At 36.3% G+C, this 288358-nt stretch overlaps 2 protein-coding genes and 1 non-coding gene across 4 annotated transcripts in view; 2 read left to right on the top strand and 1 right to left on the bottom strand.

The window, feature by feature from the left end:
- Positions 1 to 35710: 35710 nt before the first annotated feature.
- OTOGL (otogelin like) lies at positions 35711 to 183085 on the top strand. Of its 2 annotated transcripts, XM_059081626.2 has the most exons (58): positions 35711 to 35789; positions 36844 to 36883; positions 37846 to 37894; positions 51413 to 51479; positions 53129 to 53227; positions 57358 to 57512; positions 63479 to 63600; positions 66377 to 66582; positions 71363 to 71490; positions 71851 to 71957; positions 78860 to 78966; positions 79774 to 79899; positions 81169 to 81277; positions 82375 to 82421; positions 83026 to 83171; positions 85080 to 85203; positions 87298 to 87475; positions 90723 to 90847; positions 93353 to 93562; positions 95459 to 95624; positions 96399 to 96473; positions 97724 to 97776; positions 99380 to 99542; positions 103591 to 103698; positions 104673 to 104811; positions 113940 to 114074; positions 119386 to 119535; positions 121855 to 121974; positions 124600 to 124716; positions 125585 to 125741; positions 126407 to 126433; positions 131782 to 131949; positions 133922 to 134200; positions 136396 to 136513; positions 140513 to 140592; positions 140901 to 140969; positions 141796 to 141863; positions 145213 to 145390; positions 145861 to 146003; positions 146237 to 146260; positions 146353 to 146445; positions 148438 to 148627; positions 151380 to 151594; positions 154846 to 154987; positions 160548 to 160733; positions 162149 to 162361; positions 162840 to 162944; positions 163569 to 163676; positions 165277 to 165378; positions 165882 to 165986; positions 166071 to 166111; positions 169970 to 170033; positions 171124 to 171302; positions 171762 to 171866; positions 174012 to 174131; positions 175527 to 175572; positions 180750 to 180829; positions 181383 to 183085. In XM_059081626.2, the coding sequence occupies exons 1-58, from the start codon at positions 35711 to 35713 to the stop codon at positions 181581 to 181583; spliced, it is 7056 nt and encodes a 2351-aa protein (XP_058937609.1). In that variant the 3' UTR covers positions 181584 to 183085. The 2 variants fall into 2 exon arrangements, with proteins under 2 accessions (XP_058937609.1, XP_058937610.1); XM_059081627.2 differs by lacking the exon at positions 113940 to 114074.
- Positions 183086 to 222840: 39755 nt separating this feature from the next.
- Positions 222841 to 222947, bottom strand: LOC131767556 (U6 spliceosomal RNA). The gene has a single exon (XR_009338760.1). It is a non-coding gene; the product is annotated as a U6 spliceosomal RNA (small nuclear RNA).
- A 34053-nt stretch (positions 222948 to 257000) lies between these two features.
- The window catches only part of PTPRQ (protein tyrosine phosphatase receptor type Q), a 206486-nt gene continuing 175128 nt past the window's right edge, over positions 257001 to 288358 (top strand). The window contains exons 1-9 of the mRNA XM_059081625.2: positions 257001 to 257054; positions 257400 to 257511; positions 258188 to 258414; positions 258753 to 258822; positions 263447 to 263646; positions 264792 to 265041; positions 266629 to 266757; positions 269523 to 269669; positions 282369 to 282541. Of these exons, the coding sequence (XP_058937608.1) occupies positions 257001 to 257054; positions 257400 to 257511; positions 258188 to 258414; positions 258753 to 258822; positions 263447 to 263646; positions 264792 to 265041; positions 266629 to 266757; positions 269523 to 269669; positions 282369 to 282541 (1362 nt within the window). The remainder of the gene's footprint in view (positions 257055 to 257399; positions 257512 to 258187; positions 258415 to 258752; positions 258823 to 263446; positions 263647 to 264791; positions 265042 to 266628; positions 266758 to 269522; positions 269670 to 282368; positions 282542 to 288358) is intronic.

Below are 288358 nucleotides of genomic sequence, written 5' to 3' on the forward strand. Positions count from 1 at the left end.
CGCAGTGATTGAGAATCCGCCTGCCGATGCAGGAGACACGGGTTCGTGCCCTGGTCCGGGAAGATCCCACATGCCGCGGAGCAACTGAGCCCGTGAGCCATGGCCGCTGGGCCTGCGCATCCGGAGCCTGTGCTCCACAACGGGAGAGGCCACAACAGTGAGAGGCCCGCATACCGCAAAAAAAAAAAAAAAAATTGATAAACCTTTAACCAGACTCATCAAGAAAAAGAGGGAGAGGACTCAAATCAATAAAATTAGAAATGAAAATGGAGAAGTTACAATGGACACCGCAGAAATACAAAGCATCATTTGAGACTACTACAAGCAACTCTATGCCAATAAAATGGACAACCTGGAAGAAATGGACAAATTCTTAGAAAGGTATAACCTTCCAAGACTGAACCAGGAAGAAATAGAAAATATGAACAGACAATCACAAGTAATGAAATTGAGACTGTGATTAAAAATCTTCCAACAAACAAAAGTCCAGGACCAGATGGCTTCACAGGTGAATTCTATCAAACATTTAGAGAAGAGCTAACACCAATCCTTCTGAAACTTTTCCAAAATATTGCAGAGGAAGGAACACTCCCAAACTCATTCTATGAGGCCACCATTACCCTGATACCAAAACCAGAAAAAGATGTCACAAACAAAGAAAACTACAGGCCAATATCGCTGATGAATATAGATGCCAAAATCCTTAACAAGATACTAGCAAACAGAATACAACAACACATTAAAAGGATCACACACCATGATGAAGTGGGATTTATCCCAGAGATGCAAGGATTCTTCAATATATGCAAATAAATCAATGTGATACTAACCATATTAACAAATTGAAGAATAAAAACCATATGATCATCTCAATAGAGGCAGAAAAAAGTTTTGACAATATTTAACACCAATTTATGATAAAAACTCTCCAGAAAGTGGGCAAAGAGTGAACCTACCTCAACATAATAAGGGCCATATATGACAAACCCACAGCAAACATCATTCTCAATGGTGAAAAACTGAAACTATTTCCTCTAAGATCAGGAACAAGACAAGGATGTGCACCCTTACCACTATTATTCAACCTACTTCTGGAAGTCCTAGCCACGGCAATCAGAGAAGAAAAAGAAATGAAAGGAATGCAAATTGGAAAAAAAGAAGTAAAACTGTCACTGTTTGTAGATGACATGATACTATACATAGATAATCCTAAAAATGCCACCAGAAAACTACTAGAGCTAATCAATGAATTTAATAAAGTTGCAGGATACAAAATTAATGCACAGAAATCTCTTGCATTCCTATACACCAACAATGAAAAATCAGAAAGAGAAATTAAGGAAACAATCCCATTCACCACTGCAACAAAAAGAATAAAATACATAGGAATAAACCTACCTAAGGAGGTAAAAGACCTGTACTCAGAAAACTATGAGACACTGATGAAAGACGTCAAAGATGACACAAACAGATGTAGAGATATACTATGTTCTGGGATTGGAAGAATCAACATTGTGAAAATGACTATAGTACCCAAAGCAATCTACATATTCAGGCAATCCCTATCAAATTACCAGTAGCATTTTTTTTTACAGCACTAGAACAAAAAATCTTAAAATGTGCATGGAGACACAAAAGACCCCGAATAGCCAAAGCAATCTTGAGGGAAAAAAATGGAGCTGGACGACTCAGACTCCCTGACTTCAGACTATACTGCAAAGTTGCACGAATCAAGACAATATGATACTGTCCCAAAAACAGAAATATAGATCAGTTGAACTGGATAGAAAGCTCAGAGATAAACCCACGCTCCTTTGGTCAACTGACCTATGACAAAGGAGGCAAGGATATACAATGGAGAAAAGACAGTCTCTTCAATAAGTGATGCTGGGAAAACTGGGCAGCTACATGTAAAAGAATGAAATTAGAACCCTCCCTAACACCATACATAAAAATAAACTCAAAATGCATTGAAGATGTAAATGTAAGAACGGACACTGTAAAACTCTTTGAGGAAAACATAGGAAGAACACTCTTTGACATAAATCACAGCAAGATCTTTTTTGACCCACCTCCTAGAGTAATGAAAATAAAAACAAAAATAAATAAATGGTACCTAATGAAACTTAAAAGTTTTGGCACAGCAAAAGAAACTATAAACAAGATGAAAAGACAACCCTCAGAATGGGAGAAACTATTTGCAAACGAATCAACGGACAAAGGAGTAATCTCCAAAATATATGAACTGCTCATGCAGCTCAGTATTAAAAAAACAAACCCAATCCAAAAATGGGCAGAAGACCTAAATAGACATTTCTCCAAAGAAGACATACAGATGGCCAAGAAGCACATGAAAAGCTGCTCAAAATCACTAATTATTAGAGAAATGCAAATGAAAACTACAATGAGGTATCACCTCACACCAATTAGAATGGGCATCATCTGAAAATCTACAAACACCAAATGCTGGAGAGGGTGTGGAGAAAAGAGAACCCTCTTGCATTGTTGGTTGGAATGTAATTGATACAGCCACTATGGAGAACAGTATGGAGGTTCCTTAAAAAACTAAAAATGGAATTACCATATGACCCAGCAATTCCACTACTGGGCGTATACCCAGAGAAAACCATAATTCAAAAAGGCACATGCACCCCAATGTTCATTGCAGCACTATTTACAATAGCCATGTCATTGAAGCAACCTTAATGCCCATCAACAGAGGAATGGATAAAGAAGATGTGGTACATATATACAATGGAATATTACTCAGCCATAAAACGGAACAAAATTGGGTCATTTGTACAGATATGGATGGACCTAGAGTCTGTCATACAGAGTGAAGTAAGTCAGAAAGAGAAAAACAAATACCGTATATTAACACATATATGTGGAATCTAGAAAAATAGTACAGATAACCAGTTTGTAAGGCAGAAATAGATACATAGATGTAGAGAACAAACTTATGGACACCAAGGGGGGAAAGTGGAGGGGGTGGTGGTGGTGGGATGAGTTGGGAGATTGGGACTGACATATATACACTAATATGTATAAAGTAGATAACTAATAAGAACCCGCTGTATTAAAACAATTAAAAAAAGAAATGCAAATTTAGCTCCAAATGCGTAGAATACATGAAAGAAGAACAATACAGTCTTCTACAAAGCTGGCAAGCCTATTTTCTATTCTCCAAATACATTCTCAATGGAAATAAAAAACAAGGAAATATCTAAGTCACTCATATAGATCTATATGGTAGAATTAGGTGATAAGCAGTGCTTAATATCGATTTATGAAAATTAAGGCTTTCAAAATGCACCTATCATCAAAGTGTTAGATACAAATATCTCATTTTTAGGTGTGAAGCTCTCAGATGAATACAGTTGAAAATTGTATTGGCATACTAAAATGACTCAGAAAATTATATTATACAAAAGAAAAGCTTCTTATTCAGGAAAATGTTCTGAACTGTATTTCTAAAAGTGAATCAGTGTTGGTCCAAGAAGACTTAATTGAAGTTACCTTGAGCATTGCCTTACTCTATTAGAAGCCTCTCAGATTAAGATTCTTCAGAGAGATTACAGAGCTGAAAGCAATAAGCATGATGCACATTTTTAATCAGGGGAACTTGTATTGCTTTATCTAGGAAAGCAAATCCTTCTTTTCATGCACCCTTAGGTTCTGCCTCTTAAGGTTTTTTTCACTTTGAGCTCTTCTTTCATATTCTGTGTCAGACTGGGTATCTTGGCAACTCTACTTCGGGTGTGGTCCTTGTCTGGGGGTAGTGATGGAACGTACCAGCAAGCCAGGGTGACTGTTATCCTGGCTTGCTCAGTTAGCCCTTTTCTATACCAAGATGAAGACTGAAGTTTCATTTCAACAACCCAGACATATGTATCTATTTTAACAATAGCCAAATGAAGTTCTTTAAAATAAGACTTTGGAATAATTGAGGTTGATTCAGAAGACACAAAGCTATCAGTAATTTAAAGGTTAAGTTTTAAAACAGTAAATGTAGGCTTGTAAGTGATCAATTACAATATGTATACTCAGGGTTTCCCTGGTGGCGCAGTGGTTGAGAGTCCGCGTGCTGATGCAGGGGACGTGGGTTCGTGCCCCGGTCCGGGAAGATCCCACATGCCGTGGAGTGGCTGGGCCCGTGAGCCATGGCCCCTGCGCCTGCGCGTCCAGAGCCTGTGCTCCGCAACGGGAGAGGCCAGAAGAAAAATATGTATACTCAGTAATCACTCTTCATTAGAGTAGAGGGGGAAAAAAATTTTACCCATGGATGGCTAGAAAACAAGGAGCAGTCCCAGTTTTTTACTCTGCTGTAATTTTTGCCCCAAATTGAGCAGCTATAGAAATATTCATAGTCTTAGTTTTGGAAATTTTCAGAGTTTGCTACATTTGCTGAAGCACCATTTTATATATATAATACCTTTTGCCAAACTCTGGTATCATTTTTTAAAACAATTTTATTGAGATATAATTGGCATTTATTAAACTACGTATATTTAAAGTATACAATTTGATAAATTTTAACATATGTATAAACCTATCATGCCCTCACCACAAACAAAAATAATGAATATTTCAGTCATCTCCGAATGTTTTCTTGTGCCTTTTTATAATCTGTCCCATTCTCTTCAGAACCCTCTTCCCCCTCCCTGGGCAACAACTTATCTGCTTTCTGTCATTAGGGATTAATTTGTATTTTCCAGAGTTTTACAAAAATAGAATAAGAGAGTATATATTTTTTTTTTTTTGGTACTTTGAAAGAAGTATGCTTCTTTCATTCAGCATACTTTTTTGATATCTATCCATGTACTTGGCATGTATCAATTATTTTTCCTTTTGTTGCTGAGTAGTAATTCATTGTATGGATATACCTCAATTTGTTGATCCAGTCACCTATTGGTAGACATTTGGGTTGTTTTTAGTTTCTGGCTATTACAAATAAGCCTAAATTCCATAGACATCCATGTATAAGTTTATGTGTGGATTGATACTTTCATATCTCTTTGGTAAAAGCCTGAAATAGAACTGTTGGGTCATATAGTAGGTATATATTTACCTTTTTAAGAAATCGTCAAACTGTTTTCCAAAGTGATTGTACCATTTTGCATTTCTAGTAGCAGTGTATGAGAATTCTAGTTGTTCTCCATCATTGCCAAGAAATGATATGATCAGTTATTTTAATGTTAATCTGCTTTTCCCTAGTGACTAATGATGTTGAGCATCTTTTGATGTGCTTATTTGCCATCCATGTATCTTCCTTTATCTTCCTTGGTGAAGTATCTGTACAGTTGTTTAGTCCATTTTAAAAAATTGGGTTGTTTGTCTTATTGAATTATAAGAAATATATGTGTGTGTATATATATATATATATATGTTCATTCTGGATCAATGTCCTTTTTCAGAAAAATTTTTTTCAAATATTTTCTCCCAATAGTTTTAGAAGAGTAAATGTTTTTAAATTTAATGAAATAAATGTGATGATTTTATATGTGTCTTTTGTATTATATGAAGAAATCTTTGCAAAAACAAGGTAATGAAGATCTCCTAAGTTTTCTGCTGGAAATTTTATTTTATTTTATGTTTTTTCGTCACGCGGGCCTCTCACTGTTGTGGCCTCTCCCGTTGCAGAGCACAGGCTCCGGACTAGCAGGCTCAGCGGCCATGGCTCATGGGCCCAGCCGCTCTGCGGCATATGGGATCTTCCCGGACCGGGGCACGAACCCGTGTCCCCTGCATCGGCAGGCAGATTCTCAACCACTGTGCCACCAGGGAAGCCCTCTGCTGGAAATTTTAGATCTTAATTTAAGGTCCATGACCTATTTCAAGTTAATTTTGTATACGTTCCCTAACCATCTGTTTATCCAGTTGTTCCAGCACCATTTGTTAAGAAGATTCTCATTTCCCATTGAATTGCTTTAGCACATTTGTAGAAAACAAATTGATCATATGTGTACTGGTCTATTTCTGGATTCTCTATTTCATTTTACTGAGCTCATTGTCTATGTTTTTGATAATACTACATTGTATTATTTATTGTAACTTTACAATAGACCTTGAAATCAAAAGTATAGATCCCTCGGGCTTCCCTGGTGGTGCAGAGTCCAACTGCCGATACAGGGGACACAGGTTTGTGCCCTGGTCCGGGAAGATCCCACATGCCGTGGAGCGGCTGGGCCCGTGAGCCATGGCCACTGAGCCTGCGCATCCGGAGCCTGTGCTCCGCAACGGGAGAGGCCACAACAGTGAGAGGCCCGCGTACCACAAAAAATATATATATATAGATCCCTCAACTACATTCTTTATCAAAGTCGTTTCGGTGATTCTCTGTACTTTGAATTTTTACAGAAAAGCCTGTTGAGATTTTGTTTGGGATTGCATTTAATCTATAGATCAATTTGGGGAAAAATGACATCTGAACAATATTGAGTCTTCTGATCCATGAATATGGTATATGTCTCCATTTACTTAGGTCTTTTTAAATTTTTGCACAATGTTTTTAAGTGTTTAATGTACAGGTCTTACATGTATTATATTTGTTCTTTGAGGTTGCTCTTAAGCTTTGTTAGAATAAATCAGAGCAATCTTTAACCTAGGTTAATTTGCTTCACTACCAAAGTAATACTCTTCTGAATACTTTACCCAATACCCTGTGGATTACAAGGTTTTCCACTGAGTCTCATGGGAACATGAACTAGTCCTAGCCCTAGGTGGGTTTTATTTGTTGTTGTTGTTTTTGCCAGCAGCAGATAGTTTCTACTTGCATGCATGTACTAACCAATACTCAATTGCATGCTTAAGGGGAGCTTTCTGCAGATCTCAGGAACGGTCTCCATTCTTCAGAACTCTGCCTTGCAAACTCTGGCTTTCTTGGCCTGCTGCATCTCTCAGCTTGTCTCCTCAGCTCAAAGAGATTACCAGTCTATTCCTGGGATCCCCATTTCTACTCAGACACTAGACTTGGGTAATTGAAGTGCTCACCACACTGTTTCTCTCAGTGATCACTGTCCAGTGTTGCCTGACATCCAGCTTCTGAAAACCACTGGTTCATACATTTTGTACAGGTGTTTAGTTGTTTCAGTTGGGAAGTTATACCTGGTCCTTGTTGCTCCAGTTTTGCCAGAAACAAAAGTAATACTACTTTTAAAATCTTCTTTCTACCCTTATCTTTTTGCATTTGTACACTTTTATTTTGAAAGTTATTTCTCTGTACCTAGTATGTAAATTATGACTTTTTAGTTTTAACTACTGCTTTTGAGGTGGAAGTTTCAGGTAAGACTTGAATCCCAGTAGAGAACTGAGATATAATATAGAAAATGTTGTGCATTTGAAGGCTTATTACTCACACGATGAGGCTTTCTAAGGAGAGCAAAGCAGGTGCCCAAGTAGGTCTGAAAATGGCTTGAGAGAGCAGGGAAAAGGAGACTGGCTTGGCTTCTATTGTGACCGGGGGGTGGGGCTGCTCGCTGGACCAGGCTTATATGGTTTGAACTTGTGCTGGAGCCAGAGGAGAGCTCTCTTATCAGCTTGCCCACATGTGGGACAGAAGAAGAAGTGGGAGTGGTGAGGCTTGAGAGCTGTCAGCAGTCAAACATCAAAAATGGAGTCAGACTCATAATTTACAACTCACCCTGATATTTGACTGATGACTGAAATGGGTCATGTTTCATTTAATTGAATTTGACCTTGTTTAAGTAAGTCCTTATGGCTCTATATAGGTCTTGTAGCCTGAGGTCAGAAAGGGAGGTGAAAGCTTCATTAAATTCCTTTTGCAAGAGCCCAGCATTGTGTATTTTGAGAAGTGAAATGAGCATCTTGATCACTTTCAGTCATGTTTAGAACTCTGAAGGGGATAGGGAGTGAGGCCTTCTATTGTGGCTTTAAGTATGTGCAGAAACCTGTGAGATCGAGGTTTATATTTTGGGTATATAGGAGGCAAGAGATTTCCAGATCTCTTTACTCTAAATAAAGAAAATAACCTTGAGTAAGAAATTGTTCTTGCTGGACTAGATGGACAAATAACAGTGGCTTAACAGTTTTTAAAAATGTGCAAATGGTGCCAAAATTTAGCCAGGGCATCCAGTGCATGAAGTTTTGGATTGTGTTGGCCCTTGGATCCCATCCATGGTTTGGGATATCCTAGTTAAAGCAGCAGCTCTTGAGCGAGCATCCATCACATGTTGGTGTTCATAAAGTACAGTTCATAATGCTTTCCATTAAATACATACAATAAAAAAAAAATCCCAAACCCTCCCATTGCTATTCACTCAGCTGTTCCCAAGGGGCTTCTCAGATAGCCATGGGGTCTTTGAGATGGCTGACTTCCTCCAGAAATAAGGTGTTTGGCAAGGTACCGAAGGGGAGACCACCCCCTCCTATAAGTAAGATATGCCAGAAAGGCAAGATTTGTCTCTTTCCTGTGGGTAGCATTTCTATTTTCACAAAGAGGCCTTAGGGGCCTTGCATAACCAAAGGCATAATGGGTATGGAGGATCATGGTCAAGACCTGTGAGAGCTTTTTGTTTCCAGGATGACCCAGTGTACAGTCAATGATTATCCCTTTAATGGGGCAATCTATTGTGGCTGAGGAGGGCAGTTTTTTACCCCAGAAGTCCATGGGCAACTTGTGGCCATCATGGAGGGTCCATAGACTTCAACAGGCATTAGAGGGAGTTGCTAAAGCCTCAACATGGAGGAGACTCTGGGGGAACACTAAGGAGAGTGCTACAGTATTGTAATTCAGACAGATTCTAGAGCCCTTTATTGTGGGGAGTCTCATTCAAGGTGGGTCAACTTGTGAAAAACAACATAAATGGGATTAAGAAAAATTTAAATGAGGAATATGTTACCATCAGAACCTAAATAGGCCTAAAAGATGTTGAGCTTGTTTTAGTGCTGTGGTTACTTAGAGAGTTGATAGCTGTTTCTTTTTATTTACTTATTTATTTATTTATTTTTGGCTGTGTTGGGTCTTCATTTCTGTTCAAGGGCTTTCTCTAGTTGTGGTGAATGGGGGCCACTTTTCATCGCAGTGCTTGGGCCTCTCACTATCGCGGACTCTCTTATTGTGGAGCACAAACTCCAGATGCGCAGGCTCAGTAGTTGTAGCACACAGGCCCAGTTGCTCCGCGGCATGTGGGATCTTCCCAGACCAGGACTCGAACCCGTGTCCTCTGCATTGGCAGGCAGATTCTCAACCACTGCGTCACCAGGGAAGCCCAATAGCTGTTTCTTGACAGTGGCGGGATAAAGTTGCTTTTAAGAATGTGACAGCAGCATGTACCACAGTGACTAGTCTTTCTCACATAAGTGGCCGACCATAAGTAGTCTGTATACAACATGAGTGGGCCTGTATATTCCACAGTTTATCAGCCTTTCTTCTGAGCTCTATCTAGAATTAGGACCAATGCCTGGTTGAGACATACAACCAGTGGTCACAGGGTAAGAGCTTAGAGTTAGTCACAGCTTATGCTGGAATCAAGCTCATGATTCAATCTGAGATACGCAGATAGGTCTGGTCCTATCCTATGGCACATGACCCAGGGTCACTTTTTTTTTGTAGTAGTAGTACGCGGGCCTCTCACTGTTGTGGTCTCTCCCGTTGCGGAGCACAGGCTCCGGACATGCAGGCCCAGCGGCCATGGCTCACGCGCCCAGCCGCTCCGCGGCATGTGGGATCTTCCCGGACTGGGGCACAAACCCATATCCCCTGCATCGGCAGGCAGACTCTCAACCACTGTGCCACCAGGGAAGCCCCCAGGGTCACTTTTAAAGTAGGACCCCAATCTTATACTCCTGTCTCTAAATGTTAGTTTTCAAAACTTTCTAATTAGGTCAGTTAAGTCTATGACAGAGGCTCAGTAGGACTCAGCAAATGCAGCACAAAGCAGCACAGCTCCAAGTGCAAGCTTGCCAGCAGGCAGCAGCATAGCTCAAAGAATGTTCTAGACAACAAGCAGTAGAGCCAGTTAGCCAGTTGTTTGATCCAGTACATTCCCTTTATGCCAATTTGCATCACCATTGGTAAAGAAAAGTTAAATAGTACATGGTTATACTAAACCAAGGAGCTCCTGATTTAATATATCATTTAAAAAAAATAATTGTGATTGGTAGACATAGAGGTAGAATGAAGGCACAAAAGAAAGTGTAATCATCTTTTCTAGGGTAGAGAAGGATTTAAAGAGAAGGGTACACTTGAGCTGGTCTGGAAGGAAGATTAGAAGTTTTCCAGATGGAAAACTGGTGGAGTGGGGATGGGTTGGATTGGTATTATAAGCTGAAAGAATTGCACATGCAAAGATGTGCAATAGTGCATTTAAATAATTGTAAGAAGCTCAGGATGGTTGAAGCAGAACGTTCACATCAGCAGTTAGGCTAAAGCAGATAGTGGAGACCTTTGTGCTCCACTGAAAGAAAATCATGATAAAGTTTGCATTTGGAAAGGTCAGTATTGCAGCAGTACATGAATGACTTAGAGGAAATGTCTGGAAGCCGGGAGGCCCAAGGCTATAGTTAGCTCATGTGGAACTTTTATGCAAATTAGATAATGATATCCTTTCTTAAAATACTTTATTTATTGGAAAATATTCATATCACTGATTATAATGGATGTTTTATTGTGAAGTGAGAAACTTTTATAAAAAACATATAAATCTATAATGCCCATAAAGTAAATGGTACCTTCATCAACAATCTTAAGTGTGGTGAGTGTGCAGAGCACAGTATACTATACAAACATGCATATCTATCATCTATCAAGGCCAACAGCAGCAATTTAAGTTGATATAATCCAAGGGCTTGGTGATCTATGGTTACTCAGACTCGAAATTCTAGATGTAAAATTTGAAAAAGTGGTAGGACTCTTAAGAAATCTCCAGTCCTGCCCTGTCCCTTGGGAAATGGGTGGATAATTATGTCATCCAAAAAATGGGCAATAAAAAAAGAAACAGGGTGGTGGTTGGAGGGGTATATTAGGAAATGATAGTTTGGTTTAGCTTTAGACATACTAAATTTGTAGTGTTTTTGGACTTACCTGTAGGAAATTAGATATATTAATCTGTAGCTCAAGACACAAAAAGTAGATTGAAGTCACAGACTTGATAGTCACCAACATATTGGCAGTCATAAAAGACATAGGAATATGTCATGCTTAATTACGGGAAATTAGATGGCTGAAAGAACCAAAAGTAAGCATGGCTCTTTGTCTCTTCCTCCCATTTTTTCTAATATTGAGACAGGGTTCTTGTATGATTTCATACAGGGAGAAATTGAGTCTCCCAAACAACTGGTATTGGATTGTCATCCGTCTATCCTGATGTGTGGGGACTCAGAGACAGATTTAATTCAGTTTTAGAGAAATGAAGCAATGTGCCTTTTCTTGAATCTGCTAATTCATATTCTATATATAGAGGCAACAAAGCTTCCTGATTGAATACACTGGCTCTGGAGGCCAGTGTCCCTTCAACGTGAGAAAGTGACATCCCAAAGTGGACCATGGCATGTATTGAAAAGAACCAGCGAAATGGGGATAACACAATAATAATAAGGGCAATGTGGACAGAGAGGCAGAGAGTGAAGCGATTAGGGACTTTGAGATCAGATTGCCTGGGTTATAATGCAAGCTCTGCCTGTTACTTGCTATATTAACACGTTAATTCTCCTCATTGGGTCAATTTCCTCATCTGTAAAATGGGATAATAATGGAATGACCTCACAGAGTTGTTTTATTAATCATAGGATTAAATGAAGTGATATGTATAAAACTTTTAATTTAGTACCTACCACATGTGTTTTTAACAAATGCTAGTGTTGTGCATTTTGCATAAGGAATCTATGTCGATAGCTTGCTGTCAATGTGTGTCTTTACAGTATGTATAGAAAAATGTTGTAACTATAATTGATTAATTGATGCTTATTCTAATTTATTCACAAAGGGATTTGATGTGGCACTGTCATTAGATACAAATATAAAGAGATTAGAATAAAAGGACAAATAAGTTGAGTCATAAAGCCAAGAGGACACAGCCTCACATGCCATAAAGTACAACACTATATCTGCAAGTGGTCATATATTCGGCTGAACAAATTTAAAAAGGTGGAGTATACATTTTGGCTAATTCTTCTTTCCAAGATAATTTCTGGGTTCATGCCATTCCTGTATTTCCACCCTGCACTCCTTGTATCTTGGCAACAGAGTAGTGTTTCACTCTCCCTGAAGAGAAAATGTTTTCAAAAAGTTCTTTTCTCCTGTCTTCCCAATTTTGATTAAGTGTTCTACCCTATGCCCAACTCTCAGAAGTAAAACTTTGGGCATATCTTGGTTCCTTTCTTCCTATATCTACTCCATTAAGGACATGTTTTCCTCCTTTGCAGTGCCTGTCCCATCAGATCTCATCTTTCCATTCTCACCGCCCATCCCTTTGGTTTAGATCTTCATCACTTCTTGGATGTCCTTTATATTATTTTCCTATCTGTTTTCCCCACCGCCATTTGATCTCACCGTTTTTCAGTTCCTCTAATACATCTTTATCAGATGTATCAGTAGCTGCTCCAAACAGAGGTATAATCCTATTACCCACTCGCTCGAAAACTTTGAGTGGCTCCCTAATGCATTCCAAATAAAGGATAAACACCTGAGGTACAAGGGATCTTCATAATCTAATCCCACTTTTTATTTCCAGATTAATCTTTTACCATGTTCCAACACATAGCTGTGTTCTAACTGCTACCCCAGTGCTTGCTTCTTTCCTTGTTCCTGCATGTTTAGAGCAGTGTATTAATCGTCTCTGTGTTCCATGAAACACAAGGTGGAGTACCTTGCTTAAGGTAGAGAGTTCAAGTAAAAACTAGATTTTTCCTTTTTGTGAATTGAAAACCCATGGAGTGCTGCCCCCTTTTGGTTACAGTAGCCTAGAGTACAAACCACCAAATAGGGAATGATGCTGAATGACTCATCTTTTCCTTTTGGTTCGAACCCTCATGGAAACAAATAAGGCAGGGTGAAATAATTCCATACTCTTTTTTCATTTTATCTAGCTTCAAAGATTGTTTAGGGAGATAGAAGATAAAATTCTGTATAGAAAACTTGGATCTCTACTGATACAAATCATATATGTAAACTCAGAGCTGGAGTAAAGCCAATAGTACTCTGAACATTTCCAGAATCCTAAGAATATTCAGGCTTTAACGTAGACTTTTATGTAAAAGCTAGGGGATGATCAAAGGACATATATTCCCTAAAGACTTTGTAAGGTTAAAGGACAGCCTCCGGATTAAAGGGATACTGAGGCAAATAGCAAGGTGGTTTTTCACACTGATACTTGGTGTTTGGTCAAGTAAGAAATAATGTACCTGACCTAGAAGCTAAAGAGTACTTCTTCCTTTTTTATTTTAATTAATTTTTTAATTGGAGTACAGTTGGTTTACAATGTTGTGTTGGTTTCTGCTGTACAGCAAAGTCAGTTATACATATATCCACTCTTTTTTAGATTCTATTCCCATATAGGTCATTACAGCGTATTTAATAGAATTCCTTGTGCTATACAGTAAGTCCTTATTGATAAAGGGTACTTCTGTAGGACCTTGCTGGGTTCCCAGTTTGTGACTCCACCTGAGCCAGTCTTGAAGACCCAACAGAAGTAGAGATGAAGGATGACTCAGAGTCCAGTAAGAATGATGGCCACATTTTTTTTTTTTTTTTTTTTGTGGTACGCGGGCCTCTCACTGTTGTGGCCTCTCCCATTGCGGAGCGCAGGCTCCGGACGCGCAGGCTCAGCGGCCATGGTTCACGGGCCCAGCCGCTCCGCGGCATGTGGAATCTTCCCGGACCGGGGCACGAACCCGTGTCCCCTGCATCGGCAGGCGGATTCTCAACCACTGCGCCACCAGGGAAGCCCTGATGGCCACATTTTTAAGAAGGGATGACAGGATGATAGATGCACAGGAAAAACATCCCAAGTGCATGAGGTCTCTTGATTATAATATGAACGTCTAAGGCTGTTACTTTTAGAGCTTTATAATCATGTCTTTGTTATGAATCACATTGAACCTGTCTAGGTATAAAGACAATGAATAGTAGATAAGCATGCACTATAAAGAACAGGAAATCTCAATTAAGACAGGCCTTGAGCTTTATCTCAAATGTCAATAAAACCAAACTTCCTTGGATCTGAAAGGGAAAGGCATTCTAAAACTGAAACTCAGCGGTTGACAGGATGCTCCACACCTCTTGGAGGAGGGCGGAAATGTTGTGGGCTGGTGCCTGATGCAATCTTGGCACCATCTTTGATTAGGAGCTAATGTTAGCAGAAAGATCAGGTGTCAGTCATGACCAGAGTTGTTCTTTACTATCTTGAGAAGGTCACTGGATTGCTGCCCCTTCTTTTTTGAAACCTGATCTGGGGACCACAAACAGTCACAATGAGTTGGATCACTGCCATGTGTTCTAAATTGGGCTGACAAGGCTGACTCAGTGCCAGGAGTAGACACAGGATGCAGCTTGAAATATTCAGATGGAGAGAGGGTTGGGTTCTTTTTCACTTTCAGTAATGCCATTTGAAGAGATAAGATTGGATATGAACATCAAAGAGTAAATTAAATGAGATTTGTCTTGCATTTGGATAGAGGAGATCCACAAAGGTCTGCCACTTTTCCATGTTAAATTTAGGTTGTGGATTACCTTGCTGTCTTGGGAGGCTGCTGTTCCTTTCCAATGCGGTGGGCCTTCTCTTTAATACTGTAAATTTAAAATTAGTTCAGATGTCCGTGGGAAACAATGGAAGATCCCTCTTGTGAGCAAGGATATGTACGTAGCCATAAACACAGTTTCTGTTATTTCTGTGTGAATTTGCCAGCTGCACCTCACTAGAGCTGAACTTTTGCTACATAAATAAAACCATCTGTTGTATCCCAAGAATTTCAGTCTCTAGAGAACAGGATCACATAAACAATCGATCCTCCCCAGAACTTTCAGTGTTAGTTTGAGTAAAGCTTTCCCACAGCACTGCTTTAATTATTTTATCTGTTTTTAATCTAAGGATTTTATAATTTGGTCTCTCTAGTCTAATATTTTTTGTGGGTATGTAAGGAAAAAGTCTACCCCACCACTTTTGGCAATGTGAAGAAAAAATGCATCCTTTAAGGTACTTTGCTGAATGGATCACAAATAAATGCTCAGACAGATTAAGAGAGAGTTTAGAAGACGGAAGTATATTATTCCATTTTTCTGATGGGAAAATGAGACATAGAATGATAAGTTCAAGGTCCCATGTACCACAACTATTAACAGCTAAACATGATCCAAATTTTGTGAATCCCAGTTGAATAATCTTTTTACTCAACACTGTCTTCAACTTGATGTTTATTTTCTTTGAAGGATGGATAGCAAGCATATTTCTTAGTAAAACAAAGAGAACCCAATATTTGACCAATTGACCAAACAAGACCCACCAGCTGGGAAATTGGTTGTCTCATAAAAGTGAAATTAGCTTCTTTCTGCTTTTCTCTTTTCTTTAACCTCTCCTGCCCTCTTTAGCAGAAATTGTTTAGTGTTATTTCATTTCCTGGAAGAAATGAATTTCTAGGAGGCTTCTGAAACTAGAATATGTTTGTCTAGAAGACCAAAAGGGATTGATCACAAAAGTCTTAGCATTTTAAAAATTAATTAATTAATTAATTAATTTTGGGCTGTGCTGTGTCTTCGTTGCTGCACACGGGCTTTCTCTAGTTGCAGCGAGCTGCGGCAACTCTTCGTTGCAGCGCGTGGGCTTCTCATTGTGGTGGCTTCTCTTGTTGTGGAGCACAGGCTTCAGTAGTTGTAGCCCGTGGGCTCAGTAGTTGTGGCTCGCGGGCTCTAGAGCACAGGCTCAGTAGTTGTGCTGCAGGGGCTTAGCTGCTCTGCAGCATGTGATATCTTCCTGGACTGGGCTCGAACCCATGTCCCCTGCATCGGCAGGTGGATTCTTAAGCACTGCTCCACCAGGGAAGTGCTAAAACTGTTACCATTGAATGCTGGCCAGAGTGTCTCTATCCACAAAGCTGTATTAGAATCACCTGGGGAGCTTAAAAATGAAATACTATTGCCTGGGTCCCACACCCAGAAAGTAGAATTTCTTTGGTCAGGGTGGGGATCTCTAACATAATTCTAAACGTGCAGGCTGGGTTTGAGAACTACTAGTTGATGCACCTTATTCCACAGGGTCAATGAGCCTATGGATTCCAGTCTTTCTGCTAGGGTGGTCTTCTTAGGAATAAATTTAAGTGAAGCTAAGAAGTCAGGTAGAAATATGGAAGGAGGCTCAAGAGGGATGGAAAACAGCTGAATGTAGTGGAAAGACTCACTAAAAACTGGTTTCTACTTTTTCCTGAGGTTTGACTAATTCTCCAGTAAAGCTTCGGTGGTTAGAAGTATGGAACATAGATTGACAGGGTTTCCTGACCATGGCTCCTACCAGACCTGGCCGCAGCTCCTCTGGCACCGTGTTTATAGCGGGTTGAAATACTATAGACTCTGCCTTTTTAAATTGGATGTATAACAATGCTGTTGTTGTTATGATTTATTTTGGCACATAAAGGCATTAATAGCAAGTATCTTCACTGAATTGTATTTGGATGTGACTTATTAGGCTGCTGTATGCACACACTTATATTTACTGAGCTATTTGGGAACAGGGTGTACCTTGCATCTTAAGTGACCATGAGCCTCCCCAGTCCAATAAATACATACTTCAACTAGTACAATTTTCAAGTGTCTTAAAGCTTAGAAGTAATAAAAAGAAATTCAGAGAAGTATAAAAAATAATTAAAACTGAGTCTACTTTTTCTTCGGGACAACAAGGTATCACGGGTATCAAGTCAATGTTCACAGTGTGGGAAGAATCTATTCATGAGTTCATCTTATGCCAAAACCATGGGCAAAGTGAATCCTTGTCGCTCGTTATGAGAATTAATCCAAGTTTTGTTTAGTGTTAGCATCCTTACTGGTTCCTCTTTAAAAATAGTTCTTCTTTTACTTTGTAGTTCGTGCTTTTCCCAGGCTGGTTCAGAGGAACCTGGTAAGGCTGCAGCAAACAGGGAAAGGACAGCTCTCCACCTAAGGCAGGCCAGTTCTCTGGTCGGAAGGCTTTCTGTTAGCATAAGGGAGTGCGCTGGGAGGAGGTGAGGGTAGTTCCATCTGTAGGAGTGAGGTCACTCTCTCTTTACTTTCTAGGATAGATCTGTTCTGGCCATAAGACATACTTTAAGTTTATTTTTATACTGTGGCTTTAAAAATATTGGATAATGCCAGATACCTACTATTTTAGAACAAGGCAGGAAGGGCTAAGTGAATTTTTTTTAAAAACCACTTAAGGTATTTCTTAATACATGTAAATTTTACTCAAGAGAACCAAATATGGTATCGATTTATAAAGTTTTGTTCTGTTTGTTATTTCTCCTTCAAAATAAGAATGCCACATCCAAACAGTTAAGCACTTACTTAGATGGGACATTAAAAATTTTTCTTGACAATTGGTTCTTTAAAGGCTTTGGTGTTAAAATAGTTTATAATGATTCTATTGTAACAAAGAGACGTAAAAGAATAATGCTCAGGGCCAGCTAGTGTGAGAGAGTTCGGGTCCCAGCTTCACTACTCACTAGCTCTGTGACATTGAGCAAATTCTCTTGATCTCTGTTCACAGGGGAGAGAGAGCAGACGGACTGCTCCACCAGCTTTAGATACTGTGGTGCACTTAAACACTGTTTACATTGCAATGAAGAAATTCCAAAATGAAATTTTATACAGATTTGCTTTCAAGAAATTCATCTCTGTGTGTAAATTATTACTTTAATCATCCCTTAGAAGAACCAGCTTATACTCAAGAATATATAGCAAATTATTTGTGTTACGAGACATCAAGATGGACTCCTGCCTCTCCCTGCCCCCACCCCCCTTGCTCTTTCCTTCTATGGGAAAAATCTATTTCCCTGGCCTGTGTATCTTGGAAGTTCTGATACATTATGTTGTCTCTCTTGGATACCCTCAGCACATATGGTAAACTTTTTGATGAAACTAGTAGGGCAAGTCAGAGCCCAGAGCAAAACTTTCTGCTTGGCGACTGTCTCCGTTCTCACAGAATTTGCTATGCGGCTGGTTTCTTACCTCCAGCAAAACTGTGACGAAGTGAGAGTGGCATGGACATATATACACTACCAAACGTAAAATAGATAGCTAGTGGGAAGCAGCCGCATAGCACAGGGAGATCAGCTCGGTGGTTTGTGACCACCTAGAGGGGTGGGAGGGAGGGAGACGCACGAGGGAAGAGATATGGGAACATATGTATATGTATAACTGATTAAAGGAGAAACTAACACACCATTGTAAAGCATTTATACTCCAATAAAGATGTTAAAAAAAAAAACATATAGAATGCTACTCAAACCTCCCCCCCCCAAAAAAAAAAAAAACTAGTGCAGTAATGTGAGGGCCGCAGCCTGCTTGTCCAGTCATGGTTGCTGCATTACCCTAACTGAGATGGCCTCAGTCCAAGATCAGCCAGTCACCTCCCCCGCAACCAGAATTCTCTCTCAGATCCTTATTCCTAGTCCCTCCTTCTTTGCTTCACCATAAGACCTTACTTTCTCACAGAATTTTATGGGAAAATAGAGGCTATGTGTTGCTCCATTTGGTTAAAATTGAATTTCCATGCAGGAAATGCTGCTTTCTCTAAAGTAAGGTCCTAGATTTTACAGAAAAAGGAAGTTTCTCCAAGATTCTGTGAAGCATTATCCGACTGAAACTATTGTCACTAAAAATAAAAATAGCATGTTCTCCTAACAGACAGGTCTTTTTGAAGGAAAATGCTGTGTAATTCTAAGTGAAAAAGGACATGTATATTTTTGTCCAATGTATTATTTCATATTAAATGAGGGGAAATAGTTGTCAAATTAAAATCTTCTGATAATTGATGAAAATAATTAAAACCTAGTAAGTGGTTGTTAGAAATTATATTTAAAATTTTTTAACCATGAAACTGCTAAAAGAAAGCACAGTGAGTCCATAGTATGTATCCAAATATTTTATGAATAAAAAGAAATTTATTACTTAGACAATCAGTTGAAATTGGAGAAAATGTCCTCTTCACTGTTACACACTATGGGCTTCTTCAAAATGTTTTTTAAAACATATCTGTTGAGCTTTAGAAAATGATTGGTAGAGTTATTACAGCAAGGTTTAGAAAATTGGATGTCTGTAATGGACCCTCTAACCCCCTTATCTGGAAAATACAAAATGTCCTCTAGATGGAGCACCAGGACTTTTCTTTGTTAAGATAAATAAGTCTTTTGTGAAAGGAACTTCGTTTTAAACAGAAAATAAAGAACCTATTCTTAACTTTGGCATGTATTACCCGGAACATCTACTATTTAATGAAGGAGATGTTATATTTCAGACAACTTATCCTTGCATGTGCTGGAGTAAAATGTGTTTGATTTTTAATTCTCCAAGTGAGATTCACTGGGTTCTGGAGACTTGCTGTGGCATGGTGCAAGAGCCAAAAAAGCTGCAGATGTTCTCTAAAGACCTGAGTATAATTGAGAGGGTGGGATGGTGGAGGCTAAGAGCCACAAGGGTTAGGAAAAGTCCCTTTGCTAGATGGAAGCATTCTTCAAAGGTAGCTTCAGTGTCTACCGAAGAAGTAATCATGAATGTAAACTACAGAAAGGAAGTTTGAAGTCATCTAATGCATTCTTCTCATTTTACAAAAGAAGAAAAAGAGAATCAGAGAAGTAGATGTCTTTCTTTTATGCTGATGCAGTTAGTGATGTCACAGACAAAATTGACTAAGTAGTATGGTGAAGCTTTGTGGTTTTAGATGTCTAGCATCCAGTCCCTCTTCCTAAAAACACTGATTTTCTTTTGGGAATTATATTCCCCAAAGTGTATGGAATTCTGCAGTGGAAGCTGACGTGTCCCATGAAATTCCTTCTGTATAGCCAAGGGTTAGGTATGTGACCCAATCAGTTTTCGAGGGACTTCAAATCTTGAGCAGAGTTTTTGTAAGAAGATAGGAAAGAGTTGGAATTCATTTATCTTAGGTAATCTTATAACCTAATATTCATTTTACTAAACATGATTCTTTTTTCCCCCCAGCTTTACTGAGATATAATTGACTTATAGTATTGTGTAAGTTAAAGGTGTACAACGTAATGTTTTGATATATGTATTCATTGCAAAATCTAAGCATGATTCTTCAATCTTCCTATTAGTTCTATGAGATCTCCAATAACCTGATAATTCCCCTTTTGCTTAGGTTGGCCAGAGTTAGTTTCTGTTACTTGCAACTAAAGAACCTTGTGATTCCAGCAACTACCATCCACCCAACTGCCCTGACCAGAAATATAATCAGAATACTATGTTCCAGATCTCTTGAACAATTCCAAATTTTGAATTCTAGTCAGATTAATCTGACAACACTATTGTAATAAACATTTGTTGCCTCAATAAGAAAAGTTTTCCGTTATTTAATATTATGCTAGAGAACACTCTAAAATTATATTTAATATAGCATTTACATTCTTTTCTGATGATAAAAGTAATACTGTTTTATTTTGCTCAGATTTTTTCCTAAATCTGAAAATTATATAAAATGAATAAACTGTTGCTTCTTTTCCTATTAGAAATGAGGAAAAAATTCTCCAAACTGGTGAAGTAGTACAAACAATAAGCTATAGAATTATGTGAGTCAGACTAAAGTGACAATGAAATATACTATGACTGTTGAAATTTCTTTCCTCATTCAAATCCTTTCTCAAAAGCATTTGGCTTAACCCTGCTATGTAGAAAATGTGTACAAAAACCTCCTTTTTCTTTTTACTGTAATTTCTTTTAATATACCTAGCAAGTAGTCACTCACTCCCACCCACGATATCTCAAAATATAATTTTTAAAAAGGAGTTTGATGTTTATAAAAGTTTCTTAGGCTATTATAACTAATCTTTGGAATAATGCAGTAGGATATGATTTATAAGCTGACAGGTCTCGTATTTTAACAATGAAATCTACTAGAAAGAGTTAGACCATTCTTATCTTAATGACATTTTAAGTTAAAATTTGCATTTTGGCTCAGCTTGCAAAGCAGGGGAAAAGAATGCTCAGAAGCCTGAGAGCAGGCACGTTGGCTTTCAAAAGCAAGCCAGCAGAGGGCTTTCCTCGGCTTGCTACAAGTGCCTTGTTAATGACATATTCACAGCACAATTGAAGAAAAATTACCTTATGAAATATAAACTCATATTAAAGGGAAATCAATTTCCTAGCTATGAACTACCTTATTAAAGAAAAAGAAAAGAGAAAGGTTGGTTAATAGATTGAAATTTATATGATTTAATTCAACTTAAAATTAAAAATAGAACATCCTTTTGAAGATCACAATGTGTGTTAATCAGGTAGAAGTGCAGGTAAAACCTCAGCAGATTGTGGAGTCCACTCATATTAGATTTTGATGTAGGTGGTGCCCTACTGTGGCTTTAACTGGGTTGCCGTGTAGTGGGGCTGAAGCCAGCTCGTACTGGCTCGTGAAAGCCTATTATTAAATTTGCAGAATTTAATGAGTCATTTGGAATCACATTTGTAGCTCAGAATTGGCCATGTTGGGAATGTTTACGCCATGGAAATCTGCAAACACTCTAAATCTGGGCACTCCCCTTTCCCCTGAGCTGGTTGTTAAACATTTACAGCACATCTCTGGATATAACAAAAAGGGGAGATTTTCTTAAGAATTGTGCCATCTTACACCATTTTCATGCCTGTTCATGCCTGCCTCTGTCCAGGCTGGCTGAGTGCACAAAAAGTCATTCCTGAAAGGTTGGTTCCAGTGTCTTAGATATTGGGAGCTCAGTCTGGCTCTTTCTTCACCGACAAGTAGGTGGGATCTGGAGGTGGGCTCTGGAGTCGCCCCTGGGGTTTGGTGTGCAGGGGAATGCGTGTGGATGAGAGAGTGAGCACAGGCTTTGATGTGTCTGTGAGCACTGGGCTGCAGCCCCTCTCTCTGTACCTATTGTTTATTTTCTCCCATCTGGTCTTTCACAGGTTATAGTAATTGAGATTGTCTCAGGCAAGGTTAACCTATGTCTCAGCTGTGCCTTCTAAAATGCTATGTCCTTTCAACTTCACACCTCACATGGCATCTGTCATTGTCGATGTAATAATATTGTTATTTATAAATGTGGTGGGGCCTCAGATTTATGAACACCACATGCAGATGTGCAATGAAAAATTAGGTTCTTTATTTTTTTCTGTAGCTGACCTTATTATGATCACCATCCACAGCTCTATTTGGTTGGTTTCGGTAAATGTCCCTCACAATTCTAGCACCTTCCCCCGCTGGCATCTGCGTGTGGAGGTGTCACTGTCCTTGACTGTCTTTGGAGCACTGGCTCTGAGGTCTGTACAGTGTTCTCTGAACTAGTGCTGGTCTCCGCTGGGAGTGGCTGGTCTGGACTTCTCTGTGGGTTGGTGACCTTTGCTCTGCAGTTGTTCTTATCCCTCGTGTTTTGCTGATGTTTGCAACTGCTGATGGAAGCTGCTGTAACTCTTGCTTTGTTCTTCTGGTTATTTTCTGATGATTTGGGGCTCTACTTCAGCTCTCACTGGCTTTGTGGAACCCTTTGAAGTCTGTGAATCCTTGGCCATGCATCCAACCACCAGACTTCTGTGTCTGAGGTGCTTCTTTCTCCAGATAGCTGCCCTCTGGTGAGCTCTGAAGTCAGACTCTCAACAACCTTCCATAGCATTCCTGTAGAAGCATGGTCTCATCTGTCAAGCGGCATCTGAGTGCTGCCAGGAGAGCTGCAGTCAGGTCCTCCCTTTGCTTAATCCATACTTTGCTTCTACCTTCCACATGTCCTTTGTGGAGCCACCTACTTTCCTACCTTTGATTCTTTCTCCTCCCCGCAGTCTTTCTGGCTGTGTGTGTTGACCTTTAACTCCTTCTTCCTCTTACCTCACTGAGAGCTCCATAGAAAACTCTAAGACCTAATTCCTAAGTCCTGCCTCTTAATATACGAGGGGGAGATAAGTAGTATAGAAAATCTCCTTCTTTGGAGATTTTGGAAAGATCGTTGGAACAGCTTGGCTTTTAAATTTATTATCTTTTTGTAGGCAAAATATCCTATTTTGTAGGTTTGAAGCTGAATATTATATTTTCCTTTTTTCCTCTGAATAATATGAAATCCTAAATGCAGATGTATGCCTCATTCTAACTTGGAGAAGATCATACACATAACATTGCAAAAGAGAAAAAACATATTAATTATCCCCATTACATACATGTAACTTTGCTCACCCTCTGGGTTATACAATCCATGATAGAAGGCTCTCCTACTGTTCAAGACCTGTTCTCTATCTTCGAATTTGCAAACGAAGCAACTGACATAGGATTAATCTCAGAAATACACAAGCAGCTCATGCAGCTCAATATCAAAGAAACAAACAACCCAGTCCAAAAATGGGCAGAAGACCTAAACAGACATTTCTCCAAAGAAGATATACAGATTGACAACAAACACATGAAAGGATGCTCAACATCACTAATCATTAGAGAAATGCAAATCAAAACTACCATGAGGTATCTCCTCACACAGGTCAGAATGGCCATCATCAAAAAATCTACAAACAATAAATGCTGAAGAGGGTGTGGAGAAAAGGGAAAACTCTTGCACTGTTGGTGGGAATGTAAATTGATACACAGCCACTATGGAGAACGGTGTGGAGGTTCCTTAAAAAACTAAAAATAGAGCTACCATATGACCCAGCAATCCCACTATTGGGCATATACCCTGAGAAAACCATAATTCAAAAAGAGTCATGTACCACAATGTTCATTGCAGCTCTGTTTACAGTAGCCAGGACATGGAAGCAACCTAAATGTCCATCAACAAATGAATGGATAAAGAAGATGTGGCACATATATACAATGGAATATTACTCAGCCATAAAAAGAAATGAAATTGAGTTATTTGTAGTGAGGTGGATGGATCTGGAGTCTGTCATACAGAGTGAAGTAAGTCAGAAAGAGTAAAACAAATACCATATGCTAACACATATATATGGAATCTAAAAAACAAAATAAATGGTTCTGAAGAACCTAGGGGCAGGACAGGAATAAATATGCAGACATAGAGAATGGACTTGAGGACACAGGGAGGTGGAAGGGTAAGCTGGGACGAAGTGAGAGAGTGGCATGGACGTATATACACTACCAAATGTCAAATAGATAGTGGGAAGCAGCCGTATAGCACAGGGAGATCAGCTTGGTGCTTTGTGACCACCTAGAGGGGTGGGATAGGGAAGGTGGGAGGGAGATGCAAGGGGGAGGGGATATGGGGATATATGTATACATATAACTGATTCACTTTGTTATACAGCAGAAACTAACACAACATTGTAAAGCAATTATACTCCAATAAAGATGTTAAAAAATAAAAAAAAATAAAATGAGGATAATGTTAAAAAAAATACCTTATATGATAAAAATATATATATATATAATTTATCATATGCATGTGTGTATGTTTATGTGCATATATTAATATATGTGCCTATATACATACAATGTATATATATGTGTGTGTGTACATACATGCATACATGTATGTATACACACACATACACATATAAAATCCTGTTTATGTTACTCCTTTGCTTCATACACTCCACTAGTTTATATTCTTCTGAGGGTAAAGTCCAAAATTCTTACAATGGCCCAAAGCACTTGAATGACCTTCCTTTGTTGTTCCCACATCCCGGCCTTGGCACTGTTCTTTCCCGGCTCAAACCTACTGTGCTCTCTCCTTTTTTTTTTTGTGGTACTTGGGCCTCTTACTGTTGTGGCCTCTCCTGTTGCGAAGCACAGGCTCCAGACGCGCAGGCTCAGCAGCCATGGCTCACGGGCCCAGCTGCTCCGCGGCATATGGGATCTTCCTGGACCGGGGCACGAACCCGTGTCCCCTGCATTGGCAGGCGGATTCTCAACCACTGCGCCATCAGGAAAGCTCCTCTCTTCTTCTACATAAGCTGTTTTCTCTGCCTGGTAAAACCTTGGTTCTCTCTGGTTAACTCCAGTTCTCAGTTTAAAAGTAACCTTCTCTTGGAAGTCCCTTCTGACCCTCCCCTTTCCTGCAAGACTCTCTCAAGGCATCTTGTACTTTCTTTAAGGGCACATATCACAATTGCAATTAAATAATTAACTTCATAATTATTTTAGTGTTGTTTACCTCACTGAGGAAAGAGACTATCATATTCATTTCTCGATTTTTTTTGCCTATAATTATAGTGCCCATTCAGTTAGTTTGAGATGATTTGAATGTTTTATCTTTGTATGTTTTATCATCATACTACCTAACATAGTGTTTTACCCATAGTAAATGTCCTAGAACTTATACCAATAAATAGTTATAATTTTTATTTTCTCTATTTTTGCCCCCTGCCTCCTTCTGTCTCCTCATCTATAGGAAAAGGAGAGTTCTTTTTGAGATATTTCTGTGAAGATCAAAGCAATCAAACTCAAATCAAGAACTAAGCCAGGAGTTAGATTCTGAAATGTTGAATTCAGCTTCGTGCAGCAGTTTGCTATCAGAGACCTTTTAAAAAAATGTCACTGGAACTTTTAATGGATCACAGTTGCCTCCAGAAGCAAGTCCATTATATTTAGCATAGAACATAAGGCTTTCCATGGTCTGGACTTCGCCTCCTTCTAACTTCATTTCCCATCTCACTCCACCCCGCCCTCCAATCCTGCCCACCAAGCCCACGTATCAGGAAAGGGAGATGATCATCATTATTACCATCACCACTAACAATGTTTATTAAGAATTAATTTACACCAAACACTGCGTGAGGGCCCGTGGGGATATACAAAGATGTTTAACTCAGGATCACAGCTCTCAATCACCTATTAATCTAGTCGAAGTGACAGATATACTCATAAAAGATAAATTACAATATAAATTATTTAAATAGCAAGTGCCAAATAGTGGTGGAGAGCAGAAGTGCAGTTTCCTGAGATGCCACTAGCAGTCTGCTTTCGTTTTATGTTTCCACAAGTAAATGTGACTGTTGGGAATCAAGGAAAGGTAGGGAGGAGATATTTAATGTTCTGTCCGTCTCTTTGAAGATAAGTCCTATGATTTATCCACTGCTTTGTGTAGTCTTCCTTCTTCCTCATCTTCAAAACTATTGTAATTCAATCTGAATTCAGGATACAAAGGAACAGATGTTTGTCAATGACCGATGGCCCTCATCCAAGTCTCCTTGAGCCCTTGGCTTACTAACTTTACAAAACTCAAATTTATCAGCCTGTGGAGAGCAGTGCTTGGATTCGTTCACATGGAGGAGTTGACCTGGTCCACTGGATGAGGCCATGCATTCAAATACCAAAAAAGAGGCTTTGAAAACTCTACTTCCCCAAGAGTCTGATAGCAGAGACGTATATTAATTTATTCAATTAACAAATATTTTTGAGACAGTGAGGAAAGGAAGTGATTAAAATGTGTTCCATGCCCTCAAATACCCACAGTAGGTGAGACAGACCAGCTAATATATAATACATCGTTCTGAGAGCAATGACAGCGGTATGGATGATGCATCACACAAAGGACTGAGCGCCTGGTTATTGGAGAAGGGCTACACAGCAGGGGTGAGGTTTAAATTTAATCCAGAAGATGAGCAAGAATTAGCTTGGGGAATTCCCTGGCCGTCCAGTGGCTAGGACTCTGCGCTCTCATTGTCGAGGGCCCAGGTTCAATCCCCGGTCAGGGAACTAAGATCGCACAAGCCGTGTGGTGCAGCCAAAACAAAAAAAGTTCAAGAACTAGCTTTGCTTTACCAGAAAAGAGTGGATATTAGGTCCCCTATGTCTAATCCTGTGTGTTTTTCTATCTGTTTTACCAGAAGTGGTAGTTCTTAGGCATAACCTGTGAAAAAAAGTAGAACTAGATGCTTTCTTCCAGACCTAGTGAAGACCACTCTGAAGAGAAAGCCCTCCCAAGTGCCAGCCAGGGAAGGGCCATATCACCACCTCTAACTGCTCTACTGAAGCACTGACCTTACTAATTCTTCTAAATAAGGAAAGTTGATGCTACAATATTGTTGCATATAACTAACAACCCCAAATCTTAATGGCATACTACACATTTATTTTTCTGGACCATGTGAATCAACTCTGAGGCTGTTTTACGCTGCAATCTTTTCCACATATTTCCTCGTTCTCCTTGGACTAGTGGCAACCCAGGATGTATTATTCTTCTGAGGGGTAGCAGAAGTGCAAGAGAACAATCCAAAACTCTGAAACACATGTAAACCCCTGCTGGAGTTGTGTCTGTTAACATTACATTGGCCAGAAGAGTCATGTGACCAATTCAAACATCAATGGGGAAGTGAAGTATACTTCTACTACTCCAATGGGAGGTATTGCAAAAGCACACAGAAAAGGGAAGACGTGATTCTGTAACAAGGAGAATATGAATGAACAACTGGGAACAATAATCTATCCAAGTGTGTTCCTGCCTGTTGTCTGCATACTACCACATAATTCTTAGATGAAAGCCTTCATCTCCAAGCCACTCAGTGCTGAAAAATGTCTCCTAAACCCCCAGTCTTGTCACAACTTCCCTGTGTCACTGAAGTTGCCCCAACTCTCACCAGTGGAGTACTGTAAGAGAAGTCTAACCTAGAGGTTTTCCTGGATCTGACTCTCGGGTAGCAGAAGAGTAGCTGTATTCAGCACAGTGCTTGGTGATAAAGACACTATTTCACAGTGCCTCATTTCTGTTTCTCTTGGGGTTCTCACTCACAACTTTCATCTCCCCTCTACACCTTTCAAGAAGATTTTTCTGGGAAAATATAACATCTTTGGGTATATATAAATCCTAGTTCTCCAATTTTTTTCCTGTGTCTAAACAGATGATTTGGAAATCTTGGAATAGTAAACCCCATCTAGTTTATGGTATCTCTTACTAGAAGGTCATTGTCCCAAGATCAGTAGTTGGCAAGCTACAAGCAAGTAGTTGGCAAGAGACCTGGGAGAGCCGATGGTGTAGTTCTTGTCCAAGTCTGAGTCTGAAGGCAGAAGACCAATATCCCAGCTCAAAGACAGTCAGGCAGAGACAGTGAATCCTTGCTTACTTGCCTTTTTGTTCCATTCAGTCCTCCAGTGGATTGCAGGAGGCCCACCCACACTGCGGAGGGCAATCTGCTTTGTTCAGTCTACTGTTTCACATGTTAATCTCATCCAGAAAGAAACACCTTCACAGACACATTGAAAATACTGTTAACCAAATATCTGGGCACCCTGTGCTCCTGTCAAGTTAACACATAAAATCAACCATCACAGTCAGTCATCCTCCTTTTTCTCAGTTCCTCTGTCTCAGTCATGGATCACTTCATGTCAAGGAATAAAATCCTAACCAAGGGCTTCCCTGGTGGCGCAGTGGTTGAGGGTCCGCCTGCCGATGCAGGGGACACGGATTCGTGCCCCGGTCCGGGAAGATCCCTCATGCCGCGGAGCGGCTGGGCCCGTGAGCCGTGGCCGCTGAGCCTGCGCGTCCGGAGCCTGTGCTCCGCAACGGGAGAGGCCGCAGAAGTGAGAGGCCCGCGTACCACAAAAAAAAAAAAAAAAAAAATCCTAACCAAGTTAACTCAAGTAAAAAGGAAGTGATTGGATAGATATAGTCACAGAAACCAAAATGCGGTGAAACATCTTCTCTGTCACTTGTTTCTTTGCTTCCTTCTGAACATCTGTTCCATTCTCCCATTTCTTTTTGCAGAATAGCTTTCTTTCCTATTTAACAACATTTACATGATTGGAAAATAGCTGCCATCTCTAATTCTGCGGGACCACAAAGCCCCAGGGCCCACAAACTTACGACTACATGTGACTTTCATCTATATGATTTATGTTTCAATGCCTGAGAAAGAGCATTGGATCCATTGCTAAGACCACCATATATTATTTCGTTTAGCGTCAAGTGCCTATCCCTAGTGGCCAGAGAATGTAAGTGCCTTACTTCCTATTGCTGCTGTACCATATTACCACAAACTTAATGGCTTAAAACAAAAGTTTATTATTTTATGGTTCTGGAGGTCAGAAATCTGAAATCAGTTTCATTGGGCTAGAATCAAGATGTTGGCAGAACTGCATTCCTTCTGAAGGCTTTAGGAGAGAATCCATTCCATTGCCTGCTTCTAGAAGCTCCCTGAAATCCTTGGCTGGTGGCTGCTTCCTCCCTCTTTGACTCTCTCTTCCACTCCAATCCTTCTGCCTCCTGCTTTCACTGATAAGGACTCTGGTTCTATTGGGCCCACAAGGAATTAAGTTAGAGGAGCTGTTAACAATTACATCCATAAATCTCTTCTGCCACGTAAGGCAAAATTCACAAGTTCTGGGAATTAGGATGTGGTTGTCTTTGGGGAGCGATTATTCCACCTATCATAGTGAGAGCTGTAAAGATGTAATGCCAATGGAGCAGAAGCTATGTAGCCTTTGGGAGGAGTTCCTCTGCATAAGAAGTGTGGAAAGAGTAGGCCAATTAAATAACAGACACACTTCATCTTCCCAAACAAGGAACTGTTTACTAGTAGGTAGTGAGGCTGGCCCTCAACCTCCACTTAATTTTTCCGACCTCTGCTTCTTTCTCCTCCAATGGGATCTATCAATGCCTCCATATTTGTAATGCACTTGCATTCCTTTTTTTTGTCCTAGAATAGACTAGTTTGGTATTTAATTTTCCCGAAGCAAGATTCTCTGTTACAACACAGATGCCTAACCCCCTTAGACTCATGGATCAGAAAAAACTGGATGTGATGGAGGTGGAGTTGGGGATCTGTGCTTCTAATATACTCCCTAGGTGATTCTTGCATACACCAAAGTTTGAGAACCACCTCTGTATTCTAAGATAAAGCTGATAAACTTATCTTGTTAGAAGAGAAGACTGAAAAAAACCTTCCAAAGGAACTAGTGTGTTTTCACTGCAGCTTTTGGAAGATAATGATAACAATTTTGCATGTAACTCAGTAAGACTCTAATTCAGGCTGGAAGCCAGGGAAGAGGTCATGTCAAGATAAGGGGGAAACACTTTTTAGGGCTGATCCAACCTTCATGTGACTCTTAAATCACAATGAAGGGCTTAGTTTTTTCTGAGTTATGTTTTCATACTGATTTGTGCTCTGCTGAAAACCACAATGATGCCACGTCTCTAAAGGCAGTTTTTCTGTACTAACCTTGCCAACTTAGAAAAGGTAGAAGATGATAAGCTGATGTTTGACACTCCAGGCTGCAGGTTGCTGTGGCTATTGTCATAAATCATTGTCAGGTGTCTGAGTTGGAATCTTGGTGTTATCTCAACCATGACACTTAGGGATCTGACAGGTTTTCTTTCTTTTTTTTTTTTTTTTTTTGCGGTATGCGGGCCTCTCACTGTTGTGGCCTCTCCCGTTGCGGAGCACAGGCTCCGGACGCACAGGCTCAGCGGCCATGGCTCACGGGCTTAGTTGCTCCGCGGCATGTGGGATCTTCCCGGACCAGGGCACGAACCCGTGTCTCCTGCATCGGCAGGCGGATTCTCAACCACTGCGCCACCAGAGAAGCCCTGACAGGTTTTCTTTTATATTTTAAATAATTTGATCCAAGTATGAGATGCTTTGATATGCCTTCTTTATAAATTTATAGTTGTTTGTTTTGAATAACTTGGATATAATTATTAGAAGAGTTAAATAAGTACTTACCTGTGAATCATAGATGGCTCCACATCACAAGTTTGTAATTCAGTTGAGAAAGTATGTTGCAAATACATAAAGTAGTAACCTAGAAAATGAGAGCATATAATTTTTGATAGTTGATGGTTCTGTTTTTGGCAGTGCAACAGATGAGATGATCTAAAAATTTGTCAGCTATAAAATACTTGGGCATGCTGAATAAAATAAAATATTAATCTATTTAAGTGGTTGAATAGAAGTAAGGAATATCACCAAAGGCCAAAGACAAAGCAGAAACTAGATTTGGCATTCCCTCACTTTGACTTGGAGATTTGACTTTATACTCAGTATGCTGGGAACCCGCAAATTGAGAAATTAACATGAAATTCCTTGGAGCAATTGGCGGAAGTAAATGCAAACTCTTTTTTGAAGAGGCATACCTTCAACCCTGGCAGTAAAGAATTACCATAGAAAATGTTCTACCAGACGTGAAACCAAAATACAAAATTACAAAACCTATGCGGTAATCCACCCTAAGTGTGAGAAGCCAACACAGCAAGCAACAGGGTTAGAACCCTCCTCCTCCTGAGAAATTCAAGTAATATTATCCCTCAGCAACTCTAAAATAAGTAAATCTAAAATGACTGAAGATATAAAATGGAATTGAAAACGTGAGAAACCAACATAATTTATATTGTTATATGTGTAGTACATTGTATATTACACTATATATTATAAATGCACATGTAATGTGCTATAGTATGTAAGTGCTACAGTAGTTTAGAAAATAAAGAGAACTGTAGGAAATGTTGGTTTTATATCAAGAACTTGATGCTGAAGTGCTGACAGGACAAAACTTTAGTTGTAGGAACATTACTTCTTTCAAGATGAAAGATATTGCAAATCAGTGGCACCACAGCAACTTGAAAAATGAATGTCCCTCTAAAACACAACACATTAACTTCTGTGGGTAAGCTTTAAATTGAAATCATGACCAACATAGATACCACTTATGACACACAGCCTGTATTCAGAAAAGCTAAGATAGATGTCATTTACAAATTAAATTATATGAAGCATTCCAGAAAGTGCTAAGCAGCGTACCTCCTGAAAGCATAAATAGAATACTGCAAAACTATCTTATAATAAGGCAGTTAAATTCAGAGTGGTTAAAATCACATCAAAGATATAGGATTATTTTTGCTGCTCAATGATAACATAAATTCTAGATAAAATCACTGAACCTGAAATGTGTTAGGTTTAGTAAGGCAAGTGAGGAATAGTTGCATTTCACTAGTAGAATGTGATATGATGGGAATCAAATGTTATCTATTTTAGATTTGATTTCAGTGAATGAAAAATGAGTGTTATATAAATCACCATAGAAATTAATTTTTCTTAAAGATGATGAACTTCATTAAAAACACCCCTTTCTTTATTATTGACATATAAACTATAAGCCCAGCAATTTCTCATTCCTGACAGTTGTTTTTAATGTGGTGTGTTGAGGCCAATAGGCTGTCAGGTGTCAACTTTCTAAAGATCATATTCCATGTGGGAAAATGTGCCGTGTTCTTGTATCAGAAAGGGAACTGTTTATCTCATGCATTATGTAGTTGCCTCAGACTTCTTATGAACTTAATATCTCTTCACAAGCTGGTGACTGACTCACTTTTTGCCAGAGTTCCTTTGTCAGCGTAGAATGAAATATAAAAGCTGTCAACTAAATTTTGACAGTAATAACTGCATGTAGCAACAGTCATAAATTCCTTTTTTTGTGGTTCTGGGTCTAATCTTTCATCTAAACTCTCTATTTTACTGTAGCCATTCATGGAAGTCTATTTTAACTATTTTCATGCAGGCTACCATTTAATGTAATGAATTCATAATGTAGTTAGTTGAAAAAGAACTTGGAATTTCTGGTATTGTTTTCTCTGCCATTGTTCATTCTCCTTTACTAATCTCCGACCTACTCTAAGCCTGGATGGAGGAGGAATAGAAAGCCAGCATATGCTAAACCTCTAGCTATAAAAGAATGGTCACCCTGAGAATTCCCATGATAATTTCTTCTATTTTCTTTACCAGACAAAATGATTTATAGGTTTTAAATACATAGAGTTCAAAATAGAATAACAGTAATAAATATGCCAGGTGATATAACCTTGGAATTTTCAACTTTAACCAGTGAAAATGGCTGTGATGCTTTTGAATCAAACGTTTAAAGATACTGTATGAAATTTGAGATGAAAAGTTGAGAGTTATTACATTTGAATTGAGAACGTAAAATATCCAAGTTTATATTAGAAAGAAGTACTTTTCACAGGCTTTATATTGCTGTTTACTAATCCTTTTTCACCAAGTTCTGGTAGTATTTAGAAGTAACTGTAAGTGTCATCAAAATGTTTTTTTGAACCATGAAATTTAACTTTGGTTTCCATTTGGGATTTTTCCATAGATATGTCACTTGTGGAAAATTTTAAGTCAGGCAGCTACCAGATTGGGGAAAAAAAATCCTAAAATATGATTTATAGAATCTTCATATTTTAGGTCGATTTTTATGGGAAATTATGAAGATAAGAGAAACTGTTGTAAATTAAGGAGGGGACTTAGTAATGTATATTTGTTATGTACATTTCTATGTTTGTCAAAAAGAGTTAATGAGCATTCTATGTAAATCAATTTGGTGCCTTTAATTTAAAAAATTCTTTGGAGGAAAATTATTGCTCTCTAAACAAATTTCAAGCTTAACTTGTTTTTTTAACATCTTTATTGGGGTATAATTGCTTTACAATGTTGTGTTAGTTTCTGCTGTATAACAAAGTGAATCAGTTATATGTATACATATATCCCCATATCCCCCCTCCTCTTGCATCTCCCTCCCATCCTCCCTATCCCATGCCGCTAGGTGGTCACAAAGCACGGAGCTGATCTCCCTGTGCTATGCGGCTGCTTCCCACTATCTATCTATTTGACATTTGGTAGTGTATATATGTCCATGCCACTCTCTCACTTCGTCCCAGCTTACCCTTCCCCCTCCCTGTGTCCTCAAGTCCATTCTCTACATCTGCGTCTTTATTCCTGTCCTGCCCCTAGCAAGCTTAACTTTTAAATTTATTCTGTATTCACATCTTCTTAAGTATCTAGAATATTTTAATTTTGATTGTGGTTGAGTAGATACATAATTTTTAGACCAATAATTAGAATGTAACTATAAATAACTAGGCCTCTCTGTTTAGACTTATATTAATTTATTGTCTAGTTTGAGTAATGACCAATAACCTTTCAATAAATATTTATTAGACACATATTATACTTAAATTATTTAATCTAATCCATCAAAATTTAAAAATGAGTGGGCTTCCGTGGTGGCACAGTGGTTGAGAGTCCGCCTGCCGACTCAGGGGACACGGATTCGTGCCCCGGTGCGGGAAGATCCCACATGCCGCGGAGTGGCTGGGCCCATGAGCCATGGCCGCTGGGCATGTGCATCCGGAGCCTGTGCTCTGCACAGGCCACAACAGTGAGAGGCCCACGTACCAAAAAAAATAAAAAATAATAAAAATGAGTGTACGTGTACAAGTGTGTGTGTGTGTGGGGGGTGGGCATATAGCTACTTATATTTTGGGGGAGTTGGTGTGGTTTTCCTGCTTTAAAAATGAATTTATAGGCAAACATCTTCTCTTGGCTCATAGAGTTAGCAATTATGTAGGCAATGGAAAGGCATTAAAATCATGTAAAGCAAGAGTAAAAGATTATTGAGTTTGAGACACAGAAAAGAAACTGTTTATATAGTAGATGTTGGGCATGCAATACATTAGGATGTTAAGGATATTTTCACAGAAAAGACCAGGAAGTCATTGCACAAAAAGTGTCTGAGTACAACAAGGTATTAAGAACTTCTGTGTGTTTTTGTCTCATAAGGTAGTTCCTGTGTAGTTAGATATTCCTTACCACTGTGCCCCCATCTGTTAAGTGAGTCTGATACTTTGCAGGTAACTGATGGGATCTGCCATAGGAAATGTGCACCCATTATATAATCATGGTCTTCACTCATTTATGGGGCTTAGATCATCTCTATGGAGTTCATTGCAAAATATTAGAACTGTTCTCTAATGCCAGTCCAGGTAGTCAATCGCTTCCAGAGAAGAGTGCATTTAGTGTTGGATTAAGAAGTTCTTTATTGTTGTCTAATTTGGTACTTGTCCCAGAGGATGGGAAAACAGGGTGTGAAGGAAGGTTTTCAGGATTAGGTGAGTTACTTTATTTTCTTTTTAAAGTCAAATATTAGAATATCATCTTTTTGTGTTATTTTCTGCTTCTATTGCAGAATGTTTAATAGAAAGATCTGTGGGCACATGAATATGTCAACTTAAACTATACTGTAATGGGACTGGAGTTGAAAATATATGTACATAATTTTAGTTTACTTATAATTCTTAAAAAAAGTTTATGAAAACATCTAGACATTCTAGGAATGATTGATACGATTTTATTTCAAAGGACAGTAATTATTTTATGAATAAAAGTCTTCTTTCAAAGGACAGTAATTATTTTATGAATAAAACATGGAATAGATCACTAATTAGGTATAATACTTATCTCTTATGACATCAGGAGATAACAGCGTTTTTTGTTTGTTTGTTTGTTTGATGCTACTGACTTTAGAAGTAATAAAAGGTTAATATAGGCTAAAAAGGCGTATGATGTGCAGGAGTGGGGTAGGGTGTAACTAATACCGGCTCAGTAAGAAGCTGCCATGCATTGCTAATGAGAGATTCAGCCAAAGGGTTGCCTGCAAGTTCTAAAGCTTCAGATGCTGTATGTGGTTAGAAATCCTGGAATTCCTTTTTGAATTACTTTATTACAAAGCTATATTTATAAGAATTTGAGCACTCTACAAGTACTCATACTTCTAAGATGCCATCTTAGTAAAGACCAACAATTTGGTTACATTTCAGGGAGAAAGGCTATACTGAAATGAAAATTGTGAGAAAACTCAATTTAATGATACCTTGGAGTATATTCTTGCTTCATATACTGCTGTTTTCATTACAAGGTAAGAACTCATGTTAAACTTTTACCTTATTTTATTGTATTTTAGTCTTCCTTGTAAATTGTAGAAACTGTTTCCTCTTATACTATAAAACATTTTGAAGTCATTAGGATGGGTATATACTAAATGACACCCAGATCATTTTTTGGGAAAATTTTTAATAATATCGATAATTTGGAAGTTTTAGTTTTCATTTTCTGAGTCTCTTTTTTAAATGTTAAAAATCATGATTTTATCATGATATGCAGCTGTACTGGAAGAAGCTCTGAGTCTAACTTTTTCTCTTCTAAATAATGATTTTAAACAGCTGTGTAATTTAAACATTTGAAATTTTATAAAAGATAAAAGATAAAGATAAACTTTCTTGATGCCATCAACCCAAAGAATGGTAAAGGGATGTTTTAAGAAGGACTTTAATGTTTGAGACTAAGAATTGATTTTCAATTATATTATAGCAATATTTATAAATTAATTTTTATAAAATATTTTTATGGCAGAAAGCATTTATTTACATTCAGTTGTTAATTTTTAGTTCCTGAAAAGGGCTGTATATTTTGGGGCTTGTAGAGGAAGTGAGAGAAATTACTGAAGTGTAGAAGACCAGCGAGGTCACAGACACTATCTTCTAATCCTAGTAGTGACTGAAACTCCAAGGAGAAAATGTCTTAGAGCATTGAGAGCTGGAGGGGACTTTGAAGATCAACTTGGCTACCACTGTTATTTTGTGATGTGTTTGCTTAAGTTTGGCATTTACTAAGTCATAGGACTGGAACTAAAACTTGGATCTCTGACTTCAAGACTAATGCTTATTCCACTGTATCATGTCTCTGTATAAATCAAGGTACACTGCCCATTCTTTCTGAATTACTGGTCAGCCTGATGTCTCACAGGGAATTTGCTGGTCAAAATCCTCTAGAAAATGTAAAATAACTAATAGCAAAACTCAGTCTAAGTTTCAGAATTTAGGTTTAAATGATCTGTTTTATAATCCGATCATGTGATCAAGATATTTGGATAATTTTTTTCATTCATATATATATATATTTATCTCTGGCAGGTTATATTTGTACTTCATCCATCTTGACTAGAACATCTAAGTGAGTATTTCTTGTTCTTTATGTCCTCTAAAACGTAAAGATAATGGGAATGAGCAAAGCTCAGCAGGTCAGTGTATCTGCTTTTGAAAAAATAAATTAAATATTTTACAAAATAAGGGCATGAGATTTAGTTCTTTAGAACATTTCCACAAATTAAAAATTACTAGGCATTCAGTTCCTTATTTATGAAACAATAGTATTTCCTTTCACTTTAATTACAAGAGGAATTTTGGTGGTGTCCAATGACTGTAGATACTAAGGAGACATTTTTCACTTCAAAGATTTGAAAAGAAGTTATATTCAGTAATTTCTTATTTCCTATTATTATTAATGTACGTTGTTGATTAGAAATGTGCTGTATTCTTAACATAGAGTAAAAGTTTTTAATGGTAAAAGAATAAAATGTTTCTAGCAGTAAATAACGAAAATCATTTTTTGGACTAAACTGATCTGCTTAATGAAAAGCGGAATTCTACTCACGGTTTGATTTTGATAACCCACAGTTTGATGTGCTTATGTTCATTAATGTTAATCTGCCCTTTAAGACATGGAAAGAGAGAGAATCGAGTATTATGTTTGAAAAACGTGAACCTGCACTTGTCGAATACTTATCTCACCAGTTTTATGAAGGCATGTGGAGAAATTATCATGCATGTTAGTGCTACAGTGTTACACTATTTTGTTTATTTCTCTATCTCAAAGTTCCTTCCTAAAATGCAGTTTACATCAGAGACTGGAGAGATCTGGGGACACTCCCAAATTTTGTAAAATGAGACAGTGCCACCACCCAAATCTAACCCCTCCAAAGGGGGGAGGGGGACCTTTTCAATGTTAAAGCAAGAAAGACCTCTTTGATAAAGTGATGGAAATCAGGAGGAAAACACCAGCTCTCTCTTGGGAAAGGCTTGTTCAGGTTGCCTAGGGGGCCTTTGACTATACAAGTTCTTTTTGTTTTCTTCCAGAAACGGGTTTAATGAAAATCAACAGAAAAGAGCTCTTTTAGCAGCCCAGGTAGGTTATGCCTCAGATGGAGACAGAGGCAGAGAAATAATCCATCCTGCTTTGGGCCTCTGCTGTCACTTCAACAATGAGACCTTTGTGGAGGCGAATAAAATGCTAAAAACAAGACAGGAAAGAGGAGGAAGAGGCAAAGTAACTTCTCTAGTGCTGTTCTGTGACCCTCCAGTTCAGGCTTAGCTCACATTTACTTGTTTGTGGTCAAATGCTTTTTGCTATTCACCTCGGTTCCCTACTGATAGGCTCCCAGAATTTGTGGGAGATTTAATCTCACTACTTGCCAGAACATTTTAATTGGTTTAAAAATTAAGCACAATGATAATAGGACAAATACAAGCAAACAGGGACAGAGAAAGGTGTACGTGATCTGAGTAAAGTACCACAAAAGGGCATCAGAGGTGTCCTAGTGTCCTGACAAATGGGTTTTGTATTATCTAATAAATCTAAATTACAGGCATTGATGAAGAGGTGACCTTTCTTTTTTTAGAGGGGTGGGGTAGCACTGAATTTGAGGAGGTGTTTTTGCTTGGGTCCCTCTATATAAAGGATATTGGATAACATAATTGCAATATCTTCAAATTATGGTTGGAATGTTTAAATGGGTGGATTTTAAAAAAATATTTCTCTGTTAAAGATGGATGGTAAGATAGAGAATCCTAACTCAAAATTAAGACATTTCTTTGGAAAGTAATATGATTTGAGTATTTATGTAGCAAACAGCTTATATATTCAAGGTCTTTGTCAAATGCTGAATTGTGGTCAATTTCTATTAGCATTTTATGATGGATGCCTGTTTTTTAAAATATTTTGTAAACTTAAAGAGAATTTAAAAAAATAGATGGCAGATTTGATATGCTGTTGTGACGATTCAGAAGGCAGAACTAATTTATTCTTATCAAGAGTGGAGCTCTTTCTTTGCACTAGAATGGGCAAAGGATTGTCTATGGAAGGGAAACACTTTTTTTTCCTTAAAAAGAGTATTTTGTGTACTTAAGTACCTACGTATCATGTGAAATGGTTAAAATGATTTTTCTCTGAGAAATGTCAAGTTGGCCTGTAGACCATATTAGCCACAGAAAGATATCAACGTGACTCAGCAGAAAATCCAATTTTGAGAAAAACTGCATTCTGGTAGAACCCACTAGATGAAGAACCTGTGAAATATACCCCCACAGGTGTCACATGAAACAGCCTGTGGATGAGCTTCTACTGTTGACCATTTGGATGTTTTTAGAATTTGTATAATTTACCGCGCTAGAATTATCTTAATACCTCCCTTTTGTTAGTAAGTGAGGAACACACTTGCCTTGATTTCCCTTTTAGAGAGAATGAATAGCTGGACACTTGCCCTTCTCTTTCCTGCAGCTAGAGAACATGCACCAACATTACTTAACATCTGAACAAATTTTAAGGGAAGAAATGTTAAAGAAGGGCAGTGAGGTCGCAATCATGCGTTTCACTGTTTAGGATTGAAATTTCATCTGTTATGAGGCCATTCTTGTCCACAGATTCACTCCCCTGCTCTAGGAAGACAGAGCACTGATGGACAGATAAATGTGCACATAAGGACTCAGGAATATGTTGGCAATGAGATAACAATGACCAGAGAAAGGGTAGACACAGACTTCTGTCGGTGGTGTAATTGTGCACTACAGTGATTTCTCATCTAAAGACTGTATTTCTCTGTGCTTCTCACCCTCCTGTGGAGATGTAATCAGCACGGAGGAAGAATGGGTTGTCCTCTTTCATCGGTTATGTGAATATATGCACCCACTGCTAGGAATTTTTTTGCATTTGCATCACATTTCAAAATTCTTCTCCTGAAAGCAGGGGCAGATTATTTATTTATTAGAGGTTGCATACAATTTGTATGTGCAGGAGTGAGAGAGAGAGGAAAGGGAGACTAGGAAGGGAGAAAATCCAGCACAGCTCTGTTAATGAGGGGCCTTCCTGCTTTAGGCATCTGGGGCTCAGTCTTGCTGGCATCTCTCTGAGGAACTGTGTACAGTGTTTTAGAATTGTTTCTCCAGGGGATGGGGGAGCTGGTATACTTATCCACCAACACCTGCCTCTCATTCATTGAGGGCAGATTCTGGGGGGACTTAAATCCCCTGAAAGTCATTTCTCTTGTCTATCCTGCTTGGACTCTACCCTAAGGCAGAGACAAAAAGAAGTCAGTGCTTGAGGGTCTCAGTGTGCACAGAAACCCAGGTGAAGTCCAAGGTGAGCTGAGAGGATATGTGGAGGGGCATCAACAGAACATTTTATAGTCATGGTTCTAAACAGCTTTGGGAGGCAAATCATTCCCATTTGCATAATGTCTATTTCTGGTTCAGTTGTTATTTGTTGACAACACACAAGGGACCATGCTAGAGGTATAACCATGAACAGCGGTATTTGTTCTCTAGAAATTCAATGTCTAGTGGAGGTAGAGCTGTAAAGAAGTCATTTCTGTGTAACTTGTTCATCAAATCTAAGACACCACCAACTTTTTGCTATTATTTGTATGATATAAAAAAATGAAAGAGCTCCCAATTATAAATGTAAGATGTGCCATTTTGAGTTCAGATGTGTTATAAAAATAAGAGCTGTGTGTCATGTCTTAACATGAAATGTTGTAGTATGATGAGTGGAATGCTGCAGAGATTAGGATGCTGTGGTAACCAGGAGGCTGGTGTGCTAAGTACTTATTGTGATTTCCATGGAGGAGGTGTAGCCTGAGTTGGGTAAGAGAATATGGAGTGAAAAACAAATTATATGTTTTTGCCTTGGTCTAATGTTGTCAAGTGTATTCAGTTTTTGCTTAATAATAAAAGTAGGTAACATGTTTACAACACTTATGTGCCTTGCACTATTTTTGGTGATTTACTTATCCCATTTCATTTAATCCTCACAATTCTGTGAGGCAGTTATTGTTATTCTGTTTTAGATTGGGAAACTGAGGCTGAACAGGTTAAATAATTTGTTCTAGTTTATAAGCCTGTATGAGACAGAGTCGAAGTCACTATACACTTTTAGTGAGCATCAGTGATGATTTGTTAGCGCCAAAGTAAGAAGAATTTGGTGCCCAGGAATATTGGGTGTTGTGTTAGATTTAGGCAGTTGCAGACTATATAGCTAAAGAGAGAATGAGACTTGTCTTGAGGGAATCCAAGTCATAGACTTTTGTGAGTCTGACTTAGTTTGAAGAGAGAGGAAAGGGAAAAAAGAGGAGATTGAACAGTGAGGACAAAACCTTGGAGGAATGAAAGCAGGAAACAATGAACTTGGAGACATGATGTGGGCCAAGGACTTCAGAAAAGAGCCTGGAAGTGGTGAGAGAGTGTGGGAGTTCTTTTGTCTGCCATGGGGCAGGTTTGCCCTTTAAAAGAAAAAGTACTGCAGTGCAAATTGCCAAAATAAAACTTTTACCATGTAGGAAGGAGATCAGAATCTGTTGAAAAGAGGTTTGTACCTGAAGGCACATTCTTTATCACCTTTTTTTTAAAAAACATCTTTATTGGAGTATAATTGCTTTACAATGCTGTGTTAGTTTCTGCTTTATAACAAAGTGAATCAGCTATACATTTACGTGTATCCCCATATCTCCTCCCTCGTGCATCACCCTCCCTCCCACCCTCCCTATCCCACCGCTCTAGGTGGTCACAAAGCACTGAGCTGATCTCCCTGTGCTATGTGGCTGCTTCCCACTAGCTATCCACCCTACGTTTGGTAGTGTATATATGTCCATGCCATTCTCTCACTTCGTCCCAGCTTACCCTTCCACCTCCCTGTGTCCTCAAGTCCATTCTCTATGTCTGCATATTTATTCCTGTCCTGCCCCTAGGTTCTTCATAACCTTTTTTTTTTTTTTTTTAAGATTCCATATATATGTGTTAGCATACGGTATTTGTTTTTCTCTTTCTGACTTACTTCACTCTGTATGACAGACTCTAGGTCCATCCACCTCACTACAAATAACTCAATTTCCTTTCTTTTTATGGCTGAGTAATGTTCCATTGCATATATGTGCCACATCTTCTTTATGCATTCATCTGTCGATGGGCACTTAGGTTGCTTCCATGTCCTGGCTATTGTAAATAGAGCTGCAATGAACATTGTGGTACATGACTCTTTTTGAATTATGGTTTTCTCAGGGTATATGCCCAGTAGTGGGATTGCTGGGTCATACGGTAGTTCTATTTTTAGTTTTTTAAGGAATCTCTGTACTGTTCTCCATAGTGGCTGTATCAATTTACATTCCCACCAACAGTGCAAAAGAGTTCCTTTTCTCCACACCCTCTCCAGCATTTATTGTTTGTAGATTTTTTAATGATGGCCATTCTGACCTGTGTGAGGTGATACCTCATTGTAGTTTTGATTTGCATTTCTCTAGTGATTAGTGATGTTGAACATCCTTTCATGTGTTTGTTGGTAATCTGTATATCTTCATTGGAGAAATGTCGATTTAGGTCTTCTGCCCATTTTTGGATTGGGTTGTTTGTTTTTTTGATATTGAGCTGCATAAGCTGCTTGTAAATTTTGGAGATTAATCCTTTGTCAGTTGCTTCATTTGCAAATATTTTCTCCCATTCTGACGGTTGTCTTTTCATCTTGTTTATGTTTTCCTTTGCTGTGTAAAAACTTTTAAGTTTCATTAGGTCCCATTTGTTTATTTTTGTTTTTATTTCCATTTCTCTAGGAGGTGGCTCAAAAAGGATCTTGCTGTGATTTATGTCATTCTGTGTTCTGCCTATGTTTTCCTCTAAGAGTTTGATAGTGTCTGGCCTTACATTTAGGTATTTAATCCGTTTTGAGTTTATTTTTGTGTAAGGTGTTAGGGAGTGTTCTAATTTCATGCTTTTACATGTAGATGTCCAGTTTTCCCAGCACCAATTATTGAAGAGGCTGTCTTTTCTCCACTTTATATTCTTGCCTTCTTTATCAAAGGTAAGGTGACCAGGCTTCCCTGGTGGTGCAGTGGTTGAGAGTCCGCCTGCTGACGCAGGGGACACAGGTTCATGCCCCAGTCTGGGAAGATCCCACATGACACGGAGCGGCTGGGCCCGTGAGCCATGGCTGCTGAGCCTGTGCGTCCAGAGCCTGTGCTCCACAAAGGGAGAGGGCACTACAGTGAGAGGCCCACGTACCAAAAAAAAAAAAAAAAAAAAAGATAAGGTGACCATATGTGCGTGAGTTTATCTCTGGGCTTTCTATCCTGTTCCATTGATCTATATTTCTGTTTTTGTGTCAGTACCATACTGTCTTGATTACTGTCGCTTTGTATTATAGTTTGAAGTCAGGGATCCTGATTCCTCCAGCTCCGTTTTTCATTCTCAAGATTGCTTTGGGGGACGCGAGGAGAGGGGATTAAGAGCACCGCGTAAAGGAGCTCCAGAAACGGGTGCAAGCCGCGGCTGTCGGCACGGACAGTAGAGACGGGTGTGGGACGGTAGGGTTGCTGCTGCTGACACCAAGAGGCCTGTGTGTGAGCACAGGTCACTCTCCACACCACTGCTTCTGGGAGCCCGTGCAGCCCGTCACTGCCGGGGTCCCAGGATCCAGGAACAGCTTCCCCGGGAGAAAGCGTGGTGCGCCTCGGGCCGCTGCAACGTCACGCTGGCCTCTGCAACCGCAGGCTTGCCCCGCATCCGTGCCCCTCCCTACCCCCGGCCTGTGCCAGAGCCCCTGAATCAGCTGCTCCTTTAACCCCGTCCTGTCTGAGCGAAGGGCAGACGCCCTCGGACGACCTACATGCAGAGGCGGGACCAAGTCCAAAGCTGATCCCCAGGAGCTGTGCGAACAAAGAGGAGAGGGGGAGGTCTCTCCCAGGAGCCTCAGGAGCAGTGGATTAAAGCTCCACAATCAACTTGAAGTGCCCTGCATCTGTGGAAAACCTGAATAGACAATGAAACATCCCAAGTTGAGGAGGTGGACGGTGGACTTTGGGAGCAAGATATACTATTATTTTCCCCTGTTTTCTTTTTGTGAGTGTGTATGTGTGTGCTGCTGTGTGAGATTTTGTCTGTATAGCTTTGCTTTCACCATTTGTCCTAGGGTTAGACTGACCCATTTTTCTTTGTTTTTTTTTTAATAGAAATTTCTCTTCTTAATAATTATTTTTTATTTTAATAATTATACTTTATCCTATTTTATTTTGTCTTCTCCCTTTCTTTCTTCCTTTCTTCCTTCCTTTCTTCCCTCCTTCCCTCCTTTCTTCCTTCCTTCCTCCCTTCTTTCCTCCCTTCCTTCCTCTCCTCCTTCCGTCCTCCCTTCCTTTCTTCCTCCCTCCCTCCTTCCTTCCTTCCTTCCTTCTTTCCTTTTCTTTCCTTCCTATTTTTTCTCCCTTTTATTTTGAGCTGTGTGGATTAAAGGCTCTTGGCACTCCAGCTAGGCACCAGAGCTCTGTCTCTGAGGTGGGAGAACCAACCTCAGGACACTGGTCCACAAGAGACCTCCCAGCTCCATGCAATATCAAATGGCGAACATTTCCCAGAGATCTCCATCTCAACACCAAGACCCAGCTTCATCCAAGGACCAGCAATGAACAGTGCTGGATACCCTATCCCCAACAAAGAGCAAGACAGGTCTACAGCCCCATCCATTAGCAGAGAGGCTGCCTAAAATCATAATAAGGCTACCAACATCCCCAAACATACCACCAGACGTGGACCTGCCCACCAGAAAGACAAGATCCAGACTCATCCACCAGAACAGAGGCACTAGTCCCTCCAACCAGGAAACTTACTCAACCCACTGAACTAACCTTAGCCACTGGGGACAGCCACCAAAAACAACGGGAAGTACGAACCTGCAGCCTGCAAAAAGGAGACCCCAAACACAGTAAGGTAAGCAAAATGAGAAGACAGAAAAACACAGCAGATGAAGGAGCAAGATAAAAACACACCAGACCTAACAAATGAAGAGGAAATAAGCAGTCTACCTGAAAAAGAATTCAGAATAATGATAGTAAAGATGATTCAAAATCTTGGAAATAGAATAGACAAATTGCAAGAAAAAGTTAACAAGGACTTAGAAGAAATGAAGAGGAAGCAAGCAACGACAAGCAACACAATAAATGAAATGAAAAATACTCTAGATGGGATCAATAGCAGTATAACTGAGGCAGAAGGACGGATAAGTGACCTGGAAGATAAAGCAGTGGAAATAACTACTGCAGAGCAGAGTAAAGAAAAAAGAATGAAAAGAACTGAGGACAGTCTCAGAGACCCCTGGGACAACATTAAATGCACCAACATTCGAATTATAGGGGTCCCAAAAGAAGAAGAGAAAAAGAAAGGGACTGAGAAAATATTTGAAGAGATTATAGTTGAAAACTTCCCTAATATAGGAAAGGAAATATTCAAGTCCAGGAAGCACAGAGAGTCCCATACATGATAAACCCAAGGATAAACATGCCAAGACACATAGTAATCAAACTATCAACAATTAAATACAAAGAAAACATATTAAAAGCAGCAAGGGAAAAATATCAACTAACACACAATGGAATCCCCATAAGGTTAACATCTGATCTTTCAGCAGAAACTCTACAAGCCAGAAGGGAGTGGCAGGACATATTTAAAGTGATGAAGGAAAAAACCCTACAACCAAGATTACTCTACCCAGCAAGGATCTCATTCAGATTTGATGGAGAAATTAAAACCTTTACAGACAAGCAAAAGCTGAGAGAGTTCAGCACCACCAAACCAGCTCTACAACAAATGCTAAAGGAACTTCTCTAGGCAAGAAACATAAGAGAAGGAAAAGACCTACAAGAACAACCCGAAACAATTAAGTAAATGGTAATAGGAACATACGTATCGATAATTACCTTAAATGTAAATGGATTAAATGCTCCCACCAAAAGACACAGACTGGCTGAATGGATACAAAAACAAGACCTATATATATGCTGTCTACAAGAGACCCACTTCAGACCTAGGGGCACATACAGACTGAAAGTAAGAGGATGGAAAAAGATATTCCATTCAAATGGAAATCAAAAGAAAGCTGGAGTAGTGATTCTCATATCAGACAAAATAGACTTTAAAATAAAAACTATTACAAGAGACAAAGAAGGACACTACATAATGATCAAGGGATCAATCCAAGAAGAACATATAACAATTGTAAATATTTATGCACCCAACATAGGAGCACCTCAATACATAAGGCAAATACTAACAGCTATAAAAGGGGAAATCAACAGTAACACAATCATAGTAGGGGGCTTTAACACCCCACTTTCACCAATGGACAGATTATCCAAAATGAAAATAAGTAAGGAAACACAAGCTTTAAATGATATATTACACAAGATGGACTTCATTGATATTTATAGGACATTCCATCCAAAAACAACAGAATACACATTTTTCTCAAGTGCTCATGGAACATTCTCCAGGATAGATCATATATTGGGTCACAAATCAAGCCTTGGCAAATTTAAGAAAATTGAAATTGTATCAAGTATCTTTTCCGACCACAATGCTATGAGACTAGATATCAATTACAGGAAAAGATCTGTAAAAAATACAAACACATGGAGGCTAAACAATGCACTACTTAATAACGAAGTGATCACTGAAGAAATCAAAGAGGAAATCAAAAAATACTTAGAAACAAATGACAATGGAGACACGATGACCCAAAACCTATGGGATGCAGCAAAAGCAGTTCTAAGAGGGAAGTTTATAGCAATACAATCCTACCTTAAGAAACAGGAAACATCTCGAATAAGCAACCTAACTTTGCACCTAAAGCAATTAGAGAAAGAAGAACAAAAAACCCCCCCAAATTTAGCAGAAGGAAAGAAATCATAAATAAATGAAAAACAAATGAAGGAAACAATAACAAAGATCAATAAAACTAAAAGCTGGTTCTTTGAGAAGATAAATAAAATTGATAAACCATTAGCCAGACTCATGAAGAATAAAGGGGAGAAGAGTCAAATCAATAGAATTAGAAATGAAAAAGGAGATGTAACAACTGACACTGCAGAAATACAAAAGATTATTAGAGATTACTACAAGCAACTGTATGCCAATAAAATGGACAACCTGGAAGAAGTGGACAAATTCTTAGAAATGCACAAGCTGCCGAGACTGAACCAGGAAGAAATAGAAAATATAAACAGACCAATCACAAGCACTGAAATTGAAACTGTGATTAAAAATCTTCCAACAAACAAAAGCCCAGGACCAGATGGCTTCACAGGCTAATTCTATCAAACATTTTGAGAAGAGCTAACACCTATCCTTCTCAAACTCTTCCAAAACATAGCAGAGGGAGGAACACTCCCAAACTCATTCTATGAGGCTACCATCACCCTGATACCAAAACCAGACAAAGACGTCACAAAGAAAGAAAACTACAGGCCAATATCACTGATGAACATAGATGCAAAAATCCTCAACAAAATACTAGCAAACAGAATCCAAGAGCACATTAAAAGGATCATACATCATGATCAAGTGGGGTTTATTCCAGGAATGAAAGGATTCTTCAATAGATGCAAATCAATCAACGTGATACACCATATCAACCAACTGAAGGAGAAAAACCATATGATCATCTCAAAAGATGCAGAGAATGCTTTTGACAAAATTCAACACCCATATATGATAAAAACCCTGCAGAAAGTAGGCATAGAGGGAACTTTCCTCAACATACTAAAGGCCATATATGACAAACCCACAGCCAACATCATCCTCAATGGTGAAAAACTGAAACCATTTACACTAAGATCAGGAACAAGACAAGGTTGCCCACTCTCACCACTCTTATTCAACATAGTTTTGGAAGTTCTAGCCAGAGCAATCAGAGAAAAAAAAGGAATCCAAATAGGAAAAGAAGAAGTAAAGCTGTCACTGTTTGCAGATGACATGATACTATACATAGAGAATCCTAAAGATGCTACCAGAAAACTACTAGATCTAATCAATGAATTTGGTAAAGTAGCAGGATACAAAATTAATGCACAGAAATCTCTGGTATTCTTATACACTAATGATGAAAAATCTGAGAGTGGGGCTTCCCTGGTGGCGCAGTGGTTGAGAATCCGCCTGCGGATGCAGGAGACACGGGTTCGTGCCCTGGTCCGGGAAGATCCCACATGCCGCGGAGCAACTAAGCCCGTGAGCCATGGCCGCGGAGCCTGTGCGTCCGGAGCCTGTGCTCCGCAACGGGAGAGGCCACAACAGTGAGAGGCCCGCATACCGCAAAAAAAAAAAAAAAAAAAAAAAAAAAAAAAAAAAAAAAGAAAAAAAAAAAAGAAAAAAAAAAAGAAAAATCTGAGAGTGAAATTAAGAAAACACTCCCATTTACCATTGCAACAAAAAGAATAAAATATCTAGGAATAAACCTACCTAAGGAGACAAAGGACTTGTATGCAGAAAACTGTAAGACACTGATGAAAGAAATTAAAGATGATACAAATAGGTGGAGAAATATACCATGTTCTTGGATTGGAAGAATTAACATTGTGAAAATGACTCTACTACCCAAAGCAATCTACAGATTCAATGTGATCCCTATCAAATTACCACTGACATTTTTTACAGAAGTAGAACAAAATATTTCACAATTTGTATGGAAACACAAAAGACCCAGAATAGCCAAAGCAATCTTGAGAACGAAAAATGGAGCTGGAGGAATCAGGCTCCCTGACTTCAGACTATACTACCACGCTACAGTAATCAAGACAGTATGGTACTGGCACAAAAACAGAAATATAGATCAATGGAACAGGATAGAAAGCCCAGAGATAAACCCACACACATATGGTCACCTTATCTTTGATAAAGGCGGGAAGGATATACAGTGGAGAAAAGACAGCCTCTTCAATAAGTGGTGCTGGGAAAACTGGACAGCTACCTGTAAAAGTATGAAATTAGAACACTCCCTAACACCATACACAAAAATAAACTCAAAATGGGTTAAAGACCTAAATGTAAGGCCAGACACTATCAAACTCTTAGAGGAAAATATAGGCAGAACACTGTATGACATAAATCACAGCAAAATCCTTTTTGACTCATCTCCTAGAGAAATGGAAATAAAAACAAAAATAAACAAATGGGACCTAATGAAACTTAAAAGCTTTTGCACAGCAAAGGATACCATAAACAAGACCAAAAGACAACCCTCAGAATGGGAGAAAATATTTGCAAATGAAGCAACTGACAAAGGATTAATCTCCAAAATTTATAAGCAACTCATGAAGCTCAATAACAAAAAAACAAACAACCCAATCCAAAAATGGGCAGAAGAACTAAATAGACATTTCTCCAAAGAAGATATACAGACTGCCAACAAACACATGAAAGAATGCTCAACATCATTAATCATTAGAGAAATGCAAATCAAAACTACAATGACATATCATCTCACACCAGTCAGATTGGCCATCATCAAAAACTCTAGAAACAATAAATGCTGGATAGGGTGTGGAGAAAAGGGATCCCTCTTGCACTGCTGGTGGGAATGTAAATTGATATAGCCACTATGGAGAGCAGTATGGGGGTTCCTTAAAAAACTACAAATAGAAATACCATACGACCCAGCAATCCCACTACTGGGCATATACCCTGAGAAAACTATAATTCAAAAAGAGTCATGTACCAAAATGTTCATTGCAGCTCTATTTACGATAGCCAGGACATGGAAGCAACCTAAGTGTCCATCAACAGATGAATGGATAAAGACAATGTGGCACATATATACAATGGAATATTACTCAGCCATAAAAAGAAATGAAACTGAGTTATTTGTAATGATTTGGATAGACCTGGAGTCTGTCATACAGAGTGAAGTAAGTCAGAAGGAGAAAAACAAATACTGTATGCTAACACATATATATAGACTCTAAGGAAAAAAAAAAAGATTGCTTTGGCTATTTGGAGTATTTTGTGTTTCCATACAAATTGTGAAATGTTTTGTTCTAGTTCTGTGAAAAATGCCATTGGTAGTTTGATAGGGATTGCAATGAATCTGCAGATTGCTTTGGGTAGTATAGTCATTCTCACAATGTTGATTCTTCCAATCCAAGAACATGGTATATGTCTCCATCTGTTTGTATCATCTTTAATTTCTTTCATCAGTGTGTTGTAGTTTTGTGCATACAGGTCTTTTGTCTCCTTAGGTAGGTTTATTCCTAGGTATTTTATTCTTTTGTTGCCATGATAAATGGGAGTGTTTCCTTAATTTCTCTTTCAGATTTTTCATTAGTGTATAGGAATGTAAGAGATTTCTGTGCATTAATTTTGTATCCTGCTACTTTACCAAATTAATTGATTAGCTCTAGTAGTTTTGTGGTAGCATCTTTAAGATTCTCTATTTATAGTATCATGTCATCTGCAAACAGTGACAGCTTTACTTCTTTTCTGATTTGGATTTATTTCTTTTTCTTCTCTGATTGCTATGGCTAAAACTTCCAAAACTATGTTGAATAATAGTTATCACCCTTTTTTCTTATCCTTCACTCTTTCCAGTTTTTCTAACACCATCTGGTACTCAATTTGACAATTATGAGGCAAATTTTGGGAATGTGTATTCTTCTGGTGAATGTAAAAATGCTGTTGGAAAGGACATGCCCCAGATGATACACTAAATTGACATTAAGTTGGAGTAAAAATCCATAATTGATTAGTTTTAATAATCCACAGCTATTTCCTACTATTCCATATTAACCTCTAAAAATCCTATGGTTTTATCTGGGTTGCTTAGATTAATATAAATCTCTTTCTTGCTAATTTTTTATGTGTGAGGCATTATGCTGGAATCTTTATATACATTATTTTATTTATTGTTTGAACTACCCAGTGAAGTATATATGTGTCATTGTTCCCATTTTACAGACAAGTAAAAGGAGGCACTAAGCAGTTAAGAAACTTGCCTGGAGTAAGTAATGGCAGAATCAGGACTCTAATCCAGATCTGTTTGATTCTATAATTCATGATCTTAATGATTACCCTGAAGTGCCTTGGGCTCTATAAACAGATACATTTAAATTTCTATGAACTTTAAAGTGTCAGCTCTTTGGAGACTGAGGGTGTCACACTCACACTTCAGCAGCAGAGGCTTCTGTGGATGGTGTCTGCACAGATGGGGCTGCAGGAAGTGGGTACATCACTGTCTGTTGGTCCTTTGGTCCATGCATTTTCTCCAGACCCATCTGCACTTGGAAGTATTAAAAAACTGCTACTCCTGCAGGCAAAGCAGTCAGTTAATGCAAAGATTAGATTCTGACCAGGCTCTTTTCCAAGGAGGGCAGGGAGGCAGAACTGAGATCAGAGAGCATAAAGGACTTGTCAAATTCAGGTAAGAAGCAAAATCAACCTTGAAGTCTAACTACAACCTTAGAGGAGCCCTTTCTGCCTCTCCAAGATTTTGCCTCAATAACCCAAGGAAATATGGAGTCAGCTCTCTATAATTTCTGTGTTTGTAGCTGTTTTCCGGATTTTCCAATTGCATGTTTGTCTTGAATTAAATAATTTAATTCTCTTGAATTCTGATTTCTTTCTTTTAAAGTTTGAAGCAACTTCTCCAAGATATTTCTTCCATGAAGCTATTAATTGGGGTGAGAGTAAAATAAAAGGTTAGTGTTACATCTATGTTTTTGTATTTGCTTTCTCAGAAGACCCTTTTGGGGGATATAGTGAATCAACTCTTTCTGATTTCCACATAATGCATGAAGGAAACTAAGCCAGGGTGGTAATAGTACTTAGTAATAGTTTGTTTACTTCACATAGAAATTTGAATTATATTTGGAAATACACAAAGTTAAGCAGTTAGACAAAGCTGATAACTATATGACCAGGAAAGATATCACTGGGTATCAGGAGCTTTTTTTCTGAATCAATTACTGGCTCCTTGATTCTTTGACATTGCTATTTTTGCTTACCAATTTTCCATTTCCATTTAGCAGAATGCTAATGGTAGTTTGAAATTCAATTTGAATTTTTTGTTGCATTTAAAATAGCAGGGATTTATGACTAGTTTTGTTTTGATATCTGTTTTCAGGAGAATAAACAGGGTTGTAACTAAATTTTTGAAGGAGATACATTTGCTTACGTAATTACTTTGACACTTACTGATTGGAAAAATAGAAGATTGTGACCTAAGATAAAATTTGAAGATATATATGCCCCCTAGAAAAAGAAAACTGCATTTAAATTTATGAAAAATATCATTTTAATCTATATTTATGATTAAAGTTAAAGCTGCTCATTTCTCCTCAGTTAAGATATACTTAGAGAGTTGTATGTCTTTAAACGTAGAGACATTTTAGATCAATGAATTTTAAGGTGAAAGGATAATAGAGTTTTAAAATTCTTGCCTTCTGCAGAACTGTGGTTAAAATACCACAATTAGATAAGTGCCTTTCATGACCTGACCATATTCTGGAGAGGGCCAATCTTTAGTAAACACTTTATGGTCACTCAGACATGTTCTCTAGTTCTATTGATGTGTTACTTAAATCATTTCTGCTTGAGTTTTGCCAGTTGTCTCTTGTGTCCTCCTTATTACAGGAAAATTTTTCACTGTGATTCATTTGCAGTTTTAAAACTCACTAAGGAGCTCATAGTTTCTTTCTTCCTCTTTTCAACATAATCCTTTGGGGTGATTTGTCTTTCCATGAAAGAAAGAATATTTTTGGTGACAACCAGCAGTGAAGTTGGCTTCTGCCCCATTAAAATTAACTACGGGTCAGAAAGAATGCATCCATTTGTAATTAAGCCTGAGGATTAATACACAAACTTCAAATGGAATGTTTAATCATTCTCTTAAAAAAGTAGTTTCCTTGTGAGTTCTGTTATATATTGTGCCTGATCCCTTGATCTAATGATGGAGGTTTTTCTTTAATACACTTGCTCCTGGAGAAGTAGCTGATCAGACGTGCCAAACTCCGTCAAGGGAATCATCTGCAGCTTGTGTATTTCTGGTTCTCATCATCTGGGACAGGGATTCCTTACATGGGAACTTGACCTTTCAATTGCTTGAAGGAGGCTAACCTTTGCTCTCAGGGTAGTTTGAGATGTGAAAGCCTGTCTTTCTTGTTTCATGGCACACATAATGAAATGAACTAGATAGAGACTTAAGGTGCTTAATTCTTTAGCTCATCAAGGCAATAGGCCCAGAGTTTGAGTTAACAGAGGTTATTGTTAGTCCAAGCTAAATCTTGACAGATTTATGTTTATAAAAACTGATGCATGCCAGAAGATAACTTATTTTTTTGCCCTTCAGGTTCTTGTCCTCATGAATGCCTTAACGGAGCTTTCTGTTCTAAGGCTGGTACATGTGACTGTCAAATATTTCAGGCACTTGGGACACGGTGCCAGATTGGTAAGTTTCAGGGATACTTATGAGAGAATTATGAGATGCCGTGGAGAACATGAAGGCATAATTTGCTGTATTAGTGTTCATTCTTTGGGAGTTGGTACAATGTTGTGTATTAACTAGAGTATCCACAATTTATTTCCAGTAATTTTGAAACAATGTGAAAGAAAATGAGTATGCCCACTTTAACTTCTCACTGAACTCTATTTCCTCAAGTGTTTTTTCTTTTCTTTTCTGTTTTTAAATTTTTATTTAATTTTTAAATTAGAGTTGATTTACAATATTATTATTTTTTCATATTCTTTTCCATTATGGTTTATTACAGAATATTGAATATAGTTCCCTGTGCAATAGGACCTTGTTGTTTATCTATTCTATATACAATGGTTTGCATCCGCTAGTCCCAAACTCCCAATCCAACCCTTCCCGGCCCTCCTCCCCCTTGGCAACCACAAGTCTGTTCTCTGTGTCTCTGAGCCTGTTTCTGTTTTGTAGATAGGTTCATTTGTGTCATAATTTAGATTCCACGTATGAGTGATATCATATGGTATTTGTCTTTCTCTTTCTAACTTACTTCACTTAATTTGATAATTTCTAGGTCCATCCACGTAGCTGCAGATGGCATTATTTCATTCTCTTTTTTATGGCTGAATAATATTTCATTGTGTGTGTATGTGTATGTTTGTGTGTGTGTGTGTGTGTTTGTGTTTTGCATCTTTATCCATTCATCTGTCATTGGACATTTAGGTTGTTTCCACGTCTTGGCTATTGTGAATAGTGCTGCTGTGAACATAGGGGTGCATGTATCTTTTCGAATTATAGTTTTGTCTGGGTATATGCCCAGGAGTGTGACGCTGGATCCTATGGAAACTCTATTTTTAGTTTTTTGAGGAACCTCCATACTGTTTTCCATAGTGGCTGCACCAATTTACATTCCCACAAACAGTGTAGGAGGGTTCCCTTTTCTCCACACTCTCTCTGGCATTTGTTATTTGTAGATTTTTTTTTTTTAATGATGGCCATTCTGACAGGTATGAGGTAGTACCTCATTGAAGTTTTTTTTAAAAAACATTAAAAAAAATTTCTTTATTGTTGTATCTATTTTATTTATTTATTTTTGGCTGCATTGGGTCTTTATTGCTGCGTGTGGGCTTTCTCTAGTTGTGGCAAGCGGAGGCTACTCTTTGTTGTGGTGCGCAGGCTTCTCATTGCGGTGGCTTCTCTTGTTGTGGAGCATGGGCTCTAGGCACACAGGCTTTAATAGTTGTGGCACATGGGCTCAGTAGTTGTGGCTCATGGGCTCTAGAGTGCAGGCTCAGTAGTTGTGGCACACAACTACTTAGTTGTTTTGTTACTCCACAGCATGTGGGATCTTCCTGGACCAGGGCTGGAACCTGTGTCCCCTGCATTGGCAGGTGGACTCTTAACCACTGCACCACCAGGGAAGCCCCCTCATTGAAGTTTTGATTTGTATTTCTCTAATAATTAGTAATGTTGAGCATCTTTTCATGTGCCTATTGGCCATATGTATGTCTTCTTTGGGGGAATGTCTATTTAGGTCTTCTGCCCATTCTTTGATTTTTTTTTTCTTCTGTTATTGAGTTGTATGAACTGTTTGTATATTTTGGAAATTAAGGACTTGTTAGTTGCATCATTTGCAAATATTTTCTCTCAGTCCGTAGGTTGTCTTTTCATTTTGTTTATGGTTTCCTTTGCTGTGCAAAAGCTTATAAGTTTTATTAGGTCCCATTTGTTTATTTTTGTATTTCTACTGCCTTGGTAGACTGACCTAAGAAAACATTGGTATGGTTTATGTCAGATATTGTTTTGCCTTTGTTGTCTTCTAGTAGTTTCATGGTGTTATATCTTATATTTGTCTTTAAGCCATTTTTGTGAGGGTGTGTTCTAACTTCATTGATTTACATGTGGTTGTCCAACTTTCCTGAAACCACTTGCTGAAGAGACTATCTTTTTATCCATTGTGTATTCTTGCCTGCTTTGTCAAAGGTTAATTGACTGTAGGTGTGTGGGTTTGTTTCTGGGCTCTCTATTCTGTTCCATTGATCCATATGTCTGTTTTTGTGCCAGTACCATGCTGTTTTGATTACTGTAGCTTTATAGTATTGTTTGAAGTCTGGGAGGGTTATGCCTCCTGCTTTGTTCTTTTTCCTCAGGATTGTTTTGGCAATTCTGGGTCTTTTATGGTTCCATATAAATTTTAGGATTATTTGTTCTAGTTCTGTGGAAAATGTCATGGGTAATTTGATGGGAATCGGATTAAATCTGTATATTGCTTTGGGTAGTATGGCCATTTTAACACTATGAATTCTTCCAACACAAGAGCATGGGATATTTTTCCATTTCTTTAAATCATCTTCAGTTTCCTTTATCAATGTTTTATAGTTCTCAGTGTATGAGTCTTTCACCTCCTTGGTCAGCTTTATTCCTAAATATTTTATTTTGTTTTTGATGTGATTCAAGTGTGTTTTTCATTTTAAATGGTACTGGCCCATTAAAACCAGGTTTCCAATTCATCTCTCTTTTGCTTTATAAATTAGATTTGTTATTTGGAGCCATTCATTCTTTTTGACTTTAAATTAATGCAACCTTCTGTACATAAAAGAGAAATAGTGTTGAGAGCTCTTCAAAGGCAGAGGGTTCTTAAAAATATTTTTATCTATGGTGTCTAGGTTAGGACTCTACATCAATAATGACTAAAAAGCATTCATTTGTTTAATGAGTATTTACTGAGCATCTACTCAATCCCAGGCTGGGCACTGGGAAGAGTGAATAATATAGATATGTTTCTGCCCTCTTGGAGGTTACAGTCTAGAGGAGGGGGACCAACACATAACAGATACACAGTAATTACACTTGTGATGTTCTGTAAAGGGAAGTGCAAGATTTTATGAAAATATACAACAGAGGTAAGGCATACTATCAGAGAAGACTCCCTGAATAATGAATAACTCTGTGTTTTTTCTTGAAAAGGCCAAAGTTGGCCAAGCCTAATACATTTAGGTAAATTACAAAAAGAAAAGATAAAGTGATTGTGCCTTATCTTTATGCTCCCTATAGAGTATATTAACACATTTTAATGTCTTAACCAATATGTATTACACATTTTTAAAAATTAATTTATTTTATATTTATTTTTGGCTGTGTTGGGTCTTCGTTTCTGTGCAAGGGCTTTCTCCAGTTGCGGCAAGCGGGGGCCACGCTTCATCACCGTGTGTGGGCCTCTCACTGTTGTGGCCTCTCCCGTTGCGGAGCAAAGGCTCTGGACGCACAGACTCAGCGGCCATGGCTCACGGGCCCAGCCGCTCCGCGGCATGTGAGATCTTCCCGGACCGGGGCACGAACCCTTGTCCCCTGCATTGGCAGGCGGATTCTTAACCACTGCGCCACCAGGGAAGCCCTGTATTACACATTTTGAGTGCTCAGTAAATGTCACTGATTTTCATATTAATCTAGAAGGAAGGGTCTACAAAATCAAACTGGAATGGAAGGTGAACCACAAAGGTATAAAGGGAGATAGGCATGAAGGCAACAGGAGATGAAGTTGTATGCTTTAATACAAACACTGCTTACAATGTGACCAGTTTGAAGTCATGAATTCCTAAATTCTAGCATACTTTGGGTGACTAATGCTCCCCATCCCCAGGTTCCAGACTTCTAAACATGATATTTTGGTCAGTGGTTAATTTTCTCTGTGGATGCTATTATTTTTGAAAGAATTGCAGAGGCTAGAACACTGTCAGTGTTAATTTTTAGAACACTTAGTGGTGACATTTCTTTCTTTCTGAGCCATTATATTTGCTTTATCACTATCACCTTCTTTTACTTTATCATTCTCTCCTCTCTTCCAGAGTCTTTGTTTAAAAGCAAAAATTAAGGAAGTTTCTAACATAAATCCTTTCTTCAAAACAACCTGGAGACCATGTTTTTCTTCAGAAGAGTTTGATAGTTTTGAGAGCAGTTGGTAATTTTGTTAGGTATTTTTCCCTGTGATATTGTCCACCAAAGAAGAAAACATTTATTTTAATGAAAATTAGAATCACCTAGCATGACTGAACCTTGCCAGAAACAGGTATAATTTGTTTTATTCTACTAAATATTATCCTATTTCTTTTCAGTGCCAAACATGGGCAGTGGCAGAGATGGGATTTGCAAAACCTGGGGACAGTACCACTTTGAAACTTTTGATGGCATCTACTATTATTTCCCAGGAAACTGTTCTTACATTTTTGCTAAGGACTGTGGTAATTTGGAGCCTCGGTACACTGTATGGGTAGGTGATCCTAGTAAAATTATTTCTGGCCAAGTCTGTGTTTTTAAAGTACTGGACAAATCATGGAAAATATATAGCAATCATAGCATGAATACTTAGGGCCCTGACTAGGGAAGGAGAGGGGCTGGTTCTGAATGGGATGGGCCAAATTTGTAGCTATTTTGAGTATATTTCTATCAAGATGGAGCCTAGGACTGGGAGAAGAAATGTTTGCATCCATATGGTAGGGACATGTAGACAATGCAGAAATATCTATATCATGGATGTCATAATATCAACTCCAGTTGACATACTCATTCTTCACGTTTTATTTGATCGTTTTGAAGAGAGGGTAGGTTCAGGCATCAATCATCTATTACTCGTGTATTTTTCCTTGTTGACATGTCCAGTGTGATGGCCATCTGGATTTTTTTTAATGACATACCTCGGTCTAATCTGGGGGGCGGGAATTTATTAAATGGAGTGTATGAATTATATAAACACAGGCTAAAGGATGTGGAGACAGGCAGCTAATTTCTAGGTAGATTGATACTATATGATGGAGCTCAGAGAGTTAGTTCTTAGTTGCAGAGTTCTTTCTTCAAAAGAATTTATAGGAGACATCTCAAAATGCAAGCTGCAGAGTAGCTCTGGTAGAAATAAGGAAGTAGGGACCTCTTTCCTTGCTGTTGTCTTCCTCTGAATTTTCTGGTATCTGAAAACACAGCCAGAAAACTGCAGTGCTGTCCTGTTCTAAAGCTAAAACCCTCCATAACCATCATTTGTTTGAATCTCTGTTGTTGAATGTTGGAGTTGCCTAAATTTTCCTCCTCTCTTAGGCGAGGAAAATTTTCAAAAGTAGGCTGTAAAGCTTTTCAACAGCAACAAATCCTTGTGCTAGGTAAGGAAGTTAGTGGCATGCGTTTTTAGTTCATACAGGGCTCAGTCCCCTATTGTCCTTTACTCATCCACTCTAGGAAGGAGTTGCTGGGTTTATCACTCAAACATCTTCTGACTCTTTCATTGAAATGTCCTTGTCCAGTGTCTGATCCTTTTGAGGACTAAGGTGTCAAGTAGATAATTGTGTGATCATAACGCACAATGTTCAACTGTGCTTCCAGAGTTAACAGATAATTGTTTTTACTTGGCCCTGTTTGGTTGGTGGAATTTGCTTTCACATTAACAAATCCATTTACTCTAAATGTCATCTTTCCCCGATTGTAAAAGTTGTTCACCTCTTTTGTAGAAAATTTGAAAAAATTCAAAGAAGTCTAAAAAATACTATCAGAATGATCAGTCAAGGCTTATTAGTGCTAATGGCTTCATATATTTCCTTCTAAATTTTTCCTCTGGATTTTATACACATAAATTTGAAATTTTACTATGCATAATTATATTTCCCGCATTTTCACCTAATATTATATCAAGAACTTTTTTTCCACGTCAAATGTTCTTGACAAACACAGATTTTGTTAGCTGTATTTGTTCCAACTATGGAATACTGAAATTATTTAATTGTACCCTGTTTTAGAAATTTAGATTTAAAAAATATTTTCAGTATTTTAAAAGATGTGTGTTAATAAATATCTTTATGCATATATCTTTTTTATGCTCTTGATTCTTTTCTTTTTTAAATTCAATTTTATTTTTATGAAAATAATACATGTACTTAGTTTAAAAGATTTCATCAAGGTATATGAAGCCAAAAACTAGCCCCTCTTTCCTTCACTCCTTGACCCCAGCTGAAGTCTGACGCCCCAAAGGCAATTACTTCAATTTTTTTAGCTGTTTCTTCTGGCTTTTACCTAACATGTCAAAATGTGCTATTATTTCTTTATTTATCAAAGTTAGGACTTATTTCTTCACTTCTTACTATGGAAAATGGGAAGTCATCTGTTGCGTTATCCTTCCTGCCCCTAACACACACACACACACACACACACACACACACACACACACACACACACACTTTCCTTTTCTCCTCCTAATAGAGTTATATCACCGTTATTGGTTAAATATGTGGTTTTTATATTATTGTCGTTTACTTATTGTACATATATGAACAATATTTATATAAATATTGTTGAGAGCTGAGCCTAATATGTTATTGTGATTTTATTTCTGTACAATTTTATAGAATTAACAGTTATCCCATTTTTCATTTGTTGCATTTTCTATACTTCAATCATTTTTTCCTTCAAAGTATCTCTAAACAACTGTTCTCAATACGGTCAGATACATCAGACAATCTCTCAGTTTCTCTTTCCTTCCCATGAGATGTCCTTTCCTCAGTTCTTCATTTTCCTGTTCCAACTGAGAGTGGTTGCTTTTGAGCCTACTGTACACCTAGCACTCAGGATTTTATTCCCCATCTTCCTGGAGAATTTCATTCTTCTTTCTCCTGTATTGGTTTTCCTGTTTCTTAGGTCCCATGAAGTGTCTAGCAGCCCTTGAATTTTGTTCATACTTGAGAGATAGGCTCTAAAAAGCTTATTGGATGCTCTGATCATGTGGGCAGTGCTTGTTTATAGTGCTTTCTGGAAAGGGAAGATATTTTCCTGGAAAGAGTGTTACCGAACTAGGTTCATTTTGCCCATCTTTTTTTTTTTTTTTTTTTTTTTTTTTTTGCGGTATGCGGGCCTCTCACTGTTGTGGCCTCTCCCATTGCGGAGCACAGGCTCCGGACGCGCAGGCCTAGCGGCCATGGCTCACAGGCTTAGTTGCTCCACGGCATGTGGGATCTTCCCGGACCAGGGCACGAACCCGTGTCTCCTGCATCTGCAGGCGGATTCTCAACCACTGCGCCACCAGGGAAGCCCCATTTTGCCCATCTTGCAGCAAGCCAAAATGCTGAGGTGCCGGGGTTTGCAGCAAAGAGAGGGTTTATTAGGCAGCCAAGCGAGGATACAGGAGAACAAATCTCAGATCCATCTCTCTGAAGGCAAGGGTCTTGGGGTATTTATTGGATAAAGAATAAAAAAGCAGGGCGGCCTGAGGCGTGGAAGCCTGGGGAAAGGTGGCTGGAAAAAGGTGTGGGGAATCGTTGTTCCAAAATGGAGGCACTTAGCATGATTTGAGAGTGTTTTCAGTCCTCTGACATCAAAAGGTCACCACACTTGCACATTGGAGCAAGTTGGAGGGGAAGGGGTCCTCTCCAGTCTTAACCAGCTAACTCAAACTAGACACCCCTGACACCAGGTTCCTGGAAAACAACTCGGGCAAACATCTTATTGTTTAGGCTACATGCTGCTTGGAGTACATGCAAATCTTTGGTAGCAACAATTAAAACGACCTTGGTTAGTGAAGGCAGGTGAAATGGGTTTGACTAACGATTACCCATGTTTCAAGAGTGCATAGGAGGGAGAAATTTGAAATCTTGATTATAGTTGGAAATCTTGACTATAGTTTGGAAATCACTTTCAGAATGTTGAATTCAATTTGAAATTCAAAATGATTTCTGATCATTTTGCATATGGTCTTTTAAAATTTCCCCTCTCTTTATAGAAATTTTTGGTTCTCTTTATCCCCAATGTTCTGAGATGTCATTATGTGAATTTTTTTTCTTTTTTTCCCATTTATCGTGCTAGGTACTTGATATGCCCTTTCTAGCAATCCAAATCCTTCAGTTTTGGAATAATATATCTTTCTTAATTTCCTCTCTTTCTCTCTTTCAGAAATTCTGTAATTCAGATATTGGAGCACCTGAACTAAGTGACTGATTCCTTAATATTCTCATTGATTTATTTTTCTTTTCCATCTTTTTGCTTTTTTGTTTTACATTTTGGGAGATTTCTTTCCAACCTTAAATATTTATCTTCCAGGAGTTCTATTTCAGTTATAAGTTTTTCCTATCACACTGTCAATATCCAATCACCTATTTTTATTCCTTGAATTTCACTTTTAACATCATTTTATTCTTGTTTCATGAATGGCCTTTTCTCACTGTTCTCCCTGAAGATATCAATTATGGATTCTTGGAAGTTTATTTTTCTGACTTGTTTTTGATTCCTTTGATCTCCTTTCTTTTGTTTATTTGGCACCTGCCTTTCACATTGCAGGCTTTTATCAAATGATCCATGAACGTTTATTCACATTTGAGAATTAGGCTCTAAAAGCTGGTTTGAAGATATGAATACATGGATGTGGGCTTGCTTGTCTAGTGGGAGATTGAGCCAGGGAGTCTGGTTTCATTAAATAAGCCCCCAATATTAGTATCTGTACATCTTTTTCAATTTTGTTTCTTCAAGGAAAACTCCTCAAGTATCCTGCATGGGGTCATATGTCTGGATTCCTGGATACTGAGAACATTTTAATTATACTCCTACTTTAGGCTTTTTGCATTTGCTATTCCCTTTGCCTAGAATGGTCTAAACATCCATATGGCTTGCTCTTATCTCTCCTTCATCTTTACTAGAATTTCCCCTTCTCAGTGAGGCTTTTATTGGCCATTCAGTCTAAAACAGCCCCCAACCCCCCAACAACCCTCAATACACATGCTATCTCTTTTCTCCACTTAATATTTCTTCATGTCATGTAGCATGGTGCATATTTTAGTTACATGTAGTTATATTTTTTTATTAACTGTTTTTCTCTAATGGAATATAAGATTCATGAGGGCAGGTATTTTTTGTCTATTTTGTTGATTTCTACATCTCCAGAATCTAGAACAGTGCCTGGTACATAATAAGTGATCAATAAAATTTGCTGATTAATCACTAAATTAATATATATTACATTCTTGCAGTATTAAAAATCTGTCTTATCATTGGTGATTTTTCTTATCACTTTTATGCTTTGAAAGTTCTTTTCCATCTATATAGTTATATATATTTTCTTTCAGCTGTTTTCTGCTGTCATTATTTGGACCTTTTAAAGTTTATTTTCGTGGTAGGGTAAGAGAAACTAACATTCCCCTTCTTCTTTCTTACTTTCCTCTTCTCTTTTCTTCCTTGCTTTCTTTTTTATTTTTATTAGTAAACTAATTTTCCCATCAGTTTTTTGAGAAATAACCTCTCTTCCCTAAAGTATTTGGACAATTTTATTTTTAGAGTTATAGTTACTTTTGCAACCTTTAAATATTACTTTGTGTAATATATATATTTTTAACATCTTTATTGGAGTATAATTGCTTTACAATGGTGTGTTAGTTTCTGCTTTATAACAAAGTGAATCAGCTATACATATACATATATCCTCATATCTCTTCCCTCCTGCGTCTCCCTCCCTCCCACCCTCCCTATCCCACCCCTCTAGGTGGTCACAAAGCACAAAGCTGCTCTCCCTGTGCTATGCGGCTGCTTCCTACTAGCTATCTATTTTACATTTGGTAGTGTATATATGTCCATGCCACTCTCTCACTTTGTTCCAGCTTACCCTTCCCCCTCCCCGTATCCTCAAGTCCATTCTCTAGTAGGTCTGCGTCTCTATTCCCAACCTGCCCCTAGGTTCTTCATAACCATTTTTTTCTTTTTTTAAAAGATTCTATGTATGTGTGTTAGCATACGGTATTTGTTTTTCTCCTTCTGACTTACTTCACTCTCTATGACAGACTCTAGGTCCATCCACCTCACTACAAATAACTCAATTTCATTTCTTTTTATGGCTGAGTAATATTCCATTGTATATATGTGCCACATCTTCTTTATCCATTCATCTGTCGATGGACACTTAGGTTGCTTCCATGTCCTGGCGATCACACCACATAGTTTTAAAATATTAACATCCTGTATGTAAAGATTCAGATCACTTAAATAAATATGCTAAATTAACTTGTACTTTATGAAGTTACTTCTGTTGTCCAACTTCTGAAGCAAATATCTTTTTTTCTCTTGAAAATCCTAACTGTAGTTATAATTTTGTAAAGTGTCATGGGACTAATGATGCTATAGAGCTGTAGATGTGCATTGTGGATTTAGGTAACTCAAATGAAGGCAAGTTTGTGTGTTGTTGGTGGTTTCTATGCTTTCTCTTGTTTTTCTCCCTTTAAGGTTCATAATAGCCCTAAATGCCTTGGTTCAGTGTATTATTGTTATCGGTCGATCAGCTTGTTCTTTTCAGACCAAGAAGAAATTCGAATTTATGGGCATGAAATAAAAAAGAATGGAATCAGGTAAGATATGATAAATGATATAATGAAAATAATACAACGGATTAACATAATTTCTAAACATCTCACTCTGGAAGTGAATGTGGAGAGAAGGGAGAGGATTTCTTCAACAGTAACCTTTAAGTTATAGCATACAGACATAAAAATTTCAGTAGGCTCCAAAGTCAACCAGGTGGCCAGGAATCTAACAGTTTAGCCTCCCTCATGTTTGTGCAGGATACAAATATACTTATATAGGTAGAGGTGAGATTATTACATCTACTTGTAAGAGAGATTCAGGAGAGGTCCTCATAGTTCAACTCAAATTATTTTTTCCCCCTTTCTTAAATCTTTTCTTCTTTTTTGTTTTTAAACAGAAAATCAAAATAAAACTAAACCTCTGAAAATCCTTTCCAAATTTGTGTGAATGAGCTTTGGGTGTCAGGATTTTCTGTTAGTGTTCTGACGAAGAGTCAATAAATAACTGGTCTTCTTGAATAGATAAGAGAGGGGCCCACTTGTAGAACTGAAACTTTAGGGGAAGAGGATGTTTATTTATTTGGTGGAAGGTTTTGTACATTTTAAACTGGAAGTACTGTGGAATAATCTATCATCCAATCTAAATAAGTATAGAAATATTCAATTTTAAATTGCCCCCCCATCCTTGACACACTCTCTATCCCTTTTCTCTGCTTAATATTTCTCCTTCATGTCATCTAGCATAGTACATATTTTAGTTACATTTCATCATAAATTTTATTAACTGTCTCCCTCTAATGGGATATATTTCATGAGGGCAGGTATTTTTTCTGTTTGGCTGACTTATGCTGAGAAAAATAAATTGTGTGATAGCACAATTCTATCCATCATTCAGAATTCACCAGCAAGTGTTTGAACCATGGGGATTTTTTCCAGGGCAATGGCTGTACCAACCTATGGACTTTTTTTTTTCAGTTTAGATTCCTCAAGAGGCAGCAGATGATAGCAGGAAGGGCTTTGATTGAAGCACCAGGGGAGCCAGGCACTGACCCAGGTTTTGTCACAGTCAGGCAACCCCAAGCAGCCCCTCTGCCTCTCTTGGGCTTATTTTCTTCATCAATTGGGTTCTGTACTTTTCATTTTCTTATAAAAGAAAGATTATCCATTTGAATGGGAAGGTAATGCACTTACATATGTATTTCTTGGAGCTGAATTTAAACAGTGGTTTAGGATTTTTATATGGGATTTGGGGTAACATAGTGGGCACTTAAAATTATTGTTTTATAAAACAAAAACGCCATTTAAGTAGATTTTCAAGAATACTAACCCTTTGTTAAATATAGGACATAATATTTAAATTTTAACTCAGAAAAAATATTTCTTTGAAGATTTCCATTTGTATAATAGAAAGAAGATGTTTTTCTTATTATTCAGCTAAATTGCTTATAATAATGCTATACTGGGCCTAGGGCCTATCTCATAGCAGATGCTAGAGAAATGTTTACGAAAATGAAGTCAAATGTGTTTGGCTCTACACATCATACTTTACCTTTCTGGACTTCAGTTCTCTCCCCTGTGAAATGCAGGGTTTTGATACATATGAACCCGTGAATAATTTTCAGTATTAATCTGCATTCAATTTAGTTTGCATTGTTAATGTTTCAAGTTGCATGGAGGTTTTCTTAAGTTTATGGGATATTATCTAACTTTTAGTATCATCACCCATCTCTACTAGCATCTTTTAATGTATAGACATTTGGATAATCACAGTTATGCACTTTTTGTTTTCAAAAATTGTGTATTTATTCAAATTTACTCTGAAAGAGATCAAGTGACATGACCAAACCAAGGAATACCTGCAAAAGAAAAACTATACCTTGCTGCAGTGAACATCGCATTGCTATGGAGTGTCTTTATAAAACATGACTCACTTTTTTCAAGTATAGCTTTTATAAACTGGCAAACTTAAACAATATTATTCGTACTAACTTTTACTAGGAATTGAAAATGAATTTCTTATGTTTATAATTTTTAATAAGAATAGATTATGACAGTAAAGTCATTTATTCTCTGGTGTAAATTTTTGTTATTTTCCTATTCTTATAACTAAATCTTGTGGCTAAAAAATTATCTGCACACATACTTATGCAAATGATTACAGATATTTTGAATTGTTTCTTTAGGGACTATCCCTTTGTTAATGAGTATGTTTAATTTTATAGTTTTTATTTCATGTAGCCATGTTCTTACTGGAAAGGAACTCACTAATTTGCCTAGACATTTTTCTTTTGGAAAACAATGACTTATACCAAGGTGACATTTTGGGGATAGAAGCTCTTATTTCTTTACAGCCAAGTTTAAAACAAAATTAAACAAAATCATCACTCAAAAATGTGTTTACATACTTTGAGTATTGTTTGTTCTTATTTCAAAATTGTTGAGCATCATTTTTTAGATTATCTTAAACTCTCTAGATAAAAATATAAATACATTCAGCTCTCATTATTCTAAATAGACAAGGTTATTTTCCAGATTTTAAAAATCACTGATATTTAGCAGAAGTGTGCTTTTGGTTGGTTGAAAGAAGCATCCAATTATAAGTATAAAATCTTAATCAGTATGCGAAAATAGGTATCATTTTTGCTGTCTTTTTATTTCAATATTAAAATTTCAAAAATGTTGAAAATCTAACTGCATGGTTTATTCAATAAGTTTGAATAATATCTTTTATTTAATTCTCATTCACTTCAAGAAAGAAATAGATCATCTGTAATTGATGTTTCATCATAATTCTTAGATTGCTTTTGTTCTATTTTTCAAGTTTAACATTGCCTCAGACAATTGGACAGGTTTTCATTGAGAAACTAGCTGACTATATTCTGGTGAAAACAACCTTTGGTTTTTCATTGGCTTGGGATGGAATATCTGGAATTTACCTGAAGCTGTCTGCGGAGCATAAAGGGAAGTCATGTGGCCTATGTGCAAACTACAATGGCATTCAATCTGATGATTTCATCATTCAGCAAGGTAAGTGGAGCAGAAGAAATGGGTGGGTACTTCTGAACTCTTCTTCCTTCACTGATCACTCTGTTTATACCCAGAAGGGTACAACTTGTCCTAGGTTGGGTAAAAATGGTAGCTATCGCTTGCCTGCTTATGTGATTTTAAGTGAAGCTTGAACAGGAAAATATTTTTGTGTCATTCTTGAAAGCCATGAGCTAGCTTACATTTGCTAAATTAATACAAGTCAGGTCTTACTCTCGTAACAAATACTAACTGAGCATTTACTTTGTGTCTGGCACTGTTGTAGGAGCTTGGGATATATCAGTGAAAACAAAAAGCTTCTCCCTTCTTGGGGCTTATATCGACATTTTAGTGATTCAGACCAATTTGGGGCAAACTTGTCTACTTTGGGGCAGCAGATATTTTGCTTCCAGTCTTGATAGGAATAAATTAAATGACTGCCATGTAATAGTTTTGTAAATACAATAAAATGTGAGCAGAATTTATAAAAGTTGAGTAATAACTTGGAATGGTTTTTATCGTATATAATGATGTACATATCATTCATTCATCTATTCATTCTAAGTCATGAAACTAATGCCAATGAGCTGTTAAAAATGGATTTTTTTTCAATATGGGTACTAGTTTGCAGTGGCAACAAAATAAGATAATTACAGGACACAATCCTGATTTAGGTCCACATATAAATGTGCAATAAAAAAGAATACTGTTCTTAGTACCAGAAGACCTACCTGGCTTTGAATCTTGTTCAGCTCTTACAAGTTTTATAATTTGAGGCATCTCAATTAATCTCTCTGATACTCAGTTTCCTCAGCTGTAAAACAGGGATTAAAATAATTTGGAACTCCAAGCATTGTTAATAATAATAGCATAGCTTGATACCATTTAGTAATAGTTAATACGAGTACATGCTATATTATTCCCAACTCTTACAACATCCTGTAAGGTGGGTGTGTTTTCTTAATTTTACAATGAGGACACAAGGCGATGTGCCCAATGTAACACAGCTTGTAAATGGCGCTATCAGAGGTTGAGCTACAGATCCAACTGGCTCCCAATTCTATTCTTAGATAAATGTGAGAGAAATTGACTTTTAATCTGTAAAGCACTATATAATACTGTTTGTTTTATATTATAAAATTAATAGAGAAGAGTTGCCCATATGTTGTGTTTTAAGGGAATGAAAATCCTACTTAGAGTGTGGGTTCTGGAGTCAGAATATGGGATTCATATTCCGCTTTGCCACTTGTTAAACTCTCTCTAAGTTTAATGGTATACTAGTAGTGTATACTTCATAGAGTTGCAAGGATTAAATGAGGTAATCCCTGTAAAATACTTAGTACAGTGTCTGGCTTGGCACATAGTTAATACTGAATACATTTTAGCTAATTTATAATCATCTCCAAGTGTTCTCAATGAGCCTATAATGGAGCTAACGTGAAAATGTTTGATTAAAGACATTGCTTTAAGAGGCCCTTGTCAAAATGCAAACATTTTCCCAGGATGCATAATGCTTCATCAGTATTAATTTACTAGTAGCTAAAGAGCAGGGCTTCAAGGAGTCAACTTTCTTACATGCAAAATGGAGATAATAATAATGACCCTTAGAGCTTCCCAGCCTCTGAGAATCTAATGAGAAAATGTAAGTGAAAGTGTTTAAAAGTCTGTGAGCACAGTACAAATGTACAGTATTGTACATTTCATCATGAAATGGTGTTTTGCATCCAGTTCGGTATTTAGAATGAGAGAGTTCACAAACTTGGAATCTTGAGACTATATTAGGAAGTAGGGTTTTCAGACCCAGGCAGAACCAATCAGAGGGCAGTCATTGATTTCTTTTTCTTCTGTATCAAAGCTTTATGAAAAAAATGATACTCAATTCAATTCTCAATGTTAGAGTTAAAGACTGCCATGGGCAGCTTCCCTGGGGACATCTAGGGAACATGGTATAGAAGTTGGGATAGAAAATAGCATCTGCTCTTGTTAGAGGCAGAGAGACTCAGATTAGGATTTGCGTTAAGAGTCAGACAGACTTTGATAACCTGGAACATAAAATGGTTGCTTACAGTGAGATAATTGGGCAGCACGCAAAGGGGTGTTAGCAGATTATTTGTGGGAGAAGGCCGGAAGGAGGCAATTTGACTGAATTACGGCTGAACTGGCAGAAGGCAAGAAGGACCCTGGAAAGTATATAGAAGGAGCCTAAAGAGAGATTTCAGCTTTTTCACAATTTTATTTAGTGCACAGAGTAAAGCAGAATGATAAAAAAAACCCGAACTTATGATAATTTATAAAGATGTGACTAGAACCTTCTTTCTGATTTTCTCTCATACCGTAATAATGCAAGAATACATCTACAGGTGAGCGGTATTACCTTTAGCTTAAAGATGCCTAGTGTTTTCTTGAAACTCAGCCTGTACTTTGCTGATTAGATAAATCTTTAGAGGCAGAGAGGTAGTTTGATTGAATCCCATTGAATTAATGATTTCTTAACAGTGATTAAAATTGTATTTCTCTCTGCATTCCTATGCATTCTTCAGGCATGACTGCACAAAGAAATGAGCCTTTTCAGAATTTCTGTAGATATAGAAATATTTAAATTTGTTGTCTAGTTGAGATTCTGGTTCCATAATTCATGTCTATAGCTAGCTACTCATAGAAAACCTGATTTACTCTTGTTTTTCCCAACATAATAATTAATACTGCCTCTCTTTCACTCTTAGAAGTGTTCCAATATGGACAGTAAATCGCTCTGTTTGTAGTACATTTTATATGAAAAATTTTAATTTTAGTTTCACAGGTTCCCAGACCACTGATTGATATGGATTTAAAGTCTCATAGTAACCAACATTTGTGACTTTTTTGTTAATGCAATGTAGTGAAAACAGCTAAATATGTGGTAAAAAGCTGGAATTAAAGTGAAGTCTAAGGGATTGCCCAGTTGTTTAGTTACATTAAAATTTGTGCATAAATATGGAAATAGGTGGGCCTTTAGGAAATATTTTTGATTCTGCAGACCTTTAACATATGATGATGCTTTGAAATGAAATGTGACTATAAATTTACTTAAAAGGAACATCAGTTTTTCCTTTTAAAAATAAGTATATTAGACCAGACCGACGCTTGGTTCAGGGTGTAGCATTTCCAACAATATCAGAGATAATAATAAAGTGGACCAAACATCTAGGACTCTAATAATCTATTTAATAAATATGGAAAACTCCCTTGTATTTATTCGTTCACTTATTTAGCAAATACATTTTGAGTACCTACTCTATACCAGATAGTAAACTAGGGATCCAGCAATCGGACAGCTTAGACAAGCTCTCTCCCTTCATGTAGTAGAAGGCAAAATAAATAGACAAATTAAAATATAATTTTTGTGAGCAATAGCAGCCATAAAAAAAGGGGAAAAAGGGGACTAAGTGATAGAACAGTGTATGTTTGGTGGGTCTAGATCATGTGCCGGAGAAGGCTTCTCTAAGGAGGTCATATTTAATAGATGCCCACATGAAGTAAGGGAGACAGCAGAGGGAAGACTGGGGTGGAGGAAGAGTGTTTTCGAAGGAGGCGATGCAAGAGCAAAAGCAAGAGCAGGGTGGAAATGAGCTTGCGTGAAGAACATTATAAAGCTTGTATGATTGGAGTAGGTTGAGCAAAAATAGGAGTGGAAGATGTAGGAGGGGTAGGGTGGGGTAGAGTTGATGAAACAGGTGGGGAGTTGGGGGAGTGCAGAAGTCAGATCAAAAAAAAAATCTTCCAGGCCCCTGTAAAATTTGAGATTTTATACTAAGAGCACAAAGCGTTCTTATAGATGAACTTTTACAATCTTCCCCCAAATTGGTAGTAGTAAGTAGACATCGTCCTATCTTGAAGATGCTGAGATAGAATGGTGAACCATTTGGCTTGCAGTTTTTGATTCTAGTGGTGCAGTAGCTTGTCATCAATGGTGGACCTGTGGCTGTGTAAATCTCAGTGGTGGAGATGCTAACACTCAAACATGAAGGCTGTCAGATGGAACTTCGAGATGTCATCTTGTTAGGGTCTGCGGAGTCCTTGAGATTTCAGATTCAGCCCTTGTCTGAATGTGGGGCAGGATTAATTTTCGTGTCAGATCCTGAACTTGTCCTCAAGCCAGATAGAAGACCCAGAGTGCTCTCCACCAACTGCCCGTTTGTTGCTGCCGCGTAGTAGCTCCTGAATCTTGCCTCTGAATAATGCTGGGATGGTATCAGGATTCTTAATCTGTCCCGAGCATCTTTAGAAACACTATTCATCATATTCCAATAGAATGAATTCACTTCTTAGTACCCTTTTCTCCAGGTGTCTTTTCCATTTTTTCATTGTCTGTATGACCATCCTCTGAAATCTCCACAAGGGCTCTAGGTACCTGCTACAATTTTAGTAAGGTTCTGACTTATGTCAAATAGAATGAGAGGGCTGTCTGAAAATTTTCATACCAAACGTTGACTTACGTTTCTTAATTTTATGCATATTTTCCTCCTCTCTGCAGTATAAACTGCAGGCTTTACTGGTATTCCTTCCCCATTTTGCTTCAATGAAGTTTGCTTTCTCTCTCCAATAGTGTTAACTTTTATTTAGTACTTCAACTTTGTTCAATTTATTTTTATTATGCTGAAGTAATGTTATAGTCTAATATCATTGGTAATTATAGAGCTATTGAGTTTAACTTTTTGACCAGGAAGTTTATGTTGGTGAACTGTGTCTTTGTGGAATGTGATCCTATTATACGTATTTTTTTGTATGTGTTTGTGTGAAATAGAGGACTATACAGAAGACATTGCTATGTTTGCAAATAGTTGGTTGGTGCAAACTCCAGATGACTCCAAATGTGTACCCACACCCTCAGATTTTCCAAATCCATGCTCCAGTGGAATGCCAGCATTTGAGGTAAATATGATGTGAAAAATGTAGGCATGTTGGATACACCACACATATACTGTATTTGTATATTTAACACTAAGCATTTTTAGTGTAAATACTACATAAACACTATTAAAATCAGGAAATGTAATGCAACAAGAATACCTTTATGATTATTTCAAAAATGGTGAATACAATGAGTTTCATAAAAGTAGTACTCATTATATAAATATGTAGTTAGAAAAATGTTGTTTAAAATTTATAAGCCTACATACTGTCTCTTTCCTAGTAAGAACAGAGTGTCTTGCAAACAGATGAGTAGAAAAAAATGAGAGTACAAGGATATCATTCAGTATGTTCTGCTGACCGCCATCTTTTTCTGCATAGGCAATCTTCTTCAAGTGTCAGATACTGTTGCAGTTTCCCTTTTTGAGCTGCCATGAATATATTGATCCATATTTATATATTGCCAGCTGTGTTAATGATCTTTGCAAGTAAGTGAAATGATTTTATTTGCAATAAAATTTTCTTTATCCAAAAAGAAGAGCAAAAACCATTGTATAACTTCATCATCTCAGCAGTTCACAAAATGTAACGGGAAATGTAAAACATAAACTGTACTAACAGCTATTAAAATCTTACTGGATAACAGGTATAGTCTGAGTGTTTTATATTAACAGCATAAACAGAATACATTAATTCTTGTACACTTTTTGTGCCACTGATCCCTTGTGGGAATCTAGAGAGGCTATAGGCTCTTTTCAAAATAGTGTTTTGAAATGCATAAAATAAAACGTATAAGATTTCAGAGGAACTAACTATATTGAAATAGAATTACTGAAATAGTAAAAGAAATGAATTTCTGATCCACATGCTCTTTTATATGCATTTCAGGTCTAATAACTAATGTAGTTTGATATAGTGATGAGTATCAACAATATTTTGAGATATCTGCAACAATTAAATGAGAAATGAAAATATGGAAAAATGAGATATGAGTTACATTGATGACAAAGTTACAGATTCTGATAAGAATATTGTGATGTGTTGCCCATGTGTGTAACTGAAAGAAGTGCTAAATATCAGCTGGAGATTAGTGAAAATAAACATGTAGTATTTTTCACATCCAAGGTCACAGACTCTTGCCTTCACTCCCGAGTTAAGAACACGTAGACTAAGGTGGTTGTCTAGGGAACAAATTCAGTGAGACTTATCATAATGTGTTCATCAATGTAGAACTTATAAATTACCCATTATTGAGGTGAAGTCCTTTTTATTTTAGTTTTTCAAAAATTTACCAAGTGAAAGATACATGCACCCTGATATCCATAGCAGCACTATTAACAATCGCCAATACATGGAAGCAACCTAAGGGTCCATTCACAGATGAATGCATAAATAAGATGTGGTATTTATATACAGTGGAATACTAGCCATAAAAAGAATGAATTAATGCCGTTTGCAGCAACATGGATGGATCTAGAGATTTTCAGACTAAGTGAAGTAAGTCAGAAAGAGAAAGACAAATACTATATGGTATCACTTATTGTGGAATCTAAAATATGACACAGGTTAACTTATTTACAAAACAGAAACAAAGTCATAGAAAACAAACTTGTGGTTACCAAAGGGGAAAGGGGGTGGGGAGGGATAAATTAGGAGTTTGGGATTAGCAGATACAAAATACTGTATATAAAATAAACAGCAAGGTCCTGTACAGAGCAGAGAACTATATTCAGTATCCTGTAATAAACCATAATGGAAAATAATATGAAAAAGAATATGTATATATATATATGTATAACTGAATCACTTTGCTGTACACCAGAAACTAACACAACCTGTAAATCAACTCTACTTCAATTAAAAAAAAATTACCAAGTGTATGTGATTAGCTATCTTGAATGTTTGAGAATATCTCAAGAAATTTTTATGTTTGCATCTTTTAAGTATCCCAAGAAGTTTATTTTTTTTTTTTTTTTTTTTTTTTTTTTTTTTTTTTTTTTTTTTTGCGGTATGCGGGCCTCTCACTGTTGTGGCCTCTCCCGTTGCGGAGCACAGGCTCCGGATGCGCAGGCCCAGCGGCCATGGCTCACGGGCCTAGCCGCTCCGCAGCACGTGGGATCCTCCCGGACCAGGGCACGAACCCGTGTCCCCTGCATCGGCAGGCGGATTCTCAACCACTGCGCCACCAGGGAAGCCCACCCAAGAAGTTTAAATGGTACATGGGAACATTGCTGTAAAGGACCAAACTAACTTTTGGTTGAGTAAAACCGCTGAAATTATACCTTCGGTAGCTTGGTAAGAGGTCTAAGTTTATCAAAAGTGCAAACAGAGAGGAAAGGTTGAGGTAGTGTGAAGTTATTTGTAATCACTCTGCTTTAATTAAATTAAGATTATTATAAAAATAATGAATGTAATAATATTAAAATGAGATTGTTTGGGAAACTTGTTAATTTTGAATAAAGTGCAGTTATACCTTTATTTGTGTGTATAGTCTCAGGGATTTGTGAACTAATGCAGGAGCTTTGAAAGAGTGTTCGACTGCCTAAAATATTGAGTACTGACCTTTATATTTTACAACATTCTGTCCTCTATTTGGTTTTATTTGTCATTTAAGTGCTATGTTGTTCTATCTCTGTTCTATCACTTAGTCTCTTTTTTGAGGATCTCTGTAGGTAGTCCATTGTCCTTATTTAGCCATCTATATGGAATTAACAGTTGTTCTTATTCCATGGTGACTCATTCTGGGACCATTCTCCAACAGTCTTTTCACTTGTCTTATCATCTTTAGCACTCATTTCTCAAGTAGGCTGAAGTGAAGGATCATTTGGCAGATCCAGTAAAGTCATTCGCCATTTATTAGTTGGGATATTGTTTGGTTGCTTCAATTGTCAAAGTATCAGTGGCCTCGATTCAATTGAATGCTTATATTTCTCTCATATGAAGTCCAAGCTGGCAAGTGGTCCTGGGTTTGGACCATGTGTCTGCTCCATGAATTTTCCATTGACTCTTCCATTGGACTCAGTCATACTATTGCTATGTCATCTCCCAGGGCCTAGGGTATTATTTTCAATGTCATTGTCATAACTGGCTCACCACTGCCATGCTCATATTTTAACCCTTAGGAAGGGAGAAAAGGAAATAGAGGGCTGTCAGCATTTTTAAGGAAGTGATCTGGAAGTTTCATGCACATTCTCACTTTTAACCCTTTGGCCAGAACTTAGAAACATGGGCCATACCTAGAAGTAAGGACAACTGAGAAATGTTGTCCTTGGCTGGTCAGCCATATGCCCAGCAAAAACTTGCAGGTTCTAATACTAAAAAGAAGAGGGAACTGGGCATGAAAAGTAGCTGCCCATACCTACTTCATCTGAAATTTCATCATTAAGAAGTTAACATTTTCGTCTTTTGAAATTTTGATGTATTTAGGCTTTGGATTTCAAAACTTAATTGCTTTCTTTAGGGCAAATAAAAACAGCAGGGTGGTGAAACACCTTTTACTGGTTGAAATCAGCTGACACCTTAAGATACATATCTGAGGTGAAGAGGCCGAGCAGAGCAGGCAGGTAATACCAAAGAAAGGGCTTTGTAATGGAATAAGTGGGCACTGATAAAATGGAAGTGAGAAGGTACCAGGGTTAGCCTTTCACTCCCCTCAATATTTCACCCAGGACTATACCTACCTACATTCTTTTTCCCCTAAAGGAGATTCTCTTCATTTCTTATGTTAAAGGACTGCCTACAGGATCCTATACCATGATTATATAATTGTGAATCTGCTGAACACAAATTAATTTCCTGCTTGGATTATGATAGTGTATTGAGTTCAATTCAAAACATTTTCTGAGTGTTTATTCCGAGTTGAGCATTGTGCCACATCTTGGTGAAATAGAAACAATTTATTATGTTGATTTTTTTTTTAAACCCCACATTTGTTTATTTATTTATTTTTGGCTGTATTGGGTCTTCGTTTCTGTGCGAGGGCTTTCTCTAGTTGTGGCAAGCGGGGGCCACTCCTCATCGCGGCGCGCAGGCCTCTCACTATCGCAGCCTCTCTTGTTGCGGAGGGCTCCAGACGCGCAGGCTCAGTAGTTGTGGCTCACGGGCCCAGTTGCTCCGCGGCATGTGGGATCCTCCCAGACCAGGGCTCGAACCCGTGTCTCTTGCACTAGCAGGCAGACTCTCAACTACTGCGCCACCAGGGAAGCCCTATTATGTTGATTTTTAATTTATTTTATTTTTAAATTTTTTGTTGAAGTATAGTTGATTTACAATATTATATTAGTTTCAGGTGTACAACATAGTTATTCAATATGTTTATAAATTATACGCCATTTAGCATTATTATAAAATATTGACTATATTCTCTATGCTGTACATTACATCCTTGTATCTTATTTATTTTATACCTAGTAGTTTATACCTCTTAATTCCCTTCTCCTATCTTGCCCTGCCCCTCATTTCTCTCCCCATTGGTAGCCACTAGTTTGTTCTTTGTGAATCTGTTTCTGTTTTGTTATATTCATTCATTTCTTTTATTTTTTTAGATTACACATATAAGTGAAAACACACAGTATTTTCTTTTTCTGTCTTATTTCACTAAGCATAATACCCCTCAGGTCCATCCACGTTTTTGCAAATGGAAAAATTTTATTCCTTTTTATGGCTGTGTAATGTTCCATTTATAATATTCCATAATATCCTTTTTATTCATTCATCTTTGATGGAAACTTAGGCTGCTTCTGTATCTTGGCTATTGTAAGTAATGCTACTATGTTAAAACAAATTTGGGGTGTTTACAGAACACAAAAAAAGTGTTGCTGGAGCATGGTGAATGGGAGAGAGAGAGGAGATGAAGTTAGAGAAGTAGGCAGGGTCTAGATTCCCTAGAGTCTTAGGTCTCATAGTAAGGAGTATGAAATTTTGCTTGATCTTATTTCATACAACTTGACTACTCTCAGCAGATCTGAATTTGCCCTTTGCCTTATCTCTTACCCTCCTCTGCTTATTCTGGGTAGGCTGACTGTGCTTTAGCCTGAATTATGTCAGAATGTCAGTTAGTTCATTTGGGATATAATAAATCTGGGGGGAGGTGGTAGTACAAAATAAAAATGCAAGGCCCCCTGTTAAAAACATTGTTGAGAATTTCAAGATAGTGACAGCAGAGCATGAAACCGAGTACAGGGCCCAGCTAAGTGAAGGACCTTTTTAAGAGCAGGGCCTTGTGTGACTGACTACACAGGTCACATTCCCATAAAGCTGGCCCTGATCTTGATAAATGTTGCTGAAAAAAAATGAATGCCTTCTACTGATGAAGAAAAACAATGCTGCTGTGAACATTGATGTGCATATATCTTTTTGAATTAGTGCTTTTGTTTTCTTCAAATATATACCCAGGAGCGAAATTGCTGGGTCATAGGGTAGTTCGATTTTCAGTTTTCTGAGGAACTTTCATTCTCTTTTCCATAGTGACTGCCCCAATTTACATTCCCCCCAACAGTTTACTAGAGTTCCCTTTTCTCTACATCTTCGCCAACGTTTGTTATTTGTGTGGTTTTTTTTTGACAACAGCCATTCTGACAGGTGTGAAGTGATAATCTCATTGTGGTTTTGATTTGCATTTCCCTGATGATTAGTGATGTTGAGCATCTTTTCATGTGTCTGTTGGCCACCAAAACAAAAAACAATTTAGAAATAGTCCCTGTCCTAGGAACTCAGATGCTAATGGGGCAGAGAAACAGAACTTCAGCAATTATACATGCTTTAAATGCAAAGTTCAGTGAATGTGGAGGAGAGAACTACTAACTTTATCAGGGAGTGCCTAGAAGAGATGACAGCTGAGTTGGAATTTGAAGAATGATACATTACCAGTCCTTGAACTTGTCGTGTTTCTGCTTCTAAGAATGCTAAACTTAGCAGCAAGGAAATGCTTCTAATTTTGCCACACCCAAATCAATTGATTTATTGATTAAAAACAACTATTATTTAATGCTCATTTTCCTTATTAAAGTTCACATCCAAAATGGAAAAATAAGCTTATTTTCCCCTCAGTAAATTGCAATAATAATTTCTTTCTTGCCTGATTGTTGTTTTTATGCAATGCCAAATGTAGTATGCCCAGTACAGTTCCTAGCATAACACAGTCATAGTAAATAGTAGCTATTTGAATAATAGTTGCATTGGGTTGGAAAGCCAATATTCAGTTACTTTGTTAGTTTTCAGAGCCTCCATTAATTGTAGTAAACAATGCACATATTTAAAGTAAATCATATATTTAATGTCTTTCTAGGAATTCAACAGTTTTAACTTACGTTGTTTTTCAGAGACTTCTTATTTGGAGGTTTAGAATATTTTCTGAGTTTCTGAAGTTTATATGCTCAGTCCTTTTTTTTTCCTTCTAAAGCTCAGTTAATTGGACTAGATAAGCTGCATGACTCAATTACAGTAGCATAGGATAAGTGCAATTTGAGACGGGTGGCTTTGGCTTTTACAACAGAGATACTGAAAATGCTAAGGCTCACAAAATACAGCATTCGTAAGGTCATTATCTTGAAAGATATTTAACTATTTAATTTTGAGTTTCAGTTTGGTTGAAAAACCCACTACCTTATAAACCCTGTTTATTTTATAGATGCCTTGTTAATCTGCTTTGGGAATTGGCAGACCTCTTATATTTGTTTGGAGGAATTTCTAAGGCGATTATAAGAAAATACTTAGAGGTTATTCACTCTTGGCAGCATTATAATAGTAACTAGCTTTAGTAATTTAAACCTGAAAGAATTAAAAATCTTCTTTTAAATCTTAAATTAAATACTATTTATTTAATCTTTCAAAAGTTCTGCAGGTTATTAGTATTGGTTTTATTCCAGCATGTATACTATCAAGAGCATGGTATCTTAGAAATAATTTTCATATTTGTCATTTTTGCTGTGATAGAATTTTATCTGTTCTAATAGGATTTGTTAAACTCTGAAAGATCTAGGATGCTTTGTGTAGGAACAAAAAAATACATACAAGGATTCTGGGAAGAATGTCATAGTTAAAATAGAAATCTTTTTCAGTATAGGTACTCCCGTGAATCAAATGAAAAGTGGCCAAATTATTGAAAGACTTAGATGAAACAATTTACCTAGGCCTTTTTAGCTGGGATCCCATGTTTATCTGTTTTCTGCATTATTGTACATAACATATTATAATGTATTATATTATATACAAGCTGACATCTAATATTAGATATAATATTAGAATATTAGAATTATAGAATAGAATATAAAGAATAGCTAATATTAGAATATTCATCACATACTCAGCATTTCTCGAGATCAGGAGCTCAAAGGTATGGTTTCTGTCAATATTTCCTGTGTGATATTGGATCTGTCTTTTCACTTTTCAGAACTCACGATGATGAGACCTATTGTCGAGCAGCCACCGAGTATGCTAGAGCCTGTTCCCATGCTGGCTACCCTATTCAAGACTGGAGAGATGACTTTCCAGCATGCAGTATGTTTCATTATTTTCCAGCCCTGTGCACGTCTATTAATTTTAGACTTATCGTAGTACTCAAAACTTACCCTAGTGCTCAAAACTAATGAATTGCAAAGACTTGTTATTGATGCAATAATGTTGGTAAACTTTTGCATACTTTTAAAACACTGTAATCTTTGTCTTTCTGTGTCTGCCTTACTTCTCTTAGTATGATAATCTCTAGGTCCATCCATATTGCTGCAAATGGCATTATTTCATTCTTTTTTATGACTGAGTAATATTCCAGTGTGTGTGTGTGTGTGTGTGTGTGTGTGTGTGTGTGTGTGTATACTACATCTTCTTAAGACAAATATCATATGATGTTGCTTATATGTGGAATCTAAAAGAAAAAAAAAGGCACAAATGAACTTATTCCAAAACAGTAAGAGAGTCACAGACACAGAAAACAAACTTATGGTTACCAAAGGGGAAAGGGAGGTGGGGGAGGGATAAATTAGGAGGCTGGGATTAACATATACACACTACTATGTATAAAATAGATAACCAACAGGGATCTACTATAGCACAGGGAACTATACTCAATATTATGTAATAACCTATAAGGGAAAAGAATCTGAAAAAGAATATGTATATATATATGTATATGTATATATATATACATATATATAATATATATCTCTGAATCACTGTGCTGCACACCTGAAATGTACACAATATTGTGAATCAACTATACTTCAATAAAAAATTAAACAAAAAACCCACTGTAATCTTTTTGAGTGTTGAATAAAGTTGATTTACAGCTCACCTGTTTGCCCATTTCAGTTGATAAATGTGATGACAGCTTTGTCCATCGGGATTGTATCAGTTGTTGCCCACCAACCTGCACATTTGAGGAACAATGTCTTGGGAGTAATCTCCATTGTCTTGACGGATGTTACTGCGCGGATGGTAAGTGCTTCATGAAAGAAACCATATCTGCACTCATGGAAACTAGAACCCCTGTGATCCTGATCCAAGAATCATGTCTTAATGTCATCTCTGAGGATGATAGGGCTGTTGTGATTTGCTGTCCTTGTAGGATTTGATCCTTGAAGTGACTTGAAGGAATGGCTGCTTTTCTTTAGTAAAAAGCTTATTCCTTTGTAAATTTCCTAGGAAGTTTGGAACTTTGTCTTGAAGTTACCCATGGCAGATCTTTTGTTCTCTTGAGTATTTAAAGATATTTAATAATTTGTATACTTTCATTTTTTAAAGATAAAATCAAGTGCAGAAAAAAAACCTTCACATTTTGGCAGTACAAGATTTTAGTCCTGATGTAGTTTTAATATTTGAAATTAGAAGTAACATAGTAAGTGATAGAAACGGGATTTAAATCTGTTATACTGATAGACATTTATAAGAACATTGAGGATTTACTCAAACCCTTTTATTTTTACAGATTAAAAAAAATAGAATCCCAGAGATGTTAAGTGATTTTCCCACTGTCATACACTTAATATGAGTGAGGACTACTTGGAATCAGATCTGTTGACCTCAGTCCATTGTTCTGCCAGTGCTACTCTAAGTGCTTTGGACCCATGCCAGGCCTAAACTGTTTGTTACCAGCCAATGATGAGATATGGAGTTTGCACCAGAATATAAATCCGTGCACCAAAATATAAGTCAATGCTTCCTTCATCTAGAGAGTCTTACTCTGAAAAACAGATCAGCTGAATCAAACAGTGTGCTTAGTCACACTGGTTCGACCACCTTTTCTCATGAGAGAGAAGTACTAAATGCAGTTCTACTGAACTAGCCCTTTGAGAAGCACTGCTTGGCTCTTTATTATCTGTGTGATGATAGTGTAAATCTCTCACTTTGACATAAACAGAAATAAAACCAAGAATATATTTTCTCCCTCTTCTCCTCCCCTCTTCCCTCAAAAGCAAAGAGACATGAGTTGCCCTAATTCTGTGTACTGTGTACTGTGAATCTTGAATTTCTGATGGCAAGTCATGGGATAAGAAAGTTGAAAACCACCGAAATAGACCCTTATAAGGTAGCTACTGATTGAGACAGAGCCAGGCTGTTGGTAACCTCCTTGAAAGTAAAGAAACTTGTTATTTCCAGCACCTAGTGTAAGCAAGTGTTCAATAAAAGTTGGTTGAATTATTATATTCAAAGAATACAATCTTTATTATTTCTTTTGTGAATTTGATATGTGTTTTTCTTAAATAGGCCTCATAATGGAAAATGGGACTTGCATCTCCTTGGAAAATTGCCCATGCAATTTTCATGGATTAGCTTATTCAGTTGGTTCAAAAATTGAACAAGAATGTACTGAATGGTATGTGATTAACGTACAGCTAATTATTTCTGGATACTTGACTAGTTGACCATTTTACCATGACATATGTTTAAAGAAATATACTTTTTATTGATTTTTCTTCCAAAAATTCCAAGACACAGTTTTCCTTTTATTTGAAGCCTTACAGGGACAGGGTGATGGGGGGAACATCTATATTTTCTTTTATGATATAATTCTCCTCACTTCCCTTGGTAGTTCTATAAAAATCTTATATCCATGTGATGAACTGTTGAATTGTCTTGTTATTCATAATCACCAATTTGCACAAACTTTTACTCTTAGAACTTGATGGTTCTCTTGGCCTTCTCTATTGAGTACCTTAAAAAGTGACTATCCAATTTTTGGTCATGATTAGAGACTCTTAGAAATTCTTCTTAACTTAGCTAACTAAGACTATTATAGCCAAAGATTAAATCCCTTCAGGGCAATCTAAAAAGAAACAGAGGTGTAAATGTCATTAGGCAATTTTCCCTTAGGTGTCTGTGTATATAACTGAAATGTAATTGAAAACTAACCCTGTTCTTAGATACTAATTTGAGTCCCTGCCATTCTGAGACTGCTTCTGTCCTCCAAAATTCATACCTGCTTGATGGTAGAAGGTAGAATTTATCTTACAAAGGGAATATCTTTTCTCTCTCCTTAATGTCTGATGATGCTCAAAGTCAACTTTTAAAATTTTTAGTAGATGAGTTAACTTATTAATCTTAACTCTCTCTATATATATTTCTCTAATGATGTGGGTAAATACTTTATTGTGTGTGACCTTTTTTGGTTTAAGCAATAAGGGAAGGACAGAAACAGAAGTTCTCTGCTTAGTGTTTTTGTTCTTGACTAATCTGTACTCCCTTAGTGTCATCTTTATTGATTTTTAAATATGGCATGCAATAAATAATAATTTAGGTGCTTGCCAGTCCAAATTTGTCAGTTAATTGAACTTTTGGAGAGATATTTTTCAAGTCAGATTATTCCGAACCTAAAAAACATGATACATTTTGGTACATTTACCAATAAGTTATTGCAAATATTCATACAGTTTCTCTATACAATTAGATTAATATTTTTATCATTTCATTTAGTGTATGTGTTGGTGGAGTTTGGAACTGCACTGAGCATGACTGCCCAGGTAATCTTTTAAAATGTTTTTAAAGACAATGTCTTGATTTTCTTGAAATTGAGGAGGAAGCTAACACTGATTTTTGTAAGGTCATCTCATATAAATGCAGTGATTTCTAAATCCAGATATTAAGAGGATAGTGGAAAATTGAATAAATGATAGCTCTGAGCAGACAGCTTTGGGAAAAATTTACTAAAAGAGTAGAAATATTCTAAAAAATATGTGGGACAGCTATCATTTAATAAATTTTAAACTAAATTAAATAATATAATTTAGTAAGTTTGTCAAACTAATGAATTTTAAATACTTTAGTTAATTTTTTGATACCTAAATATTTATCCTAAGTTGACCTACTTCTTTTTAAGAATAAACATAATTTCTTCCTCCTTCTCATTTTCTCCTTCTTCTTCTCCTTCCCCTTCTTCTTCCTCTTCTTCCTCCTCTACTTCTTTTTCTTCCTCTTCCTCTTCTTCTTCTTCTTCTTCTTCTCCTTCTTCCTCTTCTTCCTCTTCTCCTTCTTCTCCTTGCTCCCCTTTACTCCCCCTTCTCCTCCTTCTCCCTCCCTCCCCCCCCCCACCTCCTCCTCCTCCTCCTTGTTCTTCTTTTTTGGTAGTTCAATGCTCTGTTGTAGGTGATTCTCATTTTACTACTTTTGATGGTCGACATTATTCTTTCATTGGAATGTGCCAATACATCCTTGTAAAAGGAACTGGAAAAGATAAATTCACAATTACTTTACAGAAAGCTCACTGTGAGCAGGTAAGAACATTTCAAAATGACCAGAGGAATGTTCATTTTTTTTGACTCAAACTTCTTATCTCGGTTAAGAAAGGTAACATGAATGGGTATAGTTATTTTCTTCAAAAATAAGACACCATTGATTGTTAAGATGCATCATTATTCTATGTAATACAAAGAAAGAAAACATGTTGATGATTAATCTGTTATACTATTAATATCATGAATCCTGATTTCAGAGATATTAAAATATCTAAAAATCTAAATATCTACTAAAATATAAGATATTAAAATAAATTCAGAGATATTAAAATATACTTTAAAATATATCTTAGATTAAATAGTGCATATTTATTGTACTTTCTTTCTTAAAAATGGTAGTTGTTTATGTATAGGTTTTTGGAACATTTCATGACTGCACAATAGACAAGAAGCTTTTTGTTACTTCCAAACTGCTCTCTTTTTTTTTTAAACATCTTTATTGCAGTATAATTGCTTTACAATGGTGTGTTAGTTTCTGCTTTATAACAAAGTGAATCAGCCCTACATATACATATATCCCCATATCTCCTCCCTCTTGCATTTCCCTCCCACCCTCCCTATCCCAACCCTCTAGATGGTCCCAAAGCACTGAGCTGATCTCTCTGTGCTATGTGACTACTTCCCACTAGCTATCTATTTTACATTTGGCAGTGTATGTATGTCCATGCCACTCTCTCACTTCATCCCAGCTTACCCTTCCCCCTCCCCGTGTCCTCAAGTCCATTCTCTATGTCTGCATATTTATTCCTGTCCTGCCCCTAGGTTCTTCAGAACCTTTTTTTTTTTTTTTAAGATTCCATATATATGTGTTAGCACACGGTATTTGTTTTTCTTTTTCTGACTTACTTTACTCTGTATGACAGACTCTAGGTCCATCCACCTCACTACAAATAACTCAATTTCATTTCTTTTTATGGCTGAATAATATTCCGTTGTATATATGTGCCACATCTTCTTTATGCATTCGTCTGTCGATGTGCACTTAGGTTGCTTCCATGTTCTGGCTATTGTAAATAGAGCTGCAATGAACATTGTGGTACATGACTCTTTTTGAATTATCTCAGGGTATATGCCCAGTAGTGGGATTGCTGGGTCATATGGTAGTTCTGTTTACAAACTGCTATCTTAAAGGTGATTTTTGACAGAAATTAACAAGTTTCACATCATTCTAAATAGATATAATGGATTTTTTAGCATTCTGGAATGTTTATTTTAAAGACATTTTCTTGAAAGAAGCACATCAATAATTTGTAAACAAAGAAACCCAGATCTTTCATTCATCTCTCTCTAAATCAAGTAGTCAAAATTTTGCCAAAATCTTTTTTTCTACTTTCATTCCAACATAAAATGGTTGTTTCCAACAAAATTCCAGTCTACTTTGTTAGCTGTTTTTTAGTTTGATTTTTTTTTTTCTTTTGCAATATGTCAGCTCTCCGTTAACCTTCTGCATGGAACAGTAATTCTCTTTGTTCTTTTCTACATTGAATTTAAAAAATATTTAATATACCACAAATGAATTTGGAAAGATACTTTAATTATGCACTATGAAAAACAGAATTATTGGCACTTTATTGAAAACATTTCTATTTAATAATCTGTGTAAAGTGTATGTATGTATATGGTATATTTAATGTACTACATAAAGATATATTTTGTTAGTAATGGGGCTACATTAGATTCACAATAAGATGTAATAACTACTTTATTATATTGCTTATTCTCAAGTTTTCTATATACCATAAATTTTTATCCATGTACACTCTCTCCTTTCTTTTCTCCTTTCTCTCCCTCATCTTCTCCCATTTCCTTCTCCCATTGGTCCTGTCCCTTTCTATGTCTTTCTCTCTCTCTCTCACTCCTTGAATTGATAATTTGATTTTTATGCAGAACCTTGGCTTGGTCTGCCTTCAGTCTCTAACTCTAATTCTGGAGGATGATTTCAACAAACAAGTGACCCTTAGTAGGGGAGGACAGATTCTCACCAGTCCTAACCAGGGCTTCAGTCTGAATGGTAAGAAGCAATGCTGATGGTGTACTTTTCTTACATGAACAACGACAGCAGCACAACTTCAATGGAGTCTTCTCCCATTAGCCGACTAACCTAACATTTATTGAGTGACTATGTGTTGTCAGCTCCTCAGCCAGACTTAGTGGAGACCGCCATGTTTATGGGACCCAGTGTTTATCTCAAGTGGACTGAAGTTTGGAAGAGGAGAGATACAAGTAAACAGCCACTTAAAAATATGATAAACCCAAAGATATGCATAGGGACTTTTGGGGTCTAAATGATTAGGTACAACTCACTCAACCCTGCAGGTATGGTCAGGAAATTTTCTTAAGGAAGGGACTGTCTCATTGAGCATTTACAGCTGAGGAATTGCCAGGATGAAGGAGCTGGGGGAAGTGTTCTAGGCATAGCAAAGAGGAGAACTATGCAGTATGTTTAGGGGGAACTGTAACTACTTTGGCATTGCTGCAGCATGAAGAAGGTAAGTGTAGAATGTCCAGAGATGAGAAGGAGGGAAAGAGATGGGGATGAGAATGGGGAAGAGCTTATTTTTTAAACTGAATTATAGTTGACTTACAATATTATATTAGTTTTAGGTATACAACATAGTGATTCAATATTTTCATGGATTGTACTTCATTTAAAGTTATTTCAAAACAATGATTGTTATTTCCTGTGCTGTACAATATATCCTCTTGCTTATCTGTTTTATACATAGTAGTTTGTATCTCTTAATTCCATGCGGAATGCCTTATATACAGGGCATCATACTTTGTGGTTTTCCTGGGAGGCCCTGTTCATGCCTGTGTTCCAGTATAGTTACTAATAACAGTCTGTTTTGATTTCACAAATGTCTTGAATTGTGTTATAAATTACATGGTCCCAGTCAATATCGTGCCAGGATTTTTTTTTTTTTTTTTTTGCGGTACGCGGGCCTCTCACTGCTGTGGCCTCTCCCGTTGTGGAGCACAGGCTCCGGACGCGCAGGCTCAGCGGCCATGGCTCACGGGCCCAGCCGCTCTGCGGCATGTGGGATCTTCCCGGACCAGGGCACGAACCCGTACCCCCTGCACTGGCAGGCGGACTCAACCACTGCACCAGCAGGGAAGCCCCGTGCCAGGATGTTGATTGAACTTGATGTGAAATTGAATACGCAATTGTTATTATTTGACCATTTTTATGTACAAAGATGACAATCTCATATGCTTCAACCAAATAAGCAATGAGTTTTAATGAGGAGACTAACTTTGTCTTTTTTTTTTTTTCTTGGTAGACTACTATAACAACACTATGGAAATGTCTTTAAGAAATGTTAGACAGGAGGCACAGATAATAGTTAGGATATTATTAGAGGAGGGCATACAAGGAATGAGGAGGAAACTGATCCAAGACAGTGACAGTAGAGATGGAGAGAGGAAAACAGATTGAAATTTTATTTAGAAAAAAAGTGCTGTCAACTCGGTGATGGATTGGATTGGGGTTGGTTGGGGAAGGACAACAAGGGGAATGAAGTGATCAAAGAATGATTCTCAGATTTCTTGGTTTGGTGACCAGACTGATGGTAGAAATTGTGATAGGGATGCAGGAGCAACTCTTCTGGTTGCAAAAGTCAAATTCAGTCTTGAGCACAAGTTTCTCGTCTCTAAAGATGTCTCATAAAGTGGCACTTCTCTAGTGCTGTGCTCCCCTTTGTGCTGACAGTTTCAAAGGAATGGGGAATTTTTGAAAAAGTGCCCCTTCCTTATTGAATCATGACCAATTCGTGGGAAAACACAGACACACACACACACAGAAACACACACACACGTTAAAGAGATCAGATTTCAAATGTCTAAGGACTGTCCACCCCCACCATGAGATGCTTGCCAACTGAAATTACATGTGCACCTGACAATCTATTAAAAATATCTGCTGAAGACCCAGAAGGGAAATAGAAGAAAAGAAAGCAGGCACAAGGTGGTGAAAATTGGCCCTGGAGCACAGGAGCAGGAACTGGGAAAAAGTCTTTTGGAAGAAGACTCCCGATGTTGTACATTAGCATTTCGGAACACTGCCTGTGAGTCTCAAAGCTGATTTATGTATGTTCTTTTCTTGCAGGAATTGTTGAAATTCAGACTCTGTCATCCTTATTTATTCTTCTAAAAACCACGTTTGGTTTAAAGATTCTGTTTGCTATAGATGGGGAAAGAGTTTATATTCAGCTCACTAGTGCGTGGAAAAGAAGAACGTTAGGTCTGTGTGGCACGTTTAATGGGAACATAAGGGATGATTTTCTGTAAGTATGATCTCTGTATAGCTAACATAATTTAATGACTAGTAATTTAGAGGATATAAATTCTTACATTAAAAATGTTTACTTAACTAATAAGAGCATAGTACTCACTGTTCCAAGAGCTTTACATGGATTATTGTATTTAAGTTTATATAAGTATTTAAGTATATAAGTATTTAAGTATTTATATAAGTATATAAGTATTTAAGTAGCAATCCCCTGATTAGTATCTCTGTTTTATAGATAAGGAAGCTAACTGAGGCACAAAAGTGACAAATAAATAGCTCAGTCACATAGCTCAAATACAGTGGAGCTGGACTTTGGATTTAGGTAGCGAGACTCAAGAGCCTGAAGGCTACCCACAGAATAACTTCCCGTTATTCTCTCTCTGCCACCTATCCTATCAAGCTTAATGGTATTTTATGTAAAAAAAATTTTGCTGCCTTTAAAAAGTCTTACTATCATTGGGTATGAATGATAGTAAATTATACTTTAATAATACTGATATCATTTGGTATGAATGATATCTCTAAAGCAACATTGTGGCATCTAAGTTAATTGGATTTTATGATAGTTGGTGTTTCATTAGGAGAAAAAGCAATAAAATACATTTATACTCCTTGTATTGACAAAGCACTTACACCTACATGTGATAAGACATGGTGTATAACTTAGTGTAAATGCTTTGAGCACCTGTTATTGTGCTAAGCACTGTAGGACAATAAAAGCAGTAAGACATAGTTCGCATCCTCAAGGAGCTTATATTGTGGATTGGGAGGGGACAGCCGTCTTTCAGAAATAATTTGTTCTAGGCGAGGTATTAATCACAATATGTATAAAAATACTGAGGTGAATTCAAAAAGTTAAGTGTTAACTTGTGTGGTTGTGGCTAGAAGCACAGCAAAATTTTGAGTAGGTCAGTGTGGGCCAGGTAGGCGGGGAACGTTTCCTGGAGAAGCCATTCTCCAAATGCCATTAAAAAAACACTTCTGCATATTCTTCTTGCTTTGGGTTCTGTCCCCTCCCTAATCTTCCCCATTAACTCCTATTTATTTTTGAAACCAACTCGGTCATTATTTGCTTCAAAAAATCAGTTTGTATCCCACCAAAGTTAATTTTGACTCTGTTATCTATGAAAATCTGTCATTTATCTGTCTGGTTACCACTTAAAACTGCAAAGGCTTTGAGAATAAAGACCGTGTCATTAATCCTTATATTCTTAAGAACTAGCATAGTACCTTATATGCACTAGACAGTTGAACTGAATGGAGGTATAGGACTTTTGATGTGGCACCAAGAAGAGAATTTGGATCAGCAAGGAGAAAGGGCATTTACATTTTTTAATTTTAAAAGAGAGTTTCTTTTACCTTTTCTCCTGCGTAATTAATTTGCTTTTAGGTCATTTACGGGTTTTGTTTGTTTGTTTGTTTCATTTATTGGTAGATCAGAATATTGATTTCTTATCAATTTGTGAAACAGAAACTATATTAAATGACTTGGTTAAGATGTTCAGAGGAGACATTAAGCCTTTTCTCTTCCTGTTTGTCAGAATGGGTTAGTAGTCAATGTTTAACAGATGGCAGATCTGTCTGCCTCTTTCTAAGGCACCAGTCTTCTCCATGTATAAACATTCAGGCCTGATAACAGTGCAGGATAATATTTCAGAGTCAGAGATAATTTTCAAACATTGTTTAGCTTTCCAACATAAGCAGTTAAAATTCCTTGCGTCACAAAGTTAATGTGAATCTGCAAACATAATGAATGGAACATATTAATTACTTGAAAATTTATTTTGTATGCCTTGTTTTAGTAAGTTAACTACAGTGAACTGAAAGGCTATTTTATAAAATGAATGCAATAAATAAATGGGTCTACATTTCAGCTCCTTTTTTTGGTATTTATTGTTTTAAGTGAATTAAATGAAATAAGAGCCAAGCTCTGAGTCAGTTCCTCCTGGGAATCCTGAGTACACCTATCACCTTGACCTATTTTATTGTGCTTTGTAGGGATGAAGAGGGATGGAGAGGGAAAGAATGAGAAGAGCTAGTGCAAGTCATGCAATTTCTGTGAGTCTTCGTGTTCTCATTGGAGCAAAATTAGATTTTGGATTGGGTGTTTGTTATAATTCTATACATTTCCAGAATAGTTTCATTTAGAGGAATAGGAAAAAGAAGGAAAGGGTGGCTACAAGGGATGAGCATGGTGGAGTAGCTTGTGTGGCTCCCTCTTTTCCTCCTGTCTTTGTGGTGAGAGACGCCATATAGCTTCATATTGGTGAATGAGATAAATGGTAGGCAAAGTAGTTATGTTTATTTGGACACTAAGAGAGTGAAGATAAATGCTACTCTACTATTTGGTCGTGTTGTAGCAATTCATGCAGTTATGGCTTGCATTAGTGACGTTTTGCTTGGTCAAAGCTTCCTACAGGAAACCTAGTCCAAACTGATTCTCTAAGTAGTTCTGACAGTGTCTGGCACAGCTCCAACAGGGATTGTCATTCACTATTGGCTGATGAGTTACTAAATCTTGATGACTTCTGGAGGGGGCATTTTAGTGTCTGGCTCTTAAACATTGTTGTGGTTTATAAGCCTGAAGGGTAGATATTTCTCTTCCATTTTGGTTTGCTGAGGGAACTGAAGAAGTGAGAAAACTTGGGTGAAGAGTGCCTCTTATACCATTTCTCCTTAATTTTCACTTGGTTTGTTTGCCCAACCTCACAGTGGAACCTCAGTATGTCAGGCCTCATAATGAAAATTGAAATACTGAACCAGCAGTGTAGACTATTTCTTCTTTAGGACATTTGTTTTTACCCTGAAAAAAATCACATGAGCTCCCTACCTCCACCTCCCTAAACCACACGCATTCATGCTTTGGTTGTGTGAGTGATATTTCATCAATGTGGTGTGAACTACATTTGAATCTCGCCTCTGACACTTAGCAGCTGAGTGAACATTAATATTTCTCTAAGCTTCTGCTTTGCCTTCTCTCTAAAATGGGGATAATGGTGTGTCCTTCACAAGGCTGAAATGATTATTAAATAAAACCATGTATGTCCACAATTTGAAACACTGTAAAGTCTTAATAATAGGAAGCTAACACTGTGTATATTTAAAAATGTAATAAAACATTTCAAGCGCTAAGATTTCTTTGTAAATTTAAAAAAGTAGTATTCTCGTTTTTCAATATTTGAAGACTCTGAAGGAAGGAAATGAATGGGAGAGGCTAAGAAAATATTATATTTGCTTTCTAGTTCTCCATCAGGCATGATAGAAGGTACCCCACAACTTCATGCAAATGCATGGAGAGTTTCCTCCACTTGTTTTGCACCTGTTCATGTTCCTATGTTGGACCCCTGCAACATTAATCAACAAAACAGTAAGTCTTTCTGCATGTAAACCTAGGAAAAAGTTCTCTTTATTACTGTAATTTTGTAAAATTAGATACTGATTTTAAATTCTGATTTTCTTCATTATGATCAAATCGATGCCATTCTTTATGTATTTTTATTGAATACATATGCCTCTTTATGTAATCTAGGTTACTTTAAAAAAGAACTCCAGAAAATGACTCTTTTATTTACTACTCTGCATTCATAAATTTACTTATTTTAGGTGTTCAGAAATCCCTCAACTGTTCCCAAATGTGAGCTAGCATTTTGGGTATTTCAGATTATTTAAATGCTAAAGAAAAATCTCTGGAAGTATTCTAATAATGCTCGTATAGTCTTGGGATATTCAACTTCGGTTCCATAGTGTGACAGTGTGTGTGGATTCTCCTGTTTATTGGTGTCACACTACGAGTTCCTACTCACAGAACATATTATGGCTTCATAAGCAGGAAGCCAGTGATCCAGAGAGGCTTTGTGCCATCAGGTGTGTAAGAATTTGAGATGGTCGTAGAGTTCTAATTTACAATGACAGTGCAACTCACATGCCAAGAATTTTTGGCTATATATATATTTTTTACTAAACCCACAGCAACCTCATGAAAGGCTATTTTACTGTTTAATAAAAGATGGTGTATTTCTTTTTTCAAAATCACTTTGTGAAAGAAAATTAATGTGCATGCTTAAATAGATATTTTTATAATTTAAATTTGTTCCTTTAATTATTTTGGTTGGTTACTGTTTTTATGTAGTTTAAAAAATTCATTATTAATATTGATTGAGTACCCATGAGAAGTTAGTAGAGTTTCTGGATTTTGTAGTGGTTGTTTGGAAGGATTCTGTTTATTGTCCTATGGTCCTTATTATTAACTTACAGTTTTAGTGTCCTGGAAAGAAAACAGATAATCTTGCTTTTAGTGATTTTTTTTTTTTAATCTAGGCCAACTTCTAATTTATCAATTGGACTCTACTCCAATTTTCTCTGGTTGTTTCTTTAATGACCTCCTTTATTCCCTACCATTTTGTTATATATATATTTTTTTATCATTTTTGTCCCCATCTTATGTCTTCTATGACATATATATTTTAGATATTATTTTTCTTCACCTTTGCCATGAACTATTATTTTTTAATTTCAAATAGGTAAATTCAAAAAGATCCCCAAAGAAAGGAAAATAAATAGACGAAAGTCAACTCTGATATGGATTCTGAAGGATATTTTTAAACAAGGATTTTCTGAGTCACCCTTTCACTTAATGTCAGTAGGAATGTTTTTTGATCTACAAATCTTTAGGGCATGCAATGAAAGCTCTTGCTTGGAGATTCCAAGCTCTTGCTTGGGAATTAGGAGTATATATGCTAATAGTATGCTGTTATAGTCTGTCATTTGTTTTCATATATTATGTGCATAACAATGCAAAAATATATAATACTCAGGTAATTACTTAGATAATTACCATGTGTTTCCAATAATAAATATATTTAAAATGCTCAACAGAAAAAGTTCAGTATAATTCCTCAGTAGTGAAAAACTTCTGATCTCTAGCAGCTCATCTTGTCTCTCAAAGACAATGACAACTCAAAGATTGATTAATTTTATCTGTGAAGAAATCAATACAATCAAGGTCCATTGCACCAAGAAATCACAGGACGAGGCTTTTTCAGAAAAATGAAATCCAGATTGTTTTATCAAACTTGGTTACTCCCATAAAGAATTATATCTGATCAGTCATTCTCAAGGAAAAGTCAACACATTTCAAGAACTTATTATACACATCCCCTCAAATGGCTTGACAGTGATAGCTCATAGCCTTTAGCATATGTTCCATTACCAATTTATATTCATTATTCATTTATCCATGTATTCATCTTAGATTCAGTTATCAAACATTATTGATCTCCTAATATTTACCAGACATTGTGCACTACGCCTTGAGCAGATATTGCGTTCAATGACTATGTGGTATCTACATCATTACCATTTACCTCAGAGACTCCACTGGAGTGAGATGATTCCTAGTCCTTCCTGGATAATTGTGTATCCCAGGGAATTGCCATAACATCCACAATTGGCACTGCTTTTATTGTGTGTGGATGTTGGGAGATAAACCTTCTAATATTCATCAGTTCTTTATAGCAGAATTAGGGTGATTTCCTAAGATGGTCCTCAGGAAATGGGGTAATTGAGGCCACTTCTGTCAGTTAACCCTTCTGTTGCTCAAGTTATTCAGGTATAACACAATACTTTTTTTTTTTTTTTTTTGCTAGAAGAATATTAAATATGGATTAAGTGCTGTTACCAATATTACCGAAAGTAAAAACAAACCAAAAAATGTATAAGCTGAAAATATTGGCTCTTACTGAAAATAATATGCAGTACAGTGTATTTCTAGGAAAGCAAGATGCTTGGATAGTGCTGGAATTTGATATTTTAGGAGTATTTGATACTAGCTAGACTAGTAAATGAAGTGCTAATTGGGTTCTTTGTCTGTTAGTTGGATATGCAGCACACTGTGATGTTATCCACCAAGAGCTCTTTGCTCCTTGCCACATCCATATTAGCCCTGGGCTGTACTATCAGCTATGCCGCCACGATGCATGCAAGTGTGGCAGCGCCTGCCTATGCAATGCTCTTGCCCACTATGCCTACCTCTGTGGCCAGCGTGGTGTTCCCATCGATTTCAGAGCTCAGATTTCATTCTGTGGTGAGTATGATGGCATTGTCACTGATAAAGATGCTCAAATAACACTTTAGAGATTTTTGTATTTGTAATTACTGCTATTTTTTAAAATAAAAAGTCAATATTTGCTTAAGTTATTTGACATATTATAATGTGTAAGCATGAAAAAAAGTGAAATACTTTATTTCTTAAAATTGGAGCTCTGTTGGATAAGACCAATGGCTTTTGACTATTTTTACCATAAGCCAAATTAGAGTGTAGTTGTGTGGTTTGAAATATGCAACAGAAATAATTTGAAACATTTGAAAAAATTCTTATAGAAATGTTCTAAATATTGGAAAGTATGGGAAAGCATTATGTGGTATAGTGACACAGATTTGTAGGTAAATAGGTAAATTACGCAACAGGCAATTATTATCTCAAGTTCTTAGGGCTCGAATCTTCCTGGTTATGATGTCTGTTGTTATCATGCATGGCAGATTGTTTCCTTTCCTTACTGTTCTAGAATTTCTTTTATGATTTAATCTTTCTTTATCAAGGCTGCCCATTCCCCTTACCCCCATTAGAATCTTCTGTGACCTGGGTTTCAGAAGCATCATTCTCTCCATCTCTTCATCCCTCAGTGGTTTCAAAAAACTTTTTCCTATTATTCCAGGAGTAACACTGGCCAGTTTCGATGTTAATTTCTCAGCTTGGGCTTTCTAAGACAAAAATAATGTAAATATAAAAGTAATGTAAATTCATATACCAAACCTGTGCAGGAATTTGATTTCTCAGAGGATGCTTTATTTCATCAGAGACCCCACAGAGTTAGAGAAGCTTTCCTGGCATCTCCCTGTACTATGAGCAGATTTCTTCTAGTCCAGAAGTTGGCAAATTACACCCTTGGGCTTCCCGTGTTTTTGAAAATAAAGTTTACTGCCCATATTTTTGCATATTGTCTATGACTGCTTTTGAGCTACAAGGATAGAGTTGAGTAGTTGTGACAGAGACTGTATGGCCAGAAAAGTTGAAACTATTTACCATTTAGCTCTTTACAAAAAAAGTTTGCTGACCTCTGCTGTAGTCCATCTTTTCAACTGACGATGGAGATTTTTTTGGAGGTCCAAGTTAAGGGTCTCCCAGTTCCTTGCCCTGAAAAGGACCAACTTTCATTTTCCATTTCCTTAAGAGTTAAATATCAGGTCCAAGATTTCTGGGACCCATCCTCCCTTCCTCTACTTAAAGTTCTGAATTTTATTTCTCTCTTTACTTCTGGCATATGGAGAAGTTACCCTCCACCCCCATTTTTTTTCTCACAAGATCAGTTATACATTTAACATTATTTCAGTTGTGTTTTATCCAGCCTTTTTGTTTGTATAAGTGTGTTTTTAGAATATTTTAGTTTGCCTACTGTAATCAGTTCAGTTTGTTCTACAAAGAAATTGGAGGGTTTAGCAAAAAGTGCAAGCATGATTTAAAAGGCAAAAAACAGGAGCTGTGAGTACAGATTGATAAAGTCAAGTTTTGTGTTATTTGTAGAGGACTAAACATTTATTTAGGATTAAATAATGTCAAAGAGGAAGGTGGTGTCAGTATAGCAGTAAATAAATTTAAAATGTGAGGAAAGGAAGTTTATTTAGACGGATAAAATACCTTAAAAATACTTTAAAGAATTATAGCACAGACTGTTAAGGAATGTTATGGAATGTCACACTTAAATATATTTCACATAGAAATTTTGTTCTTCTGTTACACTGAGGCAAAGAATTGTTTAATTAATTAATTTATTTATGATATAGGATTCTGTAATGTTCTAGGTTTATTGATGTAAGATATCTTCTTTTTTCATGATTTATGTCTATCATAGACCTATAACCAGCATAAAATGCTTCTCGGCCCTGTGGAGATCTTTCTCAACTGATGCTTCTTCGTCCTCAGGGGTGGTGTGCCAAAAAGGCATGATGTACCATTACTGCTCCTCCTTCTGTCGTCGCTCCTGCATCTCTGTCTCTTCCCCAGAACAGTGTCATGATGACTGTGCTGAAGGCTGCAACTGTCCCGAAGGCAAATACTATGAAGACACACTTAGCTTTTGTGTGCCCATGTACGTCACAGGAATGGGTTGACGGCATCCAGTTTTTATCTCTTTTCTCCCTTACAGGATAAATGGGCTATCACGCCTCTTTCCTTTCTTTCTTTTTTTTTTTTAATCTAATTGACTCAGCACCATACATTTTTTCCACTATTGAACAGTCACTTTTTCCATGAAATAAGTGTGCTATATGCAAAGATCTGCTTGTGAGTTGTTTCTTTCATATTTCTTAATGTCTTTACCTTTATTTGTTTATTTGTTAACGCTGTATGTGTTCACAAAATCTCTATAGAAAGAGCTAAGGAAACTGATGGTTAATCCTGAAGTTTATTCCCACTTGCTTCTGCCATATCAATAATGATAGCAAGGTTTATGTTTCACGGTCATGTGGCAGATTTTAGTAGCGGGATTTTAATGTCTCTCAGCGCTCAGAAATTTCCCAAATCTCATACGACATAAAGACTTTTGTTGTCTACATAAGGCTAAATGATATACCAGTTGTGTTTCCCTGAAGTGCCTTCAGGGACTCCTTATTTGGGGACAAAAACAACACAGTCTGTTCTGTCACTAAAACAATACAGAGCTTGAATTTAGAGAACAAAATCTAAAGCTGCACAAGGCTTCACATTTGTATAACAGAATTGCATGGAATCTCATGGAGTAATGTCATTGTTAGACTGTGCATTAAAATTACCAGTACAGAGCATATGGTCTGCTTGAATTTCACTGTTTTTTAAAAAAATTTATATCCTATTTTGTTAATTTAACCCTTTCTTTTCCTTACAGATTTCACTGTCGGTGTCATTACAGAGGCAGCATTTACCAACCTGGGGAGCTCATCCCAACGCCCTCAGCCTTATGGTAGATTTCAGTGATGGTGATTGTTCTTGACAAATAATATGTAATCATATAACTTCCTAACCAAAACCATAAATTGAAATATGACACCTATAATTTGAAAAATACAGATAACCTTAATATATAAACTTTAAAACCATGTATATTACATTTCTATATATTAAACCCTAATATATATATATATATATATATATATATATATATATATATATATATATACAACCACATGGATATATTACATTTCAACATGGAATGCCTAAGTCGTGTGCTCATAACTGCAGAAAAGAGCTATGAATTGAAGTTTCAAATAGTGAAATGGAAGGCCTTTGATCAGTTTGGTTCTCAAATAAAAGTTAAGGATGAGATGGGTGTTCAAATACTGTAAGTTACTGAGGGGTTTTAGTTTTGTGGTTTATCCACTGGCTTATTGAGAACTGGTGTGTTTTTCCTTATCATGATATCTTCTTAAGGGATTTTCAAGATTCACATTGCCTGAATTTGGTTTTTGCCTTATGCCCTGACTTTCGAACTCAGGTTGCAAGATTGGACTTCACCCTATCTTCCACACTGCTGCCAGGATGACTTTTCTAGAATTCAAACCAACCATATCACATCTGTGTTTAATGTCTTTAGTGACTCACTTCACAGATAAATTCTTAGTGTCTTCATAGGAGCTGGCCTTTGACTCTTTGCCATCTGCATCCCCTGTCACTTCCCACATGGCACTCTGTCACATGGAAAGCTGTCCTACCCCTACATGGCTTTGTACTACATCTCCACTCAGTGTGACAGCCTTCCTACTTTAATCTATATCGTAACCTCCATCCCTTCTTCAAAATTTTCCCGACTTTATCTTCTTTGACTGCCCTGATGTCAATTGCTAACAGATTTTTAAACATTTTTTGGTGCTTTACTTCTATGTCTTAAACGTTTCTATGTTGCATGTCACACTGGCTAAATTATTTATTTGTATGTCTTTCTCTCCTACTAGAATATAGTAGGCACTTGGCTAAAGACTACGAATTTTGGTCTTTGAATTCCCCATGCCTGTTACAGTGCCCCATACATATATGAGCGTTTGATAAAAATGTGTTGAACTGAAATAGCTCTCTTCGAATTGGACCTAAACCAATAACTTAATTGTAAAGAGGAAAAATCGTATTTGTCAATTCTTGCATGTTATATTGTTTTTGAAATACAGAAAAAACTCGAGGTTTGGTTTCATGAATTAACTATTTGTTTACTTCTACCAGCCAGTGTTCAAATGGGACTGTGAAATGTGATGAGTTAGCAACACCCTCTACTGGTAAGATCTAGATAGATTTTTCCTTAAAGAGAATGTGCCTCTAGTACTGCTCCTACTCTTAGGGCAGAAGTTATTAATCCGTCACAGCCCTCCTTGCCAATGGGCATGGAGGAATAGCCTTAGAATGTTTCTCAGCATGGTACTCAGGCGCTTTCTAACTTTTTTCACATTCGGAATTATAATATTTGTAGGACAGTGTGGGGTGGACATATAAGGCCGCTTAGGGTCAGAGCTGATCAACCCAGGGATGCTGCCTTGATGCTGCCTATCCCAGAACCACCCCAGGTGCCCCAAAGGCTTTAGGGATATGTATCCAGACACCTGTCGGAACTCACTTGTGCAACAGCAGTTGGGAAACCCTACTCCAGACCAGCAGATTCTAATGTACACACAGTCACCTGGGGATCTTGCTAAAATGCTGATTGTGATTCAGTAGGTCAGGGGTGATGCCTGCAACATTCCTGTTGATGGCCAAAGTGATGCTAATGCTACTGGGTCCTTGGCTACATTATAAGTAGCAAAGCTTTAGTACTAGCAGCCATCAATTAGAAATGGCATGTAAAATGACATTGACTGCCATCTCTCTTGAGAATATCATCTTATGATTGCATATCATTCCTGAAGATATTATATATTAGGAGACCCTTTACATTATTTATTTTCACCACACAAAAAGCCTCAAATTTTTGGTCGCTGTGGAGAAATTCTAGGCAAATACTTAACAAAACTACCTTTTGTTGATTTTAATGGGCAGGAAGAGTGTAGGCTGCTAAAACTAATTGTGAGCTATTGCTTTGTTATTTATTTGCACAGTTATGTAATATATTTTATAAATTAGCTTTAAAGTATATGCCCTGGATTCAATTTATGAGGATTCAGGCTGTCTAGGGCTTCTTTACAGTGTATGTTCATGGACCACACACATATTCAATAACTACTAGGCCCTCCCTGCCTTACCCCATTTGTGTCAGGGTGTCTCAGCATTGAAGAAAAGGATGCCCATGTGGCCAGACTTCTCACAGAGGAATCCCCAAGATTCCTTTTGGCCCCAGATAAGGGGTGTTATTTAATCCCTCTGAGCTCAGAAGTTTCTGGAGCAATATGTAACCCCTAGCCTGCCTATAATTATGTCCATTTTCTGCACTTCTACATTATAGTGAGGACTAATGTAAATAATGACTCAGAGGTGAAGCAAGATCTAAAAGTATCATGTGTTTGTTGTAAACATACAACCTTGTAAAGTTTAAATATACTGTACTGTCAGTCCTCAAAAATTGATAATGCATGTTTGGATTAATCAAAATACCCTGGTTCTTGATCTCAGAAAATTATATACTAGTTGTTTAGTTACTGCTTTATGGAAGGCAGCTGAAGTTTTCAATCTCAAAATAGATTTTGGAAATTTAGGTGATTAAAGGAAATCTGTCTAGGGAATGTTTGTAAGCTCATGAACCAAACATCACAGAGTAAGATCAGTTATTACTGTTAAATGCACTGTATTCTATGGTGAATTGTGTTTTGATGACAAATGCATGTCAATAAAATTAAATGTATAGAGCAAATACAAAGTTAAGGGTATTTTATCTGTGCCTTGTCCCTGAAGTTCGCATCTGCCCCGAGGGAAAACAGTATTTCGACTGTAGGTTTCCTGACCCTGAATTACCAGCTGGTGGTGTAAATTGTGAAACTACATGTGCAAACCTGGCTATGAACTTCACTTGTGCCCCATCATCACCCTGCATAAGTGGCTGTGTTTGTGCTCCAGGGTAAGCCTCTTTTTCTTGATAATACAGAACGTTTAGAATTTGATAGAAGACACAAGAGCACTTAAAAACATTATTTATAGGAATAGCTAAAATTGTGTTCTGGCTAGTGGTTCACTTTGAGTTGGTAACTAGAAGACTGTTGTAATTATTTTTCTGTGCCCATGGAACATATCACATATGTTATGTGTGAGATGCATATCACATATAACACGTGGCTAAATAATGTCACAATATGCTATGTATACAATATAATTAAAGTAATGCAGTGAATCGAGGAGAGAACTCATTTCAGGATGGACTTGGCATTTACCTCCTGATTCAACTGCAATTTTGGGAAAATGATAGTGAGCCACTCTGAATTCAAAACACTTGAAGTACATATCTTTTGTATATTCTGTTGTGCTGTTACTGTTGTTGATTTTAAGTTATAGTATTGATGCCAACTGATCTATCTAATGGATGTTACAGAAAATGGTGTGTTGAGGCTACTTAGGGCAGTGGTAACAGTGGGTCCTCTGGCTTCAGACACACCTGTTTCAAATCCCAGCCCTGCCGATATCAGCTGCGTGATTTTTCTGCAAGTTCCTTTAAAGTCTCAGTTAGGCATTGTGAAATGTGGTGTGTGTGTGTGTGTGTGTGTGTATACACTCAATAAGTATGGGCCACTATTTTATGGCAGCATAATTTACTCTTATCTTTGTAAATTTTCTTTAGTAGCAGAAATGCCTAGTATACATGGAAGGTAAATACAGAATCTGGTGGCTATTTGCTTCCTTGCAGGCACACGTGGGATCTGGCCTCACTGGCCTAACTTCTTCTGGTAATGAATAGAGGCAGTGCACAGAGGGAGGGCCCCCTAAGGCAAAGAGGTCACCCATTCTTTCTCGATGAACGTACTCACACAAAGCGATTCCTGGGCTCTATTCGTATAAACCAGGAGCAAATAAGAGAGAGGTTTTGTGGTCTGTTTCCCAGGAGAGTCACATTTGTCTAAATGGTCCCCATCTGGAATAGGTTGAAGAGCCAAGTAATGGGACTGTATCAATCTCTTTAGAAAGAAAGGACATAGAAGGAGTGTGAAAGAACAAGGCCTTGCCTGGGAAAATAAAGGCAGGTAGAAATCAGGTCATATAGCAGATGAGCAAGGAAGACATTTTAGTAAAAAGGACAAGGGAAATAAAACCTTTATTGTAGTAAAATAACTGAACCTTACAACATTGCTTGATTTATTTGATTTGATTATGACTCAGGGATGCATGGCTGATTAAATAAATCTACATCCTAATTTTCTTTCATGTGCTTGTGCTTGATGCTATTATTTAAAAAAATATCTATTTGCTGTCACCTTTGACTTTTAGTTCAACAGTGATTTATTAATTTACTGGTCAGATTTTATTACAAAAACTTAAAAGTAATTTCCTCCCACCTTCTCTTATTTTATTGAAATAAGTATAGTTGTAATTGACTAAGAGGCCTCTCACTGTTTGGAAATAATTTTGTTACATGGAACTTTCTGTTATAAAGTTGTTTTTGGTAGTATGATTTGTATTGACTTCCACGTGACCTTGGCTGGCTTATTTTAGGACAATAAGCCTGGTATCACTTGTTTTCATGGGGCTCTTATAGTGCCAGCAGTTCATCGACTACAAATGGACCACATACCTTAGTTTAGAAATCATTGTGGATTAAAGAAATGGAAAGTAGTATAGTAGAAAGAGTCATATAGAAATGGGTTAAAATGTTGGCCCTCTTTCTTATTAGGTAAAGTACCTCAGGACAAATCTTAACCACTTGGAGTCTCAACTTTGTCTTTTTAAAACGGGTGTAATAATATCTACTTCATAGATGGTTGAGTATATGCAGCACACTAGTCATATGGTAGGTGCTCAGTAAATGTTTATTTTATTACTAACCCCACTTCCCAAACCTGCTTAAAGCAGACAATTCACAGTGATTACAGCTCTCTTCTTCCTTCTTCCAGTTTTGATTAGTTATGAAAAACTCATCAGTCATCAATGTAACCATTTAAAACCACTACTTTGGCTGGTTATTTAAGAACTGTGCTTACAACATTTAATGGAGTATAACCTGTAAAAATACTGAATCACTATGCTCTATACCAGAAGCTAATATAGTATTATAAATTAACTATACTTCAATTAAAAAATTTAAAATATGAATAATATTTTTAAAAAGAAATGAGAATTGAAAAAAAAAGAATTGTGGTTCATTTCCGTGAGGCATCCCTTATCTAAACAATTCAGCAGACAATGTTTGTGAAGCACCTAATATCTGGGACATTGTGTTAAGACACAGGGATGATGGTGCTAAAATAAATATATATAAGATAACAATAGAATCTACCTTATGGAATTGTCACTAGGATTAGATGAGTCAAGGATGTATTTAAAGCGGGTGGAACAGTGGCTGGGCCATAGTTAACGCTCAAAAATACTAGTTTTTGTTATTGTTCTTATTTCTCTGTAAGACGTTTAATGAATTACTTGCAGTTCATTGTGGTAAACCCTCCAATAAAGGTTTGTACAGATTTCTATATATACGGAATGTGGTACATAAAAGATTGCACTGAAAAGATTGCACTAAATTCAGTCTTGAGTGATGAAAAAGAAATCTTTTAGTTTTCTAGGCAGAAGAGAGATGCAATGTTCAGGGAAAGTGGCTAGAAGTTTGGAAAGGTTGAGGGGAGAAATTATGGACTCTAGGGCACTGTTGTCTGAAAGAAAGAAATCTGAATGAGTTGATGCATCATTTATATAAAGTTTCATTTCTTCACCTTTACTCAACAATTGAGTGTCTGCTATGTGCTAGGCATTGGAACACAACCATTAACAAGATATTCATGGTCTTCCGGAGTGAAACTTAAAGTCAAATGGATAACATATACATTAGATAAACTATGAGCGAGGAAGCGGAGCACTAAAGGAACATATGTGATTATTTCTATTTGAGAGAAGAGGCAAGAAGTCAGGAATCCTGACTTCTATGTTAATTTTGACAACATGGAATTCTCACATTTTAAAGCAAGTTCAGAAAAAAACTATATATTTTATCTATTTTTACTAGCTAGATTTGAATGTTGCTATTACTATTTTATTATCCATTATTTATTATTTTAATTTCTTTTATTATTATATTATAGTTATACTATTATATATTTAAATTATTGTATGTATTTATTACTATTTTATTATTATTTATGGAAGCTGTTTTTGAGAAAAGATTTTAGGAATATTGAAAAATATATGTATATATTTATATTAAGGCTATTGAAATATTTATTATATATAATATTTATTTTATCTTCATATCAAAATATTTTGATAGTACACCCAAATTGATTTTTCCTTGAGATTATGAATAATGATTTTGTTTTAATTTTTGTATCCGGAGATACTTTAAGATACTTTCTTATGGGGTAATCTTTCATGAAGGAAATCACACTTTGAAGAAACCAACATTCAAAAGTTGATATGTTAATAATAAAATGTGAAACACTCGATATAATGGTTTCTTATTCAAGACACACCTAAAGTCTCATGGCTTTTAACTTTAAGCACTAACAAAACAAGCTTTTGATTACTCTCTCTATCCTGTAATAGAAAATGTTATCCAGCTCATACTTCACTATTTTGTAAAAAAAATTCTTAGACTCACAGGCTCTTCTATCAAGTAGCAAATATTAAAGAAAGGGAGCCTTACTTTCTCTTTAGTTGTTTTTTCAGAATATCTCACTTTACGTGGAAATTTAGGCTTCTGTCTCCCTTTTATTGTACTAAGTGATAACAAAGAGTTTAAAATTTTGCATCCAGTCATTTGCCTGGCATTTATTTATTTCTGTGATGTGAAAGGTACTGTGTGGTAAAATAGGGGAGAAAGACTGGATTTGACCCCTCTATAGGTCAGATAGAACATGCTTATGACAACTGTAACAAATATAGATGGTTTTGAATATGACAAGATTGCTGATTTTTTAAAAAACTGAAATTAGTAGTTTATATTAAATAGCATTTACTTCTTCACTTGAAAGAATGGCAGAGCACAAAGGAAAGTGTTATGTTCCTGAAAGCTGTCCGTGTATCTGGAAAGATTGGGAGTACCTCTCAGGAGAAGTGATTGCTACACCATGTTATACCTGGTAATGAGATCTGTTTATTTCACAATTTTCCTAAGAAATTGTATTAGTTTCAGTCATCTTGTATTTACTTAATGTGACTGATTTCAGCAAAAAGCAAACCAAGTCTGAGTAAATAAGAATTTTTTTTTTTTTTTTTTTTTTTTTTTTTTTTGTGATATGCGGGCCTCTCACTGTTGTGGCCTCTCCCATTGCGGGGCACAGGCTCCGGATGCGCAGGCTCAGCGGCCATGGCTCACGGGCCCAGCCGCTCCGCGGCATGTGGGATCTTCCCGGACCGGGGCACGAACCCCTGCATCGGCAGGCAGACTCTCAACCACTGCGCCACCAGGGAAGACCAGTAAATAAGATTTTAAAGGCTTTCAGGAGTTGGTTGGGAGCTACTACCTTCAGGGGGATCATTATTTTTACTCCTATTTGTTCAACCCAGGAGAAAAAAATGAATTATGACAATGTGAAAATTTAATAGGAAAAACATATCTCAAGTTTATAAGAAACTGATAACTATTCCAAAGAGAAGGTCACATTTGATGGAAAGTTTTCTGTTTGGAAATAAGCCATAAAATAAAATTGAAATACAGTTTCCTTGAAATGTGGATAAAAATTCTAAGTTCATGAACAAGTCCTGTCTAAGGTATTTAAATGGACTCCAATAGATGAGATGGCATTGTGGTCTTTTAGCCACCAGCAGGCGTTTGTTTAATTTTTCATTCCATCACCTGTTTTCTGTGTGACCCAGGCACAATTTTCAGGCTTGGTTGTGATGTCTGATAATTTGTTTAGACGAAGTGGTAAATAGATGCCTTATCTATCATTGTAATAAAATGTTATCAGAACGAATTGGTCATATTTCTAAGGGCTATTGGCTCAGTGAATGCTTTTGAATACAAACCTTCCAATATTTATGCTGCTTGAAAAATACTAATTAGAGCCAGGTTTCTTAGAAAGGTAACAGTGTTTGTATTATTTTCTAATAGTGTTTGTCGACGAGGAATGTTCAACTGCACATATTATCCATGCCCAGCAGTGTGCACAATATATGGGGACCGTCATTATCATTCTTTTGATGGACTGGAATATGATTATATCAGTGATTGCCAGGTATTTTTGATAAAGGTATGTCACAATTACTTCCTTTTACTTAAAATTATGTAAATACAATGTAAAAAACAAGTATGGTCGACCATGGCATATCAAATCCATGTATCATTAGAAAACCTATAAAAGTGATAGCAATTTTAAATTAATTTCCTTGTTTTATTATGTATAAGTAATGGGCTAATTCGTAAACTCTCTGTGCCTCTGTTTTCTCATTTGTAAAATGAGGATAATAATTGTACCTATCTCCTGGGGTAGTGCTTAGGATTGAATGAAATAAATATTTGTAAAACTCTCAGAGAGTGCTTGCTATTTAGTAAACTGCTCAAAAAATGTCAGCCATTTTTATTTTTATTGGTTTAGTTTGGTGAATACAAATATAAGACATTAAATCATGTATTGGGCCACGTATTGTTTATAGTAGTAGCAATAAAAATGACATTGTTCTCAATTCTAGACATGCTATTTTGACGATATGCTTTGGTAAACCCTGGGCTTTGTATATCTGGTAAAATCCTTAAGATTTCTCATATCTTTAATGCATTCAGATTTTCTGTATCCTTAAATTTTATTTAGATATCATTTATCCCAGAATTAAATTTCTAAATGAAAAATGTAAGCTTTAGGAAGAAGTTGCGCAAGAATAAGCAAAATAACATCTTTTTCTCCACCAAGGTAACCTGTGATTATCTTGAATTTGTGTTTTTCTCTGGGTAAAGCTTTTATGTTTTTAGAGGTTCATGTATGATCCTGTTCTTTAAGCATATGTCAAGAAAGTAGACATATTCCCATTTTGTATTAGTTATATTAAATAAAAACCAAACAGTAAAATCTATAGCCTCAATGGAAACCACTGAGTTTCCCTTTCAGTGCTATTTTTAGCCTTCTTTATGAACAATTTTAAGTTTCTTAAAGAATAAATCCCTGGGAATGGATTTGGCAGTTAGATAATTATAGAAGATGACAAGTTGCCTATAAGGGTTGTGTGTGTGTGTGTGTGTGTGTGTGTGTGTGTGTGTGGTTTTGATACTATTTGGAGCATAGGAAAAGCACAGTGATACATATACATTCTATGAGTATTTGTCCTCTTAGAACAAGCCTTATTTAGCAAACAATTTTACATGAGAATTTTCTTGTCGCCTGAAGTTTAGGTTGTAAATTGAGAAGCTTGGAAAAGTAAAAAAACAATTTAGAGATTTGAATACATAAACAGATACTTTTTTTCTCAAAATGTATCAGACTGATTTTATACCAAATCCTTGCTTCCCTTGATATTTAGGTGTCTCTGACATTCCTTAAGATCCCTCTTCCTTTGACTTTCTAGATATTATGCTGTTGGAGCCCTTCAGTGTCTCTTCTGGTTTCTCCATTGTCTCTTTGTTACTTTTTCTTTTAGCATAAGTCCCAGACCATAGATGACTCAGTTGGCTCCTTCAGGGCAAGTCACCATTGTTTTACCAGTGTAGAGCATTGTGCCGGGAACATAGTTGTTCACTGAATGTTGACTGAACTGGATGTCTGTTCTTGGCTCTCTGACCTTTTCTCCAAATGCTTGATATGATCATCCCTCTCTACAGTCTTAACCTCATCTACAAGCTGATGAGCTCCAAATTGACATGGACAGCTCTGACCTTCAATTTCTAGGCTCTTCTGACTCAAGTTCATCCCTATAATAATACATTTTTTTCATTCTGTTAATCTTTCTAAGACTCACATTGCTATCATGTCATTGCTTTCTAAGAACTACGGTTGACTCCCAATTACCAGCTTCCATAAAATCAAACTTCCCTTGAGAGCCTTTGATAGTATTTCAAGGGTCTCAGTTAGCTCCACCCCTCCTTTATGTCTTTTCTCAGGGTATTTTCCTGTACCTGATTGCCTCTACTCCCTCAAAATAACTTTTCTAGTTCACATTTATCTGTTCTGTTCTTACACATCCTATTGTATTTAATAGTCATCATGTCAAAAGTAAGCAGCCCATTATATTCTGATTATTTTATGTGTGCTCAATTAGATTGTGTATCATTTTATATCAGAGCTCTGTGTTATACTGCTTTTGGGTTTCTCATAAGGGCTAGCACAATTATGGCTGTACTATAAGAGCTGAAAAATTACTTGCTCAGTTTTTTAACCATTTTTTTTAGAGGGTAGAAATCACAAGCTTACATTTAATTAGTAATCTTTGTTATAAACGCATATACATGCCTTTAACATGTAGTATGTAGAACAGTGCTTCTTAAACTTTAGTGTGTATGCACATCACCTGGAAATCTTGTTACAATATAGATTCTGATTTTATGTGTTTGGAGCAGTATCTTGGATTCCGCAATTTTTAATAAACTACCCTGATGTTTCATGTCCATAGTCCACTCTTTGAATAGCAAGGATGTAAAGCACTTTCTTCTTTAAAAAACTTATTTTAACTAATTCTGAAATTCTCTTCTTCTGAATAATAAACTTTGTCACATCTAGGAAAAACAAAGTATCACTGACAATATTGTATCAAACATGACATGTTCCCATTGGATGTGTCATTGAGGTTAACTAATGATGCTTTTTATGGTTTCATTTTAAGTAGCAAAACAAAAATTCTGCCAAACTTTGTTTTCATTTTGTGTAGGGAAAAAATTATTTAGAAGTATTTACTAAAAACATTTTAAACCTTGTTCATGTATCACTGTCTTTGCAAACATTTTCCAACGTGTGACAATGGTCTTTGCTCATGCATTATCATTTCATTCATTTAATAAACAATTTTTAGGGCCTATTAAATGTAAACTGTGTTAACAAAAACACGCCTTCTCTATTTATTAAGATAGAATTTTGCAAGAAAATTCTGAAGTTTTGAAACAAGGATTAGGACCTACATTTCTTTTTTCCTCCCCCCAGTCATTTTGCAAAATGCTGGGCATTTGGTGAACTCTTTAACAACTACTTATTTGATCTACCTGGCTTTTCCTTAACTCCTCATTTGTCTTTGCAGTAGAGAAATCATAGTATTTACCACTGAAATTTCAAACAAATATTGGTTTTTTTAATTGAAGCATAGTTAATTTACAATGTTGTGTTAGCTTCAAGTGTACAAAAAAGTGATTGTGCAGAAAGTAGAATATTTGTCTCAACTCTGACTCCTGACAAAATCAAAGTATCTTCTTCTGTTTGATGCTGAATGATGGTAGCAGTCTTTTTTTATTGGTGCTGCAGTATAACAGTGCCATTTTATTTAGCAGGCAAGAGCCATTAAGGTTTGGCTTTTAGGTTTATAAACCTGATTTCCTATCATCACTTAATTTTCTACTATATCCTTCTGTAAAAATGCATACATAATGTTCAGTCTCAGATTTGAATGAGACATGCCTACCTGTATATGAGAAGACATGTTGCAGGAAATGTTATTCCAACATTTGGATACCTAATTAAATATCTGGATTAAGATCTGTCTTTAGGGTTCATGTGGTAAAAATAAGATATAAAGAATATTAAAAGTCTAAAGCTTCAAGTTTTAGAATTGTGTATGCCTTTTTTTTAACACCTTTATTGGAGTATAATTGCTTTACAATGGTGTGTTAGTTTCTGCTTTATAACAAAGTGAATCAGCTATACATATACATATATCCCCATATCTCCTCCTTCTTTCATCTCCCTCCCACCCTCCCTATCCCACCCCACTAGGTGGTCACGAAGCACGGAGCTGATATCTCCCTGTGCTATGCAGCGGCTTCCCACTAGCTATCTATTTTACATTTGGTAGTGTATATATGTCCATGCCACTCTCTCACTTTGTCCCAGCTTATCATTCCCCCTCCCCGTGTCCTCAAGTCTATTCTCTATGTCTGCATCTTTATTCCTGTCCTGCCCCTAGGTTCTTCAGAACCACTTTTTTTTTTTAGATTCCATATAAATGTATTAGCATACGGTATTTGTTTTTCTCTTTCTGACTTAATTCACTCTGTATGACAGACTCTAGGTCCATCCACCTCATTACAGATAACTCAATTTCGTTTCTTTTTATGGCTGAGTAATATTCCATTGTATATATATGTGCCACATCTTCTTTATCCATTCATCTGTTGATGGACACTTAGTTTGCTTCCATGTCCTTGCTATTGTAAATAGAGCTGCAATGAACGTTGTGGTACATGACTCTTTTTGAATTATGGTTTTCTCAGGGTATATGCCCAGTAGTGGGATTGCTGGGTCTTATGGTAGTTCTATTTGTAGTTTTTTAAGGAACCTCCATACTGTTCTCCATAGTGGCTGTATCAATTTACATTCCCACCAACAGTGCAAGAGGGTTCCCTTTTCTCCACACCCTCTCCAGCATGACCAACATATACTTGATAAGCCAAAAAATATTTTATTCGACCATGGAATAATTATTTCATACCAAAGACAAATTAGTGATTAACAAATGAAACCTAATAGTCATGGTTTTGAAATATTATCATTCCAGATAGTAAAGTTCTCAACACTTGGAGTTTTTCTGCTGCAATTTTAATTAATTAATTTATTTTTTAAGAATCAGCATTTCCTTTGAGAAGGATAGAATGGCTGCCAGCACCATTCATTTACTTGCTGCTTTTACATAGGCAAGAATCACTTCTGTGAATATCATATTTAATTCCTTCTTCCTTGTCAAGCAGCTCTCTTTCCTCCCTGTCTTGATTACAAATTCCAGACTTTGTCATTTGTAATGCATTTTTATCTGGTAAAACCTATCATTTATTTTTTTGGGCCCTGTGAAGGATCTAGTAATCAAATTCATAAAAATTTCCCTTTTATTTGCCAATTGGACTTTTAAAAATTAATACTCAGCTTTATCTTGAAAGTATGTTACTTGACTCTGACATATTGAAGGAATTGTAAAGTTTTTTTTTTTTAAAATCTCTGGATTGTGGAGCTTTTTTTTTTTAATGTGGACCATTTTTAAAGTCTTCACTGAATTTGTTACAATATCACTTCTGTTTTATGGGTTTTTTTGGCCACAAGTCTTGTGTGGTCTTAGCTCCCTGACTAGGGATCAAACCTGCACCCTCTGCATTGAAAGGCAAAGTCTTAACCACTGGACCACCAGGGAAGTCCCTGGATTGTGGAGTTTTAAATGTAATCTGATTCCAGTGAATACTTACCCTATCTTTGTTGATGTTTATCAAACTTTAAAAATTCAAGTTCTCTGATATTTTATTCATGTTGGAGGCTGTTTATGCTATATTTTAAATAGCACGGAATATAGCAAGAAATATAGCACGTTATTTTTTAAGTGTGTTGAAGCAAATCTAGGACAAAGTTCATAATTGTATTTCCTGAGGTAAGACTTTTTTAAGAGTAAAAAGAGTTGAGAAACCAAACAGCAACTTGACATGTGCTATAAGCTCAAAGAAAGAGAGGACACTGGATGTTTTCAGCAAAAGTGGGAAATTTAATATTCCAACTCCCAGATTTCAGAGCCAAACTCTACTTCCATTATCTATGACAGGCCCCTGTCACTGCTAGGTTTCTTCCTGTAACTTGTTCTAGATAAGGTTTTTCAACATTCTGTTCAGTTGATAGCTCAAATGTTTGCTGCTCTCCTTAAGTCTCTGAAAACCTTTCTAATTTCATCGCCCTCAAATTTTTATACCTTGTATCATACCATCATTTTTCATGTCAATATTTCTTGTGTGATTTCTATATGTCAGGCCCTATACTGAGAAGTGGAGGTACAGAATGTGCAAACATAGATATCAGTTTAGGGTCCTTTGAAACTTAGGCTGGTGGTGGAGAGTTATTAATCACCAAATCAGAAAATTCATATAAAATTGCCACTGTAAAAGTTAATGATGACCTATGCAAAATCCAATTAAACTTTTTAAATGTTTATCTTCCTTTTTTGAAGTGCTTCTTGCTTTGTCTTCTTTGAGGTAACACTGCTTCTGCTGGTCTTTGACCACTCCTCAGTCTCCTCTGGTGGCTTCTTTCTCCAAGAACACTGGGTCTCACAAGTTCCATATTTTCATGTCTGTCTCCTCTATAAAACTCTTAGTTGCTGGTAATCTCATATCTTGAAGGACAAACCCTGTATGCCTTTATGTATGTACGTAGGTATGTATTTATCCATCCATCCATCTGTCCATCCATCCACAGGAAATGAAAACAGAGAGGAAAAGAAGTCAAAGGAAATCATTACACCCTATTTAGGCAAATGTAAAGATCTAGATAGAACTAGATAGAGCTTTCTCTGTCAAATAAGAGTAAAATGCAAATTAATGGCATAGTAATTATACAATGGTATGGCACTTCAGGAAAAAAAGAAAGAAAGAGAGAGAGAGAAGAAAGAAGGAAAGAAAGAAGTAACATGTAAAAATTAGATGAAGATTTCACTCTGAATAAAATTTACTCCCCATAAAATAAAAATATTTTCTGCCTTCCAGAAATTATGAAAGAGATGATGGAATTAGCTAATAAGAATTTAAATGTATGTTAAGGGAATAAAAGTAAGTGAAAAAGGAAATGGTAAAATTAAAGAACAAATTAAAGCCCAAAACACGTTATAGAGTTGCGATAATAAGCATTTCTTTTAAAAAATGATAAGCATACCATCTTTTGTTTACCTTCCCTTCCTTTTGGTTCAAATGTGAGAGATAATCTAATTGTCTAGAGTTGTTTTTTTTGTTTTTTTGCCTGCGTTAAAAAGTCCCTTGGGGCGCAGTGGTTGAGAGTCCGCCTGCTGATGCATGGGACGCGGGTTCGTGCCCCGGTCCGGGAAGATCCCGCATGCCGCAGAGCGGCTGGGCCCGTGAGCCATGGCCGCTGAGCCTGCGCGTCTGGAGCCTGTGCTCCGTAACAGGGAGAGGCCACAACAGTGAGAGGCCCGCGTACAGAAAAAAAAAAAAAAAAAAAAGTGCGTTTTGGCCCATCAAAGAATGTGCTGCTTTGAGGCCATTCAGCTGTGGAACATAAACCATGGCTGCCTGAGGCTACTGTATCAGCAGGGACTTTCTGTGGGATAGTTACCATTAAAAGGGGCTGGGACCAAGACAGGTCTTAGACTGACATAGCAAGTAAAATAATATACTACCTTGAGAGGTGCTGACATTTTATGTTTTGGATTCATTTGGGAGAATATTCTCTATCAGTGTTTTCAGTACCTGAGCATAAAGGGTTTGAGGAATCTATGTGGCACATCGCTGTTGACCTTTTTCCTCTAGCTTTGTGTTACTTACTGTGTTGCTTAGCAACTCTTTAGCATAATCTCCAAACCTAATATTAACTTGAAATATATATTAGAAATGGAAATTGGAGAAATGTGACTCTTAGGACTTGATAGTTTCAAGTTACTGTCAGCATAACATGATATTACCAGGCAGACTATACAATATAGAATATTTCTTGGCATTTCTGAATTAATATAAAGACTAAAGCTAACGTTGAGGCACTTTAATTAATAGTAATAGAAATGTAATGGCAATAGAAATCCTTTCAGCCAGCTTTCCACATCCCTTAATCTAAATAACTCTTTCCAAGAGGAAGAGGAAAACAAAACCTTGAATTATATATATATATTTCTTCTTTGAAAATTGTTCATAAAGGCAGAAAAGTGTGGCATTATTTTTTGAGTAATATAATGCCGTAATCATCTTGATGACCCTTATTATTCTCCTTTTCAAAGTTTAGGCAATGCTTTGGAAAAGAATTGTTTAAGAAGCTTTTAAGAAAAACTTAAAAATTGTTTAAGAAAAAGCTCTTTGTTCCTATGAAGTAAGGAAAATTGGGTCACAGAGGGACAAATGAATTACTCTGTCAACAGCATTCGTTGAAAACCTATCCTCTAGGCACTATGTTATAGTAATTACTAATAAGACAGGAAGAATTTGGCCAAACCAAGAAATATATTGAGCTAGTGTTCATATTGTTGGTGATATAAAAAACTAAGTATGGAGGATTTACATCAAGACCTATATGATTTCCAAACATTTAAGGACTCTTCTCACTTTGAAAATAAACACTGACCCATATATCTAAAAATGAAAAGGATTCAGGAAATGTATGTGAGCCTTTGAGAATTGGAATTTGAGTTCAAAGAGAATTGTCACTTTCCTTTTGATGAAATTCCCACCTTCCACTAGGTAGTGGAAGGACTCAGGGCAGTGTGGCTTTAACTTTTGGGGTGATAAGGACCACTTCAAAAATCTGATGAAAATCATAGACTTTCTTCCTAGAAAACAACATTTTACAATGAACTTCCAGAGTCTGTAGAACTATTGAAGCCCATCTATTAAACCGGGATAAAAAATAAAAACCCTGTTTCCAGAGAGAGAGTTCTTAGTGGATGGAGAGGGGAGTGGCTGAAGGAAAGTGAGGGTGAGGTAACTGGTGAAAAGGTTAGATTTAGAGTGTGTGGGACTAAATAATAGTCTCTGGAACTAAGGATTTCCTATAACCTACAACTGAATTTTCTCCTCAACCATTACTAAACTCTTCCTAATTTCTCTGCAAGTGGCATTAAAAAAGAGGGTTTTGAACTCTGTCTCTGCCCTTGTTTAGTTAAGTGACTTTGGACATTCATTTAATCCTTCTTAACCTCTGTTCCTTGATCTGTGAAATGGAGATAATACATATTTCAAGAATTGTCATGAGAATTAAATAAGACAATGCATGTAAAGTTGGAAGGAAGCCCTCAAATGATATGCATCATTTTATTTACTAATACAGTGTCAAAGTTTTGTATTTATTTCAATTTTATCTTGTAGGCAAATAATTATTTAGCCAGAAAACTAGCTTAAAATAAAACAAAAGATGTTGTCTAAAATGAAAGTATTTCTTTTAAAATTCCCCTAAGTGACATGTCTTGTTGGGTATTTGATAAGAAGAAACTGGTTGATAAATTTGAGCTGTAATAATAAAATGGAAAAAAATCCTTTGTTGGAACAACATTTTAACAGGAGATATTATAGATAAATGTTTAAAGATTGAGCTATCTTGGTATATTTTTATTAAATTCTTCACATTATTAGATCAAAATGATTTTTATTTTAGAGGTAAGTTGTATTTCAATTTCAATACAATTCATTGTAAATCTTGGACTTCTTTAAGATTTGTTAATGAACAATAAGTAAAAATTATATATAATATACATTTGTATTAATATAATATTTTTGACATTTCAGAGTACAGATGATTCAGATATATCTGTCATTGGCCAGAACAAGAAATGCTTTGACAACGATATTGTTTGTTCTAAAAGTGTTTTGATTTCAGTTGGGGACACTGAAATTTACCTGAATGATACTCCTTACAAACAGGTTAGTGAATTATTTCTTGTAAATCATTTTAACTTGTCCTGAGGATACTGAAAATAAAACAGAAATATTTGGGGGTACTTTTCTTTATAAGTGGTTACTAGGTTTGAATTTTTTTCTTTGTCATTTTATGTAGCTTCAGTAAATCATATTTGATTTGTCTCCTTTGTTTATACTCCACTTCTCCATTTGCTAATTCTTTCCTTGTCACCTGTTACTTGGAGTACTTCAACATTCTCCAAGCTAGACACCTGGCCTCCAGTCTTAGTTTTTCCCCTCTGATCCATCCTGCCACACTGCAGCCAGGGTGGTTTTCCTAAAATGGAAATGTAATCTCCTGACACCCTAGTGCTTCAAAACTTTCAAGTGATCTCCCATTGCCCTTACATGGCCTCGCCAATCTGGCCATTGCTGCCTCTCCTGCTGTACCTCTCATCACTTTCTGCTTCAAGCCCATGTTCCAGAAGTTGGAGCTTTTATCAGTTCTTCAAATGCTCTATATTCTTTCTCTCACCTCTGGTTCTTCATGAATGTCATTGCTCCTACCTGGATCAGCCTTTCCATTTAACTTATTCTTATGTGATAAGTCTCATCTTATCTCCTTCAAGGAGTTCCTCCTCTTGCCCTCAAGCTCCCTGTCAGGACGTGCATCGCACTTTAGTGAAATTACTTGTGTGGTGGCAGTGGTTCCCAACCTTTTTGGCACCAGGGACTGATTTTGGCACCAGGGACTGGACAATTTTTCCACGGACCGGGGGGTCGGGGGATGGTTTAGGGATGATTCAAGTGCATTACATTTATTGTGCACTTTATTTCTGTTATTATTACGTTGCAATAAATAATGAAATAATTATACAACTCGCCATAATACAGAATCACTGGGAGTCCTGAGCTTGTTTTCACTTGCCACTCACTGACAGGGTTTTGATATGAATCTGCAAGCAATTGATTTATTATGGTCTCTGTACAGTCAAACCTCTCTGCTAATGATAATCTGTACTTGCAGCCGCTTCCCAGCGCTAGCATCACTGCCTCAGCTCCATCTCAGATCATCAGGCATTAGATTCTCATACGGAGCATGCACCCTAGATCCCTCGCATGCGCAGTTCGCAGTAGGGCTCACGCTCCTATGAGAATCTAATGCTGCCGCTGATCTGACAGGAGGCGGAGCTGAGGTGATAATGCAAGTGATGGGGAGCGGCTGTAAATACAGATGAAGCTTCTCTCTCTCTCTCTCTCTCACCCACTGCTCACCTCCTGCTGTGTGGCCTGGCTCCTAAGAGGCCACGGACCAGTACCAGTCCAAGGCCCGAAGGTTGGGGACCCCTGTGTGGTGGTCTGTGTCGTTTCTATTTGTCTATGAGTTCTGTGAGAATTGAGACCGCTCTCTTATTTGTTCCTTCTTGTATACTTGGAGCCTGTGCAGTTTGAAAGAATGAATAAAGTTCATTCATTCATTCATTCATTCGATCATTCATTCATTTATTCATAATATCTACTTTGTACAAAGTTATGTGTTAATTACTGGGACTACAACAGGGAAAAGACACTCACTGTACTTGCTTTTAAGGAACTTATACTGAGGTGAGGGACACGTTTCAAGTAAATGAGGCTGTGCAGTGTGGTATGCTATGGTAGGAGTGTGTTTAGGAAAGCAGGAGAATCCCTAAGAAGAAGACCTAAGCCAACCTGGGGTGTTCAGGGTAGCTGTGAAGAGCATAGACTGGCGTCAGTTAGTACTCACTTAGAACCTCTGTTCTGTCACCTGCTAACCGTGTGACTTTGAGTAACTTTATTTAACCCTTCCAAGCTGCAGCTTTCCTATTTGTAAATTTGGGATGATTATGGAATCTACTTCCTAAGTTCACACGAGGATTAAATGAAAGAATGAATTTCGGGAAATGGCTCTCCTCCTCTCCTTCACCCTCCTTATTTCTGAAGGCTCAGAAGACATGCTTTGGGGGAAATGATTTGAACTGAGTCTTAGAGGATGAGTAGGTATTAGGCAGGTGAAGAGAGAGAGTAGAAAGGCAATCAGTACAGAGGAACAGTCATGTTGAAAGGAACAGAGTTCAAAGATAAAATGGCACGTTTGGAGAACTGCAAGCAGTTTAGTTAGGTTGATGTGGATGGGGATAGTGGAGGGAGGGTGAGGCAAAGAGATTCAGGGAGGAGTGTCCAGATTGACTTTCATGCAGGAAGCTTGGGGACAAGGGCAGTAGACAAGGAGGCTGTGTAATATAATATTTGAACTTACTCTACAAGGAAGAAATTTTGGAATTAAGTGACATGATGTGACATATGGCCTTTATAAAGTGGCCTATTTTTGAGTTTTTAGAATAGCGTTTCTCAGTTTGGTTTGCAAAACTTCTGCATTAGAATCATCTAGAATATTTATTATAAGAGCTGGTTCCTGGACTCCACCTCAGGAATTAGAATGGCTGAAGTTGATGACAATCAATATTTCAATGGTTCCCCAAATTCTGCACACTAAAGTTTGAGAATCGGTGCCCTAGATCATAGCTCATGTCTCAGTAAGAAATGTTGAGACCAACCAGGCAGCAATCAAGATTTGAGCAAAACAGAGTTTGTACAAGTCATGCTAACATCTTTTTGAAGTAATTACTGCAGTTTGGTGTAGCCATCAGCTGGATATTCATTTATAGGTGAAGGTTCTCTCTAAGAGAAAGGATGTGTTAAAAAAAGAAAAACTGAAGAGAAAATAGTAAATGCTTTTATAAAGACTGTTTGACACATTTTTGAAGTGGTAATTGCAGTTCTGTGTAATGTTCATCTTCCAATTTTCACCTGAATGCAGGTGCTGATGAATCTCCTTCATATCAGTTGTGAAGTATAAAGTAAGATGAAGAAAAATCATGAAGATAGTTTGACCCTAACAAATCTCTGGCTAATATATTTTCTTGAGCATCAAAATTGAAAATAAGTACCATTTGTTTTATGGCAGATGGATTGCTCATTCAGGGGAAGGAAAAAAAACCGTTAATTTTTTCAATAAATGTACCACTCTAATTTTCTCAAATATGTAGCATATAAACATTTTTTGAGTTTAAGCTATATTTTAAAAGTTTTAATTCTCTGCTTTTTATAACTTACTTTTCTAACATCACTAGAGTTTGTTTAAAGTGCAGTAATTCTCCCCTGAAGGTGGAGGTCCAATTCATAATACCTCTACCTTATAAGGAGAAACATCTTTACTTCCTAATCTGAAAAGTAAGGGGTACACCACCTCCTTTTGACCATTGTTCTCTTGTAGCAAACTGCCTTGTCTAATAAAAATGAAGGATTTAGCTCTACAGGCAAATAGAGAGGATGTGCTTTTACATCAGGATAACTAATACAAAACCAACCTGAAGGAAGTCCAATAATCTTATCCAAAAATTTATTTTATGTTCCAGTGTCAACCAGTCTGAGGGAAGTTTAATAGGAAAATACATGAAAAAAGTATTTCATGGATTGAAAAGGAGCTATAAGCTACAATCATTTCACTTACTTACTTTGATTATTGCTGTTCAGGCTGGAAGCTGAGAACTAAGAACAGGCCAGTGCAGGAAGGTGTTAAAAATATATGTTACCCTTGATCTAGAAGCGGCAGATACTGCCATAAGCTTGACAAAGTACATCCTTCTAGGAGCTAACATTCATGTAGGGGGGAAGATAGATAATAATGCCAAAGACAAATCAGATAATAGAAAGGGCCTGAAAAGTGTAATCAAAATGATAAAAATAGGTTCTATGGCAGAGGGTGATATGGGGGCCTGGCAGGCTACACATTTTATAGACCTAGTGAAAAATGAAAATGTAGAGCCCTTGATCAAACAGGGAAAATTTTTTTCCTTTGTTTTTTAGTCTTTCTTTACCTGCCATGGTGCTTTTTCTTTATTATTTAATGCCTTGCTCACTTAGACACAAGGTACTTCCAGGTTGAGTTCAGACCCTCACAGGTACTGAGGGCATTGCCCTATAACTCCAACTTGGCACTTGGAAGTAGAAGGAAATGAGGTTAGGTAGAGTCCATTAACAATTCATACTGTCCTATACAATATACCGAGCACTTATAAGTATGACCTTGATCTAGGAGACTGGAAACTCTTTATGGATGTGATTGAGTTTATTTAATTTGCCCTGTGAAATATTTATAAAACTGTAGACTCTAGTACAATGTTTCCAAACTATGCTTTTGTTCTTACTTGGGGGAGAAAAATAACCAAAGCACTTCATATCTCCTTCACAATTTTTATTTTGCTTCTGGTTAAATTTGTTTTATTTACTTTGACTTAACCATGTATTTTTAAAGTTATTATGTGAGTTAATTTCAATGTCAGATTCAGCATAATCTTTTATAGGGTATAGCCCTTGCCCATAAAGAACATTGCATATTCTCGCTTTAGGCTAAAGGTACTCTAAATTTTCCCAGTGGGTTCCGTCTCTAGTTTCTCCCCACTATTATCCTTTCTAGCACACACATTATTTTCTTTTAATATACAAACATGGTCTGTCATTTTACTATTCAAAAGCTTTTATCGAGGACATTTTGCACATGGAATAACAGCCATTGATTGTGATGGTGATGGGTAACTTGATGGCAAAGGGTCTCAGACTATGCTTGTTATGGAATCCATGCTGTGCTCTCCTTAGTACTGAACAAATCTTAAACTTCCTGCCCCTAAGCCTTTATTCAACTGATTCCCTTTTCTTGGGATGATTTCTTTCTCATTCTCTTTTTCAGCCCTTTATATCTTCCTATCATGGCCTCTTACATATCAGTAATAGATGTTCCACCTCTTGCAAAGAGCCTTCCTAAGTTCCTTTTATGGAAATTCATCTCCCTGTCCTCCTTAACACCTCTTTCTGTCTATAGACACACACACACACACACACACACACACACACTTTGTGTTTTTGTTTTTCAATTATTCAGGTAAAGCCATACATTTTTAGTACTCAATCATATTTATTCACCATCAATATAGAAGTTCTGGGTCAGCAGGTACATCCCCCTAATATACTCTATGTCTACGCCTTGTTTGTGCTCTTCTCTATAACTGAAATACCTTTTTCCCTTTACTCATTTATCCATGTTGAGCCTATCTACCAGTTTGTATCTTGTTACCAATTTTATGATTTTCCTATTTTATGCACTTGTTCTGTCTTTCACTACAAAATTCAGGAAAGACAGGGCTAAGCAAAAACACTAGTACATAGATAATTATTGATGGATATTAATTAATGTTTACATTTTGGTGAGAAAACAAGAAATTTGTTTTTTTCTTTATTATGCTTTTTCTTTTTGAAGAAACGATCAGGTTTTTTTCTGGAAAATAAACCAACATACCAGCTTTGGAAGGCAGGGTACTACATAGTAGTATACTTTCCAGAGAAAGACATCACTATTCTTTGGGATAAAAAGACAACCATCCATATCAAAGTTGGACCACAGTGGAGGGTAAGTCAGCCTATTTGGTAGGTCGATCCAAATGAGATGCAAAACATGAAATTACATTTACCTTTTTGATGTTTTACAGAAATAAAATGATTGATGTTTTCCTTTAAGAAAGTAGCTATATTTTCAGAATTACTAACTCAGACCCCAGAGAAGAACAACTTTACCAAGTGCTGTATACAGTTCTTTTTTACTTCAACCTTACAGTATCCAATTTTCCAAAGTTACTTAGGTCAGGTTCTTTTTTTCCCATTCCCTGCAGCATGGTTATTTGATATGTTTATAGTAGAGTTAGATTCATTTATTACAGTTTGCATTCCATCTTTTCCTCCATATTCTGGATATTTTTTAAGTTTACATACAGTAAAATTCTAAAAAAAAAGTAAAATAATTTACTTTTGTGGTCTGCAGTTCTGTGGATTTTAACAAATGCATGGAGTTGTGTATCTGCCACCACAGATAGAACAGATCCATCAATTCCCAAGTTTCTCACATGTTGCCTCTTTATTGTCAACTCCTTCCAACTATTGATCATTGGCAACCATTGATCTATTTTCCATCTGCATAGTTTTGCCTTTTCTGGATACAGTAGAAATGAAATCATGCAATCTATAGCCTTTGGGGTCTGGCTTCTTTGACTTGGCAAAATACATTCAAGATTCATCCATATTGTTGAATGAATTAATTGTTTGTTCCTATACACTAGTAAGTGGTACTCTGTTGTATGGATGTACTAGTTTGTATTATCCATTAATGGTTGAAGATTCAATCTGGGTTGTTTACAATTTTTGTCAATTTATATTTTACATTGTTTTAATTATTGTTTACTGTTAAACATTGTAGTAGATATTATTAAATATTTTTATTATTTTAGATATTTAAAATTTTATTAAACATTTTAAATTTATATGTTAAGGTTGTTTTTGAAACGTTGATATAGTTTTAAAAATCCACTTTATCTGAAATTGAAATTGAGACTCATGGATATAATCTGTGGCAAGTTAGGGAAAAATGGGGATAGTAATAACAAATTCTTATAAAACTGGAAAATATACATATTTTAAAATATTTTAAAATGTTATAAACTTAAGATATGATTGTATATTGAAGTCATTTTCTTTCAGCCCTAAGCAAAATAAAGCCCCCAAATTTATTCCTAGGTGTTTGCTGGCATCTTGCATTTCTTTGATGAAGATGAAGTAATTTAGTTATTGCCATACTTCTTCAGCTATGTTTTCTGCCATTGTCTACCATGTATCCTCCCTTCCTTACTTTTTGAAAACAAATTAACCATTTATTCTTCTACATCTTCCCTTACTTTTACTGCTGCCTTTAATTTGGAGGTGAGCAGTAGCGGAAGGTATTGCGGCTTCTGAGAGCAGAGGCACCATGGTAAGCAGTGGCTGGGGCAGTTGCAGTCCCAAGGTTATTGTCAGCTTTGCTGGAGGCATGGGCAGCCAACTTTACCATTAACAAAGGGCTGTGCTCCATTCTTCAGTACATGAGGAGAGAGGTCTGTTTGTTTAATTTCAAAGCTTAAGGAGGATTTTCATTGCTTTTGGAATCTCATTCTTCCCTGTACTTTTAATCCACCTCCCTTCCCAAGAGAAAAGTTTTTCACATTATTCGAGAAAATGCAGTGGATATTGTTGATGTGGATAATCCATATGGCACTTGCAGTAACCACTGAATAACCCATAACAAACTTTATAAAAATTAGGTAAGATGTGGATTTCATTTATTGTGTCTCATGGTGGCATGATATATGAATACAGAGTTAACTTTTTCTTTAAAAGTTATGCTTTCAATGTTTTGGCCTTTCAAAGTACGACCTAAAGAAAGATAAATTATTTCTATGGTTTCAAAATTTATAGTCTTAGAAAACCTTAAACATAACAGGAAGTGGGTCTTTCATCATTAAAATGTAAATATGTAAATATACACAGAATATGTATATATATACACATATTTGTATATACACAGACATATACTGTAATGTTTGTATTATACTTGTACAAACACTGTAGTGTTTGTATTATACTTTTCCAACTTACTTATATTATTAGTTATATCAATGCTAAGACAATGGTAAGTGTGAATAGATAAAATTTCGGGGATGGAAAAACATTTTTGAGAATCTAAAATAACTTAATTATAATTAAATAGACATGAAATTCCACCTTCTTGAAACATTTTTTTAAATGGTTATTGTAGAAATTCTTAAAATGTCTATTTTAAATCTCTTGAAAATTTCAGTGAATATTAGTCTTTAAATGTTAAAATGAATATAGAATATTTCATGATAATTTTCTTTTACTTTAGAACAAATTATCAGGATTATGTGGAAACTTTGACAAATGTACTTCAAATGATATGACCACATCCAATAACTTAGAAGTGAGAAATGCCCAGGTATTTGGAGATAGTTGGGCATTAGGACAGGTAAGTGGAATATATGTATTTTAGAACTAAACAAATATTTTTTGTTGTGTTTATCCACTAAAACATTTTATCCTTACAGAAAAATTTATTTAGGTAATATTATTTTATGTAATATTTGTGCAGTAATTCATAGTTGACAAACTCAAACTACTTTCACATTTAATTTCTCATGTAATCCTGGACAGTCTTGTAATGTAAAGGGCGTTGACTCCATATTATAGATGAAGAAATTGAGACTCAGGAAGGTTAAATGACTTGTCTAATATTATATACCCAGAAAGCCGCAGGAGTGACTTTCAAATTCACATCTTCTAATCTCACGGTTTTCCTTTCACTGCAATATTCTCTTTCAGTGTATTTGTATTTCTAATGATGTATCTTTTGTCAACTCAAGGTAATGAATAAATGAACGCAGTATTTCTTAACATTTGCTCTCCTGACATGGCTGGATGTGGGATGGGGAGGGGTAGGCAGTGGATTTGTGGCCAACTTACCTTTGGGAGCAGTTAGAATAAATTAAGTCAGGCATATTTCTTTTTTGAAAGATTTCTTGAGGCATTATATTCCTCTAACGGAGGGATGTGTTTGAAGGGATTCCCGAACTTACTGACACAGAACTTACGTTTTTGTGTATTAGTTATCAAGAAAATAGTTTTCTATGGAACACAATCTGAGAAATGCTGAACTAACTCAGAAAACAGTCAAACTGGAAATTTGTTCTACTCTTTTCTTCTACTTTTTTTTTAACCTATTTTTTTTCTAACTGAAAGTAGTGTCTGCGACTACAATTTCCTGGTTGGTTACTGTTTGGTTAGTTGCCTTACTATTTTGCCTAATTTACTAATATATCTAAATCTTTTTAAAAAATAAAAGGGGATTGGGGTAACATTCATCCAATTTAGTAAAATTTAAGCAGTATATTTCATTGTGGTCTACGTTGGAAAGTATAAAGATTTCCTTTTTTAAAATATGAAGTGAATTAAAGAATACCTAATTTATAATAATACTTAAATATTTGGACTCATCAAAGAATTTTAGACTCATTAATACCTAATGGACAAAGCTGAAAATAAAAAAAAAATTCATTCAGTAAGTTCTATTTAGCACTTAATGTTTTCCAGGATATATGAACACATAATATTATTAAAACATAGCCACTGCCCTTAGGAATTTAGAGTCTAGTTTAGTAGATGAGGTAGAAAAACTTAACAATGGAAATATGAGACAGGTGCTTGCATAGAGATGTATACAACATGGAGTTTGTGATGGTCAAAGGAAGGTTCCTCAGGAAGGTGCCATTGAGCTGACTCTTACAAGACTCATAAGAGCTATACAAGTGAAGATGATGGGAAAGAGTGCAGCAGCAAAGGAGGGAACATCCCTTTAGAACGTGTCAGGAAGACTGGAGTGAGTATGGTGCCTAACAGGGATTTTAAGAAGTTCAATATGGCTGTGGTGGAAGGTTTGAAGTAGGGAAGGGCTGGAATGCAAAACATAAAGCTGCAAGATCTGTGTGCTAGGATCTGGACTCGAAGACCCTAAATTAGTTAGGCTCTTATAATCCAGCTAAGAAATGTTAAATCAGTGAAGATTTAGAAGACTATCTAAATCTGAGAGACATCTGAAACATCAGCATCTGTTGAAAGGACTGCATAAGGAAAGATGAATTTGGAGAATTCAAGAATGTCTCCGATCTTCCTGGCTTACTGCATAGACACTCGTGCTCCTCCAGGAGACAGGACACAGAGGAAAGTGGGTGGTAGGGGACAGTGGGGACAGGACACTGATGTAAGATAAGTACATTTTAGAATGTGTTGAGAGAGAAGTGACAGATATTTATGTGGAAATGTCCCAATTTTTGAGATCTCAGAAAAGAGTTATGGGCTGGAAATATGGATTTGGTAGTTACTATTATATTCAGGTTGCTGAAGGCATGAGAAGTGTATAGAATGAAAAAAATAGAGATTTGTAGATCAAGTCTTGCAGAGAAGGGAGGTGGAAGGATGAGGAGTAGCAGCAAATGAGCTAGGACGAAGCCCAGCAGAAAATGGTGCCGCCGGAAACACATGAGAGGCATGTAAGAAGGGTAAAGTATGAAACAGAATCAAAGACAGCGAAAGGGCAAGTGGGATAAAGACTGAAAAGTTGCCTTTATTTTTAGTAATGAGATCAATGATGGCCTTCTCCAGGCCAGTTTCAGGGAGGTTGATTAGAAGAGGCAGAGACCGAATTGTTTAGTATATGGGAGGTAAGCCTGTAGACACTTGAGTGTATGCAACTCCTCAGAGGATGGCTTGTGACAGAAATGAGGGACATGAAAATTAAAGGAAAGAGAATAATTTGCTTAGGCAATTTTTTTAGTCATGTAATGCTGCACTCGACAGTTTAAAAATGATTTACCCTCACTCTAATATTTTCATGATTTTAATAGTAAATTTAGTTGCTTTCAAAAATAATATATACTATTAACACCGAGTTGGCTGAGCACAGGTGCTTTAGGTAAAGTCTGTCTAAAAGAATGAGAATATACTAGATATGACTGTGGTGGATGGAGTCAGATTAGGTTACTCTGGTTTCAGCTTCAGAAATCACCCCTTAAAAACATTCTTTTCTTTTTTTCCACAGTGTGAAACCCCAATTGAACCATTTAAACCCTGTGAGGCACATCAGAACAAATTTCCTTATGCCAAGAAAGAATGCTCCATTTTGTACAGTGATGTTTTTGCTCCTTGTCACAATGTGGTAAATGAATGCTTTACTAAACTTTCCAATTTAAACAAGTACTTCTGTATCTATGATATTGAGATGAACAGGGCAAATAATTTAGCTACGCATTGGTTTTTCGGGTATACTACCTAACCCTCATTAGGAAGACAAATTTGGTAGTTCGTTTTTCTGTGGCACTGATACATTTAGTTGATTTACATTCTTCCTGACTCCATCTTATTTAGCAGCATATATAATGCTTGTTAGGGATCTGTTTCAGTTTATGAAACATTTTTACGTCCATCATCAAAGCCATAAATGACTGATCAAAGCCATAAATGCTTATTTCTCTTCAGAGGACACTACCAAATGGGCATTCTTTTCCTTAACCCCAAGTATAGTTTAAAAGTATTATTAGTGACACATTTAAAATGGTTTTAGAAGCACATCCCAAGACTGAATGTAATTTACTTAGAAATTTAACTTTTTAAATGTCTTTCCAACATAATAATTTTAGGTTCCAATAGAAGTTTTAAAAATAGTTTAAGATATTATTAAAAACTAAACAAAAGTACATTTGTAAGTAGAACATTCTTTTAATGCCATGCGAATATGCCAATAAAGAAACAATGAGCTTCTACAGGTATTAATCTGTTGTATTGCAGATGTTGAAGTTATATTTGTTAGTCCCGTTACCTGTGTTGCTAGTTCTTTGATCTTACATTTGCCTAATAAATTCCTTTGGATGAATAGAAGTTTGAGATATTGAGAACTCTCTAGGTGGCAGTGTTAAGCTGATAATAGCAAATTTTGAAAATCTACCAGTTTTCTTTTAGAAGGTTGAATTTTAATCAGTTGTAGTTAGTACTTTTTGAAATTAATTTATCTTTCACTTCATTTTCAGATTGATGTTACTTCTTTTGCCAAAAATTGTCATGAAGACACGTGTAACTGTAACCTTGGTGGGGATTGTGAATGTTTATGCACAAGTGTAGCAGCATATGCGTACAAGTGTTGTCAGGAAGGGGTTTCTGTTCACTGGAGATCATCTACTATTTGTTGTGAGTATCCTCTCAGGGCATCGTCATTAGGTGGGAACCTTATGAAGAGATTCATATTGTCTTAGAAGCGATACCATGGACTCATGGAAATAGAATTTCTTTAAGATTAGTAAATTTTATATTCTTTTGACAATGCAGATAAATTGTAGTATAGCTAAAGGATTTACAAAAGAAACTTTGAAGTAAATTTTTCTGTTCTGTGTTAGACTGTTATGACTGTAACATTTGAACTACAAATTATTTACGTACCATCTTCAGAGATACTGATTATGACTATTTCTCTTATGGCTATGAAATTCCACTGTTCTAATGATAAGAGACGTAGTTTTAAAAACATCATTTTGAATTTGCGTTCAGATTTTCTCTAAACTTTTCATTTACTTGTGTGGATAGTAAGTCATCTGATGAACAGCTTATGATTTTAACACTTTCAGTGGACATTTATAAATTGGCAGATATATTTGCCTACCTATAAAATAATCTTAGGAAATTTAATGAATTATTACAGAGCACTCTTAAAGAATCCTCTTTTCTCAGAGAAAACTCCCAAATAATGATGTCATTCTGAGTTCTTTCACTTTGTCGTTGATAAACCATATCTTGCATATATTCGATAAGTGGTGAGATCCTTATTTGGTTTAACATTTCTTCTTTTTTCCTTTTAGCACTCGATTGTGAATATTACAATGAAGGTATGTGACATTTAAAGAATATCACTATAGTATTCTATTAAATATATCTTCAGATTCAAAGTTCTTGAACAAGTTTGCTGGGAACAAAGTATGAAGAGTTCATAATTTGGCATACAGTAAACCCTTGAACAAGGAGGGGGCTAGAGGCGCCAACCCTCTGTGCAATTGAAAATCCATGTATGGCTGTGTAGAGAGGAAAAGATGATTTTCAGGAGAAGAGGATACAGTCTGAAGGTAGGAAGTTGGGAACGTATACATTTAGGGAATGGCAAGTGGGCCAGGAAGAATTAGAGATGTAAGAAGGAAACTGAGGTAGAGCTGAGTCCCCTGGGCTGAGTCACAGGACAGTTTCCAGAACTTTCTGAATGGAGATTTAGTGGTCTTCTAATAACGCACTACCTTTGCTAGGAACCAAGAGCTATAGTGTGGTTGTCATTAACTGCAGCTGAAGTCAGATCTGGATTAGAGTCCAGTCTCTGTCATGTATAAACATTGTGAACCTGGTTAAGTCATTTAAGTTTAATTTTTTTGTTTATTTATTTCTATGTTTGTTGTGAGCTTAAATGAGACACTGTATGTCACCTATACTGCTGGAACAAAATAAACCCTTATTAAATGGTGCTGTTATGATAACTAAAAAAAGAAAAGGAAAATCCATGTATGGTTTATAGTCACCCTGTGTATTTGCAATTCTGTATCTTCAGATTCAACCAACCATGGATTGTGTAGTACTGCAGTATTTACTCTTGAAACAAATCTGTGTATAAGTGGACTTGCATAGTTCAAACCCATGTTGCTCAAGTGCCAACTGTATGACTCAATGAAAGCCATTGCCTTCTAAAACGTATCTAAATTTCTAAGTATTTGTGTTAAAATTTATTCCCTGTAAAATAAAAGTGTTGTAACTAAGTTCTCAGCACCTAGGAGGCTCTCAGTAGTTTTTGAATAACATGAATGAATGAATGAATGAATGAGTAAAGCTAACTAATTTTTTAGGTAAAAAGGATGAAAGATATATACCAAATGCATACCTTTTACCATTATGAATAAGTATGGACATTATTCAAACTTTTATTATGTTGTGGAAATCAAAGAAACAAACTATAATATAGGAATTTATTTAGCCATCATTTTAGGCAAAATAATTATTTATATCTTATCAGAATGAGAACTTATTGATTTAGTAATAATGAAAATCTCCTAGTCTCCCAAGCATTCAGATTTGCAATGGGAAGTCTAAGAGGAGGTGCTGCCTAAAACTAAGGCATAGATGTAAGAGACAGAGAATTATATCCTCATTGAAAATGCCAGACATTAGCAGAATTGATGCCTGCTTTTTGTCAAACCTATTTAATGAGGAAGGCATAGCCACTTAAACCTAATTCAGACAAATAAAATGATCCAGGGAAGTGTCCATTTTGACAGTAACTGGACAAAAACCCATGATGAGTAAGTTAGAGTAATAGTTATAGGAAAGCTGATCCATTAAAGAAAAAAAATCAAACAACCAAAGCAAAGTATTTTCCATGACTTACTGAGCCAGGAAGAAATCTGTCAGCTGTAAAAGTAAAAAGAAAGCCAGAAAATTTTAGTAAAATAGAGATGATGAATTAAAAAGAAAATGGACATTTTAGTCTTTGGTTGTTTCTGTTATATCTTTGGAAGTCTGAAGAGGAAAAAAAATCCCACATTAAAAAAATTTTGTGTTTGTTAAAGAAAATCTAAACCAAACATATTTCCCACACCACACCCACTCCACATCAATCCTTTGGATTCCTGCTTAAGATGAGACTGATTGCCTAATATTAAGTACCTAATAATACAAATGGATTTTGTTGTGTTAACTATACCTATATCATATAATTTAAGCTTCAAAATATGCCTGAAAGACATAACATTATCATTATTAACACTTACAAAGGAGGAAATTGAGGCATAGGTGAATTAAATAACTTGGTCAAAGTCGTTTAGCCAAAATGTGGTAAATGGATTTATAAACAATCTAAGCTCAGAACCCACGAGCTTGATCTCCATGCTACACTGCCTAGTTATGGTTAGCACATCCTAGTCTAGGAGTGATCACCGCACATCATTATCATATGCTCTACACAACGCACACAGACAGCAAGTTGAGAAAACGCTCCAATAACTTCCACGCTTAAGAATTCCTTCCTCACACAGTTCTGCTGTGAAAATCTCCATCTGTGCCTTTGTACTTTCTGGCGTTCCTTCTGCAGGCCCTTGGAAACAGAATTTTCTATGAATATTGAATTTCGACCTCTTGCTGCTTGGTACATTTTGCTTTTTGTCAATAAGTCTGCTGCACTTCTACTGATGGTTTGCTTCCCTAATGTGTTACAAGATTCTTCAAACCAGTTCTTCTAGTTTCATTTGTAATACTGTATTGGTAGTATTCAGAGGGTGAACATGGGGGGTTCGGCCTTCATGAGACCCATGAGAGACAGAGATTCTGTTTCCCATGATCAAAGTAATAGGGAACAGAGTCAACCTGCCAAGGAGAGGAAGAGTTGTGAAAGTAATGTGATCAAGGTAGATAATTGAAGGGCAATAAAGAATTGTGGAAGTTGTTCATAGTAATACAAAGAAAAAAGTTTTAAATGAGTATTCTTAATTTGTTTCATGTCAAATAATTTCACAACTATTGTAAACTTACCTAGTCTTCTTTGGACATTCATAGCTGGCATTTTTCTCTGGACACTATGTTATTAAAATACTTAAATTATTCAAAGCAAATGCAGAGATAAATGAATGTGATTCTGTAGGAGGAAAAAATTTTTTAAGTAGGAAAATTCAGAGGTTACTACTGAGATAAGTTCAATAATCCTTCACACAATGCCTGTCTCTAGTGTCTTCATTATTATGGCATTTGCTAAAAATATAAAGGTTCTATTGCTGTAGGGAGTAAGACTTCAAGATCCTGCTAAAAATGGTTGTTCAAGTTTTAAGTTCAGAGTGATTTTATTAGATCAGATATTCTTTTTTTTTTTTTTTTTTTTTTTTTTTTTTTTTTTTTTGTGGTATGCGGGCCTCTCACTGTTGTGGCCTCTCCCATTGCGGAGCACAGGCTCTGGATGCGCAGGCCTAGCGGCCATGGCTCACGGGCTTAGTTGCTCCGCGGCATGTGGGATCTTCCCGGACCAGGGCACGAACCCGTGTCTCCTGCATTGGCAGGCGGATTCTCAACCACTGCGCCACCAGGGAAGCCCTAGATCAGATATTCTTAATACTGTGCTTAAATAATAACTACAGGAAATGGTTGCTTTTGGTAGACAGTGAAATTATAATTCTCCCTGCAGAAAATTAATGATAAAGTCAGTGACTTTGGTTCCTCAATTGCTAGTGAAAATGCAGGAAAACAATTCAGACACAAGATATCCATCGACTGGGAATCAATTCAGGAGCTTTTGATTTTTATACAAATGGATTTCTCAGATGACAGTTGTCTCTTCAGGTTGCTGTAGGAAGGTACTTGTGCAGTAGGGGAGAGAATATTTTGTTTAATGGTCTATCTCTTTTCTCCTGTTCTTCTCCTGGACATCTGTGAGGGTGCTTGAAGCCCACAAGCTGTAGCTGTATATGTCGTCTTCGTTTTGAGTTGAATCTCATGATTTACATGTTTATATACCTATTTGTACATTATTTACATATTCACACAAATCTAAATTGGTGTATATTTTCATCTTGGAAGTTTATGTTGCTCTTGTCTTCCCTAGAAAATGAGCTAGTAGGTGGTGGAGACTAATGATATAGTTTTCTTGGACGTTGCAGACTTTGGCTCATAGAGAAACTGTGCAGGGTATATATTTGTAACAGTGGTGGGGAGTCCATTGCTGCCAGGCTTATAGCAAAATTCTTCACCGCATCTGCTCAGTTCCATCTTGGTGTGGGGGGCAGAGGTTTTCAAAGCTCCACGTGCACTCAAGGTGTCTGAGTCCCTCCTAAAGCTCCTTCCCCATGGCTTAGAACTGTCCCTAGCTGCTCAGTGGTGAAGTGTCTCAGCTGATGAGTCCGTGGATGGGACAGCACTTGAAGATAATTCGTCCTATAATCCCTACCTTCTCCTGTTCCTCATGATGGAAATTTTGGTTCTTGCTCTCCTTCCTGTTTGGGAGACTTTGTAACCCTCTAATCCAATTATCTTCTCTCCCTCTCTTAGGCTTGGTCTTCATCCTGAAAGGGAAAAAACCCAGGTTGTGGGTTTCTTTGAATTTTTTTCCATCCATCTTAAGAGTAGGCTGGGAAAGGAAAACTGTCCTTGAGATAAAAATTGGAGAAAAGAGGAAAAATGAAATTCACTGAGAGCGACCAGATTGTTCTTTTCTGAAACCATCTATTGCACCTATATTAGCATTTTACATAACCTACAATGTAAATATCTACATATACCTGTAAAAGTACACAGCTAATAATTATGTAATTTAGATAATTCAGAAGAAACCTCAAAGTTTTATAGTACCTCACTTATTTTAAAACATTAAACGTCATAGAGATTGGGTTGAAGGTAAACTGACATTATCATACAACTTAATGCATCAATTTATTTTTAATATCAGTGAATTTTAAAATTAATTAATATAGTTTTCTTTATAAGATGAAGTTTGTAGGAATACTACTTGGACTGAGTTTCAGGTTTGGTTCTACACTAAGTAGTTTTTTTACTATAGTATATATTTTTCACTTTATATGAAACCATTGAAGTGTATGGAAATGATAGCATAAGTAAAATGACGATAGCGTTAAGTAAAATGACATTTGACTTCTCTGTTCAGCATCATCTTATTTTCTTCTTTGTAGACATACCTCACTGATGAAATTCAGTAATCCCCCAAATAGTAAAATATTGTATATCATATCTGTGAATTGTGTTAATGTAATGCAACCTATTAAGGAGATATGATTTTTAGAAGACTATCAAAGTAGCTTACCATTGATAGAACTAAGCTTAAGTTTATTGAGAGTAGATTAGAGTCTTGGAATATTAGAGTGAAAGGTTACCTAGACAAACATCCTCAAATAGGTGAGAAAATTTGAGGTCTAGAAAGCTTCAGTCAACCTTTTATCCATCACCACTAGGTATACATGTACATATACACATATGCAGTCATGTATATATATATTCTAAACTTCATATTCTAAACATGTATATATTCCAAATCAATATAATATATTCTTTTTGAAAAGAGTTGTTATTTTGTTACTGATGAACGTTTAAATGCTCAGTAATTTTCGTAGTGTTTTTTGGTATTAGAATTTATTCCATTGAAATGACAGCTTGAAATGTAAAAATCCTATTCTAACTTATAATTCTCTCATTTGCATTTAACTAGGGCTTGGAGAAGGACCATATATGCTGGCAAGTTATGGGCAGACTGGCCTTATTCTGGGGGCCAATATGACCAGTAGAAGCATTTTCTCTCTGCCAAGAAGTGGTATTCATGGCAATTTATTTTTTAATTTTATGATCACTCCAGGCCTTTTCAAAGAGAAGGCACCATGTAAGTATGATTTCCAACTGAAAGTAAGAATTTAGTTTTCCATTGACCTTTTTTCATTTATTCATGCAGTAAATATTAATTGGGAAATCTAATATGTTTATGACATTTTTCTGGGTGCTCTAAAGGATTTGCAATAAAATAAGACACTGGTATATGAACTAGCTCTCTCTTTTGTATATAAAATCATTTCTTTGTTTATCTATTGGCATATATAGATGCAATTAGAATTGCAATTGTTTGGTTGAGGTTTTGGTCCCAAATAAAGCACAGCTTCAGTTTTCATAGCATTAATCACAGAACTTAATTTGAAATTTTTGAAAAATAGTGTGCTGATAATTAACATGTGAAAGATTTTAATGCTAGATTAAAGTAAAAGAAAAAAAGCTGTGATTTAATATCAAGGAAGTTAAATTAAGACCATAAATCAAAGTCTAGATAGTCATTGAGACGGTCTGTTTTTCTTACGTGGCGTTGTCTGTCGTGGTACCTGGCACCACATTTACTGGTTTGCCCCTGTAGATCTATACTGGTTGTATCCACTTGGCACCTGTTCTGCCTGGTGGTTAGTGTACCCTTCTTTTTTTTTTTTTTTTCGGTACGCGGGCCTCTCACTGCTGTGGCCTCTCCCGTTGTGGAGCACAGGCTCCGGACGCGCAGGCCCAGCGGCCATGGCTCACGGGCTCAGCCGCTCCGCGGCATGTGGGATCCTCCCGGACCAGGGCACGAACCCGTGTCTCCCGCATCGGCAGGCGGACTCTCAACCACTGCGCCACCAGGGAAGCCCTAGTGTACCCTTCTGATCCATGATGTTCAGGCTACATTGTTACTATTCTTACCCTGCTTAGAACCATGCATGGTGTGTTCTATAAACTTAGGAGATATTTATTGAATGAATGAATCCGACTTACGTTTCACTTATTCAGAGAAATCTCCTGATTTTCCAGTTAAAATAAATTGCTCCATTCTTGTAAAAAGAGCTCCTTTAATTCTTTTTAATCTGTGAAAACACCTATCACAGTCTAAAGTTCTAATTTATATATTAGTTATATATTTTTCTCTTATAAAAATATCTTTTATTTTTCTTTGCATCTTCCAGTGCTCAGCAGAGGGGTTAGTAAGTTTTAGGACACAATAAATGTCTTTGGAATCGTTTATTGGATTTGAGAGAGCTCTTCATTATATGATTTACAAAAATTAATTTTTTTAATAGAAAAATCCTAGTACATTTAAATTAAGGAACTAAGACCTAAAGAAATTAAGGTTTAAGAAATTAAATCTAAAATCTCAATGAAGAAACTTATATGCCATGGGTTTTGTAAATATAAGGGAAACTTTTAAAGCGCATAACAAAAAAGCATAGCATTTCTCAAATGCTTTGTAGTTGTTCATTAGCTTTCTCATCATCTCTTGGGAAATAGACAATAATGTTGAGCAAATAGTCTTTTCTTAACGCAGTAAAATCACTTGCAAGAACATTTGCTCATTAAGAATCCAGTGATATTGAAACGCAGCACCATGTTTAAATTGATCTGTTTCTCTATTCTCTTTTTCTTTTCTGTCATCCAGTTTAGCCATTTGTAGATTTTCTACATCTGAAAATGTTAAAGCTTGCAAGTACAAATGTGTGTCCAATTAACTGTTCAACTATTTGTATGGAATTGTACCTTCTGGGGTCCTAAGTTGATACTTCCTTTTTTTCCCCAAAGACATGATCAATTATTTTAAAAATGGAACTTATCAAAGACTGATTATTTTTGGAGCTGTCACTTTATGCATTGCATTAAAATACTGTTTTTTCCTTTAGAGATCTTATAATTCATTTCTGAAATCTTTGAGATTGGCATTACCTATGTATGACAATTGTGCAGTTCTGTTTTTGTCAGCTTTATAAATGAATTTTATAATGCCAGTGCTGATGATCTGCCTTCTCCAGAGAACCCAGGGAGTTCTCAAACACTGCTCTGTTTTACAGCATTGGCACTTGTTTCCTTGGAATCTGCTGAAAGGCCAAACTACTTTCTCTATGTCCATGATGATGACACTCTTATTCTGAAACTGTGGGAGGTGAATTCAGCCTTTCATCGGAGAGCCACATTTTTTCACCATCAGAGCCTCTGGATTCCTGGTTACAGTGCTTTTGAGTTATACAGCAAGAAAGGATTTTTCATCATATTGACAGATTCTAGTGCTAAAGCATCAAAATTTGATGATTCTGAAGAATTTAAACATTTAAGTAGCTTCAGCATAGAAGGTATGTTTCCTGAGATCTTCAAATACAGATTAAGTAGATAACTTAAATAATGACAATATTTATTAGGTTTTAATTTAAAAATCATTTTTAATGTGTATAATTAGTTGCATGACCTTTTATGACCTTAGTAAGTTTCTTAACCTCTCTGCCTCTCAGTTTACACATCTGTAAAATGGGAGAAATAATAATACCTACTTCATAGGGTTATAGTATTACATAAGTTAATGTGGTAAATTGTTTAGAACAGGCTTAAATGATGTTATATTTATGATTGCCTCAATGATTACTTTCAGTGCTGTCTAGGCTTTGGAAATAGAACTTACCCATGTCTCCTTGTTGTCTAGTTTTGTATCTACCTTTTCCTTCATTAGAAGGCAACTTCTCATATAGTTTGATTCTTAATGATAAAGACAATGTGTTTATCTCTGTTCTTTGAATACTATGGAGTCTGGTTCCACTGACCTCTAGAAGATTTTTCTGGTTCAGCAGAATCCTGGTCTTATTTCTAGAGATCCTTGCTGTTCTATAGCTATTGAATTTTCTAAATTTCAGAGAGGAATCCTCACTGCCTTATGCAGTGTTTAAAAGTCATGCTTTATTTTCAAAACCTAAGAGCTCGATATCTGCCTTGGGTCTCCCAAACAAATTTTTTTCATTCTAACAGACTCTTCTATGTCAGTCTAAGAGAGCTAATCATTTGCCTTTTTTTTTGTTGTGGATACATTTCTATAAATCTCTTTGGATTTTAGAAAATTCAAACTGAGCTTCAAATTTTTGCCTTTTGAATGGGGTTCATGGACTCATGAGAAAAAGAGTCACTGACATGGCTATACAACATTCTATAGAGTGAGCGTGATATTTTTACTTGAATTTACTTAAAAGTTGAATATTTCCCCTCCAATACACAAATCTGCTCCAGACCCAGTGGCCTTATCTGAGCTTTGGACAACTGCAGCCAATGGCATCATCAAAATCTCAGAAACTCATCTTTGTGGGCTTCCCAAACCTAGGATACACAAAGAGTTTATTCTAGTCTTGGAACCAACCCTCTCTCATGCCCCATGATCCTAGTAACCCAGGTCTGATGAGTATTTTAATATTTAGATGCATAGATGCCTTCCAGAAAGCCTTATTTTCCTTCTCATACCTTGGAATTGAATTCCATATCTGAAGTTCAAGAAACATAACCTGCTTCCTGAACTTTCTCCCTTATGGAGCTCTCTCCTTCAGAGATAGTTTTGGACTGCTGCAGAAGGACTGGTCTATGATGTGGGAAGGGGAAAATATTAGCAGAGTGTGCAGGAGAAAATCTTCAGTCAAGGAAGGTTTTTCTAACTACAAGCATGTATTATTAAAACCTATTCATTCATTTTTGTCATTAGACAATACTGACCGTGTACAAGGCAATGAGCTAAATTCTGTGAGAACAAAGATGGAGTGTTTTCCTTACGTCTGATGTCAGGCAATAAATATGTCTTTGGTCTTTGCCATTTTTCCAGTTGTTTGAATTTGGCAAGTCACTTGGCTCCTCTTAGCCTCAATCTCTTCATTTATAAAATGGAAGTAATACCCACTCAACAGGATGTTGCAAGAGTAAAATAAAATTATGGACAAAAATTTATTTTGCAAAAAATAAAATTCCAAACAAGTGTATGCTATTATCATGATACACAGATCAATGAACACCAACTAAACATAAGGAAAGGAAGAAGATTTAGAATTTTCCTTGGCCTCCTGCACCTCTTGCTTTTTTAAATGTTTGGAAGATAAACTAACTTCTTTTTTTTTTTTTTTTTTTTGTGGTACGTGGGCCTCTCATTGCTGTGGCCTCTTCCGTTGCGGAGCACAGGCTCCGGACGCGCAGGCTCAGCGGCCATGGCTCACGGGTCCAGCCACTCCGCGGCATGTGAGATCCTCCCGGACCGGTACACGAACCCGTGTCCCCTGCATCGGCAGGTGGACTCTCAACCACTGCGCCACCAGGGAAGCCCCAATAAACTAACATTTTGATATTCAACCTGAGCATGAAATGCTTTGATCAGCAAGCAATTACAATGCTTTTTATTCCCCATAGCCCTGTCTTTTCAACAGCATTATAATCAAAGAAAGATCAAACACTAAAGGTTTACTATCATAAATCATTATTTTTCAAGCTGTCCATTTTTGTACACAACCTAAATTTCATTTTTCCCCAGAACTCCAGGCAGCAGTGCCTTACAGGAGGATGTGTGAATGGAAATATGAACCTTGTGCCACTCCGTGTTTTAAAACGTGCAGTGACCCTGCAGCTCTAGCATGTCAATTTCTTCCACCGTAAGTCATGTTTAACCACTCATGAACAGATTCTAGCATTAGCGGATTCTGTCAGTGATTTTTTTTTTTTTAGTTTAAAAAAATTCTTAACAATAATCTGTTCTAGATACTCATTCACGAATTTATTTTGTCTTATTCAAGCAGTAGTTATTGAGGGTCTGCTATATGCTAGCAATTCTTCTAGCTGTTAGGGATACAGTATAGAACATAGTATTTATCTTTAGCTTAAACATTTTGTTGCATTGAGGCAGAGAATAAAAATGTAAATATATAATGCAATATATTGTTAGATGGACTTATGTATTATGGAGAAAAATGAAGGTAAGGGAAACGGAGCATAAGGCAGGTGTGTGTGTGTGTTGGTTCATTAATGTAGGGTGGTCAGGGAAGAAGAGGCTGACAAGGTGACATCTAGTAAGAGGTGTGAAGGAAGTTAGGGAACTAGCCGTGTGGATATCTGGGGAAAGAGCCTTTCAATCTGAGAAACGTGTAAAGGTCCTGAGATGGGAGTGTGTTTGGTGTGCTTGAGGATGAGCAAGGAGTCCAGTTAATTGGAGCCAAGTGAACAAAATTGAGAGGTAGGAGAAGAGAGCAGAGAATCACAGTGGTGGGTGAATCATATAGGGCCTTGTAGCCTGTTGTGAGGACTTTTTTTTCTCTGAGTAGCATCCTGGTGTATTTGGGGCAGAGGAGTGACAGGATCTTTTAAAATGTTTACACTGGCTATTGCACTGACTTTTGGTGAGGGGAAGAACAAGGGCAGAACTGGGCAGTAATACAGACATGAAGGGGATTTGACTAGGTTGGTAGCCCTGGAGGTTATGTGGGAAGTGAACAGATGCTGGATATATTTTGAACTTAGGGCCATAAGGGATGCTGATAGAGTCAACATCAGTTATGAGAGAAAGAGGAGCCAAGGACTTCAGTTCAGGTCTCAGCATTTTGTAGGTTTCAGAATCGTATGAAATCGCCATTTTTGTGGTCAAATCTCAACAAACTCGAATGATTCAATTTAACGGAAGGGCAGAGTTGCCATTTACTAAGATAAGGAAGATGTTAGGTGGAGCAGTTTGGAGGAAAAGCCAGGAATTTGGTTTTGAGGATTTTACATTTCAAACTGAAAATTGTTCGTTGGATTTGGTGATCTGGAGAATAGGAAGAGGCAAAATGGAGATAAGCAATGTAACAGCTTTTTTTTTTTTTTTTTTAAGGAGTTTTGTTGTAAAGGAGAACAGACAAATGCAAGTAGGAGGGAATATTTTTAAAAGAATCATCTTCTATTAGTCATTTATGAGCTTCTGCTCTACAACAAGCACTGGCACTAGAAAAGGTTCTGGCATATGAGATGTAGGCCTTATTTCAAGGAGCTCACAGTCTTTAAGAAGAAGACAGGAACAATAGCAGATAATTGACAATACAGGGGAAAAAGGGCTAGAGGAATAACCACCACAACAACTAGCACTTTGAAGTATTTACAGCATGACCCACACTGTGCTACGTGCTGTACAATTGGTAATCTCATTATTCCCATTTTCAGAAGAGAAAACAAACCGAGGCACAGAGAAGTTAAGCAACTTGCCTCAGACCACACAGTTTGCAGGCAGCAGAGCCAGAGTTTGAACAACTACATCCTGTTGGGTAACAGGTGCTACGGGAACAGAGAGAAGGAAATGATATTTCTGTTTATTTTCTTAAAAATAAAAACAACCAGTTCCTCCTGAAAAGAAGTCTTCACCATTCACTTGGATCCCCCACACTCACAAACCTATTTCCTGTCTCTTCTGGGAGCCATTGGGAAGAGGGGAAATAACAGGGGCCCCATAGGAAGGAGAGCACGTGAGGGAGGAAGGAAGAAAGAGAGAGGGGCAAGGCCAGCCCTGCCACTGGGGAGGAAATCGAGCTATATTTTGAAGTGGCATTTGGCTAGTTTATTTCTTGTGGCATACTCAGTCTCCAGGGTGGTTGAACCCAGATCCTCAGTGCTTCCATTGTTTGGTCTGTAGCTTCCCCAAAGTTTCTTTTTTGGTATAGTTAGAACGCAGAGAAGAGACTCGGCATGAAACTTCACCCCTGCCAAGCTGTTTCTCATCTCTGTCTTCACCACTATTTCCTTTCTACTTCTTCTGGTTCCCTGGGCTGAGGCACCTCTTTATGGCTCCTCCCGGTACTTGCAGTCCTGAGGGGAGACTCAAGTACTGAGTTGGCGTGTCAACATAGCGCTGCATGGCTCCTTCAAGTCCCCAGCAGAACCACCCTGCTTGTTCTAGATGATTTCAGTTCTGGCACATAGCAAGTGTTGAAAATAAAAATATCTAGTGGAAATGAGAACTTTTATGAGAAAAGATGCCAACTAGCATACCACAGAGCCCATATGTAAGTAGAGCTATCCCTATTACATAATATACCTATTATAAGAACTGTTCTACATCTGAGGCATATTTATCAGTCAGAAGTTGACTAGATTACCAGTTGTATGACAAAATAAAGAGGACCCTGCTGTGTGCAACCATGATGGATGACATTTTAAAGGAACAAGTTACTGGGTTTTGGAAGATGATTTTAAAACGATAGCTGTGGTTTTGACTTGCATAAAGCAACTGCAGAATAATTGAGTTGCATAACAAATGATGTTTATTTAATGTGAGGATAATCACCTGGCCCTAGTATTTTCAGTAATCTAGTAACTTTTTCTTTTTTGCTTGACAGACTTCAGAGTAGGATAGGAATATCATATACTGGTTAAAATTTTATTATTTAAGTTCACTTTATGAAATAAATAATTGGTCTTATAAGCTGAGCTGTTCATGTTAAAAAAAAAAAAAAATGTGAAGGAAGTATCCAAGAGATGGCCAAAGGGTCTTCTGTTAAAAGAGAAATGAGCTTTTCTTGGTTTTGGATTTCCTTCCATGAACGAGTGCCCTCTGGTGGCAACACGTGCCCCTAGTGTCAAGTTAGTTCATTTCCACACTGAATTGGAAAGGGGCTGTATTTTTGGTCCAAATTTTTTACTTTATATAAGGCAAATGGAAATGTTTTAAAATATTAAAAATAGTATCATAGCCTGCTGGTGTATTTGAGAGGCATATAAGCAAGCCTTTTAAAACTATATGTACAGTAATTCTCTCTAGTAGGTATGAATCTAAATAATTGGTTGTACATGAAGGATATATTTCTTTTGAATCAGAATAAATCGGACTCTGAGCCCAAAGTGGATGAGAAGGAAGACTTTATCTCAGTTATTATCTTGGTTTCATTCCCTTAGAGGATAAGCGTTCAGGATGGTCCTGCCTGTTTTTGGCCCCCGATTCCCAAGCCCATGCTTCTTGAAATGTGGGCCTCCTGATTTCACGTGCCACACACAAGACCAGATGTTTTGGGGCTTGAAATTCAGTCTCCTTAGGCTCATATACAACCACCTCCTCCCAGAGCACGGCCACTATTTTGGGCACAGGCCCTGAGGCTCTTGAGAACTGCAGCCTCTGCCATCCCCCTTCCCTGTTCTCAGAGGAGAGCAACCATGTCCCACCTCCATCTCTGCCACCCAGAGATTTCTAATTACTTTTCAATGACTTCAGGGCTTAATAATAAGCAGGGAGAGCCCCTGAACATTCTGTTTTTGTTCTACCAACATCGTTATGGTTATTCAAAGAGTGTGTCTCTCTGCTTATATGTGGGGGAGTGTGGGAAAGTAACAGTATGATGAACATAGAGTAAAATCACAATTATAGAACATGGCCTTAGTGTGTCCCAAACATAAGTGTATGTTTTGAATATTCTGTGTTCAGATTCTGCCTCAATCATGAATATTTCTTTATCATCCACTAGCTTGTGACTTCATACAATGAGGTATAATGGAATAATAGCAAGCAGAGCACTGCTTAGCGCTTGATAAGGAGAATAGAAGAAATTTAGGGAAACTGTATCTTAGTTTCCTATATTAAATGTAATATATTTTTATATTAAAATCTTTTTCTTACTTTAATTTTTTTTCATTTAAAGGGTTGAAGGATGCTTGCCCTACTGCCCTAAAAATATGATCCTTGATGAAGTCACTCTCAAATGTGTTTACCCAGAAGACTGTAAGTGTGAACCTTACTTCACTTATTCTGAAAAGTAAAATACTTGAATATTTTTTATATGATGGCAAGTGACTATAAAAAGAAGTTTTAGACAGACAATAAACCTTCATGAGATTCTTATTCATAGTCCTTTTCAAAGTTTTTGGATTCTGAATTACTTTCTAAACCATGTAAGTCTTCGCTCTCACATTCCTCCTGCATCCTCTCTCCCAAAATATTTTCCTTAAAGCTAAACATCCTTATATGAACTATGTGGGCTTCACTTTAAGCAAAACAGATTAAAGAAGAGTATCTTTGCTTCTTTGTAGGCATACCTCTGATTCCCACAGAACCAGCATTAATTTCTCCAGGTAAGCCACCTCTACCCATGTGTACAGGTACCGTTACAACTTTAGACACTAAACTTAGCATCATGTAATTTAAATCTTGGCACTCCTAAACAGCTGCTGGTGTTAGTACTGTCCCATCCTCGAGAGAACCCAGCAGTCACTTTGGTTTCACTGAGTAGCTGTTCACTGGATCAACAAGCCACATTTTCAGAATGGCTTCTACATTTGGTCCACCTCTGTCCCATTTCCGTTAGTAAATATAATAAGAACTTCCCTCACGTTTTTGCCTAGAATTTAGCTTTTGCTAAATCCTGATTAAATTTTCACGGTGACTAAAGTTGACGCTGAAGAGACTTTAAGGCAAATGAAGTCATCCTTTAAGCACTTTTATTCTCATTCCTGTGTTCTCTCCCAGCCTCTGGAGGAGGCATTCTGGGCTCAAACTCTCACTTTGCTCCCTCACTGTGAAACTTGCCTCAGAAAAGGATTGAATAAATCCACTCACAGTGAGGCTTGACAAACCTAATGTATTATTTCTTCTGGGGTTATAATTTAGAAAAATTCAGATATTTATTCTTTAAATATGTTTGACAAGCTTTCATCAAGTGTCAACACTGCCAGGTACTGTCCTGACACTGGGAGTGGGGAGGGGGGAGGAAGGGAGAATGGTGAACAAGTCACAGCTTACCTCTCTACAACTTAGTCTCCTTATCTGTAAAATGGCAATAATATTATTATCTACTTCACAGGGTTCTTGTTAGAATTAAATGAAATAATCTATATAAAATTTCTTAGCATGGTCTCTATCACAAAGGAATTTTATATATGATCAATACCACTCCACTTATGCAGGGGACCTCTTCATTTCCTTCAGGTCCAGAAATTACTCCATCAGACTTCACTGTTGACAAGCTAACACCTACAACAGGTTTGGAATGTGAGGTATGACTGAGTAATCTCTTCAGCTATTTGTCATTTCCTTATTGTGTCTATTCATGTTTCTGTATCACTATCCAGATGCTATTAAACTTCTTTTGGTATGCTCACTAGTCTTTCTTTGCTAAATTAAATAAGCATTACATTTTAACAATTTTATTTCCTTAACTGTCAGATATTTCTTTCTTTCTTTCTTTTTTTTTTTTTCTGGTACGCGGGCCTCTCACTGTTGTGGCCTCTCCCGTTGCGGAGCACAGGCTCCGGACGTGCAGGCTCAGCGGCCATGGCTCACGGGCCCAGCCGCTCCGCGGCATGTGGGATCTTTCTGGACCGGGGCACGAACCCGTGTCCCCTGCATAGGCAGGCGGATTCTCAACCACTGCGCCACCAGGGAAGCCCAGATATTTCTTATTAATTAGACTCTGGTCACACTAAGAGAAACAAATAAAATGCAAATGAAGTCTTAAGGATGATTCCTTAATAGTAGTAATTGTGTGATAGTTAGGTGTAATAATAATTACGTGTGATAACTTAATACTTTTATTTATTGATTTATTAATTGGATAATTTATTAACTTAATAATGTTTCTTTAATAATTCTTTAATGATAATTCTTTATAATAATAAAGAGTATATTGTGGGCTTCTCTTTGGGCATTCAAATATATTTATTAAGCAGCTACTATATGCTGGGCACTGTGCAAGATGACAAATATATACTAGTAAGCAAAAAAAGATAAAGTCATTGAATCCCAGAGCTAGTAATTGTCTTGGCTGAAACATGAGAAATTATCTCCTTACTCCAGATATGCTACTTGTTCTGATAAACCAATGATTTATTCAACCAATATTTATTTAGCACTATTTCTGACTAGGAACTATTCAGGTACCATAAATAAAACAATATAAAAGCAGGCAAAAATTCCTGCTTTTATGGAGTTTACATTTTATTGGATTCTGAAACAGCCAATAAGCAAAATAAATTACCAAGTTATGTAAAACACTAGAGATTGCTGCTCAGGAGAAAAGTAAAGCTATTTTCAATGAAATGATCCTCACTGATCCTCACTGAGAAAGTGACTGTTACTTTAGAGCAGAAAATCTGAAGAAGTGAAAGAGTGAACCACGCAAAGAACCAGGGCAACAGCATTCCAGGCAGTGGGACCAGCCAAGTGCAAAGGCCCTGAGCTGAGAATGTATCTAACATCTTAAAGCAATAAAAGAATAGCAAGGAGTAAAATAGTAGGAAATAAATTAGATTATGTAATAATAGTAGGAAATAAACTAGATTATGTAAGGCCTTGTAGATGATTGTGAAGACTGTGGCTTTCATTCTAAATGACACAGGAAGAGAAAAGGGAGGTTTCTGAGCAGAGGAATTATATCATCTGATCTGTTTCAGGATCATTTTAGCTGCTGTGTTGAGAGTAGGGTGTAAAGAGACAATAGAACCAGTTAGGAGGCTATTGAAGGAATTTAGGCAAGAGATTGATGGTGATCTGGACCAGGTGATAGCATTGGAGATGGTGAGAAATGTCTGGGTTCTGGATCTATTCTGAAGGTAGAGGCTATAGAAATTGCTGAAGAATTAGATGTGAGGTGTGAATGAAAAAAGGCATTAAGGATTCTAAGAGTTTTGCCTTGAACAACTGAAGGATAAAGTTGGCGTTAATCAGGATGGGGAAATTGTGGCAAGTGAAGGTCTGAGGTGGGTATAGTCAGGAGTTCAGTTTTGCTATGTAAAGATTAAGATTCCTCTTAGACATCAGAAAGCTATGGGTACACAGAAATGGTGAACACAAGTGGAGTTTAGGGTAGAGATCAAGTTAAGATGAAATTTTTGTAATTCTTAGTGGATAAAGGATATTTCAAATTGTGGGATTAGATGAGATCACAAAGGGATTGAGTGAAGACAGGGAAGAGAGAAGGGCCACTACTACTTCAACAGATTGAGAAAAAATGACAAACATGAAAAGGATATTAACCACTGAAATAGGAGAAAATGGAGGAGATTGTAGGTGATCTGGAAGCCAAGGAAAGAAAATATTAAGGAAGATGGAGTAATAAGCTATACTAAATATGTTAACAGGTCAACTAGATGAGGTCTGAGAATTGATCATTGAATTTAGCAATGTGGAGTTCATTGGTGACCTTGTTAAAGATTCTTTCAGTAGAGTGGAAGGTATAGATTCTTTAGGTGGTTTAGGTGTTGTTTAGGCATTTTAGTTTTCTTCTATCTCCTTTCATTTTCTGGAGTTGATACAACTTGTACACAGAAAATTTTGCAAGACTGAACTTGACTATTTGCCTACTTTGGGCTTTTAAATTGAGAAGTCCTCTCTTAATAGTCTCACTATTTAGAAAACTCTCCTCTCTTATCCTTGTTTTTTATCATGTATAACACTGGAATGATAGAAACTGACCCATGAAATTTAGGGAGAATTAAATGAAAAAAGGTACTTTATTAGTGCATGATATATAATAGGTGCTAAACAGATGTTAATTTTTCTTCCTCCATCCCCTGAGATACAGTATAGAGTAGTGGTTAAGAGCACTGGTTTTCAGAGCAACAATGCCTGAATTTAAGTTCTGACTCTACTATTTACTAGCTATGAAACTCAGGGCAAGTTAATTTGACCTTAAACCTGATTTTCTATCTATGAAATAGGGAAAAATATTAGCTCCTACCTCAGAGGGTGTTTTTGTGGGAATAAAATGGACTAATTAGAGCAATGTCTGGAGCATAATAAGTGTTGTATTATTTATCATTGCTATAGTTATTACTATAATTTATATAGAATGTAATTTATAAAAAAAATCTACCACTTATTTATTTTTTATTTATTTATCTAGAAGTCTCTGAGCTATATATATAAAGTAATTTATAATGATTCTATCCAGGTGCTGTCAAACTGATATCACATTTGATATTTAATGAAATATTTGGATAATATTAAGTTGTAATTTTTTTAAACTGACATTAACAGAAGTCTTAATCATATACTAGCTTTATACAACATAGTATGAAAGGTTGACTGCCACTGTATAAGTCTGCTTGCAAAACACTAATCTAGACAATTTAGGACAAGACTTCAGTTTGCTCAGCAGTTGGGTATCTGGGCAATTCTGATAATCAAATCAATATTAAAGTAAAGTTTAAATGAAGTTCATACTGAGTATTTCAGAGATGATACCTCAACAAAAAGCTGTAGTGAAATTTTAATTGTTCATCTTTCAAAAGCTTTTGTATTTAGGAAATGTACACTATAAGCAATGTAAATGGGAAATTTAAAAATTAATTTAAAACATTAGGTGAAAATGGAAAAATATGCATTAATTTTCTTTTTTATTAACAGCCTCAACAATTTGATCCTGTTTATAATTGTACCCAATATATATGCATTAATATGGAATGGCAGTTGTACAACTGGTCTCTTAATTGCCCAAAGGACATAGAAATGCCTGACTGTGGTTTCCGGGGAAGACCTGTTCAGGTGAACAGAGATATTTGCTGCCCTGAGTGGGAATGTCCGTGTAAGTCTGCATTCCTTACATGGCAATAAATTTTCTTTTTTCGGTACGCGGGCCTCTCACTGTTGTGGTCTCTCCCATTGCGGAGCACGGGCTCCGGACGCGCAGGCTCAGTGGCCATGGCTCACGGGCCCAGCCGCTCCACGGCATGTGGGATCTTCCCGGACCGGGGCCCGAGCCCGTGTCCCCTGCATCAGCAGGCGGACTCTCAACCACTGCGCCACCAGGGAAGCCCGGCAATAAATTTTTAATCGGGGGAGATTATTATTTTTTTTGAAGCAATCACCTCATCAAGACAAAGTTATTGTTGAACTTTCTTCATTTGATTTATGATTTTGATTCCCAGTAACTTTTAGAGTTGCTTTTTGTCAAACATAAGGAGACTAATTTAAAAGATGCTTTTAAAGGAGCAGTTATTACTGTAATACAAATAATTAGTTAATAGACTAAATCTACTCTCTACTACTTTTTAGGTCGATGTTCCATGTTGTCAGAACTCAGCATTATTACATTTGATGGAAATAATGCAGCATTGTATAGTATGGCTTCTTATATCTTATTAAGAATTCCTGGGGAAGTTATAGTTGCTCATATTGAAAAATGTTCCACAAATCAGGTAAGTCATAATCTATTCTTTTGTCATTTCTTCATAAATCTAGTAGTGGAAGTATGTTGCAACATTAGGTATTCCCAGAGTAAGAAAGGACTCAACAACTCACTGAGATTTATCTTCTGGTACTTAAAACAAAACGTGTTTCATGTGAATATATTTAGAGGCATATAGTATTAATCCAAATAATGTTTTTAAAAGTCAAGTAATGTATTTTTTTAAAATGTTTTTTCTTTCAGAATGGAAACTCATTTAAAAAGCTAGTGAGTATCTGCAAAATGTCTAGTGAATTCCTTATGTTTATTGCTAAAATTATGTTTAACTCCATAAAGTTTCAATTTTCTTTCAAATTAAGGCTTCCTCTGGAAGAATCTTTGGACTTTGTTTTAAGAAGTTAAATTTGACCACATCTCTACATAAAGTACTTGTCAATCGGGCAGCAAGAAAGGTAGGAACACAAAGTTAAAGCATATCCTCATAATGGATGAAATTGAGAAATTATATAAGCACAGTTATTTCCAAAAAGAGGGGAAATTAAACATATCAGTGGACTTTCATTGCTAGGATGTCTAATCATTCTTTTCACGGACAGTTTAAAATGTGTTTCATACTATTATATGTCTCCTACCATAGCATGCCAACTGTTGCAAATGTTTCTGCCCTTTTGAGGTTAACTGAAACAGCCATGTTAAACATGCTAAAGCTCTCTCGGATAATATGAGTGGCCAAGCTTCTTAGTGTCAGAGTTAATGTTTAGTGTTTCAAATTAGACAAAGTGGAAATGATGTGAAAGAGAGGATCATAAGGTTGCAAAGGGTAGCAGCCAAGAATACCCGAATGAAGACTACTGAGAGAAAAACAGATGGAAAGAGTAGTTTTGAAATGTTGACACCATTAATTAAGTGATTAATTAATTAATTAAGCTTAAAAATGAAGGAATATTTAAATTTATTGAAATGAACTGAAGAAGAGCAATGCACCATTAAAAAGTTGGAAAGGAGCCATTTGATTTTACAGGAAAAACCTTTATCCAAAGGAATTCTATTTACCAAATCAGAGTGAGTTATAAGCTGGATGCTTCACTCAGATCTACATGGTCTCTCAAAAATATAAAAAAATAACTTATAAAGATTTTGCTCAAAATGGCTGAGATATTATATGCTTTCTGGAAATAATTCTGTTAGCACAGGCCATACATTCTGGACTGGAGACAGTGTTAAAGCAAGCCTAAAATGCAGTAAGATATCAGAAAGTTTAAGTCAAACTTAAAATATATGAACGTGTTACTTCTTTGGACACGAGAATTTCTATATATACCTTTGATTTTAATGAGGTTCATATATTAACAGGAAGTAGGTGGGAAATTAAACTCAAACCTGGTCCGTGATGTTGTGAACATTTGGTTGGAAGGGCTTATTTTTGGCCTCAGCTGAACTGATGGCTGGTCATGTATTCAGTTGAAAACTTATTAACTTAAAAAATCATTTAGTGAGTTTATGTGATAAAATGACACAGGTCCTGATCTCAAGTAATTTGCAGTTGTGTGGGGGGTGCGTAAATGTATTTATCTGCCAATTAAAAGGCAGTAGGAGCTATAGTGATAGAGTGATAACCAAGATGTCATGGAAACAGAGATACAGGTCATTGAAAAATGCAGTTTATAGGAGGGTCAAGTGGATATTTTTGGAGGCGGTGACACCTAAGATAAATCTTAAAGAATAAGTAGAAATTAACCAGGCACAGAAGGCTGTTTCAGCTTGAGGGTGGCAAGAGGAGGAAGATATAAAGATGAGAAATTGGATGGTTAGTCAGAACTCTGAGAGATTTACTGCTAGTTACAGCCCATGGTTCCATGTCATCACTGTTATTTAAAGCACTGTTTTCAAAGTAAAAATCCTTGGATTCCTTTTATTAGTATTACCAAGAAAATGTGTTAAAAATATAAGATCTAGGATCCAATCCAAACCTTGGAAGTAGAATTTCTGGTAATCTTAATCTTTACCAGGCTTCACAGATGGTTATTATGAACATTATAATTAAACAAACACTGATTTAGAAGATCAAATAGAGGACCCAGATTAAAGAAAAGATCCCGAAAAAAACTTTATTATCTTTATATTAGGAGGTAATGGCATAGTCAACATATATTGGGGGAAACATAAAAAAGCATATATAACTCAGAAGAAAGTTAGGTTTTGAAGAAAATAAAGGGCAATGAGTTAGAACAAATATTGACTATAGCAAGACAGCAAAAGAACAATAAAAGAATTTAGGAGTTGTGAGAGACTGTGGCAGCAGCAGAGAAATAGATTTTTAAGCATTTAAAAATAATTTACATTAAATCAGAAGACATGGAATAATCTGAATTTTCCTAATTTTTATTAGTGTATATTAAAACATAAACTGTTCTAATAGGTGTAAATTCATTATGTAATTTTAGGTAGAAGTGGATTCTATTGCTGTACCTTTGCCTTTTTCAAATCAAGAACTGTCCATAGAGGATTCTGGTTCAATGTATGTGATTACTACTCCAGCTGGACTAATCATAAAGTGGGCTCATCTTACAGGGATTATAGACATTCATTTTGGTGCTCAATTTAACTTGTCATCCTACACAGAAGGACTTTGTGGTGAGCACTGCTTTTCAAATCTCTATTTTTTCTTCTTCTTCTTTTTTTTTTTTTTTTTTTTCTGTTCACATTACACCATCTTGAACCCTCTTGCCCCATTTTTTGGGTTGGAGAAGTGATGTTAACTTTCAGTTCCCTATGTGAATACTGAAGGAAGCAATGTCGTTCCATAAATGGACTTAGAAGCAAGAAATAACAGTTCAACTTGAGTATTTTATGGAAATATATGCTTACCACTGTTTCTACAATACTGTTTGTATTCCTACTAGCTCATCTTTATTAAGCATTAATGAAGTGTCAGGCATTATTTTACATACTTTAACTCACTTAATTCTAACAGTAGCCTCAATAAGTAGGCACTAGTGTTAATTTATAAATGATAAAAATGAGGCATAGAATGATTAAAGACTTAAATAACTTTGTTTCTTATTTTTTTAAGTTTGAAATCAAAGCAAAACTTAGTTAAGTCATCTTGAAAGTTATATACAGGGAACACAATATTCTGAATATTAGTTCCAGTTTTCTTATGAAGTGTAAAGCCTAGATGTACCTTTACACTTAGGTTCCATAAGTGTAACCTAAGTGTAAAGGTACATCTTACACTTCCTTATTACAATATGTTACATAGATACATAGTGATAAGCCAAAGGAAACACATTAGAAATATCTCTAGGTACATAACAAAATAAAAAGAACAATTCTGGCTCTGGTGTCTGCCAGAGCTATCCCCTTTACAGCTGTTTAAGTGAACATCAGTTTCCTTATCTTTAAAATGGGAATAGTAAAATCTACTTTCAAAATTGTTGTTAGAATTGAATGTGAAAGTTAACATAAAACACTTAACACATTGCTTAATACAGTCAATAAATATTAGCTTAGTACAAATTCATCTATTTTAAACTCACTAAATATTAATTGAGTAAAAGTTAATGGATCAGCTTCTGAGTGTCTGGCATTATGCTTGGTGCTGACAACTCAAAACAAATAGACCAAGTCCTTGCTCTCAACAAATTATATGAAATACCCAAATTTCTTCTTCAAAAATGTAAAGCATTTAGTGGAAAGTTTGGCTAAAATGGTTTACAATTTCCATGCCTGTTTAGAGCATGCTAAACATAGCACAGACTTCTATGGTGACTTAGGTTATCGTTGTGGAAATAGTTATTGTATATACATGGTATTGGGTATACATAATAACCCAATAGATATTATTGAGCAATAACTCAGGGGTTTGGGGAATGCATATTTTCTCTTCTGATTTATCACTTCTGTGTGCTATAACTTCTGCTTGATTTTCATGTTTGTTTGTTTGTTTTCCTCTACTGTCAGCTCATGCTTTTATGGAGACAGTCTGCTAACTGGATTCTTAACTAGTCACTATGTAGAAGGGGCTAGGGTCACCTTTTTGCTAACAAGGGTCACCCCCTAAACTTCCTGACCTCCACAATGGGAGAGCTGTGGTTTGTTAAAAGGAAAGCAGGGTGCTGGCTGATTGAGTTGTAGTGGACAAGAGTGTGACCCAGACTGAGTATGGACACCAGAATGGGAGGTCTATATTGACAACTTGTTCTACATAGCACTGTGAAGTCTGCAGGAGTGGTGGCTGGAGTTGCAATGAAAACATATTTTTACTACCAATACCTCTTCCCAGAAGAGTTTAGACTTTAAACATAGCTGCTTTACAGTATAGTTCACTTAGCTTGAGTTTTATTTATTTTTTTGCACTGTACTCAGTCTCCTGTACATTTACAAGTGTGGGGCAACTATGGCAGCAGAAACCTTTATTGATCTTGTTATAACTGCTTGAGGATTAAGATTTGATACTTGAAAAAAATGTTTAACTCATATCTTTTATAGCTAGGAGCCTTGGGAATTAAGAAAAATTATATCTTAAAGTAGGGTGGGATTCAGGTATGGTATGATCAGGGTCCTAGGCCCATTTCTCTGTACTTACCTTGGCTTTTCACTTCACTAGATAAAAAGTAAGCTCTGTCCTCAGTTTGGCTTCCCTGAAGGAAGCTAGAGGCTATAGCAGGTCACAGCACTGCAGCCATCAATCAGCCATGTCATTGCAAGGAAGAGAGATTGTCTATGTCCTAGAATTCCCCAGGTCAAATCCTGAGCTTAACAATGGTTGTTCTAATGTTGAACAAATCTATGTGTCTAAGTGACTGCCACAAGTGACTGGTTTATGCCTGGATTACCTGTAACAGTTGTTAATGAAAGGGAGTAAGGCTTACCTTTATGCTTACTAGGGCCCTCTGCTGGAGTGGTGTCATGTGCTAGGTAACGGGGCAGAGATAGTTCCTGAAGAGAAAAATTTAATGTTTTCAGGCAGCGTTTTGCTGGGGGAATAGATGCTTAGGAGGCAATCACAAAATGTCTACTATTCTGGGGAATACCCTGTCAGATTTAAGAACTAGTTCTTAAATTATGATATAGTGGTAATAGTGGAAGAGTGTAGGGATGGAATCAATCTCCTCTTTCTTCTTCTATGATCTTTTCACATATCTTGACTTCTAGGATTATAATTTCTTTCTTATCTGGTTAAGACAGTTCTAGTTTGTCAAAGAATCAGACACATAATTTAAAAAAGAATCCATCAACGTTAAAGTCAAAGGACATAAATTTGGAGCCTGATTCAGTAAATAATTTATTCATTTTAAATCAGTTATTGAGATGATCTATTTCTGCTGCCTATATTTGGTTTAAGTGAAAAAAATTTCCTTCTAAATGTCACACATCTTTTTAGGAATTTGCAATGACGATCCAGAAGATGATCTAAGGATGCAAAATGGCACAATCATTACAAATATGGAAGACATAGAATTATTTATTGAGAGCTGGGAAATTGAAAAAACATTTGAAGTAACAACGAGAAGGCCTTTTAGAAATTGTACTGAGCATGACTGCAGTCACTGCATTGAGTTATTAAATAGAAGAGTTTTCATCCCATGCCATAATGAAGTAAGTTGAAAGCAACCATAAATCAGAACTGTCATGTTAGACATGTTGAGAGTAAAAGCCAATAAATTCTTGTTCTTGCCATGATGTTCTTCTACTGAGAATAGTTTATCCCCAAACCTTCTCTCAGTATGCTTTGGAATTCAAAATCATTTACTGTTTATTGACTTATAGAACAGGAAGGATAATTATCTTTTTCCCCCCATGTTTTTTTTTCTTAACTATATCTACAACTTTCAAGAAAAATGAAATTTTGTCCTATGAATAAATGCCTCTAGGAGAAAGAGATGAATGCCATTTGATAACCCAGTATAGAAACCAAGAAAGTGAAGCTTTAATCAATTCCTGGCCTCTGAGGTGCATACTTGTAATAGAATCTGTCATATATTCAATTTAATTGTTCTTTATTAGTCTCTAACTTTCTGACTTTAGGTGACTAGTAGATATTTTAAATAATCTGCATCATTAAAAAGAGATCTGTTGTTAGAGACAAAAGACAGACAAATACAGCATTTCGTGTATCATTAAATGAAAAGTTAGTGAGATCAAGTACCTACTAGGCACTGTGTTAAACTCCTATGATACAAAGATGAGTAAGACCCTCTGCTTGCTCTCAAAGAGTCTAGAAGGAAGGCAAGTCTGTGAACAGATTAATCACAATATACAATATGGAGATGCATAGGAGCCCAAGTCGGGAGAAGCCCAGGGTTTCAGACATCGTAATTATTTAGAAGGATGAGTTTGCCAGGAGAGAAGAGGGAGGAAGGGAGACCTAGGCCAAGAAGGGACTTTCTGTGTTCTACCATCAAGCATAGACACCATAGTTCTCAGCCTGCCCTCCATGAGTTCTCTGAGGGAAAAGACAAAGGATATGAAGTCATGAGATAAAAATGGTGTATCTTTCTGGAGCTTCAGTTTTACTCAGAGATTTGCAACAAAGTAAGTTTTAAATGTTTACATGTTAAAATGCACGTATATAAAAATGAAAAAAAATAGCAAATACTTTTTAACTCATTTCAGTGTCATTGTAATCTGTCTTTTTAAAGCATAAGGACTTTCAAAAATTGCATTTTTAACTGGGAACTTAGAAGGTTGATTACATCAGGAAACTTTTCAGCTTGACTATTCAAGGCATAGTGAGGCAACACAGGGTACCATTTAATCTTTGATAGCTCCAGCTTTCCCTTAGGCTTCTCCAAGTGAATTTGATGGCAAAAGAAAGGAATGCTTGACATTTCATTTTTCTGCTTCTAATCTTCATCCTCATTTGCAAATCTCCACATAGCAGGCAGATGATCTTTTGAAAATGGAAACACGATTGGATTATTTCTCTACCTAAAATCCTTCAGTGTCTTTCAGTTACCCTTAGAATACGCTCTAAATTTATCAGGGCTTATAATTTCCTCTATGCTTTGGCCTGCCTACTTTCCCAGCTTCCTCTTGTGCTACACTTTTCTTACTGGCTAAGCTCCAGGCTTAGCCTGTAAGTCTCCTTTCAACTGTTGCACTATTTCAAGGTTTTTTTCCTTCCAGTCTCCTTTCAACTGTTACACTATTTCAAGGTTTTTCCTGCAAATGGGCTTTTATGCTTGCAGTGTCCTAAGCTAGAATACTTCCCTCCTCTGATCTATTTTAGCATGGTGACTCTTCTTGATTCAACACATAGGCTTTAACTATGAGATCCACAAGGCAGAGAACAGGTCTGTTTTAGTCACCTTTATATTCCTCATGAATAGTACGGTGCCTGATATGTAGTTAGGTGCTCAATAAACTGTGAAAGGATGCATAAATGAATGGATGAATGGAGGATACAGGAGAATCAGCTTTTGTGGGTTTGGTAGAGAAGGGTTACAATTTTTTTTAATATATATTGGAAAAATTAAGTCATGTGGGATGTCAAGGCTAAAATACCCAGAAAAAAACTGAAGCTATTCTAGATCTCAGAGGAGACCAGTTGAAGCCAGAGGTCAAGTTTGGGGAGTTATTAGATTGGAGTTTATAAAAATAACAGTAACTCATGTATGATGTGCCAGAGTCTGCTCTCTATACTTCCCATATGTTAGCTCACAGCAATCTTAAGTAGTAGTAGGTTTATTATTAACTCTATTTAACTTATGAAGAAACCAAGGTGAAGATGTAAATGCCCAAGATGGCGGTAGAAACTGTGGGAATGGGTGAGCCCAGGAAGAGTGTTTGTAGTGAGTAGACAGGGCGATCAAGGAAGGGGTCTAGACAAATACTCAGAATGAAGCAGGGAGAGGAGACAGCAATGAACAGATGGAAAGGCACCAGAGTGTGGTGCTCTCAAAGTCAAGGGAGAGGGTTTTAAGACACAGGAGCTATGCATGGCATCATACGCCTCTGAGAGGTTGGAGAGGGTTTAGAATATCAGGGTGTTCCCTGGATTTGACAAGTAGGGGGCTCTTGATGATCACAGCAAGTATTCCATAAAAAGTGAAATGGTTGGAAACTGAGGAGATTCAACAGAGGAGACTAAAAAGGAAGTAATATCTTAGTTTTTGTAGATATGGACCTTGAAAAAAAAATGATAGGATATGAAAAATATTAAGTATTTTTATCTGACACTTTGACCTGTGTCCAAATTTAGCATCTGAATGTAGATGCTTACTTAGTATGTTTGCTGAATAAATGAGCAGAGAAAAATTGGAGTGAATGTTGTTACAAGTTAAATTATTTAGATTTCAGGTATCTCTAGATCAAAATGAAACATAATCTGTAGAAAAAATGAGTTTCTAATTAAGTTGAGCATGACAAATTATATAAATTATTTGACTAATGTTCAATATTAGTACACTATTTTTTGAGAAGCATTTATAACCTCATGTAATGGGCAGTGCCATGTATCATTACAGAAAGCTTTATGAGCTTCCAGTTTTATCTGTAATAGATCAAAGTCTTATTCAGTATATAGAAAACGTGATTGTAACCCAAAATGTAATATCAGAAATAGGTTTTTGCTAGGTCCACATACTCTGTTTCTTTTCCATCTTTATAAGGTAGATTTATGTACATTGGTACAGACAATATTTATCTTATCTAAAACTGTGTGTTTAAAAAATTATAAATTCAGAGGTGACATCTAATATTACAAAGCTTTGAAAATCTAAGGTCAAAGAGGAACTATAATGAATATTAACTTGCTACCTTTTGATTCTCCAAATAGTTTAGTCTAGCTTAGGGCCTTCAGAGAAATAAAACAACATAACTTATCCCAAGGCATAATGTATCTCTAGGTTTCACCACAAGACTTTTGTGAAAAGATGTGGATCAATTATACCTATTTTTGGAACTATGAATGTGATGCCCTTTCTGCATATGTGGCTTTATGTAACAAGTTTGACATTTGCATTCCATGGAGAACACCTGATTACTGCTGTAAGTAGTACACTTCAAACAATATTTTCCAACACTCAAATAACAGTCCAGTTTTTTGCATTCACTTCTTTCTTTTCCTTTTCAGCACAAAATAATATTTTTAAATTCATTTATTTATTTATTTTTGGCTGTGTTGGACTTCGTTGCTGAGCGCAGGCTTTCTCTAGTTGAGGCAAGCGGGGGCTACTCTTCGTGGCGGTGCATGGGCTTCTCATTGCAGTGGCTTCTCTTGTTGCGGAGCAAGGGCTCTAGGCATGTGGGCTTCAGTAGTTGTGGTACGTGGGCTCAGTAGTTGTGGCTCGTGGGCTTAGTTGCTCCGCAGCATGTGGGATCTTCCCGGACCAGGGGTTGAACCTGTATCCCCTGCATAGGCAGGCGGATTCTTAACTACTGCACCACCAGGGAAGTCCACAAAATAATTTTGTAAGAATAAAATGAATGTAAATGTAACCTATAGTTTGGTCTCCCACTTAAGCAACTTCTGTTTTTATCCTGGTCTAAATTTAAAGCAAGGGTGGGGGTCAAGAAGGTGGAGTAGGAAGACCTTGAACCCACCTCGTCCAACAGACATACCAAAATTACAGTTACTTACAGGGAAACCATCTATGAGAATGACCTGAACACTAGCAGAAAAGATATTCCACAGCAAAAGTCATAAAGAAGGAACAACACCAAGATGGGTAGGAAGGGCAGAGATGTGGTATAGTCAGGACCCACACCCTTTGCTCAGTGACCTATAAACAGGAGGTATATCACAATTGTAGAAGTCCTTCCTAAGAAGAGAGGGGTCCAAGCCCCACATTGTCCTCCCCAGCCTAAAAGTCCTACACCAGGAAGATGAGTCCTCAGAACTTCTGGCTTTGAAAACCATCAGGGCTTATGTTTGGGAGAACTGGAGGGTTACAGGAAACAGAGACTCTGCTCTTAAAGGGCGTGCACAAATTCTCCCATGCTCCAAGTCCCAGGGCAGAGGAAGTAGTTTGAAAGGTCAGAACCACTTGCTGATCTTGGAGAGCCCACTGGAGAGGCAGGAGGCAACTGAGACTCCCCCTGGGGATAGAGATGCTGGAAGCACCCATTTTGGGGGGCTTATTCTACTGCAATAACACTGGCACTGGCAAAAGACTGTTTGGGGATCCTCCCACTAGCCTATTAGTTTCAGGGGCTTCTCTGCCCTCCAGTGGGTCAGCAGCAGCTGCAAGCCCTCCAGGCTGTGCAGACAGCCATGCAGAAAGCCTACCCCACCCTCCAGGGGCCCCTAGTCACTGCGGCATTGCAGCCAACCAGGCCAGGGGCCAGCCCTGCCTACCAGTGCACCCACAGTAGTTGGCACTGCCACAACAGAAGCGTGCACACAGCCTACATAGGGGGCACTCCTAGAGCATGCAGCTCTGGTGACTAGAGAGGAGTGTGCCCTCATAACAAAAACCAGAACAAGATACCAAAGAAAAGAAAATTACAGGCCAGTACCACTAAGGAACATAGATAACAGAAGTCCTCATCAAAACATCAGTAAACTGAATTCAGCAACACATTAAAAGGATCATATGTCATGATGAAGTGCGATTTATCCCAGGGATGCCAATGATGGTTCAGTATCTGCCAATCAGTAAGTGTGATAAACCACATTACCAAATTGAAGAATAGAAATCATCTCAATAGGTGCAAAAAAAGTTTCTGACAAAATTCAGCATCCACTTATGATAAAAATCTCTCAATAAAGTGGGTACAGAGGGAGCATACCTCAATATAATAAAGACCACGTATGAGAAAACTACAGCCAACATCATACTCAATAGTGAAAAGCTAAAGGAGTTCCTCTAAGATCAGGAAAAAAACAAGGACACCCACTCTCACCACTTTTATTCAGCATAGTATCAGAAGTCCTAGGCACAGCAGTCAGACAAGAAAAAGAGATAAAGGTGTCCAAATTGGAAAGGAACAAGTAAAACTGTCACTGTTTGCAGATGACATAATACTATACATAGAAATCCTAAAGACACCACCAAAATCTATTAGAACTAATAAATGAATTCAGTAATGTTGCAGGGTACAAAATTAATATACATAAATCTGTTGTGTTTCTGTACACTAATAACAAACTACCAGAAAGTGAAATTAAGAAAACAATCCCATTTACAACTGTATCAAAAATAACAAAATACCTAGGAATAAATCTAACCAAAGAAGTAAAAGACTTGTACTTGGAAAACTATAAGACATTGATAAGAGAAATTGAAGATGACAAAAACAAATGGAAACATGCCATGCTCATGGATTGGAAGAATTAATATTGTTAAAATTATCATTTACCCAAAATAATCTAGAGATTCAATGCTAACCCTATCAAAGTACCAAAGGAATTGTTTACAGAACTAGAACAAATAATTCTAAAATTTGTATGGAAACACAAAAGACCTCAAATAGCCAGAGTAATCTTGAGAAAGAAAAAGAAAGCTGGAGGTATTACCTTCCCTGCTTTCAAACTATACTACAAAGCTATAGTAATCAGAATAGTATGCTACTGGCACAAAAACAGACACACAGATCAACAGAACAGAATAAAGAGCCCAGAAATAAAACCACACTTACATGGTCAATTAACCTATGACAGGAAGCAAGATGTATTTGGGGAAAGAAAGCCTCTTCAATAAATGGTGTTGGTAAAACTGGACAGCAGCATGCAAAAAAATCAAACTGGATTACTTTCTCAAACCGTATACAAAAATAAACTCAAAACAACTAAAGACTTAAATGTAAGCCGTGAAACCATAAAATTAGACGAAGATATAGGCAGTATGCTTTTTTCACATCAGTCTTAGCAACATTTTTTTGAATATGTCTCCTCAGGCAAGGGAAATAAAAGCAAAAATAAACAAATGGGACTAAATGAAACTAAAAAGCTTTTGCACAGCAAAGGAAACTATCAACAAAATGGAAAAGCATCTTAGTGAATGGGAGAAGATGTTTGCAAAATATATGTCTGCTAAGGGCTTAAAATCCAAAATATCCAAAATACTCATATAACTCAACATCAAAAAACAAACAACCCAATTAAAAAACATGTAGAGGATCTAAATAGACATTTTTCCAAAGGAGGCATACAGGTGACCAATAGACACATGAAAAGGTGCTCAATGTCACTAACCATCGGAGGAATATAAATCAAAACCACAATGGCATACCACCTCACACCTGTCAGAAAGGCTGTCATCAAAAAGACAAAAATAACAAGTGTTTGTGAGGGTGTGGAGAAAAGACAACCCTCTTGCACTCTTTGTGGGTTTGTAAACTGGTACAGCCACTACTGAAAATAGGATGGAGTTTCCTCAAAAAACTAGAAATAGCATATGGTCCAGAAATTTCACTTTTGAGTATTTACCTGAAGAAAACAGAAATACTAACTCAAAAAGAAATATGCTCCCCTATGTTCATTGCAGCATTATTTACAATAGCCATGAAATGGAAACAACCTAAGTGCCCATCTATAGATGAATGGATAAAGAAGATGTGGTATATATACAATGGAATACTACACAGCCATAAAAAATGAAATATGGCCATTTGTGACAACATGGGTGGATCTAGAAGGAATTACACTAAGTGAAATATGTCAGACAAAGAAAGACAAATACTGTATGATCTCATATGTGGAATCTAAAAAACCAAAACAAAACAAAAATAGATTCATAGATAATAGAGAACAAATGGGTGGTTGCCAGTGGGGAGGGGTGAAATAGGTGATAGGGATTAAGAGATAGAAACCTCCAGTTATAAAGTAAATAAGCCTAGGCGATTTAATATACAGCATAAGGAATATGGTCAATAACATTGTAATAACTTTGTATGTGGACAGATGGTTGCTAGACTTATTGTGGTGATTATTTCATAATGTATGCAATTGTTAAATCACTATGTAGTACACCTGAAACTAACGTAATATTGTACATCAACTATATTTCAATTTGAATAAATGAATGAATGGATTTAATGTAGGCCTCAATTCTCCCAAAAGGAAACCTAGTCCACAAATGTTAGTTAACAAAATAGATTGAAATATTGAAGAAATCGCAGAGGTTTGAAGGGGATTTTAATCTTATATCTTACGGCACCCTTTGCTGGTCCTCATTCAACCTGCCTCTCTTTCCCATGCTTGTCCTTACACGTTGTATGTGGAGAGGTTGGAGATTTTTCTTCCCCATTTTCCTTCTTCCTAACATAATATCTACATCCTAGAAACCAATCTTTCTGGCTTTCTTTGACTAATATCTAGGTTCAATATTTTTCCAGATACATGTTTGTATTTCCTTTTTCTTTTATATTTATCCTTTGCCCATTTTTATACATAAGGCTCAAGCTTTCTCATCAAGTTATAAATTTTCATACAAATTTTTTTTTTTTTTTTTTTTTTTTTTTTTTTTTTGCGGTATGCGGGCCTCTCACTGTTGTGGCCTCTCCCGTTGCGGAGCACAGGCTCGGGACGCGCAGGCTCAGCGGCCATGGCTCACGGGCCCAGCCTCTCCGCGGCATGTGGGATCTTCCCGGACCGGGGCACGAACCCGTGTCTCCTGCATCGGCAGGCGGATTCTCAACCACTGCGCCACCAGGGAAGCCCTTTCATACAAATTTTTTATTAAACTTTTCAACAATCTTGGGCACATTTTACAGAAAATATTGTTAATTTAATTATAGTCATTCAATGGTAAAAGGTTTTCAAAATGAATGTTACTAAAATGCTCAAAATAAAAGGTTTTCATCCCCCCCCCAAAAGAAAAAAATGCACAGATAAAGAATAATATATCATAGACACCAGTTACATGACTCCACTTCAGAAATAAAGCAGCTCCTGGTGTACCCTCTCCTGTCCCTTTCCTCTCCCTACTCCCCCAGAGGTACTCACTACTCAAGAGTGGGGTTATTTGATTCACTGGGAACATACAACATCTTCAGTTTTACTATTACAATCGTTCTCTACTGAGATATTACCAATTTACACCTCCACCAGCTGCATGTTCATTTTTTAACAGTATGACTTTTTAAGATCACTGAAAATCAACAAGAATTTTCTGAAACATCATTTAGAAACTGCTCAGCAATGGCAGTTTCTTTTGACAGTGAAGGATTAAGCCTAAATACGTGGGATTTTTCTTTTCTATGACTTGGTTGAGTTGCATATTTAAAACATGTTTCTGTGCTTATTTTGTGTGGACTGTTGTATCTCCTCCTACTGCACAGAGCAGTAACTTCATAATAGTTGACTCTATATTTATGCCAGCCAAATTTGGGCTGGGCTTCGGTCATATTTATTTGATATAAATCAGACGAATTTTTCCTGCTATAACATAATACTAGCTGGACACCTGGAAGATGCTCAAAAATACTCATTGATTGTTTTGTTTCTAATTTATAGTTAAGTAATACATGAAAAATGGACTTTGAGGAGACTGAAAATGTGCAAAATTTATTTTCAGAAAGAAAACTAACATTTCTTCCTTTTACTAGAATTCAAGTAGGTCACTTTTATCATTAGCAAATTCCACAAATCCTCTATTATTTATAGCTTTGAGTTGCCCAGAGGGGAAGGAATATCAACCCTGCGTGCGACCTTGTGAAGCAAGAACATGTCTGAACAGATGGTTCTATGAACACTCTTCATGTCTGAATTTAAGAGAAGACTGTGTGTGCAAAAATGGAACCATTTTTCACAGGCCAGAGTCAACTCAGTGCATTCCAGAGAAAGAATGTGGTAAGCAGAGAAGTACAAAATGACATCTTAGGGACCCAGCAAATAAATCATACTTTTTTAGAACTTGGAGAGATGTGCTGAAAAAGATTGATTAAAGGTCACCTAAGTGTTGGAAAGAGAGTATGTAGTTTGATTTTAATATGATTTCAGTTGAAGTTACCAGAATTAGGGGCTTCGGTGGTGATATGTTTTAATCTCTCTCTACTTATGCCCATAATAACTGGAAAAGAATATGGCAAATTAAGAATGAAGAGAATAGTGTGTGGACTGAATTGAAAGTTCAATTATTTCATGTATTAATGATTCAGCTTTACCTCTATGAGCCTGAGGTTATGCATCTGCAAAATCGGGAAAATAATAGGACTTATCCCACAAGGTTAGTGCGGGGATACATAAAATAATAGAAAGCGTTTTGTAACAGTGCCTAGAGAAAAATAAACACTCAAGGAATTTCAGAAAGTGTTGTTATCTGGGGGAAAACATTGAGTATTTCTGCTTTCATTTTCAAACCGTTTTATCCTGACACATTGTCTCTGTGGTGGTTGTGGATAAAAAAGGGCCCAACTGAGAAAACTGCAGTACAGTACTTTATCTATCATAGGGTTCATTGTTATGGTCAGAAGTAACGCTAGTAATTCAAGGGAAAGGCAAGTAGAAGTGAAATGCATATATTGTTTCAGAAAAAAGTTTGTGTTTGCCACTGAAGAAAGTATTTGTGGAAGAATCTGAATATACATGGTTATATTTGTTTTTAGGGACCTGTGAGATTGGTTTGGTAGTAGATAAAGTAAGAGAAATTCACTGGAGGCTGGGAATATGGTGGTCACTTCATTTATCTTTATTATTCCTTAAAAGAAGTACTAGAGGGCCATATTTATCTCTATGTAAAACATTCATAATAAAAGTAATAGAGTCACTAAATAATATTTCGCTTGACTACCTACTTTCTACATTTAGACTTTAAAGCTGAAATGTTTTGAATTTTGATATGACAAACATGTTAATGTGAGGTAGAGACTATCTTGTTTTCTAATACCACTCAGTTTTAATAGTTGATATTTTAAAGCCAATTAAAATTTATGTTACTAAGTTTGTTCAAGCTAAATAAATTGTATTAACAAGACTTAAAATGAATAAAAAAATAATTAACAAATCATCTTATTTATAGAAGAGGACATGCAAATTTACAGATAGTTGTAGAAGGGAAAAATATTTTCTGTGGACTATAAAAATTTCATTAAAGAAAAATGTAAGCTAGTAGCTGATGAACAAAAGGAAGAAGTTGCGAAAGGGTAGATAATGTGACATGTTACCTGTGTCACTGGGCCAAGTCACAGTCTGAAATCAAAACATCACAGCTTGGTTTATTTTCGTGCCCAGGTTCTAAGTGATATAACATTGACCATCTTTTTAAGCGTGCACTGATAGTGAAGACCAGCCTCGAACTGCTGGGGAGATTTGGAATGGGGGCATTGATGAATGTGCCCTGTACAAATGTTTGGAGAATGGAAGTATTATTCCCATAGAACCTGATTGTGAAGAAGAGCCCTCGCCAATTTGTGAACGAGAAGCTGAAGTCGTCCTGGGCTTCTTTGATAAGTGGACCTGCTGTTCAAAGGAAGTTTGCAGTATGTATGCAGGCTGAAGCCTTACGATCTGTTAATGCCACAAAATATGTTGATATTCTTTGTGAAAAAGCAGGGCAGGCATGATGCTTGGTGTTAAAAAAAATGTATGGGGTTAAAGTAACAATGAAAGTATTGCCATAAATGTCACCTACACTTTCTCAAAGCAAGTTTTACCTCATTATAGTTTTGTTGATTTTGCAAATAGACATGCAAAACTCTGGCTATTATCAAATAATAATATTCAGAAATACGTGAAGATAAAAGATCTGGGAATCTTTGACATATGACAATCAGGGGTCAAAGACAACAATAGGTAACCTTAACTCTGCTGCCTTTTCACATATGACCATTCTATGAGCTGAATGGTTTAATTGTAGTGTAAAAACATGCATAGTGAGAATCATTTCCCTGCTTTGAGTTAGAAACACAGGATTTTAGTTGTGTTCACAGATTTTTTAATACTTCTGTTTATTTCCAGGCTGTGACATGACTTTGTGTGAAACTGCCATTCCAACATGTACAAATAGTGAAAAATTGATCGTTGGCCATAGCCCTCTTTCTTGCTGTCCACAGTACCAATGTGGTGAGTAATTAATTAGGAATAATAAGAATGAGGTTCACTGTTCAGAGTCGTGGATTAAATTCTCATTTTTGTGTCTACAAGGAAATTTATTATAGAAGATTGTTTGCAGAGCTGTCTTGCTAAAGGTAGCTTTTTAAAAACCTGTAATTTCTTTATAAATATGTATATATATGAACTTTAAATCTATTTATTATATATATATAATTAACTCATTCTAAAGACCTTAATTTCAGTGGAAACATGTATTTTGAATGTATATACTTGTATTTTAAATGTAAATAATTTGCCATTTCCTATATATTTCTAAGATTTTACAGGATATATATATATATATATATATATATATATATATACACACACACATACATACACATGATTAATCATATATATGATTAAGAGAATGTTACATATATTTTTTAAATGTCTATTTACATATATTTTATATGTAAAAGTATTTATTTTATATATAAATAACCTGCTATTTCCTATATATTTCCACTAAGATTAAGATTTTTTAAATGAGCTAATTATCACTAAATTCAAAGAGAACTGAGCCACACTATTTCATTTATTTATTGTCTCACTCTATACACATTTACAAATATCTCTGGAATGTTTCTACAGAATGTGACCCATTCAAATGCCCCAAAATTGTAGTGCCAGAATGCAGAGAAGACCAGTTCATGATTCAGATTCAACAGGAAGAGACTTGCTGCTTTCCTCCTGCCTGTGGTAAGCATTCTGTGAGGTCATTTCCTGGAAGAAGAGGGAGGATCTAGGGAAAATCTCTCATTTCATGTGAATTTCATGGGACTCAATGGTAACCAATATTCTGCTGATATACTTTTAAAATTCAACTGAACAAGAATAGCAGAAAATGGGCTTCCCTAGTGGCGCAGTGGTTGAGAGTCCGCCTGCCGATGCAGGGGGACACGGGTTCGTGCCCCGGTCCGGGAAGATCCCACGTGCTGTGGAGCAGCTGGGCCTGTGAGCCATGGCTGCTGGGCCTGCACATCTGGAACCTGTGCTCCGCAACGGGAGAGGCCACAACAGTGAGAGGCCCGTGTACCACAAAAAAATAAAAAAATTTAAAAAAAGTAATAATAATAGCAGAAAAGAAAGTACAGCATTTTAAATGATTCTTGACAATTATTTCAATTAGTACTACTTTTCCCTATCGACAAAGACTATGTATATCATTGAAAACATGATTAAGATAATATAATCAATTAAAAAAAATAAGGCTAGTACCTAGTTCTTTTTAGAGAAAAATTTAGCTCTGGATTTCCTGAATAACCAACTAAATAAACGACTGTGCTAAGGAGCCTACCTCTTTAAAACTTTATCTCCTGTATATCCTGTGTAAGCAGATGATCTGAAAAAGAGAAATAAATGAAAGGTGTCTGGGAAATGACTGAATTTGAGCTAAATATTCTGAGGAACTAGACTTTGAACAATAAAGAATTCTCTTTTCCATTTCATTGAGGAATTATCGTATCAAAGGCTGTTGATTAATGTAGGTTTCAGATAAACCTATGTAGATCAAAGCACTTCTTTTTGTATCATTTAAGGTTCCTTGACTGCAGTGGCAACAGCTGATTGATTCTGGCTAGCTTAAGCACAACCAATTGTTGGGAGAATTGGGGAATCAAGATTTTGTAGAATGAAGATGAAGCATTCAGCCAAGCCCTGGGAAGGAGGGAAACCAGCTTCTCTAGGTGGCAGTCACTAATGATTGAGTCAGCAACATCTGTTTCTTGTCTTGATGTGCCTCTATTTATGGCTCAAATGCTATAGAGAGACATTCTCGTTCGTCTAAAGTGGGTTTTTCCTACACATGGGCCTAGTAAGAGTGAGGCATCTTTATTAAGAGTCACTCCAAGGCTGCGTAGGTGGGGCATTTCCTCAAGTTCATTCAGAGAGTTGTTATCAAAGTTGGAAGAGGGATGCTAAGAGCTCAGAACAGGTGCCTCTACTACATTGTTCATTCATAGCAGTGGTCAAGAGTAGTGAATTAAGAAAACTTAAATAAGTAAATCAATGGTATTTTGATCCTAGTAAGAACAAACTACTCCTGAAATCTTATATTTCTGGTAAGATGGTTCTTCTGTATCACTGTGCCTGGGAAAGTATAAAGCAATACACTCAGATAGTATTATTGTTTTTATGACCAAATAAGGAGATCTTTTTTTTAAATCCTTATTTTCCTTGCTTCCTATTTTGTTTTACATAATGTATTTTTATTTTGATTTTATATGTGTACAGTAATCCGAACTGGTAACTAGTTTGTTTTTAGCTCAGCTGTGACTTTGCCTTTTGGTTTCGCCTTTAGTTTGCAAATCCTGCACTGAACCTATTCCACTATGTACTGACGGGGAATTTCTCACCGTGGATCTTAATACTACACACTTCTGTTGTCCTCAGTATTACTGTGGTAAGTGTATTTTAACTAATTAAAAATATCTAGATATGTTCAATATTTAAGAAGGCCAGTGCATGTTAATTGTACTGTTATATGAGACCTGAGTTCTAGCATATTAAATACATGTAATGTTTTCATACATCTAAGAGTGCTTCTTGGACAGTATTGTTACCTCCCCAAAATAGATTAGCTATGACTTTTCTCATCATCCTAGACTTTCTAGATATACACGTGATTCTATACCCTCTTCACCTCCTTTCTCTTCTTGCCCTCCTGCCATTTCTCAGGGCTCTTAACCTGACAAGTGTGTCCTAGTTCTACTACTGTTGTTGTATCTGCTTGTGAGTCATTCGTTCTGTCCTTACCAACACACTGCAATTGGGTGGTGGGAGAGGCAGCTCTGGGGAGATCCAAGTCCATGTATCACATCAGTAATGGCAGTGAACTAAATGGTAGCTAGTGAAAACTAGCAACTATATGAAGTTAATCTTTACTCATGTTATTTTTCTATTTAGTGTGTGAGCCAAATCTCTGTCCTATGCCACTACTCACCTGTGCACAAGATATGAAACTTGTGAAAGAAAATGTATCTGGTCAATGTTGTCCAACATGGCACTGTGGTAACTAATTTTCATTTTTTAAAGTTTTATTAGAATGTGTTAATATATTTGATCAATATAAATACGTTGTTTTTTGCCTTTTAGAATGTAGCTGTGAAAGTCTTATTGTGCCAACTTGTGAAGTGGTAAGAACACATTTTTATTGAATTTTAATATAATTTAAATCAGTTTATTCTTCCTTTATTGCTTTCATTTCTGATTTCTTTTCAGAGTTAATGGAATTATTCTCTTTAAGTTGTACTGAAGTAGCTTAAATCTTCTTTGATATTAGGGAGCAGTCAACATTTTAAATTATACTTGAGACAGGAAAGTACAATCAATATGTTATTTTTTTTTTCCACTGGCGACTGAATCTACCAGTCTTATATCTACTTAAGTTCACTGGTCTTAAAATAAGCACAGTATTGAAAATATATTACCTCAATAATGAAAGGTTTCCCAGTGATTCTTTAAGAAAGTGCACTAACAATGCATCTGTTTCAGAGGAGGAGGGGGTATAAACATGTAACTAACTGTATGTACCTTGTTAGGGGTTATGTATGAACATGCAAACCTTACAGAAATTTCAAAAATTTAAATTTTAGAAATAATAATTATAACTCTGGTATCATTTATTTAACCATTAGATGGAGGTTATGGTGCTTTACAAGTCTTTTTTTTTTTTCTTTAAATATTTACCTCCATGGTATGCCTCTAAGGCTTGAGAAAGATAATATATTCCTGGCTTTATTTATCAAAGAAGACATGTTTTCTTTCACAAAGATTTTCTTTTTCTTTTCCTTCTCAAACAATGTGTATCATTGGAAACTCATTCAGACTTTTCAGGCCAAGGCTATATCCTGGGGAATAAATGAGGCACTTTTTAAAGTAACAGAACCCTTCTTAGGATGTCACTGTTTCATTTAAAAAGCAGGGTGCAAAGTTTCAGTTATGCGGGATGAATAAGTGCTGGGAGAACTGTTGTACAGCATAGTGACTATAGTTAACAGCACTGTATTGTAGACTTAAAAATTTGCCAAGAGGGTAGAGTCCACGCTGTGTTCTTACCACAATATAATAATAAATAAAAGAGTGGGAGGAAACTTCTGGAGTTAATGGATAGGTCTATGGCATGGTGATATTTCATGATGTATACTTATCTCAAAATTTGTCAAGTTATATACATCAATTATGTACAGCTTTTTGTATGTCAAATAAATTAAATTGTATTTTTAAAAAGTATTAATCTAACACTTACTCTAATGATGAGTTACCATCTGTGATTTGCATAGAATGTTTAAGCTTTACAAGTAACTTTCATAAAAATTCTCTTGGATTATTTTGTGTATACACTATATACATACACCTACAGAAAAGGGTGGAATTATGATATTGTATTTTTCTCAAGTTCTTCAATTTACCTAACAAGTTTTGTATATTATTTCATTGAATCTTCACAAAGTAGATATATTTAGCTCATTTTATAAGTAGGAAAACTTGAAGTCTAGAGAGAGTAAATGATAGACTGAGATCTTCAGGAATTAGACCAAGGGTTATGTCTAAACGCCCATGCAAGGCAAGTTATTTTTAACATTCCTTGTTCTACAAAAGTATTGACCTGACCCATTCTTCCTGAAATTGCTAAATATTTGTTTCAGTGTCTAAGATGATATATTTTTAAAAATCACATTAGTTTATTTGCAGAGACAACAAATGCCTTTCAACCTAAAGAGTCTGTTAGGTCTTTGTAGTATTTCTTTTTTTAATAACAGCTTTATTGAAATATAATTCACACACCATATAATTCAACCATTTAAAATGTACAATTAAATGGTTTTTATTATGTTCACAGATTGTGCGAGCATCAACACAATCAATTTTAGAACAATTTTAATACCCTCTGCCACAAGAAACTCTGTACCCTTTAGCAGTCACTTATTTTCCTGAAAACTTCCTAGACCTAGGAAATCTCTAATACATTTTCTATCTGTCTATAGATTTTCCTATTCTTAATATTGCATATAAATGAAATCATATAACATGTGGTCTTTTGTGATTCCTTTCACTTAGCATAGCATTTTCAAGGTTCATCTGTGTTGTAGCATGTATCAGTACTTCATTCCTTTTTACTGTTAAGTAATATTCCATTTTATGTATATAACCAGACATTTGTCCAAATAAAGGTATGCAATGGCCAATAGCACATGAAAAGTTCCTTCACATCATTAGCTATCAGTTAAATGAAAATCAGAACTACAGTGAGATATCACTCCACACTCACTAAAATGACAGATATTAATACATGTTGGCAAGGATGTGGAGAAATTGGAACACTCATACACTGCTGGTGGAAATATAAAATGGTACAGCTGCTTTAGAAGACAGCTTGGTAGTTACTCATAAGGTTAAATATATAGTTACCATATAACTCAGCAATTCCACTCCTAGGTACATATCCACGAGAAATGAAAACATATGTCCAGACAAAAGCTTGAATGTTCACAGCAGCACTGTTCATAATAGCTAAAAAGTGGAAACACCTTGAGGTGATTTTGCTACTGACTTTAAAGGAGAGGGATGCTTGCTTGAGAGTAAAAAAATACCATCATATTTGATATAATATTAAGTATTGGTAGAACAATGAGGAATTATTTCCTCTGGGCGAAACTGGGTACTTAAGAGAATAAAAATGTAACTAAATATGTGAATAAGACCTCAAAGGAAACAAGTTAGGAAGAAGAATAGAAGATTTAAGCCTAAGCATGAGAGGACACAGTGGGCATTGTGGCTTTAACTATTGAAAAACAGGTAAGTGACTTAGAAGAGTTAGTGATAGGCTAATACTTCCTTATCTAATCTTTTGGAGTAATTTATGCAGTGGGAGAGTTTGATTTATTATTATTTTTAACTCTATTTCTAATATTTTATTTCCAATCCCATTAGAATTGTATAATGACTAAAAGTCATAAAACATCAAAGGCGTTAATGTCTGTGAAACTACTTTACAACTCGTAAAGCACTATAAAAAGTGAGATATTATTAGCTTATGGAGAAAAGTGCCTTTTATATATTACTATGAATTTGAGTTATTTTTTGTGTCAAGAATCAAATTAGTTTTTATTACTGATGTCATATGAAAATTAAACACACCTAGGAAAAGTTGATGTTTAAAATAACAATTCTTGAAACTTTAAGCCTGAGTCCTACACTTGAGAAGAACCTATACCATTTCCCTAGTAGGGAAAAGTTAAGCATTGGTCATGACAGCGATTTACTAACAGCTAAAGGTTATAGCACTTTCTGTACATCAGCTTGTTTTTAAGCTCTTTACATATATTGATCCATTTATTTCTTTCAACAATTCTGAGGCAGACGGTATTATTATCCCCATTTTACAGATGAGGAAGGTGGGGAGCAGACTGGCTAAGTAATCTGCCCTAGATGACAGAGCTATTAAGTAGCAGAGCATGATTGGCACAAGGGCAGTCTTGTTCCTGTGCCTGTGCTATTAATCATTGTACTACACTCTTCTGCTCTTGTTTTATACGCTAAAGCAGCCTTGCTCTGATGCAGACATCAGAGTTCTGGACCACCTCTACAGAGCAGATCAAGAACATTTTCATCAAGAGAATTTTCTAGGGTTAGCAAGCATTCTTTTATCTCTAATTGCCCACTAGAAGCTCAGAATCTAACAATATAATTTTAAAGTTAGGACAAATCATAAAGATCAACTTATCCACCTTCACTCATTTAATAGATAAGGCAATTTAAGTTTAGAGAGATTGAGTGGTCTATAATCACATTTTTATTGTGAGTATTTCCTATAGGCTACTAATTAAATGACCACTGGGTTAATCAAAGCTTGTTCACTGTCAAATATTTTTATGAACTTGCTGTGTGGCTGTGGGGTAGGAAACTTATTAGATGTTATATTGTGCATATTTTTCACAATGGTAATATAATAAGCCATATTGATAAGTCATATAATAATATCTTTCTAATAGGGAGAATTTCCTGCAATAGACCGCAACTTTCAGAGTGACTGTGGATGTGTACTGTATCTCTGTGGTAACTATGTTTTTTTAAACTTTTAAATGATAATGATTATTATTTATATCTGTTGTTTACTATGAATAAATTAAAAATAAGCTTTGAGATGTATTACACACTTTAAGCCATTGGCCAGTTTTTAAGTATAAGAAGTGTACTTTTTATTTTTCAATTTCCTCTGTTGTAATATTCCTAAACGTTCTGAGAAACTTGATAACAGGACATAAAAATGATTCTTTTTCAGAGGCTTCGCAGAATTTAAAGTTGATGTCAGTGTTCTTTTTAGTGTATATAATTTAATTTAAAAATAGACAACATCTAAAAGTCAGAGATTTTTGCTCACTGTTTTATTATTATTGATGCTAACACTGCAAAGCATAAGATTGATTTTTCTATGAAATAACAGATCTTCATATTAAATATTAGTAGGTTAATAGAAAATAAACTTTTGTTCAATAGCTTAAAACTTTTGTATTTTTATATGAGAGAAGAGTTAAATACAATGTTGGCAAGGCACACAGAGCTTCTGAGATGTATTCTTCAACACTATTCTAGCCTACTATAAGCCACTTTTAATGATGTGATAGTACATCATACCACCTACCTTCATCATAAAGTATGATTTATATGACTATTTTGCAACCCCCAAAATTGAAAATTTTCTCTGAAAATAACAAAAAACATGAAATGTTACACAATCCCTTCATGAAGAGACCTACTGTTATTGATTCAGATTTTGCCTCCATTTATATCCACTCTCCAAAATTGTCATGTCATGTTTCCAGAAGAGGAAACAGCAAGTAGCTTGATGATCACTTTGAGCTAAAATTCTGGAATCTGCTATAAAGTATAGTTTTCAGAGGCAGTTCAAACAGTGTATAGCAAGTGAGTTTAGGAATCAATTTCTTACTCTATGTTAAGGAATAAATGCTACATTCATTATTAAGTGAACTCTTGAGCTGTTAACAATATATAAAGGTAAAGATCTTTACTGGTTTTGAAAAAATTGCACATCACAATAAAAACATAGACTTAAATAAAAGTTCCAATGATCAATTAATAAAAAACTTAATATAGTACTTCTTGTTGACTTTTTTTGTTTTCTTAGAAAAGGATGATGTGTGTGTGTTTCAAGAAGTATCAGTATTGAATCCTGGCCAATCTATGATAAAGTATTTGGAAGGGGACTTTTGTTACACAGTAGAGTGTCTAGAAGAGAAAGATAACTATACAGGCTTCCACACTTTGAATTTTACAATGTTGAATTGTTCAAAAGAATGTGATGTTGTAAGTATTCTTTGTAAGTCATTCTGGTGAGAGTTAATTAATCTTTAAATGGCAGCTGTAGAATTTGAACGAGTGAATACTCTGTAAGTTAAAAATATACACTTGAATAGTTCTTTAATAATCTGTTAATTTGTAACATATCTATATAATGCAGTTTCCTTTTCCTGTGTATAACCTTGAGCTTCAGGAATCTTATTACCTATACAGCTTGTTTGACCTGAGCTTGTTAAATCTACCTGATGAATCTTGGCTGCTAGATGTAAAGGTTAACATCAACTTCACTTCTAATACAGCTATATAAAATCAGTTATTATTTGAAGTGCTTCAAATTCAACCTCAGAAATGCTTTACAGGTGTTCTGAGACAGCATAGGTTATATTGGGAAGCACTTTCAGAATGAATTCATTAAAAATATCAGTATTGTTATTGGCTAATTCAAATTATTATTATTATGCACAGCACCAGGTATACACTCCATCACCAAGTGATTATGATTGTTGTGGTACCTGCAAAAATGTATCCTGCAAATTTCAAATGGAAAATGGAACATCAGTTATATATGAGGTATGAATTTCTTCGTTCCTAAAATGTGCTCCACGGAGGGTAGCTGTCTGTGCTATTTTCTAAAGAAGCTATTCCCATACATTTGAAAAATATCACTCACACACACACATAGTGTCCTACATACAACAAGCACACCCATATACAGCATGCTTACAACAAACAAGACATAGTTACATTTTAAAGTATCTAATTTCTGTTGTAAAGGAGCATGTTAAAATGGTTTCTCAAACTTATTTTATCATAGATCCTTACTTTTTTCCCCAGATGTTAGGAATGGACTTTGAGAAATGTTGATTTCTAATAATTAGAACAAAGGAAAAGAACAATGTTATTTTATTCACTCATTTGAAATGAAACATTTTGATAGAAATCTGAAACTCAAGTTGTTAGCACTTTATTATTTCAGGTATCAAAGATTTCAGTGGGTAAATATGACAGAAGATTAAGAATATTCTCCAATCCTATGCATATTATTAAATAAGAAGAGTGAACAATTATCTTATTGTTTCATAGTCTATTGTTTTATAATTATGTGAAAAATAGTGTTATTGATTTAAATAATTTTGATATTGTTTATCTGTTTAATCATAGCGATATTTGTTTCATATTATATCATTTTAAAGAGGGAGACTTGAAAAAGGAAGCTTATAAAATGAGGAGACATAGGTGTGAGAGAAAAGGAATCAGAGACTACTTGATCCAGTCATGTGGGGATTTTAGAAAAAGAGCAACATAAACTCTATAGATGTCAATAATCCTGTGATAGCCCTGAAATTTAAATAAAAGTTTAAATTATGTTTAGGATATTTTTTGGGAACACAACACGTAATGTAATATAGGTAAACATACATCAAGATTGTTAACTCTTGGCTCTTTCAAAGATAAGCTTTCGTTATCTAGAAATCTAATTCTGATGGAACAAGTAATTTTTGCTTTCAGATAAATTAGATAGTACTATTTGAATTGTATATTAGAATTAATATTCGAATTTGAATGTTTTATCTTCTTTTATACCCAGACTTGTAGATCTTTTCCAGTTGAGATTCATAGAAGACCTGATGATATTTATACATTAAAATAGAATCTACAGAAAATAAAGTTTGTCAGAGTTCTTTGCTGGTTCACAAGGAATCTTCAAGTCAGAGTCTGACTAGCATTTTAAAATGAAGGCTATAAAATAAAAATATATCAACAATTACAGCCTAATAATTATATAATAATTATTTTCAGCTGATTTTATTTCTAAATAGGAATTCTGAAATCAAGAATGAAATAAACATTTAGGGACTCCCCTGGTGGCACAGTGGTTAGGAATCCGCCTGCCAATGCAGGGGACACGGGTTCGAGCCCTGGTCTGGGAAGACCCCACATACCACAGAGCAACTAAGCCCTTGAGGCACAACTACTGAAGCCCATCCGCCTAGAGACTGTGCTCCGCAAAAAGACAAGCCACTGCAATGAGAAGCGCGTGCACCACAACAAAGAGTAGCAGTAGCCTTGCTCGACACAACTAGAGAAAGCCCGTGTGCAGCAACAAAGACCCAACACAGCCAAAAATAAATAAATAAAATAAATAAATTTTTTAAAAAAGAATGAAGTAAACAGTATGTTGAAAAAGTTGTTAAAAGAATAGGGATATGTTTAAAAATAACCAGAAGGTATAGAAAACGAGAACCATAGGTGAGTAATCACTATCATCCAAAGATTTTTAAATTGTTTGGTGATAAGGGAGTAGAAGGAAAAATAAACAAACCTCAAGAGAGGAGGCATACTAAGTAGTATGATTTGTTGTTTTATAATTAGTAAGGGAATATTAGAGCAAGACCGTTGACACTTGGCCACGTTAGATAATTAATTTTGTAATAGAAAAAGATACCTATTTGCTTCTTTCCTCTCTGTTGCTTTGTTTCACATTTACATCTTGGTTCTAGTATGAAACCAAAACACCCACACACACACATACCACATATACGTATTTTTAATTATTTTAGATAAGTTTGGGGACATTGCCAGATGGACATTTTATGTCACAAGAAGCTCTCTGAATCTTGACTTGACTTTTGATTCAGTAGGATGGGAAACATTCTACTTAAGAAATATAGCAGATTTTAATAAGCAAACAGTAACTTCCTCTTTTATTTTTAGGAGGGGAGTATCTGGCACTATAATTGTACCACGTTTGAGTGTGTTAAGACTGATGAAGGGATGACGATTCTGAACTACAGTATGGTCTGTCCCCCTTTTAATGAGACTGAATGCAAAATGGTTTGTACTTTGTTATAGCTAAGAAAATTTGGCATTAAATATAATTTAGAAAATACACATTAATATGTTTTCCAAGGTCATAATACATACATTATGGCTTATTTATTTTGCTAAATGTTTTATTTTCATGTATACATAAAAGCTCTATTATATTTCCTCAGTGTGACACTTTGAGTTATATATGGCATTCCAAATAATTTTGAGTCTCCCTGAATGGACATGATGCTATGTCTGGGTTTTTAATATGTAGACCAAAGGATTATTGAAAAATCCTTTGATCAGCCAACTTAGCCTCTTTTCCCATATGGATTAATAAACTAATCAATCAGAACTTGGTCAAATTTCTCTTTCTTAAACACACAGCAGATTTATGCTGTCATTCGCTGTTTAAAGCATACTAGCCTAAGTGAAATTTGCCGTAGTTTCTCTGAGCATGGGCCACTGTGAAACTCAGCATGTGCCAGAGCATTGCTGATTCTTTAGTTTTGCTCTTCCAATTCCCTTTTCTCTTGTAGAAGAGCCTATTGGGAGAGTAGATTTTCAAAAGTCACACAATTTTTAAAAAAAGATTCTTTGTAGCCTTAATTATTTAGGACATAATAATCCCTAATGAAAAGTAAGCTTTATTCTGTTGTGCGAGGCAATATTTTTCTTTAAGTGTAGAGAAATAGCATAGTTTCATTTTTTTTTCATGATGTGCCGTTTTAGTGATGATGGTTAGCTAGCTGGCTGGCTAGTGAGATACAATATGTACAAAAGTAATAGAATTTCAGCTCTTGAAAGAATCTTGGCATCATCTTATTTCACAGATTCATTTTTATAAATTCTTTTATTTGAATCACAATTAGCAAGTTACTAAAAGCAATTAGCAACTTACTGTAAGGATTCCAAAAGATAATAGATGAAATTTTCTTAATTTAGCCTTTGGCAAGAGACATCCTGAAGTGGGGATTTTTTTTTGAATAATAAAATATTAAAGAAAAAGAGACATCATTTTAACATTCAGTTATATTCAGGAACTCAGTCTAGTCTCAAAAAGTAGTTCAGATTATTTCAAGGAGTTTAAAGGATATCATGGCCTCTATTTAGAGTCCCTATTAGTACTTTGATTTGGCAAGAAAATCTTTTGTGGTATTTAAAATGTGTTCTTTTAAGTAAGTTAATCTTTTTGTACTTTTTCATATTACTAATGAAAAAATAACAAATTTTTAACAAAATATCTGCTCCTAATTTTACAAACAAAAATTCTTATTAGAAATAGTTAAATTTCAATCATCTTTCTATAAAGTCTTTGTGATATTTAGTAAAAATATTGAGAAAGTTGGTTTTCTATTTCTAGTTTAGGATGAAATGAAAAAACACTGAATTTTAACATTATTCCTTTTTTCTTCCTAGAATGAAGGGATTGTAAAGCTTTATAATGAAGGCTGTTGCAAGATCTGTAAGTGAAGACAAATTACATACATTAATTTGATTAGTTTTAATTGCTCATGATTATTATTTTTTCTCATAAAATTCAGTTCCTATGTTGCAATGAGGGAAAAAATTTTATAATGTTTATTATTTAAATGTTTTTTGTCATGCGGTTAATTATTTTGTAATTTAATGTTTATCTTCTGAAGCATAAGTTTTTAATTGAGATGAATTTTAATTTAAATATTAGAGATTTATTGTTGCATTTTTTCAAAAGGTATTGCACAGGATTTCAGTAGGTTTTAAGTTTGAAAGTGCCCTATGGTCAAATGTGCTTTGAACAGGCTGAACTACACAAAGTAGGTCATGATGAGACGTCAATAAGGATATAGAAACTGTGATATTTTCCAAACCTATTTGAACAAATCTATGGTTCTGTATAATACATTTGAGAAATAGCAGTTTAGTCAATTATATTTAAATCATATATATAAAACTTCCCAAAACTATTTTGACAAAATTATGGGCATGTCATATATTTATTTGAATTATAAGGTTTATTTCATAGTGCTTTTCAATGATTTTAAGGACTGAAATAGATCAAAGGGGTATTCATGCCACCATTTTTATTTATGTGTTTATGATTTTATTTTTTGTGTTCATGAATTTATGTCAAGAAAAAAGTTTTAGAGGGGAGTGGGGGAGTGCTGCTTCATGGGTATGGGGTTTCTTTCTGGGGTGATGAAAATGTTCTGATATTGGACAAGTGGTGGATGTGCAACATTTTGCATGTATCAAATGCACTAAATTGTGTATTTAAAAATGGTTAGTTTTATTTTAATGCAAATTTCACTTTAATAATAGAAAAAATGTTCAATCTCACATATAATAAAATTATTAAAATTCAATGAAAATACGAAAACAAAAAAAAAAGTTTTAGGAAATTTGGCATAAATGGTAATTTTAACATTGTTTAGAGAAGCTTTTGGGAAAAAAGGCTACAACATAATTCAGGTTAATAATGCCACTGTGTAGGGTTGGATTCTTAGACACAAATTATCATGCCTCTCAAAGGGAGATTTCTGAACTTCTTTCATGAAGGGCTAAATCCTATAAATATGTAAGAATAGTCTTGTCTATTTAGAGGTGGCACGGTGGTTAAGAATCTTCCTGCCAATGCAGGGGACATGGGTTTGAGCCCTGGTCCGGGAAGATCCCACATGCCGCGGAGCAACTAAGCCCGTGTGCCACAACTACAGAGCCTGCACTCTAGAAACCGCGAGGCACAACTACTGAAGCCTGGGCGCCTAGAGCCTGTGCTCCACAACAAGAGAAGCCACCGCAATGAGAACCTGTGCACCTCAACAAAGAGTAGCCCCCGCTCACTGCAAATAGAGAGAGCCCGTGCCCAGCAACAAAGACCCAACGCAGCGAAAAATAAATAAATTAATTAAAAAGAAAATAAAATAATTATCTTTTAAAAAAAAGTATTAAAATTTTGATGAAACATAAGTAAAATATATATTATTGAACATAATAACAGCTTATAAATCAGAAACTCACCTGTTTTCTACTGACAATTTATTTCTCACAAAATTCCAATGATGGGTTCTGCATTTATCCTGATTTTCAGTTTACAGAGTTTAAGTAACTCATCTAAGTCATACTTCTTGTGGGATTTCACTCCAGGCCTGATCTCACAGCCTGCTTCTTAACCGCTAGTGATATTCTGGAACATCATCAGTATAAGTTTTAGGAGAGGGCAGAGGCTGACTGATGATGTCTGCTCATCAGTGCAGGGCTGGAACGACAGAGTCTATTTACATGAGGTGTGAAAAGTAAAATCCAACACATTCATACCCACCCACAACAAACATTCTGATGTCTAATTTGTTCTTGTATTCATTTGCTGGGGCTGCTGTTAAGAAAATACCAGAAACTGGGTGACTAGGCAGAAATTGATTGTCTCAAAGTTCTGGAGGTTAGAAGTCAAAACAAAGGTGTCAGGGCTTCTCTGGTGGCGCAGTGGTTGAGAGTCCGCCTACCGATGCAGGGGAGGCGGGTTCGTGCCCCGGTCCGGGAGGATCCCACATGCCGCGGAGCGGCTGGGCCGGTGAGCCATGGCCGCTGACCCTGCGCGGCCGGAGTCTGTGCTCCGCAACGCGAGAAGCCACAACAGTGAGAGGCCCGCGTACCGCAAAAAGAAAAAAAAAAAAAAGAAAACAAAGGTGTCAACAGGGTTGATACCCTCTGAGGGCTGTGAGGGAAGGGTTTCCTCCAGACCTCTCTTCTTGGCTTGTTAGACGGCCATCTTCATGTTCACATGGTGTTCTCCTTGTAAGTGGATCTGTTTCCAAATTTCCAGTCATAAGGATACCAGTCATATGAATTAGGGCCCACCCTAATGCCCTCTTTTTCACTTGATTACCTCTGAAAAAAACCCTATATCCAAACAAGGTCACATTCTGAGCCACGTAGGAGTATCTGGAAGACAGAATTCAACCCATAACAGCTATATTGCCAGGACTTTAGTGGGTAATAGAGTACCACTTAATGCTTTTTAATTACTGGGGCTCTTAGACACATACTAATGAAAATTTTTTGCTCATTAGAAATGAGCAGTTTTTCATTGTTTTCTCTGAATCAAATGTAAACTAATGTGTATCAAATAGTCATTGTATCAAGAACTCAAGGAGTGAAATTTAGGCTCCAGAATCTAAGGAAGTTTATATTTTTATGCTCTCATGTCTGTTTCCTTCTGCTTCTTTAGATTCTAGACTCTTCCATAGGTACGAGATATAGGAATAGAATCACACTGCAATGTAAACACCTTGAATTCTGTAACCCCATTCTAATTATTAGAGAAGTGAGTGTATTTATGTTATCTGAGGGCAGACAGGGGAAGATCTGTTTGACTTGACCGTATTGCTACTATTGATTGTCCGTCACATGTCAACACTCTATTAAACCCATAGCAGACAGCACTGCAACGAATCTTCACCACAGTTCTGGAAGGTAGGAGGGGAGGTAGGTATGGTTTCCCTACAGGTGAGGAAATGAAGGTTCAGAAAAATGTATCACACTAATCAGTAATACTCAATAGATTTAGGCCTCTCCAGTGCCTGGCCTCAGGATATTTCAGTTTTGCCAAGCTCTTTGAAGTGCAGAATAATAACAAGCCTGCTCATTTTCTCTCATCTGATGTATAAGGCCTTGTGAAGTAGTTTCTGCTTTGGCAGTAGAGAACCCCTGTCTGTAGTCTTTGCTTTTGGGTGACCAGGCTTTATCAGAGAGACTGTGGATATTGCATATTGTTGCAAGTGCTATGCTAAACAAAATGTGTTACAATAAAGTCTCTGAGGAATAAATAGGAAATGGCTCTTGGCACGAACAAATCCAGCCAACTAACAATACATTTATGCTGTCTCAGTTTCATTCACTGAATGAGTTAACACAAACAGATGTTTATTGAGTGACTCTCATGTACCAGACACCCTTTCAGGCACTGGGACTATGTTAGAGGATGAAACAGTATCTGCATGCATAGTGTATGTTATCAAGAAGGGGAAGAAACAATAAGAGGTAAATATACATTATTATGTCAGGTAGTGATGCATGCTATAAAGAACAACAGCGCAGAATAAAAGTGATGAAGAGGGAGGGAAATTGGGTTGTTCATTTAAGTGGGTGATTAGAGAATGCCTCTGTGATGAGGTGTCATTTGAATAGGGACTGAATGTTCTTGGGAGCCAGCCAGGTAGAGTGAAGAGTGTTCAAGGTGGAGGAAATGGCAAAGTACAGTCACAGCACAGGGATGAAAGTGATAGAAGAAGATAAGGACCTTATAGGTCATGTCAAAGATGGTTTCCTTCTTGACTATTCTTTGTTTTAAAACTTATGAGAATAGAAGGGCTAATGAAGTAACCACTGGGTGAAAGCATCATAAGGCACAAAACAGCCTGCCCTCTGCCACTGACACTGAGCCTCAGTCCACACCGTATTTGGGAGGTCCGGGAAAGGAGAAAGAACAAGCATAGGAGATTGAGGAGGAGCCACAAAGAGATGGGAGGAAGAGCAAAGATTACGCTCTGAAAGCCAAGTGCAGAAAGTGTATCCAGGAGGAGAGAGTGATGGACTGAGTCAAACGCTGCTGAGAAGTCAAGTAGGATGACAACTGAGATGTGACCTTTAAAAATAGCAATTGAAAGTCATGGATGACCTTGACAAGAACAGTTTAATTTCAGGCAGTCTTTGCTACCCATCTCTGCTTCAACCAGAGTGGCTTAACTTTTATATACTTCACATGTTGGGATTTCATACAAGCATTTATTTTAAATAAAGATTTTGTGACTAAACTCATTTGAAGATTGGAGCTCTAATTCCAGTCTTCTGCAAACAAGGAAACTCAGAATGATTTAGTCTCTTTCCTAAAGTGACAGAGCAAATTAGTAACAGAGTGAGATGAGAACCTTGGTTGTTTTGTGTCCCGATTCAGGGATTACATTCTCTATCATACAGCATTAACTATATATTATTGGGTGTATTATCTAGTGATAATACATCATGCACACAGCATATTAATAGATCATTAATTAATACAAAATGTTTTCATTAGAAATTGTGACATCATTTCAGAGCCATAAAATCAAGTATGAGTCATCCATACATTTCAACATGGTTGATAATAATTCAGTTACATTCTTGAATTTTACATTAATATCCATTAAAATAATGTGATTTTAAATCTATCAGTTTATATTTTAAAATAGATTTATATATATGTATGTATGTATGTATGCCTTAATTATGTACATGTATATTTACCTGTCCATGTACAGGTAAATATGTATTACATTAAAATATAATGTATAAATATAACATTAAATATAATAATAAATATACACCCGACACAGGTTGATGTTAGCATTACTCCATGTGTGGAATATGTTTGATTTATTATTATGATAATTATTCTAAGACAATAAGATAAAGAGATAAATATAAAGCTAGAAAATATATGAGAAAAGAAGTTGAAAATAAACATTAACATAAACTATGTAAGAGTAAAATTTTCACTATCTCTTATAGAAATGTTTTATATAAATATATCAGTTTTCAATTATAAATATATTCATATGTTTAATTGAATTAAGAAACAATTTGATATGGACTTTTGGTGAATAAATACATTCTGTATTTTATCAGGCAAACGAGAAGAAAAAATATGCCAGAAAGTGATTATTAGATCAATCATAAGGATACAAGACTGTATAAGTCAAAGCTCTGTAAGTGGAAAAATATCATTTGTTACATAAAGCGTATGTGTCTTTCCAGAAGTATATGTGTCACAGCACTGGTAAGTTTGTAAGCCAACAAAATGCCAACACTTAAAATACTTAACTTTTGGAGATTATTCCTACATTCTAATATTAAAATATTCTGTTTGTGAAGAAGTATGAATTATTCTTGGCATAAATAATCAACAGTTCTGAATGTTAATTGCAATCCAGAGAGATGGAAATTTAAACCTAAATATATTTGACCACATATTGTCTTAAGTGTGTAATTTTAATCAGCAAAAATAGTCTTAGTTCTAACTTTTCCCACTTTAATAAGACCTGTCTGATTCTATAGTCTACTTAATTATGATACAGTACAGGTTACAATAGAATCATTAGATTGTGATTACTATATTCCATAGATCTGTCTAGTTATGTGTGCACATTTCATACTTTGAATTATGTCAGATTGCCATCTTGGACAAACAATATGCTACCTTAGTGGAATCAATATCACTTTAAAAATTTTTTTAAACATTTTTCTCGTCTCTCCTTACAGATAAGTGTTGCATCTTGCGATGGAAAATGCCCATCAGCTACCATATTTAACATCAATATTGAGAGCCATCTAAAATTCTGTAAGTGTTGTCGTGAAAATGGGGTGCGCAACTTGACTGTGCCACTGTATTGCTCAGGCAATGGCACTGAAGTCCTGCACACTCTCCAGGAACCTATAGACTGCACATGCCAGTGGAATTAAATTCTTGCATTCCAAGAACTCTATGCAACATCATAAGGTCAAATGGAGTTAACTTTTATCACTCTTTTTAAGGCACTGGGCAGATTTATACTGTTTAATAATATATTTTTCAGACTACTGGGATATGGCAATTTAACACTTGCTACAAAATAAATACAATTTCCAGGAAAAACTAGATTTATTGACTTAGTCTATTTTAGAGAATCAAATGATTTTAAGGTGTTCAGCTGAAATGCTGTTATGTATATAATTGCAGCATGCAATTATATTCTCATCTATTAGAAAGTTGTTTCGTAGGATTCTTTCACTCAATAGTTTTTTCTTTTTAATTTGAAAAGTCTGCCATAGCTATTCGAATTAAGATACTCTTTATTGCTACTGTTTATTCTGGTAAATGTAATCAGTTAATAGGGGCATCTGGATAGTCATAAAGAGTGATACGCTTAGAGACTGATCATAGAACAATAGGATTTTAGATTATTGAAGTCTGAATGGATATTAGGAATGTTATTGCAAATTTCCCTTATTTTGCAAATTTATTAGATAACCAGAGAAGCTGTGTGACTTGTACAAATTCATCCGGTGTAATGATAGAGTGAATTCATATTAACAGCTGGATTAAGTCTACATCTTTGACATTCCAGCAATATGTTCTTTCCTTTTGAACAGTATGGTAAGGTGTGTATCACAGAACCTTTTATTCTTAAAGAGTTTGCTTTGCCTAGAATTAAGAATTTTAAATTCAGTGCCTTTAAAAAAAAGGAAAAAATGCTGCACATACATATGCATATACATACATGTAATAGTTACCTGAATAATAAGGAACGGGGAAATGTAGCATCATTTGCTAAATAGAGGAGGGAGATCTCGGGCTTTTATTTTTTTGTACCATTAAAACTGTTTTAAAATATGCTGTTATTATTTAACATTTAGTTAGCTATTTACTGTCTCACAGACATCTGATTTTTGAGATGTATTTGCCTAACTATTGAAGTTGCATGCTATTTTTCTGTTCATGCTGCTGTTTTGCCAATGAAGGATGAAATAAAATGATTTGAATGTATTAGTAATTCTACAGTGGAATGCCGCACTTTTTAAAGACAGTAGATTATTGACATTTGCAAGGAATATATTCTAAGATCTTTGCAAACCCCCCAATTCTTTGCCACTTATAGTATATAATTATGTGATTCTCCTCATCTGTAAAAAGGAGAGAATGCCCCACTTGGTATGATTGTTGTGAGGATAAAATGAAGTTGAACATCAATGAGAGAAGAGTAAAACTGCATTGAAAAGTGGATGTGGGAGCCTGATGGACTAGGCTGAGCTAGGTGATTTGTTTCTATTTCAAAATCATGCTACCCAGAAAAATTACAACAGATTAGATATTTTGGGACCCTCAGGATTACTTAGAAATGGATGAAAGAATCAAATGAACATTGCATCTGCAAAGCCCTGGTATCTACTGTATATAAAAATTGATTTTATTTTATTTGCACTTAATAACACATATAAGTATTCTGTCTAGACATTAATATTTCAATATTCTTTGATTCCTGCTAACATATAGATTGAATCAAATCTATTTGGTTAAAATATACTAACATTTTGCTTAAGAGAAACTGTATTTACCTCAAATGAGGTACATAATATTGTATATTGTCTACCACTCATTTCTTTATTTTCATGTTCTGTTAAATATTTGTTATATTAAAAATATTAAATTGTTTTTAAACCTATTTGTGGGAAAAAAGGAAACATTTTCCTAGAACTTCATTAACATTCTCAAATACAACAAACCTATATTGAGCACTTCCTACATGTCAGGCACTGTTCTAAGCTCTGAGAACATGGGCAATACAAAATAGACACAGGGCTCACCCTCATGCAACTTAGAGTCTAGTGAGAAAGTAGGTATTGCATAAATAAACACACCTGCGGGGAAAGTCCAGAAGGAAAACCCAAAATTCTTTGCAATGTAGTTCAAGGTGGCCATCAAATCAGCAGAGGGGTACAAATGGGCTTTCCATAAATGGTGTTGGGACAACTGGATAGTAAACTGAATAAAGAGATGTTAGATCAGGGTATATGGAGTCTGAGATATGAACTTCTCAATGTAGAACAATGTATTTTTTGATTTCTGAATTATGTTTGTATCACATATTCCTCACACTTAAATTAGTTATAAAATAAGTATAAGGGATCTTAGAAAAGAACAGTCAGGAAGGGAGGCTGAGAAAGATTAGTTATAGAGTTTGGAGTAAAGCCTGGAGCCTTAATGGGGTTCATAGAAGCCAAGGAAATAGAAGATTATACAAAGAATTGGAGTTATTCTGTCAAATGCTGATGAAAAGTCATTTGATTTATAGAAATAGAGTTCATTGGTATTTCTTATTATGAACAAAAGCCATAATGAAGTGGTGTATTAGTCAGTTTGGGCTGCTATAACAAAACAGCACAACTGGGCAACTTAAAAACATCAGACATTTATTTCTTACAGTTCTAGAGGCTGGGGAGTCCAAGATAAAGGTGCCAGCAGATTTGGTGTCTGGTGAGGGTCTGCTGCCTGGTTCAAAGACAGCAGTCTTCTTGCTGTATCCTTTCATGACAGAAGGGGTAAAGGAACTTTCTGAAGTCTCTTCTAAAAGGGCACTAATCCCATTCGTGGGGGCTCCACCCTCATGTTCTACTCACTGCCCAAAGGGCCCACCTCCTAATACCATCATATGGAAGGTTAGGAGTTCAACATATGAATTTTGAGGGGACATGGCCATTCAGCCCATTGCAAATGAATTGAAAGGTGATAAGTAGATGATAAATTGGACTCAATATGTGCACTGCTCCTGATGTACTCATGCCCAGATTCACTCAAACACATGCTTATGTTTCTGCAGCTGGTGGCGCCTGCTCCCATCTTCATGACAGTTTCTCCTCCCAGGCAGCCTGAGGCAGCTAGGCAGGAACAGCACAGCACATGTGCAGCAGGCCCAGACTAAGCCATTGACCTCCTTGCCTTACTCTAACCACTGTCTCAGTCTTCTGGGGAGGAAGGACTGCATCCCTCCCCCATGTCTGCCTTAGGGGCTCTGGTTTTTCCTACCACTTCTGAGCTTGGAAGAAGCATCATTCCCCCTGATTACCATGAAGAACTGAGTTATGCAGCCTGGAAAAAAGGAGGAATTAATACCCTGTGAAGTAAACTCTGAACAATGGACAGGTCCAGGAGCCAGCAGGTAAATTGGTCACTGTCACCCCTCATCCTCAATGACTATTCCAAGATGCAGTGGTTCCATTTGGCCTTTCCAGATATATCTGTGTTTTGTGTAAGCAGTGGCCTGCTCTCTAACAATCTGACTTGTATTAGCTTCTGTCCCTCTCCTGCCTCACTTTCCTTAAATCAGTTGCTTGACGAGTCTTCTTCACCTCAGTAAATGACAACTGTCAAATTTAGTCTGTGTGTGTGTTGCATTAAAACTACAAGATGTGATTTTTAGCTTAGATTTTTAAAAGAGGTAACACTCTTTATTGAGTCATTTTGGAAGGGAGAAGAGTAAAAACAAACTCTCATGTATTGTTTGTAGGAGAAAAATAATACAAAACATCCACATAAATAAATTCTATTGTCATTTTGTTTATTTTTGTTTTTCTCCCTGCCCCTCCTGATCTGGGATTAAATTGAACATAATTTTTAATTTCTTTAAGAATTTTTAGTGAAAGCAGTCTTGAGAAAAAAGAACAAAGCTGGAGTTATCATGCTGCCTTACTTCAGACTATACTACAAAGTTACAGTAATCAAAATAGCATGGTATTGGCACAAAAGCAGACACATAAATCAATGTATCAGAATAGAGAGTCCAGAAATAAACCCACACACCTATGGTCAATTAATCTATGAAAAAGGAGCCAATAACATACAATAGAGAAAAGACAGTCTCTTCAGTAAGTGGTATTGGGAAAACTGGACAGCTATATGTAAAAGAATAAAATTAGAACATTTTCTCACAGCATATACAAAAATAAACAAAATGGATTAAAGACTAAATGTAAGATCAGAAACCATAAAACTCCTAGAAGAAAACATAGGCAGGACACTCTTTGACATATCATAGCAACATTTTTTGAATCTGTCTCCTAAGACAAAGGAAACAAAAGCAAAAATAAACAAACAGGACTTAATTAAACTTAAAAGCTTTTGCACAGCAAAGGAAACCATCAACAAATAAAAAGACAACCTACTGAAGGGGAGAAAATATCTGCAAATGATATGACCTATAAGGGGTTGATATCCAAAATATATAGACAGCTCATACTATTCAATATCAAAAAAAATGAACAACCCAATTTTAAAATGGGCAGAAGACCCAAATAGACACTTTTTTCCAAAGAAGACATATAGATGGCTAACAAGCACATGAAAAAATGCTCAACATCACTGATCATCAGGGAAATGCAAGTCAAAACCACAATGAGATATTACCTCACACATGTCAGAATGGCTATCATCGAAATGTGTATAAATGAGAAATGTTGGCAAAGATGTGGAGAAAAGGAACCCTAGTACACTGTTGGTGGGAATGTAAATTGGTGCAATCACTATGGAAAACAATATGGAGATTCCTCAAAAAACTAAAAACAGAACTACCATATGACTCAGCAAGTCCACTATTGGCTATATAGCCAAAGAAAATGAAAGCATGAATTTGAAAAGATACATGCATCCCAATGTTCACAGCAGTATTATTTACAATAGCTAAGATTTTGCAAAGAAGTCTTAAGGAAATAAACTGACTATAATATTAGGATAATAAATACTTAACCAAATATATGAGAATTATTCAATGATGAGAACAGTACAATAAAATCAACATTTAGAAAATGATTTAACTTCAGAAATAAAGTACACAGGTTATAAATATATTAGACCTTTTGCTAAAAGTAGTACCTAAATACCTGTACTTTTTAAGTTATATTCATTTCCTTGATCTAGCCTCAGCTGCTCTAAATTATATAAGACAAAATTATTTAGTCAATGAGCAAGGAGATTCTATAGCTCTTCATGTAATTAATGGTTAGGAGAACAGACTCTGGCGCTAGAGTGTCTGGGTTCAAATCCCAGTGATGTTACTTACTAATCTGGGAGAGGAGCTGTAGCATGAGTGCCAGTCCGATGGATTCCTTCAGAGAATTTGAGAATTTGAGATAACCGGACTTTGAGATGGGCAAGAGAGAATGAAATGCCGGGACTTGAATGCATTAACCTCCGCTTCCCTTACTCTGCTAGCTTCATCTTTCCCACTGCATCCCAAGCTGTTGCATGTGCAGCTTTGATAACTGCAACCTTGCATACAGCCATGGCCACGCAGCTTTGGTGAAATCATCTTTATTATGTTTGTCAACAAAGGAAGGGGCATCTGTCTCAGCTCTAGTTAGGAAATCCTGTGCAATGACTGGTCAGGCTTGCTTATCACCTGATCAATCACATTGACTGCTGGGTGTGTATTAGCTTTCTATTGCCATGAAACAAATTACCACAAATTTTGTGGCTTGAAGACAAATGTTTATTATCTGACAGTTTCTGTGGGTCAGGAGTCTGGACAGAGTTTAGCTGGGCTCTCAGGATCTCACCAGGCTGAAATTAAGTTGTTAGGTGGGACTGTGATCCATCATCTGAGGTTTTGGGTCCTCTTCTTCCAGGCTCATTCAGGTTGTTGGCAGAAATTAAGTTCCTTGAGATTGCAGAAAACTGAGGCCTGTTTTCTTGCTGGCTGTGGGCTGAAGCACACCCTTAGCTACCAGAGGTGATGCTTATATTCTAACCACTTGGCCTTCTCACATCATGGCAGCTTACTTCTTAAAGGCCAGCAGGAGAATCCCTCTTTTGTTCTGCTACAGTGAAGTCTTATATAATGTAACACAGCCATGGAAGTGACTGTTATTTTTACAGGTCCCACCAACCCTCAGAAGAGGGTGGTAGTACAGGGTGTGACTACCTGCGGTGAGAATATTGGGTGTCATCCTAGAATTCTGCCTACAGTAAGGGTTAGAGTATTATGCTTGGACCAGCCAGTATCACTGGCCATCCCTATGAGCTCACAGAGCTCCATCATCCTCTACTCTCCTATGAAGGGAGACAAAAACAGTACCACTAATTTATCCAGCTTAGGAGATTTAAGGAAGGATGTTTTTATGTTGGTCTTCAATCTTTTTCTCTGATGTTTCAAGGTGTAAGGATAATGGACCTTTCCCTCTGGATATAAAGCCCTTGTAGTAAGTCAGGATTTCACTTCTGCCTCTCATTTTCTTTCCCTCCACCTAAGATACTTTCTGCATCAAAGTTTCTCAGTAAAAGTTTACTGAACTGAATTCATTACATGTTAAATGTGCTGATAATCTCATTTAGAAAAAAATTCCCACCCATCCTGGCATACTTGTTAACAAATCAAGCAGGAAAGACATAAACTTAATGGACCAGACCTGTGAATTACTTCACAACCACCCCTATTCCGGAGATGAAGATCCTTTTTGTTTAGTCCTGATTCTCAACGTGACATTTGCATTTTAGTCCATACCAATGGATACAGATAAACCCAATTTCTAATCTTGGATTCTGAAGCACAGTCAATAACACTTTATTAAACATAACATTTTCACTCAAAAGTAAATTAATTTGGATTATTTTGGATAATTAAATATTTTCATAAAAGATCAAAATAACTACTTTTCATATTGTATAAATGAATATGCTAAAAGAGACTACCACCCATTTTAAGGAAGTTTTACATTGTAGAAAAGGCCAATCCTACTTATAGAACCCAAAAGCCAATCTTTTAGGCACCACATTTAAGAAATCAAATACAGATGAAAAAATGCTGCTAATCCATCTTTTAATTTCTTTCTCTTTTAACTCATGCCAGCAAAATAAAGCGTAGGAATTCTATAGCAACAATAGCTTCCCATTAAATAGTGATAGAAATATGGCTCACTTTGATTACATATGAGCTTGTAAAAGTGTTATTTTTGTGAGAAAAGTTTGAGTAAAATATCTTCTTTGAAAGAGGAAATTTTAAAAGATCTGTAAGAGCAGGAAACATGAGACAAGGAAAGACAAAAAATAGTGCCACTAGTTTAACAGTTCAGAAGATTTAAGGAAGAATGTTTTTATGTTGGTCTTTAATTTTTATGCATGGTTCCATTTAAATCTTAAAACAGTACACTTTTCTACACTCTGGAATGTGACAGATCTTGGTCACTCTAAAGGTTAACACATAGTTTAAAAAACAAAATACAACTGAGCAAATTTTACAGATATTATTGGCTTATTCAAGGATGCATGAAAGGGGCAGCATCCAATATAGCAGACAGGAGCTCCAAGGAGCTGTATAAAATGAAAGACTTTTACAGGCAGAAGGGATCAGGAACAAGGAAGTTATACTAGATGAAAAAAAGCAGTTGGTTATGACAAGGTCACTTTCCTTTAGGGAATGGCAGGAGTCTATCAGGCAGATTACCTAACTAGTGCTAACCAGGAGATTCCTGATTGACTGGTATAAGATTCCAGTCAATCTGGGAGACCTGAAACTGTAATTAAGTCTCAGTTTGGTGACGTGAGGCTTAGCATAAGTGACTCCATTTGGGGCCTGTTGTCTTGTTTTTAACAACATTAAGAAAGGTTCTCATGAATATTGCAAAGGACTCTGAAAAAGACTCGTAAGAGTTCAGGGCAAAGCCAGAAGTTTACAGTAATATAAATCACACATGGGTTTTTCCAGAGTGGCATGATTCATGTTAAAATTTCTATTCAATATTTCCAGAAACATTTTTAACCTTTACATTGTGGTAAGTCCCAAGTGCCACCTAGAAAAGGGAGAGAGTAGAGTTTTATAATATTCCGTCAACAAGTATTTATTCAAAAAATATTTGTAGAGTGCCTACTATATAAGGTATCATGATTGGCTCCACAGGTAATGTGATCAATGGGACATAAATTTTACCTTCGTGCAGATTATAGTCTGGTAGAGGTACTAAGATGTCCACAGATATCTATATAAAAAATATAATTCAGTGAACCATTCATTAGAGGCATTAAGTGCCACACAGAAGAGGGGGATATGACTCTTGTTAGGAGTACCCAGGAAAAGTTTCATGAAAAAGGTAAAATAGAAGGGAAGTTTTAAGGACAAAAACAAAAATGTATGAAGTGAATTGAAAATGTTTCTGGAAGACTTCAATGGGCAGAGTAAGGAATGAGGAAGGCTGAGGAGCCATCAAAGACACTGTGAGTAGGAAATTAACATTATCAGAACTGACTACTTTAGGAAGATGAATCTGAAGACAGTTGAAAATGGATTGAAGTGGGGGAAAAACTAGAGAGAGGCCTGTTTTAGATCAATCTAATAAAAAGAGATGAAGGGATGTCAAATATCTAGATGTGATATTGTGATTTATATTAGGAAATATATATTTGGTCTTAGTCCTCATTTCTGGCACAGAGCTCCTAAAACCTTCGGAATTTCCTAAGTGGTGAGAGCCATAAAAGTGTCTCTTGTTATGTTAAGGTAATTTGGAGGCCGAAGGATAGGAACTGGTTGCCAGGAGAACCAATCATGTGATTAGATGGTTTGATCTTTCAAGCTGGCCCCCAGCCTCTGGAGGGGGGTGGAGGCTGGAGGTTGAATCAGTCACCAGTGGCCAATGATTTAATCAGTCATGCCCATGTAATGAAGCGTCCATAAAACCCAAAAAAGACAGGGTTTGAAGAGCTTCTGGGTTGGTGAACACTTGGAGGTTTGGGGAGAATGGCTTGCTCCAAGAGTGTATGGAAACTCCATACCCATTCCCACATACCTTAGCTTATTCATCTCTTCAATCCGGCTGTTCCTAAATTATATCCTCTTATAATAAACCGGTAATCTAGTAAACGGGTTTCCTGAGTTCTGTGAGTCGTTCTAGCAAATAAATCGAACCCAAGGAAGGGATTGTGGCAACCTCCAATCTGTAGCTGGTTGGTCAGAAGCACAGTTAACAACCTGGGCTTGCGACTGGCATCTGGGGGCAGGGGTCAGTCCTGTAGGACTGAACCCTTAACCTGTGGAATCTGATGCTACCTCTGAGTAGACAGTGTCAGACTAGACACCCAGCTGGTGTCCCAAGCTTTGCTTAGTGTTATGGAGGTGTCCCCCCCTTAACACACACACACACACACACACACACACACACACACACACATACCTCACATGCTGGAATTAGATTCAGGAACCCAAAAGATTAGATGACAGCGAAAGGGGGCCCAGATTGAGATAGTGACAGCAGGAACCACGAGGAGTAAGTTTATGCACAGAGTCAGAGTATACAACACTCAGCAGCTCCTTCATTAGAACTGAAGCTCCATGAAGGGGAGGACTAATTGCACCTGTTGCTAGTCCTCAGTGCTTAGCACTGTGCTTACACATAATATGCACTTGATATTTCTGACGGAATAAATGACTGGAATTTAAATGTGAGGAAGGGGTGGGTATTGTGTTTACTTATATATCTGCCATGTTTCCACCAGGGATGTGGTTAATGCAGATATGTCCACCCAACTTCTGGTGAAGACAACGGTTACCTTTCATAACAGATACATAAGTAAGACCCCAAACAACACATTTCCTAATAGGGAATTCACATTGTAAGATGTTAGTGATCTCCATTATTGCTTAAATGACTTTCGTTTGTGTTTCTCCATCTGAAAAATAAATTATTTTCCTTGAGAATAAATGCCCTGAAATTGTACTAAATCTATACTTTCCATTTTCTCAAAAGAAAAGATCCATGATTTTCTTGAATCTTCACTTCACTTCTCTATAACTAAGTTCCTAGGTCAAAAAAAGGGTAAGGCAGGAACAAGGCCATACTATTTGATGGGATGACCCTTCAGGAAGGAGAGCTTTTTAGGAAAGCTCCTTGATTAACTTGCTACCAAGTTTATTGACCTAGTGGAGAGACTGATGTAAACTACAGAAGGTGATAATGTTTTTGACGGCTGCTTATTTAAAATGCAATTGTTTGCACAGCAAATGTATAACAAAAAAGCCATGTTACTTTATTTTTTATTTAATTCACTTGATGGATTTTAATTTTATTTATTTTTTAGGCCAATTTCCTGATTTTTCTATCCCCCCAAGTTTTATAACACTGTATAAGTTTAAGGTGTACAGCAAAATGATTTGATATATGTATATATTGTGAGGTGATTACCACAATAAGTTTAGTTGACATCCTTGATGGAGTTTTAATTTGATCATATTTCTCACAGACTAAAAGCTAACTCATTGGCAATGAAATCATTTGTGATATATTGCCTTGACACTTTCCACTTTTAAAGACTAAAGATATGTAGGGCCCTCAGGAATTAAAACAACATAAATCTAGTTCACATGTATAACTGCTGGAATTAAGACATAGTCTGTGACATCATGAATTTCCTAATCTGGCTGAGAATATATATATAAATACATAAAAAGTAAAGTTTTGTGTTACAATGTAAACAAAGTTCTATAGGAAAACAAGTGCAAAGGTTTATGGCCTGTTACTTCACTGAGGGTATAAATTAGGGTGCCAAGGAAGAGGAGAGAGGTGCAGTTGGAAAAGTGAATTTGCCCAGAGGTACATAGTAAGCAACCAAGAGTCAGAAGAGACTTTTAAGTAAGCACCTAAAAAGTAAGCTTTTTTTTGTTTTGTTTTTCAAACCATTCTTATTTATTTACTTATTTAGGCTGCTCTGGGTCTTAGTTGCGGCATGTGGACTCTTAGTTGCAGTATGCAGCCTCTTAGTTGTGGCATGCATGCGGGATCTAGAACCAGGGATGAAACCCAGGCCCCCTGCACTGGGAGCGTGGAGTCTTACCCACTGGGCCACCAGGGAAGTCCCAAAGTAAGTTTTTAAGTATGCTCATGTGTGTATTTCAGAAAGATCACACTAGCTAACCGTATATAGGAGAGACTGGGGATATCAGATAAAGAGACAGTCCAAGTATGAGTTTATTTGCATTAATCCAGGAAACCAATATTAGTTGTCACTCTATTAAGTGTTTACACTTTACTAAGTACTGTTTAAGCTTACTTTTGGCCACAGTCAACTTTTCAGAGAGATGATCAGCTAGTAAATGGAGCCATAGGATCTGAACTGAGTTTCCAACTCTTAAACATGGCACATACTTTCCAGAGAGAAAGATAATTCGGTTTTCAGTTAAGCCCATGACTGTGGGAATAGAGAGGAAGTAATCAACCTAAGAAATATTTTAGAAGGAGAGCCAAAGGGATTTTTGAGGACAAATTGGCTTTGAGTAGTAAGGGAGAGGATCTGAGGATGCAGAGTTGGTGATTTTTTTGTTTGGTTGGCTGACCCTCTGCTCAGAAAAGTCTGGGAGAGGGAAGATTATGAATTTAGTTTTGGAAAGATGCTTCTGAGTTGCCTGTGGGGGGCATCCATGTGGAAATGGCCAATGCAGACCTGTAAATACTTCTCTGAAGCCCTGGAAAGAAATGAGATCCAAGATGGAATGACTGTGAGTTTGAATACGATTGAAAAACATAAAAGTGAATGAAATAACCCCGACACATGAAGGGTGAGATAGGATGGGACCTGGGAGTGCTTGCACAATCACCTAGACCAATGTCTTCTCGAGCAACAAAATACATGGAAACTGTAAGGGACTAAAAATAATTGCTTGAATGCACAGATGGGGCTAATATTAACAATAAGATACAAAAAGGCCACAAATCAACTGCCATTTCTGAGGTGCCAAGAGCAAAAGCATGGCACCGTGCATGATCCCTGCACACAGAACCATCCAGAGGGTTGGCAGACCACCTAAGCTACCCCTGTGCCAGGCCCACCAATCCTTCCTCACCCCCATTTAAGGAAACAGCTCACCCCCCCTCCCCCTGCAGGAATGGGCAAGGGCACCTGTTTCTTGTACTCACTCCCTCCAGCTGTAGCAGGAGTCCCAATAAAGCCCAATAAAGCCTTACCTGAATTCTTCTTCCGACCTCTTACCAATTTCTATTGATCATGAGACAGGCTGGGGCCTGACACCTGGGATCTGGGACCCTTTGCTGCAGTGCTTGCACGGACAAAGGTCTCCTTCCGCAACAAAATACAAAGAAACTATAAGGGACTAAAAATAACTTCCCGCATGCGCAGTTGGGGAATCAGCTCACGCACCCCACCCCCCAAGGAGTGAGCAAGGACACCTGTTACTTGATTTCACTCCTTCCTGCTGAAACAATAAAGCCTTGCCTGAATTTCTTATCTGGCCTCTCATCAAATTCTACTGATGAAGGAGTCCAAGAACCCTGGCTTTAGCAAACATAGAGTCCAAAGACCCTAGTGCTAAAAAAGGCACCATGGGTCAAGTCAATTTTTAAGTTGCACATGTCAAGGATGATGTGGACTTAAGACAGAAGAACCATGTGAGGGTGATGTCAGGGAAGGTAACTGAGAAGATCTCAGGATGGAGGAAAGGTTCAGTCAATTCTGTTAAACACTACAAAAAACAAGTAAGCAGACCACACAACTGTTACCAATGAAAGAAAGCGGCTTCATTCACAGCCACATTGGATGAACTTAAAACTGGGCCCAACCAGGATTCTTCGCAGCCACGGCGGTCGACTTCTGTTTTTCCTAAGAGGTCAATTTGAGTCCTCCTTCATCGCCCTACCGTTTCCTCCCTTCTTGCATGTACTGTAATTCTCCTCCACATATTAATGTTTGGGGACTTGCCTCCCAAGCCTCTCCCTTCCCGCAGCTTACCGTTTCCATGGAGACCTTCACTTAATTAACCCCGAGGAGAGAGAGGGCGTTGCTGGCGGGAATGAAATCCACCAGAACAGCGGCGGGAAGAGCTGGAGCGGAGCGGAGGCTTGCTGAGAGGGGCCGGGAGGAGAAGTGCGGAGCAGCCGCGAGGTGGGGGCGATGGCGAGCTCCTTTCCCGCCCCCCCACCCGACCCCGTCACCCCGGCGCAACACGCGGCACACGAAACTTGCAAAGTGCTGGCTGCGCGGCTGAGGTCAGGGTGTGGCAGTGTCAGGGCGGGCTGCGCGGGGCACCCGGCACCCACGGGTTTTCTCCACTGAGCACCCGTCGCGCTTCGGCTTCCAGGTCCCTGGTCTTTTTCCTTTCCCCACCAGTCTAACCATTCTTAAAACCGCCGCCCTTTTCTTTAAACTCTGTTCTTTTCTCCATTAGTTAAAAGTTTGGGACTATTTCTAAAACAGCGCGGCCGGGGCCAGTTGCTTTCTTTTTACACTTTGGGAGCAAACCCTGACTGAGCTGTATTTGAACGGGGATTTGGACGTCAACAGGCAGCAGTGAGCGATCTTTCCACTTCGGCGTTCTTATTTTGCAGCACCCAAACCTTCGAAATTCTACCTGACGGCTTACATTTGGGGGAAAAAATTAATACCCCAACCCCGCGAATGGAATGCTTATAACAGGTTGCTGAGAATAAAAAACAGGGTTAAAGCTTTGCAGTTTTGTGGAGGAGTCTGTGGATTGAATGATTAGGTATTTCTTTTTAACTGGGTTGCATTTTATCCGAGGTGAACACCTGCTTAAGGAGACCTACAGAGGATTTTGTAGGAAGAAACCTGCTTTAGAGTGGGCTTTAGAGAGCTTTAAAATTGATCCTGGGGACCTGTTTACTATTAAAATATTATTCAGGTTCAGAAATATGTATTTAAAAAAATACAGAGGTGTTTATTTTTTCCTTTATACCTTAAGTTGAACGTGACAGTTCGTAAGTCCCCAGGAACTCAAGGTTCCTGGGAAAAGTTATACAAGCTTTTTGGATCAATGCATTTAAAAAATAAATTCAGTTGAAACGAATGTTGAATGTTTTTTCCATTTAAGTTTCAATTTCATCCACTGTATTTGAAATATTTTTCATAATGATGGTATAATTTTAAAATGTGAGGAATTACTTCCAACAGAGTAGCAGTGTGTAGGTGTTATAGATTTTCATCCATTAAGCTTAAATAGTTTCACACAATGCAATGTAATTTTGTGTAATTGCCTGATAATTCATTTTATTGCTAACATCTCCTTTATATTTAATTATAGCAGCTTCTAGAAGCAAATTGTTTTGCTATTTGTTATTAGTTGAAAAGTACTGATGTTTCCAGTTTTATCGCGTGGACAATATTATGAAGCACCTACTAATTAATGCTTTAACATTCGGTTTGATGGGCACTCAAAATTGAAAAGACATGACATTAAAGTGATATACACACACAACCTAAAGAATTTCCAATAGTTCAGTTTTGAAACGAAAAATATACATGTTTAATTGAGCTGAATATACTTTATTTTCCAGATGGAGAAATCAATTATTCTACTGCTTTGGATACAATATGTTTTAAAGGTAAGACACTTTTGAATATACTCTTTTTGGAATTAATGGGCAAAATGCTGTTGCATTGAGTCTATCCATTTTGGAATATAAAGTATATATTGAAGGCAAGTAACACTAAATATGAGATTTAGTACCTAAGAAGTTTTCTTTGCTAGGTGCTACACAAATATATGCTTATTGGTGGCAGCTGTTTTCACTGCTTGCAAATTGTTTGGGGGGATGATCAGTGCAGAGGGAGAGAGATCAGAATTTGGTAAAAGTCAAGGTATAGTGAGGCATTTTAAAGTTGTTTTTGGTAGGAATTTTGATGAATGTATCATTCTCTTGGGAGTTGAATTATTTTTTGTCATCTAGGGAACGTAAAGGGTCTCTGATAATGTAGTCTGGCTATTTTACCTCAGTTGCTAACATTTTCATTACCTACAAACGAACCAAGGTTTTAAAATAATTCAGAGTCAAACATTTTGCGCTCAAACTTATTTTCATTCTAAGTGCTTTGTCAAGAATACATTATCATATGGTAGTTCTATTTGTAGTTTTTTAAGGAGCCTCCATACTGTTCTCCATAGTGGCTGTATCAATTTACATTCCCACCAACAGTTCAAGAGGGTTCCCTTTTCTCCACACCATCTCCAGCATTTATTGTTTCTAGATTTTTTTGATGATGGCCATTCTGACCGGTGTGAGATGATATCACATTGTAGTTTTGATTTGCATTTCTCTAATGATTAATGATGTTGAGCATTCTTTCATGTGTTTGTTGACAATCTGTATAACTTCTTTGGAGAAATGTCTATTTAGGTCTTCTGCCCATTTTTGGATTGGGTTGTTTGTTTTTCTGTTATTGAGCTGCATGAGCTGCTTGTAAATTTTGGAGATTAATCCTTTGTCAGCTGCTTCATTTGCAAATATTTTCTCCCATTCTGAAGGTTGTCTTTTTGGTCTTGTTTATGGTTTCCTTTGCTGTGCAAAAGCTTTTAAGTTTCCTTAGGTCCCATTTGTTTATTTTTGTTTTTATTTCCACTTCTCTAGGAGGTGGGTCAAAAAGGATCTTGCTGTGATTTAGAGCGTTCTGCTTATGTTTTCCTCTAAGAGTTTGATAGTGTCTGGCCTTACATTTAGGTCTTCAGTCCATTTTGAGCTTATTTTTGTGTATGGTGTTAGGGAGTGTTCTAATTTCATACCTTTACATGTACCTGTCCAGTTTTCCCAGCTCCACCTATTGAAGAGGCTGTCTTTTCTCCACTGTATATTCTTGCCTCCTTTATCAAAGATGAGGTGACCATATGTGCGTGGGTTTATCTCTGGGCTTTCTATCCTGCATATACCCTGAGAAAACCATAATTCAAAAAGAGTCATGTACCAAAATGTTCATTGCAGCTCTATTTACAATAGCCAGGATGTGGAAGCAACCTAAGTGTCCATCAACAGATGAATGGATAAAGAAGATGTGGCACATATATACAATGGAGTATTACTCAGCCATAAAAAGAAACGAAATTGAGTTATTTGTAGTGAGGTGGATGGACCTGGAGTCTGTCACACAGAGTGAAGTAAGTCAGAAGGAGAAAAACAAATACTGTATGCTAACACATATATATGGAATCTAAGGGAAAAAAAAAGGTCATGAAGAACCTAGGGGTAAGATGGGAATAAAGACACAGACCTACTAGAGAATGGACTTGAGGATATAGGGAGGGGGATGGGTAAGCTGTGACGAAGTGAGAGAGTGGCATGGACATATATACACTACCAAACGTAAAATAGATGGCTAGTGGGAAGCAGCCGCATAGCACAGGGAGATCAGCTGGGTGGTTTGTGACCACCTAGAGGGGTGGAATGGAGAGGGTGGGAGGAAGGGAGATGCTAGAGGGAAGAGATATGGGAACATATATATGTAAGTGATTCACTTTGTTACAAAGCAGAAACTAACACACCATTGTAAAGCAATTACACTCCAATAAAAATGTTAAAAAATAAATAGAGCTGGGAAAAAAAAAAGAATCCATTATCATCAGGGTACACAGTTTGACCTGCTAAGAGGGTGTGCCTGACTTTGTTTCTTCCTTCTTCCTGACCCCAGGATCCTGGTGATGCCTAGTTTGAGAGAGATGCATCTAAACTTTGCCTGCTCTTATTTTACTTGCCTTTCATTTAAAAAAAATTTATATTGGAGTATAGTTGATTTACAGTGTTGTATTAGTTTCTGCTGTACAGCAAAGTGAGTTGGTTGTACATATACATGTACAACCAATTGTACGTGTATCCACTCTTCTTTAGATTCTTTTCCCATATAGGTCATTACAGAGCATTGAGTAGAGTTCCCTGTGCTTTGCAGTAGGTCCTTATTATCTGTTTTGTATGTGGGAGTGTGTACAGGTCAATCCCAATCTCCCAATTTATCCCTCCCCACCTTTCCTCCCTAGTACCCATAAATTTGTTTTCTACATCTGTGACTCTATTTATGTTTTGTAAATAAGTTCATTTGTATCTTTTTTTGGATTCCACATATAAGCGATATCATATGATATTTGTCTTTCTCTGACTTACTTCACTTAGTATGATAATATCTGGGTCCATCCATGTTGCTGCAAATGGCATTATTTCATTCTTTTTTATGTTTACTTGCCTTTCTTAAGTTATTTCCTGAACTATGCTTATAAATAGAGTATCCAATGGATGTTATTTAATTTATGTGTAGAAATCGATGTTACTGAAATATTTTCAATCATAATTTGGTATATTTTAGGTTTCATTTTTTGTAAATTTGCTTATAAAATAATAACAAAGAAGGCATTTTTATTTACTATTACTTTTCTTTCCCATTTCAGATCTCAAAAAGTTTCCATTATATACCAAAGAATAAACAAACAACAATTTTAATTGAATGGGATGAATTTCCTAAGGGAGGAAGTCCTGAATTTTATTTTTTAAAATACCAACTTGTTAATAATTTTGCTCAAAAAGTAAGGCATGTTTTATTTTTTGGCTCTGATAAAAGTGAGCATAGTGTAAATTTGTTGTAACTGAATGCCACATCATAAACCTGAATTTAATAGTCATTGCAATATCTTTAATTTTACTAATATATAAAATGCTAGCATGTTATGAAATATCTTCAGTAATAATATCTATAATATTATATAATATAATAATGTATGTAATAATTAATATATAATATAATATATAATATATATTATATATAATATAATAATTTTCAAAATAATATTTGTTTCATCATTGGAATGGTTATGTATTTTCCTTTTTAGAATTTATGTACTACAGAGAGCAACTATTTAAAGGGTAATATTTTATGTAAAAATAAACAGTTTATGTATGTTTGCATTTCATATTGGAAAAACTGCTTATGAAGATGTAGAGAAGTCAAACCTCTAATTATAATGCATCTTACATAGAGTTAGTAAACATTTCTTAAGCAGATGAATCTCATTGTTTACAGAATGTGAAAAGGATTCTTGCAGATCCACAAAAGCTTCCTAAATCAATAATAACACTAGAAGAAAGTGAAGACTGTCACATCATTATACAGTCCATAAAATATGGACAAATTTTAAGTGAAAAGTCATTTCAAACCCGTAAGTAATATGTATGTGTTGGTCAGCTATCTTACCTAATTATAAAAAGGAAAAATTTTTATTACCAGATCATTTGAATTTTACAGTGATTAATAGATATGCAGTGGTGATTAAAAATCACATCCAATAGTATTTTATTTTTTGATTATAATTTAAATTTCAAAATTTAAAGGAAGTTGTAAACTAAGGTAAGAATATGATTTTCAGTTTTGACATTTAATGTGTGCTAATATGAATAGATAGGTGTAGTGGAGATATTACATATAATCCAGATTATTCTTAAAAATCCTATAATGTGGATTGTAATCTAATTGATTCATTCTAAGCAGAGTGCAAGAAACTCCCATATAGTCTAGAAAAGGTTTTATAGTTAGGTAATATTTTCCCATCATGGTGAATCTTTTGTAATTCAGTATCCTTTGTGTTTCATTCAGTTTTATTGAAACCATACTAATTATTCTCCCTGATCTTTTAGGTGGAATATCAACTAGAGATATTAAAACAATAGCAACAAGTACGACTGTTTCTTTTAACTGGAGTGTTCTATCTTCCAATGACACTTTAGTGTCAATATCACTTAATAATTCTTCACAAATTATGCAAAATAATGTCATGTTTTATGAGTGGGGTGATTTGAAACCTGCCACCTTATATGTTTTTACATTTGAATTTAAACAACTGCATTTGGATTTTATAAATATATTTCAGAGACTGGAAGTTCAAATTGAAACAGGTATGTAGATATTTATTATCAACTTATATATTTATTATGTATTTTGTAGATAACTTGGCAGCTTTTAAAAAGCGATTCAGCCAAGTATTAACCACTGTAAACTGCTTATAAATGCATTAACATAGTCCTCTTTTTCTAACTATATTATGCTGATATTTGACTGATTTACTGAACAAGCTGGATTTAGCAGGGTAAAGGTAAGAACCAACTTTTTCTTTCACCACTTCTTTTAAACTGAACCAAGTGGGTTCTCTTTTCTTTACCTCTGGCAACGGTTCATATAGATTCCATGGCTTTTTAGGTGACTTCAATATATCAATGAACATTCTCATTTTCAGATATTAAAAGATCATTAAAATCTAGTATAAAAATGTAAATCTTTCATCAGCATACCCAGAATGCAATGGACCCTCATATAATAAAAGGTGAAAAGTGTATGTCAGCAGACTTAGAGAGCTAACTCCTTTAGTCTCAAGTTATTATTTAGAAACATAACATCAAATTGTATGCTATGGAATTTAGAGATACTCTAGTCCAGAGTCGTTGGTTTATAGTATGTCAATGGACTGTATCTCCAAAAAGAAAGTTGTTTTAAGAAACTGAGTGAAATAAATCTCTCTTTACTGAAGGAAAAAAATATGTATATATATAAATCCTTCATCCTATTTAAAGTTTCTCCGTTACTCATCCCTGATCAGACCTGACCCCAATTTGGAATACTGCAAGGGGGAGGTGAATGTGTTCAGTGTTTTGGTATTTTCCTATTTCCTATTCCTTCCCTCATATGGTAGGAAAAGATATGAGAAGAAGACAGAGTCATAGATGGCTAGTGGGGGCAGTGCACTTTCTGTGACAGGTCAAGAGTCCCATTTTAATACCTTCTATAGGAATAATCAATTAACTGCAATATTTTCAATAATATTTTGGTAATAAAAAGACAATAAGGCATTTAAGCATTCCCTCTTCCCATTCTTCTTTTTCCCCTATGAAAAAAAAGACAACAGTTCAAAAGATCCTTCTTACATCTTCCTAATATGTTGGGTTGGGCACTGATGAAGCATAAGCATGAGCTGAAGTACAGTTTCTACTCTGAACAGGCTGATATTTTCCTGTCTTCCTGTGATGTGTAATCTTGGAGAAAAAGGCTAAGTGGCTGGCCATTCAGTTTTTTCTGGAAGGTGAACCCATTTGAAGTCAAGTAACAGAGAGCAGAATTCTAAGCAAGCATGATGTCTAGTTCTCTAAATTAAAAAGAAGCCTGAAATATACTTAAAAAGTATACTTAAAAAATATACTTAAAAAGTTCCAGTACAGGAGTAAGGGAAAGGAAAAGTAACTTAAAGTAATTTAGAAAGAAAAACATCTGTTGTTTTGTGTTAAGTTATAATTGGATGATAATTCTGCATAATTAATTCTTACAGCTACGTAAAACTGTTTTAGTTGGTGGTAATTCATTTACTACTTGAATAATGACAGCTTTAGTACTTTTATTGGTTTGGGAGAAACATAGGGAAAGTCCACAGGTAATACTGTGAGGTTTTCACAATTAACTTCTGTAGATGTTAAGAAATGTAATCATGAAATGCTATATTGCTGAATCCATCTTTAACGAAGCATTTTTCTTTTGGTAGGTTCATGTTCACAAGGATGGGTAGCATTAAAAAATAACTGTTATAGAATTAGCAAAGAGAATAAGCCGTGGAATATAGCCCAGCAACATTGTAAGTTATCTTTAATTTCTGCACACCTTGTGGATATAAAAAATGAAGAGGAAAAAAAATTTATGTTTTCACATCTCAGGTCAAAGAATCAAATAATAATATGGACTGGTCTTAACAATTTGAAGGTCAGTAGATATAAAGAAATATGTATATTGTGATAAAACTGTTTTATCTATATTCATTGATTCCTTCTTTCGTTCATTCAATAAGTATTTATTGAGTACTTCTTTTTTTTTAAAGATTTTTTTTGATGTGGACCATTTTTTAAAGTCTTTATTGAGTTCGTTGCAACATTGCTTCTGTTTTATGTTTTGTTTTTTTGGCCACGAGGCATGTGGAGTCTTAGCTCTCTGACCAGGGATCAAACCCACGCCTCCTGGACCGCCAGGGAAGTCCCATTTTTGAGTACTTCTTATAAGTCAGACACTATTTCTCTTTCTATTTTTCCAATCTCTCTCTTTTTGTAGAGTAGTCATTGGTTCACAGAAAAATTGAGGGGAAGGTACAGAGGTCTCCCATATACCTCCTGCCCCCAGGCATGCACAGCCCCCCATTAGTGACCTCCCGCCCCAGAGTAGTAACTTGTTAGAACCCCAGGACCTACGCTGGTACGTCATTATAGCCCAAAGTCTAAGGTTTACATGATGTTGCACTCTTGGTGCTGTTCATTCTGTGGGTTTAGACAAATATAAAATAGTATGTATCCATCATTTTGGTATGGTACAGAGTATTTTCACTGCCCTAAGAATCCTCTGTACTGTGTCTGTTCATTCATTCCCCACCTCCTTCAATCTCTTTTGAAGGCATTTCTTTCTTTACCTAATTTCTCTTTCGTTTTGGTCTTTCCCAGACTCCTCTTAAACTCATTTGATTGATCTTATCTATTTCTTCACTTAGTTTACCACCTAAATCAGTTAGTCTCAAGTGTTTATCTAGTCCACTTTCCTCTTATGACTACCAGACACCTATCTAATTTTCCTCTACTTATCCCTTTTGGAATTTTCCACAGACACTTCAACATTGCTAAAACTGACTTTTTACCTCCTTCCCATCAAACCTGCTTCACTTCCTCTCTTTCTCACCTCTGTGAACAATACCATAATATGAACCCCAAAACATGGAGGTCTTCCTTTTATTTCTTTCACTGTAGACATCCAGGTTTATGAAGTTCAGTTTCACTAAGAGAGATACAGAAAGATCTGAAGATTTTAGTCAATACCAGTGAAGTAAGGAATGTGTGACATTTTTCTCCAAAAATTCCTAATACTATGGAATAGCTAAAGAAATCTCACTTTGGTGAACGTTTGTAGGAAAACTTGAGACCTAACACAATTATCTGTCTCGTCTGTGTTTTCTTCTTGATGATCCATTTACTTACTTTTATTTCCTGCCATTCAAAAATAAATCTGTTCTCCATGAGATATGCTGATCTCTAGTGACCCAAGGCAAATTCTCTCAGTTTGATACCAATTTTTCTTTGGAATTTTTCATAAGCTTGGGAGAAACTATCAGCAATCTTTGATTACATTTTCATCATCCTCTTAATGAGCTTCCTTTATCTTTTAATAGGAAGTGAATGAAATTCTAATAAAGATTCCACAGTTCATCTCAGAAGTCCCTCTCCCAGAGTGCCAGTGTCTTTCCAAGTAGGCCAGTTAATGTATATATAGTTGTTTCCTGCTGTTAGTTATGGTGGTTATAAACTCTTTAAATTAGAATGTTCTCTTCCAATAGTTATGGTTTCTGATTTCTGTTATAAAGTTAGGTCACATGGTCATGATATCTAAAATGAGGCTCTCAAGGCATCCTCGTGGTTACTCTGAATTTTTCTAAGGTCTCTAAGATACAACTCTGCTTCAAGATACTTAAAAATAATTTGGGAAGCAAATGAAACATCAAAGTAACTATTTTTTAAAAAAACTACCTTTGTAGTAATAACTGAGTCCTATAGTGTCTCCTAAGTGCTAAGTGCAATTCTGTGTGATTTACTTGTTTGACGTAGAGGAAATTGGGGCACATGTGGACAGGCATCAGAGTCTGATCTTAACCACTGTACTCTACGACCTCTGCATGAAGCTGGTGTCTTGAGGTTGACATCAGAGGTAGCTGCTGGGTCTTAATCCTTGTGGTAGATTAAGAAAGTAATCACCCCTTTAAGTAAACCCATGCTGAGTAAGTGTGAATTTGTTATTGGATGTCAAGGATAAAGACTGTCTTATTCATCATTGCATTCCCAGCTTCCAGTTGGGACCTTGCCACCCAGTAGGAAATTAATGAATGAAAGATTAATAGTTTCTTTATTCTACTTTGGGAGGGTTACATAGGTAAACTCACTGAGTTCTCACAACAACCTAATGAGATAGGCAGTATCATTATTCTCATTTTATAGATAAGGAAAATGAACTCAGAAAGATCCTGGGTCGCATGGCTAATAAATGGCCATACCAGGCCTTGAACCTGTATCTGTTTGACCAACCCTCATGCCCTAATCACTTGACCATACTGCCTCTGAGCCTCTGTCTGCTTTCAAAATGGCAGTACAATATATGCAATAAAGTAGACTCTTTGAGGAAATGATACTCCTCCATTCTATTTGGTGGAACTGGAATGTACTGTTTTAAAATCTCTTTAGGAGGGAGCAGGTCTCTTTAGTCCTCACCCCAAGCAACTAGCTTGGCACCATGCTTGATGTTGGGGATAGTGTCATAATCACAATACGGACATAGTCTCTGTTTCACCGAGCTCCTTATAAGAATTATATTTGTTTTTGAGGTGCTGTTATGTGCCTGGCGTTTTACAAACGTATTTTCTAAACCTGTTGAGAGAAGTCTTCTCTAAACCTTGCAGAGTAGTCATGATTAGTTCCACTGCATAGGTGAAAACATTTCATTTCCTACGAGGTTAGCAGTTATCTGGGGGCACATAGTAAGTGGCAGAAATACTGACTAGAATCCAGATATATCTTTGTTGAAGATTCTATTTTTCCTACTCAAGGAGAGTAGCCATGTGACTTAAGATAGATTCATTACCTGTGAGAGTTGAGGTATTCACCAGTGGCATCCTTAGCAGAAAGGTAACAACAACCTCTTCTGATGCTTAAGGCTTATTTGTTGACTTGAAACAAAATAACTAACATCTAAGGAATAATGGGTCTGTGCCTGGCTTTGTGTTGAGCCCTTTGCATGCTGCACTGCCTGTGAGCCTCACAACAACTTAGATGTAGGTTCTATCATTATACCCATTTTACAGCTGAGAAAATAGAGGTTTAATGTGAAATTTAGCAATTCTCCTGAAGACATGGCTAATGAGTGAATGAAAATGAACTCTGTCTCCAGCTCAGAATCTTTATCATGAAGGAAATCCACATAAAAATGTGAAACTGGTTGATGATTTAACAGTCTTAGAAAATTCTATAATACAGATGTGTCTAATAAAAATCTTATACATATATTTGAAGACATGACAGTTTTCCTTTAAATTGACTTAATTTGTGCATCTTATTACAGAAAGAAGGTCATCTCACATGGACAGATGGATCGTCTTTTGGTCTTAAGAAAAATGAAATTTTTTCTTTTCCACTGCTACCCAAAAATGAAACAGATTGCTACATTTTACAGCAAAATGCAACTGGATCAAACTATTTCTTTACAAGATTTTTCTGTTATGTTCCCTTGCCATATATTTGTGAATATGAATGTAATTATTTTATTAGTATTCTTATATTCATGCATCTTACTCTTTTATTACTTTAAAGACAGAATTATAATTTCTAATAAAAATAATTTTCCTTTATATTTTTCAGCACCTTCTCCACAGGAAAACCTTTTATTTTATGTAAAGGATGTTGGAACAACTGAGGTTGTATTTAGTTGGAATAATTTGAGTGGTTGGAATAATTTGAATAAGTGGCTGAACCTGGGGTATAAAATTATCATTAAATATTATTTAGATTATACAGAAGAACAGCATTTTGAAAGCGTGCCCCCAAATACTACAGAAAAAGCAATTACCCAACTGTCTCCTGGCCGTGTTTACAGATTTTTATTCTCTGCAATAAGTGAATGGGAGGCAAAGACTACTTTAAGTCCAGTATTCATTGTTGAAACATGTAAGTTACAAGACATCTGAAAGTATAATTTTTCAAATATTTAATATCATCATTAGCATATAATTCCTGAGGGTCTGCTATTTTCTCATAACATTCTGGGAAATCTCTCTCTTTAACCATTTTAGGTTACAATGAATCTGTTTACGTGTTTGGCTTTCCTATTAAATTAAACACCCAGAAGGACAGGAACTGTATCTTATTTGTTTTATAGTACCAACTAGACTGGTGTCCAGTTCATAGCAGATCATCAGTAAATTTGGGGGAAGCTGAATTTTCTATATGTGCCAATAGCAGGATGTAAACAAACATGCATCCCAGACTTAAAGACTTACAATGGAGAGAATTAGTAAGGAATAAAATTAAATGCAAATAAAACTGTATAGAAAAATATAATTACCTAAATTCCCATTCATTGGTATGATAAATGCTTTCTAGAATTCAGAAGATGGGTGATGAGAAGACTCGTGGAAAGGAGAGGCTTAGATTCACACTTGAAGGAAGAAAAGCACGTTTTGAGCAGAAATGTGGAGATAGGAATTTGTAGGAAAAGAACAGTGTGGATTGACTGGAGATCCTCAGGCATGAGAGTGAAATCAGTTTGAGTGGTAGGTGGTGTCAGATTTGGGCATGCCAGGGGTCTCTGTCTTAGATGGTTGGACTTGACCTTAGAAACAAAGGAAATCCATGAAGACTATAGTGACTATAGTTTCTAAGACTTGTTTTTACCTTTTACAAACACTTTTAATGGATTCCTTCCCCTTTTGCCTTTTACAGACAGTTTTAATGCATTATTTCACAGTCTTTATTTCAACCTTTGGAGTAGATATATAGAAATGAAAAAAAAACTGAGCTTTAGAAAGGTTAAGTAAACTAACTAGACTAACATACTTGGTTAAGCCATACAGGAGTCCAGGACCCCAGATGGTCTTGTTTTAACTCTCCAGCTATTGCTTCTAAAGAAAGAATCAAAAAGAATGTGCGTGCGTATCTGTGAACTGGGAGGGTAGGGAACAGATACGGGTTTGAGACTGATACGTGCAAGGTGCTGTTTTAAGAAAATTAATCTGGAGGAATTAACTAGGAAAATCACTGGCACTGGATGAAACAATTTGGAGTTGGGAAACATTTCTGTAAGAGGATGAATGCCTGAGTTCTGGTGATGTTGGGAATGAAGAATAAATAATATGAAGTCCCTGACCTCTGTTCTGACAAGACAGAAGTAAAAGACATATATAATATATGATCACTGAATGCCAGAAGTACCACTGTGGTGGTGCTTGTAATAAAATTGAACAGTAGTGTGTGTCAAACACTTTGCCAAGTGGTTTACCCTCCTTATCTCATTTAATCTTCATAATTACTCCTATAATTCCCATTTTATAGTAAAAAAAAAAAAAAAAAAAAACCGAAGCTCAAGAAAGTAATTTGCTCAGGAAGTTGGAGATATAAATTGGGGCAGGGCTCAAATCCAGTGTTCCTTTTCTCTCCAAATTAGAGTATCATGGAAGTACTGAGAAGTGAGAGATTACTCTCCAAACCATCTCACTAGTATAATGTATTTTTTCTGGTTTCCTTTCATACTAGGTCCATTATCAGCCCACAATGTCACAGTTACTCATGTGACCCCAACGGAAATATTTTTACACTGGGATGCTCCAGATCCTGTATCTTTTCACCATTATTTTGTGGCTATTTTGGATGTTGTAAACAATAAATCAGAAGAGGTGTTTGTTGAAAAATTCAACACATCAACAACAATTGGAAATCTAAGATCTTTCCATCATTATCTGATCTATCTATTCAGTGTAGCAGAAAGAGGAACTTTAAGCTGCTTTGAGAAACCTATTTCAGCCATTACAGGTAAGTGTGGGCACGTTTTGCCTTTTGATCAGAAATACAAACTGCATATTTAAAAATACTATTTTGCCAAATTTAATTGTGTCGATCCTTTCATAGGTACAAACAAGCGGGTTGAACATTTGTTTGGATTTTGAATCACAATGCTAAGCGTGGATTCTAAAGACTAAATTCATTTAGATTTACATGAACCCTGTAAACATGAGTTGTTCTTCCCAGAGTTCCTAGAAGACATGTTTCGTATCATAGCCTTTGCTGGAAAATAAATTATCTTAAGAGATGAAGATTAGTTCACCCAGTTCTCTTTAACGGTACTAGATCCAACAAGCAGATCTGCACATTTATTCAGTTTTATCTGGTCCTTCTTTCTTTCCTCACGCAGTGTTATGAGTTGACCTCTAGGGGGCAGTGTCATCCCAGGACTTTTGGCAAATGAATTTCTCATCTCCAGTCACCTCCACACGGCAGTTTTTGAATCATTGTCTAGAATATAATCATTAAAGTACTCTATCTTTTAATTAAGCATTCTATTTACCCCATTAAGTGTAAGTCAATCTTTTTTGAAAAGCGAAAACACTATTTATGAAAGTACATAACAGCACATTTTGCCATATCCCTGTGTGTGTAACACCTGTATTGTCTGTGCATGTGTATTTTACATGTCTATATGCAAAGTTCTTTGAAATTTCAGGAGCTAAAATTTAAATGCACTAGAACTGAGGGAGGAGGAAAGGAAAACCTGCACGTGCACAGAGGTAGATTAATTAACCTCATATTTGCTGGGAATACTTGGGATTCTTTGAATAACAATAATAAATTGTAAAGTAAGTAATAAAACATTTCATGCTTACTGAATGCAAATGCTTAAGATACATGCATTCACTGTTGCAAATCCTAATCAAAAGTATTTTTCCAATTGGATGCTAGAGAGCAGATGTTTTCTCTTCCCTGAGCTCAAAGCATCTGTCAATTGGTAAATGCTTGGGAGATGCTTTCATTTTTAACTGACAGGCAGACTAGGAGGATTTCTCAGACTAGGAGGATTTCTCACAGATTCATTAATTTTGAAGTCACTTTAAAATCTTCCATGGTAGATGTAGAGAAATTGACATCTTCCTGTATTAATTGTGGGAATGTACAATGGTACAGTTATTTTGTAAAGCAGTTGGGCAGTTTCTCAAAAATTTAAACATAGTGTTATTATATGACTCAGGTATTCCTCTCCTAGTTATATATCCAAGAGAATTGGAAACAGTTGTTCACAAAGGAAACTTTATATGGATGTTCATAGCATGTAGGCAAAACATGGAAACAACCCTAATGTCTATCAGTTGGTGAATAGATAAACACAACATGGTGTATCTCTACAGTGGAGCATTATTCAGCAATTAAAAAGAGTGAAGGGGCTTCCCTGGTGGCGCAGTGGTTGGGAGTCCACCTGCCGATGCAGGGGACACGGGTTCGAGCCCCGGTCCGGGAAGATCCCACATGCCGCGGAGCAACTAGGCCCGTGAGCCATGGCCGCTGAGCCTGCGCGTCCGGAGCCTGTGCTCTGCAACGGGAGAGGCCACAGCAGTGAGAGGCCCGCCTAGCACAAAAGAAAAAAAAAAAAAAAAAAAGTGAAGTACTGATACATGCTTCAACATAGATGAACCTTGAAACGATATTAAGGAAATTAGTTACATAAGATCACATGTAGTATGATTCAATTTATATGAAATCCATAGGCACATCCATAGTGACAGTAATTAGATGGGTGGTTGCCAAGAATGGGAAAAGAGAAAGAAGGGAGTGGAGGGTGGCAGCTCATGAGTATAGGGTTTATTTTGGGGGTGATGAAAATATTCTGCAATTAGATAATAGTGATGCTTTCAAAACCTTGTCATTATATTAAAAATCACTTAATTATATACTTTGAAATGGTGTTTTGGGTACCTGAATTAAGTCACGATAAAGCTTTAAAAAAAAATCTTCCATGGTATGTACCTATTTTAATAGAGGGACAGGAGAAAGGTACATGTGAGTCTGCACATTGAGTTATGTTATTTGCTATGTATGTTGACTCTAAACTGACACAGCTGTGCATGTCTAGGATTTAGTAATCCAGTGCTCTTTTACTTTCCTGAGGTTGAAGCAATTTTTTTTTCGCTCGTTATTCACTCAGTAGATTATGTTTTAGTGTCAGGAACTGCATTGGGTACTAGAAATGAAAGATGAATAAGACTAGTATCTACCTTCAGAGAGCTTACATATTAATGGAGAGGGACAAATTTTTTAAAAAGGATGATGCTGTATTATAATTGCTGTTATATGGCTTATGCTCTTGGTACTGTGGGAGCATAGAGAGGGGTCAGTTAACCCAGACTCGGGGTACAGGGATGGCCATGAAAATCTTCCTGGAGGAGTGATGCACTGAGTCACAAAGGAAGAGGAAGAGTGAACCAGGTGGCAGTGGGGAGGTAGAAGGATGTTGTGAGTAGGGCAAACAGCATGTGCACAGACGGACCGAAGGAGAGGCATCTATCTAGCCATACCTGGGAAAGTCAGAGAAGGCTTTTTGATGAGACTGACGACTGAGCATTAGGAAATGGGGAGTAAATTGACATGGCTAGAGGACAGGGGAAATGTACTGAGAGTTTAGAAAATGTAAGCTAGGCACACAACATGAAGGGCCTTGATATAGAGAGTATATTTTATTCAGTAAAATCTAACTCTTCTGGGTTAATGGAGCCTTTGAGAATGTGGAAAAAATAATGGACTTTTCTCCCATAGAAATTCACAGGCATGGATAGAAAATTCTTTGAGTAATTATAGGACTTTAACAGCCTCATCAGTTTTGTACGTATGTAAGAAAAAAATATCTGAAGCTGTTTCACCATGGAATCTTGTGAACAGTTTTCTAATTGGACTGTTCTGACATCTTCTGATAATTTTACATACATAATCAATTTCAACACCTAAAGTCAGGCTGGCTCCAATTTTGTAAATTGAAGGTATGGAATGAAGAGACTATGGGTCTGACCCAGAATATTTTCCTAAGAAATTAAAATGTAGTGTTTAATTGTGTTGCTAAGGAGGTGAACTTCAAAATAGATTAAAAATCACCTTATAGTTTCTGAAAACAAAGTAATTTTGAAAATCATAGAGAATTCTTTAAAGATTATTTAAAGTAAACTGTTGAACAGTTTAAAATTGCATAATTATCCTTATAGACATGAACTAATTGATTGATCGTTGTACCTGAGAACTATCAAAAGTTTAGGTGAGGCATGTAACACAAGACAACGAGACTAAAAGGAAGGCATTACAATTTCCAGAGAAGTGTATAGTAGTGAAAATCCCCAGGCCTGATATTCAAATAAATTGTGTAAGGAGATAAGCCAAAGTATTTTCTTTGGTTATTACTAAAGAGTATCAAGAAAATTCTCCAATACTTGCATAGTAATCACAAAGACATATTTTTCTCTAAAATTTAGTCCTTTTCAAGACATGGTGACATGAGGATTTGTTACATTTTAAACATGAATTAATATTGAACTGATATTTTTACTCAATAGCATGAGTAACACTGACAGTAAACTAAAATGTATGTATCCATTTATCTATTTCTCCAAGGTATTAATCCACCTCAGAAGGTTTATGCTAAACTTGAAGATGTGGGAGAAGACAGTTTAATTCTTCAGTGGGGATCCCCCCAAGACGGCCACGAGGTCTACATTCAAATCAAATCCATATCAGATAGAAGAGAAGTCAGGAAGCTTTTTGTAAAGGATGCTAATAGAGTCAAGATTGATCACTTGATCCCTGGAATGACATATGACATTGGAATGGCAACAGTAATGAATGGGAACTTGAGCGAGCTGGTCACTATTCAACAAACTCTAAGTGAGAATCGGGTACTTTTCATTCTTAACAGATATTTGCTGATTTGAGGGTATTGTAAAATAGTTTCTGAAAGAGCCCTGTGGTAGCATGTTTTATCTTTTTACAATAAATAGATTGTTAGTGTGCTTCAGGATCTGGAGCAGTTCACATCTCTTGTATCCTGAAAGTGTCCTGTGCTTGTATGAAGGCAGCATTGTTTATGATTAAGAACCTGATCCTAAAGCCACACTACCTAGGTTTGAATCTGGGTTCAGCTCTTTGGGCAATATATTCAACCTGTTTATGACTCAGTTTCCACATTTGTAAAGCGGGAGAAAATAATAGTATGTGTTTCACAGGTTGTCGTGACAATAACTGATTTAATAAATGTAAGGAGTTAGAACAGTGCCTGACATATAGCTGGATGTGTTTATAATTTTTATTGCATCCACAAAGGCATGCTGTAGCACATTGGATAGAAATATTGACTGTGTGTAAAATGTTTAAGACTAACAAAAATTTTCCATTTGTTTTCTCAAATAAAATTAATATACTCAATAAGTAATTATTGAAAATTTAATGAGGAGGAATAAAGAAAAGGAAAAAATGAAAAGCAAATACATGAAATAGTGTTTATAGATATTTATAAATTATGGTAAATATTAAGAAGGAAAAGAGAAAAGTGATGTCAGAGAGTGTCAACTGAAATGAAAACATAAAGCATAAGAACAGTCAGGTTCAGTTTCATTTGGGGATCTTACTGAGGACTGTAGCCTGGGAGACAGCCTCTCAGAGAGCTTTGAGGAACTGCTCCAAAGAGGTAGGGGGAGAGGCCAGTATAGCATATATGATTTTTGGCTAAGAGGTCAGTGCAATCAGGCATACGTCTTGGTAGAAGGTTACTGCTAGTCATGAGGAACATATCTCCGTTAACGATGGTAGTGCTTTCCTGAGCATGGGAAGATGTAAGAATATGGGTTCGTAAAAATTTTTCCTGAAATATATCTAACTGCTGAAGGGCCTGTTTTGCCTGTTTTCCCAAAGCACAGAGTGCTTCATCCTATTCTTTATCCTGAATTCCTTTCAGGGTGTATCGTAGGTCAGCGACTGCAGTGGCTAATGTCTTAATCCTGGTGTAACAGTATGGCAAGTGACATTCCTTGTTTTACAAGAGTAATTGAAGTGGGATGGCGGGTTCTTCTGGAGATGGGCTGTAACAGGAGTTACATCTGAATGGAGGCCTAAACCGTGAGAAGGCACCATAGCAGAACGAGATGGAGGAAGGGTACTTTAGGCATGAACAGCTGGCATGAAGGCTGTGAAACACGAAAAAGCTTGGTGTGTCTGAGAGCAAAAAGGCCAGGATAAGTGTTGTCTAAGGAAGAGGGAGAAGGGTAGTAGGAAATGATATTGGAGAGGTAGTCAGGGGTCAGAGCACATAGAGCTTGTAGGCCGTGCTTTTGAGTTTGTTCTGAGGGTAATGGGAAGTCATTGAGGGATTTATGCAGGAGAGTGACCAGGCGACCTATGTTATAAAAATGTCTCTCCTGATATGTGCAAAGAATGATTTGTATAGGGGTGAGAGTGGAAGTAGGGAAACTGGGTAAGAGGGTGTTGTAGAATATAGGCAAAAGATTATGGTGGACATGATGGGGAAGTGCTGATGGAAAATAGGAGACACATATTATGGAAGTAAGAAGTCTGAGCTTTCACACTGGAGTGCTTGTGATAAGTAAGGGAGAAATTGGGGGTTTGACTTGACTAATTTGGGTGGATAGTGGTGACTGTGAGGAAGGAAAGGTCATTGGACCTCACAGGCCTTTTGGCGAACAAAGAGGGCAGCCTGATGGAAAAAGTGAATTGGTTCAAAAAAATTGTGTCTTAGCAGGGTCCGCACTCAACCAGCATCAGATCTTCCTGTTTTAACTTCCAATGACTAAACCTAAATTTAGTTCCATAACTTTCAAGCTTAAATTTTTGAGAAAACCTACCTAAAGATAAATAGCATAGGAAACTGTTGTGAAAAAGGAGAGAACTAAGAAGGAGCTATTGCTAAAAAAAACTATTTCATGTCTATTAAACGACCCAATGCAAATTTAGAGTCAGAACAGAAGTACTAAAATTAAAATGCATAAGTGGAAGATGAACTGTAATCTTAGAGCCACCAATCATTACCAGTTATTACCAGTATGAGGTTAGATTTTCCCCATATTGTCTCACAGGCCTAGGTTTTTGCTCCACAAGATTTAAATCACTGAGTGTGTGTGTGTGTATGTATATATATATATATATATATATATATATATATATATATATATATACATACACACACTTTAAAAATATTTTTAAAATTTATTTTATTTTTTAAATTTTTGACTGCGTTGGGTCTTCGTTGCTGCGTGTGGGCTTTCTCTAGTTGCGGCAAGCGGAGGCTTAATTCCAGGGATTAAGTTCATGTCATTAAGTTGTGGTGCCCGGGCTTCTCATTGCGGTGGCTTCTTTTGTTGTGGAGCATGGGCTCTAGGCACGTGGGCTTCAGTAGTTTCAGCACGCGGGCTCAGTAGTTGTGGCTCGCAGGCTCTGGAGCACAGGCTCAGTATTTGAGGCGCACAGGCTTAGTTGCTCTGCGGCATGTGGGATCTTCCCAGACCAGGGATTGAACCTGCGCCCCCTGCATTGGCAGGCGGATTCTTAACTACTGTGCCAACAGGGGAGTCCCCACTGAGTATATTTTTAAAATTGGTTTTCATCTCTAAAGTCCTGTTCTTCTTTGACTGTAGGGAACTTAGCATATGTCTGCCCATCTACCATCTAAAACCAAATTTTGCCATCCTTTCTATATAGTGAGCTCTTTTGAAATCTCATTAGGCTCTCTATCTTCAGGTGTATGCATAGTTCTCAACTCTGGTTAATTTAAGTACTTATTTATAAAGTCACCATCCAAATGGATGCTGAAACATGGATTAATATATATAAATCCTAGGAAGAATAATAGAATTTTAGGGTTTGAAGTTAGAACAGAGATTTTCTGGCCAATGCCTCATAAGATATGTAATTCCTCTGATCATTTTGTAATGCATCTTTGTAGTTTTCCTCTAGTTTGGAGCCATGTCTGTTCTCCAGAGTATCACAAAGCAAATATACTCCCTGATTCACATGAAAGTCCATCATATGTTTGGAAACACCCATTAGGTGCTTGTGGTGTCTATATATTCTTTCCTTCTGGTGAATTTTCTCTAGTTCCTTCAAGTATTCCACTATTTCTTATAATCCTATTTGGCTTTCTATTCAGTTCTTAAACTTTATAATCACTTTTGGCATCACTTGATTATTTATCATTCATCATTTTTACTTGTGTCAAGATGATTAAGCGAATATTAACTTATCCCAAGGTGCAAAGGTGGAAATTAACTCTTTCCCTTGTATTCATTCAACAAATAGTTGTTGATAACTATTATTTATTACTATGTTCTGTTTCTCTTTCTTCCATGCACTTTGAGGCTGTCAAGCATAGAGGGACATTTACCTTTTAATGAGCTTCTACATGTTGCAGACATATAGAAAAAAATAAAATATACACATTCCTTTATTTTCCTTTCCCCTTTGAACCTTCTCTCTTTGTCTCTTTCTCAGTTATCCTGAAAGCAACTAAACAAAACTTGATCTCCAGTTATTACTGTGCGCCTGAACTATAAAGTGTGCACTTTGGTAGAAGTTGATGCTTATGACAGCAGACCTTGGAGCCAGATTACCTGGGTTACAATTCCAACTCCACGATGATCAGTTTTTGTCTTTTGGAAAGTCATTCAACCATTTTGCTCCTCAGTTTTCTTCTCCCTAAAATGGGAATTATAATAATCTTATCTACTTTATGAAATTAATATAATTTAAGGGCTCAGACAACAAGCAAGCACTCTGTGAGTCTTTGAGGTTGTTATAATTTTTATTTCTTTACAGGAGTGGAGTGGTGGCATTGCGGAGCTATGGCCATCCATAGTGGGAAGTAAAGCTGTTTCAGCTACTTATGTGATCTCTCTTTGTCTAAGGAGTTAGCTACATCGAGGTTTTCTTGAGGGAAGGAGATCTGTAGGAGAGCTGGTGTTTGAGTTCTCTTTTTTTCCCTCTCGTTTTAGAAGAATAAATTTTAAGATAGACTGGGCATCTCTGAGGCCTCATTCCAACTTACCTATAATAAAGACCTTTGAATTTGGCCTAGTTCAGTTTATCTCATATTGAAAAAAACTCATACAGCCCTCAGGGCTGCCACTTCTTCTGAAAAAGCTTTTGCAGGAAAATAGGTAAGGATAGAGGTCATGGTCACAGAGGTGGAGACCCACTGGAATCCACCAGAAATGGCAAAATCTTCTCCCAGTTGAGTTTTCAGAAGTTCAGGGTATAGTTTTGAAGAGAAGGAATAACTTTATCCTATTCTACACCTGTTCAGCCTTGGTGTCCCTCTGCTTTAACATGTCATGTGTTAACACTGTTGACTACATCTCCTTGGACAAGTGGAGTTGGTGTAAATCCTTATATTTACCCACTGGAGGGAATGTTGCTGACTGTGTATACTGTAGAACCTAGAGTAAACTAGGCCTATTTAAAGCCTTGTCTCTCCCTTGAAAATGTTTTCAGCGCCCAAGAGCATGCAAGTGAATTTTTTCCATGAGGGCACCGGTTACTCATTTCCAATCTGCAGATCTTTAATTGTTGCTCAGAGTACTTTTAGAAGCTTTCATAGATCATTGCCCACAGATTCAGATGGATTGGATACTTGTGGAATGTCATGCTAGTCTTGCAAAACCATGCTTACTGTGAGAGCTTTGTAGCCAAAGAAAGCTGTAAGGAATTTAAAGAGGAAACCCACCAAAAATGTTAGTGATGACAGAAAAAGAAAAGTAAACATAACTGGAAAAAGAAAAACATGGTAAAAGTGCCTTGAAACCCAGTAATATACCATATAGAATGTGTTACGGTTTGTAAATTGAACGTTTCCTCATAACCACCAAGAATGTGAAAGGAAAGTTATATATTACAGCTGAATGAATTGGGGGAGATATTGTGCAGATTTTGTGTTCTGTATTTCTAATTATAGATGTGTGTTTAAATCTTTTTAGACAGTACTGGCTCTGGGTAAAGTGACAGAATCACATTGTCATATCACATTGTCACTGTTCTAACAGTGACTTAGAACAAGTTCCATCACATCAAACCAGATGTCACCAAAAAAAACAAAAAAAAGAAATAAAATGAGAAGGAAAGGCCATGTCATTTTCTGGAAGGAAAGAAACTTTTTCAGAATGTATATTTTAGAAGAAGATAGAAGATATCTATTTGGAAGAAGACAGACTTAAGGATATACTAGATGGTATCCCAATAATCTAAAAATAGAATTGAAATTAAAATTGACCTGAGGAAAAATAATGTGAACAGAAGTTACCTAAAATTTCAAATCTGCTCTAAATAGCAGAATAGAGGATTGTGGTACAATAAAGCTCTTTAATAGAGGTCAGGGAGAGTATAAAATGTAAATGAATCCTTCCACCAAACTGTTGCCAGAACCATGTTCCTAAAAATGAAATGAACTGTCTGCTCACAATTGCTGTGCAGACAGGATAAAGTCTGGTCTCGAGAGCACGGCATGCAAAGCCTCTCACAGACAGCAGCCAGCCTCAGAGGTGACCCGTTCATGCCCGGTCCCTGTTCCTCACACACACCCTGTGCTTGAACCACCCTGAGTGCCTGCCCTGTGCCTGGAACTGCTCTGAGCCCTTTATGCATAAATGCAATCTCTCACTTAATTGTCACAGGAACCCTGCAAAGTAGATGTCCTTCCCATTTTAGGGATGAAAAAGCCAAGGCACAGAGTGACTAAGTAACTTACCAAAGACTAGAAGTTGGAAACTAGTTGCCAAGGACTAGTGACTAGTAACTTGCCCTGCTAGTAAAGAGTTAGAAGAACTTGGTATTCCCTGAATACATGATGATGCCCATTTTGGTTTCTAGGCCTTGCTAATGCTTTTCTCTTGGTCTGGGATTCCCTCCTGACTACCTCTCCCCACCATGCACACACTTTCCGGTAGACTTGTACTATCCTGTAAGACTCATATAAAACATCATCATCGACTCTGGAAAGCCTTCTCCAATTATCTCTGTTAGAATTGTTGATTTCTTCCTCTCTTCTCAACAGCCATTTTGTTCATGTCACTCTAACCATTTGGGACTCTGTAGTTAGCAATCTGTGCATGTCTTTTCTGAGATTGGGAACTCTTTGAAAGCAGGAATCTGGCCTTATTTACTTTATTTGAGTACTCCTCCTAGTATATGGGTTTTCAAAAGTATTTTCTTAATAAATAGATAAAAAGGAAAAAAATGGGAAAATCTCAGATTTTTATGTTGTTTTCAGACTGTTAATGAGAATCAAAAAATGAAAGTTAATTAGGTCCTTTCAGTATATATGTACATACAGTCTTTCAGAATGTATACCTTATTCCTCTGTCCAGTGGTGACCTAGTAAACATAAGTTTCATATATAGGCATTTAATTTTTTCACAAAATCTAGAACATGCTAAACATAATATAGAGAAATATGAAAGTTTTAAGAAAATACTAATTATAAATATCTCTTTTTATCTTTCAGAGCCGAAACCAGTTCAAATTGTTATCCCTTATGAAAGTCATAGTACCTCTGTAATCTTATATGTTCAGATGCCTGATATTGGAGTGTTTGATGGCATACATATTGCAAGCGACAGAGGGCCAAATGTAACCAGGTTTTTGAAACAGGACAATAAAATAACTGTTGACAATTTAACACCAGGCACAGAATATAATTTCTTTGTTTCTACCATCAGTGGGACTAAATTAAGTAATACGTATTATGTGCCAGCAGTAAAAACATGTAAGTATTTTAGGACTTGTCTAAGTTGCTTCCTTTTTAAAAAAAATTTAAGATTTTTATTTATTTATTTATTTTTTAACATTTTTATTGGAGTATGATTGCTTTACAATGGTGTGTTAGTTTCTGCTTTATAGCAAAGTGAATCAGCTATACATATAAATGTATCCCCATATCTCTTCCCTCTTGCGTCTCCCTCCCACCCTCCCTATCCCACCCCTCTAGGTGGTCACAAAGCACCGAGCTGATCTCCCTGTGCTATGCGGCTGCTTCCCACTAGCTGTCGGTTTTACATTTGGTAGTGTACATATGTCCATGCCACTCTCTCACTTTGTCCCAGCTTACCCTTCCCCCTTCCCATGTCCTCAAGTCTGTTCTCTAGTAGGTCTGCGTCTTTGTTCCCGTCCTGCCCCTTGGTTCTTCATGACAATTTTTTTTTTTTTTTTTTTAGATTCCATGTATATGTGTTAGCATACGGTATTTGTTTTTCTCTTTCTGACTCACTTCACTCTGTAGGACAGACTCTAGGTCCATCCGCCTCACTACAGATAACTCAATTTTGTTTCTTTTTATGGCTGAGTAATATTCCATTGTATATACGTGCCACATCTTCTTTATCCATTCATCTGTCGATGGACACTTAGGTAGCTTCCATGTTCTTGCTATTGTAAATAGAGCTGCAGTGAACATTGTGGTACATGACTTTTTAATTTTTTTAATAACATCTTTATTGGAGTATAATTGCTTTACAATGGTGTGTTAGTTTCTGCTTTATAACAAAGTGAATCAGTTACATATATACATATGTTCCCATATCTCTTCCTTCTTGCATCTCCCTCCCTCCTACCCTCCCTATCCCACCCCTCTAGGTGGTCACAAACCACCGAGCTGATCTCCCTGTGCCATGCGGCTGCATCCCACTAGCTATCCACCCTACGTTTGGTAGTGTATATATGTCCATGCCACTCTCTCACTTCGTCACAGCTTACCCTTCCCCCTCCCCATATCCTCAAGTCCATGCTCTAGTAGGTCTGTGTTTTATTCCAGTCCTACCCCTAGGCTCTTCATGACTTTTTTATTTCTTAGATTCCATATATATGTGTTAGCATACGGTATTTGTTTTTCTCTTTCTGACTTACTTCACTCTGTATGACAGAGCTCAGGTCCATCCACCTCACTACAGATAACTCAATTTCGTTTCTTTTTATGGCTGAGTAATATTCCATTGTATATATGTGCCACATCTTCTTTATCCATTCATCTGTTGATGGACACTTAGGTTGCTTCCATGTCATGGCTATTGTAAATAGAGCTGCAGTGAACATTGTGGTACATGGCTCTTTCTGAATTATGGTTTTCTCAGGGTATATGCCCACTAGTGGGATTGCTGGGTCATATGGTAGTTCTATTTTTAGTTATTTAAGGAAGCTTCACACTGTTCTCCACGGTGGCTGTATCAATTTACATTCCCACCAGCAGTGCAAGTGGGTTCCCTTTTCTCCACACCTTCTCCAGCATTTATCGTTTCTAGATTTTTTGATGATGGCCATTCTGACTGGTGTGAGATGACATATCATGGTAGTTTTGATTTGCATTTCTCTAATGATTAATGATGTGTTGAGCATTCTTTCATGTGTTTGTTGACAATCTGTATATCTTCTTTGGAGAAATGTCTGTTTTGGTCTTCTGCCCATTTTTGGATTGGGTTGTTTGCTTTTTTGATACTGAGCTGCATGAGCTGCTTATAAATTATGGAGATTAATCCTTTGTCAGTTGCTTCATTTGCAAATATTTTCTCCCATTCTGAGGGTTGTCTATTGGTCTTCTTTATGGTATCCTTTGCTGTGCAAAAGCTTTTAAGTTTCATTAGGTCCCGTGGGCAACCTTGTCTTGTTCCTGATCTTAGTGGATAAGGTTTCAGTTTTTCACCATTTAGGATGATGTTGGATGTGGCTTTTTCATATATGGCCTTTACTATGTTGGGTAAGTTCCCTCTATGCCTACTTTTTGGAGGGTTTTTATCATAAATGGGTGTTGAATTTTGTCAAAAGCTTTTTCTGCATCTATTGAGATGATCATATGGTTTTTATTCTTCAGTTTGTTAATATGGTGTATCACATTGATCGATTTGCATATATTGAAGAATCCTTGCATTCGTGGGATAAACCCCACTTGATCATGGTTTATGATCCTTTTAATGTGCTATTGAATTCTGTTTGCTAGTATTTTGTTGAGGATTTTTGCATCTGTGTTCATCAGTGATATTGGTCTGTAGTTTTCTTTATTTTTGACATCTTTGTCTGGTTTTGATATCAAGGTGATGGTGGCCTCAGAATGAGTTTGGGCGTGTTCCTCCCTCTGCTATCTTTTGGAAGAGTTTGAGAAGGATAGGTGTTAGCTCTTCTCTAAGTGTTTGATAGAATTCGCCTGTGAATCCATCTGGACCTGGGCCTTTGTTTGTTGGAAGATTTTTAATCAGTTTCAATTTCAGTGCTGTGATTGGTCTCTTTATATTTTCTGCTTCTTCCTGGTTCAGTCTCAGGAGGTTGTGCTTTTCTAAGAATTTGTCCATTTCTTCCAGGTTGCCCATTTTATTGGCATAGAGTTGCTTGTAGTAATCTCTCATGATCCTTTGTATTTCTGCAGTGTCAGTTGTTACTTCTCCTTTTTCATTTCTAGCTCTATTGATCTGAGTCTTCTCCCTTTTTTTTTTTTTTTTTTTTTTTTTTTTTTTTTTTTTTTTTTTTGCGGTATGCGGGCCTCTCACTGTTGTGGCCTCTCCCGTTGCGGAGCACAGGCTCCGGACACGCAGGCCTAGCGGCCATGGCTCACGGGCTTAGTTGCTCCGCGGCATGTGGGATCTTCCCGGACCAGGGGACGAACCCGTGTCTCCTGCATCGGCAGGCGGATTCTCAACCACTGCGCCACCAGGGAAGCCCTCCCTTTTTTTCTTGATGAGTCTGGCTAATGGTTTATCAATTTTGTTTATCTTCTCAAAGAACCAGCTTTCAGTTTTATTGATCTTTGCTATCGTTTCCTTCATTTCTTTTTCATTTATTTCTTATCTGATCTTTATGATTTCTTTCCTTCTGCTAAATTTGGGTTTGTTTATTCTTCTTTCTCTAATTGCTTTAGGTGTAAGTTTAGGTTGTTTATTTGAGATGTTTCTTGTTTCTTAAGGTAGGATTGTATTGCTATAAACTTCCTTCTTAGAACTGCTTTTGCTGCATCCCATAGCTTTTGCATCATCATGTTTTCATTGTCATTTATTTCTAGGTACTTTTTGATTTCCTCTTTGATTTCTTCAGTGATATCTTGGTTATTAAGTAGTGTATTGTTTAGCCTCCATGTGTTTATATTTTTACAGATTTTTTCCTGTAATTGATATCTAGTCTCATAGCATTGTGGTGGGAAAAGATACTTGATATGATTTCAGTTTTCTTAAATTTACCAAGGCTTGATTTGTGACCCGATGTATGATCTATCCTGGAGAGTGTTCCATGAGCACTCAAGAAGAAAGTGTATTCTGTTGTTTTTGGATGGAATGTCCTATAAATATCAGTTAAGTCCATCTTGTTTAATGTCTCATTTAAAGCTTGTGTTTCGTTATTTATTTTCATTTTAGATGATCTGTCCATTGGTGAAAGTGGAGTGTTAAAGTCCTTTACTATGATTGTGTTACTGTCGACTTCCCCTTTTGTGGCTGTTAGTATTTGTCTTACGTATTGAAGTGCTCCTATGTTGGGTGCGTAAATATTTATAATTGTTACATCTTCTTCTTGGATTGATCCCTTGATCATCATGTAGTGTCTTTCTTTGTCTCTGTGGTAGTCTTTGTTTTAAAGTCTGTTTGATATGAGAGTGGCTACTCTAGCTTTCTTTTGATTTCCATTTACATGGAATATCTTTTTCCATCTCCTCACTTTCAGTGTGTGTGTCCCTAGGTCTGAAGTGGGTCTCTTGTAGATAGCTTATATATGGGTCTTGTTTTTGTATCCCTTCAACCAGTCTCTGTTTTTTGGTTGGAGCATTTAATCCATTTACATTTAAGGTAATCATTGATATGTATGTTCCTAGGACAGTTTTCTTAAAAATATGGAATGCTTCACGAATTTGTGTGTCATCCTTGCACAGGGGTCTTGCTACTCTTCTCTGTATCGTTCCAATATTAGTATATGTGCTGCCGAAGAGAGCACCTAAGTTGCTTCTTGATTTTGATTTTGTGTGTCATTTCAAATTAGTAGTCTACATTCACTTTAACACAGTTGTTTTCAACGGTCCTTTAAAACAGTTGCAAAAACCTCGTTACTGAGCCTGATCTTTAATTGCCTAAGTATGCAGATAGAGCTAACCTTGTTTAAAACTGGTAAGTCATGATTTTTTCTTATGTATTAACAGAAAAAAAAATACTTGGATATTTATCGGAATTTTCAATGACTTAGTCCGAGTGAGGAATGTGAGTAATATTTAGGCAGATTATGAAATCTAGATCATATTTTTTGAGTGTAGGCACCCTGATAGTGTCTCTCAAAGCATATAATCTAAGTGTGTGTTTGCTCATCCCATGCTGCCATTTGTCTGGAAAGAACTAGCTTGTATTTTCTTTATCTCTTTGAATATTTTAAATTAATATGTTTAATATTTGTTCATACCAATACTTACATTTTGAGATTCATGTTGATTTTGATTTATCTTTAAGTCACTCAAAAATTCTACAGATATTAATTTCAAAATTTGGGGATATTTGAAATTTTCTAAGGTATCCATCTACTTGATGTAGAAATAAATGGCAAAGAATAATAAATGCCATATAAAAATCACGTGGTATCCTAAAAACATATTTCTAAGTATAAATATAAATAAATGTCCAGGTTCTTAATGATTTGCTCTTCCTGACTATAAATCTTCACATATGTAATTATACCACTACGAGTCTTCCCCCAAATTGTAATCCTTCCATTACTGTTTAAACTCAGTTTTTTCTACAAAATAATCTCAAATTGATGTCACAAATCACGTTATTCCAACAGCATTTTAACATGTTCATAATCAGCTCAGTATATGTTTTATTTTACTTTTGCTTGTAATTTTTGTAACTTTTTATATCTGTATTCTCTGCCTCTATTTCTTATATTATGAATCATTGTGGCCAGCATTCTATTTGACAGTTCTTGTCTTTAAAAATAAGTTATACTTGATCATCTATATCAATATCATTATATCAATCAGCAGAAATACCAATATATCAGATGATTGTCTAAAGCTGACATTTTTCAGGTTTTCTAAAATAATTGTTTTCCTTTATGCTAGATGAGATCTTTAAACTGGGAAAACTAAACACTAAAACTCATCAGATAAAATTTGTTTTTTAACTTCAGCCAATATTTGATACAAAGGGAATCTTTTACTTCTTTGTGTAGACTTCATATTTCTCTCTCTGTTGTCTTTTCAGCTTATGCTAATAGTTTCAGAAAGCTTTAATTCTTTTTTCCTCCTTTGAATATCGTACATTTACTCCTGTGAATTTGCTCTTATGTAGTTTTTACTGCAACATCAAAGTTAGCTGCATGTAATGGTATTTACAATGATTCTGAGTATTGCAATTGATTATCATATTTTATAAGCTGTGATATGTGTAAACAGCTATTTTTAATTAGGATAGATAATTCATTAATAAACTATTGTCCTTTTTTACACTGTGCTTTTTATTCCCTTTAAAGGGGTAAATTAAAAAAAAAAAAAACCTGGTTAGAAAACATGCAGGAGGAATTTAAGTGTTTTGTGTATTTTGGGTAGGTCTGGAAGCACCATCAAATATCCATGAGGGCAAAGTTACAAACTCTTCCATTGAAATTCTCTGGAATCGATCTGATGGGAATTTTCAGCATTATGAAATCACATGCATAAACTGTGCTACTGCTTTCATGGTACGTTATAAGGGGTTCTCAGAGGAATAGCTTTTATTCTGAAGCCAGTATTGCTGTATTTATTAGGTAGCAGTGAAACTAAATAACCCCTAGCCTTTTTTTTGCTTGTGTTTGATGGTGGAGCATTTCTTAAATGAACACTTGGTAAGTTATTCTTTTGGATCGATAGGTCCAGAAGGTATTTCAAGAAGCAGCAACATTCTCTAACCTGGATCCTGCCACAGTGTACACCTTTTCAATTCGCACTGAAAAAGAAGGTTTTAAAGACAGTTCTCCCTACATAAAAGAAATACAGACAGGTACAGCCTATGTAAGCACTTTAGGTATTATTCAGTGTTCAAATATTTTTTTAAAATTTCCAATTTTCTAAAATATTTTATTGTTAATATAATCAGAAGGATTCCATAAAAATGCTTTGGTTTTATGTATTCTTTCTTTTTAAAAAAATTCATTTATTTATTGATTGAGGTACCATTGACATATTACATAAGTTTCAATGTTCAAATATTCATTTGGTTCAAATATTCATTCTTCTCAAATTTTCTTAATGGGCAGGCAATATTTCCTCTTGTCTCTTTTTCTATTTCCCCTTGTATGAATTAGCACAATCTCTTTTGTGTGTCTGTTTCCAGACAGTAGAGTTGCTAACTGTCTGGGTTCTGGCCAGAGTCTCTATTTGTGATTTAATTTTTCCATTGTTCAGTTAAACAGACAATGAAGTGCCATTTCCCTAGCGTTAGCAACTTACTCCCAGTGGCAGATGGTGATTTATTCCATGGTAGTCCTATGAAATAAAGGATGATTGGGAAGGGTGTATGCAAAATGTGTACATTTTCAAATGTAGGTGAAGTAAAATTGTCAACTATTTTACTAATATAACTATTTTAGATATTATTGACATGGATAGTATGAGAACATTGATTTATGTATTTAGAAACTGGTCATGTCTGGTATTCTTTTACTGTAATAACATAGAATGGAATTGAGAGAGAATATCGTGGTAATTTTGTTCCTTTCTTATACATGGGAGAATTTTAAAGGGGAAACAAAATATATATTATACACTATTTTAACATTTTTTTTCAGAAAATAAGGGAAGCATTTCATATTTAGATTGCAGTTAACTTTCCTGCTGATTAACCTTGTCACTATTTGGTATTTAATTAGAATGAGTCCTAAAAATCATTAAATATTTCTGAGGTTGGTGATTACACAAGACCAAGATATCACCTCTTCCTACATTATAGAGGCAGGGGAAATATTGAGTACAACACTGTTAGGGTACATATCGGCTCTGTTTCAAAGTTTACAATGATTCTTGTTTGTTTGTTCCCCCCCCCAACCCTTTTAACTTCTCATATCTACCAGGAAGAATAAAAGGAATGTCTTGGTTACCCTCAGAGTTTGCAAAGAGTCAAACAAATCCTGAGAGTATTTCAGGGTGGTTTTAAAATAGGTGCTTTGTACGGTAGAAAATGTTATTTTACGTGTATGTTTTAAATGATATAGCCCCAAGTGCGGTTGAATTTCTGAATCACAGTAGGAATTCAAATGCGGTAACCATTAGCTGGCCTCCAGCTAGAAGTCTTCTGGATGGATACATTATTTCAATATCCAGTGAAAGCTTAATGAAAGAAGAAATCCTGCCTTCCACAAAAAGGTATGAAAATATTGAAAAGAAATTTTATCAAGTTACATGGAACACAAGATGAACATTTTATATGTGTTGTTAGAAAGCTGTGTTAATGGTTTAGTATAAATAGAAATTAGAAAACTTTCCAAGTGAACTTTTTGGACTATAGTGTGATAAGAATAAGTATGATATACAGTACCAAATTATTTATGCTAATAGATAGTAATGAATTAATTCATGATTTCATCATGCTTGTATGTATGACATACACACTTTCTGACTTAAATTTCTCCACGTAAGAAGCTATGCTTTCTCAATAACTGTTTGTGTGTAAGAATAGCAAATTGTTTCCATAATAGACAATAAAAAACCAAAACTTATATATAAAATTCTTTCTGCAAGTAGTGTGAGAAGATGGAGTTTTGCAAATGTTTCTGAGCTAAATATCTTAATATTTGATTTTTCTTTAATGTGTAGGACATTCTCATTTAACAGCCTTTCTCCAGGGACTGACTTTTTAATTAGCATTATAGCTACCAAGGGACTAAAGAGAAGCCATCCTACTGTCCTCATGGTTAGCACTTGTAAGTTCATTTTATATTTAATTAACTTTTCATGGGTTAAGGGGAAATAAGGGAAATAGTTGTGTTTAAAGCCAATATCTAGTCAACAGTCAATATAGAAGTGGTTTACGACATTATGGCTTGAGGAGAAGGAGCACTTCATTTACATGGAGAATGCCTGCATTATATTCCTTTCTCTATCATTTATTGTGACCTTGGGCAAGACTATGTGACCTTGAGCAAAACTATGAGGTTCTTACTTAAACGATGAGAATAATTATTCTTGCCTAGGTATAAAATCCTGTTACTAAAATCAAATGCAAAGCTCTTTGTGAAAAGAGCAAAGTACTCTAAAACCCTAAGGTATTGTCATCTTGAAATACTCAATATTTTTCTAATATTTTGACTGTATCTGTTAACATTTTATGAAAAACAAAACTTTAGAACTAGAAAAATAGATGGCACTGTCTTTTTTTAAAATAAATTTATTTATTCATTTATTTAATTTTTGGGTGCATTGGGTCTTTGCTGCTGCACGTGGGTTTTCTCTAGTTACTGAGAGCAGGGGCTACTCATTGCGGTGGCTTCTCTTGTTGTGGAGCACGGGCTCTAGGCACACAGGCTTCCGTAGTTGTGGCCTCAGGGCTCTAGAGTGCAGGCTCTAGAATGCAGGCTCAGTAGTTGTGGCACACGGGCTTAGTTGCTCTGCGGCACGTGGGATCTTCCCGGACCAAGGCTCGAACCCGTGTTCCCTGCATTGGCAGGCGGATTCTTAACCACTGCACCACCATGAACGTCCGGCACTGTCTTTTTAGTTGCATTTCTTGGGTTCAGTTTGCCTCTTCTGACCTTATTAGCCTCACTTACACGTATGCTTGCCCTGAACATATACAGATGTTCCAAAGAGCCCTGTCACTTGTGGGTCACAGTCACGTGAATGTGTGCTCAAGTACCCATGCCCTATCAGTGTGAGAGGAGGCTTCCTCTCAGGATTTGCAGTGTGGAGGATGGGAAAGCACTGGAAAATGCAGCAACAGTCAAATCAATTCCTGGAAAATAAACTAAAAAAATTTGAGCACTTATTATATACCAGCAATGGTACTATGTGCTTAAGTTACTGTGTTGAATCTCCCGGAGTTATCTAAAATTAAAATGTACGTTAAGGCTCATAGGCATTCATAACTCATTACTGAAGGTGAGATTTAACCCAGGTATCTAACTCTCAAACTGATATGACACTCTGCTGCCTCTCGTAAAGACCATCCTAAGAACCATCAGCAATAGATGAGAAAAAGCTTTTTTTAAAAAATGGTAGTTCATGTTTTATATCAGTGGAAGCGTCTTAGATTGCTGCTTAGATTTGGTTGTGTTATTATTGTCGGCAGCATCATCGCCATTGTCATCCTCATCACATTGAGTGCTTGTTCTTTGTCAGGCACTTTACCTAGCATTTTCTATGCTTTATGTCACTGAATTCTCAATCATGATATTCATTCTACTAATCATGACGAGATGCATGTTTTTTTTTACGAATGAGGAAACTGAGGCTTAGAGAATTTCAGTAGCTTATACAGGATGACAGATTTCAACCCATATTTCCCTGACATCAAATTCTGTCCTTGTAACCACTCCGCTTTAGTGGAAAGGCCACTATGCTATAGGAAGGACTGACACTACCCATTCTCAGCTCTATGGCTTTGTACAAATCATCATTCTATTTGGACCTCAAGTTCCTCATTTCTACGCTAGGTTTAACAGTACATTCTGTAGTTTTTAAAAAAAATTAATTTTATTTATTTATTTATTTTTGGTTGCATTGGGTCTTCGTTGCTGTGCACGGGCTTTCTCTAGTTGTGGTGAGCGGGGGCTACTCTTCGTTGCAGTGCGTGGGCTTCTCATTGTGGTGGCTTCTCTTGTTGTGGAGCATGGGCTCTAGGTGTGCAGGCTTCAGTAGTTGTGGCATGAGGGCTTAGTTGCACTGCGGCATGTGAGATCTTCCCGGGCCAGGGCTCGAACCCGTGTCCCCTGCATTGGCAGGCAGATTCTTAACCGCTGCGCCACCAGAGAAGACCCTACATTCTGTATTTTAAGAGGTTGTTGCTGTGGCTGTGTTTTCCCAAACAAACCTGGCAACTTCCCCCCCCCACCCTTCCCACTTTACAATATGTCTTTTGTCTTCTATTGTATATTAATAATTTTTGGTCTTTTTTGTACCTCTCTTTCTTTGCAAGCCACCTCAAATCCATTTGGAAGTAGATGGAATATTAATAAATGTAAAAAAAATAAAGCTAAAATATGGGACTCTGGGGAAATAGTAAGTTAATTCCAGTTGAAAGGGAATATACATCAAAGAAAAATAGAATAAAAAGGATTGTGAATCAGTGACACAGGTTTAAATCTACCACTGGATTGAATTCTAATAGGCTTATATCAATAAGTAAGTAAGGACCAAAAAAATCTCAGAGAATTTGAATATTAGATGTGAGATTATTCCAATAAAATTTTAATATGGCATTTCTTCTAGTTAAGGAAAGAAATGCTACATTTCAGTTTGAAATGTCTATAAATTAGAAATAGAGGGCTTCCCTGGTGGCGCAGTGGTTGAGAGTCTGTCTGCCTGCCAATGCAGGGAACGCGGGTTCGAGCCCTAGTCTGGGAGGATCCCGCGTGCAGCAGAGCGGCTGGGCCCATGAGCCGCGGCTGCTGGGCCTGCGCATCTGGAGCCTGTGCTCCGCAGCGGGAGAGGCTGCGATAGTGAGAGGCCCGTGCACCGAAAGTGGCCCCGCTCGCTGCAACTAGAGAAAGCCCTCGCACAGAAATCAAGACCCAATACAGCCAAATAAACAAATAAATTTATAAAAAAAAAAAGAAAGAAAGAAATAGAGACATGCTACTGAATTGAAAAAATAAGTTTCTAGAACCTTCTCAGATAAAATGTTTAAAGGGAAAAGGAGTTTGGAAACTTAAGGAAGGGGGCTAGATATATCTCTTAATTTACGCAGTGCATAAAATTCTAAGTTAAAAATCTCACTTGTAATAACTTTATACTGAATTCTGCTATGACAAAAATAAATATGAAAATCCATACTTTATATAATTTTATTGTGGAAAAAGGCTTTCTAGAAAATTTGTTTTCCTGTTGCATTGTGGAGATGAGGAGACTGAGACTCAAGGTAAATAGCCTGTACAAGATCACATAGTGCTAAAACTGACTAGAAAAGCCTATGTATCATGTCTGTCTTCCATAGTGTGACAGTCAAGTTTATCAGTCCAGTACAGATAACATGATGATAGAATTTTTTTTTTTTTTCAAAGCTTTCATTTTCGTGTCTTATTTCCATGCCCTAGATCCAGACCCACCATCAGATTTGCTGATTTGGGGGCAGGAAGAACACACAATATATTTGTCTTGGAAACTCCCACAAGGAGGCTTTGAAAGGTTTCAGGTAAAGTTGCTGTCATGCAACCTTGATGTTTATTGAGGCCTTTATTTCACTCCTTTTTGTCCTTCATTTTACATTTCTTAACAGTTTAAGAAATTATGGTACCACTCCTTTACTGTAAGGTTTTCCTCCAAAGTAAATTTTCTGTTTGTTGCTTTAAAAGTACAAAGTTGTCATGCGAGGTTTTCAAATTTGAGTAAAAGCTGGTACTTGACTTTAAATGAGTTCAGGTTTTCAATGGAGATAGACACATGCTTATGTAGTACAAAAATGTGAATAAAGGAATGCTGGTGCTGGAAGATAGTGCTTCTGTGACAGCACTGGCCACAACGACGATTCCGGAGGTTAAAGACAGGTGATGTGCCACAGGCTCCCTTTCAACTCCATTCTGCAGATTTAGTTGAGAGTGGAGACTTGCAGCCCAGAGGGTAGGAGAGAAAGATGTACAGAGAGGCCGCTTTTCAACTGTGTCTATGAAGTAAATGCGTACGTTTTTGTTGCTTTTGTTGTTAATAATGTGACCTGGCATCACGTGAGGACATATTATACGCAACCCTACGTCCTGCATTGTGTGGCTTGCAGAGAGAGTAAGCTTCGGGAGATAGCACAATTGCTTTGTATTCTACGTGGGCAAACGAGTTTTCTATACTTTCATAGTGGTAGGAGATGGTAATTTTAGTTGTAAATAACAGAAAACAACCTGAAATAGTTTAAGAAATAAAGATGTATTGTATTAATGAAAGAGTGCGTCATGAACACCAAGGCAAATAATATAACAAGGTGCTGGGGAGAACTGGAATCAGATGTTTAAGGCTACTGAGGCCCCATGCATTATTTTCTTACTGTCTACTTCTTTCTGCTCATCAGCCGTAGTTTATTTCTATTTATTTTTCCTGATGACCAACTTTCTCTTTTAAGCAATCAATGTGGTGAGTGGAAAAATGCTGTGTACAACTTCTAAGCACAAATGGTGCATTATGAGCCACAGAGAAAGATAGATGCTCCCTGAATTCCCAAGGAAGGGACTGTGATTATTCCATATTGTAGACATCCAGTCCAGTTTCAGTCAACTGTGGTTGTGGCCCCATGTTGTGTAAAAGTGGTGGCCGTGGGTCTGTGGGTGATGGGGGTTATAGAGTCATTAGAATTTGAGCAGATACAACAAAAGGTGTTTCCTGTAAATGAAAAACAATATAAAATTTAATAATTTATAGAATCAATACAGCCTGAAAGGAACCAGAGCAGTAAAATTACCAGACATTTGAAATGAACTAATTAGTGCATCTGGGTTTTATATTTGAGTATGAACTTCCTAACAGTTACAGTTCATAAGAGAAACAAGATAATAGTCATTATATGATAGATATAAAAAGAATCCACACTTATTTAAGGTATTTGGTACTAAAGACAAAGAGGGATGTAGTGGGCAGAATAATGGCCTTCCAAAGACCCACAGCCTAATTCACAGAACCTGAAATATGTTATATTACATGGCAAAGGGGAAGCAGATGGAATTAAGTTTGCTAATTAGCAGGTTTTAAAATAGGGAGATTATAGAGAGTCTAGATCCAGAGGGTGGAGTAGGAAGATCCTGAGCTCACCTCCTCCCATAGACACACAAAAACTACAACTACATATAGAGTAACTGTCTCTGAGAATGACCTAAAGACTAGCAGAACACATTTTCTACAACCAAGGATATAAAGAATAGGCCACAGTGAGATGGGTACGAGGGGCAGAGGTGCAGTCTAGTCAGAACTCACACCCCCAGTGCGGTGACCTACAAGTGGGAGGGCTGTCACAACCACAGAGGTCCGCCCTGAGGGGGGAGAGGTCCGAGCCCCATGTTGGGCTCCCCAGCTTGAGGGACCTGCACTGAGTAGAAGAGCCCCATAAAGTCTGGCTTTGAAAACCAGTGGGGCTTATGAATGGGAGAGCCAGGGGGCCATGGGCTATGGAGACTCTGCTCTAGAAGGGCTCACACACAAACTCGCTGACTCTTGAGTCCCAGTGCAGAGGAAGCAGCTTGAAAAGCAGCTTGAAAAGCAGCTAAGTCATAAGACAAGAAGATTCATTGACTAGTATTAGGATGTGTGCTGGAGGGGCAGGGATCTGGTGGAGCTTTCTCTGGGAATGGAAGTGCTGGTGGGTGCAATTTATTTTTTAACTCTCCTTCCACCTACCTGGCAGGTGCTGGCAGGCACCATTTCTGTCACTGTCAATCAGCCTAATCAACACCATGTGCCTGCCCCAGTATTCCCCTGAAGGCCATTCCTGCCCAGCCACCCACCCTGGCTAGATTTTCCAAAGTAGCTCCTAACCCACCCCACCCAGCAAGTGGCCTTGTCTGGCCCAGTGTCCCTCCAAAGCAGCTCCCACTCTGGGGGGGGGCAGTTCTGCATACCAGTATACCTGCAACAGTCACAGCTGGACCTCATAGCTGGTCACACTGGAGCCAGTCCCACCCATCAGTGGGCCTGCAGCAAGCACGGCCCAACCACCAAAGGAGGGCACACACAGCTCACATGGGAGATACTCTTGGGGCACCTGGCTCTGGTGACCAAGGAGGACCGCATCATTGGGCATCACAGGACATCTTCTAGTCTAGTTGTTTTTTTGTTTGTTTTTGCGGTACACGGGCCTCTCACTGTTGTGGCCTCTCCTGTTGCGTAGCACAGGCTCCGGATGCCAGGCTCCGGACGCGCAGGCTCAGCGGCCATGGCTCACGGGCCCAGCCGCTCTGCGGCATGTGGGATCTTCCCGGGCCGGGGCACGAACCTGTGTCCCCTGCATCGGCAGGCGGACTCTCAACCACTGAGCCACCAGGGAAGCCCAGGACATCTTCTAAATAAAGCCACACTTTCAAGACTGGGAGATAAGCTGATATAACTTATACATAGAAACAAACACAGAGAGTTAGGAAAAATTAGGAGCCAATGAAAAACCTTCCAAACAAAAGAACAAGACACAACCTCAGAAAAAGAATAAAATGAAATGGAGATGAACAATTTACCAAGTAAAGAGTTGAACTTAATAGTCATAAAGATGCTTACTGAACTAAGGAGAAGAATGGATGAATACGGTCATAATTTGAACAAAAAAGTGGAAAATATAAAAAAGAACCAGGCAGAAATGAAGAATGCAATAACTGAAATTTAAAATACCCTAGAGGGGAATGCTCAACATCACTAATCATTAGAGAGATGCAAATCAAAACTACCATGAGGTATCACCTCATACCAGTCAGAATGGCCATCATCAAAAAATCTACAAACAATGAATGCTGGAGAAGGTGTGGAGAAAAGGGAACCCTCTTGTACTGTTGGTGGGAATGTAAATTGATACAGCCACTATGGAGAACAGTATGGAGGTTCCTGAAAAAACTAAAAATAGAACTACCATACAACCCAGCAATCCCACTACTGAACATATACCCTGAGAAAACCATAATTCAAAAAGAGTCATGTACCAAAATGTTCATTGCAGCTCTATTTACAATAGCCAGGACATGGAAGCAACCTAAGTGTCCATCAACAGATGAATGGATAAAGAAGATGTGGCACATATATACGATGGAATATTACTCAGCCTTCAAAAGAAACAAAATTGAGTTATTTTTAGTGAGGTGGATGGAACTAGAGTCTGTCCTACAGAGTGAAGTAAGTCAGAAAGAGAAATATAACTACCATATGCTAACACGTATATATGGAATCTAAAAAAAAAAAAAAAATTAAAAAATGGTCATGAAGAACCTAGGGACAAGATGGGAATAAAGATGCAGACCTACTAGAGAATGGACTTGAGGACATGGGAAGGGGGAAGAGTAAGATGGGACAAAGTGAGAGAGTGGCATGGACTTATATATACTACCAAATGCAAAATAGATAGCTAGTGGGAAGCAGATGCATAGCACAGGGAAATCAAGATCAGCTCAGTACTTTGTGACCACCTAGAGGGGTGGGATAGGGAGGGTGGAAGGGAGACACAAGAAGAAGGAGATATGGGGATATATGTATATGTACAGCTGATTCACTTTGTTATAAAGTAGAAACTAACACACCATTGTAAAGCAATTATACTCCAATAAAGATGTTAGAGGGAATCAACAGCACATTAGGGGATACAGAAGAATGGATCAGCACATGGAAAACGGTAGTGGAAACCACCCAATCAGAACATAAAAATAATTTTTTTAAATGAGGATAGTTTAAGGAACCTCTAGGATAACACCAAGCATACCAATATTTACATTTTAAGGGGTCCCAGTAGGAGAAAGAGAGAAAGTCCTAGTAGACCTATTTGAAGAAATAATGGCTGAAAAATATTTTAACATGGTAAAGGAAACAGACATCCAAGTCCAGGAAGCACAGACTCTGAAACAAGATGAACCCATAGAGGTCCACACTAAGACACATTATAATTAAAATGTCAAAAGTTAAAGAGAGAAATTTAAAAGCAGCAAGAGGAAAACAAGTAGTTACGTACAAGGGAGCCCTATTTTGAGCTGATATTTTTTAGTAGAAACTTTACAGGCCAAAAGGGACTGGCATGATACATTCAGAGTGCTGAAAGGAAAAAAATTTACAACCACGAATGCTTTACTCAGCAAGGTTATTAATCAGAATTTAAGGAGAGATAAAAACTATCCCAGACAAGAAAAAGCTAAAGAAATTCATCACCACTAAAGCAGCCTTACAAGAATTGTTAAATGGAGTTATTTAACATAAAAGAAAAGGCCGTAACTAGAAGCAAGAAAATTATGAAAAAAAATTCCACTGGTAAAGGCAAACATGTAGTAAAGGTAGTGTATCAACCACCTGTGAAAGTTACTATGAAAATTTAATGACAAAAGAAGTAAGTAAAATATATCTAAATACTTAGTCAAGCAATATGCAAAATAAAAAGATGTAAAAAATTACGTTAAAAGTGTAAAGTGCTTGTTGGGGGAGGTAATAAAAGGTGCTTTTAGGATGCTCTAAACTTAAGTGACCATCAACTTAAAATAGACTTTTTTTTTAACATCTTTATTGGAGTATAATTGCTTTACAATGTTGTGTTAGTTGCTGCTTTATAACAGAGTGAATCAGCTATATGTATACATATATCCCCATATGTCTTCCCTATCCCACCCCTCTAGGTGGACAGGAAGCACCGAGCTGATCTCCCTGTGCTATGCAGCTGCTTCCCACTAGCTATCTATTATACATTTGGTAGTGTATATATGTCCATGCCACTCTTTCACTTCACCCCAGCTTACCCTTCCCCCTCCCCCTGTCTTCAAGTCCATTGTCTGCTTCTGCATCTTTATTCCTGTCCTGCCTCTAGGTTCTTCAGAACCATTTTTAAAAAATTTTAGATTCCATATATATGTGTTAGCATATTGTATTTTTTTTTCTCTTTCTGACTCATTGTAGATTTGATTTTCATTTCTCAGATGATTAGTGATGTTGAGCATCCTTTCATGTGTTTGTTGGCAATCTGTATATCTTGTTTGGAGAAATGTCTATTACGTCTTCTGCCCATTTTTGGATTAGGTTGTTTGTTTTCTTGATATTGAGCTGCATGAGCTGCTTGTAAATTTTGGAGATTAATCCTTTGTCAGTTGCTTCATTTGCAAATATTTTCTCCCATTCTGAGGGTTGTCTGTTGGTCTTCTTTATAGTATCCTTTGCTGTACAAAAGCTTTTAAGTTTCATTAGGTCCCATTTGTTTATTTTTGTTTTTATTTCCATTTCTCTAGGAGGTGGGTCGAAAAGGATCTTGCTGTAATGTATGTCATACAGTGTTCTGCCTATGTTTTCCTCTAAGAGTTTTATAGTGTCTGGTCTTACATTTAGGTCTTTAATCCATTTTGAGTTTATTTTTGTGTATGGTGTTAGGGAGAGTTCTAATTGTGTACTTTCACATGTAGCTGTCCAGTTTTCCCAGCACCACTTATTGAAGAGGCTGTCTTTTCTCCACTGTATATTCTTGCCTCCTTTATCAAAGGTGAGGTGACTATATGTGCGTTGGTTTATCTCTGGGCTTTCTATCCTGTTCCATTGATCTGTATTTCTGTTTTTTGTGCCAGTACCATACTGTCTTGATTACTGTAGCTTGGTAGTATAGTCTGGTATAGTCTGAAGTCAGGGAGCCTGATTCCTCCAGCTCCATTTTTCTTTCTCAAGATTGCTTTGGCTATTCAGGGTCTTTGTGTTTCCATACAAATTGTGAAATTTTTTGTTCTAGTTCTGTAAAAAATGCCAGGTTTAGTTTGATAGGGATTGCATTGAATCTGTAGATTGCTTTGGGTAGTATAGTCATTTTCACACTGTTGATTCTTCCAGTCCAAGAACATGGTATTTCTCTCCATCTGTTTGTATCATCTTTAATTTCCTTCATCATTGTCTTATAGTTTTCTGCATACAGGTCTTTTGTCTCCCAAGGTAGGTTTATTCCTAGGTATTTTATTCTTTTTTATGCCATGGTAAATGGGAGTATTTCCTTAATTTCTCTTTCAGATATTTTTGTCATTAGTGCATAGGAATGCAAGCCATTTCTGTGCATTAAATTTTGTATTCGGATACTTTACCTAATTCATTGATTAGCCCTAATAGTTTTCTGGTAGCTTCTTTAGGATCCTCTTAAGTATAGTGTCATGTCATCTGCAAACAGTGACAGTTTTACTTCTTCTTTTCCAATTTGGATTTTTTTTATTTCTTTTTCGTCTCTGATTGCTGTGGCTAAAACTTCCAAAACTGTGTTGATTAATAGTGGTGAGAAGGAGCAACCTTGTCTCGTTCCTGATCTTATTGGAAATGGTTTCAGTTTTTTACCATTGAGAACCCTGTTGGCTGTGGGTTTGTCATGTATGACCTTTATTCTGTTGAGGTAAGTTCCCTCAATGCCTACTTTCTGGAGGGTTTTTGTTATAAATGGGTGTTGAATTTTGTCAAAAGCTTTTACTGCATCTGTTGAGTTGATCATATGGTTATTCTCCTTCAATTTGTTAATATGGTTTATCACATTGATTGATTTGCATATATTGAAGAATCCTTGCATTCATGGGATAAACCCCACTTGATCATGGTGTATGATCCTTTTAATGTGCTGTTGGATTCTGTTTGCTAGTATTTTGCTGGGGAGTTTTCATCTCTGTTCATCAGTGGTATTGATCTGTAGTTTTCTGTTTTTATGACAGCTTTGTCTGGTTTTGGTATCAGGGTGATGATGGCCTCATAGAATTAGTTTGGGAGTGTTCTTCCCTCTGCTGTATTTTGGAAGAATTTGAGAAGGATAGGTGTTAGCTCTTCTCTAAATGTTTGATAGAATTCGCCTGTGAAGCCGTCTGGTCCTGGGCTTTTGTTTGTTGGAAGATTTTAAATCACAGTTTCAATTTCAGTGTTTGTGATTGGCCTATTTATGCTTTCTATTTCTTCCTGATTCAGTCTCAGAAGGTTGTGCTTTTCTAAGAATTTGTCCATTTCTTCCAGGTTGTCCATTTTATTGGCATATAGTTGCTTGTAATAATCTCTCATGATCCTTTGTATTTGTGCAGTGTCAGTTGTTACTTCTCCTTTTTCATCTCTAATTCTCTTGATTTGAGTCTTCTATCTTTTTTTTTTCTTGATGAGTTTGGCTAATGGTTTATCAATTTTGTTTATCTTCTCAAAGAACCAGCTTTTAGTTTTATTGATCTTTGATATTGTTTCCTTCATTTCTTTTTCATTTATTTCTGATCTGATCTTTATGATTTCTTTCCTTCTGCTAACTTTGGTTTTTGTTTGTTCTTCTTTCTCTAATTGCTTTAGATGTAAGGTTAGGTTGTGTATTTGAGATGTTTCTTGAGTTAGGAATGTATTGCTATAAACTTCCCTCATAGAACTGCTTTTGCTGCATCCCATAGGTTTTGGTTTGTCTTTTTTTCATTGTCATTTGTTTCTAGGTATTTTTTGATTTTCTCTTTGACTTTGTCAGTGATCTCTTGGTTATTTAGTGGTGTGTGGTTTAGCCTCCATGTGTTTGTATTTTTTACAGATTTTTTTTTTCATGTAATTGATATCTAGTCTCATAGCGTTGTGGTCGGAAAAGATACTCGATACAATTTCAGTTTTCTTAAATTTACCAAGGCTTGATTTTGTGACCCAAGGTATGATCTATCCTGGAGAGTGTCCCATGAGCACTTGAGAAGAAAGTGTATTCTGTTGTTTTTGGTTGGAATGTCCTATAAATATCAGTTAAGTCCATCTTGTTTAATGTGTTATTTAAAGTTTGTGTTTCCTTATTTATTTTCATTTTGGATATCTGTCCATTGGTAAAAGTGGGGTGTTAAAAAGTCCCCTACTATTGTGTGTTACTATCCCCTTTAATGGCCATTAGCATTTGCCTTATGTATTGAGGTGCTTCTATGTTGGGTGCATAAATATTTACAATTGTTATATCTTCTTTTTGGATTGATCCCTTGATCATTTTGTAGTGTCTTTCTTTGTCTCTTGTAATAGTCTTTATTTTTAAGTTTATTTTGTCTCATACGAGAATTGCTACTCTATCTTTCTTTTGATTTCCATTTGCATGGAATATCTTTTTCCATCCCTCACTTTCAGTCTGTATGCGTCCCTAGGTCTGAATTGGGTCTCTTGTAGAAGGCATATATATGGGTCTTGTTTTTGTATCCATTCGGCCTGTTAAAATAGACTGTTATATGCATAAGTTGTTATGTACGAACATCGTGTAACCACAAACTGAAAACGTGTAACAGATACACAGAAAATGAAAAGAAAGCAATACAAACATAACACTAAAGAAATTCTTCAAATCACAAGGGAAGAGAACAAGATGAGAAGAAAGAAACTAAAAATAATTTACAAAAACAACCATAAAATAGTTTTAAAAATGGTAGTAAGTATATCCCTATCAATAATTAATTTAAATGTAAATGTGCTAAATGCTCCAATCAAAAGACAAAGCGTGGCTGAATGGTTAAAAAAAAAAAAAAAAAAAAGCAGGATCCAAGTATGTACTGCCCACAAGAGACTCACTTCAGATCTAAAGACACAGACTGAAAGTAAGGAGATGGAAAAAGATATTGCATGCAAATAAAATGGAAAGAAATCTGGGGTAGCAACGCTTATATCAGACAGAATAGACTTTTTTAAAAACAAAGACTGTAATGGTGCAAATAAGGACATTACATAATGATCAAGGGATCAGTCCAAGAAGACGATATAACATTTGTAAATACTTATGCAGCCAATATAGGAGCACATAAATACATAAATATTAACAGACATAAAGGGAGATATTGATAGTAATACAATAATAGTAGGGGATTTTAACACCCCACTTACATCAATGAATAGATCATCCAGTTGGAAAATCAGTAAGGGAACATTGACCTTTAAGTATACATTAGACCAGATGGACTTAATAGATAAATCTATATAGAACATTTCACTCCAGAAGAACAGAATACACATTCTTTTCACACAGGAACATTTGCCAGGATAGATCACATGTTAGGCCACAAGGCAAGTGTCAATAAATTTAAGAAGATCCAGATCACATCAAGCATCTTTTCTGACCACAACAGTACACAACTAGAAGCCAGTAACAAGATGAAAACTTTAAAAAACACAAACACCTGGAGGTTAAGTAACATGCTACTAAACAACCAATGGGTCAATGAAAAAATCAAAGAGGAAAGTTAAAAATACCTGGAGACAAATGATAATGGAAATACAACATTGCAAAATCTATGGGACTCAATAAAAGCAGTTTTAAGAGGAATGTTTATAGCAATACAGGCCTACATCAGGAAACAAGAAAAATCTCAAACAATCTAACTTTATACCTAAAGGAGCTAAAAAAAGAAGAACAAAACCCAAAATTAGTAGAAGGAAGGAAGTAATAAAGATCAGAGCAGAAATAAGTGAAATAGAGACCAAAAAAACAATAGAAAAGATCAGTGATACTAAGAACTGGTTCACTGAAAAGATAAAGGAACTTGATAAATCTTTAGTTATATTCATCATGTAAAAAAAGAGAGAGGGTCAAATAAATAAAACCAGAAGTGAAAGAAAGAGGGGAGTTACATTCTACCACACAGAAATAGAGCATCATAAGCGATTAATATGAACAACTATATATATCAACAAATTGAATAACCTAGAAGAAATGGATAAATTCCTAGAAACACACAATCTTCCAAGACCAAATCAGGATGAAATAGAAAATATGAAGAGACTGATTATGAATAATGAAATTGAGTCAGTAATAAGAAAACTCCCAACAAACAAAAGTCCTGAACCAGACTGCTTCACGGTGAATTCTACCAAACACTTAAAGAAAAGTTAACACCTACTTTTTTCAAACTATTCCAAAAAAAACTGGAGATGAAAGAATACTTCCAAATTCATTCTAAGAGGCCAGCATTACTCAGATACTAAAATCAGATAAAGACACTACAAGAAAAGAAAATTACAGGCCATTGTCACTGATGAACAGAGATGCAAAAATCCTCAACAGAACATTAGTGAACTGAATTGAACAATACATTAAAAGGATCATACACCATAATCATGTGGGATATATCCCAGTGATCCAAGGTGGTTCAACATCCACAAATCAATCAGTGTGATACATCACAATAACAAAATGAAGGGTAAAAATTGTATGATCATCTCAGTAGATGCAGAAAAAGCATTTGAGAAAATTCAACATCCATTTATAATAAAAACTCTCAACAAAGTGCGTATAGAGAGAACTTAACTTCGCATAATAAAGGTCATATTTGACAGTCCCACAGCTAACATTATACTCAACAATGAAAAGCTGAAAGCATTTCTTCTAAGATCAGGAACAAGTCAAGGATACCCACTCTCACCACTTTTATTCAACATAATATTGAAAGTCCTAGCCACAGAAATCAGACACATAAACAAAATTAAAGGCATCCAGATTGGAAAAGAAGTAAAACTGTCACTATTTGCTGATGACATGATATTTTATATAGAAAACCCTAATAATTCCACCAAAAAACTATTAGAATTAATAAGTGAATTCAGTAAAGTTGCAGGATACAAAATTAATGTACATAAATCTGTGGTATTTTTATACACTAATACTGATCTTTCAGAAAGAGAATTTAAGAAAATTTTATTTACAGCTGTATCAAAAAGATTAAAATACATAGGAATAAATTTAAGCAAGGAAGCAGAAGATTGTGTGCTGAAAACTATAAGACACTGATGAAAGAAAATGAAAATGACACAAATAAATGGAACAGTATATCATTTTCATGGATAAGAATTTATATTGTGAAAATGTTCATACTACCCAAAGCAATCTATAGATACAGTGCAATGCCTATCAAAATACCAGTGGCATTTTTAACATAAATGGAACCACAAAAGACCATGCATAGCCAAAGCAGTATTAAGAAAGAAAGAAAAAGTTGGAAGTTGTATGCTTTCTGATTTCAAACTATACTACACAGCTATAGTAGTCAAAATTGTATGGTACTGACACAAAAACTAACACAGATCAATGGAAAGAAATAAAGGATCCAACCTTAATTTATATGGTCAATTAATTTACAGCAGAGGAGCCAAGAATACACAATGGGGAGCAGACAGTCTGTTCAATAAATGGTGTTGGGAAAATTGGACAGATACATGCTAAAGAGTGAAACGGGCCCACTTTTTTACACTATATTCAAAGAAAAACTCACAATGGATTAAAAACGTAAATGTAAGACCTGAAACTATAAAAATTCCAGAAAAAAAACATAGTGTGCCTTTTGACACTGGTCTTAGAATATTTTTTTTTTTGATCTGTCTCCTCACGCAGGGAAAACAAAAGCAAAAATAAACAAATGGGACCACATCAAACTAAAATGTCTTTGCACAGCAAAGGAAACCATCAACAAAATGGAAAGGCAACCTATGAAATGGAAGAAGATATTTGAAATGATATATCTGCTAAGGGGTTAATATCCAAAATATGTTAATAACTCACACAACTCAATATCAAAAAAATAAATCCATTTAGAATATGGACAGAGGACCTGTTTGGACATTTTTCCAAGGAAGACATACAGATGGCCAAAAGGCACATGAAAAGATGCTTAGCATCAGTAATCATCAGGGAAATGCAACTCAAATCCACAGTTAGATACCACCTCATACTTGTCAGAATGGCTATCAAAAACAGAACAAATAACAGGTGTTGATGAGGATGTGGAGAAAAGGGAACCCTTGTGTACTGTTGGAGGGGATGTAAATTGGTGCAGCCACTATGGAAAACTGTATGGAAATCACTCAAAAAATTAAAAATAGAACTGCCATATGATCTCCCATTTCTCTCCTGGATATTTATCTAAAGAAATGGAAACATTAATCTGATGCAACTTTGATATACATGACTGTGTTCAGTTTCCTGTGATTTTATAAGGTGTGGTAGGCAGTATGGTGCAATGGAAGGATTAAGACCCTGGAATTCCTTGCTTTGAATCCTAACTTCACCTCTGTTGGGAGAATATTCATCCTCTTTGGTCCTGTTTCCTCATCTGTCAATGAAGATGATTGTTATTCCATAGAATTGTTTAGGGTATTCAGTTAGATCATGTGTTTGGCAAGTGTTCTGGCATGCAAGTTCTGTGAGGACTGGGCTTCTTTTATCTGCTTTGATCACCATTTTTTACATTATTGAGACCAGTATCTGATGTACAGCAGAAGTCAGTAAATATTTTGATGACTGAATGATATTAGTTTTCTTTTTTTTTAGCTTTCACAGTTCATATTTCACAATCAAGGAAGCTTAGTGTTTTAAAATTTTTTAAAAATTAATTTGTTTATTTTTTTATTGAAGTATGGTTGATTTACAGTGTTGCAGTAGTTTCAGGTATTTAGCAAAGTGATTCAGTTATAAATACATATATGTATTCCTTTTCAGATTCTTCTCCCTTACAAGTTATTGAAAAATACTGAGTATAGTTCCTTGTGCTATATGATAGGTCCTTGTTGGTTATCTATTTTATGTATAGTAGTATATATATTTTATATATATATGTTATATATATGTTATATATACATATATGTATGTTATATATATATGTTAATACCAAACTCCTAATTTATTCCTCCCCACCCTTTCCCCTTTGATAACCATAAATTTGTTTTCTATGTCTGTGGGCCTATTTCTCCTTTGTATATGAGTTCATTTGTATCAGTTTTTTTATATTCCACATATAAGCAATATCATATGATATTTGTCTTTCTCTGACTTCACTTAATATAATAGGCCCATCCATGTTGCTGCAAATGGCATTATTTCATTCTTTTTTATGGCTGAGTAATGTTCTATTGTGTACATGTATCATATCTTCTTTATTCGTCTGTCGATGGACATTTAGGTTGAAGGAAGGTTAATTTTGATGTGAATCCCTCCTTACCCTCTCCCTTGCCACACAGCCATCAGAGTGCTCTTTCTTAAAAGTAAGTAAAATGTCATTCTTGTGCTTGAAAGATTTCTTACCATGGCTCAAGTCTCTCCCTGTCCTTTGTGACTCCACCCCAGCTCCTACCAATCTCTCCCATCTCAGGAAAGGACCCTGTCCTGAAATCACTTGCTCACTTATCTTTGATTCTTCCCATTCCTTCATTCCTCAATCCATCACCTGGTTCTGTCATTTCTACCTCTGAAATGGATCGTTAATGTGTCCAATTCTCTTCATCTCTACTACACCACCCTTGTCCTAGTTACTCTCATTTCTTATGGAGACCAGCAGCCTAGGTGACAGACGATAGCCTCTCACCTCCTAACTGGTTTCTCTATTTCCATTCTTGATTTCCATATAATCTACTTTGCACACACAACAGCCAGAAAGAGGGAGAGAGAAACAGAGAGAGAGCGAGAGAGCACTGTTAAAAACATAGTATCTTGGGTTTCCCTAGTGGCGCGGTGGTTGAGAGTCCGCCTGCCGATGCAGGGGACGTGGGTTCCTGCCCCGGTCTGGGAGGATCCCACAGGCCATGGAGCAGCCAGGCCTGTGAACCATGGCCACTGAACCTGCGCATCCGGAGCCTGTGCTCTGCAACGGGAGAGACCACAACAGTGAGAGGCCCACGTACCGCAAAAAAAACAACAAAAAACAAACAAACAAAAAAAACATAGTATCTCTCATTGGTTTAACAGCCTCCATTAGATTTCCATTGCCCTCAAATGAAGTCTAAACTCCTTGCCATGTTCTCCAGGAGCTCACCTGACTGGATCTTCATCTAATTATGCTGCTTGCTTGGTTACCATGTTGCTACCATATTGGGCTCTCTTTCGGTTCCTTTAGCATGGCAAGCACTTCCCCATTGCAGGGTTTTTGTGCTTGACATTCATTTTGCATGGATATCTTGCCACCAGTTTGGATCGACTTTTTCCTATCATTGGGTTCTCAGCTCAAGAATCATCTAGTCAACTAAAAGAAAAATGCACATTGTAAGAGTTGTGACTTTCAGTTTTACTCAGGGAATTTAATGAGGACTGTAGCCTAGGAAACAGCCTCTCAAGTAGGTCGAGGGAACTGCTCTGCGGAGGTAGGGGAGAAGCCAGTACATATATGATTTGGGGCTAGGAAATACGTGTAGTGAAGCATACATCTCAGTAAAAGGTTACTGTTAGTAACAAGACACAGATGATGATTTTAGTGCTTTTCTGTGTATGGGAAAATGTAAGAATCTGGGTTCATTAAAATCCTTCCTGAGATATACATCTAACTTTCTGAGGAGCCTGTGTTTCCAAAGCACAGAGTGCCTCATTCTGTTTTACATCCCAGATTCCTTTCAGGGTGTATTGTAAGTCAGCAACTGCAGTGGCTAATGACTTAATCCTTGTAGAATTAAATGGTGAGTAACATTCTGTTTTATATTCTCATCTGCTTCCTTGATGACCTAATCTAAATAAAATCACTCTTTCTGTTCACTCTGTGATGTAGCTGAGTTATCCCATTCATTTGTTAATATTGAGTAGCTTGTTGTTTGGCATCACCACTAGAGTGTAAGTTCCCTATAATCAGAAGCCTTACCTGTCTTGTTTACCATAAAATACCTGGTGCCAATAATAATGCTTTCCCTGTAATAGATGCTCAATAAATATTGGGTTGACCAAAAAGTTCTTTCTGGTTTTTCCATAAGATATTGTGGAATGAACTTTCTGGCCAACCCAGTATTTGGTAAATAAATAAAACTGCATAACAGTGTTCCCATATATGATTGGGTGATTATGGAGGGAGGATATCAATACTGAATATAGTTACCAGCAAAGGGTGGAACTTGAGGTGAACTTTTAGGAACGGGTAGTGTTCAGACGCATAGAAAAGAGGAGAGGATATTCTACACGAGCAAGTTCACAGTCAGGAGAGAGTGTTCTATGTGTCATTCTTAAATGTCATTCAATGATAGGGGCATCTTGAATAATAAATGATTCATGAAAAATTCTAGCCTTTCTAGAATGATTTAATTCATTCCTGTATTTAGTGTAGGTATTCTCTAGAGAAAATTCTAGGCACTTATAATCTTAATTGTAAAAGATCCACATTTTTTACCCTTATCTGTTTGTCCTAATTCTTATATTTCAAGGCAAGTGCCTAAAAACATGATCTTTCCTTGGGGTTAACTGAGGCCATAAATTTATTTGTTGTCAGATAAAATATATACCCCTAGAATTGTGTTTTTACTATTTTTATATGAGCACATTTTTTTCAGAGACTGTAATTTATGTATTTCTTAAGTAAAACTTATTTTAAGAAATCATGTTAATCTTTCAGATTCAGATTGTTTATTAACTATATTATATCACTAATGATTATTCTAGTCTTTCTCAACCAATGAAATTATTTGTTAAATTTTAATGAATTAAGCAACAGTATCCTGGTTGCTTAGCAAAGTGTACTTGCATAATTGGGATCATTTTCCTAATCATTTAAAATTAATCATCTCAGGTTTCAAACTATGCTTTAAAAGTAGAAATAAAGCACAAATTATGTTTTCTTCAATTGATTTCTATTAGATGTATGAAGTCCACATAGTTGGGGAAACAAATTTCTATTTTACAAATTTATTTTTAAAAATTTACATCATTTTATCATGAGATCACTGCAGTCAATTTCTTTTTCTTTTAACCTCTCATTAATGCCTTACTATGATCCTTTGTATGTCTGAATTTAGCACTTCATTAAGATTATATTCTTCCTCTGCTACATGGTACTTTTCCCTACCATTTCATACCAGAAGTTCTCAGCATTCTATTCACTATTCCTGTATTCCCATATGCCAGACAAGCAAGGTAGTTGCCAGTGACACCTTATAAATCAATAAACAATGATATGCTTCTGGACCTCATGATTATCTTACTTCAGTAACAAAACACTCTTCCCAGAAGACAGTGATAAACATGTTTGCCTAGGAAATTTGCTTCTCTGACTCTTACCACATGACAAGTGTTTTTTAAAGCATAGTGTAATTTAAATTATAAAATTAATGCGATTACTTTCATTTAGATGTATCTCTTCTTTTACAACATGAAATATGGAGTAAAGAAGAGTAAAGATTGTTCTAAGTAGCTTTTAATGACTTAAAAAATCCCCAAGGTATTGGAACTATCAGATCAGTTCACTGAAAATTTCTAAAGGCAATGCCAATTCTCAAAGCTTTAATGTATAATTGGCTATAATGAAAGATGGTTATAATGAAAGATGGAATGTGACACCATTCATTCATTCAACAAAAAATTAAAGTGCCTCCTCTGTTCCAGGTGTTTATTTTTGCTGTTTTCTCTCTTGCTGGTTTTTTTGTTTGTTTGTTTGTTTGTTTGTTTACTATTCCCTTGACTAACACTGGTTGGCTTCCAATGACATCTGCTTAGCAGCCCTCCAAATACTGGCTCTCTCCTGAGGCATACGTGTGAGTTCTGTGGAGGGGCCTGGGGTTATCCCACTACCCTTGAAATGACAGACCAGCTCTAGCTCAGTCTTTTCCAACTACTGTTAGCTCTTTCCACTGGCATTGTATCCCACTACTTTTTGCTGCTTGGGTGTGTTTGCACAAGGGCCAACCTTCTCGGGTGGGGCACTGGTAAGATGGCTCAAGCCTGATCACTCTCTCTGGTCGTACTTGACCCATGGGAGACTGTGTATCTTTGTCGGGGCAAAGGTGGGTATGCAGAATGCTCCTCAGCTCTTCCCAATTTCCTTTTTCTCTGATCAACCAGATACATGAGCCAAAAGTCTGTTCCCAGCTGGAATGTGTCATTCTCTCCAGCAGGCCCTTCCATTTATGATAGTGATGCACGTGGGGCCTTCCTCATTTAGCTGGAGTGCAGTTTGTGGGCAGAAGCACCCTCTTTCCAATCGCTTAGGCAACCAGGAGAAAGCCATGGTGTTCTCCACAAGTTCAGAGTCTAGGAACTTCAGTGATATCTGCTTTCACTTCCTCTAGTCTTCTGCTTATATGGAGTTGGGGGAGTGGGCATGCCTGAAATTTTACAAAACAGTTTTTGTTTTCAGGTGACCAACAGGTAAAGTCCCATTCATATTTATTATATTGTGCATATGTACAAATAAGTCATGTGTATATATACATAAATATATGAAATTTGGAAATACTTGGAGACCATTGGTCTTTTAGTATGTAAACTATGTTAGTCCACTGTACTTATTACTATGTGAACTTCACTAAGTTATTCAGCCTCAACTAGCTCCAAATTACTTCTTGGTGAGGATAGGACAGATCACAAATTCTGCCTCGCAATATTAATTTATGTGATGTGACTGGTATCGAGTTCGTGACAAATCATTTTTAAATCATGAATAACATCAATTTCTCTCTTTCTTTCTCTAGATATCCTATTGTATGACATCTAGAAAGGAAAAACTATTTAAAGTAATTGTTTATAGCAACAAAGCCAAAGTAAAGAATTTGACTCCGGGTATGGAGTATCTTTTCCACGTGAAGACAGTTAGAGGCAGAGATTACAGCATATCTATAATGAGAAAAGTGGCTACAAGTAAGGAAATGTCATAAATAAAATTTTTGCTTATGGCCCAGTATAATTAAAGCTATTTTTAAACATAAAGCTTGATAATTAAGGAATAATGGTGATCATAATATGATTAAGAGAACTCTCAAGATATATGTGAACTTTAAAAAGTCTTTGTCTAAATGTATTGGGAACTACATAGAGTTTTTTTCCTAATCTGAAGCAAACATATATATATGTATGTACATATGTATCATGTATGTCACATATATGGAATATATGTATACATATACACACATTATATATACCATGTCATAATGATATAAATGCAATTCATTTTCTATTAAGGTGGGGGTTTTGATAAGCAGAGAACTTCTACTTTTTCTTCCCTGATGGTTGTAAATTCATTGTAAATCAGTTTCATAATGTTTTGGAGTGGGGTGGAGTAATAGTATTTGTCACCAACAAGTCTTGTGAAAGTTTATGATGTTTACAGGATCCCCTCTCGGTGGAGACCAAATGATAATACAAGAAACAATATTACTTCACCTGATGAATGGATTAAAAATGCAGGGATATAGGCATGCTTAAAACTTTGATGTAGCTGAAAGAACCACATTTGAAAATGCCCTTACTTCTGGCCCTCACACCCTCTCTAACTTATTCTGTTTCATCTTCAACCAACATCTAGCTATCTGCTAGGTGGTAGCTAATGAACCTATAACTGTATCATATAAGGATACTTTTGGTTACAAGCACTCAGGAGGCACAATTCTAAAGGAATGACTATTGGAAGTGATTCGTGATTGATTAAGGAAAGATATTTGGGAACTAGGGAGGATGTTAATGTGTCACTTAAAATAAAACTCTTGTATATATAATACCCTATTTCTCTATTTGCAGAGCTGAACATGTAAGACATTATACTGTACATGAATAAATTCAAGGATTATTATGTAGATGTTTAAATTATACTATTTATGTTTGCTATATTTTTACATATATGTGTGCAGTTTTTATTTACATATATTTACCTTTTCAATAGAACCATCCAGGATATGTGGCTTAACGTTGAAAGCTGTGAATACTTCTTCTGCAAATTTAATGTGGAATCCAACAGAGACCAACTTCACTCATTACAAGATTTATATATCAAACAGAACATTTGCTAGAGAATATCTTATTTGGGAAATGATGACTGAGCACACGGTTACAGATCTGACTCCTGGTAGAATATATAACATCACAGTACATAGAATGAGCGGCAATGTTGAAGGATCTGGCACATTTATCAGAGTTGTTGCAGGTATACAAATTCTTTTTGATATTAAAAAAATTTATATTTGTATTGCATATTATACTGTTCAAGATAAAATTTCCATGCATTTTTTGAAATTTGAAATTTTACAGTCTATAGACTATTTCAGAGGGTAAAAATACTCAATTTACTGGGATATTCTGAGGATTTTTGAGATAATATATGTAAGATGTAAATTGGATAACATAGTATCTGGCACATAGTCAGTGCTCAATAAATGTAGCTAATACTATACATAGTTGCACATCAGATGAGAGGTCCAGCTAATGAAATTAGGTGGTTGATTTGGGGATCATCTGTTCTCCTAAAACCTTGTTCTTTGTCTTTGATATTCTACTGTGTGCTATACACATGAAAAAGCATAGTCTTAGGGTGTTTGGAGAGTAATAAAGGATACAAGCATGGAAATACATAATAGTGTAAGTCAAATTAATAGGTGAAGCAATGGAAATGTTTAAGTCTTATTGTGGTTGCACAGAAAAGGGAATGATTACCTTCATAGAATGGATGGAAAAGGCTCTCTGGGGCTGCAAAAGGATAAGGAGTTTCCTAATCAGATTAGAGGGCATGTGGGATGTGTGGAAAGGAGGACTCACAGAGAGAGGGAACATTCTGTGCAAAATTATGGAGGTGTAAATGATATGGTGTATTTGTGGAACTTTAAGCAATTCAACATTGCAAGATTTTATTGTTTTTATATGAGAAGAGAACAAAATCCTATTCTGAATAACTTAAAGCATCACTTTTATATCTGAATGAAGTTGTGAAACCTATTAATATTTAAAATTTTTCAAAAGAGAACAAGATTGCAGTAATAACTAATGAGATTACTCTTAAATGATCTTTAAGGCTATGAATCTGACAGATAACCCAAAGCAGACATATGATGATAACTCAGTCTGTAGACATTTGTTATGTGGGTGTCACACTGTATTAGTTTCTTATTGGTGTTGTAACAAAATGCCACAAGCTTTGTGGCTTAAAATAACACAAATTGATTTTGTCAGAATTCTGTAGGTCATAAGTCTGATATGACATGGTTCCCATCAGGCTAAAATCAAGATATTGGGAGGGCTGTGTTCCTTTCTGTAGGAACTTTGATCATTCAGGTCGTTGCAGAATTCTGTTCCTTGTGGCTGTAGGACTGAGGTCACAATTTCCTTGCTGGCTGTCAGCTGAGATCTGATTTCCTTCTAGAGAACATCTCATTCCTTGGCTTGTGGTCTTCTTCCTCTATCTTCAAAGACAACAAAGGGGGGTTGTCTTGCACTCATGATTCAACTCTCTTTTTCCTTTTTTCCCCATTACTTCAGACTCCCCTTTCTCTTCTAAGGGCCTTGTAATTAGATTGATCCACCTGGATAATCTAGGTTGCTCTCCCTGTTTTAAGGTTCATAATCTTAATTCCATCTGCAAAGTCCCTTTTGCCATGTATTGTAACATTTTCACAGGTTTAGAATGTGGGCATCTTGGGAGGCCATTATTCTATGTGTCTTACATACTATTGTTCTCCTAAATGTATATATTGTTCTCCTAATGTATCACACACATATATATATATATATATGTGATAATGCAAAGCAAGCAGAGTTTAGAAATTATACACCAACTTTACTCCTGGATTTGACGCTTGCTAGCTGAGTACTATTGGGCAAGTTACTTAGTAAAAGAGTCGATGATCTCTGAGATTCCTTATGGCTCTTAAACACTCTATTACACTTTATTTTTATATTATATATCAATATATAAGGCACATCTTTATTTCTTAAAAAGCATGTGCGTTAAATGATGAATGTCTTTTTTTCAGGATTTTGCAGTAGGTAAAGTGTACAATCAAACACATTTAAACTGGACTCACTGTAGAAGTTTTAGTCTATGGCAAGGTTTCTTAACCTCAGTACTATTGACATTTGGGCCTGGGTGATTCCGTCTTGTGGGGATCCATACTTTTTAGGAGGTTTAGCATCATCCCTGACCTCTACCTACTAGATACCAGTAGGATCCTCTTAATTGTGACAATCAAATTTTTTTCTAGAAATCCCCAGAAGTCCAAAAATTGCCATAAGTTGGCAAAAATCACAACAGATGTATGGTAAGCACTGATCTGTATGGTTAGATAGAAAAATCAAATAGTCCACTGAGCAAAGGTGGAAAAAAGATATGATAATTAAAATGTTTTGCTTATGCACAAGTCAAGGAGACAATGTGGTTAGTGTGAGTGACAGGATTCGCTCACTTAGATTTTGATCAGAGGAAAAAGTGAGCAAGGTAAATAATGCCAATATCAGGAAACTTTCATGGAAGATATAGAATATCAATGGTCATTTTAATTAAAGAGAGCACTTTATGAAATAGCAGGAACTTGATGTTCTGGTTGGATTGTATGGTTTAGGTAATGGTTTTGAGAGATTAGAGGTAGGTAATGGAGAGCTGTGATTTGGGAGGTGAGCTGATAAGAGGAAATGGGAAAGGGTGGTAATCTAGGTTTTCTGATGTACCTCTGGAGCAGAAAGAGGTTTTATTGCCCTACTTTTTATAAAGGAGAGAGTGGTGATCATGGAGCGATGCTGGGCAAAGCACTGAGTGGATATGAGGAGGGAGCTAAAGCTAAGAAATGAAATAGCAGTAATGCATGGTTTTACTGAAAAATGACCAGGGTTTATAGGGAAAGATAGCAGAATGAACAATAGCTTTAATTATAGCTTGCATCTACTAAGATTTTGCTATGTTCAAACCACTCTTCTAAGCACTTTACACGTGTTAACTTATTTTATTCCCACAACAGTGAATGGGATAGGAGGATTATTATCTTCAGGTTGATGAGGCCAGAGAGAAATAGAGAGGTTAAGAGTTTTGCCTAAATTCTTAATTTATGTGGCAAAGCTAGGATTTGAACCTAGTTATCCAGTTATAGGACCTGTGACCAGTGCCTTACTAAAAATTGATTTTTTTTTAGACACTTGTGGCACCTAATGATGCTGACTTATTAGAGGATGTTTATTTTACTATACCTAGCGCATTTCCAAAGTGTGAGGAAGCTACAGGAACTTGATAAATAAATGTTGCCTTGACATAGGACATATTTGGATGGAGTCCCCTAAAATTAAATTGGAGGTCACTTCAACTAATAATCTTAGACTTTAAAGAAAAATTATAGATCATCCTATTAATGCTTGAATCCTTTCTAAAATGTTAATACATTTAGGATTTTTCGACGTGCTATTATTCATAAGCCCCTTTGTGAATGTTAGAGGGACGCAAAGTTATCAAGGTGATTAAATTAAACCTTGAGCTCTGAAGCTATTGCTCCTGGGTCCAAATCCTGGCTCTACTATTTACCTATTTGCTTTGAGACCTTGGTGAAGTTACTTAAATTCTTCGTTCCTCAGTTTTCTCATTTTTAAATGACAATAATCCTAGTATCTCCTTATGATTTGTTACAGCTGTTACATAAAACAATGAATGAAAAAGCTTAGTGCAGTACACCATAAACTTGATATGAGTTACTTCTTAATATTCTACATGTCTGGTATCTCCTCGATCAGAACATATATTATGCCCAACCTGTGATAAATCATGAAAAGACTTAAATGTGATATTGAAAGCATATCATATACAGTGTTGGTACATATGAATTATAAATAAAAGTTAATAATAATGGTGATGGGACTTTTAATTCTTCACATTTTGTTTAAAAATATCTGTCCATTGTAGGCTTTGTTTCCTTGGTACTGTTCTAATAGGTTTGTTTGACTCTTTTGTGGGTATTCTGAAGTATGTAACATTTTGGTCTCATTTTGTATACACTCTTTTAAGAATCAGAATCTACTGAGGAACTCCCTAAGAAGCTTGCTTTTCCATTTTGAATCTCTTCTTACTCTCTGTCTCAAATGTTAATCCACCACAGTTTGTATCAGAACTTTGTATGTGAGGTCTTTTTAACTCTCTTTAGCTCTTTTACTGTCTAGACGTCATAGGATCATACTTCTGTTTTTTTCTCAGCTTCTTGAAATGCAGTAGAAGTAAATTCACTGAAATGCCAAGGAGAGAAGTTGAGAGATGCTTTAGAGCTGCATTGTCCAGTAGACAGTGATTAGCAACACGTGACTGTTGAGCCTTGAAATAGGACTAGTCCAAATTCAGATGTGCTCTAAGTGCCAAAGACACATGGCATTTCAAAGACTTAGTATGAAAAATGTGATATAATTATCTCATTAATAATTTCATATTGTTATGTGTGAAATGATGTTTTTGATATGTTGTGTTAGATAAAATATATTATTAAATTAATTTTACATGTTTATTTTTACTTGTTTAATGTGACTTACATTGTATTTTTATCAAACAGTGGTGCTTAAGTATGAATCACAAGACACATACTTAAACTTAGTTAGGGCTCTGAGCTACCCTGCAATAAAAGAAGATGTTTAACTTAGAAAAGGAATTATTTAACAAAATGCTTTGATCACAGGACATGTATTCAATTCTAGGGATTTAGGGTACTAAGGATTAATTTTTGGAAAATTCCGGTCTAAAAAAACTGACTAGGCCTAGAATTCCTCTTGCTAGCCCTAATTAAATTGAACATTATGTGATATTGTTTTTTTAGAACTCAAAATCCACCTTATGATCTGATTTTTGTTGGTTAATAACAATTAGATTGATAGTGATACTTTTGCTTCATATTTTCCTACCTTTTCAGAGATTAAATTCCATGGAGTGCAAATCATGTACTTATTATGGAATCTGTTTCAGTTAATTGAATCTTTCAGTTCATATTCAGGAAGCTACACTCTTTCACAATGACTTAAGCATTACTTCATCTCTACTACCTTTTCCTGAGGGTAAGCCTCCCTCCTCTCTGCTCAGACTACCACAATATCCTACTAATTGACCTCGTGCTGCCACTTTTGCTTCTGTCCAATTCATAGCCCATATTCTAGAGTAATCTTTTTAAAATTAAAAAAAAGTCATTGTTTTTCAGCTTAAAATTTTTCAGTGTTTTCCATTGCATTTAGGGGAAAAAAATCTAAAATATTTATTGTGGCCTACATGATCATCAGACTGTTCTTCTTTCTTAAATGATCCCACAACCCAGGCTGGTTTTCTCAGTCATTTTAAATTCTGTCCATTTCCAGGGCTTCTATTCACTTTGCTTTGAAAGGTCTTTACCAAACTGTCCTGAAGCTTCCAGGCCTTCCCTTTCTATCAGATTGGCAAATTTCCAGACAAATATATTCTTCCTCCTCTTGGTGAGACACACTTCATCCTTGGCCAAGGGTTCTTCAGTGTGTAATCTTAAGCCACAGTCTAGGAAACTACATCCTATCTCACCACCATCTCAGTAAACAGCCCTTCCCTTCTGTCTTCATTTTTCTTCCAAAGTCTCATCCCAGCTCTTTTTCTAGGTTTTTGCCTAACATGTCATAAACGTTAGTTACTTTTTAGGACTCTTGAAGAGATAGTATCAGCCCTTACATAAACCAGTAAGTGTGAGTAGTGGTCGGACTTCTGTCATGTTAGACTTTTGTCCATTTTAAAGTGGGCTGGCGAGGAGAATCAAGCTCTTTTCTCTCAAGCCTGAAAATACAGAAGACATAGGTCTGTGTGCAGAACCATGCAGGAAAAATGCCAGCAGCTATGTACAACAGAGAAATTCTACCCATCACAAACTGGGTATTTCTCTGATCTTTCACCTTAGGTTTGCAGCATTTCTAAAAAGGTATTATAAAACTGTAGTGCTCACTGCATGGACAACTTGGAGATGATGCCAAGAGAATGTTTGTATCTTTGAGGATGTCATGTGAAAATTAATTGATCAATATTAGCTTTGGCCACTAGGGAGACAGTTGTATTATAAGCATTAAAGGCACTTTTCAAAGGAGATAAGGAAAGCCATTCTAAAAGTATATCCCCCCCAAAAATACTAGGAAACTGACCTGTTATCTATTTTATGCAATGTGCCCTATCAGTATTGTTAGGAAATGTACACTTTATTTTTTTAATATATCGATTTCCAAATCATCTCTGGTGGGGGGAGCTGCGGGAGTGTTTAAAATGATAAATGAAGTTCAGTGACTAATTCCAGACTACTTTATTTTGGAAACAGTGTTAGATTGGATCTGTATCAGGATGTTTTTCACATGCTTGGCTTCATAATCTCTGTCCCTCCCCATATATTGTTTGGAATCTGTACTAAAGAAGAGTGCAAATCTGACTCATTGGCACTCAATCCAAAGAACTTTACATAGAAAACTCCTTTCAAGTAGGTTCAGGCAGCATAAACAAAACTTTGGAAACAGTGGAAGCAAAGGTAGAAAATCTATGGTTGAAATGGCTAGGACACTTACTACTTACTGTTTAAAAACTATCTTTTTTTATTTCCAATATGAATTTTTGGCAGATTTTGATATTTTTGGATATTTATTTCTGTTTGATAAATATCCAGGTAATTGGATGATAGTTTGTACTTATCTTTAAAATGATTCAGTTTTTCAGTTAGAGCATAAGCTTTAAAAAAAAACAATCTGGTCAACCAAAAGATTTCAGTAGATAAGGAATATCCCAGAAATAGATATATGAATTGATGTATCATTTCTGATAATTAAGCTTAGAAACTAGGTATTTTTAAAGATATACATGCCTAACACCTACATATAGCTAGAGATAATTTAAAGGATCTAATGCTTTCTGACAATTTGGTATTTTGAAACCTGGCCCTTAAACTGTTGATTTTCCTTTTTTCTTTGAAGGTTTAGGAGAATAACTATTTTAAACCTCTGTTTTTCAATATCAGAACCGGAAAAACCTGAGAAACTTAAAGCCTTCAATATTTCTGCACATTCCTTTTCTCTGCACTGGAGCCTACCCTCTGGCCATGTGGACGGGTTTCACGTGGATCTTGTTCCTGACAGTGGCTTTGTTACTATCAAAGATCTTGGAGGTGGAGAATATCAGGTATAGTTTTCATTATCGTACTTGCCAAACTAACTTGTATTTATATTTGGTCCAAATAGGAAAGTTCTTTATGAAACTCATCCACCATGAAAACTTACTCCTTTGAGACTTTTTAAAAGCATAAGATGAAGACAGAAACACGGATGTCAAATTGATTAAGTTTCAGCATTGGTGGACTGTTACCTTAGTAACGTCTGTGTCTCTTTTTTTAAGTCTACCCTGAACCTACAGCCAACGATCCAAGGGTTCATGAATAGTTTAACAATGAAAGGGCAGAGCTATTGAGTAATCCACGCTCATTAATTGTGCACTTGCCAGGAGGATCTGTCTTTAAATCATTAATGCAGGCAACATTTCTCTCTAGAGCCATCAATGTGATTCCACTGCCTGAAAAATGTAATAATGATGGATTTTCTTATGATTTTTCTTTTACTTTTTATTGGAACTTCAGAGACACAGGTATTTTGTACACACTCTTAAATACCAGGGCTAAGCAATGGACTGTAATTTTCTTAAGACTCTTAAATAGTTTCTTGTGACAATGAACTAAGATAGATAGAAATACTGATTTAGTCTTTGCTAATGCAGTATGTTTTGTTGAGTTTTTGGTATCTGTTATTTGGTAAACAGTTATGTGATATAACAAATTTATATTTTACAGTGATAGGAAACATTGTGATATCTTAAATAGTGCAGAGTTATGTAGTGAAGTGTTACTTTATTTTATTGATTGTGATAGATTTATGGTTTTAACTTTCTTGCTTTTCAGAATTTTAACACAATCACTTGCTTTTGGTGTTCCAGGTTGATGTTTCTAATGCTGTTCCTGGTACACGGTATGATGTAACCATCTCTTCCATTTCTGCTACAACATACAGCTTACCTGTTAGTAGAACAGTGACAACGAATGTGACAAGTAAGTATATGTTTCCCTCTTTTTCTTTTTTTTTTTTACAAAGTATTTGGAACCATTATAAATCTTTTGGATGGAAATATTTACATTGGCGATATGTGCATTGTATGCATGAGAACAATTTAGTAATTAAAGCAAAATGGAAACTTAAGAAAGTGATCTGTTTAGAACCTGAGTTCTACTGGTTATCTTCCTTTACTTTCAAAGAGCAAAGATAATTTTTCTATACTTGTTTGTGAAATGGATCAGAAACACTGTTAATGGTAATATTTAAATAATACAAAGCCATGAAAATAAACTCACTATAGTTGCTCTGAAAGAGTTATTCAGTTTGTAAGACTGGTTCTTGTTTTCTTAGTGTTTGTGTATAAGCCTTGCGTCAAGGAAGTTTTTTAAAAAAATGATTTGGCATTAAAAGTATATTTGGCATGTAGTATTTAATAGCATTCCGTTTTTTACATTCTTATAAAAGACTATTTTTGGTATTCCCCAAAGCATTTAATCTTTTTTTTTTTCTTGTGGTAGCAAAGCTCTAGGGAGGATAAACTTACACTTTTGAGACCATTAGTCTTTGGGAACTTCAGAAGTCTACAATTTGTAGATATTTTTCTTACATATGATTGTGAAAATACAATAGTTTTGGACCTTATAACAACATGAATTTTTTCAAAAAAAATAGAACCAGGGCCTCCAGTCTTCCTAGCAGGGGAAAAAGTCGGATCTGCTGGTATTCTTCTGTCTTGGAATACACCACCTAATCCGAATGGAAGGATTATATCTTACATTGTAAAATATAAGGAAGTTTGTCCATGGATGCAAGCAGCGTATACACAAGTTAGAGCAAAGCCAGACAGTCTGGAAGTTCTTCTTACTAATCTTAAACCTGGAACAACATATGAAATCAAGGTAATTATTTTGTAAATAGTTAGTATTAAAATATTCATTCATTTTAAAAGTGAAGGAGCTTTATCCCACCAGGTCAAGCCTTTGCAGCAAGTGACTGAAGAATGATCATCTGAGTCTTGGCCTCATTGCCCATCTGGGCTTTTAAAACTTGAACAAATTTTATAATCTCTTTTCATTTTTATGTGTATTTATATAATTTATTTTTCTTATTGATATTGAACCTACTGACAGTCAGCTCTTTATCATTTATCTTCTGGACAAGTCAAAGTTTTATTATTTCAGATTCTGGTTAATTAGAGAGTATAAAACTTGAATGTAATTCTTATGGTCTATTCTAGGTTGCTGCTGAAAACAGTGCTGGCATTGGAGTGTTTAGTGACCCATTTCTCTTCCAAACTGCAGAGAGTGGTAATTTTCCTAAATCATTTATTCTGAATTAACTTCGTTATGAGTTTTTGTCATTGAAAATAAATAGAGATGTAAACAAAATCCGGCTCTAAAATGCATAAAATTTTCAACAACATGGCCATTCAATTACTTTTAGAGTCTTCTTGGATAGTAAATTTACTCATTAAAATGTATATTGTTCTTTCTGATTATAAAAACACTAAGTGTTATCTTAGAAAACTTTGAAAAAAACCAGAAATTTAAAAAACCCTAAATGAAAGTTATCCATGGCCTTGTTATATAAAAAATGCTGTTACCCTTTTGGTCCATTCTGGCTGATCTTTTTTTTCCTATGAATATATGTCTTTGTGACTATATATTAGTAAAAGTAGGCTTGTGCCATTTATGCAAGCTTATAGCCTACCTTTTCCTCTTAACATCAAATCATAAGTATTATTATGACATTAGACTTTTGGAAATACAGATTATAATGGTTATCATATTATTCTATAACATGCAATCATTACCAAACCAACTTAAGCTACCTCCATTCTCCCAATGGCTGAGAGGAAAAATGTGATATCATCCTGATTCCTCTCTCTCGTAGTACACTCTCATCTGTCACAAACCCTGCCAACATTATAGCAAAATATATCATGAATCTCACCCCTGTTGTTAATCACCCTATGTAATCCATTATCATTTCTCGCCTGAACAATCGAAAGTCTCCTCACTGGTTTTCCTGTTTCCAGCTTACCTGCCTATAGTTTACTCTACCGACAAGAACCACATAATATTTTGAAACAGAAGCTAGACTATGTTACTTCTCTCCTCCTAAGATGGCTCCTGTCTTATTCAGAGCAAGAACCTAAGTCCTTCCCATGAGCTACAGTGCTCTGTATGCCCTTTCCCCTCTCTGACTTCATCTCTTACCTTTCTCCTCTCCCTCTGTCTACTCCAGCCATACTGACCTTCCATCTTAGGGTCTTTTCTCTTGCTATTCTCTCTGCCTGGAATACTCTTTCACTAAATATCTGTAGAACTCTCTCCCCAGTTGATCCAGATCTCACTTTACCTTTCCTGACTACACCTTCTAAAATAGCCCCTATTTCCTTCTATCCATCGTTATTTCCCACTGATTTATTTTTGTCCATTGGACAAGCCTGACATGTAACACATTTACTTGCTTTTTATTGAATGTCTTAGCCTAGTAGAACATAAGCTTTGTGATAAAAATAAATTGTTATAGAATGGAGGTAATTTTATTTATTTAGTAATTCAGCTGTTTATTTATAATAGCAAACAGTCAGAACCAGTAAATAGAAAAATGGCACAAAGAATGGCATCTCCAATCAATAGCAAATATTTTCTGTGGAGCTTATATTCTAGTGGGCTAAGATAAATAAATGAGTTACTGAGTAATATACTAGATTGGTGAGAAGTGCTATAAAAGCAATTTCTGTAATTTTGTGCAACTATAAATATTCTGTATAAAGATACAGATAAAGATAAAAATATCCAGTGGCTCACTGCCAAAGGAGTACTTTGAAATGGCCCCTGTATATCTAGAGGGGATTATGCAATTATAGTGTTTAAAGAAACATGTGCCAAGCTTTATGGCTCAGTTTTTATTTGAGGCCCCATCAAGAGAAGCATGTGAATACATGCTCTATGCCATAGAAATAATTAAGAGAAAATTCTAGAGTTTATTTAAAATTAGAAATTAATGATTCATGAGGTCTTTTTCCTATTCATATTGAACCTACTGACATTCAGAATATTAGCACAACTAAAAATTGAGAAAATTATTATTTTAAATTAAATGTTCACTAGGATATAAAAGAAAAATTTATTACTTAAAAATGTTTTTAGCTTCAGGGAAAATAATTGGAATAATTTTTGAATGACTTAGCAAATAGTTTGTTCTTTTTTAAAAACTCTCATCTTGATACAGCTTCTGATAAAGCCTGGTACATGCAGATTATGATTTCAACTTGACAGTATTTTGAACTTTATATATTTTATACTCTACTAACTGACATAATTTCTGGAGTTATTTGCTCTCTTGGCAAATTATGATTGGGACAGACTAACACTCTAGGATGGCATGAAAATAATACCGGAACAGAAGTTTCACTCTGTTTCTGACTTGCTGTGTTTTCTTGGGGAAATTACATAATCACATAATCAGTCTTCCCTTATCTTTTGTTTTTTAAAAAACAATGTTAAGTGGTAAAAATATAAACCTAAATTTAGTTAGATCAGTTATGTCCAAGTTTTCCCCAAGGACTCCTTTTTATTATTTATGCTACACAGAACTAAATTTAAGGAAAATTTCTGTGGAATAAATAAATTGCATTTATTATTATTAAACCAGAAATAATTTCTTTCTCCATGAATAAAAATACTCCTAAAGTATAAAGTTAACCCATTATACCATACTGAGCTGATATCACATCCACAAGCACAAAAATCTCAACTTTCTTACTTCTCACAAAGCATTGTTTCAGACAAATGTAGAATTTTAGCTTTAAAATATTAGAAATATCTCTTGTACCTTCATTTCTAACTTGATGGATCCTTAGAAATATAGAAGATTCTTTTAGAAGTCTCTATATTTGATTTAGAAAGGTTTTTTTTTCTGGTTCAAGAAAATGTGTGTTTTGTATAGTATACACTTTGAAAAGTTTTAATTAGTTTCACATACTTACATATTTACGCAAGTCACTTGTTTAGCTATGCCCTCAAAGTGTGTGGAAGACTAATCTGAAGTGATTTATAAACAGAATTTTTTGATGCTTTAGTGTCAGATCTTTACTTGGACCAAGATGGATAACTTCACTATAAAAAATCAAAAGATGATGGGATTTTGATACCTAAAAATCCAGAGGTAGAAACTAGAATATTTAAAGTAGGGGAAAACCTGTCAGCTACAGAAAAGAGCCAGAATTAGTCTTCAGACACCACGAAGTCACAAAAGGAAAACACACAGATTTTACTGAGGCAAAAATAATGTAATTTTAAGTTAATAAAAATAGCCTCTTTTTCACTAAATGTTGTTTAACAGATTTAATTAATTTTTATCTAATATGTTTTGTGTACTTTAAAAGACATTTTGAAATCATGTTTTGGAATGTAATAAAGGTTTGGTTACCTTGTAAATTCAAATTTCTCTACACTTGGGCAGTTCCTCGTGATTGTTGTTAAGGCCGATTTGGAAATGTGCCAGCTTGTATGCAGTCTGTTATTGATATATATTTCAGGCATTCTTATGAAATTTGCATACTTTAGACAAATAAGAAATTTAAAACAATGATTAAGATTAATGATAAAAGCTTTGATTCTTATAATTCCATAGCATCACGTATTTAACAAAGTTTGCTTTATTTTATCTACTCAAAAGAAATTTTAGTGCTAAGTCTTTAGTATCAGAGAGTTTTCATATTGTCATTGTCCTTCTTAAGCTTTAATTCCATTGATCAGTTTCTCTTGAAGAAAAATATTTCTATCTATTATGACATCCATTATTAATGATTAATCATCTTCCCAAATTGTTGTATTTTACTTTTTTCCATTAAAATGCAGCTGTTGTTAAGTTTCTTAATTTCTGTTTAACTCATATCATTCGCATACAGCTCTCTTGCCCATTCACATACAGCTCTCCTGCCCAGGACCTAACTTTCTTGTATATTTTACATGGCTTTCATTTACAAATCATATTTTGGTATTTTTCTCTACAGTGTATACCTAAACTCTGGTTATTTGATTTCTCAGTACTAGGCACTTCTATCATTTATATTGTTTTACCCCAAACATCTTGTTTTGTTTTTATTTCTTTCAGTAGTGATTTGTCATGGTTGTTCTATATTCTAAAGGACCTTGATTATTTACTCGGTCAATTTTACATAATTAACCTTGAATTAATTATTTACTCGGTCAATTTTACATAATTAACCTTGAATTAATTAGTATCATTCTTCTTCACTCTGGCCTCATGTTTATCTCATTCCAACTAACATAGCATATAGCTTATTATTATGCAGATTATTAATAATTAATAACAAAGTATCATGAATTCTGATGAAAGTTGATTTTGAGGGTGTATGAAAGTCAAAATATAATAACCACAATCATTTGGGTGGTATCCATTTTATATTAGACATGAAATATTTACATACATTCTAGAAATGTGCTTTTTGGTGTAGATGGTTATATAATTGTTTGAATTTGCCACTTCTTCATTATCTAAGGAATTTACGTAATTCCAAAGTTTTCAGAAAGTAAGTTATTCATTATTCAGATTTCTATAACCACAAACAACTATCGACTGAATATTTTTTCAAACTTATTTGAAATAGTTTATTGATGGATGTATTGGCCAAATAATCCTGAAGTAAAGCTTATGTGCCTCTTAAACACAACTCTATGGGCCCAATTTCCAGTTCTTTATTTTAGGCAAAAGTCAATTCAAAAAGTACACCCAAGTATATATTTCAAAAAGTATTACCCAAGTAGATTTTATACAATGTATTATACATTTAATTTCATATAACATGGGAAACATAACATCCCAAAGTTATATAAATGCCATTCTACGTTTTATAACAATGTTTTTCCTCTCCCTCAATCCCTCTTACTTCCCCAGCTCCAGGAAAAGTGGTGAATCTCACAGTCGAAGCCTTTAACTATTCAGCAGTAAGCCTGATTTGGTATTTACCTCGGCAACCAAATGGCAAAATTACCAGCTTCAAGATTAGTGTCAAACATGCCAGAAGTGGGATAGTAGTGAAAGATGTTTCAATCAGAGTAGAAGACATTTTGACTGGGAAATTGCCAGAATGTATTGTAAGTATCATGGAACATTTTCTATGTCTCAAAAATTTTAGGTAAATTACATCTTGAAGTTTTGGTAAAAATTTCCATTTTACCAAAATGATTCTTAACTATTTGATTACTTATAGTAACATATGATATACAATTGGCTATAGTCAAGGCAAAATAAGAGAAAGGTTTGAGAATTCAGCAGTGAGATGTCAGATCACTTAGGGAGCTCTGGAAAGACTACATGATAGGCATGGCATTTGTGATAGGCCTTGGAGTAAGGACAGGTGGAGATTATGTGGAGGTAGAGGATACTTTATAAACCCTGAAGTGGAAATCGTAGGGTATCACTGGAAAAAAGATAATACTTCCTTGTGACAGGAGAGGAGGGGAGGGGAATAGTCAAGGTTAAGTTTGTGGAAGTAGATTGTTTTTGTTGTGTATATCTTTAGTGAAGAATTTGTTACTACTCTAGTCATTGATGGGAAATCCCTGGAAGTACTGTAATAATGCTTTTTTAAAGTTAATTTTGGTTATGTTTGTGATATTATTGATGAGAAAACTACCAAAATTACTTTTCTTTTAAATGCTTTAAGTTGTAGAAGTCACAAAATATTTTTTTAATTTGGATATCTAATACACATGAACACATACACACATGTGCCCATATACACACAAACACATGTTCTATTAGCTTTGTCTTTTGAATACTGTTGCAGAAAAAATGATCATAACGGTAAGAAAGTGACGTTATGTTTGAAATTTCACAGTAGGGAAAACATTTCATCTCTTTGGCTCTTGCACTTTTAATATGAATTTTAAAAATTCTTAATAATGATTTTGCTACAGTTATATCTTTATTCAAAGCCACATGAAATCCTACTTATAAGAAGATTAAGGTGTAAAGAATACAGTAAATACATTCTCTTCTAAAACTGTGGACAATGGTATTGATGGTATAACTGTAGACGGTAAGTGGGTATAATTAAAATCTAGCAGATTTGTCTGTAGCTATAATGAGTAAGTGAATCTGCTAAACTCTTACCCAGTCATACACATACACACATAAATTAGGAATAATATTTGTAGTATAAAGAAAAAATGAATTACCTTATCGCCATCAAGTGATACCACATTATTTTCCCATTGATGTTTATTTTATTCACTAGGAGAATAATGAATCCTTTTTATGGAGTACAACCAGCCCTTCTCCAACCCTCGGGAGGGTGACGCCTCCATCACGTACCACCTACCCATCGAGCATGTTGCCTGGGAGGAAGATGAGCTCTGTGTGGAAAGAGCCTATCAGTTTTGTAGTGACACATTTGAGACCTTATACGACGTATCTTTTTGAAGTTTCTGCTGTTACAACTGAAGCAGGTTATATTGATAGTACGATTGTCAGAACACCAGAATCAGGTATGGTTTCTTTCTTTCCTTTTTTTTTTTGGTAGGAAAATAAGTTAAATTATTCATAGAATAACCTTTCATTTTTTTCATGTAGATATTTTTGTTAAAACCTTCCTTCTCTTTCAATAACTTTTTTTGCCCTAATAACAGATAATAGGTATCCCTTTTAGAGCATCTTCAATTTCAATACTCTTTTATGATACTAACATAAGCATCTAAAATGAGAAAGGAGATTTGATAGAAGAGACTCCGGAACTATTAGCCTCGATCCTAAGATAGGCTTTTTATCATTCTGTGACCCCAGCAATTTTTCGTAATCATCCTGTCCTTCATCTTCTATAGTCATATGTAGATGACTTCTCTCACTGATATTGCTATTGCCAGATGTGGAGATAACACCTGCAGTAGCAGAAATATCATGCGATTAACACTCAGCATCAGATAAAAACAGTAGTTAAAAAATACCTACCTGTATCCTCTTTGTATTTCAGTTTCCTTTTGTGAAAAATGGAGACAGTAATAGTATCTTCCTTATGGAGATGGTGTTAGTAATAAATGAGTATGATTAGACATTATTATTACTACTAAATTCTAAGAGTACATATTTCTAGGTATGGTATTTATATATTTAATTATGAGAATATGTCAGCGTCCATATATACACATATATATATAGACACACACATCTAAACATACTACATAATGCCATACTAAATATATAGTATCAGAAATTCAGTTGGATTGATGAGTTTTAAGGCTACTGGAAATTATTACTTCTAGAGCAATTTCACTAAAGCATAGTATTTTTTTTCTGATTACTTAGGTGTTATTTAAGTACATGTAAATTTGAAGATTTTTCTTGAATTAAACATCTTTGAATCAGGCCATTTCCTCTTCCATACTCCTTACTTCTTTTCATACAAAAAAAGAAAGAAAGAATTTCGTGAAGGTCACACAAAGTGAAATTTGGTAGACAAGAACTTTGTTTTAAAAAATATTTGGAATGTTTCATTTCAATTAAAAGAAAGTTTTTTTTTTTTAATATAGAAACACCTATGAAAAAGACTATTTTTAAATATCTTTATTTTTATATGTTACCAATGTTACATTAGAATATAGGTGATAAATTTCCTCTCAGAACCAAATACAGATATTGATATAAAAAGTAAAATCACTGCCAACAGATTCTGAAGGTTGAGTTATTTCTTTGCCCCTTCTACCTGTGTAAACCAGAGGGAGAGCTTTTATCAAGCCAGATACCCAGGGCTTGTTGAATGCAATACATATAAATGCTTCAAGACGATGTAACTGTACAATGAACTATATAGGAATAAAACACCTTGTGCAATCATATACAGCATAAACTAAAAATAGTAATTGTTGCAAATAAGGAGTTTATCTAATGGTCCACCACTTATTCAAATTCTTCAATTATAGCCTATTTTTTCTTTTTGTAGGTTGAAAAAACAAACACTTTACTATGTGACCTTTTGTTTTTTCTCTGATTTTGTGTTTTATTTTGTGTATTTAATAAGGTGCTTTTAAATTTTAAATATATATCTATTATTTATTCATTTTTTTCTGTCATCATTTTAGTGCCTGAAGGACCACCACGAAACTGTGTAATAGGTAACATTACAGGGAAGTCCTTTTCAGTTTCATGGAACCCACCAACTACAGTTACAGGAAAATTTAGTTACAGAATTGAATTATATGGACCATCAGGTAAGTCTTAATCAGTTTTGTGTTTACCTTTTGGAGTAAGAATTATATAAAATATGTTACTATGATCAAACTTTTAAAAAGTATGTAACTGTTTTTAAAAGACCCTATAGTTGAAGCAAACAGTAAAAAAAAGTAATAAGGAAGTGAGGCTCATTGAACTTTTTGTTTAAAATCATAAGTAAGTATAAGGAGGGTAAAACATTGTCCATGTTCCATATTTCATGACAAGGAGCTGAAAGAACAAAGGATAACCCCTCAAGAAGAGAAGTATTAGAGGAGATACATGTCTTTGCATATTTGAACAGGAGGACCTTGACTTACTCTGATTGCAAATATATGAAGAACAATGGGCTTCAGTTATATTAAATCAGATTTCTGCTTAGAAGAAAGAAACTATTTCTAATAATTGGGCTCTCTAAAAGTAATATGGGCAACTTCATAATGTAACGAATTCACCATCTTTATGAACAGGGAGGAGCTGGACATCCACTTGTCAAATATTTTAAGGGGTTCAAAAACTGTATTAGTAGAAGTTAATTAAGTAAACTCTACAATTCTTTCATAATCTGCATTCTGTGGTTCTATGAAATAAGTTTATTTCAGATAGTAATGAAATAACATAAACTCACATATTATCATTTATTTGGAAGAGTGGAAAAATCAACAAATGTCCAAATTATTCATTTGGGAACTTCTAGGAATCTATCATGAAACACATGAGTAAACTTTATTTCTCATCCCTAAGTACCTTATGCTCCTAAAATTCTGAAATATTTGCAGGCCTAAAGATATGGTAGTCTGTTTTTCCCCCTCCCTCCTCAATACATAGACACACATGGATACCCAGACATACTTTTTCTATCAGTACTATTTTACAAAATTTTGACAAAGTACTCTTGTATCTGTGAGGCTGGCAAGTCAAGAGAATGTATTTAGTAACTATCGAATTTAGCAACCTGGAAGTCATTAGTGATCTTATCAAGAGCAGTTATGATGGAGTATGTGGGATAAATGCCTGCTTGGAGTAGACTGAAGAGAGAATGGGAGAAGAGAATTGGAGCAGTGGGTAATGGACAACTCTTGAGTTCTGCTGCAAAGTGAAGCAGTGAATGGAAGTGGGTAGTGGGGGTGAGGGGTAAGCAGCATTGACAGGTTTTCATTTCAGAGGGAACAAGCAAAGCATGTTTGTTTGCTGATGGGAATAAATTTTAAAAAGGATATGTTGATATAAGAAAGGCAGGAATTATTGGAAAGATATCTTTGTGTAGGCAGAAAATGAGATCTTTTGCTCAAATGTAGGGATTGGTTTGAGGTAAGAATCCAGATGGTTTAGCCATTGTAACAGGTTATAAGGCAGAGTCTGTGGGTGCAGATGCTGTACATAGGTAGTTGCGTTGGTGGGAGTATGTGGCACATGTCTTCTGAATGATTAATTTTTCCAATTAATCAACTGGGAAGAAAAAGTATAAATATTCATCTAGAAGAGTAGAGAGTGACTGTACTACTGAAGTTAAGTAAGGTGCTGAGTACCATTTAGGGCTCATTTGAAGTGTGGTGATGAATAAAGTGATATCAGTCAGAGTGGATTTGTGTTTTTCTCCAGTTCCCTTCAACAAGAGAGGGCTTACGTAAGGCAGTGATTATTACTGACAGTGACACTGAGGCTGGATAAAGAGTAGACATCAAGTGGTGAGGAACCAAACAAAATAAAGTAGGTGGTAGGATTGGAGGTCCCAAAGAATTGTTGGTTCTGGCTTCTAGAGTAGTGATCAGGAGACAGGAAGTGTGGTCAGAGACAGCTGCATGAAATTGAGATAATTTAGGATTTGCAGTTATTGGTAATAGCAATGTCTATTATGACTGTGAGGGAGTGACTGAGATCAGGTGGAGGACTAGATTATTTAAGGAGAGCTGAAGTCGTTTAAGGATGATCTCTAAGGATATTGAAATCACCACAAACTAAGATGGTAGCATTGAAGAAAATGCCATTGAAGCGCAGGAGCTAAACCATCCAGAATAAGAGCGAGTGACCCTGGGGTCCACAGATCACTACAACAATGAGAGTCAGTGGATGTCATCGATGGCATGAGAGCTGAAGCTGTGGGCTTTTCTAAGGAGGAGCTAGAATTGTCTAAGAGCAAAGAGGAGCAAGGAGAACACATACCACACCTGACCGCCTAGTCGCTTGAGGGCTGCGGGGACAAGTCAGTCCCCACCATTCAGGGTGGCTGTAGGGAACAGAAGCAGTGGTCTCAGGGGAGAGCTAGGTTTCAGTTAGAGCAAGAAGGGGAAAGAACTATTCAGAGATAAAGATGAGGATTTAAGGAATTTTGATGATCGCCCAGTTAAGAAATTTTGCTCAGAAGCTAAGCTACAGAAATTTTCTAAATATATCTTTTAATAGAAGAAAGTGAGAATATTTAGCATTTTAATTGAATGAATTTGAATATCAAACACTGTCACTGTTTTTATATTGGTAAAACCTAATGTGTTCATTTTAACTATGTCAAAAAATAACACTGTGGTTCAATAGGGCTTTATATAAAAGTAATTTTAAATACTGCAAGATTTTCATTTTTTTTCCATTTTAAATAAATTGACACCAGTGTGATACTAAGCTAAATGTTTAAGATATATTCACTTTTAAAATTGTAATAGTGAATGTTAGTGCATAGGTTAACACCTTAATTGCTCTATATTTAAATGTAAGAATGATTACATGCTTGAAGAGTAAATAATCCACAATAATCTTTTGCTTTTTGCAGGTCAGATTTTGGATAATAGCACAAAAGACCTTAAGTTTGCATTCACTAATCTAACACCATTTACAAAGTATGACGTGTATGTTGCGGCTGAAACCAGTGCAGGGATTGGACCCAGGTCAAATATTTCAGTATTCACTCCTCCAGAAGGTAAGAACACCTCCTCTCGTGTGTTAATGAGAATTTCATTGCATCCGTTAAACATTGTATTAGAAGCTATTTGGTTGATAGTTACCTAATTCATGTTATTTCCTTATCAGATTACTACCTAGTACATTCTGAACATGTGTTCCTTAGAACACTAAACCCATAGCATGCTTCATAATAAGAGGGACCAAAGATCAAGTAAACATTATAGGAAACATTACATGCAGTATCAGCCTGCATAATTCACAATGAATAATACTGGCAAAATCTCAAGAATACTTAAACAAATGAACACATTTAACATGGTTTAAGCCACATTATTTAATGTTGACTCGATCTTCCCACAAAATAATGTTCAGAGAAATCCATGTATCCCACAATGCCTATAACAAAGTATATTTATAATCAAAAGGATATTCTAAGGAAGTGAGGATTTCTGGAAGGTGCATAATATACATTTACCAGAATATACTGAAATTATTTTAAAAAGTTTCTCCTGACGAAATTTTTTATTTGTGTATATTAAATGTCACAGTCTAAGGCGAACTGTAGTGTTTAAAAAAAATGTTACCACGCCATTTCACAACCTGTTTTCTGGGCCCACACCAAACTTGCTCAATGCCTTCATTTCTATTTAGATATTGTAATTATTTAGGAGAATACAATAATTTCTTTACAGTCACACTAACACTTGAAAAAGTTTTCAGATTTTGTTTGTGTGATAGCTAACATACAGTAACTTGTGAATTAAGTACACAGTGTGCACACACGCACGTACACACACGCACGTACACACACGCACGTACACACACACACACACACACACACACACACACACACACACACACACACACACACACACACACACACACACACACACGGCTGGGCATACCTTCCCCAGATAAATCATTCAAGTGTTTCACCATGAGAGGGCAGCAACTATTAGGGAATTTTGTACTTCTCCACCATTTCAAAGAACAACCCTTGATAATATTTTGCTATTGAAAGAATGTAAAAATTATGTTACATCGATTTCAAATGAAAATTCTAATGTGTATATGGTTTCAATACACAGGTTAAAAAAGAGATGCACACTCATTAACAAAATGTTCTCATTTTTTCATAACAAAACTATTCCCATTGTATTTCTATCAGAAGAGTCTTAGCATTGTATGTCTTCTCCATTAGACCTGAAATTCCTCCCACATCCACCTAAACCTGCTTTTAAGCATTTTCAAGAAATCTAGACAGATTTATGGATGGCTGTCAAACACCACAGAGCAATCTGGCCTTCATCAAACTTAGAGCCCTTGAATTTGGTCTTTTCTCAACCAACCCAACTGACCAATTTCTATTCTCATGTTATGCAATTAAATAAATTCAATCTTCTTTCAAGCCAAGCCGATTTTGGTGCTCCTAAACTGAATCCACAATTTAAGATTATTGTTTTATTGTCATCATTCTTGGCCTACAGCATCTGACCAAAATAGGGAAATAGATAATACATTGCCACATACAGTGCCATTTTGTTTATTTGGGATATCGTTTAAGCATTTATTTCCCTTTCTTTATATCTGTACTTTTTTTGTTTTGTTTGTTTGTTTGTTTTTTGTGGTACATGGGCCTCTCACTGTTGTGGCCTCTCCCTGTTGCGGAGCACAGGCTCCGGACACGCAGGCTCAGCGGTCATGGCTCATGGGCCTAGCTGCTCCGTGGCATGTGAGATCTTCCCGGACCTGGGCATGAACCTGTGTCCCCTGCATCGGCAGGCGGACTCTCAACCACTGCGCCACCAGGGAAGTCCCATATCTGTACTTTTTATTGACAAAATAATAAGTAGAATTTTAAGGACATTGTTCAACATATTTCATATGGGTTATTTTTCACACCAAGTTATTTTGAATACATGACTCTACTTTCCCTGTGTAATGAGCAGTGTATCCTGAATTTTATCCTACTGCCTCCTGAACTACTCACCATGTAGACCACATCCAGGTGGCTTTCAGGAGAGCCCACTGGCAACAGGTGGGCTTCTCTAAGGGCAGGCGTGGCACAGTTTTTACCTCTGCATGCCTGCTTCTCCATGGAGTTCTCAGGGAGTTTCAGTGGAATGCTGGGGCAAATGCAGTGAATGTAGACTCTGATAACACCAATTAATCCTGGTCCCACTAATTGAAACTTTGCCATAAAGGAATCTTTATATGAGAACAATCTAATAACTCATTAGAACTATATACTTTCAATTAAAATTTATACCTTAGTTTTAGGTTATTTTTTATTCATTAATACAACAGGGTTCTTTGTATTCTAATTAAAGTTACTCAATTTATTTTTTTCTCCATATTTAAAAGTAGTCTATAGTCTCTATAAAAATTAGGACCAGCTTAATATTTTAAAACAACTGGGGTGGCTCGGGCTTCGGTCGGAAGCTGGGAGAAGACTGGCGGCGTGAACACAGCCTGAAGGGGTTAGTGCACCAAGTCTAGCCGGGAGGGAGTCTGGGAGAAGTCTAGAGCTGCCTGAGAGGCTAAGAGGCAAGAGACCTTTTTCTTCCCTCTTTGCTTCCTGGGGCGCGAGAAGAGGGGATTAAGCGCGCTGCGTAAAGGAGCTCCAGAAACAGGCGCGGAGCTGCCGAAGAGACAAGAGACTTTTTCTTGCCTCTTTGTTTCCTGGTGCGTGAGGAGAGGGGATTAAGCGTGCAGCTTAAAGGAGCTCCAGAAACGGGTGCGAGCCGCGGCTATCAGCACGGACACCAGAGATGGGCAGGAGACTCTAAGGCTGCTGCTGCCTCCACCAAGAAGCCTGTGTGCAAGCACAGGTCACTCTCCACACCTCCCCTCCCGGGAGGCTGTGCAGCCCATCACTGCCAGGGTCCCGGGATCCAGGGACAACTTCCCCGGGAGAACGAACGGTGCACCTCAGGCTGCTGCAACGTCATGCTGGCCTCTGATGCCGCAGGCTCGCCCCATACACCGTACCCCTCCCTGCCCCCGGCCTGAGTGAGCCAGAGCCCCCGAATCAGCAGCTTCTTTAACCCCATCCTGTCTGAGCGAACCTCGGGCGACCTACGCGCAGAGGCGGGGCCAAGTCCAAAGCTGAACCCCAGGAGCTGTGCGAACAAAGAGGAGAGGGGGAGGTCTCTCCCAGCAGCCTCAGGAGCAGCAGATTAAAGCGCCACAATAAACTTGAAGTGCCCTGCATCTGTGGAAAACCTGAATAGACAACGAATCATCCCAAGTTGAGGAGGTGGACTTTGGGAGCAAGATATACTATTATTTTCCCCTTTTGCTCTTTTTGTGAGTGTGTATGTGTGTGCTGCTGTGTGAGATTGTGTCTGTATAGCTCTGCTTTCACCATTTGTCCTAGGGTTCTGACTGTCCCAATTTTTTTTTTCTTTTTTTTTTTTACGTTTTAAAACTTTTCTTCTTAATAATTATTTTTTATTTTAATAACTTTATTTTATCTTTCTTTCTTCCTTCCTTTCTTCCTTCCTTCCTGCCTTTCTTTCCTTTCTATTTTTTCTCCCTTTTATTCTAAGCCATGTAGATTACAGGCTCTTGGTGCTCCAGCCAGGCGTCAGGGCTGTGTCTCTGAGGTGGGAGAACCAACTTCAGGACACTGGTCCACAAGAGACCTCCCAGCTCCATGTAATATCAAACGGCGAAAATCTATCAGAGATCTGCATCTCAACACCAAGACCCAGCTTCACTCAACAACCAGGACGCTACAGTGCTGGACACCCTATGCCCAACAACTAGCAAGACAGGACTACAGCCCCATCCATTAGCAGAGAGGCTGCCTAAAATCATAATAAGGCTACAGACACCCCAAAACACACCACCAGACGTGGACCTGCCCACCAGAAAGACAAGATCCAGCCTCATCCACCAGAACACAGGCACTAGTCCCCTCAACCAGGAAACCTACTCAACTTACTGAACCAACCTTAGCCACTGGGGACAGACACCAAAAACAACGGGAACTACGAACCTGCAGCCTGCAAAAAGGAGACCCCAAATACAGTAAGCAAAACGAAAAGACAGAAAAACACAGCAGATGAAGGAGCAAGGTAAAAACCCACCAGACCTAACAAATGAAAAGGAAATAGGCAGTCTACCTGAAAAAGAATTCAGAATGATAGTACAGATTCAAAATCTTGGAAATAGAATAGACAAAATGCAAGAAACATTTAACAAGGACCTAGAAAAAAATAAAGAGGAAGCAAGCAACGATGAGCAACACAATAACGGAAATTAATAATACTCTAGATGGGATCGATAGAAGAATAACTAAGGCAGAAGAATGGATAAGTGACCTGGAAGATAAAATAGTGGAAATAACTACTGCAGAGCAGAATAAAGAAAAAAGAATGAAATAAACTGAGTACAGTCTCAGAGACCTCTGGGACAACATTAAACGCACCAACATTCGAATTATAGGGGTCCCAGAAGAAGAAGAGAAAAAGAAAGGGACTGAGAAAACATTTGAAGAGATTATAGTTGAAAACTTCCCTAATATGGGAAAGGAAAGAGTTAATCAAGTCCAGGAAGCACAGAGAGTCCCATACAGGATAAATCCAAGGATGCCAAGACACATATTAATCAAACTATCAAAAATTAAAGACAAAGAAAAAATATTAAAAGCAGCAAGAGAAAAACAACAAATAACACACAAGGGAATCCCCACAACGGTAACAGCTGATCTTTCAGCAGAAATTCTGCAAGCCAGAAGGGAGTGGCAGGACATATTTAAAGTGAAGGAGAAAAACCTACAACCAAGATTACTCTACCCAGCAAGGATCTCATTCAGATTTGATGGAGAAATTAAAACCTTTACAGACAAGCAAAAGCTGAGAGAGTTCAGCACCACCAAACCAGCTCTACAACAAATGCTAAAGGAACTTCTCCAGGCAAGAAACACAAGAGAAGGAAAAGACCTACAAGAACAAACTCGAAACAATTAAGTAAATGGTAATAAGAACATACATATCGATAATTAAATTAAACGTGAATGAATTAAATGCTCCCACCAAAAGACACAGACTGGCTGAATGGATACAAAAACAAGACCCGTATATATGCTGTCTACAGGAGACCCACTTCAGACCTAGGGACACATACAGACTGAAAGTGAGGGATGGAAAAAGATATTCCATGCAAATGGAAATCAGAAGAAAGCTGGAGTAGCAATTCTCATATCAGACAAAATAGACTTTAAAATAAAGACTATTAAAAGAGACAAAGAAGGACACTACATAATGATCAAGGGATCAATCCATGAAGAAGATATAACGATTGTAAATATTTATGCACCCAACATAGGATCACCTCAATACATAAGGCAAATACTAACAGCCATAAAAGGGGAAATTGACAGTAACACAGTCATAGTAGGTGACTTTAACACCCCACTTTTGCCGATCGACAGATCATCCAAAATGAAAATAAATAAGGAAACAGAAGCTTTAAATGATACATTAAACAAGATGGAGTTAATTGATATTTATAGGGCATTCCATCCAAAAACAACAGAATACACATTTTTCTCAAGTGCTCATGGAACATTCTCCAGGATAGATCATATCATGGGTCACAAATCTAGTCTGGGTAAATTTAAGAAAATTGAAATTGTATCAAGTATCTTTTCCGACCACAACGCTATGAGACTAGATACCAATTACAGGAAAAGATCTGTAAAAAATACAAAAACATGGAGGCTAAACAATAATTAATAACAAAGTGATCACTGAAGAAATTAAAGAGGAAATCAAAAAATACTTAGAAACAAATGACATGGAGACACAACACCCAAAACCTATGGGATGCAGCAAAAGCAGTTCTAAGAGGGAAGTTTATAGCAATACAATCCTACCTTAAGAAACAGGAAACATCTTGAATAAACAACCTAACCTTACACCTAAAGCAATTAGAGAAAGAAGAACAAAAAACCCAAAAATTTAGCAGGAGGAAAGAAATCATAAAGATCATATCAGAAATAAATGAAAAAGAAATGAAGGAAATGATAGCAAAGATCAATAAAACTAAAAGCTGGTTCTTTGAGAAGATAAACAAAATTGATAAACCATTAGCCAGACTCATCAAGAAAAAAAGGGAGAAGACTCAAATCAATAGAATTAGAAATGAAAAAGAAGTAACAATGGACACTGCAGAAATATAAAAGATTGTTAGAGATTACTACAAGCAACTGTATGCCAATAAAATGGAAACCTGGAAGAAATGGACAAATTCTTAGAAATGCACAAGCTGCTGAGACTGAACCAGGAAGAAATAGAAAATATGAACAGACCAATCACAAGCACTGAAATTGAAACTGTGATTAAAAATCTTCCAACAAACAAAAGCCCAGGACCAGATGGCTTCACAGGCGAATTCTATCAAACATTTTGAGAAGATCTAACACCTATCCTTCTCAAACTCTTCCAAAAGATAGCAGAGGGAGGAACACTCCCAAACTCATTCTACAAGGCCACCATCACCTGATACCACAACCAGAGAAAGACGTCACAAAGAAAGAAAACTACAGGCCAGTATCACTGATGAACATAGATGCAAAAATCCTCAAGAAAATACTAGCAAACAGAATCCAACAGCACATTAAAAGGATCATACACCATGATCAAGTGGGGTTTATTCCAGGAATGCAAGGATTCTTCAATATATGCTAATCAATCAACATGATATATCAACAAACTGAAGTAGAAAAAACATATCTCAATAGATGCAGAGAAAGCTTTTGACAAAATTCAACACCCATTTATGATAAAAACCCTGCAGAAAGTAGACATAGAGGGAACTTTCCTCAACATAATAAAGGCCATATATGACAAACCCACAGCCAACATCGTCCTCAATGGTGAAAAACTGAAACCATTTCCACTAAGATCAGGAACAAGACAAGGTTGCCCACTCTACCACTCTTATTCAACATAACTTTGGAAGTTCTAGCCACAGCAATCAGAGAAGGAAAAGAAATAAAAGGAATCCAAATTGGAAAAGAAGTAAAGCTGTCACTGTTTGCAGATGACATGATACTATACATAGAGAATCCTAAAGATGCTACCAGAAAACTGCTAGAGCTAATCAGTGAATTTGGTAGAGTAGCAGGATACAAAGTTAATGCACAGAAATCTCTGGCATTCTTATACACTAATGATGAAAAATCTGAGAGTGAAATTAAGAAAACAGCCCCATTTACCATTGCAACAAAAAGAATAAAATATCTAGGAATAAACCTACCTAAGGAGACAAAAGACTTGTATGCAGAAAACTATAAGACACTGATGAAAGAAATTGAAGATATACAAATAGGTGGAGAAATATACCATGTTCTTGGATTGGAAGAATCAACATTGTGAAAATGACTCTACTACCCAAAGCAATCTACAGATTCAATGCAATCCCTATCAAGCTACCACTGGCATTTATCACAGAACTAGAACAAAAAATTTCACAATTTGAATGGAAACACAAAAGACCCCGAATAGCCAAAACAATCTTGAGAATGAAAAATGGAGCTGGAGGAATCAGGCTCCCTGACTTCAGACTATACTACCATGCTACAGTAATCAAGACAGTATGGTACTGGCAAAAAGACAGAAATATAGATCAATGGAACAAGACAGAAAGCCCGGAGATAAACCCGCACACATATGGTCACCTTATCTTTGATAAAGGAGGCAAGAATATACAGTGGAGAAAAGACAGCCTCTTCAATAAGTGGTGCTGGGAAAACTGGACAGGTACATGTACAAGTATGAAATTAGAACACTCCATAGCAACTTACACAAAAATAAACTCAAAATGGGTTAAAGACCTAAATGTAAGGCCAGATACTATCAAACTCTTAGAGGAAAACATAGGCAGAACACTCTATGACATAAATCACAGCAAGATCCTTGTTGACTCACCTCCTAGAGAAGTGGAAATAAAAACAAAAATAAACAAATGGGACCTAAGGAAACTTAAAAGCTTTTGCACAGCAAAGGATACCATAAACAAGACCAAAAGACAACCCTCTAAATGGGAGAAAATAGTTGCAAATGAAGCAATTAACAAAGGATTAATCTCCAAAATTTATAAGCAACTAATGCAGCTCAATAACAAAAAAAACAACCGAATCCAAAAATGGGTGGAAGACCTAAATAGACATTTCTCCAAAGAAGATATACAGATTGCCAACAAACACATGAAAGAATGCTCAACATCATTAATCATTAGAGAAATGCAAATCAAAACTACAATGAGATATCATCTCACACTGGTCAGAATGGCCATCATCAAAAAAATCTAGAAACAATAAATGCTGGAGAGGGTGTGGAGAAAAGGGAACACTCTTGTACTGCTGGTGGGAATGTAAATTGACACAGCCACTATGGAGAACAGTATGGAGGTTCCTTCAAAAACTACAAATAGAACTACCATACGACCCAGCAATCTCACTACTGGGCATATACCCTGAGAAAACCATAATTCTAAAAGAGTCATGTACCAAAATGTTCATTTCAGCTCTATTTACAATAGCCAGGCCATGGAAGCAACCTAAATGTCCATCAACAGATGAATGGATAAAGAAGATGTGGCACATATATACAATGGAATATTACTCAGCCCTAAAAAGAACTGAAACTGAGTTATTTGTAGTGAGGTGGATGGACCTGGAGTCTGTCATACAGAATGAAGTAAATCAGAAGGAGAAAAACAAATACCGTATGCTAACACATATATATGGAATCTAAGCAAACAAAAATATCATGAAGAGACTAGGGGTAGGATGGGAATAAACCACAGACCTACTAGAGCATAGTCTTGAGGATATGGGGAGGGGGAAGCGTAAGCTGTGACAAAGTGAGAGAGTGGCATGGACATATCTACACTACCAAACGTAGGGTGGATAGCTAGTGGGAAGCAGCCGCATAGCATAGGGAGATCAGCTCGGTAGTTTGTGACCACCTAGGGGGGTGGGATAGAGAGGGTGGGAGGGAGGGAGATGCAAGAGGGAAGAGATATGGGAACATATGCATATGTATAACTGATTCACTTTGTTGTAGAGCAGAAACTAACACACCATTGTAAAGCAATTATACTCTAATAAAGATGTTAAAAAAACACACAAAAAAACAGCTGGGGTTCTAACAAATCTCCAGATATTCACAGAAAAATATTGAATTGATTTCGTATAGAAAATATGTGCTATCACATTTTAATGGGGCTGATTTCTCTAATATTGAAAATCATATGGTCCATGGTCTACTTTGATTATCAATGAAAATCAACATGATGTTGTTAAAGCAGTTATCCTATGTATTTCATAATGTTTCTTCATATCCGTTAATATTTTACTGAGCAGATTTCTACATAGGCATGAAGAAGAGATGGTTTTGGAAAAAAATGATAATTTAATAATCTCTAATGTTATAGAACATCATAGTTGCCTATTGCAAAATGAGGTAATGTGCTGAATATAATGTAGGCAACAGAATTTTCTTTTTATTTGTATCGGGATTAAAGAAACTTAAGTAAATTTAGTTGCTTCAATATCCCCTAAAACTTCTCTGCCACTAGTGTCAAATATCTTTTAAGGAGGTTAACATCATTTCTTAAAAGCAAACAAAAGTATTGAATTCCATATTTACTCCCCCATAGATAGACTATGGAAGTGAAGACATTTGTCCTTAGTAGTTTCTGTTTGCTACTTTCTGCCAATAGTAGCATCATCTTTGTAGGGAGATCACTGAGAAACTCTGAACTTTGTGTTTTTCAGGATTCTCCGTGACTTTTATTTTTCAGTAGATTTTTGCAAAGTTCACTTCTAATGGAAGTTTAATTTGCTAGATAATGGCAGACTTATTTTATTGTATTTTCTCTACCCCAATGCCGTTTGTCTCCATTTCATTTTTTTCTAAGAATTTTTCATTTGCAAACTCCAAATCATTTGGAATATATTTTTACCAATCATATGTGTACTCTGTTTCCCATTTCTTATTAAAATGTATAGATGTATTGACTTGAGAATGATTCTTAGGTCATCCCTGTGGACAACACCTTCAGAATTGATGCTGAATCATGAATAATTGCTTTGTGTGTTTGATTTTCTTTAGTTAATTTGGTATCAATATTAAAGAAGTTTGATCTAATCCATACTTCTCTGGTTTCCCCATAAGAATTTGTGGTGTAACATATCAAGTATCTTTCTAAAGACAAGATACAGTGCTGTCTACTCCATTTCCTTTATCCCCTAAGCTTTTTCTTTTTTCATAAAAAAAAAAGAGAGAGAGACAGTCTTAGAATCATTCTTACACAAGTTTGGGTTACATTTTTAGGGTAACATATCACCAGTTAAAGTCGGATTGTAACTTCAGGCATTAGTGTCAGGGGCAATACTTACTAAATTATATTGAAAAGTATAAATCAAAAGAGAAACAGTGTTTGCTACTATTTTTAGGTTTGGCTAACAGAATAAGAGACAGTACATTTTAAATATACCACTGTACTGGGTAATGTTTGGTATCCTACTACATTATTATGTTATATCACATGGGACTGACCATTTCACTTATTTTATAGTAGGCAGGGTTTAGTTATCTGATTAATCTTATCAATGTAGTTATTAAACTGGCTTTTTCAGTTAAGATTCTACATGAGTTCAAATTAGATGGAAAAGTGCCAGGTCTCTTCTTTGATTTATGTTACACAATCCTGAGAGTTTGTCTACATAGAGACCCCAAAATAAAATGTCAAAGAAAAGTGGAATTGGAGTTTTGCTATTTAAATAGCTGTGTTGTTCTCACACTACATGGTTAATTAGAAAGATCCTCTACTCTTGAAAAACGTATATTGGCATATATGATGATAGAAACATAAGCTTTAGGAACAGTATGTTAATGAAATAAAACGTGTAAGAGGTGACCTATGCAAAGGATTTTATCTGTTTTATTCCTTCCTCTATCCTCAAGCGCCTAGAACGGTGACTGTATGATGAGTCCTCGGTCTGTTGAATGATGAATGAATCAATCAGTGATTGTAGGGTTCTAGCCTAGAACTCTTCCTCGGTCTTTCAAAGGTCAAACTATTTTTCCTTCAGATTAGAACACCTTTGGGGAAATCAATCTAAAGAGTTATCCTTCTATATAGAGATATACCAAAATGTTTTTAGAAAAGGAGATGCAAATAATTGGCAAATTATAGGTGTACCCATGTTATGTTTATTTCAGTTTTGAGCACAGGTTTTACCCATACTGGACACTGGAAATTTGACTGCAGTAATCAGATATGCTCTTAGTCCAGAATTCATCCATCTAGCCATTAACTAGTCAACAAACATTTAGAAATATTTACATTGTTATAATATCCAGGGAGATTTTTTTTTTACTGATTACTTCATAGAGACAAAGAAAAAAAAACAACTCTTGATCTACTGGATAAAATACTACATGGTTACAAGAGATTACTACATGGTTAACTTAAACATAATTAGGTTCATTAATTATAATAATATTTATAGGAGTTGTGACATTAATTTTCAATTCCTTTTTGTTATCTTAAAGGAGAATAGCGTCATTCTTCATTTGTATTATACCCCTAATATGTCTTTCTTCTAACTGGAATTTGGTAAACCTGTACTACTGTGAAATATCTCAGCTTAGGGAAATAGGGAAATTAGGGAAATGAATCTAATGTGTGACCACATCCTAGTCATAAAGGACAATATTTTTACATCTCATTTTCTCTTTCTTGAACCAACATATTATAAAGTCTTTTGAGTTTGTTGCTAACTTTGTATAGTGATAGGAAAGTTTTAATCACACCCATTGTATAGATATGGAAACTAAAGGTGGAGGGGTGAATTGGTTATTTATAATCATACAATGAACTATAGCCAGAAAGTAGACAAATGCCCAGAGCAGGTTTACTCTTGGTTCATTACTCCTGTGGCCCTGGGAGGTTTCCTAGAGGTTGCTCTTGGTGACATACATAGATACATACCATACATTTCATTCATTCATTTATTTATTTAGTGATTTTATACTTTTATACATTACAAAATGATTACCACTTGATGAATTTCTAACTAGAATTTAAGTACTTCTGGCTTTATCTTAAACCAATTGTCAGTTTTTCTCTCTTTTTCTTTACTATTGCAAAGAGTGAGGGCATCTGAAATTTGAGATTCACATAATTAATTTGTAAAATCAGCAGGAAAATATCAATCAACTCTTCAAACAATTTAATGTAATGAATTAAAATTTGCCTAATTGATTTTTACCAACTACATGTAATTTCATTCACGGTATTCTGGGTATTATCTTTTGGTATGTTGTAATTTTTGTAGTCTTCAGGATTTCTACTGGGCATTCATTAGTTATAAACAACTTTCCCAGGGAAGTTATTTTTATTAATTAATTTGTTTTGAACAAATGTGACATTTTGATTTGGGAAAATTATTCCATGTTATTCTGTTTCTTGTGTACATTTTGAGAACAACGTGTAGAAATTTAACTTTAAATATCTGTATATTTTAAACAATCAGATACAAATTTAATTATTAATAAATTAGTAAATTGTTTTAGTCTGTTTTCTAATGGAATTGCTTATATATCTTCAATTATGAACTAAGAATTAAGGGAATTTTTAAAAATTTGAAAATGTATTTTTAAATTTCCCTTTTCTTATTCTCTTTTTTTAGTTCCAGGTACAGTATTTGATTTACAAGTTGCAGAAGTAGAAGCCACAGAAATAAGCATTACTTGGAAGAAACCACGACAACCAAATGGAATCATTAACCAATATCGAGTGAAAGTATTAGTTTCTGAGACAGGAGTAATATTGGAAAATACTTTGCTCACAGGAAAAGATGAGGTATTGCACTTTAATTTCTTATCTTGGTGAGCCCTTTCTACTTGGTTTTGGCCCTATAACTTGGAAGATTTGCCAACATGCAAACATAAAATATTTGACGAGCTTCAGAGTACAAAATGAAGTAAATTTAGGCTATGTCGATAATCTAGCTCATCATATTTCATTTTAGGGCATATATTATTAGTTAAGTGCTATTATTCTTTTTCAGCAATGAAAAATGTTAATTGAGCAATTAAGCAGGACTAAAGGTACTTCCATAAGTGAATATTGTTATGGTAATTAAGTTAATGAATTGTTTGGAAACTCCTGTTATGATTTAAGTACTCCTTCTAAGGCTGTGCTTGTAATTTGGAATAGTTGCCAAAGAAAGGCACAGTAATTTTAGTAGCTGTTGTTGACAAATCATTTGACCTACTTAGGAAGCCAAATTTCTCAAAGCTGCCTCATTTAAAAACAAACAATATACATTTGATTAAAGAAATCAAATAAATAAAAGAGGTGAAATCATTTCATAGATATAAAATAAGAGGACAATGTTTGCTTCTTTTCTCACCGGGAGTCTTTTTCCCCCTTTGTTTCTGTTGGGAAGCAGTGATTTTCCTTCACTGTCTTCATTCACCTCATCCGGCCAGCTGTTCACTTGTGAGTTCCCTCTAAGGCTGCAGACTAGTTGTATCCAGATATTGGTGGCTCCTGGGGCTCACAAAAATTAAATATACTTGGGACCAATGAGTATAGTAATCTCTGTACCTTAGAGGTACTACCTGATGGTTATTCAGTAATTAGCTTCTACTCCTTTGATCCAGAATCACTGTTTTTTCCTATCTCCACATATATTATCTATTCTATTTCTAGTCCAAGCTCTCCGCCATTTCTGACACCTACCTGAAAGTTGACCTCACTATGTGCTTAATGCATTCTGGCCACCCAGGACTTATTACTCCAGGTCATTTGACATCTCTGGCCCAGGGTTAAATTTTAATCCAATGTTGACTCCATTCCTCTGTGCAAAAATGTTGGGTTATGATTTCTCTGATACTTTAGTTGACAACTCAGGCAAAGGGCAAAAGCTTAATCCTCTGCTCCTGCTGAGAAGGCCTTCAATTAGATACTTCACTATTTTAGGACTGGGTGACAGGTCTCTCACTTGTAATGACATCTATTGAATGGCAAGCCACATCTCTTTTTCTCTTGAAACTAACAGATACTGGAATGACTTCTTTGTTATTCTGCCTATATCTATATGATCTGCAGTCTCTGTGACATAGTAGAGAGAACATGAGCTTTGGTACTGTACAAATCTGAGCTTATATCCTAATTTGGTCACTTACTGGGCTGTACAGCAGAGAGGTTAAGTGCATGGACCTAGGAGAAAATATGCTTGGGTTTAAACCTTGGTTTTGCCTGTAGTGATGGTTTAACCTTGAGAAAGTAGGCTTGACCTCTCTGAACTTCAGTTTCCTCTTCTCTAAGATAGGGACTCTAAGAGTCCCTATAACACAGAATTTTTAATGAAGGTTTAGTGGATTAATGTGTGTAAAGAGCTTAGAACTATACCTGGCATATGGTAAGTTTGGTGCTAAATAATTGTGACCTGTTGTAATTATTAATCATGGCGGACCTTTCACCCTCATTGGGACTCAATATTAGTTTCCTTAGGTCTCAATAAAAGGAGACATTATACTTTATTTCTGTGATTGTATCTTTCGTCATTAGATCAGGCGCTTTATTGATATTTCTGCTTCCCCATGTGATTGGTGTTTGGGTTCACCTTTCAAGAGGTTGATGTGGGGAGACATATGGCAGAGGCTCTAAATCCAAATGAACCAAGGTCCTAGACCAGGCTCTGCCCTTTTCTAGATCTATGACCTTGGTCAAGTCAACTTTTGGAGACTTGCTTACCTTATTTTTAAAGCAGAGCTTATATACCCATCTTATATGATGAGGAGTAAAGGAGATAACAGAAAAAACCTCTGGCTTAGTATATTCAATTATTATCCTCTTCCTTGACCTTGATGTAGGCTAAGGACTCATCTCTTCACTCTTCAGCTTCTCCGAGTATAGCCTCCAAACCCTGTCTCAAGAATTGTTTAAATCCTTGAAATCTTGTTAGAAGTCACCAGTGGCCTCCTAAGTGTCAGATAAGGTGGTAATATAGTTTTAGCTGTCCTCATCTTCCCTGTCTCCTCCAAAATCCATTCGTTTGTCTCCTACTCTCCAGCTTTTGATAACAACCATTTTCTCCCTAATACTTGCTCCACTTTCATATACTGTGACTATGCGAAAATTTTGGCCTTGTGCAATGAAAAATTAATAAAATAAAAAAGCTAGCTCTTTTACAATTTTCTAACTTCTTCATTATAAGGGTATTGCAGAGAGTTCTGTTTTTAGCCATGTCATTACACTTTTTTTTTTGATAACCACACAGTTTCAATCACTGCTTCCTATTTTCATGACTCTTTTGCCTTGTTTTCCATGATGATTTTTCTCTCTGACACTCTGCATCCCTAATTCAAATCTTTTGTGGTGAAGTTCTGCCAGGGCTCATCACATTTAAACTCATAAAACAGAACAAAACAAAACAAGCATCCTTTTTGGGATAACAGGACTTGGTTCTTGATTGAAAGAAGGAGATGAAGTTGGAATGAAGAAGAGGTACTAGACAGAGGTTCTGGGACAGTGATGGGGGCATATAACGTTTCCACAGGACACAAGAAGAAAGTCTTTAAAGGCAATTAATAGTTTTAGCAGTCAAGAACAAGGCCTGGAGAGAGTCTGACTTGAAACCCAGATACTAAATGACAGGCTTAGAATTCCTAACCCCTTGGACTGGGCATACCACAGATCTCTGATCTGTAGGTCATTGTCTAAGCATTTGGAAGGCTTTCATGGCATTTTTATATGCCTGACGTCTCTCTTTTTGGTTAATGGCACCATTATCCTCTCTTCATGAGAGCTTGAAACCTTGGAATTACCTCTGACTTTGGTTATACTTAGCATTTAATAGCCACTCAATGTTAAGGCCAGTTATTTCTGCCTCCACAGCATGACCTTCATATCTCTATATTCCATTCCTGTGTCCCCACCCCAGCTCAGGATTGAAGAGTCTCTTGCCTGGACTATTGTTGTTAGCTTATTACATTAGTTTTCCATTGTTGTATAACAGTTTGCCACAAGCTTAAAACAACTCACATTTATCATCTCACAGTTTCTGTGGGTCAGGAATCCAGACAGCTTAGATGGGTTCCCTACTTAGGGTCTCGTACAGCTGCAATTAAGTGGCTTACTGTCCTGTGTTCTCATCTGGAGCCTTGACTGGGGAAGAATCTACTTCTGGGCTCATGTAGCATTTTGGCAGATTTCATTTCCTTTTGATTGTAGAACTGAGGGCCTTGGATTCTTGCTGGCTCTTTGACTAGAGACTACCCTTAGCTCTAGCTCATGGGGATCCCCCCACATTTCCTTGCTACAAAACTTTCCCTACGTGGCCATTTACCTCATCAAGCCAGCTAGGAGAGTCTGTATAATATAACTGTGAGAGTGACATCACATCACCTTTGCCTTATTCCATTGGTTAGATGCAAACCACAGTTGCCACCCAAGAGGAAGGGATTATACAAAAGCATGAACAACAGGAGGTAGGGATAGTGGAGGGATCATGAGAGAGGCTGTCAACTGTAGTCTCTCTACTGTTTTGTGTTTCACGCGTCTATGAGAATAATCCTTCCAGATTTAAGTATATTACTTAAACTAAAAAAGTAACTAAATAAAAAATGAGAATGGACTGGAAACAGGAGTATGCCTGTATTTAAGTAATCTAGCTTTCCTGTTGTAGCAAAAAGTCAGTTGATACTGTCTAAAGTAAGTGAGCCTTAACAGAACAGTTTAAGCACGCTATCTAGTGATTTTAGAAGTAACGCCATAAGAACTGAAAACAGAAATGATTAAAGGTGTTGCTTCTAACAAATATACAAATATTGAATCATTATGTTGTACACTTGAAAGTAATATGTTATATGTCAGTTATATCTCAATTAAAATAAACAAATGATTGATTTCAAAATCTCAAAAAAAAAAAGTATTGCTTTTGGAGTGTAAGACTTACAACTGGAAAAATACTGGGAAGTATCTCCATTGTAAATCCTTCATCACCTCTTGCATTTTTAGCCAGGTGCGTATATCATGATGATGACACTTTCCTTAAAAAGAAATGAAACTGAGTTATTTGTAGTGAGGTAGATGGACCTGGAGTCTGTCATACAGAGTGAAGTAAGTCAGAGGAGAAAAACAAATACCGTATACTAACACATATATATGGAATCTAAGAAAGAAAATGTCATGAAGAGACTAGGGGTAGGACGGGAATAAAACACAGACCTACTAGAGCATGGACTTGAGGATATGGGGAGGGGGAAGGATAAGCTGTGACGAAGTGAGAGAGTGGCATGGACATATATACACTACCAAATGTAAAATAGATAGCTAGTGGGAAGCAGCCGCATAGCACAGGGAGATCAGCTTGGTGCTTTGTGACCACCTAGAGGGGTGGTATAGGGAGGGTGGGAGGGAGGGAGACGCAAGAGGGAAGAGATATGGGAACATGTGTATATGTATGCCTGATTCACTTTGTTGTAGAGCAGAAACTGACACACCATTGTAAAGCAATTATACTCCAATAAAGATGTTAAAAATAAATAAATAATAAATAAATTGCCAATGACCTTTTAGGACTATAAAAGTTAAAACTTAAAAAAATTTTTTTTAAATTAAAAAAGTATTAAAATATAATCAATCTATGCTAGGCTTGACCTGATCTCATCATCCTTATTGAAATTTTTTCCAGTGACCTCTCGTGAGTTGTTTGTTTCTTAATAAACAGAGGTTATTTAGGCATGCTGAAATACATATAAGATTTTACTCTCGATACTTAAAAACATATTTGAAGAAATACATTAGAAAATTTAATCTCAGGGTTTGTGGACTGTTATTTCAACTTCCAAGCTTATATACGAATGTCATCTATAACATGCCTAATAAATGGTTGGGAATCCAGCCTCTGCTAAAATATTTGATCAACTCTGAAAATAGGGTATCAACTACTAAAAAAGCAGCTCCTGTTCTTTAAGCTTTAAACCATGCTTCCTTATGGTATCACAGACATGTGTTTATTAGGTAACTATAAAGTTCTAGGCACTGTGATAGGTTCAGAATATACATAGATAAATAAGAAACTAGCCTGTTCTTTAACTGTTTTGGACTGAAATATTTGTCCTCTAATGTTTACCAGTTTGTCCCATCTCTCCTCTATAGACCCACACAGTAGCTTATAATGACTTTGAGTTTGGGATTTTCAGCCAGGAAAATGTGTTCCAATCCCACCTCTGCTATGACTAGCTTTGTGAACTTGAACAGATGACTGTAAAATGGAGATAATAATATCTTTCCCTCTAGGTTATAATGAAGTGATATCACTTGGGAAAAAGTATTTAGCACTCTACTTGACACACAGTAGCTTTAAATGTTAGTCTCTGCAGTAGTAATAACTGTGCACAGTGATTTAACTTTGTATCATTTGAAGCTAATGGTCATGGCTTCCCTGAGGCTTAACATCCTCAGTTTCTCATCAGTCATGGTTTCCAGGTCCTTCATATTATTGATAACTCTTCTGTGTATATTTTCCAGTTTGTCAATGAGCCTCTTTCTCAGCTGAACACAATATTCCATATGTAGTTTGACTAGAGCCAAATTGAGCAGAATTATTTTCTCCTTTTGTGTAAACTTTCTACTTCTGTCAATGCAAAGAATAAAATTAATTTC

This window comes from Kogia breviceps, chromosome 12 (assembly GCF_026419965.1).
Source record: "Kogia breviceps isolate mKogBre1 chromosome 12, mKogBre1 haplotype 1, whole genome shotgun sequence".
In the NCBI taxonomy this organism is placed as follows: Eukaryota; Metazoa; Chordata; class Mammalia; order Artiodactyla; family Physeteridae; genus Kogia; species Kogia breviceps.

Coding starts and splice junctions, on each gene's coding strand:
- OTOGL (XM_059081626.2), top strand. CDS start 35,711: ATGAAAATTGTGAGAAAACTCAATTTAATGATACCTTGGAGTATATTC. Junction 71,958..78,859: donor TGTGTTAATGATCTTTGCAA/GTAAGTGAAATG, acceptor TTCACTTTTCAG/AACTCACGATGATGAGACCT. Junction 175,573..180,749: donor TGAAGGCTGTTGCAAGATCT/GTAAGTGAAGAC, acceptor GTATTTTATCAG/GCAAACGAGAAGAAAAAATA.